The sequence below is a fragment of the Carcharodon carcharias genome, chromosome X, assembly GCF_017639515.1.
Source record: "Carcharodon carcharias isolate sCarCar2 chromosome X, sCarCar2.pri, whole genome shotgun sequence".
Classification (NCBI taxonomy): domain Eukaryota; kingdom Metazoa; phylum Chordata; class Chondrichthyes; order Lamniformes; family Lamnidae; genus Carcharodon; species Carcharodon carcharias.
In genome coordinates this window covers 11974296-12183907 of record NC_054507.1, presented here as the reverse complement: position 1 = coordinate 12183907, position 209612 = coordinate 11974296, and the positions used below count along the sequence as shown (strand labels likewise).

The 209612-nt window shown below is 43.0% G+C and overlaps 1 protein-coding gene across 1 annotated transcript; it reads right to left on the bottom strand.

Moving 5' to 3' along the window:
* Positions 1-22957: 22957 nt before the first annotated feature.
* Positions 22958-202737, bottom strand: LOC121273319 (beta-1,4 N-acetylgalactosaminyltransferase 1-like). Its single transcript, XM_041180454.1, has 12 exons — positions 202650-202737; positions 191214-191273; positions 186108-186317; positions 176519-176680; positions 78194-78300; positions 63975-64012; positions 57303-57483; positions 50270-50362; positions 45741-45928; positions 36054-36194; positions 34023-34260; positions 22958-29027 (listed from the first exon to the last, which is right to left on the bottom strand). The coding sequence occupies exons 3-12, from the start codon at positions 186314-186316 to the stop codon at positions 28810-28812; spliced, it is 1575 nt and encodes a 524-aa protein (XP_041036388.1). The 5' UTR covers position 186317; positions 191214-191273; positions 202650-202737; the 3' UTR covers positions 22958-28809.
* Positions 202738-209612: the final 6875 nt, after the last annotated feature.

Genomic DNA, 209612 nt, shown 5'->3' with positions numbered 1-209612 from the left:
CCAGGTGGGATTTTACAATTGATCATAGTTGTTATGATCACCATTAACAATTCCAGATTTTATTAATTAAATTTAAATTCCACCAGCTGCCGTGGTGGGATTTGAACCCATGTCCCCAGGGTAGCTGCTGGATTACTAGCCCAGTGATGCTACAGCTACACCACATCTCCCCATCCTTTTTCAAATAATAATCAATGCCAAGATTCCCCTATCCTGCGCTGTGTCACAGAATCAAAGAGGCCGGGGAGTTCCCAGATTATCACACCCCACCCTCCGCCCATGCACACTCCATTCCTCACCACCCACCCCCACCTCTGCTGTATGTCCCCATAATGGAACATAGGAACAGGAAAAGACCGTTCAGCCCCTCAACCTGTTTCTGCATTCAAATTGATCAAGGCTGATCTGTGTCTTGACTCCCTCTGCCCACCTTGGTTCCAGAGTTCCTTAATCCCCTTACCCAACACAAAATATCAATCTCAGCTTTGACATTTCCAATTCACCCCCTAACTTCAACAGCTTTTTTTGGTGGGGTGGGGGGTGAGAGAGTTCCAGATTTCCCCTCTCCCTTTGTGTGAAGAATTGCTTCCTGACATCACCCCTGAACAGCTTGGCTCGAATTTTAAGGCTATCCGAATTTCCCCTCTCCCCACAACCCCCACCCCACTCACCACCCCCACACCAGAGGAAATAGTTTCTCTCTTTCTCTCGAAACTTAGCGCTGGCAGTGTGTTTAAACCAATCACGATTCTACCGATCCTTCATTGTTATATCTGATTTGCTGATGTGATTCTGTTCGAAAATTCGTATCTGTAAATAAACAATCATTTATAAAGGTGGATTTTTCCAGTGTTTTATTAAACACCAAAAAGCTAGCTACCCGCTCAGAGGCGTGATAGAATTCTCTGCTCCCACCAACGGTGGGATTTGCGGTGGGTGGGGGTTGATACTTTGGCGTGATTGATAAAAGTCGGGAACACCCTCCCCCCCCCACCAGTTTGCATTCATTTGCATCTCATGAGCGCTAATTAAGAGGCCGTCCTGCTGGAATTAAGTTCGTCCTCCAGTGAGCATGGAGAACGTTCAGTTTTACGACTGTAGATAAGTGGCGAGCACCTGGCGAGTGTCACTTCCTCCGCGGCTTTGAGGTCCGTAGATGTTGCTTTCTCTTTCTTAGGCACCTCGCACAGCTTCACTCGAGTGCCATTAGAAAATGCTGCACCAGGGCCGGACAAGGGATGCAGGCTTACCGGGGAAAGAGAGGAGAGTAACCAGCGGAAGGCGTGGGCATTGGGGTGGGGGTGGTGCAAGTGTCTTCAAGGGTGGAGTCGGTGGTGTGGACTGTGGTGTCCTGAGGGGATGAACTCAGGGTACTGGTGTTAGGAGGGGACAGTCACAGTCAGAGGGGGAGTGGGATGAAGTACAGTGGCAGGTCCAAGGTGAGAGTCTGGTAGGTGAAGGTCTCATCGGGTGGGTCATGGAGGGGAACCAGACAGATGACTTGGATAACAAGAGGGGTCAGGGTCAGGGTGGGCACGGGGATGGTAACAGGTGTCGGCTCTGAGGGGAGGGAAGGCATGTGGAGGTGGATTGTCATAGCATCTAGGGTAATGGGAAGTTCAAGGGTGACAGTGGGGAGAGGAATGGTGGTATTGTGTGGGTCGATGGTGATGGGGGAAGTTGGTGGGTGACGGGGGGAGGGTAGAAGGTGGTGGAGGGTGACAGTGGGGAGAGGGATGGTGGTACTGGGTTGCTCGATGGTGATGAGGGGAGGTTGGTGGGTGACAGGGGGAGGGTAGAAGGTGGTGGAGGGTGACAGTGGGAGAGGGATGGTGATATTGGGTGGGTCGATGGTGATGGGGGGAGGGTGGTGGGTGACGGGGGGGAGGGTAGAAGGTGGTGGACGGTGACAGTGGGGAGAGGGATGGTGATATTGGGTGGGTCTATGGTGAAGGGGGGAGGGTAGAAGGTGGTGGAGGGTGACAGTGGGGAGAGGGATGGTGATACTGGGTGGGTCTATGGTGATGGGGGGAGGTTGGTGGGTGACGGGGGGAGGGTAGAAGGTGGTGGAGGGTGACAGTGGGGAGAGGGATGGTGATATTGGATGGGTTGATGGTGATGGTGGGAGGTTGGTGGTTGACAGGGGGAGGGTAGAAGGTGGTGGAGAGAGCCTGAAAGGTGATGTGCACTTCTTTCCAGTTACAGCAATGCAAAGCATTCGACATAACACTGCAATATCTTGAAGTGGGAGGAGGGTCTTTTTGGGTGGGTGGAGCTCAAGGTCAGCACATGTGGCCGACTAAAGGGACACACTAATAATCATGAGGAAATGGGATGAGAACCATGTTCAGGTGTGTTCTCCTCTCTCTGGTGAAGCCCACATTGCAGCAGGTTTGTCCCCAACCTCGAGATCCCAACAAGGTGTTGAGCTGCCATTCATTCTGTGCTATTTGCCATCGGCTGCAGTCAGAGGCAGGGATGAAGGGAGGGAGGGAGGTGAATGCCTCCAGGGAGCACGGCTGGTGGAGGGCAGTCAACTCGTGACTCCAAACCTCCATCCTCCTGGGTGAATGGTCTTGGTTGACAAGGGGTCATGCTCTTAGTCTTTCTATGCTGCTAAGGCAATGGGCTCTCTATAGAGTCTCGAGGGTGATGGAGACAAGCAGAAAATTGTCCAGGTGAGGCTTCTTGCACACGGCTCTCATCACCCTGGTCAAAGAGCAATGTCTCCATACGGGTTCATGAATGAACAGGAGGAACACCCAACTCTGGTCTTCCAGGATGTCCTTTACCTGGAAGGGGTGGGGTGGGGAGGCCATGTCTAGACAGAGGCCAGGTGAAGGGCTGAGCACTTGCCTGCTGGCTTTGAGATGGAGGGAAACCTGTAAAGGACATACTCACTAAACGTATCACTTCAATTCGTTCACACATCCACTGAGGTGTCGATGATGTGGGCAGCAGGTAACTCTGCCTTGGGAATGGCTCTCATCCAGATGAGGAGAAGGAGGGCCCATCGCAGGTTGGCACAGGGCCAGGAGGAGCAAGGGCCTGAGCAGCAAGAGGCAGCGGGGCCTCTAGAAGGTCAAGATGAACATGGGCCACTGAGACGGTGAGAATTGGCCCGACCATGGGTGTATCGCTGGCGTGGTTCTTATCTGGAGGTGAACAAGAGGCAATGCCAGAGGCTCCCTCGTATGTCCCGGGATGTGGTTGCTCACATCTGCCAGTTTCTCCGGTACGAGCTGCAGCCACACGGACTCTGGAGGAGTAACGTGGAGCTCCTGGCCAGCAGTGAGTGAATGTCTGTCCGGGTGCCCTTTAAATATGGCGCCAGGACCTTTGACCCCATGAGGTAACGGCGGGGTGGGTAACCGCCACGAGATTGGCCGAGCTCCTCACGAATGCATAATTAATGAGCTGAGCAATGGAAGATCGTGCGTGTCCCTGGAATCACACTGACATTCCCGCCCGGCACCAGACTTGGACTCCAGAACGGAAGCCTGTGAGACTGAATATTTCCCCCACCCACTTTTTGCTTTAATCTCATCTCGACAGTAACATTTCATCAAATCTGTGTTTAATTAATAACGCGCAATATCATCTTTTGAGTGACTGTGAATATGTTGCCACGATGCTACAATCTGCACTCATTTCTCAAAGAGCTAGTATGTAGATGGCCTCTGTCTCGCTTTAGCTCTGAGCAGAACTTATATGAAACTATGACAGAATCGTGGGTTGCTGACAAAATTAAGCTAGCTGACGATCATTTACATTGATATTTTTGTGTCATATAAATCAAGGGAAATGTTATCACCCATCTCTACTTTGTTGTGATTTATTGGGAGTTTGTAGCTAATGCTGCATTTTTTGGCATCATACTTTCACGGGGATAGAATTGATTTTATTTTAAGCAAATCGATCAAGATCTTCCATTGTGGTAAACAAAGGCAGGAAAAACACAAGTGCTGTGATTAGTTTTGTTTCAAACTGTCCTTTACTAAGTCCATCAGCAAACAGACAGGTCCACTTGTCATCCCTTCTACTGACAGCCTTTCATGTTGGATCAGCTCCCCGGCAAGCTGTACCCCGACTTATCCCCCTCCTGCAGGCCCCACGCCCTAAGAGGGTGTTGGCGACCATGGACGTCTATTGGATCAGCCCATGATTATTCTTGGCAAAGTACTGCAGTGGTTTACCATTGCCTTCTGCAGTATGGCTGACCAGGAATCTCTCTCGCTATTACCGCCTGCCATCAGGTGTATTGGAAGGGTTTACAGGTTGATAATCAACCTCTTTGGCCACACCTTCTGTGCCCAACAAGTCCTGAAATGGGACTTGAACCTAGAGCGTCTAGACAGAGGCAGGGGTGCTAGTGTGCTACAAGGCCTCCCATATCCGCTATTAGCAGCTCCAATAAAAATCCACATGAAATCCACTGTTGCTTTATGGAGCAGCTCAGTCGGACCACCAACGCAGGGTCTTCTGGAGCGCATTGGCGTGTGCCGCAAGTTTGGGTTTTCAGTGCAAGTGTGTGTGTGCGTTGGGAGTTGCGGTGTGGTTGCTGTAGTGATAGGCTGTTCGAGACTGAAAGGGTTAATGTGAGGCGGGGGAAACATTGTGTTGCAGAGAGTCACTTGGGAATGGCAGAGTGTAGCAGTGAGTCAGGTAGAAGGCAGCATGAAGATAGCACCTAGTCAGGACTGTTATTGTTCAACCATACAAGCCTCTAGGCCTCTCCATGAGGCAACATGCAACCTTACAACAGTTGTGGCCCTCAATATTGGTGAATGTCTCAGCATCGCCACAACTGGGGTACAAAATCCAGGCCATTGATTAGTTTCTTGCTACCCCGTTATGCTTATGAGCCTAAAAAGTGCTCTTGGCCTTTTTAGTCTTGTCCACTGTTTTAACGCAAGCATGGATTTAAATGGGTTAAAATGTTTGCCAAAACACAAAGACTGGAAAAATGTTGGGCGTTGTTCCATCTCAAGTTGCCAACTGCAATTTCCAGGGCGTTTCCCAAAAGTGTGTTACTGCTAATTACACAGTATCTTTTGTGACTCTTCATTATAGCAGCGACCACAAGCCACAACAAGCTTCCTCAGAATTGTTCAGATTTACAACCTAGAACTTTCACAGCCAAGAACTGATGGAATCCTTCAGATCACACAACTGTGGAGCTGGTTCACGCAGAGCCACACCACGGGACTGGCCATGTCTAAGGAGAGACCCCTGATTTTAACCATCCTCCATTGCCCCCAGTTCTACCGGGAAAGGCGATTAAATTGCATGACAGGGTTCTTAGCTCCGTGCTCTCCCCAGGCGCGATTTTTATTCCTGGGCCTTGGGAGGCACATGAAGCCTTCACCAGGCCTCATAAACATTCACAGGTTATAGCGTCCAGTTGGGTGTCCAGGCTTTTGCACGTGCGGAAATCCTTCTCACCGGCATCCGGAGCCGGGAAGGGATCAGCCTCAGGATGACGGCTAGAGATTGGCAGCAAGGGTCCGCCAATTGCGAGCTGCACTCGATGAGGTACTCAGGTGGGATCCCTTCAATAAACCACCAGTCAAGAGCTGAGGTAGGTGGCAGGCAAGTTCAGTTAAGCTGTGGCACTTCTAGCCAAACTTCTCGTTGAAAGGCCTCGAGCTGTTTGAATGGAAACAAAACCTGCCACATCTGAAGTATGTTCACTAGTTTAAAATCCAGCTCCTGGCTGGAAACCTCGATTGCTAGAACCCAGTGTGCGCATGAAAATAACCAAGGTTATTAAATGGTGATGGGTCTCACCATTGTGCACAGTAAAGTTAGTGTGGAATTGAGGATTCTGACTGGGATCTTGGAACAAACGAAGCCTTGGCTCAGTCTTTTTAAGAAAATGAGGCCAAAATGTCATTGAAACTAAAGTCTGTGGTTTGTAGCTTCTGCTTTCAATGGGTGTTGCTAACTCTGACTGGACATGTTCTGGGAGATGTCATCACATCACCTCATATATATGCCCCTCCCCCAGGCTCCTGCCATTGGTCACCCAGCATCTCAATTTTCACGGCTTTACAACGTGTCCTGGTTTTTGACTTTTTGAAAATCTGGTCAACCCCACCGTCCGATGATGTCATTCGGACTCCGACACAATTTTAACCCCAGGCTGCATGAAGCAGGCTGGGAAAAGGTTTTGCGAATTGGATTCGGTGCCAGGTGAGGCCTGGGGAAACGATGTTTTAAATGTTTGAAAGGTTTCCAGTTGGTCTGGAGGAACAGCAGCCTAACAAGGAGGCCGTGGGGCCTCCCCTGCTCCAGGTGTCCCTTCCTGTTCCTGATTCCATGATCACCACCTTTGACCCCCTTGCCCTTGCCCTTCCTCACTTTGCCAGGGGCTGTTGCTTTTCCATTTCCTCTTGTCCGTCATTGCATTGGGATTATTCTGCCCCTTCATCAATATGGAATTGTTCAAACATGAGGAAAATGGGGGTAGGCCAGTCAGCCTGTTCCAACATTCAATTAGATCATAGCTGATCTGTACCTGAACTCCATTTACCTGTTTTTACTCCCTGTCCCTTAATACTCTTACCTAACTAAAGTCTCTCAGTCTCAATCTTGAAAGCGCCAAATAAGCCCCAACATCCACAGCCATTAGACTATAGGAGGTACTTCACCGCACTGACTGCTGCTTCTTCAAGAAGGTGACTCACCACTACCTTCTTGAGGGCAATTAGGGATGCGCAATAAATGCCAACCTTACCAGTGATGCTCACATCCTGAGAACGAATTGATAAAGAATTCACTCCACTCATAGAGAATGATACAGACTCCATCTTAAATTGCATGAATATGATCTCTGTTATAGTTGGAGTGGATAAGCCCACACCCATACAGGCACATCAGAGGAGCCAGCCCTGACAGAGGAGCAGAATTTTCATGGTGTCGTTTACAACAGGAGATCAGGGAAGGCCCAATAGATTCCGTCCCAGAGCCTGGAAAACTGGACTGACATCAATGGGTAGAATGACCCCCCTCCACAATCAATGACCATTTTCTAATGCAGTTCTGGGCCTTTATTAGCCCCTCAATGAAAATAGTGCCTGTTGTCAGCTGGCAAGTGTCTCTTTGAGGCTTGAGAAGGTGAAATTTCTAGGGTGACTCAGGAACTTCCTTGGTCAAACCCCTCCCCCAAATACATGTGGAGGAAGAGATGACTCGGCTACTCCTCCAACTGGAATTTGGATTGGAATCTAAATGAGATGAATACCCTGAGATATTCGGGTTCTGACCTCCTGGGAGGCAATCTGCCTACTCTTCTCCCTTCCTGGATATTGGAATTTCAGTGGGTGAACAAGCTCACTGAACGATTGAGTCCAGTCATTTGCTCATCCTTTTGAAGCAGTGGAGCGGATGGTCACCTGTTCCGCTATTTCAAAGGCTTTAATGTATTCAGCTCTTGAGGCTTCGTTGACACATCCTGCTATGAATGCTTGGCTGAGTTCCAAAGCCTACTAATGGATTGAGCCCTGAAGGGGTTGTTGATACAGCTTTTTTTATTTGTTCATGGGATGTGGGCATCACTGGCTAGGCCAACATTTATTGCTCATCCCTAATTGCTTTTGAGAAGGTAGTGGTGAGCTGCCTTCTTGAACCGCTGCAGTCCATGTGGTGTAGGTACACCCACAGTGCTGTTAGGGAGGGATTTACAGAATTTTGACCCAGCGACAGTGAAGGAACAGCAATATATTTCCAAGTCAGGATGGTGAGTGGCTTGGAGGGGAACTTCTGGGTGGTAGTGTTCCCATCTGTCTATTGCCCTTGTCCTTCTAGATAGTAGTGGTCATGGGTTTGGAAGGTGCTGTCTAAGAAGCCTTGGTGAGTTGCTGCAGTGCATCTTGTAGATGGTACACACTGCTGCTACTGTGTGTCAGTGGTGGAGGGAATGAATGTTTGTGGATGTGGTGCTAAACAAGTGGGCATTACTTCCCACTTGTCAGCCCAATCCTGGATATTGTCCAGGTTTTGCTGCATTTGGACATGAACTGCTTCAGGATCTGAGGAGTTGCGAATGGTGCTGAACATTGTGCAATCATCAGCGAACATCCCCACTTCTGACCTTATGATGGTAGGAAGGTCATTGATGAAGCAGCTGAAGATGGTTGGGCCTAAGACAAGCTGTCAAGGGAATTGTGAACTTTATTTTGATTAACAGTTTTATGACTAGGATTAAAGTTAACTGAAGGATGGCTGTTCTTTGAATGGCTGTTTGTTTGTTTTGCCAGTTTCATGAGCAACTCAAAGACTTCCCAAGTTATTCTAGGGCCTATGAGTTTTGTCCATAGTGGATTCTGGGTGAGTGGGCAAGGAGGGTACAGAGGGGGCATTGGGGGTATAGAAGGGGCATGGAAATATGAGGGGGAATGGGGTATGGAGGCGACATGGGGGAGGGGGGGAAACCACTTGTCTTTGACTAAGACTAAAAAGGCAGCTTCCATAAGCAATTTACTGAATAGCGAAACCGGAACCTTTATACACGTCAGATAGTGTGCCCACGGTTAATACATACCCTATAATTGTGGTATCAACCATTGGCAATCATGAGGACGCCCACCTAATCCCTATTTTTGGAAGGTGAAAAATTCCATACTCCAGACTAATGGAATAGGTTAACATTGTATACACACTGAATAATGCATAGAAACAGTGAGAAACAGATACTGAGAGTGCTGTATGCGAAAACATGCAATGCAGAATCAGTTCGCAAGGGATAAAAATACCCTTTTGGGAGCATATCATTACAACATATCAGAGTAAAACTTGAGTGGCCACTGACAGAGTTTAAGAATACTGGACACTCACTCACCAAACCTCCTGCATGCACACACACAAAAATGATTATGAGTTTAGGCCTTGGTATAATTAATCAAAATGAACACTGCAATTACTTCATTGAATTTAACTAATAATTACAAATAATAATTATACTAGTAACAAATATATGTATTATAATAACATATATATATTATACATACTATATATATATATGATATACATATATTTATATATATAATATATATGTGTGTGTGTGTATATATATACTGGTAATCTAGAGGCCCAAGCTAAACCTCTGAGGACCTGGGTTCAAATCCCACCATGGCAGCTGGTAGAGTTTAAATCCCACTAATAAATCTGGAATTGAAAGCTAGTCTCATAATGGTGATCATGAAGTTATCATTGATTGTCATAAAAACCCATTAGGCTGAATTTTCCCCCCATTGGGGGGGGGAAGTTGATGGGCGGGCACGTGTGGGTGCGCTCTTGATCGGCACCCCTGATCAGAGGAGTGGCGCCATTTTACGTGGGCGGGCTAATTAAGGCCCGCCCTGCGTGATGTCTGCAGGGAAGCGCTATGCACTCCCTGTGCGGGTGCGGGGGATGCCTAAACCCGAGAGTGCGCTCTTTCACACATGCGCGCGGACAAACGCACTCATCTCCCTGAGGCTAAGTGCAGCCTCAGGGAGATTTCCTATACTTTCAAAAATATTAAAAACAGAAAAAAAGAAATTCCCTAACATGTCCCCCTCATGTGACAATGTCACACGAGATGGGACATGTTCATAATTTACAGAATAACTTTATTACAATTTTTAAACCCCTGCATGAAAGCTCATCCCGCCGCTGGATGAGGTTTCATGTTTTCTCTATTCCCCGCTGGGGCTCTTGGCTGACCAGCCAAGCTTAAGGTTGGACGGGCAGGTCCTTTAATTGTTTCAATGATCCTGTCAATAGCCTCAATTGGCCATTGACAGGTTGATGGGCCCTTAGCTGATTTTGCTGTGCCCCCACCTTCCTGAAAATTTAAATGGGGCGCGGTGATGTCAGGGGTTCCGCCTGACATCATCCCACGTTGGCGAGCAGGCCCCACCACCACCCCCCCCCCCCCTCGCCAACGGTAAAATCCAGCCCATTGGGTTTGCTAATGCCCTTTTTTGCACTGATGTGCTGGGCTCCTCCATCACTGAGGATGGGTCCAGGTCGCAGCCGATGCCATCCAAGACCTGAGAACGGTCCTGCTCGGACCCGATGTTATTTTGGGTCTTGAGGTGGCCCAGGAGCGTGGTGGTCTTCCGTCTGAGCGTTCCCCTGTTCGGACAGAATTCCACATTGGCCCCAAGCCCCGAACCCTCCCTCGGGTGCTGGTGCCCCGCAATATGAGCCGCCTCGGGGACATGCCCTCTGTGTCATTTGGCACGGCAAAGAGGGGCTTTTTGTACGGACTGCTGCTGCACACCTTCCATTTTCTCGCCCTTGTCCGTCGCCCGGTCACGCCCTGGCGTGCCTTGTTGCCGTCCGGCGGCGGAGGCCCCCGATGGGAGGCCCTCTACGGAGGTGTCCTCCCCCTTTCTATCGGGGACCTGGGTTGGAGGGTGTTGCATGCAGCAGTCCCTTATAATAAGAGGATGCATAGGTTCACGGACTCTCAGGACACATGCCCTTTTTGCGGTCTTGTGGAGTCCGTGGACCATGTATACATAGGGTGTTGTAGGCTGCACTCCCTTTTTAGTTACTTGAAAAACCTTTTATTGATGTTTTGTTTGCACTTCAGCCCCACGCTCCTGATCTATGGGCACCCGGTGCGGAAGGGGGTCGGGAAGGAGGAGGACCTCCTCGTGAACCTGCTCCTGGGCCTGGCCAAGTTGGCAATTAACAGGTCCAGGCAGCGGGCGATCGACGGGGGAGTCCCGCCCGATTGTTTGTCCCTCTTCCGTGGCTACGTTCGCTGCCGGATGTCCCTGGAGAAGGAGCACGCGGTGTCTGCTGGCACTCTCGAGGCCTTCCGTGCTCGGTGGGCACCGCGGGGACTGGGGTGTTTTGTTGACCCCTTTAATCACATTTTGATTTAAAGTTTGTAAGTTTCCTTTAAACTTTGCTCTTGGTTTTACAGCTGACCTGAATTAGGGGCTGTGCCTGATTTATCCCAATTTTGTTGATTTGGTTTTCATTTAAAAGATTATCACTGAGGATGGGGATATTTGTGGAGCCTCCTCCTCCAGTGAGTTGTTTAATTGTCCACCACCATTCACGACTGAATGTGGCAGGACTGCAGAGCTTAGATCTGATCCATTGGGTGCAGAATCGCTTAGCTCTGTCTATCACTTGTTGCTTATGCTGTTTGGCACCAAGTAGTCCGGTGTTGTAGCTTCACCAGGTTGACACCTCATTTTTAGGTATGCCTGGTGCTGCTCCTGGCATGCCCTCCTGCACTCTTCACTGAACCAGGGTTGATCCCCTGGCTTGATGGTAATGGTAGAGTGGGGGATATACCGGGCCATGAGGTTACAGATTGTGTCCGAGTACAATTCTGCTGCTGCTGATGGCCCACAGCACCTCATGGATGCCCGGTCTTGAGTTGCTAGATCTATTCGAAATATATCCCATTTTGCACGGTGGTAGTGTCACACAACACAGTGGAGGGTCAATGTGGAGTTGGGATTTTGTCATAGTGGTATTGTCACTGGACTAGTGACTCAGGGTAATGCTCTGGGGACCCAGGTTCAAAGCCCACCATGACATGATGGTTTACAGGTGGCGAAGCAGCTACCTCAATATGTCTGAGGTCCAGTGTCAAAGGAGGCTCTGTCTCTCAAGGGAGACATTCACTTCCATCCGTCAGATGATAGGGCCTGAGATCTCCGCAAACGGTGTGGGTGGGCACCCCATGCTGGTGCTGCAGATTCTGCAAGTCTGTGCAAGGTACCCAGGCAGCTCCCACGATGCCTACGTTCTGAGACACTCCCAGGTGCCAGGGCTGTTCCATGCTCCAACCAGGCTGGATGGATGGCTGCTGGGTGACAAGGGCTATCCCCTCAGAAGATGGCTCATGATGCCTCTCCCCACCCAAGAACAGAGGCAGAGCAGCTGTACAGTAGCGGCACAAGGGCTGTGGTGGAGAGAGCCATCAGTCTTCTCAAGATGAGCTTCTGATGCCTGGACTGTTCAGGGGGCGCACTGCAATACCCCCCAGATCGTGTGTCGCCGATAGTGGTTGCATACTGCGCTCTCCACAAACTGGCGCTGACCCGGGCATACTCCAGGGAGGCAGGGACACCCGCGAGGCTTTAATCTAAAGAACCTTCAGCTAGCACAACACAGATGGACCTTCAACACACACCAGGGCTGCAGGCTCCACACTCGATACCTGAGTGCTAAATCAGCCTGGATACTAACATTAACTAAGGGCCCTGTTAATAGAGCTCAGTGTCAAACAACTCACTCATAACATCGTGGCTTCCTGCACACATGCAGAAGGAAGGAATCACCCTGAGGTATGGCAACATGTCAAAATTTATTGAGCAAACAAAAGTAACTTCATAAAGCAAACAAAAACGGTGTTGGACATCACACCAAGTCTTCGACTAAGTACTATGGGCCAACATAAAAGCACCAGCTGCTGGCCTGCTGGCCTCGATGACCTTGGCGATCGTCCTCTGGCCCGTGGAGCCTGTGCTGGCCCAGCCTGGGAGGGAGCTGCCAGTTCCACAGCTGGCATCTCCCCAGTCGTCGCAGCCTCATCAGATCCCTTGGTCACTGGCAGAGGGGCGGAGGAGCTGCTGCCCTCATCCGGAGCGCCCTGAGAGGAGCCCACAGAGACGACAGGCAGCTGCTGCGCCAACGTGAGGTTGCTCTGGACCTCCCTGCTCACCATAGGCACCGAGCTGAGATACATGGTGTCCAAACCATCTCCCGCATTGGCACTGACCAGCTGTGGCCAATGGCACTGTGAGGGCTTGCAGGTCCGAGCGCATCCCCAAAAGGCCCTGACCGGTCTCCTGGAGCAGCCTCTCCACGAGAGTCGCCGCTCTTTCCATGGAGGAAGCATGGCGCTCGGCCATGAGGCTCATTGCATTGGCGATGCTCCGCGTAGACTCCTCCAGCACGGAGACCATGCCACGCATTCCCTCATGTATCTCCCCCAGATCCTCCCGCATACCCTGCTGCACTTCCAATGCCTGCTGCCTCACAGACAACTCCACAGGCACATCATCAGCCACAGACTGAGTCCTCCGACTGCCGGCACCCTGGGCACTCTCTGTCTCTGCCCGTACCTCAAGCGAGTGGGAAGTGCCCTTACATCCGTGCCCCTGGACACTTGCTGAAGGTCTAATTCCCACCGAGGTGCTAGTATCTGTGCTGGTGCCTGCCTGGCAGAGATGGTGTGACGCTGGTGAGTGCGTTTGCTCTGGAGCTTCAGGGGTGAGAGGTGGGCCCTATGCCTCCTCCTCCCGGCCCTGCTCCAGTGATGCTGAAAGGAAGAACAAGGACATTTGATTAGTTAAAGCGGAGACAATGTCAATGTGAATCCCTGTCCCCTGGATCAGTATGTGCTCATCCTTCCATAATCAATGGTCAACCCATGTTGCTAACTTCAATCACTGAGCTTTCAGCAGTGCCATGGCTGCTGGGAAACACATGGTGACCTCAGTGCTCGGCAATCTTACCTCCCCCTGGCACCCCAGCCTCACTGCCACCGGTGGACCTGGGCGCATGACGCCTCTCCAGATCCATCGCCTGCTGCTCGTATCTAGTCATGATAGCCAACTGGGCCTGCCCTCCAGCAGTCCACATCCACTCGGCAGCATTGTGCGCAGTCTTCTCCTGAACAGGAGAGAAGAGCATTGATTAGTCCTTTACCTGAATTCCCATCGCATCCCTGCCAACCCAGCCAGAGTGGGACATTGCAGGGCTCCAGTGCTTGGTCACCCCACAGCTGCTGCACACTCACCCAAACAAACCAGGGCTGCCCCCCCACCATTGGCCAAATGCTGCCTCCTTCACATGTGGCACCACAAGGTGTCACGTTGCCAAGCAAGGAGGCCAAACACGTGGAGCGCAGACGCCAGCAGATGGATTGGTGCCCCGCCAACTGGAAGCTCCTGTCCCAGCAAGTTAGCACCCTGACTTTGACATGCTGCACAGTTCCAGCTCTCTGCCTAGGTGCAGACCCTTGACCTTCACCCCCATTCTATACTCTGGGTGTCAGTCTCACACATGCTGCGGGTGTAGAACACATCCTAGCCCAACCCTCTCAGGGTGAACAGGGCATGGGCAATATCTGCTGTCACACCCAGCGGGGGATACATGCGGTGAGGGATTCAATGCTGTTACTGTACTGAGTTGGAGGGAGTGTGGGCCGGGGGGATTTTGGGGGAATGGGTGACGGCTGCATTAAGTGACTTGAGGCAATATGGTGCTCACCCTTCCCGAGCGCAGGAGATCACTGAACCTTTTGCAACACTGGAGCCATGTGCGCCGCACCACATCCTGGGAGCTCACACTCTCAGACACCTCCTCCCACGCACGTTTGGTCAGGTGGGGAGGCCTTCGCCTCCCCTCCCTCGTAAGATGGACTTCCTGCCACACTGTCACCTCCTCCAAGAGAGCAGCTAGGCATTCATCGGAGAAACAAGGGGCACACTGGTCAGCTACCCCACCCTCCGGCCTGGCCTGCCCAGCTACCCCACCCTCCGGCCTGGCCTGTCCCACTGCCCTACCCTCCGGCCTGGCTGCCCCACTGCCCCACCCTCTGGCCTGGTCTGTCCCACTGCCCCACCCTCCGGCCTGGCTGCCCCAATGGCCTACCCTCCGGCCTGGCCTGCTCCGATGGCCTACCCTCCAGACTTGCGTCACCTCCATCGCCCCTCTCCCTAACCCTTCGCTCAGCCATTGTGAGCAGCCTTTCCAAGGCTGCCAGAGCCTTCCTTTATACAGGCCGCCAGGTCACCATTGGACCTGGCGTTCTGAGCACGCCCGTCACCGCCTGCCCATTCCCGCTATGCACGGGAGTTGTGAACTACGCTGGGCCGGCCTTAATTGGCCCGCCCGGGTAAAATGGCAGCATGGACCCGATTGCGGGCGGCGATCGGGTCTGCGCCCATTCCCGAATGTTCCACCCGACATGTGGAAAATTCTCCCCCTAGTGTCTGGAACTCGCTTTGGCTTCAGGACTGATGATGTCCCAGCCATTAGCTTTTGAAAGAGTTACCATCTGTACTGAGGTTCTTGAGTCAGGGCCTCATTGTCTGAACAGACCCTCTGACTACACTAGAGGGGTAAAAGCTTATCAACACCCAAATGACCTCCATTGTCCCCTCAGTGGTCCTCTTTTGAAATGGATCTGGACAGTCCTGGGTGTGAGGTGGGTCTGTTAACGACCTTGCAGGCACAATGAGTTTAATCTGCAAGTCCCCTGTTTCGTGATTATAACGTTCTTGCAATTGGGCGTGAGGTTACACGATGATGAAAGGAGGATTCTTTTGTTCTTATAACTCCTGTTGGTCGCTTCCAGAACAAGGGGCCAATACTGTGGACAGTTTGGACTTGGTTTATGTCTTATTGACATAACAACCCTAAGGAATTTCTCATATCTCTGACACCAACAGACATGTCTCATCTCAATCGAAAGTTGGTACCCCAATTATCCTGTTGAAAAATCTCACTGCCACTCCATTGTACAATGGAACAAAGCTACTAATGAAGAGATTATTCGCTTATGTTTTGGAAGCTGCAGTCAGATTGGGGAAAGCATAGTGATGAAGATATTTTTGTTCCAAGATCCCATCAAGCAACCCATTTTCAGTTGAAGAGATCAGCAACTTGCGATCCAAGTTTGCTTTGCAAAGTGAATCAACACAGCACAAGGTCAAAGCCTCAAAGCGTCAGGGCCCCACCTGAAATCCCTGTGCTTTTTCACACGGTCTATTCGATGTTAGGTGCTGAAGAGTAGGTTCACCAAGAAATCTCTTTATTTTGGCTCAAGAAGGAAAGAACTTCAAATGTGGTCCAGCGTGAAATATTTAATTGGACAAAGACTGAAAATGTAGACATTGAGGTGGATAATGTTGAGTGTCACCGCAGATGTTACCTTTGGCACCAGTATCAGCAAACGCTGATGAAATAGGTGCAGCTGTAACTTTTAATCCTGAGGATTTTGAGAGTGACCCTGAGGAGGTAGGGAATGATTGGTAAAAATCATATGGTAAAAATTGAAAATCTAATTAAGCTAGACTCAAGCCAAGTCAAGCAAATGGAAACCTATTCATTGTGAAAGGAAACATTCTTTGTCAAATAACATTTTTGAGTATAATAATTTTGCGTCAATTTGTGGGATTAAAATTGTTAATTAAAATAATTGTGTGAAAGAAGGTAATTAAGTGAATTGTTGAATGAAATCTGTTGAATGCTTCAAATAATTTACTTCATAGAAGCATTTTCATGGTCTGGTTTTTAGCTTTAATGCTTCATTTGACTGTATCTCACAGTTTATTACCTCGTGGGCAGAATTTTCCCATTAGCCTGCGGGCGTGGGCCACGCATGTCCGCGCGTAAAATGGCGCCAAGGTGATGTTAGGTGAGCGTCCCGACATCACCGCGCACCATTACAATATTTCACTGGGCGGGCGCACGATAATGTCATTAATTAATGGGCCACTTAAGGCCCTTTAATCACCAATCAACACTCATTATTCAGCGCCCGTGTGATCTTCGGGTTGGCACTCGGGCACAATGGGCAGGCGGGTAGGACACGTTTGTATTAGTCTCATCCACAGGCGGGATAAGAGGGGTCACTGGGGTCGTGAATGTGAACAGCCAAATATTTATTTTTGAAAGTTTTTGAAACTTGCCTGTGTGACCTGCAGTTCTTCAAAACACATCCCGGCTGCTTTTTCTGGACTCTAAACCTCCAGGTCAGCACTCTGCAGTGAGGAATCTTTTCTGGGCCTGCAGATTACAGGAAGCCTTCCCTTAGCCTGGGAATGGGAGCTGAGCTCTCCACTGGAGGCACCTCCTCTGAGGAGGAAGGGAGGGCTAGAAGGGGGAGGAGGCCAGGAGTGCACATTCAGCCTCCAGGGAAGCTATCTGTAGGAGGACAGGCGCTGGCACAAGGGGAGCAGGGCCAAGAGGTAGTCCAAGGTGGAAGGGGCTGCAGAAGACACCACTATCCTGCTGCCAGGGTTTACAGGCGGAGAAGCAGCTACCTCAATATGTCTGAGGTGTAGTGCTGAAGGAGGCTCCGTCTGTCAAGGGAGACAGTGACCTCCATCTGTCAGATGATAGGGCCTGAGATCTCCGCTAACTGTGTGGGTGGACACCCCATTCCAGTGGCTCTGAAGCTCACAGTTGCCTCAACTTCTATACCTCTGGCACCTTCCAGGGCTCGGTGGGTGATCTTTGTGGTGTCTCCCAGTCAGCTGTCCATACTTGTGTCAAGCAGGTTACAGACGCTCTGTTCAGACAGGCATTGACCTTCATCCACGTCCGCTGGGACCAGGCAAGTCAGACAGAGCGAGCCAGAGGCTTCGTGGCCATTGCTGGGTTCCCCCGTGTCCAGGGTGCTATAGACTGTACACATGTGGCCATCAAGGCGTCAGCAGATGAGCCGGGTGCCTTCATCAACAGGAAGGGCTTCCACTCCATGAACGTGCAGATAGTGTGTGACCACAGGATGCAGATTCTACAAGTCTGTGCAAGGTACCCAGGCAGCTCCCACGACGCCTACATCCTCAGACACTCCCAGGTGCCAGGGCTCTTCAGTGCTCCAGCCCGGCTGGATGGTTGGCTGCTGGGTGACAAGGGCTATCTCCTCAGAAGGTGGCTCATGACGCCTCTCCACCATCCAAGAACAGAGGCTGAGCAGCGGTACAATAGGAGTCACGCCTCCACAAGGGCTGTGGTGGTGAGAACCATCAGTCTTCTCAAAATGTGCTTCCGATGCCTGGACCGTTCAGGGGGCGCACTCCAGTACCCCCCAGATCGTGTGTCGCTGATAGTGGTTACATGCTGCGCTCTCCACAATCTGGCACTGGAAAGGGAGGATACAGTGGACGATGAAGGCATCGACACAGTGTCTGAGGCTGCACACAATGAGTCCAGCAGTGAGTCCGAGGGTGAGCACACACAGGGAAATGCTGTGGGGGTAGACACTGACCCGGGCAGACTCCAGGGAGGCAGGAACATCCAGGGGACTTTAATCCAATGAACCTTCAGCTAGAACACCACAGAGAGACCTCCAGGACAAGCCTGGGCTGCAGGCTCCATACTCGATACCTGAGTGCAAAATCTGCCTGGTTAGGAACAGTCACTAAGGGCCTTGTTAATAAAGCTGAATATCCCACAAAGCCCTCATTACAGTTTTGGAAACCATCCACATGCAGAAGAAAAGAGGCACCCTCAGCCATGGTGACATATCTGAATTTATTCTGTCAAGCAAACCAACTTATTCCCAAAGAGACAATAGTGTTACAAATCAGAACAAGTCATAAGGGCTTCATCTGGAGCCAACACAAAAGCACCTGTGAGAAACCCGTGTGTGCCTAAGGTATCTTATGTTTATGTTTCCGGGTGCTACGTCTTGATGATCCCCCCCGCTGGGAGTGGTATCTGAGACAGCCTGCTCACTCTGCTGTCCTGTTGGCCTCAATGACCTTGGCGGTCATCCTCTGGCCTGTGGAGCCTGTGCTGGTCCCACCAGGGAGGGAGCTGCCAGTTCCACAGCTGGCATCTCTCCAGTCACCGCAGCCTCATCGGATGTTACGATCACTGGGAGAGGGAGAGGGCTGTCACCCTCATCCGGAGCGCCCTGAGAGGTGCTCGCAGAGACACCAGGCAGATGCTGTGCCAACGTGAGGTCACTTCAGACCTCCCTGCTCACCGTGGATGGATGGGCACCGAGCTGGGAAACTTGGTGCCCAGACCATCTCCCACACTGGCAGTGACCAGCTGAGGTCAATGCCAATGTGAGGCTTGCTGGTCAGAGCACATCCCCAGGAAGCCCTGGCCGGTCTCCTGGAGCAGCCTCTCCACGAGAGTCACCACTCTCTCCATGGAGGACCCATGGCACTCGGACATGTGGCTCATTGCTTCGGCAATCGTCCGTGTAGACTCCTCCACCACGGAGACCAAGCAAGCATAGCCTCATGTATCTCCCCCAGATGTTCCCACACACCTGGCCGCATTTCCTGCAGCTGCTGCATCGTGGACAACGCCAGAGGAACATCATCAGGCACCGACTGAGCATGTGCCTGGTCCCCTACAGTCCTCTGACTGCTGGCACCATGGGCACTCCCTGCCTCTGCCAGCTCCTCCAGTGAATGTGAAGTGCCCTCACCGCTGTGCCCCGGGACACTAGCCGATGTTCGAATTCCCATCGAGGTGCTTGTATCTGCGCTGGTGCCTGCCTGGCAGAGATGGTGTGACACTGGTGAGACTTCAGGGCCCCTCAGGTATGAGAGGGGGCCCCTGCTGGTCCTCCTCCTGGCCCTGATCCATTGACGCTGAAAGGAAGAACAAGGACAGTGGCTCAGTTACCATGGAGACAATGTCAAAGTGCATCCCTGTCCCCCGGATCATTACGCGCTCATCCTTCCATAACCAATGGTCAAGCAACGTTGCAAAGTTAAATCACTGAACATTCAGCAGTGCCATGGCTGTTGGGAGAACAATGCTGACCTCACTGTTGGGCATAAATACCTGCCCGTGGCACCCCAGCCTCACCCACACCAGTGGACCTGGGCATATGGCGCCTCCCCAGATCCAGGGCCTCCTGTTCGAAGCGGCTAAGAACGGCGATCTGTGCCAGTCCTCACCCGCTCTGCCACGTTATGAGAATTCTTCTCCTGAAATTGAGAGACGAGCGTTGATTCGTGCAAACTGTACATGGACTCTGTTCACACACGTCCCACCCCAAGCAGAGTGGGACATATCAGGGCTCCAGAGCCTCCTCACCCTGCTGCTGCCGAACACTCACACAAAGATGCTGGGCTCTGCTTCCCCCTCCCCCCTTGGACACATGCTGCCTACATCACGTTGGGCACCACACGGTATACCCTTCCATAGCCAGGAGGCTCAAGCACGTGGAGTTCAGAGGGCAGCAGATGGATCGGTGCCAACGCCACCTTGAAGCTCCCCTCCCAGCATCTCATCACCCCGACTTGGACATGTCCTGGAGTTCCAGCTCTGCGCCCAGGTGCAGCTCCTGTAGGTCGCCCCCAAACCAGTCATGTGGGTCTCAGTGTAACCCAAGCTGCGGGGGCAAAACCCATCCCTTCACCACCCTCTCAGGCTGACCTCAGCATGGGCACTATCCGCTGGCCCACCCAGCGAAGGGACACATGCCGTCAATGATTCAACACAGTCCCTACACTCAGAATTGGGGGGTATGGGTGGGGGGTGCAGCAGGGGGTCAGCTGACCTGCTGGGTTACATGACCAATGTCAACATTGTTCTCACCCTTCAACAGGTCGTTGAAGCGCTGGCTGCACTGGACCCAGGAGCGCTGCACCACATCGCAGGAGCTCAACACCCCCACCACCTCCTCCCAGGCATGTTTCGTCATGTGGGGGGGGCCTCCTCCTCCCATCCTGGGGAACCAGCACCTCCCACTGTGCTGCCACCTCCTCAAGGAGGGCAGCAAGGCAGTCATCCAAAAAACGAGGGCCACACTGCCCCCCCCCCACCCCTACCCTCCAGCCTGGTCTGTCCCACTGCCCTACCCTCCGGCCTGGTCTGCTCCACTGCCCTACCCTCCGGCCTGGTCTGTCCCACTGCCCTACCCTCCGGCCTGGTCTGTCCCACTGCCCTACCCTCTGGCCTGGCCTGTCCCACTGCCCTACCCTCTGGCTTTGTCTGTCCCACTGCCCTACCCTCCGGCCTGGCCTATTCACACTGCCCTACCCTCTGGCCTGGTCTGTCCCACTGCCCTACCCTCCGGCCTGGCTTGTTCCACTGCCCTACCCTCCGGCCTGGCTTGTTCCACTGCCCTACCCTCCGGCCTGGCCTGTTCCACTGCCCTACCCTCCGGCCTGGCCTGTTCCACTGCCCTACCCTCCGGCCTGGCTGCCCCACTGCCCTACCCTCCGGCCTGGCCTGTTCCACTGCCCTACCCTCCGGCCTGGCCTGTTCCACTGCCCCACCCTCCGGCCTGGCCTGTTCCACTGCCCTACCCTCCGGCCTGGCTGCCCCACTGCCCTACCCTCCGGCCTGGTCTGCTCCACTGCCCTACCCTCCAGCCTGGTCTGCTCCACTGCCCTACCCTCCGGCCTGGCCTATTCACACTGCCCTACCCTCCAGCCTGGCCTGTTCCACTACCCTACCCTCCGGCCTGGCCTGCTCCACTGCCCTACCCTCCGGCCTGGCCTGCTCCACTGCCCTACCCTCCGGCCTGGCCTGCTCCACTACCCTACCCTCCGGCCTGGTCTGTCCCACTGCCCTACCCTCCGGCCTGGCCTGCTCCACTACCCTACCCTCCGGCCCGGTCTGTCCCACTACCCCACCCTCCAGCCTGGTCTGTCCCACTGCCCTACCCTCCAGCCTGGTCTGTCCCACTGCCCTACCCTCCGGCCTGGTCTGTCCCACTGCCCTACCCTCCAGCCTGGTCTGTCCCACTGCCCTACCCTCCGGCCTGGTCTGTCCCACTGCCCTACCCTCCAGCCTGGTCTGTCCCACTACCCTACCCTCCGGCCTGGTCTGTCCCACTACCCTACCCTCCGGCCTGGTCTGTCCCACTGCCCTACCCTCTGGCCTGGTCTGTCCCACTGCCCTACCCTCCAGCCTGGTCTGTCCCACTACCCTACCCTCTGGCCTGGTCTGTCCCACTGCCCTACCCTCCGGCCTGGTCTGTCCCACTGCCCTACCCTCCAGCCTGGTCTGTCCCACTGCCCTACCCTCCAGCCTGGTCTGTCCCACTGCCCTACCCTCCAGCCTGGCCTGCTCACCAGAAGCCCTCCGTTGAGCCCTTCCACTTGCCATTGTGAGCAGCCTTGCGAAGGCTGCCAGCGCTTCTGATAAACAGGCCGCCAGGTCGCCATTGGACCCAGCGGGGAGTGCCCCCCCCCCACTCCCGCTATCCTCGGGGGGCACGCATTACAATGCCTTAAATGGCCTGCCCATGTAAAATGGTGGCGCAGACCCAATCACGGGTGGCAATCGTGTCTGCACCCGCTCGCACGCACTCCACTCCCCTGCCAACCAGAAAATTCAGCCCCATAAAAACATTTTTCTTGTCTTATTTTTTAAACCTTATTTTTACTTTTCACCCCTTCATTTCCCAGACATAAGCTGGGCAGCCAAGCTTGTATTTTAATCACTAATAATATCAGCAATTTAAAGCCAATGTACTCATGATGGGAACAACTGGTAGCCATTTTGAGTTGGCGTATGGTGATTTGGGGAGGTATAGTGGTATTGGTATTGTCACTGGACTGTAATCCAGAGACCCAGGGTAATGCTCTGGGGATAAAAACAAAACAACTGCGGATGCTGGAAATCCAAAACAAAAACAAAAACAGAATTACCTGGAAAAACTCAGCAGGTCTGGCAGCATCATGAGGACTCGAAACGTCAACTCTTTTCTTCTCCGCCGATGCTGCCAGACCTGCTGAGTTTTTCCAGGTAATTCTGTTAATGCTCTGGGGTCCTGGATTCGAATCCCATCACTGCAGATGGTGGAATTTGAATTTAATAAAAATCTGGAATTTAAAGTATAATGATGACCATGAAACCATTGCCAATTGTCATAAAAACCCATCTGGTTCACTAATGCCCTTCAGGGAAGGAAATCTGCCATCCTTACCTGGTCTGGCCTACATGTGACTCCCGACCCACAGCAATGTGACTCTTAAATGCCCTCTGAACAAGGGCAATTGGGGATGGCCAGTGATGCCCACATCCCATGAACGAATATATTAAAAATGAGGACAATGGCTCCACATTCACCAAGGCACATAATGTGAAGGTGGCATCATAAGGACACACGCAACATGTGGACAGGTCCAAAAGGATCTTTTCTCGTAGGCACTCGCCGACCTGGAAATGTTTTTAAATGATATTGATGTTAACCAATGAGGCTGGTAGGGTGGCCATTTGAAACCACCCAGTCTCTAATCTTCAATGCTTTGGATGTTTTCAACATTAAAGGCAATTATTCAATTATTTCATTTATTAAAGTCCTCACAATAGGCAGTATATAAAATACAATTTAATTCACATTTGAAGCATCTTTATCTCTACTTATCTTTCATCAGATGTCATTTTCCCTCAGATAAGTTTCACACAAACGTTGTGGTTCAATGGTAAAGTTAAGAAGTAAATTTTAAGCATGCTGACTCAGCTACTTGTGTTGTCAGGGCACTTGTGCAACACCCATGCCTGATTCATATGGATGGAATGCCTATCTTCCATTTTGTGCATAACACAGAAAGGTCAACATACATTTTAACCATAAGTATTTGAAGCTAGAAAAAAAGCTAAAGATAGGGATTCCTATTCTAAAATTGCTTTATGCAAGTTGATGTAGCTCCTCTGACATGAGCTGATCTGACTGGGACACTGTGGTTAAGTAGCTGAGTGCAGGTTCTCCAGAATGCCTTTTGTCTACTGACAGCAACTGCCCCATTCACCTTTAATGGTGGCGAGATCAGATGGTTCCTGCTTACGGAATTCCTGAGTGCCACTAAAATTAATGGGAAATTCTCAAAGGGTCATCATGACAGTGTCATTATAGCCTTGTTATACGCTGATCCAGAAATTAGTCAGTCCATTTCCAGGCACAACCTGGACTACAAAAGGCCCCAAAATGGCAGGTAGGAAGTGTGAGCTCATTCCGCCATCTTGCTGGTCGCCATTTTGGGGGGAGGGCAAACAACATGAGGACAACCTTTAGTCATGATTGAAGTGGGCATTAGGGCCTTTGGGCATGCTTGAGGCCCCCACTGCAAGATTGCTTTGCCCTAAGATAGTATCATCAGTTGGAAACTGCCCCCAGGAATGGCCTGCAACAAAAATGGTGTGTGGAGGCAGGTGAAGCTAGAATGCCCCTTCCAGGGACAACCAGAAAATCCCATCCAAAATGGGGCACCTCTAACACTCCCTCAGTACTACAGTGAAGGGTCTGCTTAGATTTTGTGTTCAGGCCTCTACAGTGGGACTTGAACCCACAACCTTATGAGGAAAGGTTGGGCAGGCTAAGCTTGTGTCCGCTGGAGTTCAGAAGAGTAAGAAGCAGTTTGACTGAAACATATAAGATCCTGAGGGGTCTTGACAGGGTGGATGTGGAGGGGACGTTTCCTCTTGTGGGAGAATCCAGAACTAGGGGGTCATTGTTTAAAAATAAGGGATTTAAGATAGAGATGAGGAGAATTTTTTTCTCTCAAAGGGTCGTGAGTCTTTGGAACTCTCTCCCTGAAAGCAGAAACATTGAATATTTTTAAAGCAAAGCTAGATAGATTCTTGATTAAAAAGGTGAAAGGTTATCAGGGGTAGGTGGGAATGTGGGGTTGAGGGTTACAATCAGATTAGCCCTGATCTTATTGAATAGCAGAGCAGGCTCGAGGAGTGAGTGGCCCACTCCTGCTCCTAATGCGCATGTTCAATTTCTGACTCAGACAGTGCTAGTCACTGAACCAAGTTAAACATTGAAGTTTATATTAAGTAGAGCACAGCTGCTGTTGAGTTATTGTCACTGTGAAATCAGATTTTCGCAACATGATGTGGGGATGACTAGTTATAGTAGCCAAATAACCGTTGGTAATTTTGGGTTGTGGCTGGCCAGCCCTTGATAACTCTGAGGTAATGGGAAAGTTAAATGTGTCACTGCATTCCTGCTCATGGTTATCTTTTTAAATTTGCTTTGTCGGATTATGTAGGACATATCAACATGATTTTGAGCCTTGCGTGCTAATATACTATTCCGTTCTCCCTGTGTTTCCAAGAATGGCTCCAAGGCTAAGCTTTTTCTAATTATTTTGCACCCTTAAAATATACTTGGAATCATACTACTTTTAGACATCAACAGTCCTGGGACTTAGTGACACAGTTAGCTGCAATAACGGTAGCAATAAATTCTATAATTGAACACTGCTCAAGCTAATGTTCCTAAAGTCTGCTCTCGTTACTGGCTTTAAGGGGGCTCAATGAAATGGGTTTCGACAGCCTGACCATAGCTCATAGTAAATAGCGACCAAAGGTGTCCCCCAAATTGACACTCCCGAAGAATTGGGAATAAAAAGGTAGTCTCGGTAACGGTGTCCATGAAACTAATGAATTGTTGGAAAAACCTGCCTTTGGTTTGGGGAAGAGAATCTGCCATTCTTACCCAGTCTGTGTGAATCCAGGTGCACAATAATGTGGTTGATGCTTAACTGTCCTATATGGCCTGGCAAGCCACTTAGTTGTCTCAAAAATGCAACGAGAAAGTAAAGTAAGAATAAACCTGGACTGACTGTTCTATTCCAGAATGCCAGATGCTGAAGGATAGGTACTTTTATAGTCATTCATTTAGAAACACACATTCGAAACGTGCTCTCCCTCAACCAACAACTACAGTTTTAGTCTGTGTTTATCAATAGGAGCACAAGTGAATGTAACGTTAATATAAAAATGAATACAATTGATATAGAATGACAATGGATCACCTGACATTGACCCAGGCACTGGCCATGACAAAGGCACACACAGCTCAGTCCACCTTGCCAGACCCTTCACTAACATCTGGGAGCTTGTGCCAAAATTAGGAGAGCTGTCCCATGGACTAGTCCAACAGTCTTCTCAAGGGGCAATTAGGGATGGGCAATAAATGCTGGGCCCAGCCAGCGATGCCCACATCCCATGATGTGAGGGAGAACTTTTTTTTACACAGCAAACAGTAATGGCCTGGAACTCACTACCCATGAGGGTGATGGAAGCAGGGACAATCAATGATTTCAAAAGATAATTGGATGGGCACTTGAAGGAAATTAAGCTGTAGGGCTACGGGGATAGAGCGGACGTGGGACTGACTGGATTGCTTCAAGGGGTGGCTCCATTGGCATGGACTCAATAGGCCGAATGGCCATCATCTGAGCCGTAAATGACTCTAGGAGTCTATGGGCCAGATTTTTGCCAATTAAAGCTCGAATTAGGAAATCTCTCAACTCGACAAACCCGTCTCCATGGAAAAGACCCCCCATACATATGGGTTTTTCTCTGGGAGTTGTGTAGGGTGGGGGAGGGGGAGCATGAGCGAGTCAGGGCTGCCACCTATGGAGGAAGTTCTGTGAAAGCCACAGGGATGGGAAAGTGCCAAAGCCGGATGGCTAGAAGACCTACCTTGGCTCTCTGAGGCTTCAGCCCAATTGTATAAAAGGCTGTCAGGCCCTCTAGCCCTCATCTCTCAACACCCTCTCCCCAATCTACCCCCCGTGCCCCCTCATGAATCCCACCATAATCCCATGCCACCTGCATGCTCTCTCATATCCCCCATACCATCTCCATGCATGCCATACTGCCCATGCCATCTCCAAAGCCACTCACCCATTAGCCACTAGGGACAGACCACAGGAGCCATGTGGAGATGAAAAAAAGTTAAACTTCTAACAATCTAAGAGAGCTCTCACTCATACACACTTGATGCTGAAAAAGACTCTCATTCATGAAATGCATTCAAAAATCAAAATGGGATCTCAGCCCCCCGCTCAGATGCTTTGAGCTTTTGAAACTCAGCCAAGCATTCATTATGGGCTCACCTGTAATGACAGTTTCAAGAGCTATAGGGATGGGCAATAAATGCTGGCCTAGCCAGCAATACCCATATCCTGTGAATGAATAAAAAAAAGTCCTCGGGAAATGTCAACAATGAAACTGTATTGAAACTGCAGGAACAGATGGCTCTTGGTTTATTCTAAGCTAGACCAGATGGCCTGTCAATGCACTCCAGCAGTGGGTGTTTGGTATTTTACTCTAACTGACACCTTTAGCCTTTTGTCTTTTTTTTCATTCTTAAAAGGGGTAGGGATTTAAATAACTTCAGATCATGACACTTCTACAGACCTTGTCTGCCTTTCAAGAGTGTTTACATCTCATCCATAAATTTGTGACTCTCACATACAGGTTAAGGCCCTTGGAGCTGCAGACATGGGGTCTGTTTGAACTCAGCACTAATTTCAAATAGAGGGTCCCACCCTTCATTTTTAAAGGCCTCTAGAGTTAGCCCAACGCCACGGCAACCTGGCCGTATGACATTGACCCGGAATCTGAAGGTGCCATTTCCAATAGTCAATGCCCAGTAGGTATGGAAGGGATGGCACATATGTTTGGTGGCATGTTGGCAGGTGCAGGCAATCTAACGGTGGCATCAGCATGGTATGTGAAAGGCTTGTTAATCCTCACAAAAATATTTAAATTGGACTGAACCATAAAATCTGTCTGGAGTAGCTGAACAGATGCTGAGATGTGCAGTGACCAGTCTAGCAGTGACAAAGGATAACCCCTGGCCTGGTGTTGGGTCATTACTCTTAAGGAAGCCTGTCATTGTTTAGCAATTGCATGTTGGATCTCTTGCCTTTTGCCCTAATTTAAAGCTTCTTTGCTGTACAGTTGCTGCTTTGCAGTAACTTTCTTAAAGTGCCACACCTTCTGCTAGTCCTGCCCGTTTCTTCAAGGATATTCCATTCCCTGCTTGCAATATATATATAAGATGGTCACTAATAAATCCAATCAGGATTTGGGAGAAGCTCTCTAATGCAAGGAATGGTTAGAAAGTGGAACTCTCTCCCACCAGGAGTAGTTGAAGTGAATACCAGAGCTGAATTTAACAGGAGTCTAGGTAAGTACATGGTGGAGAAAGGAATCAAAGGATGTGATGATAAGGGCAAGATGAAGAGGACTAGGAGGAGAAAAAACAGAAAATGCTGGACAAACCCAGCAGGTCTAACAGCATCTGTGGAGAGAGAAACAGATGCAGATTCTCTCCACAGAAGCTGTCAGACCTGCTGAGTTTTTCAAGCATTTTCTGTTTTTGTTTCAGATTTCCAGCATCCGCAGTGTTTTGCTTTTATCTTAGGCATAGGAGGAGTCTTGTGCACAGTCTAAACACCAGTATGGACCTGTCGGGCTGAATGGCCTGTAAACTCCCATGTAATTCTATCTAAAATACTTCCCCTCTGGACATGCCCCTGTGCATGCAGCTATTGGAGAAGGAATGCAGGATTGGTGAGTTTCTAGCTTTGCCCTCATGGTGAAGGACTTGGGTGTGGGGAAATAGATGGTTCAGAGTATTGGGGAATGGAGTCATAAAGCAGTGAAGTCAGGGAGGAGCACATCCCTGAGTACCTTTCTACCTGGTGTTGGTGTGGGGGGAATCAAAGCCAATCACTTGAAAGGTGGACAGTTCCTCACATGCAATCTTGGCAAATCTCCCCTCCAGCTCCTTGTTTTGGTTGGCTCTAACTGCTCTAGTCATTGAGGTTATATAGTTGGTGCCTTGAACAAACTTAACCAGGTTGATACCTTTGTTAAGATAAACAGCCTAAGGAATTCTGTGTGTGAACACACTTTCAAACAGTTGGGATTAGTCACTAAAATGGCCTGTTGTTAGACGGTGCTAATTTCTCATATTGCAAACTGCCCAAATTTTGCTTTTTTCTCTTAAAAAAAAAATCAATACTTATTGATAGAAAGTTATCAAATCAATACGGATCCAAAAAGGAACCACGGCACAATCCACTCAAAGTCTATCAATCGGGAAATGTATTTGTAAGCTAAGAAGCTGAAGGGTTCACCATGTTGCAGGATGCACTGCCCGGGTTTGTAAAGAGGAGAGAAGACAAGCTAAGTCTAGAAGCAGTGGTTTGGCAGTGGTAAGAAAAGCTAAAGAGTCCCACAATCTTTGAGATTCTGGGGGAGAGTGACTTCCACAATTTAAGGTGGAGTTCTTAAGCGGAAGTGAGGCAAAACAGTCGAAATTAAACCTGCAGCTGGATACCTGAGTTTTCAAAACATTTGAATTTAAAAACAGCCTCCTCAGCTGCTCCTGATGCATTTAAGCCGGTTTTTGAAATAAAACAGTTTGTTCGGAAAGTTGCTATCCACCTCCGATCCCCGGACATACCGCAATTGGGAATACATTTTCTCAGTTTCACTCTTCTTTGTCCAAGGCATCTTGATTTTGGAGGCGTGGTCTACCATGACATCACTGCAGGATCCAATATGGAGGAGGCCCAAGTTATCGATGAAGAATTCTGCAACGGGAGAGAAGAGTCAAAGAAGTTGGTATGATGAGTGATGACCTGAATTGTTCTCTTATCCACTCTCTTAATTTGAACCAGGTTTTTCACAGCATGGCGCTCTATTGGACTGTGAGCTTAGTGTCTATGTTCCAACCTCTGTAAACTTGAACTCATCCAAAACTCTGCTGCCCATGCCATAAACTGTAAGATCAGAGTCCCCTCCAACTGGGAAATTTATGGAACATAATTTCAAATCCATGGACATGTTGTGACCTCACGATTAGAAGTATAAATTGCAAAAAGCCAAGCTGCAGTCAGCAGTGCAGGACTGGGCAGCAAGGGGTTAATTCAGACATTTAATTTAAAAAAACAGTGCCTCATCAAAAGGAATTGGACATTGGCTTACAGTTCTCAGAGAACAATGGTACTAGGGAAATGCCATTACCCGCCATCAACTAATGTAATAGTCTGATTACCCAATACAATGGCACAAAGCGCATATCATCACTACAATACACTCAAGAAATTATGCAACTAAGGTCTGCACCACAGACAATAGTACTGGAATAGGGTCATTCAATCTCTCATTAACTTCGGAGCCAGGTGCTGTTACTGTGCCACCTCATAAAGCAGGAGGATTGCACATACAATGAGAACTGATAATATTCATCTGGATACGTATGTGGTATAGGTATGTGAAGAGAAAAAGATTGGTGAAGACAAATGTAGGTCCCTTACAGTCAGAAACAGGGGAATTTATAATGGCGAACAAAGAAATGGCTGACCAACTCAATACATACTTTGGTTCTGTCTTCACAAAGGAGGACACAAATAACATACCAGAAATGTTGGGGAACACAGGGTTTAGTGAGAGGGAGGAACTGAAAGAAATCAGTATTAGTAGGGAAATGGTGTTGGGGAAATTGATGGGATTGAAGGCCGATAGATCCCCAGGGCCTGATAATCTACATCCCAGAGCACTTAAGGAAGTGGCCCTAGAAATAGTGGATACATTGGTGGTCATCTTCTGAGTTCTATAGACTCTGGAACAGTTGTTACAGATTGGAGGGTAGCTAATGTAACCCCACTATTTAAAAAGGGAGGCAGAGAGAAAACAGGGAACTATAGACCAGTCAGCCTGATGTTGGTAGTTGGGAAAATTCTAGAGTCCATTATAAAAGATTTAATAGCTGAGCACGTGGAAAACACTGGCAGAATAGGACAGAGTCAGCATGGATTTACGAAAGGGAAATCATGCTTGACAAATCTACTGGAATTTTTCAAGGATGTAACTAGTAGAGTTGATGATGGGGAGCCAGTGGATTTGGTTTATTCAGACTTTCAGAAGGCTTTCGACAAAGTCCCACATAAGAGATTGGCGTGCAAAATTAAAGCGCATGGGATTGGGGGTAGTGTATTGAGATGGATAGAAAACTGGTTGGCAGACAGGAAACAAAGAGTAGGAATAAATGGGTCTTCTTCCGAATAGCAGGCAGTGACTAGTGGGGTACCGCAGGGATCGGTGCTGGGACCCCAGCTATTCACAATATATATTAATGATTTAGATGAGGGAACTAAATGTAATATCTCCAGATTTGCAGATGACACAAAGCTGGGTGGGAGGGTGAGCTGTGAGGAGGATGCAGAGATGCTTCAGTGTGATTTGGACAAGCTGAGCGGGCAAATGCATTATCCACATTATAATGTGGATAAATGTGAGGTTATCCACTTTGGTAGCAAAAACAGGAAGGCAGATTATTATCTGAATGGCTATAAATTGAGAGAGGGGAATGTGCAATGAGACCTGGGTGTCCTTGTACACCAGTCGCTGAAGGTAAGCATGCAGGTGCAGCAGGTGGTAAAGAAGGTAAATGGTATGTTGGCCTTCATAGCCAGAGGATTCGAGTACAGGAACAGGGATGTCTTGCTGCAATTGTACAGGGCCTTGGTGAGACCACACCTGGAATATTGTGTGCAGTTTTGGTCTCCTTATCTGAGGAAGGATGTACTTGCTATAGAGGGAGTGCAGCGAAGGTTTACCAAACTAATTCCTGGGATGGCAGGACTGACATATGAGGAGAGATTGAGCCGGTTAGGATTATATTCGCTGGAGTTCAGAAGAATGAGGGGGGATCTCATAGAAACCTATAAAATTCTAACAGGACTAGACAGGGTAGATGCAGGAAGGATGTTCCCGATGGTGGGGGAGTCCAGAACCAGGGGTCACAGTCTGAGGATATGGGGTAGACCATTTAGGACTGAGATGAGGAGAAATGTCTTCACCCAGAGAGTAGTGAGCCTGTGGAATTCGTTACCACAGAAAGTAGTTGAGACCAAAACATTAAATGTTTTCAAGAAGGAGTTAGATATAGCTCTTGGGGCAAAAGGGATCAAAGGACATGGGGAGAAAGCAGGAGCAGGATATTGAGTTGGATGATCAGCCATGATCATAATGAATGGCAGAGCAGGCTCAAAGGGCTGAATGGCCTACTCCTGCTCCTAGTTTCTATGTTTCTATGATACATCTTCCATGGAAAACCCCGTATTGGTTCAACCAGCAGGAGCTGATGACATTTGTCTGGACTTTGCGTGGAATCAGCTAAATGGACATTGGAACAACAGGAAATATGTTTTGACATGTCTGAGTTAAATTATTATAAAAGAAGAGCAGATCTGAGTTTCTGGGGCACAGTTGGAAGGAGGTTCAGGGCTGGTCACTTTGACTCAGGCCTACATTCAACACCGGATTGGCCAGCCGTGTTGGGGATTGTAAGTGTTTTCAGCCATATTGTGGCGATACTGGCCTGAAGGTGTTGGGCTGCAGCTGGAAGAAGGGTTGAGTCTGGTCACCTTGACTCAGGCCTATAGTCAACACTGGACAGACCCACCATGTTGGTGTTTCAGCCAAATCGTAGTGATATTGGTCTGAGGGTTTCTTCTTGAGGTTTGAGGTATTTTGCCTGTGTTTTTGTAAGTATAAGTCCGAGTCGTGGTGACTTTGTGTCGGGTACTGGAAACAAGCTGTTTTACATTTTGGGGTTTTGCACTGTGGGTTGTGGGTGATTCAATAAAGCGATTGTGAATTATCAGAAGAAACTTATCTCGCTGGTTATTCTGTTCAAGCCATACACTTGTGAATCTGGTGTCATGAACTTGAGTGTGGGGAGGGTCTCTGAGGGAAAAGGGGAACCCCCTGCACAGCAAGACCCTGATCATCCATCAGTCCTGTGCTCGCTGGCCTACAATGGCTTCTGGCTGAGCAAGGCCTTGATTTTAAAATTCCCATCCTTGTTCTCAAACCCTTCCATGACCTCACCCATCTCTAGCTCTATAATCTCCTCCAGCCCCACAAACGCTGCAAATTATCTGCGCTCCTCCAATATCGACCTCTTGAGCATTCCCGACTTTAATCGTTCCACCATTAGTGACGGTGCCTCAAGCTGTCAAGGCCCTATAAAAACTCCCCGAACTACTCTGTCTCTCTAACTCTCTTTCTTCCTTTACGACACTCCTTAAAACCTACCTCTTCGACCAAGCTTTTGGGCATCTGATCTAATATCTACTTAAGTGGCTCGTTGTCATACTTTATTTTATAATGCTCCTGTGAAGCGCCTTGGAGTGTTTCATTATATTAAAGGTGCTATATAAATGTAAGTTGTTGCTGAGCTTCTGACCTGACTTTCAGTTTCCCTCAGTACCAACCTGTAAAGCCACAGCAAATGCAACACCTACCCATTCGCCTCCTTCTACACCACTGGCCCAGATGCACTTGGTAACAGCAATTCACATGATTTTCTGAAATCTAATGTACAATATTCACTGCTCAATGTGGAGTCTCCTGTACATCAGCAACGCCAAAAGCAGATTTGTCATGTTGCTGAATGTCTCGATGAGGTCCTGTCCTCCATGAGGCTCACCATTTTATCTTCCCACCTGAATCCCTCCTTTCATCTCTCCATCGTTGTTCCCATCAATACAGGCTCAGGAAGAGTATCTCATCCTTCTCCAAGGGAAGCTACATCCCTCTGGCCTGAACATTGATTTTAAGTTTTCTTTCCAGCTGAAGGATATGAGAAAGCACGATATAGCGCCTCGCAATCTCCTGAAATGCATTAGAGTCACTGAAGTAATTTTAGAGTGTAGTTGCCATTGTAATATAAGAGATGCAGCAGCCAATTTGTGCATGGCAAGCTCCCACAAATGCCAGTATAATAATAATTAGATCATCTGTTTTAGTGATATTGGTTGAGGGATAAATATTGGCCAGGACACCGGAGAGAACCCCCTCCTGCTCTTTGAAGAAGGGCCATGGAATCTGTTATATCCACAAGAGAGAGCAGACAAGGCCTCTGTTTCACATCCCTTCAGAAAGACAGCACTTCATCCTCTCAGTACTGCACTAGAACGTCAGTTTGGAATGCGTGTTCAAATCTCTAAAGTAGGACTTGATCTTCCCACTCAGAGACAACCCACTGAACCACGGCTGACAGTGTGGGTGGTTCTCTTGCTATTGAGGGGAGAGAGAGGCCTGCATGAAGTTCAGGGTAGAGACCTTGCATCAGAACACAGCTGGGAAGGTTCTTAACCAGTGGTGTTGGCTCATATGCTGGCTGCGTTTTGCCCACATTTTCTGCTTTAATGTCAAAATTGCTGAACTGACAATTTTCTTTCTCTTCCCCACCTCACCTTTTTTGTGTGGGTCTTTCCAGCATCTGCTGATGCTCCATTCATTGCACATTAAGCCCATGTACTCGCTCCATGCATCTGTCCACCCTTTCCCTCTTTTTATTCCTATTTGTTTCCGGCCTTACTAACACATCTGCTTACTGCTTATCTTGTTCTGATGAAGAGGCGCACATTCAAAATGATAACCTCCCTTTTACAGGCACTGACAGAGCTTCTGGGCAAGCATTAGTGATTGTCCAAAGATGCAGATGAGACCCAGGGCATAATTTCAGAATGGCCCTTGTACCTCTCTGTTTGGGCATTGACCCAACATTCACTCACCTAAGTGCCCTTGTCTTGTTATATCAGGGTCAAATCCAACTTGCTGCATCTTTTCCGTTCGGGCCATAAAGAAGTTAATTATGGCGTCTGTGACGACACAGTTAGGGAAACCTTTTACTGCGTGGTAGTATCCCTTGCGAATGGTGAGGCAGTCTCCCTCCTCTCCACCTGGTACCACACTCAGTTTGTGCAGATATGTGGCTGAATAAGTTGTTACCTCTCTCACCGAGCCTCCAACCTGGAATGAACCAGAAAACAAGGTTGTGTCGTAGGGTAAGATGGCATTCTCCGGGCCCTATTTGTTATCAGCACAGCTCCACAATGGAAATAGGTGACTGAAGTGAGGATAACCTAAGCACAGGCTGTGGATCTCACCTTCGGATACATTCCCCAACCCTGGGCTCTGAACATTGTTAGATACTAGCCCTAACAAGGCATATTGTAGAAGTCTAGGGGGGATAAAAGAGTTAAATCAGCCTGGTCAAAGGGTTAGGTTCTAAGGAGCGCCTGAGAAGAGAGCTGAGGGCACAGCCACCAACGGAGGAGGGAAGGAAATCAGGCTTGACTAACAAACCAGGGTTGGAGGAGGGCAGAGATCTGCAGGGGTTGTTAGGGCTGGAGGAGCTGGTGGAAATAGGGAGGGGTGAAGCCATGGAGGGGTTTGAAGACAAGGATGAGAATTTGACATTTTAAATGCTACTGGTCCATGAGCCAATGTAGGTCTGTGTACACAGGACAGGTGAACAGGGCTTGGTGTGTGTTAGGATACAGGCAGCAGAGTTTTGGACAAGCCCAAGGTTACAGGAGGATGGGAGTGTGTTGGGATAGTCGTGTCTAGAGGTAACAAAGGCATAGGTGAGTGTTTCAGCAGCAGATGAGCTGAGACAGAGCCAGAGATTGGCGATGTTATTGGAGATAGAAGAGAGCAGGTCAAAATGGTTAAGGATGACAGGTTTCCTTCCCTGAAATAGTTGGGAGCTGTGGGATTCAAGAGAGAACAAAGAGCCTTAAGAGTTTGCTAATACTGTACTTAACAGCAGGAGCATTAAAAAAGATAGAGTTCCCTTGTTGAATGAACTATTGGAGTGATTGTTGGTCTTGCCCAAGGCTGTCGAGTAACATCTATAATTGTGTGGTGATAGCCAAGAGATTCTTGAGGGTTTTTAGAATCAAATCCAAGATCCAAAGCAGTGAAACCCATCTTAACAAACAGACTATTAAAAATAGAAGATGATAGGACTTGCGTTTACATCACGCCTTTCACAACCTCAGACATCCCACTTCACAGCCAATGAAGTACTTTTTGAAATGTAGTCACTGCTGCAATGTAGGAAACGCAGCAGCCAATTTATGCACAGCAAGATCCCACAAACAGCAATGAGATAATAACCAGATCATCTGTTTTTAGTGACGTTGATTGGAGGATAAATATTGCCCAGGACACTGGGGTGAATCCCCCACCCCCCGCTTTTCTTTTACATCCACCTGAGAGGGCAGGTAGGGCCTCAGTTTAACCTTACATCCACCTGAGAGGGCGGGTAGGGCCTCAGTTTAACCTTACATCCAGCTGAGAGGGCAGGTAGGGCCTCAGTTTAACCTTACATCCACCTGAGAGGGCGGGTAGGGCCTCAGTTTAATGTACCATCTAAAAGAGGGTACCTCTGACAATGCAGCACTCCTTCAGTACTGTACTGGAGCATCAGCTTGGATTCTGTGCTCCAGTGTCTGGAGTGGGATTTAGACCAGCAACCTGTGGACTTGGAGGTGAGAGTGCTCCCAACTGAGCCACACCTGACATAGAATTTTTTATTCTTCACCTTAGTATCAAATAGTTTAGTATTTGGCTTAATGGTATTAAAATATGTTTGGACTGTTGGACTCCCACAAAAATTTATCCCATGATAGATTTTCTGCTTCAAGAAATAGCAACCCACCCCCACTCCCCCCGACCTTGATTTACGATTAATTTGGGGTCTGTCAAAGAGGGAGCATCTTTGGTTAATGTTTAACACGAGGCATTATCAAGCTCACTAAATCCAGAGTTGTTTTCTCCAGCAGGTCCACCATTTTCTCCAGCTTGGTGTCTGCAGCGAAGATAAAGTCATCGTCGACCCACAGCAGATATTTCGTTTTGACCTGGGAGACAGCCAAGTTTCGCCCGGCAAACCAACCCTGGGGAGATAAGCAATGATTCATTGAAGCAGACTCTCACATACCAGGGGTAAAGTTACAGCTGCGCGCCTCTTGGTGGAGAGGAGGGAACCATGGGGAGCGTTCCAACAGGTTCCTGACACCGGGAGTACACCTTCGTAACCGATGTCAATGGATTTTTGGACGGCTCACTGCATCTTACACCCCTGCCCACGTCGTGGAAGGGCAATAAAACTGCTGTCCGATCACCCCGTATGGCTTCACTGAAGGGCAAAAGCCAACAGCAAAGTCCATTGATCATTCGGTCTGGCAGTATCGGCGGAGAAGAGCACAGTTGACGTTTCGAGTCCTCATGACCCTTCAACTGTTCTGTTGAAGGGTCATGAGGACTCGAAACGTCAACTGTGCTCTTCTCCGCCGATGCTGCCAGACCTGCTGAGTTTTTCCAGGTAATTCTGTTTCTGTTTTTGTTTTGGATTTCCAGCATCCGCAGTTCTTTGCTTTTATCCATTGATCATTCAACCTGTTTGCTTTCCTGCTTCCTTATGGAGAAGCCCTGGAGGGGGGGTTGGGGGGGGTGTGTGTGTGTGTGGAGGGAAGGGCCAAATGCATCAAAAGCAAGATTCTCCAGGTTTGAGGACCTGGGAAAGGGTGAGGTAGGGTTGAAGGTTTGTGATCACTCACAATTTCAACACAACAAGGAAGGAGGGAAGAGGGTGTGGGGCTAAGTGTTTTTCAATTGAGAACCACCAGGAAGGACAGTTCCAAGGAGCACTGATCATAGTAGTTCTGAGAAAACAGAGGCAAATAAGGTGGTAACAAAGGGAGAGGTTTGAGCTTAACTATCAGAGAATAATTGGTTTTCAGGCTTCAAGGTTATGTCCTGGATTGTGTCCATACATGGCAGAGAAGAGCTAGATAACACTCAGCAGGTCTGGGTTTAGTGTTCAAGTATTGACAAGCTTTAGAGAGAGTTAAAAGCTGTTTGTCTGGTACAAAAGAATAAATTAAGTAATTAGATGTGATGTGGGAGTTCACAGGATCAAAGAATAGTTACATCAGAGAAGTTGGTCCATTGTGACTCAGCAAAACGAATTCACCGTGTCCCACACATCCACCCTTTCCCTGTAGCTCTGCATTTTTTTATTCTCTTCAGGTAATGATCCGATTCTCTTCTGAAAGCTTCAATTGAATCTGTCTCCACCTCACTCTCAGCCAGTGCATTCCAGGTCCGAACCATTCACTGAGTAAAAAAGATTTCTCCCATGTTGCCTCAGAGAATGGTGTACAATACTGCAGTTGAGACTGAACCAGTGTTTTTATCCAGGTTTATCATAACTTCCTTGCTTTTGTACTCTATGCCCATATTTATAAAGCCCAGGATCCCACACACTTTATTAAATGAAGTCAGAGGAGATAGAGATATGCACCCACACACTCGCTCACACCTCGCACATCCACACACTTGCTCACACCTCGCACATCCACACACTCGTTCAGACCTCGCACATCCACACACTCGCTCACACCTCGCGCATCCACACACTCGCTCACACCTCGCGCATCCACACACTCGTTCACAACTCACGCATCCACACACTCGTTCACACCTCACGCATCCACACACTCGTTCACACCTCACGCATCCACACACTCGTTCACACCTCGCGCATCCACACACTCACTCACACCTCGCGCATCCACACACTCGTTCACAACTCGCGCATCCACACACTCGTTCACAACTCGCGCATCCACACACTCGTTCACACCTCACGCATCCACACACTCGTTCACACCTCACGCATCCACACACTCGCTCACACCTCGCGCATCCACACACTCGCTCACACCTCGCGCATCCACACACTCGCTCACACCTCGCGCATCCACACACTCGCTCACACCTCGCGCATCCACACACTCGCTCACACCTCGCGCATCCACACACTCGCTCACACCTCGCGCATCCACACACTCGTTCACACCTCGCGCATCCACACACTCGTTCACACCTCGCGCATCCACACACTCGTTCACACCTCACGCATCCACACACTCGTTCACACCTTGCGCATCCGCATCCACACACTCGCTCACACCTCGCGCGTCCACGCGCTCGTTCACACCTCGCACGTCCACGCGCTCGTTCACACCTCGCACGTCCTCGCGCTCGTTCACACCTCGCACGTCCACGCGCTCGTTCACACCTCGCACGTCCACGCGCTCGCTCACACCTCGCACGTCCACGCGCTCGCTCACACCTCGCTCGTCCACGCGCTCGCTCACACCTCGCTCGTCCACGCGCTCGCTCACACCTCGCGCGTCCACGCGCTCGCTCACACCTCGCGCGTCCACGCGCTCGCTCACACCTCGCGCGTCCACGCGCTCGCTCACACCTCGCGCGTCCACGCGCTCGCTCACACCTCGCGCGTCCACGCGCTCGCTCACACCTCGCGCGTCCACGCGCTCGCTCACACCTCGCGCGTCCACACGCTCGCTCACACCTCGCGCGTCCACACGCTCGCTCACACCTCGCGCGTCCACACGCTCGCTCACACCTCGCGCGTCCACACACTCGCTCACACCTCGCGCGTCCACACACTCGCTCACACCTCACACGTCCACACACTCGCTCACACCTCACACGTCCACACACTCGCTCACACCTCGCACATCCACACACTCACTGACACCTCGCACATCCACACACTCACTGACACCTCACACATCCACACACTCACTGACACCTCACACATCCACACACTCACTGACACCTCACACATCCACACATTCACTGGGAAATGGTGGCCTAGTGGAATTGTGACTGGACTGGTAATCCAGTGATCTCAGGTAACGCTCTGGAAACCTGGGTTCAAATCCCACCATGGTAGATGGTGAAATTTGAATTCAGTAAGACTCTGTTGCAGGATGTTATGGTTCCCATCGAACTGAATGGAAATTTAAATGGCTCACCCCATGCGCTGGGGTGGAGTGTGAGACATGCTGTAGCAGGGCTGTGAAATCCTGGATCTGGAAATAACAGTCTGATGGTGACCATGAAAACATAGTCAATGGTCATAAAAACCCATCTGGTTCACTAATATCCTTTAGGGAAGGAAATCTGCCACCCTTACCTGGTCTGGCCTACGTGTGACTCCAGACCCACAGCAATGTGGTTGACTCTTAAATGCCCTCTGAACAAGGGAAATTGGGGATGGGCAATAAATGCTGGCCTAGTCAGTGACATACATCCCATGGACGAATAAAAAAAACCTCATACATTCTCACAACTCACACTTAATCACATGTATACACACTCATAAACAACACAAACTCGCTCCCAAGTTCACACCCCCTCCAGAATTACACCCACCATTGGCTATGTGAGCCGTGATTCAGGTGATACTTCTCAGCCACCATATTAGACCCCTCTCTGCATCAATCACACGCCAAACACAGGCATCCACCCATGGCTCACAGATAATTAGTCTGAGGCCGTTTCACTGGACAAAGCACAGGTCATGAGTGAGTAGGAGTCAGTGGTAGAGACATAGAAGGTGATGATGTCATGTAAGCCAGAGGTCCACCCTTGCCACAGGGAGTGGAGGAGAGAGACTGGACCCATCACCAGATCTACTGGAGGTTACCACAACCCCAGTCTAAAACGAGGACTCTGCGTTTTGATCTCTGGCGCACCCAGTAGTAAGAGCAATCAACTATTCTTTTTAGACTCAAACCGTGCAATTTGGCAGCCATTCGTATTGTAATCTGAACTGTGATATTAGCAGTCACGCCATCACAGCCCACACAATCCCTGTTCAATATTTTAGAGAAAGGCATTTGCTGAGCCTTGGCCAATTTGCAGTGGGCTGATTGCAAAAGCAGTGATTTTCTGTGTAAAAATGAAGCTGTGCTACCAGGAGCCTCCTTGTAATAGAAAAATAATGTAAATATTGGTCCCGTGCCAGAATTTGTGGCATTCAGATGAGGAAGCACCTACAGAATGCAGTTCACCCACCTTTATCAGGTATCCTGGGGGATCGGGCCAGCTCAATGAAGCCTCTTAGAGCTAGCTGCATGTTGCGCTGACAGCAAAAGTTTTTGATGACTTTATTTTGTTCAAGCCTTTTGAATCTTGCTTTGTCATTACTTGTTTTGATTTTCTGCTTGCAGCTCTGGTATTTTTGCGTTGAGTTTTTACTGCTATTGCTCAGTGCCCTAAGCTGCTGCAGGCATTTAAATAGCGCCGTGCAAAGTGGTGACCGGGGGCAGAGCACTCCTCGCCAGCGTTCAAACAGCCAGGAGGCTTTCCGACAGGGAAAAGGAGTTCATCAGGGTGGGGGGGGGGGGGCACAATGACAATGACACCGAAGGCATTGGTCACTAACCTCCGAGCCATATTTATAGCTTTTCTGCCAATATAAACCTGGACTTGTGAGAGGAGGCCTGTCATCACCACCTGCACTCTGTGGAACAGGCTGCCACAGAGTTGTAGTGGAACTGAGATGGCTCTTTCTGTGGCGGGTTACCACAGCGTGAAGCTTTCCCGCTAACGCGTCCTTTCAAGCCATCCAGGACTTGTACTGCATCAGGCAGCCTGCAGTGTGCACTGCATGGGCAAGGTGAAGCACCTTCAGCCCCTTCCCTGTGGAAAGGGGGCATCAATCGGACAGGGTGTGGAACTTCCACAAAGTCCCTGGCTTCCCTCCAGGACAAGATGTCGCAGAAGTCATGTCAACACTATGCCTGGGTGAAGAAACCGCACTGGGGCCTAATTTGACCACAGGAACATTAGGCATCCCAGTGATCATTATCTAGTGGGCCGCCATGATGGCATCAGTGCATGGCCCTCCCCATTGGCCCACATGTTTTGGCAGCAGAAGAAATCCTGGGGATGGCGAAATGGAAACAAGGCAATTGTGATGACCTTCCAACTTCAGAGGAGGGTCTTGTTCTCGAAGCTTGGGTTGTTCGGCATCCGCTAGCGATCTGGCACAGCGAAAGGAGCGGGTGCAGTTTTCTCAAAATGATGCTTTGCAGTGGGCACGGGGGTTCCCAATTTATGCTTGTGCATGACAAACAGGCCCCGCAGCAAGGAGCATGCGCAGTCCTCCTTCCAATTCCAACAAATCTCCTCTTCACTTGCAACCAGGCGGAAATAGCTGCAATTGGGCCCAGCTGGCAACCTCCTGGCATCTGTGCCAGGGCTGGAGGGAGGTCTTCAGTGGCCAAATTGGGCCATTTATGTACATCTCCCGCAGCAGGGCCCCCAACCCTTCAACATGAAAGAAGCAGTGTCGCCCCCCGCCTCCCCCCCCACCCGGTTCTACCCTGTCTCTGCGATCAGTCAGTTAACTCTAATGTCCCCGCTAACTTTCCCCTTTGATTGTGATATTCCACCCTGTAAGAACTGCTACCTCACCAGGTTTCTCAATCCCTAGACCTAGTGTGCCACTGGGGAAAAATAAATCTCTGGACAAGCTTTTCCTACGCTGCCAGATTACTCAAAACAAGGAAAGGAGCTCCCATTGGTAAGTTAGGCCAGGCCAACCTTCTCATCACCATGACGATGACTGTAACGCAGGGACAGAGAGGATTTGGAAGGGATGGAGATGAAGTTGAGCCCAAATTACAATGCAAATGTCTGCCAGTTTACACTGAAATGAATCTTGTGGTGTTAATAAGAATATTTCACAATGGATCCAGCCACAGTCCCGACAATGACCACCTTGCACCCTCCATTAACTTCAACTCACCCGAAACTCTGTTGCCTGTGTCCTTGCTCCCACCAACTCCTCCCGCCCTCCATCACCAGCTGTGTTCACTGATCTACATTGGCCTCCTCTCTGGCAATGCCTCCATTTTAAAATTCTTATCCTTGTTTTCAAATATTTCCATCTCTTTCTATCTCGCTGACCTCCTCCAGCCCCACAATCCTCCAAGATCTTTGCTCTTTTCCAATTCTGGCCTCTTGCATCCTCAATTTACACCCACCCCACAATTAGCGACCAGGCCTCAGTTGCCTATGTTCTAATCTCTGAACTTCCTTTCCAAATCCTCTCTGTCTCTCTCCACCTCTCTCTCTCCTCACTTAATTTGCACCTTAAAACTCAGCAATTCAACCAAGCTTTGGGTCGCCGGTCCCAATTTGTCTTTGTGTGACTCAGTGTCAACTTTTGCCTGTGAAGTGAGAAGCTCTTGTGGATGCAGTGGGAGCGTCCCTACCTCTGGGTTCAAGGTCACTCCATGACTTGATGGCCATGGAAGGTGTGTTCATAATGTGGCCAAACAGGTTGATTATCAGCCTATAAATCCTTCTAATACACCTGATGGCAGGAGGTAAAGAGTAGGAGAGTAACCTGGTCAGCCATACTGTGAAAGGTAATGGTAAACCACTTTGCCAGGCATAATCATGGATCAAAACACTCTTAGGGCACAATAACTGAAGGAGCAGGAGGGGGTTCTGTGAAGCGCTTTGGGGTGTTTTATGACATTAAAGATGCTTTATAATTGCAAGTTGCTGCTGTAATCATATGGCTAGCTTGCAGATCTTTAACATGGTCCAAGACCTCTTGTCTATCAAGGGGTCTGAAACAAAGATGGATCACTGGAGTTGAGGTAAAAATCAACTGTGATCTAAAGGACTGGAATTCGTTACCACAGAAAGTAGTTGAGACCAAAACATTGTATGTTTTCAAGAAGGAGTTAGATATAGCTCTTGGGGCGAAAGGGATCAAAGGATATGGGGAGAAAGCGGGAGCAGGATATTGAGTTGGATGATCAGCCATGATCATAATGAATGGTGGAGCAGGCTCGAAGGGCTGAATGGCCTACTCCTGCTCCTAGTTTCTATGTTTCTATGTTTTTATCCCGCCCAACGTTTCGAGGGCCAATATGACTCTTCTTCAGAATGCAACTCCATTCTGAGGAAGAATAATATTGGTCTCGAAACGTTAACTCTGTTTCTCTCTCCACAAGATGCTGCCAGACCTGCTGAGTTTGTCCAGCAGTTTGTCCGAGTTTGAAGATCTCTATGCAGATTTATTTTGTGCTGAGGGAATAGAAAACTTTTCCCTTTATATCTGGAGGACTGGAATACAAGGGGGTAGAAGTCATTCTTCAGCTGCACAGAGCCCTGGTTAGACCACACCTGGAATTACTGGGAGCAGTTCTGGACACCAGGAAGGATATATTGAACTTGGAGAGAGTGCAGTGCAGCTTTACCAGAACGATAGCTGGACTTCAAGGGTTAAGTTATGAAACAAGATTAAACAAACTAGGATTGTATTCCTTTGAATTGAGAAGGTTAAGGGGTGACTCAATCAAAGTTTTCAATAAGGGGAACAGATATTGTAGATAGAGAGAAACTATTTCCACTAGTTTGAGACACCAGGACCAAAGGCTATAGTCACAACATTGGAACTAACCTCACAGGAGTGAAATTAAGAAATACCTGTGCATGCAAAGGGTGCTAGATGTTTGGGACTCTCTTTTGCAAATGGCACCTGATGCTAGATTAACTGTTAATTTGAAATCTGGGACTGATCGATTTTTTTCGCCAGAGGTATCAAAGTCACAAATGACATCCTGTGTGACTGTGACACAGGTAAACTTTCCCTCCTCGTCCTTCTCGACCTGTCTGCAGCCTTTGACACGGTTTGACCACACCATCCTCCTCCAACACCTCTCCACTGTCGTCCAGCTGGGTGGGACCTGCTCTCACCTGGTTCCATTCTTATCGATCTAATCGGAGCCAGAGAATCACTGGAAATGTCTTCTCTTGCTGCTCCTGCACCGTTACCTCTGGTGTCCCCCCCAAGGATCTATCCTTGACCCCCTCCTATTTCTCATCTACATGCTGCCCCTCAGTGACACCATCCGAAAGCACAGTGTTAGTTTTCACATGTACACTGATGACAGCCAGCTCTACCTCACCCCCACCTCTCTCAACTCCTCCACTGTTAGTAAATGATCAGACTGCTTATCCAACATCCAGTACTGGATGAGCAGAAATTTCCACCAATTAAATACTGGGAAAACTGAAGCGGATGTTTTCAGTTCCTGCTCCAAACTCTGTTCCCTAATTATTGAATACATCCCTCTCCCTGGCAACAGTCTGAGGCTAACCCAGCCTGTTTGCAACATTGGTGTCATATTCAACTCCAAGTTGACCACACCGTCACTAAGACGGCTTATTTCCACCTCCGTAACATCATTCAGCTTTGCCCCTGTCTCAGCTCACTTGCTGCTGAAACCCTCATCCATGTCTTTGTTACCTCCAGACCCGACTATTCCAACCCAATCCTGGCTGCTCTCCCACATTCTACCCTTCATAAACTTGAGGTTATCCAAACCTCTGCTGTCTGTGTCCTAACTCACACCAAGTCTCGTTCCCCTATCACCCCTGTGCTCACTGACTTACACTGGCTCCCGGTCAAGCAACATCTTGATTTTAAAATTCTTATCCTTGTTTTCAAATCCCTCCATGACCTCACCCCTCCCTATCTCTGTAATCTCCTCCAGTCCTATAACTGTTTGAGATATCTATGATCCTAAAATTCTGGCCTCTTGAGCATTCCCGATTCTAATCGCTCCACCATTGGCGGCCGTGCCTTCAGCTGCCTGGGCCCCAAGCTCTGGAATTCCCTCCCTATCCCTCTCCACCTCTCTACCTCACTCTCCTCCTTTAAGACCCTCCTTAAAACCGACGTCTTTGACCAAGCGTTTAGTCACCTGACCTAATATCTCCTTCTGTGGATCGGGGTCAAACTTTGTTTTACACACGCTCCTGCAAAGCATCTTGGGACATTTATTATAAAGGAGCTATATAAATATCAGTAAGTTATTAAAGGATATAGGGCCACAGTCGCAGATCGACTATGATCAGACAGTTTAGTGGAGCAGGCCTGAGGGGCTAACTAGCTTTCTCCTGTTCCTAAGAAGCAGTCGCTGTTCATGCCCAGCGTAGTTTAAATGTTGAACAAAAATAAAAATAGCTGGAAAAACTCAGCAGGTCTGACAGCATCTGCGGACAGGAACACAGTTAACGTTTCGAGTTCACATGACCCTTCAACAGAAATAAGGAAAAATAGAAGAGAGGTGAAATATAAGCTGGTTTAAGGCGGGGTGGGACAAATAGAGCTGGATAGAGGGCCAGTGATAGGTGGAGATAACCAAAAGATGTCACAGACAAAAGGACAAAGAGGTGTAGACAGTGCTAAGAAATGTGCTAAAAATAGTTTATATGTTGTTCAGAACTCTCGTTAAACTATCCTTCAATGAGTCTTGACTCCAACTCCCACACAGCACCCTTCCATTACCCCAGCAGAGTTGGCAACCCTTGTGAGTGAGCACCTATTGCAGTTGGTCAGTAATTGCAGGTATTGAAGCCAGTTGGAACCATCAGCCTAAGACCCTTGGAACTATAAATAAAAGAAACTGATGACCTGTCTGTCAGTCTGGGCCCGATCGAAGCCTCAGGCAAGAAGAGGTGGCATTCTGACCTCCCCCTGCAACCCTTAATCCCACCCTCTCCCTGCCTTCTAATTTACAAAAGACATGTACCTTCTTAAATGGCATGAAGTATTGCTCAATGAATGCTCCTTCAATCTTTTGTGGTTTGTCGTTGTCATCTGCGATTACAATGGTGACATTGGGGTAATACTTCCTAATGCTCGATATCAGCTCCCTCAGCTTGTCATATCTCAGAAACGTTTTGGTTGCTATAGTTACCAAGGCACTGATGTTATAGCCTAAAACACAGAGAACAGCATGTGACCACCTTTTGTTTTGGTACAAGAGTAACCTTTTGAGCTCATGGCACCAGCTTGTTTGACCATACCGGCTACCAGAGTCTGCCAGGATATGGTTAGAACATTCCAGCAACATTGCATCAGTCCGAGCAAGCCATGGGTTGGAAACTGAGCCCAGCCGAGAGTTTATCAAACTGCTTCTTGAACTAGCAGCATTTTGCCAAAGCAGACAATTAATAAAAAATATTAAAGGTACAGATTACGAACAGACTATTTGCAAATTTACCACGAACATACTCTTGTTTATTCCTTTAATGCCCATGACTCTCCATGTTTCCTATGTACAAAACTCCCTGACAAACTTATACCATTAGCCCCATCTGTGAAAATTGGGCCCAAGGAGTCTGTAGAGGGATAGAGATAGGTTAAGTGAGTGGGCAAAAATTCGGCAGATGGAGTTTAATGTGGGAAAATGTGAACTCATCCACTTTGGCAGGAAGAAGAGCAGAATATTATTTAAATGGGGAGAGATTACAGAACTCTAAGGTACAGAGGGATCTAGGTGTCCTGGTACATGGATCAGGAAATCTTAGTATTCAGGTACAACAAGTGATTAGGAAGGTAAATGGGATGATTTTTTTTTCTTGCAAGGGAAATGGAATATAAAAGTAGGGATGTTTTACTACAGTTGTACAGGGTGTTGATGAGACCGCATCTGGAATACTGTGTGCAGTATTGGTCTCCTTATTTAAGAAAACATGTACCTGCATTAGAAGCAGTGCAGAGAAGGCTCAATCAACTGGGAAGGGGGATTATCATATGAGGGAAGGCTGGACAGGTTGGGCCTGTATCCATTGGAGTTTAGAAGAATGAGAGGTGATCATATTGAAACATATAAGATCCTGAGGGGGCTTGACAGGGTGGATGCTGACAGGATGTTTCCCCTTGTGGGAGAGACTAGAACTAGGGGACACAGTTTCAAAGTAAGGGGTCTCCCATTTAAGACTGAGATGAGGAGAATTTGTTTCTCTCAGAGGGTCGTTAGTCTGGGGAATTCTCTTCTCCAGAGAGCAGTGGAGACTGGGTCATCGAATGTTTTAAAGGCTGAGTTAGATACATGTATATTCTTGACTGAGAAGGGAGTCAAAGTGTATAGGGGGGTAGACAGGAAAGTAGAGGTCAAAATAAAATCAGTCATGATATTATCAAATGGTAGAGCAGGCTTGAGGGGCCAAATGGCCTACTCCTACTACTCCTAATTTGCATGTTATATGTATGCATGCCTGTATGGGCCTAGTCCAGGAAGATGGGATTAGACTGGATAGGTCTTCATTGATCATCACGGACTCAATGGGCAGAATGGCTTCCTTCTGTATCATAAATGTTCTATGATTTCTATGATGTATTTCTCCAATTCCCTGTTGAAAGTTATGATTGAATCTGTTTGGATATGCTTTTATCATGCTGTAACCCACAGGGCTACAGACCAAGAGCTGGAAAGTGGGATTCGGCTGGATGGTTCTTTGACATCTGGAGCAGACATGGGGGTTAAATGACCTCTTCCTGTGCCGCAAAGTTGCCATACTTCAACGTGAGGTGCCAATCAAGTACTACTGCTCTGGGGACTGTACAGCAAATTGGCCAGCACTTCAGAAGAGATGGGGAGAAACTGATTAAAAAGAGAGAGAGAGAAAAAAATCCACTTGTGTTTTTGCAGCATTTGTTCTGGAAAATAAGGCTTGTAGCAAATTGCAGACTGAGTCACGCAGGGCTTAAAGGTCACAGGGAGTTAGTTCACAATTTTCACTGAGATAAGAATTATGCGCTTCTGTAGTATCTATTGCAGATGTTTTCAGGCTGATGTACTTTATACCCACGCAAGCTTTGCTAAGCAGCTCAGGTTGTGGGTGGTCATGGTGGGGCCTAGGGAATGCCAGGGCAGATAGTATAGATCACCATCCTGTGCCAGTGCCTGGTGGGCTTCAGTTATACCACCATAAGGAAAGAGCTTGCATTTACATAGCGCCCTATTGCTTCCCCAGGAAGTCACAAGGTGCAAGAGATCCAATGGATTACCTTTGAAGTGCCGTCACAGTTGTTATGTAGGCAAATGCAGCAGCCAATTTGCGCACAGCAAGCTCCCAAAAAGGCACCAAGTGAATAGAACGGCCAATCAATCTGTTTCTCGTGATGTTGCTTGAGGGGTGAATATTGGCCCAGGGCACTCCCTGTTCACTCACATCCAACATGGAGAGGAACAATTTCCTGCTAGTGCATATAAAAGTTAGGTAGGTCAATGGGGGTTGGTGCCAATCACCAAGTTTTCTTGTGGTGAATCAGAGAGGTGGATTGCAGTGTTTCAGCTGTACCATGTCAGGATGGGTGGGGATGTGATGGACCTGCTGGTCTTTTCTTGGATTTTTATATCTCCATATTTGAATTAACAAATGGAGAAGCATTAGCCCCGGAGGCATTAGCCCCGAAAGCACTCGGCCACACCTGGACGTGTCAGGAGAGGCCTGTCTTCACCACTTTACAGGGCAGGTCAGCACCGGGTCATCCCATCTGTTGCTCAATGACCTGCAAACGTCTGGAACAGCCCGGCCCCAGAGTGATGATTAGCCCAGCAGCAAGCTTTCCACTCACGTCCGGAGACGTCCCACACAGTCTGCGGTGCACCAGGTGTCAGAGAAGCGACGCCTGTGATGTTTGAAAGGCGCTACATCTCAGCTGTTTCTTAGCGCTTTATTTCAGCCCACAGCATTCATGAAGAGAAAGGGTCGAATGGTATTTTACGGAGGGTGAGGCATTTCTGATCTTAGGTCTGTGCCATGCTTGACAAGCCCCCCTATGAGATGCATGATTAGCTCCTGATGGCAACTAGGTGGTCATATTGACTCAGAGTGGGAGAACCTCCTCCATTTAGGTGGTATCTTTGGGGCAGCCCTTACAGCAGGAACTCCAACTATTCAGCATCAAGGGTGGGGTGTGTGTGTGTGTGTGAGGGGGTGGGGGGGGCAGTGTTGCCCACCTAAGTCCATTGCACCATTATGGCAACATTTCCTGCTACTGCACAGCTTCCCCTTTAACACTGGTTAGCGGCAGCCCTTTAAAGAGTAGCAGCATTGCCCTATTTTGCACTCCCAACCCAACTGTGCTGCAGGCTAAGCCCTCTGGCTAAACTGTCCCCATGCCTGTAGCTTACTCAAAAGGGTTTGCAGGGCTTATATTTCAAAACTCAACAAGGCCTGCCTGCTCTACGGGAGCTGGAGGGCACAAGTTGGCACAGATCCAATTTTGACACGCTCAAACAACAGGGCCACATTGGTTCCACAATAGTCCGCAGGAGGAACTGTGCCCAAATGGAGTTCAGGTCAGAATCAGGGCTTTTATTCACTGCCCCTGTTCCCTGTAAGTGCAGCTTACTAGTGCTAGTATGGAATTGTGAACCTAGCCTGATAGCCAGTAAGAGCTGGTGACATTTCAATAGCAAATTACTTCTACATCAGTGCTTCCCAAATGTATTCCTGGTGTGACCCTCTTTTAGACTTCGTGACCCCCACAGTGAACACCTGGGGGTTACAAGAGCTGTTGGCAATAGGCAGCTTATTATTAATACAATAGGAAGCGTGTAATTAACGTATAATCTATCATAATGATAATAATATAGATCAAGATAATAGATTATTATACTGATTATTAATGTAATAGGACACTAATTATTTATACAATAAGATCCTGATTGTAGATGCAATAGGCACCAGGCTATTAATGCAATGGGATCCTGATTATTAATGTATTGGTATCCTGAATCTTAAAGTAATAGAGTTCTGATTACGAATCTAACAGGACTCAGCACATTGATGTAATAGGACCCTCATTATTGATGCAATAAGATTCTGATTATTAATGGAATAGACTTATGGTTATTGTTATTAATGCATTATTATCCTGATCATTGATGCAAGATGATCACGACTATTGAAGAAATAGGCTTTCTATAGAAAGAAATTAACACCTACCTTTTCTCAGGCCTTTTTTTGCAGCAGCAGTCAGGCCTCAGAGAGCAGTCCATCAGGCCACGCCCACCGACAAAAAAAGGAAGGATTTAAAGGAGCCTCGCAGCTGTCCGAAATCAGTCCGAGCTCCATGGCAGCCATTGCTGCTTCAGAGCTCATGACCCTAAAATCTCGCCTAGTGGGGGCGCGACCCACAGTTTGGGAAACCCCTGCTCTTTGTGAAAAGTGATAATAAGCATGAACCATGCCCAATTCCCTTCAACTGTTAATGAGCTGTGATTTAAACCCAGTCATCACTAACCTCAAGCAAGCTGTCACTGACCTGACTGGTTCTTAACATTATAAAGCCTCGGTATGACAGGATGTCGAATCTTAATGGTAAATTCAGCCTGATGTCCATCTGTCTTGAACAACACTGAAAAAATGGAGAATGACAATTAACCGACCCATCAGTGCAGCACATTTCATCCAGACAAGTCACATCGTTCCAAGAGATAAAAACAAAAAAACTGCGGATGCTGGAAATCCAAAACGAAGGGTCATGAGGACTCGAAACGTCAACTCTTTTCTTCTCCGCCGAAGCTGCCAGACCTGCTGAGTTTTTCCAGGTAATTCTGTTTTTGTTTCACATCGTTCCAATATGTGTTTGGAGTCACACAGAGAGCATTCGAAATAGGGAAGCAAAATCAACCATTTGAAAGGCTGAGGGGTGACCTATTACAAAAGGAAGAAAAGCTTGCATTTCTACAGCACTGTTCACAACCACCAAATGTCTCAAAGCACTTTACAGCCAATGGAGTACTTTTGGTGTGTCGTCACGTGCAATGCAGGAAACGCAGCAGCCAATGTGCACACAGCAAGATCCCACAAACAGCAATGTGATAATGACCATATAGTCATATTTTTGTCATGTTGAGTGAAGGGGAAAACATCGGCCAGGGCATCAGATAACTCCGCTGCTCTTCTTTGAAATCAGGATCCCTTTACATCCACCACAGACGTCAGGCTTAACATCTCTTCTAAAACAGCACATCCAACAGTGCAGTACACCCTCAGTACTGCACTGGGAGCATCAACCTTGATGTTTGCACTCAAGTCCTGGCGTGGGACTTAAGACATAGCAGTAGAAATTAGGCCCTTCGGCCCATCGAGTCTGCTCCGCCATTCAATCATGGCTGATAAGTTTCTCAACCCCATTCTCCCACCTTCTCCCCATAACCTTTGATCCCCTTACCAGTCAAGAATCTATCTATCTCGGTCTTAAATGCACTCAATGACCTGGCCTCCACAGCCTTCTGTGGCAATGAATTCCATAGATTCGCCACTCTCTGGCTAAAGAAGTTTCTCCTCATCTCTGTTCTAAAAGGTCTTCCCTTTACCCTGAGGCTGTGCCCTCGGGTCCTAGTCTCTCCTACTAATGGAAACATCTTCCCCACGTCCACTCTATCCAGGCCTTTCAGTATTCTATAAGTTTCAATCAGGTCCCCCCTCATCCTTCTAAACTCCATCGAGTATAGACCCAGAGTCCTCAAACGTTCCTCATATGTTAAGCCTTTCATCCCAGGGATCATTCTCGTGAACCTCCTCTGGACCATCTCCAGGGCCAGCACATCCTGAGATACGGGGCCCAGGATTGCTCACAATATTCTAAATGTGGTCTGACTTGAAGCTCGAACTCTGTGACTGAGAGGCAAGAGTGGTACTGAGTGAGCCACAGCTGACACTGCACTTAAGATTGTGAAATGCTTTGATAGTGTAGGCGTAGAGATGATGTTTCCACTTGTAGGGGGCCCAAAACTAGGGATCAGAAATATCAGCTAGTCACTAATAAATCCAGTTGAGAATTCAGGAGAAACCTCTTTACCCAGAGAGTGAGGAGAATGTGGAACCTGCTATTACATTGTTGAGGTGAATAGTATAGATGCATTTAAGGGGAATCTAGTTAAACAGTTGAGAGAGAAAGGAATAGAAGGTTATGCTGATAAGAGTGAGCTGAAGTAAGATGGGAGGAGGTTTGAGTGGGCATAGTCTAGTTGGGCTGAAAGGCCTGTTTTGGTGTTGCACATCCTACATAATTTTCTTTTTCCTAAGGTATTGGGAGCAGCATCTGGTGCAGGGGAAACTCAACATCAGGATAGTATCCTCAGGTAATGCTCCTTTTGACAAGAGTGACCACTGGTTCAGGAATTGTATCCCTGTCTCTGATGGTTTGGTTAGTTCTGAGAGCTCCATTCAGCAGAGCTGGCTTTGAAAACCAGAAGTCCTACTGGGGGACATGCATCTGATGGATGTGTGGGTGTAAAGGGCAAGCGGGACCCTTGGCTGAAGCCCACCTAGCGGAAGGTACTCTGAAGGTAAAAAACATGAGGAAGGCAACGGAAAACCATCTCAGCTACCTTTCTTGTAATAAATGGCTAGAATCCCACATGTGTGAGAATTGAATTAGAGCCTGTCTTAGGGCAGGGGAGGTGGATTACAGCTGTTAAATCACATTCTCTGCTCCTCTGTGCAACAAGCCTTTGCCATCTCTGCTCACTTCCTGGGTGAATGGAAAGTTTGTGAAAGAAAGACTTGCATTTATATAGCCCCTTTCAAGACCTCAGGATGTCCCAAAATCTCTTTACTGCCAATGAAGCACTTTTGAAGTGTAGCCACTGTTGTAATGGAGGAGGCCCTGCAGCCAATTTATGCACAGCAAGCTCCCACCAAGACCAATATAGTGAAGATCAGATAATGCGTTTTTTGTAATGTTGACTGAGGGATAATATATTGGCCAGGCCACTGGGGAGAACCCCACTGCTCTTCTTCAAGAGGGTGCCATGGGATATTTGCCCCCACCTCATTGCTGCACAGGAGCGCTAGCCTGCATTTCTGTGCTTATGTCTCTGGAGTGGAACTTGAACACACGACCTCCTGTCACAGCCAATAGTACTGCTATTGAGCCACAGCTGATACTGTGGCATGAGGCAATCACAGTCAGCTCCCACTCCCTTGGGCAAAAGCTTAAAGGCAACAATCAAGGAAGGATTCAAAGGTCTCACAGAGGCCCACACTTTGGCCTTTTGGAGTTGATGGCCTCCAGCAGTTAAAAATATGAGAAGTACCAATGCCTCACCTGACAATCAGCCCCCAGTGCTACACCCTCAGTTAGTTGATCATGTTTCTTTGGACAATGCATTGCTAAGTTCAAGAAATCCATACAGGTCACCATTGGGTTCATGCTGTCCAGGGTGCACAAGTCCTCCCCCAAGGGGCATACACTATTTATCTAAGCCCAGAGACTGTAGGCATAACTTTAAAGGAACCTAGACTCAGGGCCCGAGAGTAATCACTGCTGGAGCTTAATTATCTAGAACTCTAGATCAGTTCTGTTGAAGGGTCATGAGGACTTGAAACGTCAACTCTTTTCTTCTCCACCGATGCTGCCAGACCTGCTGAGTTTTTCCAGGTAATTCTGTTTTTGTTATCTAGAATTCTGCTCTGTTGGTTAACGCTCCCATAATACTGATGCTGTTGACATAAGGACTGAGGGAGTGCTGCCCAGTTGGGGGTACCGTTTTTTGGATAATGTGTTAAACTGAGGCCCCATCTGGCCTCTTAGGTGGAGCGCATCAATTAAACAAAAGGTCAAATGAACAAATTATCAAAGTAATTTAAAGTTATAGCCCCTAAGGGGCACTGTAGCTAAAGAAGGAATTGAAAAGGATTTTACCAAATCAGATCAAATTGTTATTTCGGGGTCCAATGAGCAGCTCCAGCCCCCGTGGTGCCCACCAGTCATGGAAGGCCTCAAGCCTGCCAGTGGGTACCGCGTGCTCCCTCGCCGAGGACACCCGGCCATGAATGTAGCTGTGGGAGAGGGGCAGACAGTCAGGCCAGATGACCCCCTCGACCGCCCCCCAGTCTGGACCTGTTAAAGGCCAGCTTGGCCAGGCTCGGGAGCAGGCTTACAAGGAAGTCTTCCTCCCTGTCCACCACCAACCCCCCAACCTCCCCCCGCCCCACTCCTGCACTGGGTGAGACCTCTTAGGTGGATGTGAGGCGATCCCATTTCAAAGTTGATTGGGGAACTCTGACATGGCGTGAACAACCATTTCAAAGCTGTAAGATCCTGCTCCCTGGTCTCCCTCCAGCTCGGTTTCTCCGTCGTGGCCTGCTTGTAACTGTGCTCAGTCGGGCTGGTTAATTAGTAACGCCGAGGACGGAGAAGATGACCAAGTCTGCATGCTAATAACTGAGCAAGGTGGCAAGAGTTGCTTCCTCCACAGTGAGAGTCCATCACTAGCTGGGGGCAGCCAGGGGTGTCCCAAGTGTGTTGCGCAGTTCGATAGGTCAAAAGTCGTTTGGTCTCAGCTCTTGTTTGGTGTTGCTTTGGAAGAGAAGAAGAAGTGTCCTTTTCAGCACATTAATAAGAACATAAGAAGTAGGAGCAGGAGCAGACCATTTGGCCCATCGAGCCTGCTCCTCCATTCAATCTGATCATGGCTGATCTTGGGCTTCAACTCCATTTGCCTGCCCGCTCCCCATAGCCCTTGAAGAGGAGAAGAGTTCTCTCTGGTGTAAAAGCAAAAAACTGCGGATGCTGGAAATCCAAAACAAAAATAAAAATCCCTGGAAAAACTCAGCAGGTCTGGCAGCATCTGCGGAGAGGAACACAGTTAACGTTTCGAGTCTGAGCTAAGGAAAAATAGAAGAGAGGCAGCATTTTTCTTTTTCATGAGTCTCAAGGGGGCATTTTAGTGAGGCTGAGGGAAACACACCACATGGATTAGAACATTGCACACACAGTCAAGCGTGTCAACCAGTCAGTCATTACAGGAAGGACTGCTGTAATATATCATTCTTCTTGGGGACACAGTCTCAGGATAAGGGGCCGATCATTTAGGACTGAGAAATTTCTTCACAGAGACCGTTGAGAATTTTGGGCAATTTGCCATCCCAGAGGGTTGTGGATGCTCCATCGTTGAATACATTTAAGGCTGTGGGATGGACAGATTTTTGGCCTCTCAGGGAATCAGGAGATGCAACGGAGCTGAACTCCCGAGGTGAGGTGAGAGTGGCTGCCCTTGACATCAAGGCAGCATTTGACCGAGTGCGGCATCAAGGAGCTCTAGCAAAACTGGAGTCAATGGGAATCAGGGGGAAAACTCTCCACTGGTTGGAGACATACCTAGCACAAAGGAAGGTGGTTGTGGTTGTTGGAGGTCACTCATCTCAGCTCCAGGACATCACTGCAGGAGTTCCTCAGGGTAGTGTCCTAGACCCAACCATCTTCAGCTGCTTCATCAATGACCTTCCCTCAATCATAAGGTCAGAAGTGGGGATGTTCGCTGATGATTGCACAATGTTCAGCACCATTTGCCACTCCTCAGTTACTGAAGTAGTCCATGTGCAAATGCTGTAAGACCTGGACAATATCCAGGCTTGGGCTGACAAGTGGCAAGTAACATTCACGCCACACAAGTGTCAGGCAATGACCATCTCCAACAAGAGAGAATCTAACCTTTGCCCTTTGACATTCAATGGCATTACCATCACTGAATCCCCCACTATCAACATCCTGGGGGTTACCATTGACCAGAAACTGAACTGGACCAGCCATATAAATACTGTGGCTACAAGAGCAGGTCAGAGGCTGGGAATCCTGCAGTGAGTAACTCACCTCCTGACTCCCCAAAGCCTGTCCACCATCTACAAGGCACAAGTCAGGAGTGTGATGGAATACTCCCCACTTGCCTGGATGAGTGCAGCTCCTACAAGACTCAAGAAGCTTGACACCATCCAGGACAAAGCAGCCCGCTTGATTGGCACCACATTCACAAACATTCACTCCCTCCACCACCGATGCACAGTAGCAGCAGTGTGTGTACCATATATAAGATGCACTGCAAGAACTCACCAAGGCTCCTTCGACAGCACCTTCCAAACACAAAACCACTACCATCTAGAAAGACAAAGGCAGCAGACACATGGGAACACCACCACCTGCAAGTTCCCCTCCAAGTCACTCACCATCCTGACTTGGAAATATATCACTGTTCCTTCACTGTCGCTGGGTCAAAATCCTGGAACTCCCTCCCTAACAGCACTGTGGGTGTACCTACACCACGTGGACTGCAGCGGTTCAAGAAGGCAGCTCACCACCACCTTCTCAAGGGGCAATTAGGGATGGGCAGTAAATGCTGGCCTAGCCAGTGAAGCCCACATCCCATGAATGCATAAAAAAAGAAATTAATAAAAAAAGAGCTGCCTCAGGGAGCTGAAGATCTCAAAAGCATTAAATAAACTTTTAAAAATCAGGACAGAAATCTGCAAGAATCACAGTCACCTGACATAGACATGATAAACCCCCTCCCACGGCCCCTTCCCATGCAATCGCAGAAGGTGCAACACCTGCCCCTTTACTTCCCCTCTCCTCACCGTCCAAGGGCCCAAACACTCCTTTCAAGTGAAGCAGCATTTCACTTGCACTTCCCTCAATTTAGTCTACTACATTCACTGCTCCCAATGTGGTCTCCTCTACATTGGAGAGACCAAACGCAGACTGGGTGACCGCTTTGCAGAACACCTTTGGTCTGTCCACAAGCATGACCCAGACCTCCCTGTCTCTTGCCATTTCATCACTCCACCCTGCTCTCATGCCCACATGTCCGTCCTTGGCCTGCTGCATTGTTCCAGTGAAGCCCAACGCAAACTGGAGGAACAGCACCTCATCTTCTGACTAGGCACTTTACAGCCTTCCGGACTGAATATTGAGTTCAACAATTTTAGATTATGAACTCTCTCCTCCATCCCCACCCCCTTTCCGATCCCCCTTTTTTCCAATAATTTATAATTGAAAAAAAATATTTTTCTTTTCCCATTTATTTTTAAATTTATTTCGATCTATTGTTTCATCTCCACCTTTTAGCCCATTTTGATCCCTTCCCCCCACCCCACCCCCACTAGGGCCATCTGCCACTTGCTTGTCCTGCTTCCTACCCTTAATGTCCCCATTAGCACAACCTTAGATAATATCACCACCATCAACACCCCTTTGTCCTTTTGCCTGTGACATCTTTGGCAATCTCGTCTTTGCCTCCACCTATCACTGGCCCTCTATCCAGCTCTACCTGTCCCACCCCCCTCTACCAGCTTATATTTCACCACATTTCTCTATTTCCTTAGTTCTGATGAAGAGTCATACAGACTCGAAACGTTAACTGTATCCCTCTCCGCAGATGCTGTCAGACCTGCTGAGTTTTTCCAGGTATTTTAATTTTTGTTTTTGTTTCTTTATTCCACCCACCGCCCCCCTCCCCCACCACCCCACCACCACCCCACCCCTTAGTTAACCCTTTGCCCTGGGTATGTACCTGTATCAGCCGTGTTTGGGTTGAAGACAGTGTTGGTGTAAGTGACAAACTGGAGCTGACGGTTCAGGTTGTCCACTCGAGAGCTCGAGAGAGACAGGTGCATCTCCCCTTCACCTTTGACCTTGACCCCATCGACCTCTGCCGCCACATCAAAGGTTCCCAAAGTTGCTGTGAGGTTCACCTGTAAATTATAGGCTTCATTCTTTAAAAATCTCTCCTTCCTTCCACATTTGGGGAATATACATTTTTCAGCCAGTCTGTATGTGAAGTACATACTGACTTTTTTTGGTGATTTACTCAAGGGAAAATGTTATGTAAAAATGAAAGAAAATAGTCAAAGTATTGAATGCTTGCACCGAGGATGCTTCATTTCATAGCTATCAACAAAAGATCGATGAGATATGTGCTCCGTGAATGGTGCTGAAGTCTTTAAGGGTGAACTGGAAACAGGCCTAGTGGTCTTAGTGGACTCAATGGTAAAGATATCGAACCAATGCAGAGCAGCATTTAACAAAACTAACAGGATATTGACCTACAAGGCTAAAGCAGTGGAATATAACATCAACTTATACTTATACAGCACCTTTAACATACTGAAACATCCAAGGCACCTCAAAGGAGCGATTATAAAATAAAGTTTGACCCCGAGCCACATAAGGAGATATTAGGTCAAGTGACCAAACACTTGGTCAAAGAGGTCGGTTTTAAGGAGGGTCTTAAAGGAGGACAGTGAGGTAGAGAGGCAGAGAGGGATAGGGAAGGAATTCCAGAGCTTGGGGCCCAGCCAGCTGAAGGCACGGCCACCAGTGGTGGGAAGATTATGATTGGGGATGCACCAGAGGCCAGAATTAAAGTAATTCATGAGCAAACTGAACAGGGCTCAGGTCAGACTGCACATTGATACTACCTCTGGTTCTGATCAAACCACACCTTGAGCACTGTGTCCAGTTCTGTTGCAGTCCCACCTTGAGCACTGTGTCCAGTTCTGTTGCAGTCCCACCTTGAGCACTGTGTCCAGTTCTGTTTCAGTCCCACCTTGAGCACTGTGTCCAATTCTGTTTCAGACCCACATTGAGCACTGTGTCCAGTTCTGTTTCAGTCCCACCTTGAACACTGTGTCCAGTTCTGTTTCAGTCCCACCTTGAGCACTGTGTCCAATTCTATTTCAGACCCACATTGAGCACTGTGTCCAGTTCTGTTTCAGTCCCACCCTGAACACTGTGTCCAGTTCTGTTTCAGATCCACCTTGAGCACTGTGTCCAGTTCTGTTTCAATCCCACCTTGAGCACTGTGTCCAGTTCTGTGTCAGTCCCACCTTGAGCACTGTGTCCAGTTCTGTTTTACACCCACCTTGAACACTGTGTCCAGTTCTGTTTCAGTCCCACCCTTGAACAATGTGTCCAGTTCTGTTTCAGACCCACCTTGAGCACTGTGTCCAGATCTGTTTCAGTCCCACCTTGAGCACTGTGTCCAGTTCTGTTTCAGACCCACCTTGAGCACTGTGTCCAGTTCTCTTTCAGTCCCACCTTGAGCACTGTGTCTAGTTCTGTTTCAGACCCACCTTGAGCACTGTGTCCAGTTCTGTTTCAGACCCACCTTGAGCACTGTGTCCAGTTCTGTTTCAGACCCACCTTGAGCACTGTGTCCAGTTCTATTTCAGTCCCACCTTGAGCACTGTGTCCAGTTCTGTTTTACACCCACCTTGAACACTGTATCCAGTTCTGTTTCAGACCCACCTTGAGCACTGTGTCCAGTTCTCTTTCAGTCCCACCTTGAACACTGTGTCCAGTTCTGTTTCAGACCCACCTTGAGCACTGTGTCCAGTTCTCTTTGAGACCCACCTTGAACACTGTGTCCAGTTCTGTTTCAGTCCCACCTTGAGCACTGTGTCCAGTTCTGTTTCAGACCCACCTTGAGCACTGTGTCCAGTTCTCTTTCAGTCCCACCTTGAACACTGTGTCCAGTTCTATTTCAGTCCCACCTTGAGCACTGTGTCCAGCTCTGTTTCAATCCCACCTTGAGCACCGTGTCCAGTTCTGTTTCAGACCCACCTTGAGCACTGTGTCCAGTTCTATTTCAGTCCCACCTTGAGCACTGTGTCCAGTTCTGTTTTACACCCACCTTGAACACTGTATCCAGTTCTGTTTCAGACCCACCTTGAGCACTGTGTCCAGTTCTCTTTCAGACCCACCTTGAACACTGTGTCCAGTTCTGTTTCAGACCCACCTTGAGCACTGTTTCCAGTTCTCTTTGAGACCCACCTTTAACACTGTGTCCAGTTCCGTTTCAGACCCACCTTGAACACTGTGTCCAGTTCTGTTTCAATCCCATCTTGAGCACTGTGTCCAGTTCTGTTTCAGTCCTACCTTGAGCACTGTGTCCAGTTCTGTTTCAATCCCACCTTGAGCACTGTGTCCAGTTCTGTGTCAGTCCCACCTTGAGCACTGTGTCCAGTTCTGTTTTACACCCACCTTGAACACTGTGTCCAGTTCTGTTTCAGTCCCACCCTTGAACAATGTGTCCAGTTCTGTTTCAGACCCACCTTGAGCACTGTGTCCAGATCTGTTTCAGTCCCACCTTGAGCACTGTGTCCAGTTCTGTTTCAGACCCACCTTGAGCACTGTGTCCAGTTCTCTTTCAGTCCCACCTTGAGCACTGTGTCTAGTTCTGTTTCAGACCCACCTTGAGCACTGTGTCCAGTTCTGTTTCAGACCCACCTTGAGCACTGTGTCCAGTTCTGTTTCAGACCCACCTTGAGCACTGTGTCCAGTTCTATTTCAGTCCCACCTTGAGCACTGTGTCCAGTTCTGTTTTACACCCACCTTGAACACTGTATCCAGTTCTGTTTCAGACCCACCTTGAGCACTGTGTCCAGTTCTCTTTCAGTCCCACCTTGAACACTGTGTCCAGTTCTGTTTCAGACCCACCTTGAGCACTGTGTCCAGTTCTCTTTGAGACCCACCTTGAACACTGTGTCCAGTTCTGTTTCAGTCCCACCTTGAGCACTGTGTCCAGTTCTGTTTCAGACCCACCTTGAGCACTGTGTCCAGTTCTCTTTCAGTCCCACCTTGAACACTGTGTCCAGTTCTATTTCAGTCCCACCTTGAGCACTGTGTCCAGCTCTGTTTCAATCCCACCTTGAGCACCGTGTCCAGTTCTGTTTCAGACCCACCTTGAGCACTGTGTCCAGTTCTATTTCAGTCCCACCTTGAGCACTGTGTCCAGTTCTGTTTTACACCCACCTTGAACACTGTATCCAGTTCTGTTTCAGACCCACCTTGAGCACTGTGTCCAGTTCTCTTTCAGACCCAGCTTGAACACTGTGTCCAGTTCTGTTTCAGACCCACCTTGAGCACTGTTTCCAGTTCTCTTTGAGACCCACCTTTAACACTGTGTCCAGTTCTGTTTCAGACCCACCTTGAACACTGTGTCCAGTTCTGTTTCAATCCCATCTTGAGCACTGTGTCCAGTTCTGTTTCAGTCCTACCTTGAGCACTGTGTCCAGTTCTGTTTCAGACCCACCTTGAGCACTGTGTCCAGTTCTATTTCAGTCCCACCTTGAGCACTGTGTCCAGTTCTGTTTTACACCCACCTTGAACACTGTGTCCAGTTCTGTTTCAGACCCACCTTGAGCACTGTGTCCAGTTCTCTTTCAGACCCACCTTGAACACAGTATCCAGTTCTGTTTCAGACCCACCTTGAGCACTGTGTCCAGTTCTCTTTGAGACCCACCTTGAACACTGTGTCCAATTCTGTTTCAGTCCCACCTTGTGCACTGTGTCCAGTTCAGTTTCAGTCCCACCTTGAGCAATGTGTCCAGTTCTGATTCAGTACCACCTTGAACACTCTGTCCAGTTCTGTTTCAGTCCCACCTTGAACACTGTGTCCAGTTCTGTTTCAGTCCCACCGTGAGCACTGTGCCCAGTTCTGGTCAGATACTTTGAGCACTGTGCCACAGTATGAGTTATGAGAAGAGACTGGAGAAACTTTGGCTTTTCAGGCTGGATAGGAGGTGACTGAAAGGTGATCTTATTGACTCATAGAGTATAGTTAAGGGCACCAGCAAAGTTAAGTTGTAATTGTACTTTAACTTGAACAGTGGATGTAGAACAAGCGACCTTACTACAAACCAGGGAATTCTACTTCATACACAGAGTAATCAATGTTTGGAATAACCTTGTGAAACAAAACTCTGCAGTCATTTAAGAGACAATTAGCTGTAGGACTGGGCAGAATTTTGGATCTGCCTGAGTAGGTGAATCAGCTCTGTCAATATTTCCCATTATAAATTCCTATGTTTGCATTTATAATAGAAACTGCCTATGTAAACTTGTTACACATTTAAGTGCACGTCCTCCCCAGTGGCATTGCAATGTAATAAGCTTACATAGCCATTTATAACTTTGAACATAGGGCTTTGTAACAGAATTATAGAAATCAGGGCAGAATGCACAATTCCACAACAGGGACTGCATTGGAACTGTTCCCCTGGCCCGATTATGTCTCTCTCCATCTAACCCCACTTTACCCCAAGACTTCACTTACTCTTACCGTGTGCAATACCACAAAAAATTGTCCAATATTACACAGTCTAATATATTGTCTATAAATAGCAAAACGGCTACAGTGAGTTCCAGAAGCCACCAATACAGTATCGCAATTGCTATGCAATGTTTCCGGGAAGTGTGTAAAGAGGAGGTTAGGCTGGTTAAGTCAGTAGCAATCTTGTCTTCACACCAGAGAGTTGGAGGTTCAGGTATTGCTCCAAGGCTTGTGTTACACTCCCTGTCACTCTGTCATACTCCCCCCACCTGTCAAACTCCCTGTTACACTCCCTGCCTGTTACGCACCCTGTCACTCTCTCTGACATACTCCCCACCCAGTCACATTCCCTGTCACACTCCCCGTCACTCTCTCTGTCATACTCCCCCCACCTGTAAAACTCCCTGTCACACTCCCTGCCTGTTACGCACCCTGTCATGCTCCCCGCCTGGTCACACTCCCTGTCACACTCCCTGCCTGTTACGCACCCTGTCATGCTCCCCGCCTGGTCACACTCCCTGTCACACTCCCTGCCTGTTACGCACCCTGTCATGCTCCCCGCCTGGTCACACTCCCTGTCACACTCCCTGCCTGTTACGCACCCTGTCATGCTCCCCGCCTGGTCACACTCCCTGTCACACTCCCTGCCTGTTACGCACCCTGTCATGCTCCCCGCCTGGTCACACTCCCTGTCACACTCCCTGCCTGTTACGCACCCTGTCATGCTCCCCGCCTGGTCACACTCCCTGTCACACTCCCTGCCTGTTACGCACCCTGTCATGCTCCCCGCCTGGTCACACTCCCTGTCACACTCCCTGCCTGTTACGCACCCTGTCATGCTCCCCGCCTGGTCACACTCCCTGTCACACTCCCTGCCTGTTACGCACCCTGTCATGCTCCCCGCCTGGTCACACTCCCTGTCACACTCCCTGCCTGTTACGCACCCTGTCATGCTCCCCGCCTGGTCACACTCCCTGTCACACTCCCTGCCTGTTACGCACCCTGTCATGCTCCCCGCCTGGTCACACTCCCTGTCACACTCCCTGCCTGTTACGCACCCTGTCATGCTCCCCGCCTGGTCACACTCCCTGTCACACTCCCTGCCTGTTACGCACCCTGTCATGCTCCCCGCCTGGTCACACTCCCTGTCACACTCCCTGCCTGTTACGCACCCTGTCATGCTCCCCGCCTGGTCACACTCCCTGTCACACTCCCTGCCTGTTACGCACCCTGTCATGCTCCCCGCCTGGTCACACTCCCTGTCACACTCCCTGCCTGTTACGCACCCTGTCATGCTCCCCGCCTGGTCACACTCCCTGTCACACTCCCTGCCTGTTACGCACCCTGTCATGCTCCCCGCCTGGTCACACTCCCTGTCACACTCCCTGCCTGTTACGCACCCTGTCATGCTCCCCGCCTGGTCACACTCCCTGTCACACTCCCTGCCTGTTACGCACCCTGTCATGCTCCCCGCCTGGTCACACTCCCTGTCACACTCCCTGCCTGTCCCATTCCCCGTCAGACACGTGCCCTGTCATCACACTTCCCACCTGCCACGCCCTCCGCCTGCCACACACCCCATCTGTAAAACAACCTGCTTGTCACATTCCCAGCCCACCAGGCTCCCCCAGGCCAGACTCCTCCCCCGCCTGTTACACTCTCCACATGGTCACACTCCCGCCTGTCACATTCTCACCTGTCACAATCCCCACCTGTCTCGCTCCCCGCCTGCCACAGTCCACGCCTGTCACACACATGCCGCCTGTCACATTTGCCGCCTGTCACTCACGTGCGTCTGTCACTCATGCCACTTGTCACTTAAGCTACCTGTCACTCTCGCCGCCTGTTACACATGCCACCTGTCATTCTCGGCGTCAGTCACTCTCCCCACCACACTCCCTGGACAATTTTCCTTTTGCCGAGGCTGAAAAATTACTCTGAACAAAGTTTATTAAGGACAATGAAAATCGATGGTCATGGAGTTAACCATAACTCCATTGGATGATCAAAAAGCATAGAACTGCCTAATTAATTCCTTCTCCCTATCATCAACAGTCCCTTTAACATCTGGCTGTATATCAAGGGCTGCTTTCTAAGTTATGGAAGCTGAATTGACGGTCAAAGTCTTACCTCAAAAAGATTCTGCGATTGAGCTTGCAGCTTTAAACCTATTTTTAAAAAAAACAGACAAGACAGTTTAAAACAGGGCACAGAGCCTGGCTGAGTCAATACATGTCCCCAGCAACTGGCACCATTGACAAATATAGGATTTCATGTGAAGAACAGGCACTGAGACGAATTAGTTTGCAGATGGAACAATATCCCAGCAAGATTCAGCACTGTCATAGGAGGGGGCAAAACTGGATAATGAACAAAAAAAGGATTTAACAACCCTCGAACATTTATGGGCAATCAAATCTCTTCCTGTGGCCAGTCAACCACAAAATACACCACCCAGCAGAACTTGTTATGCTTCTGGGTTGGCAGTGCAGACAATTTTCATGGGTTTAGCATCTCGGACCGCTCGTGCGACAGGCCCTATCATTCCTGATGGACTGGAATGTGTCTCATATGCAGGTGATTTACACCAGTCCCAGGGGTCAGACACAAAATAGTGGATGGGGAAATGCATTGGATTTGGTGCACATGAACATTCAGGATGTCTTTTCCAAGGTACCACACAGGATTTATATTTAATGTTATTTAAGTATTCAATTTAATTTGAGTGTGTTTTATTTGTTTGTTCCATGTAGTTCTCTCTGTTGCTTGTGGACGTTTCTTAATACTAAGTGAGGAAGACCGAGTGATATGTGTAGTTCTAGTCTCCATATCACGAAAAGGTTAGAAAAACATTGGAGAAAAATGCAAAAAGGATTTACAAGGATGGTGTCAAAACTGAGAGAACATAATTACTGCTAGACCCTGCACAGGCTGAGGTACTTTCTCTCGAAAAGAATAGGCTGAGATGACATAATAGAGGTCTTCAAAATTATAAAGGGGTTTGATCAGGTAGATGCAGAGAAGCTTTGTGGAGAAGTCCACACATATAAAATAGATATTCATAAATCCAATGGGGCATTCAGGAGAAGCTTCTCTCCCCAGAGAATGGTGAGAATGTGGAACTCGCTCCCACAGGGAGTGGTTGAGGTGAATAGTGTAGACGCATTTAAGGGGAGGCTAGATAAACACATGAGGGAGAATAATTGATGGGATCAGATGAGGGGGTAAGGTGGGAGGAGGCTTGTGTAGAGCATAAACACCAAGACCAACCAGTTGGGCCAAATGGCCTGTTTCTGTGCTGTAAGTTCTATGTAATTCTAGCTTGGTCTCGCTGAGGAAATTGCACACACAGGAGTCTGTTGAAGGAAGTCAGCCTGTGAAGGGTTGGGGGAAGGGTAGAAAATTAACTTCAAGGCTGGTTAGAAAGTGTAGAAGAGAGAGTTCAGGGCAATTCCCCAGAGCGGTTAAAAATGGTCTCTATTCTGGAACCGTTTCTGTTTATTGCGTATAATAGTGATTTGGAGTTAGTGCTGCAAGAGAATGGTGTCCAAATGTACAAGCAATGCTCAAATAGGAGACACAGGAAATAGTTTTGAGGACTGAAGACAACTGCAAGAAATGACGGAACTGACAACAAGTGAGAGATGGAATACAGTGGCAGGGAAGGTGAGGGGGCAATAGCTGCATATTGAAAGGGGAAAGCTGGGTGATGTGGAAGACAGCAGAGAGATTTGGGGGTTCGCATTCACAAAAGATTAGAAACAGCACCTAAATTGGATAAAGTCATAAAAAAGCTAATGGGATAATGGTTTTTGCCAAGAGATTGATGCAGGTTGAATACTTTCAGTGCTAAAGAGGGTTTTCTTAAGATGCAACATTGGTTTAGCCCACTCATTTCAAACAAGGCACCATCTTGTGATAATGTTGAAGCTAGCGTTGGTAACAGCTACCCGGAGGACTGTTAAGGGTCAATTAAATTGCCTCTCGCTCTCAATAATGGCATTTTTCTGGTGCTTCTTCTAATGATATTTCCTTACAGCAGTAAACAAGACATCACTGAAAGCTTTGAGTGCTACATAACCAGTACAACACCTTGTACTTCACTAAGATCCAATCAACATTTATTCTGCAAACTTTCTAAGGGCTTCACCCAAAAAGAGTTAGTGCTGTGCCACATAATCTTATAGAAGTCACCGGGAGAAAAGGAGTGTTTGGTCATGGGCATCTTGCAAGGGGCCCGAACTTTGCCCTGCAGGAGGAATGGGAGGGATTCTTCCCCCTCTGTGGATACAGGACATCTTCTGGACCCTCCTCCACCAGGACCTCCAGTGCCACCTCGGAGAAGCAGGTGCCCTTTCAGATGGCCCCTGAGCCATCCTGAAATGTGTGTCACTGTGTGCCAGCCAGAGCATGGCACACCTTCAGCGAAAGTGGGCTGGTGGAACCCAAACAAACCACTCTACAAAAATTACACCTCATCAGTGTTTGCACGCCACAACTGAGCATGTCTGGTTAGCACTTCCAGGCATGTTCAAATGATGGTGGTCAGTAATTAGGAACAAAATTGCATCCTTAAACCAGACTTTCAAACAAGCATGACTTATTAGCATCCGCTTTCACCTCACCTAAAATAACCCCCCATAGAATGTAAACGGCAAGATGGAATGGTGAATGGTAAGACAGTTGGAGCACTGTGTGCAGTTTTGGACTGCTCCACATCGTAGGGATGATTGTGGAGGCAATTTAGAGGATTCAGCACAGATTCACTAAGTTAGTATAAGGAAAATAGACAGACAAATAAAGGTTTGGAAGACTGAGGCTGTTGAAATCAAAGCAGAAGAGGTTACTTGACAATTGATAGAAGTGCTTACAATTAGGGCGGAATAGGTCAGGGCAAATAGAAACAGGCTGTTTTGATAGAAAATCAAACATAATTTGTTTTGTTTATTCTTTCATGGGATGTGAGCATTGCCGGTAAGGCCAGTATTGGTTGCCTATTCCGAAATGCCCTTTAGGACAGAGAGCAGAGTTCTTTCATTGCACTCAAAGCTTTGTGAGGCTGTGGATTGAAGGAGGGGCTGTGGATGGAATTTCCTTGAAGCTGCTCCTGAGCTTTACTGGAGGACTGGAAGAAATCCCATTTGCCTGGCTCAACAAGATTCCTGCCGTACTTCCGGTGAAGGTACGCCCGGGGAGCAGGAGCCAAGGTGGAAATGAACCTACTGGCAGGTGATTCAACAGTTGCTTTCAAAGGGGAATTGGACAAATGCCTGAAGGAGAAAGATTTATAGGGTTATGGGGAAAGAACAGGGGGAGTAAGACTAATTGGCTAGCTCAGACAAAGGGCCAGCACAGGTATGATGGGCCAAATGGCCTCCTGTGTTGCATCATGCTATGACTTAAGAATATGGTAGGTAGGGGGTGAAGGAAAGGGGGGTTGTGAGGTATGGGATTAGAACACGCACATGGGATTATGGTGAAATAGAAACGTTCACATGGGCTAGCTTATAACATTCTCATTAGTGTGGTTTCAGATACTGGTTATATCATGTGGCCTCGCGTCCGTTAGATGGTAGAATAAACAGTATTAGATTGTGAGAGCATGTCTGCTGCATTCAATGGGGTGAGAGCTATCTTGGCCTTGCATTGCTGCACTGATCTGCACAGTCCTCCAGCACAGTGACAACAGTGAGACACAAATGGACCACGAGAGGGACAATGGTGAAAGGGGACTTGGTTCAAAGCGCTTTCAATTCGGTAGGTAATGATAGAGGAGAGCTTTGCAGTTCCACAAGGGCATATGAATGCATGAGAAATGTAATGTTTCTGTTGTGTAAAAGAGAAACACCGACATGGGTTGGCTTTTGCTGTTTATAATGTCTATGTAAATATATTTGAGCCCTTTGTTAATATGATTCAGCTGCCAGATGTGACCTCAACTTCAGAAGGCAGTGGAATAAATAGTGCACTAGAATTATAGAGTACAACTTGCTAAAAGAGCAATCTCTTCAGCCCCACTCTCCTACTCATTTTTCCATCACGTTAAATGTCTGGGAAACCTCCCTCTAGGCAGTAAGACTGGCACATCTGGATGGCTTGCTGCCTGCCACAGGCAGGCATCTACCCCTCCTGTTTTCCAAATTATCCAGGAAAGCCACTGGGTCTTCCTGTGAAAAATCCCCAGCCCTCTGGAGAAACGCTTCTCTGTCATGGTGCGCTGTGGGCACAGTTGGCAATTGACTGCTCACGGTGTTGTAGGGTGTTGGATACCGTTCGGTAGGTTTTAATGAAATCTTTGTAGTCTTAAGTAGGTTAACTGTATGTATTTATTAACTATAAGAACTATGTACATATACCCTGTAAAGAGTGCCCTGCTGCCGAAGAAGGGGGATCTCCACCTCCTTAAAAACTGGCGCCCGGTCTCCCTCCTCAGCACAGACTACAAAATCTTCACCCGAGCCACGTCTTCTCGGCTCGGCACCGTGCTGGACCACATGATCCACCCTGACCAGTCCTACACCGTCCCGGACCGAACCATTTATGATAACATCCATCTGGTCCGGGACATTATCCACCATTCCCAGAGGGCTGGTCTGTCGAGCGCCTTCCTGTCTCTTGATCAGGAGAAGGCGTTCGACAGGGTGGATCATGGATACTTACTCTGAACTCTGCGAGCATTCGGGTTCGGGACGCATTTTGTCGCCCGGATCCAACTTCTGTACACCGCCGCGGAGTGTCTAGTGAAGGTTAACGGGTCCCTGACGGCGCCCCTTCGCTCTGGGAGAGGGGTACGTCAGGGCCGCCCCCTATCTGGCCAGTTGTATTCTATTTGCGTGGAGCCTTTCCTGCGCCTCTTGCGGAGGAGGTTGTCGGGATTGGTTCTGCGGGGGCCGGGCATCGGGGTGGTCCTTTCGGCTTACGCCGATGACGTGCTCCTTATGTTTAGTGACCCGGCTGACCTGCGGAGGATGCGCGAGTGCCAGGAGGTCTACTCTGCCGCTTCTTCTGCCAGGATCAACTGGGGTAAATGTTCTGGACTCCTGGTCGGTCAGTGGCAGATGGATCCCCTACCCGAGGAGCTCAGGCCTTTCACCTGGAGCAGGACCAGCCTCCTCTACCTGGGGGTCCATCTCTGCCCCGCTGAGGAATCCTGGCCGGCAAACTGGCAGGAACTGGAGACAAAAGTCACCGCTCGCCTGCGGCGCTGGACAGGACTGCTCCGAGTGCTATCTTACCGAGGTCGAGTTCTGGTCATAAACCAGCTGATCGCCGCCATGTTGTGGTATCGGCTGGTCACTTTGACCCCTCCCCCGGACTTTGTCACAAGAATCCAGAGATTGTTAGTCGACTTCTTCTGGGACAAAAGATTGCACTGGGTCGCTGCCGAGGTTCTGAGTCTCCCGCTTAGGGAGGGTGGTCAGGCGCTAGTGTGCCTACGCACACAGGTGGCGACTTTCCACCTTCAGACCCTGCAGCGATACCTCTACGTCGAGCCTCCTCCTAGATGGTGTGCCCTGATGACGTATTTCTTCCGTCAGGTGCACGGCCTGAATTATGACGTGCAGCTCCTGTTTATAGAACAGAGGGGCCTCGGTGGCTCCTTGCAGGCGTTGCCCGTCTTTTACCAGGACCTGATCAAAGTCTGGAACGTGGTCGCCTCGCGACGCAGCTCTCCCCCGTCAGGAGTAGCGGCTATCATCAGAGAGCCGCTGCTCAGGAATCCGCCCCTCCGTCCTTTTCAGTGGTTGGCGGAGAGGAGGGCTGTGGCCGCAGGGGTGACCAGGATCGGGGACGTGCTGGGTGGCGGAGGACTGGGCTGGATGCTCCCGCAGGAGTTGGCGCGACGCGCATCTGTGAGTGTCCAGGTCGCAGCCGATGCCATCCAAGACCTGAGAACGGTCGTGCTCGGACCCGACGTTATTTTGGGTCTTGAGGTGGCCCAGGTGCGCGGTGGTCTTCCGTCTGAGCGTTCCCCTGTTCGGACGGAATTCCACATTGGCCCCAAGCCCCGAACCCTCCCTCGGGTGCTGGTGCCCCGCAATATGAGCCGCCTCGGGGACATGCCCTCCATGCCTTTTGGCACGGCAAAGAGGGGCTTTTTGTACGGACTGCTGCTGCACACCTTCCATTTTCTCGCCCTTGTCCGTCGACCGGACACGCCCTGGCGTGCCTTGTTGCCGTCCGGCGGCGGAGGCCCCCGATGGGAGGCCCTCTACGGAGGTATCCTCCCCCTTTCTATCGGGGACCTGGGTTGGAGGGTGTTGCATGCAGCAGTCCCCTATAATCGTAGGATGCATAGGTTCACGGACTCTCAGGACACGTGCCCTTTTTGCGGTCTTGTGGAGTCCGTGGACCATGCATATATAGGGTGTGGTAGGCTGCACTCCCTTTTTAGTTATCTGAAAAACCTTTTATTGATGTTTTGTTTGCACTTCAGCCCCACGCTCCTGATCTATGGACACCCGGTGCGGAAGGGGGTCGGGAAGGAGGAGGACCTCCTCGTGAACCTGCTCCTGGGCCTGGCCAAGTTGGCCATTAACAGGTCCAGGCAGCGGGCGATCGACGGGGGAGTCCCGCCCGATTGTTTATCCCTCTTCCGCGGCTACGTTCACAGCCGGGTGTCCCTGGAGAGGGAGCACGCAGTGTCTGCCAGCACGCTCGAGGCCTTCCGTGCTCGGTGGGCACCGCGGGGACTGGGGTGTTTTATTGACCCCCTTAATCACATTTTGGTTTAAAGTTTGTAAGGTTCCTTTAAACTTTGTTCTTGGTTTTACAGCTGACCTGAATTAGGAGCTGTGCCTGATTTATCCCAATTTTGTTAATTTGGTTTAATTGTTTTAACTCAATAAGAGTTACCCTGTAAAGAGTTCAAGTTAGGAGCTGTCTCCGTGCTTGCTTTTGCACACGGCTCTGTCCAACGCTAGACTGACTCACTAGGTGAGTCATTTGCTCTCTTACATCACCATGTGGGCGGTACTGTGTTCAGTCCCACATTAACCCTATATATGCCAGACCCTTATATCACACCTCCCCCAACTCTTTATCCAATGCATTTCACGTTATTCTAGTTTACCCCTTGTATTTACATCTTTATTACTGCCCCATCTCCCCCCTGCCCCCCACCCCCTTTCAAATCGTGGATTCATAGGTTCAGGTGATCTGGAAGCTTTATAACCCTTCATACCTCATTCACATTACTGTCGGAGGAATGTAGGCTGTCTCGTTGCAGGTAAACTCTGTTGATTTGGAGATTGCTCCGGCATCTGGGTATCTTTTCACCCTCTTTTTCCATTCCTAGGTATTAAACCGCTCTCTGTCAATTTGGTTGCTGTGGTGATAGTGGTTGTTGCTCCATCCCATTTCTTGTGGGCAGGTGAACCCAGTCTTCATCTCCATGTCACTTTTCCTCTTCTTCCTTCATCATGATGTCCTCTTGTGATGGAAGATGGCCTATCCTGTTATGAGGATGTAGTTTTTTTTAATAAGCTCACCTTTGCATTTGGCTGTGTGTTGCCCTGTCAGTAATGGATGGCTGCTGCTTGGTTCCAGCATTGTCTGTGGTACTGTCATGCTGGCCGGGAGTTGCGGTGTTTGCTCTCTGGTCACAGCATTGACCTCATCAACAGTCATCAGAGCTTTAGGTTGAGGCTCTTCTGGTTGTTGGCCGCTCCTGGTCCACTCTCCACCGGAAGCATCATGGCAGCCATCGGTGTGGCTGGCTAATGAGGCCTTTCCAGCACCTGCAACCAAAATGGACAAACCTGCTCTGCAAAGAGAGACAGTTCAGAGCTGAAGTCCCAGTTAGGGTACTCTTTCTTGTTTGAGCTCTCGGGAACTTGCAGTGCTGTATAATTTATGAAACAAAAACAGAAAATGCTGGAAAAACTCAGCAGGTCTGGCAGCATCTGTGGAGAGAGAAACAGAGTTAACGTTTCGAGTCCGTGTGACTCTTCTTCAGAGCTGAAGAGAAGTGGAAATGTGGTGAAATTTATACCATTTAAGGGGGGTGAAGTTGGATAGAAGGCCAGCGATAGGTGGGGCCAAAGGAGAGATTGAAAAAGTTGTCATGAACTAAAGGACAAAGGGAGTGTTAATGGTAGTGGTTAGTGCTAAAGGAGGTGCTGATAGTGGTAAAGGTAAGGAAGCAGAATGTGATAACAGCAGAACAAGGGTAAGCACGCTGTGAAAGAACCCCACCACCAAACACATCTTCCCCTCACCCCCTGTCAGCATTCCATAGGGACCATACCTTCTGTGACACCCTGGTCCACTCCTCCATCACCCTCAACACCTCATCCCCTTCCCACAGCACCTTGTCATGCAATCGCAGAAGGTGCAACACCTGCCCCTTTACCTCCTCCCTCCTCACCGTCCAAGGACCCAAACACTCCTTTCAAGTGAAGCATTTCACTTGCACTTCCCTCAATTTAGTCTACTGCATTCATTGCTCCCAATGCGGTTTCCTCTACATTGGAGAGACCAAACGCAGATTGGGTGACCACTTTGCAGAACACCTTCGGTCTGTCCGCAAGCATGACCCAGACCTCCCTGTCGCTTGCCATTTCAACACTCCACCCTGCTCTCATGCCCACATGTCCGTCCTTGGCTTGCTGCATTGTTCCAGTGAAGCTCAACGCAAACTGGAGGAACAGCACCTCATCTTCCAACTAGGCACTTTACAGCCTTCCAGACTGAATATTGAATTCAACAATTTTAGATCATGAGCTCTGTCCTCTTTCTACACCCCTTTATAAATCCCTTTTGTCAATATTCAGTTTTATTTTCTATCCAATTATTTTTATTTATTTTATTCTTATTTATTCATTATTTTATCCACTTTTTAATCCTCTTATTTCCCCACCTTTTACCCCTTCTACTATCTTTTTGTTGGATACCAATCAGTAGGTCTGGATGAAGTCTTTCTAGTTTTAAGCAAGTTAACTGCATGTATTTATTAACTACAAGAGCTATGTACATATAAACAGTAAAGGGTTCAAGTTAGGAGCTATCTCTGTGCTTACTTGTACACATGGCTCTGTCCAACACTAGACTGACCCCTTGGTGTGGGTCATGTGCTCTCTTACATCACTGTGTGGGTGGTACTGTACTCAGTCCCACGTTAGCCCTACATCACAGAATCACAGAATCACATAGTGCATAAGAGGCCCTTCGGCCCATCAAGTCTGCGCCGTCTGACCCTTCTTGTACACATTTTGAAAGGCATTTCAGGTAAGGGTGAGAGTTGCCTCCTTGCATAAAAAACGCTGTGCCCAGCTGCTTGAATGAAGGCTAAAGTCTTTACTGAGGCTGCAGCACCTTCCACACTGAAGTTTCTTGGCCGAAGTTGCTCACTGTGCTTTGAGAACGCAATTACACTGGAACGTTCACAACTTCCTATGTAAAGGAGTTTACCCAGGAATCTTGCGTGCGACTCCTTCTGCTGTTTGTTATGACCAGGCAAGGAGAATGGCTCCCCTCTTTTCCCTCTCCTGTTTTGACTGCAACAGCTTATTCACTTGAAAAATATACTTGCTGATTCAGTGAGTACTTAAATGTTTATAAATAGTCATTTGGTAGTACAGAAATTGGGTATTAGTGAAGAAAGAGACATGGTATCAAAGCTTAACCAATCAGCACTCTCTTCTCATGCAGTATAAACTATTGTTTCCCCCATTACAGTTGGTAATTTCTTGTGAAATATCCTTATGAGTGCAAGAGGCAAAGCTTTAATAGCATGTCCCTTTTCTCAGCAATACTTAACTGTTTACATGCTGTGATCATAAAAGAACCAATAGGACAGGTTTTCTTGAGTTTAACAAAGGAAGGGGTTAGCTTAAGTATACGTAAACCGATCTAAGTAAAATAATAAGATATGCACCGCCTTTTACATACATACACTCGAAAGTTCACACAGATTGCAGAGTGGAGAAGGATAGGCTGGCCATATAGAGTCTATAAAAAGAGCATACAGTGTGTAGTTTGGTGACTTGGTTGACTTCAGGCTGAATTCAATGGTCTCGATGCTTCCAATTTATAGATGTAGACGACTGAGCTGGTTGTTCTTTGGGAGACAGTAGTGCTGGGTTGAATCCTGTTCAGAAATCTCTGTCTGCAGCAGGACATCCCTGGACGATCACAGTCAGAAAACAGGGCTCAAAGCTTACAGGTGGGTTGGGAAAATAAAAGGCAGGAAGGACCTCACTCAGGTCTTCTCCCTAAGCTACTTGCTCTTAGTTCTGCTGAGAAAACATGTGCTAAAAACATACAAAGGGTTGGCTTGTCATGTGATCTTCCTTCTTAAAAAAAGATATTCCCCAACGTGTATTTCAAAGGTGACTTGATTAGCTCATAGCTGGAATCTAACCATTGTCCAAGCGATTAATCTTAATGACCCGTCTCCAACAGTTGAATACCTCAGGTGATTGCCGTAGATGCCTTGAATATGAGGCAGGAGATATGGGTCCTTCACATTCCCCTGAAGTCATTGTTTTTAATGGCTTGTTTGGACAGACTGACTCTACTCCAATTAATTGGAATGTATAATGTATAGGAATGCAAATTGGGGTTAGCCATCCTGGGCTGTGAGATCAAGTCACTTTTAGTCTCTGGATTTTAAAAAGTTTTTTTTAAGTTCAATTCAGGTTTCCAGCCAAAACAAAATCAGCATTTGGCATAAAGCACATCTTCACGACATGATGAATGGATAACTTTCCAGCATAACAATGCACAGAGAACATTGAGGGAGTTCAGAGCCTACACATTAAATTCAGAGTCTATGGGCATAAATTTTCACTCGGTGGGCACGCGCCTGACCCGCTCGAGCATGAAATGACGCGCGTTAATATCGGCCGAGCGTGCCAACGTCGACTTGCAGTCGTGTGATATTTCGGTCAGCGGGCGCATGCCAAAGCCGGCAGTGCGCCCGCCGACAATTAAAAGGCCTGTAAGGGCCATTAAGTAACCAATTAAATCAAATTTTTCACCTGTCCGTCCAACCTTACGGTTGGGGAGCGGGTGAAAAGGCCAAGCGGCCTTTGCATTTTTTGGGAAACCTCATCCACGGGTGGGATGAGGTTTCCAACAGCAAATGAAACTAAAATAAAAACTTTAATTTTTCATTATTTACATGCCCCTGCTTATGAGGGAACATGTTTCATAACATTTTTATTTTTATTACTTTTTTATATCTCTTCTCCTCCCTGAGGCACCTCCATGAAGCACTCACTCGTGCGCATGTGCGAAGTTCACGCACAGCCTGCTCGCCCGCTTCCCACACAGGCAGCTGTAATTGGCCCACCAGTGTGAAACTGCGGTGCTATGCCGATCGCCGGAGGCAGTTGGCCTCCTGAGCACCCCCGCCAAGGGCAAAATTCTTCCCTATGTGTTTAAACGCAGGACCTTCTCTCTCAAGTGGATGTAAAAGAGCTACAGCACAACTGTAACAAGAGCAGGGGAGTTCTCTCTGGTCTCCTCGACAATATTTAATCCATCAAACAACATCGCTAAAAACAGATTATCTGATTATTAAAAACATTAACTGTGGAATCTTACTGTGCACAAATTGCCTGCTGCATTTGCTTACATGACAACAGTGACCGCAATTCAGAAAATACCTCATTAGTTGTGAATGTGACAGAAGTACAATAATTTTCAGAATATTTTTCAGGTTTATTGTGAAGCATGATTATGGATGTGAGTGTAGATGGTTCTGTCTGTGTAATTTAATTACATTTGGAGTCAGGTAGACTTGAAATCATCAAAAGAAGCTAGGTGTAGAAATGTGCTTGACATGTTAATGAGTAAACATGGACGCTGGCTTAGCATGTAAGGTGTGAATGGAATTTGCATTTTTAGATAAATTAAGGGATGTTGGATTTCAAAGGGATGTTAGTCTGTTTACAACTAACCAGATAAGTAAGGCTAAGGAGTGGGTCTATTTTTCCCAAAGGTTACTGACAATATTAGCAACATGAAAGTTTTTATATTATAAGGAAAATACAGTTTCAAAGATATGTGGAACTATAGAATTTACATATTAAATAGAGAGAGAACCATATATAAAGTAGAATGAAAGGCTATGTGAGGAAAGAGCCACATAAGATCTAACAGGAATGTGTGGAACAGCCTTGAAGAAGCCTCCAGCCATAAGCATAAGTCTGTTATGTAAAGTAACTGAAGTTAGGGGAAAAGCCATTTGGAACTCCACTGTCAAGTGGGTATTGTGTTAATTTTCTGTTTTTTTAAATCTAAAATCTATTATGGACTGTTGCCTTAAAGGGGCTGCACAACTGGGAGTCAAGTTAATTCGGAATTTTAGGATTTGTTATAGTAGTGAGTAATTGTAGTCCTTTGTATGTGCTTGAAATCTTTTATTTTGGTAATAAAAATTCTAATTACATTTTTTAATCTATCAAGATCTTGGTGGACTCATTACTTCTGAATTCAGTGCACATATCTTCTCACAATAAATACAGATTGCGAAACCATTGTGAAAGCATTGCCAAGATTCCCTTGTGGATTTTGTCCACCAGGCACACATCAGCTGCCATATCATAACAGTGCAGCAATTTAATACATCCAGAGGCAAGGATAATGTGCTGTCTAAATGCTGTGCAAGAGAAGACAAGTCTGTCACCTTTCTTTACTGCTTTTGCTTCCCTCTTTGCCCACAACTAGATTTATTAAAACATTAGACAGAATGAAAAATAGGGCCCCAGCAGACAGGGGAGACAAATCTGTTTAATCACACCGGGAGCAGGCAAGCCCATTGGCATATTGCCTACGATTTCTGCTAATTCCCTTGGATAGTTATAAATAATTGGAATATGAAGTAAAATTTCAAAGTTTGCCAATGATACCAATCTTGGAGAAGTGGCAAACAGTGAGGCAGTGAGGATGACATGAATCGCCTGCAGCAGTATATCGATAGGCTAGCAGAATGGGTAGACAAGCGGCAGGTGGAATTTAATACCGGAGAGCGAAGTGATGCATTTCAGCAGAAGGGACAGGGAAAGGCAATAGAGACTTAATATTCGAAAGGGTGTGCAGGGCCAGAGGGTCCTGGGAGTTAATGTGTATAATTCTTTGAAGGTGGCAGGACATATGAGAGAACAGTTAGCAAAGCATGTGGGATCTTGGGTTCCCTACATAGTACAAAATCAGAGAAGTTATGCTGAACTTTTCTAAAGCTCTGGTTAGGCCCCTCTGTGTCCAGTTCTGGTCACCACACTTTAGGAAGGATGTGAGGGTCCTTGAGAGGGTGCAGAGGAGATTTACCAGAATGGTTCCAGGGATGGGGGGATTTTAGCTACAAGGTTAGGCTGGAGAAGCTGGGATTGTTCTCCTTGGAGCGAAGGAAACTGAGGGGAGATTTGATAGAGGTGTACAAGATTATGACAGGTTTAGATATAGATAGGGTAGATAAAGAAAAGCGGTTTCCATTAGGTAAATGAGCAGGGACACAGATTTAAGATTTTGAGCAAGAGATACAGGGGGGAATGTGAGGAAGAATTTTTTTTTACACAGCGAGTGGCAGTGACCTGGAACTCACTGCCTACGAGGGGGGTGGAAGCGGAGATGATGAATGATTTCAGAAGGCAATTGGATGGGCACTTGAGGGAAATAAAGCTGCAGGGTTATGGGGATAGAGTGGGGGAGTGGAACTGACTGGATTGCTCTACAGAGAGCCAGCATGGATTTGAAGGGCCAAATGGCCTCTTGTGCGTGTATGCCTTCCTCCTGCCAGTATATATTTGGAGAATTAGCCCCATTTATACTTATACAACCAATGATATGGGAAAAGGGTTGACAGTAACAATTCTAGGCTCTGGGCACAATCGGCCTGGACCACACAGTGCATGGCATCGGTTTGGCCGAAGTGAAGTTATGTTCAGATCTCCATGCAAATGCATTAACATAAGCCCGAACGCAAAACATTGTGGAGATCCTGACACAAAGTACCAGGAGTCACGGGCGCGCTTATGTGTGAAACTCTGCAATCTTTAATCTTTATTCGATTTTGCCGCGATCCCGCTGATATCTGAGCTAAATGTCGTGTGGGACCTCCTAGCCCTGGTGTTGGTTATATGTGGGGTTGGCCATGGTTTGGTTCCATTCATTTTCAGAGCTCTACCCATCGGTAAACTCTGATATATCATTGATGTTGCCAACTTTGCAGTGAGCTTATGTACCACCTGAACCAATGATAGGACAATGGCCTTGTCACAAGGGCTTTTATTGCGTCATTACAATAGTGACTACACTCCATAGAAAACGTACTTCAGCGCTTTGCGACATTCTGAGGCCGTGAAAGGCACAACATAAATGCACACGCATTCCTTTTTTCTGACCTGGTATTAAGATGGTCTTCATGGGCCGCACTTCAACACCTTGAATTGGGTACTCCAAGGGAGAGTTCGCTTTGGCAAAAAGCAACTTGTCGGCAGACGACCTTGTCCTAGAGGAACATCAAAAAACAGAGAGGCCATGAATGAAAGAAGAAAATAAAAGTTAAATGCTGCAATTGCTCAATAGGTTTTGCAGAAGCTGTGGAGAGAGAAGCAGAGTTAACGCTTCAGGTGAAGCATCGAGCTGTTGAACTGCAGGAGGAGAAGACATACTAGGTCTGATTTGCTGAACATGCAACTGTGGCTGGAGGGCTTCAATGTCAGGGACTAATCTATAAACCGCAGGTGCTTGACAGATGGTCCTAGACATGCCTGATATGCATATTTCCCACCATTAGTCTGTACTAAGAAAACCATCACTGATAAAAAAGATAGCTCCATCTCTTTTTGTAACGTACATGAATTCGTGATTAACCTGATATCTCAGCGCTGAAATGACCAGAAGGGACATCGTGATTGGAAATACATGCAAGCATGTCTTTCTTACCAAATAGCAAAGCGTGTGTTAGTTCTGCAGTCTTTAGCATGAGCTGGCATCAGTTTGATAACCGGAAACTGGCAGGGGATGGCAATGCGTGTTTAACCCACGGTGGCAGTGGTGGGAGCATGAGTGCTGCCATCTTGAGAGAGGCATGTGCACCATGAAGCCCCTGCCACTCCCACGAGGCCGATACCCCAGCAATGCTAATGATCTGCTGGGGGACAGATTGTTGACCTGCTGTAAGAGCCTGAAAACCCCTCTGGGCGCTGGTATCTCCAGCCACGAAGGCAACAGTCTGATCTTGCACGGCAGCACTCAGGTGGTGTTTGGCTCCTTCTTGTGCTACAGTGGAAGTTGAGACATTGACTATCGGGCACTGCGCCCTGGTTGGTCCTGCAAGTGCCCTCACGGAGTTGGCCAACGCTGCCATACCAAAACGGATGGGCTCCAAGCTTTGTACAAGGCCCTGTGCCTAGTTGGAGCTGGATCCCTTCGCATGGTGACCACAGGCTTTCTGACAGGCCTGCCAATGCACTGGGCATCTCTGGGTACATGCCCGTCAGCCTTTATCCTGTACGCTGGGATGGTGGTGCAGGTGCATTTTGGTTGGAATTCATTGTGTGAGTGATCTTGACCTGGGAAAGGCAGGAATAAAACCACATGGTGGAGAGTGGGTCCTGAGGTTCTTCAACATTGCACAAGAGGAATTGGTGCAGAAGGTGGACTGAGAGGCCTCCCAGATCAACTCGGAGAAGGCAATAGAAGCAGAAGACCAGGTGGGTTTTCCACCCCCCCTCATCTCACAATGTCTTTCTGATTTACAGGCGAGGGATGGAGTTAGTGTGCATCCCTTGTTTCCCCACCCCTTCCCCTCCCCATAACCCTGCCCTCTGTCTTTACATTTTTGGGTACCCAAGAACTGCCTCCCGGACAGTTTGTGGTGTGAGAAGTTGGAGGACGAGAGGAAGAAGAGGCTGATGATGAAGAAATGCCGTCACTCTCTCGCACTCACAGGGGCCAGCTCAGAGACTTGACACTGTGTGTAATTTAGAGGCTGGCATAGAGGGGATCTGCGTGTGGTGAGATACCAGGGGAAGGTCGCAACGATTGCCATGGATACCAGTTCCCTGGAGGGTGAGGTCACACATGGGCTCTTGCTTCAGAGGATTCAGGCGGGGACTGTGATGGAGCAGCGTACAGGAAAAAGGCTGACGGGCATGTACCCAGAGATGCCCAGTGCATTGGCAGGCCTGTCAGAAAGCCTGTGGTCACCTTGCGAAGGGATCCAGCTCCAACCAGGCACAGGGCCTTGTACAAAGCTTGGAGCCCATCCGTTTTGGTATGGCAGCATTGGCCAACTCCGTGAGGGCACTTGCAGGACCAACCAGGGCGCAGTGCCCGATAGTCAGTGTCTCAACTTCCACTGTAGCACAAGCAGGAGCCAAACACCACCTGAGTGCTGCCGTGCAAGCTTAGACTGCTGCCTTCGTGGCTGGAGATACCAGCGCCCAGAGGGGGTTTTCAGGCTCTTACAGCAGGTCAACAATCTGTCCCCCAGCAGATCATTAGCATTGCTGGGGTATCGGCCTCGTGGGAGTGGCAGGGGCTTCATGGTGCATGAGCCTGCTGCCCTCTCTCAAGATGGCAGCACTCGTGCTCCCACCACTGCCACATTCACCCGCTGTCTCTCATGCTGCCCACGTGCAGTTGGGTGGTGAAGCAGGGTCATGGGCGAGGTGGTTTAGTGCGAAACCCTTGTCGCACCCATTTATGTGGCGGCTCATGGCACAGCACACTGGCACGGAACAAAAGCATCAAGACTGCTGCCAAGATAGCAGAGCATTCACCAGCACGATGTGCTGAGCTTACAAGGTCACACACAAACTGCACATTCAGGGAGTGGAGCCCCTTAGAGTTGTGGTACATCTCTGCATTTAGATGCGACGCCTGCAAATCCATGTGCACATGACGGATGGAACCCTGCCATGGGAAAGCCTACTACCCATGGGCTTCTTCTGCCTGTTTCGCTCTGGAAAGAGACAATGCAATGTATTCCCCTCTCCTGGCATACAGAGGGTCAGTGACTTCCTTTATACAGCAGTGCGTGATGAACTGAAAGACGCTGGAGATGTCACCTATCCCAGCCCAGAAGGATCCCAATGTGAAGGAGTTCATTGCCACGGACACACTTACGCCTATAGGTAGTGCTGTCCCGGCCCTGCTTTGAGGCTGCAGCTCTGCAGATTTCATTGTGCACACCCTTTATAAAAGAGAGATATCGCACACACTGCTCCTGGCTTAGGCTGAAGTAAGCAAATGAGGACCTTGTATGGACGTGTCCTCCTGCTGAGAGCACTTTCCCTTCTCTGCCCTCTTCAAGCAGCTTGTCCTTTCCTGGGTCACCTCCACTCATTCTCCTTGACATGCTGCAGGCCAAGAGGATGGAAGCTACAGCACCCGTGACTGGGAACACGTGACCTGAGCAGAACCCTTGAAGTAAGAGTCAAGGTCTTCACCATATGCACCACCACTTCCTGTCGACTTCTGCAACTTCAACAAGCGTACAAACTACATTCACTAAATGAGCAACAGCCGGTACAAATCAACCAGCAATTAATCCGACGGTGGCTGACATCCCTTTCGATAGCACTGGTACGGGTGCTTCATGCTGCTGAACACATGTTCAGCTGTGTGAGGTTAAGACGACATTAGCTGGAGTGTTGAGATGAGGAGAAATGTCTTCACCCAGAGAGCAGTGAGCCTGTGGAATTCGTTACCACAGAAAGTAGTTGAGACCAAAACATTGTATGTTTTCAAGAAGGAGTTAGATATAGCTCTTGGGGTGAAAGAGATCAAAGGGTATGGGGAGAAAGCGGGAGCAGGATATTGAGTTGGATGATCAGCCATGATCATAATGAATGGCGGAGCAGGCTCGAAGGGCTGAATGGCCTACTCCTGCTCCTAGTTTCTATGTTTCTGTGTAGAGGGAAAGAATGGCACCACTAAAGTCAAATCAGCATTACACGCTGACTGACATTACAATCTGCCTATTCTGAACACTTCTGGCATATGTGCCTAATGCCTGGGCTAACACTTTCACCAAGATGGTGCCCGGCATTGCCCACACCATAAGTGTGCATGTGCAACGCAGGTACCATTTTGCACCCAAAGTAGTACCCACCCATGATGTTTAAAAGACGAGTGCTAAGGAGACAAATTTTGCAGCCAGTGAATCCTTGTAAACTAGATTATCTAGGATAATCTCTCTTAGCAGCATCCCTTCGTCTGTAAGATGATGGGCATGCACCAAATCAAATTCTTTGGGATGGGGAGGCTTCATATGATGCATTGTTGCTGATGGCAGAAAAGAACAATCCATGAAAAGGCAGGTCCTGCCACAAGTGCTGCAGATAAAGTGGTGATCAGGTGTCATTACACACTGTTGTTTCTGTTGTAATATGTCTTTAAGGAATAGAAGCGTGACATCACTAGAAGGGAAGTGTGTCATGCGATCCAGTTTTAGTTTCAGTTTTGCCTTTGAGCAGAGTACAGCACACACAGCTCTACTGCTGTCTTCAAGCTTTCTACCTTAAGAACATTTATACAAATGTGCCTGGTCTTAATAAATAAACCCGCAACGTGTTTACCCTTATTAGTGATTGGTGCCTTTATATCACTATAACAATATGACAGGCTTTGGTGTCGGTGTCCGTTGCCAAGCCTCTGTAGCCACTGACCGTCATGGTGGTGCATGCCGGCCCACAGGTGATGTCACCATTTTCCTCCATTACGGTTAGTGTCTCCCAAGTGCGAGAATCGATGTTTATGGCCTTCACGCCGCACTTGCAAACATCCCTGAAGCGGAGCTTTAGGCGTCCTACTGATCATCTGGCTCCAACTCCCTTCCCATACAGAAAGTCCTTGGGTTTGCAGTCGTCTTCCATCCAGCGAACATGCCCGAGCAAAGAAAATTGCCTGTGTTTGACGAGAGCCAGCACGCTTGGGAGATTTGTCTTTGATGGGACTTCTGTATTCGCAATTTTGTCCTCCCACGAGATGCCCATAATGCACCGCAAACAACGAAGAGAAAGGCTTTTGAGCTTTCTTTCTTGATCGCTGTAGGCTGTCTATGTTTCATGGCCATATAACAAAATGTTGAGAACATAGGCCTCTTAGTGCTGAGAGTCAGCTTGATGTTACCCCATGCACATTTTGTCAGTCTGCCAAAGATGGTACCTGCTTTCCCTATGGGTGCATTGAGATCTGTATCAAGAGACAGATTATCTGTCATCCTGGACCCAAGGTATTGAATTTACTAACCACTTCTAGTGTGCGTTATTTAGCGTGACCAAGGGTGAAGATGTGACACCCTGTCCCATAACAATGGTTTTCTTGATGCTTATAGTAGAGTAGAACAAGTTACAGGCGTGGGAGAGACAATTCATGAGTCTTTATATCTGAGTTTCTGTGTGAGCGACGGACGCAGCATCATCAGTGTGGAGGAGCTCTCTGATCAAGATGTGCTGCATTTTTGTCTTTGCTTTCAGTCTGGACAGATTGTAGAGCTTGCTGTCTGACCGAGCATGCAGGTAAACTCCTTCCATATCTGCAGGGAAGGCAAAGGTCAGGGACATGAAGAAGAAAATAGCAAACAAGCGGAGGCTGGGACACAGCCCTGTTTCACTCTATTCTTCACCCAGAAACTGTCGGAAGTGGTGCTACCAAAACTGTGCAGATGGTAGGACCACACTTCAACAACTAAACCTCTCAATAAATCACTCACCTCAACAATTTTAAACCCACAATAGGTCCCCACCACAGGGCTAAATCTCCCAATAAACCACCAAACTCAGCACCAAACCGTCCTCAATAAAGCACCCACCCCAACACTATCCCTCAATAAAAGCTCCACCCCAACACTATCCCTCAATAAAACCCCCACCCCAACACAATCCCTCAATAAAACCCCCACCCCAACACTATCCCTCAATAAAGCCCCCACCCCAGCACTATCCCTCAATAAAACCCCACCCCAACACTATCCCTCAATAAAGCCCCCACACCAACACTATCCCTCAACAAAGCCCCGACCCCAACACTATCCCTCAACAAAGCCCCGACCCCAACACTATCCCTCAATAAAACCACCCCCCCAACACTATCCCTCAATAAAACCCCCACCCCAACACTATCCCTCAATAAAAGCTCCACCCCAACACTATCCCTCAATAAAACCCCCACCACAACACTATCCCTCAATAAAACCCCCACCCCAACACTATCCCTCAATAAAACCCCCACCCCAACACTATCCCTCAATAAAGCCCCCACCCCAACACTATCCCTCAATAAAGCCCCCACCCCAACACTATCCCTCAATAAAACCCCCCACCCCAACACTATCCCTCAATAAAGCCCCCAACCCAACACTATCCCTCAATAAAGCCCCCACCCCAACACTATCCCTCAACAAAGCCCCCACCCCAACACTATCCCTCAATAAAACCCCCACCCCAACACTATCCCTCAATAAAACCCCCACCCCAACACAATCCCTCAATAAAACCCCAATCCCAACACTATCCCTCAATAAAAGCCCCCACACCAACACAATCCCTCAATAAAACCCCCACCCCAACACTATCCCTCAATAAAGCCCCCACCCCAACACTATCCCTCAATAAAGCCCCCACCCCAGCACTATCCCTCAATAAAACCCCACCCCAACACTATCCCTCAATAAAGCCCCCACACCAACACTATCCCTCAACAAAGCCCCGACCCCAACAATATCTCTCAATAAAACCCCCACCCCAACACTATCCCTCAATAAAACCCCCCACCCCAACACTATCCCTCAATAAAACCCCCACCCCAACACTATCCCTCAATAAAACCCCCCACCCCAACACTATCCCTCAATAAAGCCCCCACCCCAACACTATCCCTCAATAAAGCCCCCACCCCAACACTATCCCTCAATAAAGCCCCCACACCAACACTATCCCTCAACAAAGCCCCAACCCCAACACTATCTCTCAATAAAACCCCCACCCCAACACTATCCCTCAATAAAACCCCCCACCCCAACACTATCCCTCAATAAAACCCCCACCCCAACACTATCCCTCAATAAAGCCCCCACCCCAACACTATCCCTCAATAAAACCCCAATCCCAACACTATCCCTCAATAAAAGCCCCACCCCAACACTATCCCTCAATAAAACCCCACCCCAACACTATCCCTCAATAAAACCCCCACCCCAACACTATCCCTCAATAAAACCCCCACCCCAACACTATCCCTCAATAAAACCCCCACCCCAACGCAATCCCTCAATAAAACCCCCACCCCAACACTATCCCTCAATAAAGCCCCCACACCAACACTATCCCTCAATAAAGCCCCACCCCAGCACTATCCCTCAATAAAACCCCACCCCAACACTATCCCTCAATAAAGCCCCCACCCCAACACTATCCCTCAATAAAACCCCCCACCCCAACACTATCCCTCAATAAAGCCCCCACCCCAACACTATCCCTCAATAAAGCCCCACCCCAACACTATCCCTCAACAAAGCCCCCACCCCAACACTATCCCTCAATAAAACCCCCACCCCAACACTATCCCTCAATAAAACCACCACCCCAACACAATCCCTCAATAAAACCCCAATCCCAACACTATCCCTCAATAAAAGCCCCCACACCAACACAATCCCTCAATAAAACCCCCACCCCAACACTATCCCTCAATAAAGCCCCCACCCCAACACTATCCCTCAATAAAGCCCCCACCCCAGCACTATCCCTCAATAAAACCCCACCCCAACACTATCCCTCAATAAAGCCCCCACACCAACACTATCCCTCAACAAAGCCCCGACCCCAACACTATCTCTCAATAAAACCCCCACCCCAACACTATCCCTCAATAAAACCCCCCACCCCAACACTATCCCTCAATAAAACCCCCACCCCAACACTATCCCTCAATAAAACCCCCCACCCCAACACTATCCCTCAATAAAGCCCCCACCCCAACACTATCCCTCAATAAAGCCCCCACCCCAACACTATCCCTCAATAAAGCCCCCACACCAACACTATCCCTCAACAAAGCCCCGACCCAACACTATCTCTCAATAAAACCCCCACCCCAACACTATCCCTCAATAAAACCCCCCACCCCAACACTATCCCTCAATAAAACCCCCACCCCAACACTATCCCTCAATAAAGCCCCCACCCCAACACTATCCCTCAATAAAACCCCAATCCCAACACTATCCCTCAATAAAAGCCCCACCCCAACACTATCCCTCAATAAAACCCCACCCCAACACTATCCCTCAATAAAACACCCACCCCAACACTATCCCTCAATAAAACCCCCACCCCAACACTATCCCTCAATAAAACCCCCACCCCAACGCAATCCCTCAATAAAACCCCCACCCCAACACTATCCCTCAATAAAGCCCCCACACCAACACTATCCCTCAATAAAGCCCCCACCCCAGCACTATCCCTCAATAAAACCCCACCCCAACACTATCCCTCAATAAAGCCCCCACACCAACACTATCCCTCAACAAAGCCCCCACCCCAACACTATCCCTCAATAAAACCCCCACCCCAACACTATCCCTCAATAAAACCCCCACCCCAACACTATCTCTCAATAAAACCCCCACCCCAACACTATCCCTCAATAAAACCCCCCACCCCAACACTATCCCTCAATAAAACCCCCACCCCAACACTATCCCTCAATAAAGCGCCCACCCCAACACTATCCCTCAATAAAACCCCACCTCAAAATTAAAGCGCCCTCAATAAAACCACCACGTCAGCACTAAACCCCCTTCAATAACACCCCTACCTCAGCATCAAACCCCCTCAATAAAACCCCCCCACATCAACAATGTGAGGGACTAAGCCCTCACACTGTATATTTTACTAAAATATATATAGGCATGCTAATGGCTAGTTCTGAATTTTTAAAAACTGAGCAAAGACCATTAAAATGACTGAAACTATGTCTGGCTGTGACCTCGGAATGAAAGACTTGGCAGTTTTTAGAAAACTCACACCTCTTTATCTCTGAAGAGGCACTAACAACAACCTGTGTGACTGTGCAGCCCACCCTCAAAGAGAGCTATACAAACGCCCTGTGCATTTAATAACCCAGGCCTGCCAGAAGGAGATGGATCATCTGACAAAGGCCCCGCAACCTTCCTTTCAATTCCTAATGGCCGAGTTTGGAATCCAGATGATGAATACATGTCCTTTGTCAAAGATGATGGAGAGGTGGGACCTTAGGCTTATGGAACAAGTCATATTGCCTTGCTGAATTGCCTAGCTCAGTCTGTTGTTTACCATCCGATTAGCAACCTCACAGACAAGGATCTCCAACCAGGTTGAATACCTGACCCCATCTACACTGCTTCTGCTGGAAGTTCTGTACTGTCGCTTACAAGACTGATTCATCTCTGCATGTCTATCTCATCGTGTGAAGTCAATGCCACCTGAAAAGTGAATTATCCAGCATTGGTTTTGAACCAACCGACTCCCATAAGGGCATTGCTCATTGGACTTTGATTCTGGGTTCTGATTGAACCAAAATTTATTTTCTGTGGTCTCTGTACTGTCAAACCTTTTTTTCTCTATCCCTCTCTTTATTATCAGGGTGTGGAGGCATCGCTGTGACCCTCCTTTCATGGTTTGAATGTGTGCAATAAGCTAACCCCTTTATAGTTCATCCCATCCCAAATTTGCTCTGGGGTTATTAATAGAAAATTCGATAACACAAGAACCGAGGTGTCGGGAAATACACCACCGCTTATTAAAAAGGAAATGAATCAAAACACCTTTCTGTTTGTAGATGGGCAGTGAGAGGAGAAATTATTGCAGTTTAAATCAACCCCTCCCTCCTGCCCATAACCATTTAACTCCCTCAATAAAGCCTCCACCTCAGCACCAAACCAAAACACCTGTACTCGGATGTTCCTTTAGCCTTTAGCCCCCAACGCTGCTCTCCCACTTCCTAGAAACAAGGCCTCGATCCACCACCAGCCCACTGCTGAAGCATTTTTTTGCAAGCAGAATTCAAAGTCGCAGCAATCCGAATGAGAATTGAGACCAAAGAGCAAAATTAAATTAGCAATCTTGGAAAGTGGATTTTGGAACCGGTTAGGGCTATTTTATTCAGGACAAAATTCAATACCCATTTTCACCGAGGTAATTTCCTTTAGCTTCATCTTTCTCAATGACATATTTTCAATTCTATTACATACAAACTCTGGCAGCTCACTCATCAATAACTGAAACATTCTGCTGTTCTCTGCCCTGTCTCTGTTTTTTTTTCCATATTAAGTCGAATGGAATCCACTGTCTTACGTAATCTGTAACATGCATAGTTTTGTTAACAGTACCTATGGAAATGTGTGGCTTTACGTTCCAAAGTTTTTAACGGGGCTGTGTTTGCTCCCGACATGTCCATCCAATGACATCATTGGCATTTTGCACATGCGCAGGCAAGGTGTCGGCGGCCATCTTGAGCGGCCATCTTGCATTGGCAGGAGACGGTGGGCAGAATCGTCGCGCATCTGCACTAAGTGCGGTAGCGGGCGGGAGAAACAATGTTTTACTCACCGGCCGCAATGGCGGCTTTTCACACCGTGTCGCCCCAATCCTGCTGCTTTAATCATGCGTTCCCAGGGAAACACGCCATTTCCATGGCAGGCGGGTTACGATTTGCCTGCCAAACCAGTCACCTCGCTGCTTCACCACGCCGGACACCACGTTTAGAGTACAGCCGGGCGCACACCTCTCAGCGCTGCCAGCCCTGGACTGCTGCAAATAAGACATGGCCCCGAAAGGCAAGAAGACTCCAGCCCCCCCAGGTTTAGTGATGTGCCCCTCGAGCGCCTTTTGGATGCTGTGGAGTCCCACCATGATGTCCTCTACCCCACTCCCTCTGCAGGAGGGGCAGCTACATTACCACTCCGGTTTGGGAGGCGATGGCAGAGGTGGTCATTGCCAACACTGCACAGAAGAAGTTGGCCATCCAGTGCAGATAGAGGGTGAAGGATCTCATCCATGCAGCCAGGGTAAGGTAACCATCTCATCACTGTAAACTCACACACTCACAAGCCCATCACACATTCACTGGCATCTCACTCACTGCCAGCTCAAGGGACATCACCACTCACTGTCTCTCACACACACCCTCACATCTCCATCTGGCCTCATCTCCTCTGGAGACTGTCTCCTCAACCCTCACCATCCTGAGGCCACTTGTACAGATCAACATGTGTCCCCCCCACACACACCCTGGGATACCCTCCTTCCCCAGTACAGCCCTCACCCTGCAGCCTCTTCCCCTGCCTGGGGCCACTTCTCCCCCTTCCCCAAGCAAGCCCCAGCCCTGCAGCTGTTGAAAAGCCACCCCCGCCTTACAGCTGGTCTGGTGGGTAGAGACCTGCCCGTGAGCCCCCCTAAAAGTGATGTGGTGCTGCCTGTGAAGCCTGGTGCTGATGACTGTGAGTGCTGCCTGAAGCAAGGTAGGCAAACAAACCTCGAAGTCCCGAGTGAAGTGCAGCTCGCCAGGTGCACGTCGCTTATGTACAGTTGTGAAACAGGTCAGTGTGATAGGCGGGTGGACAATGCAGCGTGGGGGGGATGAGTCTGGCGGGCTAGACTTATACTGACATGCAGATGTGTTGCACTGAGGTTCCTGATATCTGATGGCAGGAAACACTGCCTGTCATCGACAGGCTGAGCAGACAATCGCCAACAATGTCGTGAATCCAATTTCTGGCCATCTCATCTTATTGTCCGCTCGTGCCACTGAACACACCAGGCACCAACGGGCACGGAAAATTCCACTCACAGTGATTGTCGTTGTGCATTCTCAGGATCTGGACATTGTTGGCGAGGCCATTGACTGGAATGGAAATAAAGAAGGGGAGATTTATTCGAGGGATAAGCAGCTCATTTTTAGACTTGGCACCCTTTAGCCTTCCGGACTCAACACCCTGCCGCGGGCTTAAAAACGCTTATGTTTCTGTCTTTTTTCAGTTCTGATGAAAGTTCATTCACCTGAAACTTTCACACTGTGTTTCTCTCTCCACAGCTGCTGCCTGGCCTGCTGAGAATTTCCAGCATTCTCTGTTTTAATTTCAGATTTCCAGCATCCGCAGCATTTTGCTCTTACACAACGGCAAACTCTAATTTTAAGATTACGTTCCCTGGTTCCCTGCTGCTCGAGGGAATAGATTCTCTCTATCTGAGACCTGTTTGTTTACAGCCCTGGCCAAAGTCCACACCAACAGCTATCACCTGAGTTACACTAGTGGGGGTAAATTAGATCTGGAACGTGTGCACTGCCTTTGTTTATATAAGTGCTGCAGCCCATGCGCTGCCAGAGTTCAGGTAGGTAGGGCATGGCAAGGTTTTGATCCTAGTCCAAGTCAGGATGGGGCGAGACTTGGAGGCGAACTTTGGCGTCGTGGCTCTTGAGATGGCGGAGCTTACAGGGATTTCTCAGCTAGATTCATAGGGCAGTAGTTTTAGGATGGCGAGTTTCCCTTCCCACCATCCGAAGAGTTGGTGGAGGACACATCCCTGCCGACACAGCCTGCCCCGCCACCATTGCACGCTCCAACAAGCGTTAATTGGCTGGAGACGGAACTTCCGCCCCCTCACAGTCTGATTGGCTGACAGCTCCCTCGTCCCAGCACGGCCAGAAGCTGCAGACACTTAAAGACAGGGCCATTAAGTGCTCACGGCACATTCATGTAAATCAAAAACACTGCAGCCACAGTGCACTTGTGGTAATGAGTCAATAGGTGCTGGAATGACTCAGTTGAAGTTCCCCAAATATAGGTCACATCACAATATCCGTGGAGAAGACGGTTAGCAGAAAACCAGACATTGGAACATACCTCGGAGGGAAAAACGGTCAAACTGGGAAATAAGAATACTGGGCTGAACTGGTCTTGCATATCTTAAAATGGAACACCAGTAAAAACTGGGAAATAAGAATACTGGTCTGAATTGGTTTTGTATATCTTAAAATGGAACACCAGTAAAACTGAGAAATAAGAATACTGGTCTGAAATGGTCTTGTAAACCTTAAAATGGAACACCAGTAAAACTGAGAAATAAGAATACTGGTCTGAATTGGTTTTGTATATCTTAAAATGGAACACCAGTTAAAACTGGGAAATAAGAATACTGGTCTGAACTGGTCTTGTATACCTTAAAATGGAACACCAGTAAAACTGGGAAATAAGAATACTGGTCTGAACTGGTTTTATATACCTTAAAATGGAACAAGAGTAAAAAATAGGAAATAAGAATACTGGTCTGAACTGGTCTAGTATACCTTAAAATGGAACACCAGTAAAAACTGGGAAATAAGAATACTGGTCTGAACTGGTCTAGTATACCTTAAAATGGAACACCAGCAAAACTGGGAAATAAGAATACTGGTCTGAACTGGTCTTGTATAACTTAAAATGAAACACAGTAAAACAGGGAAATAAGAGTACTGGTCTGAACTGGTCTAGTATACCTTAAAAAAGAACACCAGTAAAACTGAGAAATAAGAATACTGGTCTGAATTGGTTTTGTGTACCTTAAAATGGAACACCAGTAAAACTGGGAAATAAGAATACTGGTCGGATCTGGTCTTGTATAACTTAAAATGGAAAAGCAGTAAAACTGGGAAATAAGAGTACTGGTCTGAACTGGTCTAGTACACCATAAAATGGAACACCAGTAAAAATGGGGAATAAGAGTACTGGTCTGAACTGGTCTTGTAAACCTTAAAGTGAAACACAGTAAAACTGGGGAATTAGAATACTGGTCTGATCTGGTCCTGTATACCTGAAAATGGAACACCAGTAAAACTGGGAACTAAGAATACTGGTCTGATCTGGTCTTGTATACCTTAAAATGGAACACCAGTAAAACTGGGAAATAAGAATACTGGTCTGAACTGGTACTGTATACCTTAAAATGGAACACCAGTAAAACTGGGAAATAAGAGTACTGGTCTCAAATGGTCTTGTAAACCTTAAAGTGAAACACAGTAAAACTGGGGAAATAGAATACTGGTCTGAGCTGGTCCTGTATACCTGAAAATGGAACACCAGTAAAACTGGGAAATAAGAATACTGGTCTGAACTGGTCTTGTATACCTTAAAATGGAACACCAGTAAAACTGGGAAATAAGAATACTCGTCTGAACTGGTCTTGTATATCTTAAAATGGAACAACAGTAAAACAGGGAAATAAGAATAATGGTCTGAACTGGTCTTGTATACCTTAAACTGGAACACCAGTAAAACTGGGAAATTAGAATACTGGTCGAACTGGTCTTGTATACCTTAAAATGGAACACCAGTAAAACTGGGAAATAAGAATACTGGTCTGAACTGGTCTCTTATACCTTAAAATGGAACACCAGTAAAACTGGGAAATAAGAATACTGGTCTGAACTGGTCTTGTATACCTTAAAATGGAACACCAGTAAAAACTGGGAAATAAGAATACTGGTCTGAACTGGTCTTGTATAACTTAAAATGGAACACCAGTAAAAACTGGGAAATAAGAATACTGGTCTGAACTGGTCTTTTATACCTTAAAATGGAACACCAGTAAAACTGGGAAATAAGAATACTGGTCTGAACTGGTCTTGTATACCTTAAAATGGGACACCAGTAAAACTGGGAAATAAGAATACTGGTCTGAACTGGTCTTGTATAACTTAAAATGGAACACCAGTAAAAACTGGGAAATGAGAATACTGGGCTGAACTGGTCTTGTATAACTTAAAATGGAACACCAGTAAAACTGGGAAATAAGAGTACTAGTCTGAACTGGTCTTGTATACCTTAAAATGGAACACCAGTAAAAACTGGGAAATGAGAATACTGGGCTGAACTGGTCTTGTATAACTTAAAATGGAACACCAGTAAAAACTGGGAAATGAGAATACTGGGCTGAACTGGTCTTGTATAACTTAAAATGGAACACCAGTAAAAACTGGGAAATGAGAATACTGGGCTGAACTGGTCTTGTATAACTTAAAATGGAACACCAGTAAAAACTGGGAAATGAGAATACTGGTCTGAACTGGTCTTGTATACCTTAAAATGGAACACAGTAAAACTGGGAAATTAGAATATTGGTCTGAACTGGTCTTGTATACCTTAACATGGAACACCAGTAAAAACTGGAAATTAAGAATACTGGCCTGAACTCGTCTTGTATACCTTAAAATGGAACACCAGTAAAACTGGGAAATAAGAATACTGGTCTGAACTGGTCTTGTATATCTTAAAATGGAACACCTGTAAAACTGGGAATTAAGAATACTGGTCTGAACAGGTCTTGTATACCTTAAAATGGAACACCAGTAAAAAATAGGAAATAAGAATACGGCTCTGAACTGGTCTAGTATACCTTAAAACGGAACACCAGTAAAACTGGGAAATAAGAATACTGGTCGGAACTGGTCTTGTATACCTCGGAATGGAACAACAGTAAAACTGGGAAATAAGAATATTGGTCTGAACTGGTCCTGTATACCTTAAAAAGGGACACCAGTAAAACTAGGAAATAAGAATACTGGTACGAACTGGTGTTCCAGATCTTAAAATGGAACACCAGTAAAACTGGGAAACAAGAATATTGGTCTGAACTGGTCTTGTATACCTTAAAATGGAACACCAGTAAAACTGGGAAATAAGAATACTGGTCTGAACTGGTCTTGTATACCTTAAAATGGAACACCAGTAAAACTGGGAAACAAGAATACTGGTCTGAAATGGTCTTGTATACCTTAAAATGGAACACCTGTGAAATTGGGAAATAAGACTGCTCTGAACAGGTCTTGTATACCTTAAAATGGAACGCCAGTAAAAACTAGGACATAAGAATACGGATCTGAACTGTTCTTGTATACCATAAAATAGAACTCCAGTAAAAACTGGAAATTAAGAATACTGGTCTGAACTGGGTTTGTATACCTTAAAATGGAACACCAGTAAAACTGGGAAATAAGAATACTGGTCTGAACTGGTCTTGTATACCTTAAAATGGAACACCAGTAAAAACAGGAAAGTAAGAGTACAGGTCTGAACTGGTCTTGTATACCTTAAAATGGAACACCAGTAAAAACTGGGAAATAAGAATACTGGTCTGAACTGGTCTTGTATAACTTAAAATGGAACACAGTAAAACTGGGAAATTAGAAAACTGGTCTGAACTGGTCTTGTATACCTGAAAATGGAACACCAGTAAAAACTGGGAAATGAGAATACTGGGCTGAACTGGTCTTGTATAACTTAAAATGGAACACCAGTAAAAACTGGGAAATGAGAATACTGGTCTGAACTGGTCTTGTATACCTTAAAATGGAACACAGTAAAACTGGGAAATTAGAATATTGGTCTGAACTGGTCTTGTATACCTTAACATGGAACACCAGTAAAAACTGGAAATTAAGAATACTGGCCTGAACTCGTCTTGTATACCTTAAAATGGAACACCAGTAAAACTGGGAAATAAGAATACTGGTCTGAACTGGTCTTGTATATCTTAAAATGGAACACCTGTAAAACTGGGAATTAAGAATACTGGTCTGAACAGGTCTTGTATACCTTAAAATGGAACACCAGTAAAACTGGGAAATAAGAATACTGGTCGGAACTGGTCTTGTATACCTCGGAATGGAACAACAGTAAAACTGGGAAATAAGAATATTGGTCTGAACTGGTCCTGTATACCTTAAAAAGGGACACCAGTAAAACTAGGAAATAAGAATACTGGTACGAACTGGTGTTCCAGATCTTAAAATGGAACACCAGTAAAACTGGGAAACAAGAATATTGGTCTGAACTGGTCTTGTATACCTTAAAATGGAACACCAGTAAAACTGGGAAATAAGAATACTGGTCTGAACTGGTCTTGTATACCTTAAAATGGAACACCAGTAAAACTGGGAAACAAGAATACTGGTCTGAAATGGTCTTGTATACCTTAAAATGGAACACCTGTGAAATTGGGAAATAAGACTGCTCTGAACAGGTCTTGTATACCTTAAAATGGAACGCCAGTAAAAACTAGGACATAAGAATACGGATCTGAACTGTTCTTGTATACCATAAAATAGAACTCCAGTAAAAACTGGAAATTAAGAATACTGGTCTGAACTGGGTTTGTATACCTTAAAATGGAACACCAGTAAAACTGGGAAATAAGAATACTGGTCTGAACTGGTCTTGTATACCTTAAAATGGAACACCAGTAAAAACAGGAAAGTAAGAGTACAGGTCTGAACTGGTCTTGTATACCTTAAAATGGAACACCAGTAAAAACTGGGAAATAAGAATACTGGTCTGAACTGGTCTTGTATAACTTAAAATGGAACACAGTAAAACTGGGAAATTAGAAAACTGGTCTGAACTGGTCTTGTATACCTGAAAATGGAACACCAGTAAAAACTGGGAAATAAGAGTACTGGCCTGAACCCATCTTGTATACCTTAAAATGGAACAAGAGTAAAAAAATAGGAAATAAGAGTACTGGTCTGAACTGGTCTAGTATCCCTTAAAATGGAACACCAGTAAAAACTGGGGAATACGAATACTGGTATGAACTGGTCTTGTATACCTTAAAATGAAACACAGTAAAACTGGAAAATAAGAATACTGGTCGGAACAGGTCTTGTATACCTTGAAATGGACCAGTAAAACTGGGAAATAAGAATACTGGTCGGAACTGGTCTTGTATACCTTAAAATGGAACACCAGTAAAACTGGGAAATAAGAATACTGGTCTGAACTGCTTTGTACACCTTAAAATGGAACACCAGTAAAACTGGGAAATAAGACTACTGGTCTGAACTGGTCTTGTATACCTTAAAATGGAACACCAGTAAAAACTGGGAAACAAGAATACTGGTCTGAACTGGTCTAGTATAACTTAAAATGGAACACCAGTAAAAACTGGGGAATAAGAGTACTGGTCTGAACTGGTCTTGTATACCTTAAAATGGAACACCAGTAAAACTGGGGAATAAGAGTACTGGTCTGAAATGGTCTTGTGAACATTAAAGTGAAACACAGTAAAACTGGAAATAAGAATAGTCGTCGAAATTGGTGTGGTATACCTTGAAATGGAACACAAGTAAAACTGGGAAATAAGAATACTGGTCTGAACAGGTCTTGTATACCTTAAAATTGAACACCAGTTAAACTGGGAAATAAGAGTACTGGTCTGAACTGGTCTTGTATACCTTAAAATGGAACACTAGTGAAAACATGGAAATAAGACTACTGGTCTGAACAGGTCTTGTATACCTTAAAATGGAACACAAGTAAAACTGGGAAATAAGAGTAATGGTCTGAACTGGTCTTGTATACCTCAAAATGGAACACAAGTAAAAACTGGGGAATAAGAGTACTGGTCTGAAAAGGTTTTGTATATCTTAAAATGGAGCACCAGTAAAAACTGGGAAATAAGAATACTGGTCTGAACTGGTCTTGTATACCTTAAAATGGAACACCAGTAAAACTGGGAAATAAGAATACTGGTCTGAACTGGTTTTGTATATCTTAAAATGGAACACCAGTAAAACTGGGAAATTAGAATACTGGTCGAACTGGTCTTGTATACCTTAAAATGGAACACCAGTAAAACTGGGAAATAAGAATACTGGTCTGAACTGGTCTCTTATACCTTAAAATGGAACACCAGTAAAACTGGGAAATAAGAATACTGGTCTGAACTGGTCTTTTATACCTTAAAATGGAACACCAGTAAAACTGGGAAATAAGAATACTGGTCTGAACTGGTCTTGTATACCTTAAAATGGAACACCAGTAAAACTGGGAAATAAGAGTACTGGTCTGAACTGGTCTTGTATAACTTAAAATGGAACACCAGTAAAACTGGGAAATAAGAATACTGGTCGAACTGGTCTTGTATACCTTAAAATGGAACACCAGTAAAACTGGGAAATAAGAGTACTGGTCTGAACTGGTCTTGTATAACTTAAAATGGAACACCAGTAAAACTGGGAAATAAGAATACTGGTCTGAACTGGTCTTTTATACCTTAAAATGGAACACCAGTAAAACTGGGAAATAAGAATACTGGTCTGAACTGGTCTTGTATACCTTAAAATGGGACACCAGTAAAACTGGGAAATAAGAGTACTGGTCTGAACTGGTCTTGTATAACTTAAAATGGAACACCAGTAAAAACTGGGAAATGAGAATACTGGGCTGAACGGGTCTTGTATAACTTAAAACGGAACACCAGTAAAACTGGGAAATAAGAGTACTAGTCTGAACTGGTCTTGTATAACTTAAAATGGAACACCAGTAAAAACTGGGAAATGAGAATACTGGGCTGAACTGGTCTTGTATAACTTAAAATGGAACACCAGTAAAAACTGGGAAATGAGAATACTGGGCTGAACTGGTCTTGTATAACTTAAAATGGAACACCAGTAAAAACTGGGAAATGAGAATACTGGGCTGAACTGGTCTTGTATAATTTAAAATGGAACACCAGTAAAAACTGGGAAATAAGAATACTGGTCTGAACTGGTCTTGTATAACTTAAAATGGAACACCAGTAAAACTGGGAAATAAGAGTACTAGTCTGAACTGGTCTTGTATAATTTAAAATGGAACACCAGTAAAAACTGGGAAATAAGAATACTGGCCTGAACTGGTCTTGTATACCTTAAAATGGAACACAGTAAAACTGGGAAATTAGAATATTGGTCTGAACTGGTCTTGTATACCTTAACATGGAACACCAGTAAAAACTGGAAATTAAGAATACTGGCCTGAACTCGTCTTGTATACCTTAAAATGGAACACCAGTAAAACTGGGAAATAAGAATACTGGTCTGAACTGGTCTTGTATATCTTAAAATGGAACACCTGTAAAACTGGGAATTAAGAATACTGGTCTGAACAGGTCTTGTATACCTTAAAATGGAACACCAGTAAAAAATAGGAAATAAGAATACGGCTCTGAACTGGTCTAGTATACCTTAAAACGGAACACCAGTAAAACTGGGAAATAAGAATACTGGTCGGAACTGGTCTTGTATACCTCGGAATGGAACAACAGTAAAACTGGGAAATAAGAATATTGGTCTGAACTGGTCTTGTATACCTTAAAAAGGGACACCAGTAAAACTAGGAAATAAGAATACTGGTACGAACTGGTGTTCCAGATCTTAAAATGGAACACCAGTAAAACTGGGAAACAAGAATACTGGTCTGAACTGGTCTTGTATACCTTAAAATGGAACACCAGTAAAACTGGGAAACAAGAATATTGGTCTGAACTGGTCTTGTGTACCTTAAAATGGAACACCAGTAAAACTGGGAAATAAGAATACTGGTCTGAACTGGTCTTGTATACCTTAAAATGGAACACCAGTAAAACTGGGAAACAAGAATACTGGTCTGAAATGGTCTTGTATACCTTAAAATGGAACACCTGTGAAATTGGGAAATAAGACTGCTCTGAACAGGTCTTGTATACCTTAAAATGGAACGCCAGTAAAAACTAGGACATAAGAATACGGATCTGAACTGTTCTTGTATACCATAAAATAGAACTCCAGTAAAAACTGGAAATTAAGAATACTGGTCTGAACTGGGTTTGTATACCTTAAAATGGAACACCAGTAAAACTGGGAAATAAGAATACTGGTCTGAACTGGTCTTGTATACCTTAAAATGGAACACAGTAAAACTGGGAAATAAGAATACTGGTCTGAACTGGGTTTGTAAACCTTAAAATGGAACACCAGTAAAACTGGGAAATAAGTATAATGGTCTGAACTGGTCTTGTATACCTTAACATGGAACACCAGTAAAACTGGGAAATAAGAATACTGGCCTGAACTGGTCTTGTATACCTTAAAATGGAACACCAGTAAAAATTAGGAAATAAGAATACTGGTCGGAACTGGTCTTGTATACATTAAAATGGAGCACCAGTTAAACTGGGAAATAAGAGTACTGGTCTGAACTGGTCTTGTATACCTTAAAATGGAACACCAGTAAAACTGGGAAGTAAGAATACTGGTCTGAAATGGTCTTGTATACCTTAAAATGGAACACCAGTAAAACCTCGGAAATAAGTACACTGGTCCAAACTGGTCTTGTATACCTTAAAATGGAACAACAGTAAAAGTGGGAAATAAGAGTACTGGTCTGAACTGGTCTTTTTTCCTTAAAATGGAACAACAGTAAAAGTGGGAAATAAGAGTACTGGTCTGAACTGGTCTTTTTTCCTTAAAATGGAACAACAGTAAAACTGGGAAATAAGAGTACTGGTCTGAACTGGTCTTGTATAACTTAAAATGGAACACCAGTAAAACTGGGAAATAAAAGTACTGGTCTAAACTGGTCTTGTATACCATAAAATAGAACTCCAGTAAAAACTGGAAATTAAGAATACTGGTCTGAACTGGGTTTGTATACCTTAAAATGGAACACCAGTAAAACTGGGAAATAAGTATACTGGTCTGAACTGGTCTGGTATACCTTAACATGGAACACCAGTAAAAATGGGAAATAAGAATACTGGTCTGAACTGGTCTTTTATACCTTAAAATGGAACACCAGTAAAATTGGGAAATAAGAATACTGGTCTGAACAGGTCTTGTATATCTTAAAATGGAACACCAGTAACACTGTGAAATAAGAATACTGGTCTGAACTGGTCTTGTACACCTTAAAATGGAACACCAGTAAAAACTGGGAAATAAGAAAACTGGTCTGAACTGCTCTTGTATACCTTAAAATGGAACACCAGTAAAACTGGGAAATAAGAGTACTGGTCTGAACTGGTCTTCTACACCTTAAAATGGAACACCAGTAAAACTGGGAAATAAGAATACTGGTCTGAACTGGTCTTGTATATCTTAAAATGGAACACCAGTAAAACTGGGAAATAAGAATACTGGTCTGAACTGGTCTTGTATAACTTAAAATGGAACACCAGTAAAAACTGGGAAATGAGAATACTGGGCTGAACTGGTCTTGTATAACTTAAAATGGAACACCAGTAAAAACTGGGAAATGAGAGTACTAGTCTGAACTGGTCTTGTATAACTTAAAATGGAACACCAGTAAAAACTGGGAAATGAGAATACTGGGCTGAACTGGTCTTGTATAACTTAAAATGGAACACCAGTAAAAACTGGGAAATGAGAATACTGGGCTGAACTGGTCTTGTATACCTTAAAATGGAACACCAGTAAAACTGGGAAATAAGAATACTGGTCTGAACTGGTCTTGTATACCTTAAAATGGAACACCAGTAAAACTGGGAAATAAGAATACTGGTCTGAACTGGTCTTGTATATCTTAAAATGGAACACCAGTAAAACTGGGAAATAAGAATACTCGTCTGAACTGGTCTTGTATAACTTAAAATGGAACACCAGTAAAAACTGGGAAATGAGAATACTGGGCTGAACTGGTCTTGTATAACTTAAAATGGAACACCAGTAAAAACTGGGAAATGAGAATACTGGGCTGAACTGGTCTTGTATAACTTAAAATGGAACACCAGTAAAACTGGGAAATAAGAGTACTGGTCTGAACTGGTCTTGTATACCTTAAAATGGAACACCAGTAAAACTGGGAAATAAGAATACTGGTCTGAACTGGTCTTGTATATCTTAAAATGGAACACCAGTAAAACTGGGAAATAAGAATACTGGTCTGAACTGGTCTTGTATAACTTAAAATGGAACACCAGTAAAAACTGGGAAATGAGAATACTGGGCTGAACTGGTCTTGTATAACTTAAAATGGAACACCAGTAAAAACTGGGAAATGAGAGTACTAGTCTGAACTGGTCTTGTATAACTTAAAATGGAACACCAGTAAAAACTGGGAAATGAGAATACTGGGCTGAACTGGTCTTGTATAACTTAAAATGGAACACCAGTAAAAACTGGGAAATGAGAATACTGGGCTGAACTGGTCTTGTATAACTTAAAATGGAACACCAGTAAAACTGGGAAATAAGAGTACTAGTCTGAACTGGTCTTGTATAACTTAAAATGGAACACCAGTAAAACTGGGAAATAAGAGTACTAGTCTGAACTGGTCTTGTATAATTTAAAATGGAACACCAGTAAAAACTGGGAAATAAGAATACTGGTCTGAACTGGTCTTGTATAACTTAAAATGGAACACCAGTAAAACTGGGAAATAAGAGTACTAGTCTGAACTGGTCTTGTATAATTTAAAATGGAACACCAGTAAAAACTGGGAAATAAGAATACTGGCCTGAACTGGTCTTGTATACCTTAAAATGGAACACAGTAAAACTGGGAAATTAGAATATTGGTCTGAACTGGTCTTGTATACCTTAACATGGAACACCAGTAAAAACTGGAAATTAAGAATACTGGCCTGAACTCGTCTTGTATACCTTAAAATGGAACACCAGTAAAACTGGGAAATAAGAATACTGGTCTGAACTGGTCTTGTATATCTTAAAATGGAACACCTGTAAAACTGGGAATTAAGAATACTGGTCTGAACAGGTCTTGTATACCTTAAAATGGAACACCAGTAAAAAATAGGAAATAAGAATACGGCTCTGAACTGGTCTAGTATACCTTAAAACGGAACACCAGTAAAACTGGGAAATAAGAATACTGGTCGGAACTGGTCTTGTATACCTCGGAATGGAACAACAGTAAAACTGGGAAATAAGAATATTGGTCTGAACTGGTCCTGTATACCTTAAAAAGGGACACCAGTAAAACTAGGAAATAAGAATACTGGTACGAACTGGTGTTCCAGATCTTAAAATGGAACACCAGTAAAACTGGGAAACAAGAATACTGGTCTGAACTGGTCTTGTATACCTTAAAATGGAACACCAGTAAAACTGGGAAACAAGAATATTGGTCTGAACTGGTCTTGTGTACCTTAAAATGGAACACCAGTAAAACTGGGAAATAAGAATACTGGTCTGAACTGGTCTTGTATACCTTAAAATGGAACACCAGTAAAACTGGGAAACAAGAATACTGGTCTGAAATGGTCTTGTATACCTTAAAATGGAACACCTGTGAAATTGGGAAATAAGACTGCTCTGAACAGGTCTTGTATACCTTAAAATGGAACGCCAGTAAAAACTAGGACATAAGAATACGGATCTGAACTGTTCTTGTATACCATAAAATAGAACTCCAGTAAAAACTGGAAATTAAGAATACTGGTCTGAACTGGGTTTGTATACCTTAAAATGGAACACCAGTAAAACTGGGAAATAAGAATACTGGTCTGAACTGGTCTTGTATACCTTAAAATGGAACACAGTAAAACTGGGAAATAAGAATACTGGTCTGAACTGGGTTTGTAAACCTTAAAATGGAACACCAGTAAAACTGGGAAATAAGTATACTGGTCTGAACTGGTCTTGTATACCTTAACATGGAACACCAGTAAAACTGGGAAATAAGAATACTGGCCTGAACTGGTCTTGTATACCTTAAAATGGAACACCAGTAAAAATTAGGAAATAAGAATACTGGTCTGAACTGGTCTTTTATACCTTAAAATGGAACACCAGTAAAACTGGGAAATAAGAATACTGGTCTGAACTGGTCTTGTATACCTTAAAATGGGACACCAGTAAAACTGGGAAATAAGAGTACTGGTCTGAACTGGTCTTGTATAACTTAAAATGGAACACCAGTAAAAACTGGGAAATGAGAATACTGGGCTGAACTGGTCTTGTATAACTTAAAATGGAACACCAGTAAAAACTGGGAAATGAGAATACTGGGCTGAACTGGTCTTGTATAACTTAAAATGGAACACCAGTAAAAACTGGGAAATAAGAATACTGGTCTGAACTGGTCTTGTATAACTTAAAATGGAACACCAGTAAAACTGGGAAATAAGAGTACTAGTCTGAACTGGTCTTGTATAATTTAAAATGGAACACCAGTAAAAACTGGGAAATAAGAATACTGGCCTGAACTGGTCTTGTATACCTTAAAATGGAACACAGTAAAACTGGGAAATTAGAATATTGGTCTGAACTGGTCTTGTATACCTTAACATGGAACACCAGTAAAAACTGGAAATTAAGAATACTGGCCTGAACTCGTCTTGTATACCTTAAAATGGAACACCAGTAAAACTGGGAAATAAGAATACTGGTCTGAACTGGTCTTGTATATCTTAAAATGGAACACCTGTAAAACTGGGAATTAAGAATACTGGTCTGAACAGGTCTTGTATACCTTAAAATGGAACACCAGTAAAAAATAGGAAATAAGAATACGGCTCTGAACTGGTCTAGTATACCTTAAAACGGAACACCAGTAAAACTGGGAAATAAGAATACTGGTCGGAACTGGTCTTGTATACCTCGGAATGGAACAACAGTAAAACTGGGAAATAAGAATATTGGTCTGAACTGGTCCTGTATACCTTAAAAAGGGACACCAGTAAAACTAGGAAATAAGAATACTGGTACGAACTGGTGTTCCAGATCTTAAAATGGAACACCAGTAAAACTGGGAAACAAGAATACTGGTCTGAACTGGTCTTGTATACCTTAAAATGGAACACCAGTAAAACTGGGAAACAAGAATATTGGTCTGAACTGGTCTTGTGTACCTTAAAATGGAACACCAGTAAAACTGGGAAATAAGAATACTGGTCTGAACTGGTCTTGTATACCTTAAAATGGAACACCAGTAAAACTGGGAAACAAGAATACTGGTCTGAAATGGTCTTGTATACCTTAAAATGGAACACCTGTGAAATTGGGAAATAAGACTGCTCTGAACAGGTCTTGTATACCTTAAAATGGAACGCCAGTAAAAACTAGGACATAAGAATACGGATCTGAACTGTTCTTGTATACCATAAAATAGAACTCCAGTAAAAACTGGAAATTAAGAATACTGGTCTGAACTGGGTTTGTATACCTTAAAATGGAACACCAGTAAAACTGGGAAATAAGAATACTGGTCTGAACTGGTCTTGTATACCTTAAAATGGAACACAGTAAAACTGGGAAATAAGAATACTGGTCTGAACTGGGTTTGTAAACCTTAAAATGGAACACCAGTAAAACTGGGAAATAAGTATAATGGTCTGAACTGGTCTTGTATACCTTAACATGGAACACCAGTAAAACTGGGAAATAAGAATACTGGCCTGAACTGGTCTTGTACACCTTAAAATGGAACACCAGTAAAAACTGGGAATTAAGAATACTGGTCTGAACTGGTCTTGTATACCTTAAAATGGAACACCAGTAAAACTGGGAAATAAGAATACTGGTCTGAACTGGTCTTGTATACCTTAAAATGGAACACCAGTAAAACTGGGAAATTAGAATACTGGTCGAACTGGTCTTGTTCACCTTAAAATGGAACACCAGTAAAACTGGGAAATAAGAATACTGGTCTGAACTGGTCTTGTTCACCTTAAAATGGAACACCAGTAAAACTGGGAAATAAGAATACTGGTCTGAACTGGTCTTGTATACCTTAAAATGGAACACCAGTAAAACTGGGAAATAAGAGTACTGGTCTGAACTGGTCTTCTACACCTTAAAATGGAACACCAGTAAAACTGGGAAATAAGAATACTGGTCTGAACTGTTCTTGTATACCTGAAAATGGAACACCAGTAAAACTTGGAAATAAGAATACTGGTCTGAACTGGTCTTGTGTACCTTAAAATGGAACACCAGTAAAACTGGGAAATAAGAGTACTGGTCTGAACTGTTCTTGTATACCTTAAAATGGAACACCAGTAAAAACTGGGAAACAAGAATACTTGTCTGAACTGGTCTAGTATCCCTTAAAATGGAACACCAGTAAAAACTGGGGAATACGAATACTGGTCTGAACTGGTCTTGTATACCTTAAAATGAAACACAGTAAAACTGGGAAATAAGAATACTGGTCGGAACAGGTCTTGTACACCTTGAAATGGACCAGTAAAACTGGGAAATAAGAATACTGGTCGGAACTGGTCTTGTATACCTTAAAATGGAACACCAGTAAAACTGGGAAATAAGAGTACTGGTCTGAACTGGTCTTGTATACCTTAAAATGGAACACCAGTAAAAACTGGGAAACAAGAATACTGGTCTGAACTGGTCTAGTATAACTTAAAATGGAACACCAGTAAAAACTGGGGAATAAGAGTACTGGTCTGAACTGGTCTTGTATACCTTAAAATGGAACACCAGTAAAACTGGGGAATAAGAGTACTGGTCTGAAATGGTCTTGTGAACATTAAAGTGAAACACAGTAAAACTGGAAATAAGAATACTCGTCGAAATTGGTGTGGTATACCTTGAAATGGAACACAAGTAAAACTGGGAAATAAGAATACTGGTCTGAACAGGTCTTGTATACCTTAAAATTGAACACCAGTTAAACTGGGAAATAAGAGTACTGGTCTGAACTGGTCTTGTATACCTTAAAATGGAACACTAGTGAAAACATGGAAATAAGACTACTGGTCTGAACTGGTCTTGTATACCTTAATATGGAACACCAGTAAAACTGGGAAATAAGAGTACTGGTCTGAACTGGTCTTGTATACCTCAAAATGGAACACAAGTAAAAACTGGGGAATAAGAGTACTGGTCTGAACTGGTCTTGTGTACCTTAAAATGGAACACCAGTATAACTGGGAAATAAGAGTACTGGTCTGAACTGGTCTTGTATATCTTAAAATGGAACACCAATAAAACTGGGAAATAAGAATACTGGTCTGAACTGGTCTTGTATGCCTTAAAATGGAACACCAGTAAAACTGGGAAATAAGAATACTGGTCTGAACTGGTCTTGTATACCTTAAAATGGAACACCAATAAAACTGGGAAATAAGAATACTGGTCTGAACTGGTCTTGTATGCCTTAAAATGGAACACCAGTAAAACTGGGAAATAAGAATACTGGTCTGAAATGGTCTAGTGTCCCTTAAAATGGAACACCAGTAAAAACTGGGGAATAAGAATACTGGTCTGAACTGGTCTTGTATACCTTAAAATGGAACACCAACAAAACTGGGAAATAAGAATACTGGTCTGAACTGGTCTTGTATGCCTTAAAATGGAACACCAGTAAAACTGGGAAATAAGAATACTGGTCTGAACTGGTCTAGTATCCCTTAAAATGGAACACCAGTAAAAACTGGGGAATAAGAATACTGGTCTGAACTGGTCTTGTATACCTTAAAATGGAACACCAGCAAAACTGGGAAATAAGAATACTGGTCTGAACTGTTCTTGTATACCTTAAAATGGAACACCAGTAAAACTGGGAAATAAGAGTACTGGTCTGAACTGGTCTTCTACACCTTAAAATGGAACACCAGTAAAACTGGGAAATAAGAATACTGGTCTGAACTAGTCTTGTATACCTTAAAATGAAACACAGTAAAACTGGGAAATAAGAATACTGTTCGGAACAGGTCTTGTATACCTTGACATGGACAAGTAAAACTGGGAAATAAGAATACTGGCCTGAACTGGTCTTGTATACCTTAAAATGGAACACCAGTAAAAATTAGGAAATAAGAATACTGGTCGGAACTGGTCTTGTATACATTAAAATGGAGCACCAGTTAAACTGGGAAATAAGAGTACTGGTCTGAACTGGTCTTGTATACCTTAAAATGGAACACCAGTAAAACTGGGAAGTAAGAATACTGGTCTGAAATGGTCTTGTATACCTTAAAATGGAACACCAGTAAAACCTCGGAAATAAGTACACTGGTCCAAACTGGTCTTGTATACCTTAAAATGGAACACCAGTAAAACTGGGAAGTAAGAATACTGGTCTGAACTGGTCTTGTATACCTTAAAATGAAACACAGTAAAAATTGGGAAAAAAGAATACTGGTCTGAACTGGTTTTGTATATCTTAAAATGGAACACCAGTAAAACTGGGTAATAAGAGTACTGGTCTGAACTGGTTATGTATATCTTAAAATGGAACACCAGAAAAACTGGGAAATAAGAGTACTGGTCTGAACAGGTCTTGTATACCTTAAAATGGAACACCAGTAAAACTGGGAAACAAGAATACTTGTCTGAACTGGTCTAGTATCCCTTAAAATGGAACACCAGTAAAAACTGGGGAATAAGAATACTGGTCTGAACTGGTCTTGTATACCTTAAAATGAAACACAGTAAAAACTGGGAAATAAGAATACTGGTCTGAACTGGTTTTGTATATCTTAAAATGGAACACCAGTAAAAACTGGGAAATAAGAATACTGGCCTGAATTGGTCTTGTATACCTTAAAATGGAACACCAGTAAAAACTGGGAAATTAGAATATTGGTCTGAACTGGTCTTGTGTACCTTAAAATGGAACACCAGTATAACTGGGAAATAAGAGTACTGGTCTGAACTGGTCTTGTGTACCTTAAAATGGAACACCAGTAAAACTGGGAAATAAGAATACTGGTCTGAACTGGTCTTGTATACCTTAAAATGGAACACCAGTAAAACTGGGAAATAAGAATACTGGTCTGAACAGGTCTTGTATAACTTAAAATGGAACACCAGTAAAACTGGGAAATAAGAGTACTAGTCTGAACTGGTCTTGTATAACTTAAAATGGAACACCAGTAAAAACTGGGAAATAAGAATACTGGCCTGAACTGGTCTTGTATACCTTAAAATGGAACACCAGTAAAAACTGGGAAATTAGAATATTGGTCTGAACTGGTCTTGTATACCTTAACATGGAACACCAGTAAAAACTGGAAATTAAGAATACTGGCCTGAACTCGTCTTGTATACCTTAAAATGGAACACCAGTAAAACTGGGAAATAAGAATACTGGTCTGAACTGGTCTTGTATATCTTAAAATGGAACACCTCTAAAACTGGGAATTAAGAATACTGGTCTGAACAGGTCTTGTATACCTTAAAATGGAACACCAGTAAAAAATAGGAAATAAGAATACTTCTCTGAACTGGTCTAGTATACCTTCAAACGGAACACCAGTAAAACTGGGAAATAAGAATACTGGTTGGAACTGGTCTTGTATACCTCGGAATGGAACAACAGTAAAACTGGGAAATAAGACTATTGGTCTGAACTGGTCCTGTATACCTTAAAAAGGAACACCAGTAAAACTAGGAAATAAGAATACTGGTACGAACTGGTGTTCCAGATCTTAAAATGGAACACCAGTAAAACTGGGAAACAGGAATACTGGTCTGAACTGGTCTTGTATAGTTAAAATGGAACACCAGTAAAACTGGGAAACAAGAATATTGGTCTTAACTGGTCTTGTATACCTTAAAATGGAACACCAGTAAAACTGGGAAATAAGAATACTGGTCTGAACTGGTCTTGTATACCATAAAATGGAACACCAGTAAAACTGGGAAACAAGAATACTGGTCTGAAATGGTCTTGTATACCTTAAAATGGAACACCTGTGAAATTGGGAAATAAGACTGCTCTGAACAGGTCTTGTATACCTTAAAATGGAACGCCAGTAAAAACTAGGACATAAGAATACGGATCTGAACTGTTCTTGTATACCATAAAATAGAACTCCAGTAAAAACTGGAAATTAAGAATACTGGTCTGAACTGGGTTTGTATACCTTAAAATGGAACACCAGTAAAACTGGGAAATAAGAATACTGGTCTGAACTGGTCTTGTATACCTTAAAATGGAACACAGTAAAACTGGGAAATAAGAATACTGGTCTGAACTGGGTTTGTATACCTTAAAATGGAACACCAGTAAAACTGGGAAATAAGTATACTGGTCTGAACTGGTCTTGTATACCTTAACATGGAATACCAGTAAAACTGGGAAATAAGAATACTGGTCTGAACTGGTCTTGTATACCTTAAAATGGAACACCAGTAAAAATTAGGAAATAAGAATACTGGTCGGAACTGGTCTTCTATACATTAAAATGGAGCACCAGTTAAACTGGGAAATAAGAGTACTGGTCTGAACTGGTCTTGTATACCTTAAAATTGAACAGCAGTAAAACTGGGATGTAAGAATACTGGTCTGAAATGTTCTTGTATACCTTAAAATGTAACACCAGTAAAACCACGGAAATAAGTACACTGGTCCAAACTGGTCTTGTATACCTTAAAATGGAATACCAGTAAAAACTGGGAAATAAGAGTACTGGTCTGAACTGGTCTTTTTTCCTTAAAATGGAACAACAGTAAAAGTGGGAAATAAGAGTACTGGTCTGAACTGGTCTTTTTTCCTTAAAATGGAACAACAGTAAAAGTGGGAAATAAGAGTACTGGTCTGAACTGGTCTTTTTTCCTTAAAATGGAACAACAGTAAAACTGGGAAATAAGAGTACTGGTCTGAACTGGTCCTGTATACCTTAAAATGGAACACCAGTAAAACTGGGAAATAAAAGTACTGGTCTAAACTGGTCTTGTATACCTTAAAATAGAACTCCAGTAAAAACTGGAAATTAAGAATACTGGTCTGAACTGGGTTTGTATACCTTAAAATGGAACACCAGTAAAACTGGGAAATAAGTATACTGGTCTGAACTGGTCTTGTATACCTTAACATGGAACACCAGTAAAAGTGGGAAATAAGAATACTGGTCTGAACTGGTCTTTTATACCTTAAAATGGAAGACCAGTAAAACTGGGAAATAAGAATACTGGTCTGAACAGGTCTTGTATATCTTAAAATGGAACACCAGTAACACTGTGAAATAAGAGTACTGGTCTGAACTGGTCTTGTATACCTTAAAATGGAACACCAGTAAAACTGGGAAATAAGAATACTGGTCTGAACTGGTCTTGTACACCTTAAAATGGAACACCAGTAAAACTGGGAAATAAGAATACTGGTCTGAACTGGTCTTGTAAACCTTAAAATGGAACACCAGTAAAACTGGGAAATAAGAATACGGGTCTGAACTGGTCTTGTACACCTTAAAATGGAACACCAGTAAAACTGGGAAATAAGAATACTGGTCTGAACTGTTCTTGTATACCTTAAAATGGAACACCAGTAAAACTGGGAAAAAAGAGTACTGGTCTGAACTGGTCTTCTACACCTTAAAATGGAACACCAGTAAAACTGGGAAATAAGAATACTGGTCTGAACTGGTCTTGTGTACCTTAAAATGGAACACCAGTAAAACTGGGAAAAAAGAGTACTGGTCTGAACTGGTCTTCTACACCTTAAAATGGAACATCAGTAAAACTGGGAAATAAGAATACTGGTCTGAACTGGTCTTGTGTACCTTAAAATGGAACACCAGTAAAACTGGGAAATAAGAGTACTGGTCTGAACTGTTCTTGTATACCTTAAAATGGAACACCAGTAAAACTGGGAAATAAGAGTACTGGTCTGAACTGGTCTTGTGTACCTTAAAATGGAACACCAGTAAAACTGGGAAATAAGAATACTGGTCTGAACTGGTCTTGTATACCTTAAAATGGAACACCAGTAAAACTGGGAAATAAGAGTACTGGTCTGAACTGGTCTTGTGTACCTTAAAATGGAACACCAGTATAACTGGGAAATAAGAGTACTGGTCTGAACTGGTCTTGTGTACCTTAAAATGGAACACCAGTAAAACTGGGAAATAAGAATACTGGTCTGAACTGGTCTTGTATACCTTAAAATGGAACACCAGTAAAACTGGGAAATAAGAATACTGGTCTGAACTGGTCTTGTATAACTTAAAATGGAACACCAGTAAAACTGGGAAATTAGAATATTGGTCTGAACTGGTCTTGTATACCTTAACATGGAACACCAGTAAAAACTGGAAATTAAGAATACTGGCCTGAACTCGTCTTGTATACCTTAAAATGGAACACCAGTAAAACTGGGAAATAAGAATACTGGTCTGAACTGGTCTTGTATATCTTAAAATGGAACACCTGTAAAACTGGGAATTAAGAATACTGGTCTGAACAGGTCTTGTATACCTTAAAATGGAACACCAGTAAAAAATAGGAAATAAGAATACTGCTCTGAACTGGTCTAGTATACCTTAAAACGGAACACCAGTAAAACTGGGAAATAAGAATACTGGTCGGAACTGGTCTTGTATACCTCGGAATGGAACAACAGTAAAATTGGGAAATAAGACTATTGGTCTGAACTGGTCCTGTATACCTTAAAAAGGAACACCAGTAAAACTAGGAAATAAGAATACTGGTACGAACTGGTGTTCCAGATCTTAAAATGGAACACCAGTAAAACTGGGAAACAAGAATACTGGTCTGAAATGGTCTTGTATACCTTAAAATGGAACACCTGTGAAAATGGGAAATAAGACTGCTCTGAACAGGTCTTGTATACCTTAAAATGGAACGCCAGTAAAAACTAGGACATAAGAATACGGATCTGAACTGTTCTTGTATACCATAAAATAGAACTCCAGTAAAAACTGGAAATTAAGAATACTGGTCTGAACTGGGTTTGTATACCTTAAAATGGAACACCAGTAAAACTGGGAAATAAGAATACTGGTCTGAACTGGTCTTGTATACCTTAAAATGGAACACAGTAAAACTGGGAAATAAGAATACTGGTCTGAACTGAGTTTGTATACCTTAAAATGGAACACCAGTAAAACTGGGAAATAAGTATACTGGTCTGAACTGGTCTTGTATACCTTAACATGGAATACCAGTAAAACTGGGAAATAAGAATACTGGTCTGAACTGGTCTTGTATACCTTAAAATGGAACACCAGTAAAAATTAGGAAATAAGAATACTGGTCGGAACTGGTCTTGTATACATTAAAATGGAGCACCAGTTAAACTGGGAAATAAGAGTACTGGTCTGAACTGGTCTTGTATACCTTAAAATGGAACAGCAGTAAAACTGGGATGTAAGAATACTGGTCTGAAATGTTCTTGTATACCTTAAAATGGAACACCAGTAAAACCTCGGAAATAAGTACACTGGTCCAAACTGGTCTTGTATACCTTAAAATGGAATACCAGTAAAAACTGGGAAATAAGAGTACTGGTCTGAACTGGTCTTTTTTCCTTAAAATGGAACAACAGTAAAAGTGGGAAATAAGAGTACTGGTCTGAACTGGTCTTTTTTCCTTAAAATGGAACACCAGTAAAACTGGGAAACAAGAATACTGGTCTGAAATGGTCTTGTATACCTTAAAATGGAACACCTGTGAAATTGGGAAATAAGACTGCTCTGAACAGGTCTTGTATACCTTAAAATGGAACGCCAGTAAAAACTAGGACATAAGAATACGGATCTGAACTGTTCTTGTATACCATAAAATAGAACTCCAGTAAAAACTGGAAATTAAGAATACTGGTCTGAACTGGGTTTGTATACCTTAAAATGGAACACCAGTAAAACTGGGAAATAAGAATACTGGTCTGAACTGGTCTTGTATACCTTAAAATGGAACACAGTAAAACTGGGAAATAAGAATACTGGTCTGAACTGGGTTTGTAAACCTTAAAATGGAACACCAGTAAAACTGGGAAATAAGTATAATGGTCTGAACTGGTCTTGTATACCTTAACATGGAACACCAGTAAAACTGGGAAATAAGAATACTGGCCTGAACTGGTCTTGTATACCTTAAAATGGAACACCAGTAAAAATTAGGAAATAAGAATACTGGTCGGAACTGGTCTTGTATACATTAAAATGGAGCACCAGTTAAACTGGGAAATAAGAGTACTGGTCTGAACTGGTCTTGTATACCTTAAAATGGAACACCAGTAAAACTGGGAAGTAAGAATACTGGTCTGAAATGGTCTTGTATACCTTAAAATGGAACACCAGTAAAACCTCGGAAATAAGTACACTGGTCCAAACTGGTCTTGTATACCTTAAAATGGAACAACAGTAAAAGTGGGAAATAAGAGTACTGGTCTGAACTGGTCTTTTTTCCTTAAAATGGAACAACAGTAAAAGTGGGAAATAAGAGTACTGGTCTGAACTGGTCTTTTTTCCTTAAAATGGAACAACAGTAAAACTGGGAAATAAGAGTACTGGTCTGAACTGGTCTTGTATAACTTAAAATGGAACACCAGTAAAACTGGGAAATAAAAGTACTGGTCTAAACTGGTCTTGTATACCATAAAATAGAACTCCAGTAAAAACTGGAAATTAAGAATACTGGTCTGAACTGGGTTTGTATACCTTAAAATGGAACACCAGTAAAACTGGGAAATAAGTATACTGGTCTGAACTGGTCTGGTATACCTTAACATGGAACACCAGTAAAAATGGGAAATAAGAATACTGGTCTGAACTGGTCTTTTATACCTTAAAATGGAACACCAGTAAAATTGGGAAATAAGAATACTGGTCTGAACAGGTCTTGTATATCTTAAAATGGAACACCAGTAACACTGTGAAATAAGAATACTGGTCTGAACAGGTCTTGTATACCTTAAAATGGAACACCAGTAAAAACTGGGAAATAAGAATACTGGTCTGAACTGGTCTTGTACACCTTAAAATGGAACACCAGTAAAAACTGGGAATTAAGAATACTGGTCTGAACTGGTCTTGTATACCTTAAAATGGAACACCAGTAAAACTGGGAAATAAGAATACTGGTCTGAACTGGTCTTGTACACCTTAAAATGGAACACCAGTAAAAACTGGGAATTAAGAATACTGGTCTGAACTGGTCTTGTATACCTTAAAATGGAACACCAGTAAAAATTAGGAAATAAGAATACTGGTCGGAACTGGTCTTGTATACATTAAAATGGAGCACCAGTTAAACTGGGAAATAAGAGTACTGGTCTGAACTGGTCTTGTATACCTTAAAATTGAACAGCAGTAAAACTGGGATGTAAGAATACTGGTCTGAAATGTTCTTGTATACCTTAAAATGGAACACCAGTAAAACCTCGGAAATAAGTACACTGGTCCAAACTGGTCTTGTATACCTTAAAATGGAATACCAGTAAAAACTGGAAATAAGAGTACTGGTCTGAACTGGTCTTTTTTCCTTAAAATGGAACAACAGTAAAAGTGGGAAATAAGAGTACTGGTCTGAACTGGTCTTTTTTCCTTAAAATGGAACACCAGTAAAACTGGGAAACAAGAATACTGGTCTGAAATGGTCTTGTATACCTTAAAATGGAACACCTGTGAAATTGGGAAATAAGACTGCTCTGAACAGGTCTTGTATACCTTAAAATGGAACGCCAGTAAAAACTAGGACATAAGAATACGGATCTGAACTGTTCTTGTATACCATAAAATAGAACTCCAGTAAAAACTGGAAATTAAGAATACTGGTCTGAACTGGGTTTGTATACCTTAAAATGGAACACCAGTAAAACTGGGAAATAAGAATACTGGTCTGAACTGGTCTTGTATACCTTAAAATGGAACACAGTAAAACTGGGAAATAAGAATACTGGTCTGAACTGGGTTTGTAAACCTTAAAATGGAACACCAGTAAAACTGGGAAATAAGTATAATGGTCTGAACTGGTCTTGTATACCTTAACATGGAACACCAGTAAAACTGGGAAATAAGAATACTGGCCTGAACTGGTCTTGTATACCTTAAAATGGAACACCAGTAAAAATTAGGAAATAAGAATACTGGTCGGAACTGGTCTTGTATACATTAAAATGGAGCACCAGTTAAACTGGGAAATAAGAGTACTGGTCTGAACTGGTCTTGTATACCTTAAAATGGAACACCAGTAAAACTGGGAAGTAAGAATACTGGTCTGAAATGGTCTTGTATACCTTAAAATGGAACACCAGTAAAACCTCGGAAATAAGTACACTGGTCCAAACTGGTCTTGTATACCTTAAAATGGAACAACAGTAAAAGTGGGAAATAAGAGTACTGGTCTGAACTGGTCTTTTTTCCTTAAAATGGAACAACAGTAAAAGTGGGAAATAAGAGTACTGGTCTGAACTGGTCTTTTTTCCTTAAAATGGAACAACAGTAAAACTGGGAAATAAGAGTACTGGTCTGAACTGGTCTTGTATAACTTAAAATGGAACACCAGTAAAACTGGGAAATAAAAGTACTGGTCTAAACTGGTCTTGTATACCATAAAATAGAACTCCAGTAAAAACTGGAAATTAAGAATACTGGTCTGAACTGGGTTTGTATACCTTAAAATGGAACACCAGTAAAACTGGGAAATAAGTATACTGGTCTGAACTGGTCTGGTATACCTTAACATGGAACACCAGTAAAAATGGGAAATAAGAATACTGGTCTGAACTGGTCTTTTATACCTTAAAATGGAACACCAGTAAAATTGGGAAATAAGAATACTGGTCTGAACAGGTCTTGTATATCTTAAAATGGAACACCAGTAACACTGTGAAATAAGAATACTGGTCTGAACTGGTCTTGTACACCTTAAAATGGAACACCAGTAAAAACTGGGAAATAAGAATACTGGTCTGAACTGGTCTTGTACACCTTAAAATGGAACACCAGTAAAAACTGGGAATTAAGAATACTGGTCTGAACTGGTCTTGTATACCTTAAAATGGAACACCAGTAAAACTGGGAAATAAGAATACTGGTCTGAACTGGTCTTGTACACCTTAAAATGGAACACCAGTAAAAACTGGGAATTAAGAATACTGGTCTGAACTGGTCTTGTATACCTTAAAATGGAACACCAGTAAAAATTAGGAAATAAGAATACTGGTCGGAACTGGTCTTGTATACATTAAAATGGAGCACCAGTTAAACTGGGAAATAAGAGTACTGGTCTGAACTGGTCTTGTATACCTTAAAATTGAACAGCAGTAAAACTGGGATGTAAGAATACTGGTCTGAAATGTTCTTGTATACCTTAAAATGTAACACCAGTAAAACCACGGAAATAAGTACACTGGTCCAAACTGGTCTTGTATACCTTAAAATGGAATACCAGTAAAAACTGGGAAATAAGAGTACTGGTCTGAACTGGTCTTTTTTCCTTAAAATGGAACAACAGTAAAAGTGGGAAATAAGAGTACTGGTCTGAACTGGTCTTTTTTCCTTAAAATGGAACAACAGTAAAACTGGGAAATAAGAGTACTGGTCTGAACTGGTCCTGTATACCTTAAAATGGAACACCAGTAAAACTGGGAAATAAAAGTACTGGTCTAAACTGGTCTTGTATACCTTAAAATAGAACTCCAGTAAAAACTGGAAATTAAGAATACTGGTCTGAACTGGGTTTGTATACCTTAAAATGGAACACCAGTAAAACTGGGAAATAAGTATACTGGTCTGAACTGGTCTTGTATACCTTAACATGGAACACCAGTAAAAGTGGGAAATAAGAATACTGGTCTGAACTGGTCTTTTATACCTTAAAATGGAAGACCAGTAAAACTGGGAAATAAGAATACTGGTCTGAACAGGTCTTGTATATCTTAAAATGGAACACCAGTAACACTGTGAAATAAGAGTACTGGTCTGAACTGGTCTTGTATACCTTAAAATGGAACACCAGTAAAACTGGGAAATAAGAATACTGGCCTGAACTGGTCTTGTATACCTAAAAATGGAACACCAGTAAAACTGGGAAATAAGAATACTGGTCTGAACTGGTCTTGTACACCTTAAAATGGAACACCAGTAAAAACTGGGAATTAAGAATACTGGTCTGAACTGGTCTTGTATACCTTAAAATGGAACACCAGTAAAACTGGGAAATAAGAATACGGGTCTGAACTGGTCTTGTACACCTTAAAATGGAACACCAGTAAAACTGGGAAATAAGAGTACTGGTCTGAACTGGTCTTGTGTACCTTAAAATGGAACACCAGTAAAACTGGGAAATAAGAATACTGGTCTGAACTGGTCTTGTATACCTTAAAATGGAACACCAGTAAAACTGGGAAATAAGAGTACTGGTCTGAACTGGTCTTGTGTACCTTAAAATGGAACACCAGTATAACTGGGAAATAAGAGTACTGGTCTGAACTGGTCTTGTGTACCTTAAAATGGAACACCAGTAAAACTGGGAAATAAGAATACTGGTCTGAACTGGTCTTGTATACCTTAAAATGGAACACCAGTAAAACTGGGAAATAAGAATACTGGTCTGAACTGGTCTTGTATAACTTAAAATGGAACACCAGTAAAACTGGGAAATTAGAATATTGGTCTGAACTGGTCTTGTATACCTTAAAATGGAACACAGTAAAAACTGGGAAATAAGAATACTGGTCTGAACTGGTCTTGTATAACTTAAAATGGAACACCAGTAAAACTGGGAAATTAGAATATTGGTCTGAACTGGTCTTGTATACCTTAAAATGGAACACCAGTAAAACTGGGAAATAAGAATACTGGTCTGAACTGTTCTTGTATACCTTAAAATGGAACACCAGTAAAACTGGGAAAAAAGAGTACTGGTCTGAACTGGTCTTCTACACCTTAAAATGGAACACCAGTAAAACTGGGAAATAAGAATACTGGTCTGAACTGGTCTTGTGTACCTTAAAATGGAACACCAGTAAAACTGGGAAAAAAGAGTACTGGTCTGAACTGGTCTTCTACACCTTAAAATGGAACACCAGTAAAACTGGGAAATAAGAATACTGGTCTGAACTGGTCTTGTGTACCTTAAAATGGAACACCAGTAAAACTGGGAAATAAGAATACTGGTCTGAACTGGTCTTGTATACCTTAAAATGGAACACCAGTAAAACTGGGAAATAAGAGTACTGGTCTGAACTGGTCTTGTGTACCTTAAAATGGAACACCAGTATAACTGGGAAATAAGAGTACTGGTCTGAACTGGTCTTGTGTACCTTAAAATGGAACACCAGTAAAACTGGGAAATAAGAATACTGGTCTGAACTGGTCTTGTATACCTTAAAATGGAACACCAGTAAAACTGGGAAATAAGAATACTGGTCTGAACTGGTCTTGTATAACTTAAAATGGAACACCAGTAAAACTGGGAAATAAGAATACTGGTCTGAACTGGTCTTGTATAACTTAAAATGGAACACCAGTAAAACTGGGAAATTAGAATATTGGTCTGAACTGGTCTTGTATACCTTAACATGGAACACCAGTAAAAACTGGAAATTAAGAATACTGGCCTGAACTCGTCTTGTATACCTTAAAATGGAACACCAGTAAAACTGGGAAATAAGAATACTGGTCTGAACTGGTCTTGTATATCTTAAAATGGAACACCTGTAAAACTGGGAATTAAGAATACTGGTCTGAACAGGTCTTGTATACCTTAAAATGGAACACCAGTAAAAAATAGGAAATAAGAATACTGCTCTGAACTGGTCTAGTATACCTTAAAACGGAACACCAGTAAAACTGGGAAATAAGAATACTGGTCGGAACTGGTCTTGTATACCTCGGAATGGAACAACAGTAAAATTGGGAAATAAGACTATTGGTCTGAACTGGTCCTGTATACCTTAAAAAGGAACACCAGTAAAACTAGGAAATAAGAATACTGGTACGAACTGGTGTTCCAGATCTTAAAATGGAACACCAGTAAAACTGGGAAACAAGAATACTGGTCTGAAATGGTCTTGTATACCTTAAAATGGAACACCTGTGAAAATGGGAAATAAGACTGCTCTGAACAGGTCTTGTATACCTTAAAATGGAACGCCAGTAAAAACTAGGACATAAGAATACGGATCTGAACTGTTCTTGTATACCATAAAATAGAACTCCAGTAAAAACTGGAAATTAAGAATACTGGTCTGAACTGGGTTTGTATACCTTAAAATGGAACACCAGTAAAACTGGGAAATAAGAATACTGGTCTGAACTGGTCTTGTATACCTTAAAATGGAACACAGTAAAACTGGGAAATAAGAATACTGGTCTGAACTGAGTTTGTATACCTTAAAATGGAACACCAGTAAAACTGGGAAATAAGTATACTGGTCTGAACTGGTCTTGTATACCTTAACATGGAATACCAGTAAAACTGGGAAATAAGAATACTGGTCTGAACTGGTCTTGTATACCTTAAAATGGAACACCAGTAAAAATTAGGAAATAAGAATACTGGTCGGAACTGGTCTTGTATACATTAAAATGGAGCACCAGTTAAACTGGGAAATAAGAGTACTGGTCTGAACTGGTCTTGTATACCTTAAAATGGAACAGCAGTAAAACTGGGATGTAAGAATACTGGTCTGAAATGTTCTTGTATACCTTAAAATGGAACACCAGTAAAACCTCGGAAATAAGTACACTGGTCCAAACTGGTCTTGTATACCTTAAAATGGAATACCAGTAAAAACTGGGAAATAAGAGTACTGGTCTGAACTGGTCTTTTTTCCTTAAAATGGAACAACAGTAAAAGTGGGAAGTAAGAGTACTGGTCTGAACTGGTCTTTTTTCCTTAAAATGGAACACCAGTAAAACTGGGAAACAAGAATACTGGTCTGAAATGGTCTTGTATACCTTAAAATGGAACACCTGTGAAATTGGGAAATAAGACTGCTCTGAACAGGTCTTGTATACCTTAAAATGGAACGCCAGTAAAAACTAGGACATAAGAATACGGATCTGAACTGTTCTTGTATACCATAAAATAGAACTCCAGTAAAAACTGGAAATTAAGAATACTGGTCTGAACTGGGTTTGTATACCTTAAAATGGAACACCAGTAAAACTGGGAAATAAGAATACTGGTCTGAACTGGTCTTGTATACCTTAAAATGGAACACAGTAAAACTGGGAAATAAGAATACTGGTCTGAACTGGGTTTGTAAACCTTAAAATGGAACACCAGTAAAACTGGGAAATAAGTATAATGGTCTGAACTGGTCTTGTATACCTTAACATGGAACACCAGTAAAACTGGGAAATAAGAATACTGGCCTGAAGTGGTCTTGTATACCTTAAAATGGAACACCAGTAAAAATTAGGAAATAAGAATACTGGTCGGAACTGGTCTTGTATACATTAAAATGGAGCACCAGTTAAACTGGGAAATAAGAGTACTGGTCTGAACTGGTCTTGTATACCTTAAAATGGAACACCAGTAAAACTGGGAAGTAAGAATACTGGTCTGAAATGGTCTTGTATACCTTAAAATGGAACACCAGTAAAACCTCGGAAATAAGTACACTGGTCCAAACTGGTCTTGTATACCTTAAAATGGAACAACAGTAAAAGTGGGAAATAAGAGTACTGGTCTGAACTGGTCTTTTTTCCTTAAAATGGAACAACAGTAAAAGTGGGAAATAAGAGTACTGGTCTGAACTGGTCTTTTTTCCTTAAAATGGAACAACAGTAAAACTGGGAAATAAGAGTACTGGTCTGAACTGGTCTTGTATAACTTAAAATGGAACACCAGTAAAACTGGGAAATAAAAGTACTGGTCTAAACTGGTCTTGTATACCATAAAATAGAACTCCAGTAAAAACTGGAAATTAAGAATACTGGTCTGAACTGGGTTTGTATACCTTAAAATGGAACACCAGTAAAACTGGGAAATAAGTATACTGGTCTGAACTGGTCTGGTATACCTTAACATGGAACACCAGTAAAAATGGGAAATAAGAATACTGGTCTGAACTGGTCTTTTATACCTTAAAATGGAACACCAGTAAAATTGGGAAATAAGAATACTGGTCTGAACAGGTCTTGTATATCTTAAAATGGAACACCAGTAAAACTGTGAAATAAGAATACTGGTCTGAACTGGTCTTGTACACCTTAAAATGGAACACCAGTAAAAACTGGGAAATAAGAATACTGGTCTGAACTGGTCTTGTACACCTTAAAATGGAACACCAGTAAAAACTGGGAAATAAGAATACTGGTCTGAACTGGTCTTGTATACCTTAAAATGGAACACCAGTAAAACTTGGAAATAAGAATACTGGTCTGAACTGGTCTTGTACACCTTAAAATGGAACACCAGTAAAACTGGGAAATAAGAATACTGGTCTGAACTGGTCTTGTATACCTTAAAATGGAACACCAGTAAAAATTAGGAAATAAGAATACTGGTCGGAACTGGTCTTGTATACATTAAAATGGAGCACCAGTTAAACTGGGAAATAAGAGTACTGGTCTGAACTGGTCTTGTATACCTTAAAATTGAACAGCAGTAAAACTGGGATGTAAGAATACTGGTCTGAAATGTTCTTGTATACCTTAAAATGTAACACCAGTAAAACCACGGAAATAAGTACACTGGTCCAAACTGGTCTTGTATACCTTAAAATGGAATACCAGTAAAAACTGGGAAATAAGAGTACTGGTCTGAACTGGTCTTTTTTCCTTAAAATGGAACAACAGTAAAAGTGGGAAATAAGAGTACTGGTCTGAACTGGTCTTTTTTCCTTAAAATGGAACAACAGTAAAACTGGGAAATAAGAGTACTGGTCTGAACTGGTCCTGTATACCTTAAAATGGAACACCAGTAAAACTGGGAAATAAAAGTACTGGTCTAAACTGGTCTTGTATACCTTAAAATAGAACTCCAGTAAAAACTGGAAATTAAGAATACTGGTCTGAACTGGGTTTGTATACCTTAAAATGGAACACCAGTAAAACTGGGAAATAAGTATACTGGTCTGAACTGGTCTTGTATACCTTAACATGGAACACCAGTAAAAGTGGGAAATAAGAATACTGGTCTGAACTGGTCTTTTATACCTTAAAATGGAAGACCAGTAAAACTGGGAAATAAGAATACTGGTCTGAACAGGTCTTGTATATCTTAAAATGGAACACCAGTAACACTGTGAAATAAGAGTACTGGTCTGAACTGGTCTTGTATACCTTAAAATGGAACACCAGTAAAACTGGGAAATAAGAATACTGGCCTGAACTGGTCTTGTATACCTAAAAATGGAACACCAGTAAAACTGGGAAATAAGAATACTGGTCTGAACTGGTCTTGTACAACTTAAAATGGAACAGCAGTAAAAACTGGGAAATAAGAATACTGGTATTAACGGGTCTTGTATACCTTAAAATGGAGCACCAGTAAAACTGGGAAATAAGAATACGGGTCTGAACTGGTCTTGTACACCTTAAAATGGAACACCAGTAAAACTGGGAAATAAGAGTACTGGTCTGAACTGGTCTTGTGTACCTTAAAATGGAACACCAGTAAAACTGGGAAATAAGAATACTGGTCTGAACTGGTCTTGTATACCTTAAAATGGAACACCAGTAAAACTGGGAAATAAGAGTACTGGTCTGAACTGGTCTTGTGTACCTTAAAATGGAACACCAGTATAACTGGGAAATAAGAGTACTGGTCTGAACTGGTCTTGTGTACCTTAAAATGGAACACCAGTAAAACTGGGAAATAAGAATACTGGTCTGAACTGGTCTTGTATACCTTAAAATGGAACACCAGTAAAACTGGGAAATAAGAATACTGGTCTGAACTGGTCTTGTATAACTTAAAATGGAACACCAGTAAAACTGGGAAATTAGAATATTGGTCTGAACTGGTCTTGTATACCTTAAAATGGAACACAGTAAAAACTGGGAAATAAGAATACTGGTCTGAACTGGTCTTGTATAACTTAAAATGGAACACCAGTAAAACTGGGAAATTAGAATATTGGTCTGAACTGGTCTTGTATACCTTAAAATGGAACACCAGTAAAACTGGGAAATTAGAATATTGGTCTGAACTGGTCTTGTATACCTTAACATGGAACACCAGTAAAAACTGGAAATTAAGAATACTGGCCTGAACTCGTCTTGTATACCTTAAAATGGAACACCAGTAAAACTGGGAAATAAGAATACTGGTCTGAACTGGTCTTGTATATCTTAAAATGGAACACCTCTAAAACTGGGAATTAAGAATACTGGTCTGAACAGGTCTTGTATACCTTAAAATGGAACACCAGTAAAAAATAGGAAATAAGAATACTGCTCTGAACTGGTCTAGTATACCTTAAAACGGAACACCAGTAAAACTGGGAAATAAGAATACTGGTCGGAACTGGTCTTGTATACCTCGGAATGGAACAACAGTAAAATTGGGAAATAAGACTATTGGTCTGAACTGGTCCTGTATACCTTAAAAAGGAACACCAGTAAAACTAGGAAATAAGAATACTGGTACGAACTGGTGTTCCAGATCTTAAAATGGAACACCAGTAAAACTGGGAAACAAGAATACTGGTCTGAAATGGTCTTGTATACCTTAAAATGGAACACCTGTGAAAATGGGAAATAAGACTGCTCTGAACAGGTCTTGTATACCTTAAAATGGAACGCCAGTAAAAACAAGGACATAAGAATACGGATCTGAACTGTTCTTGTATACCATAAAATAGAACTCCAGTAAAAACTGGAAATTAAGAATACTGGTCTGAACTGGGTTTGTATACCTTAAAATGGAACACCAGTAAAACTGGGAAATAAGAATACTGGTCTGAACTGGTCTTGTATACCTTAAAATGGAACACAGTAAAACTGGGAAATAAGAATACTGGTCTGAACTGAGTTTGTATACCTTAAAATGGAACACCAGTAAAACTGGGAAATAAGTATACTGGTCTGAACTGGTCTTGTATACCTTAACATGGAATACCAGTAAAACTGGGAAATAAGAATACTGGTCTGAACTGGTCTTGTATACCTTAAAATGGAACACCAGTAAAAATTAGGAAATAAGAATACTGGTCGGAACTGGTCTTGTATACATTAAAATGGAGCACCAGTTAAACTGGGAAATAAGAGTACTGGTCTGAACTGGTCTTGTATACCTTAAAATGGAACAGCAGTAAAACTGGGATGTAAGAATACTGGTCTGAAATGTTCTTGTATACCTTAAAATGGAACACCAGTAAAACCTCGGAAATAAGTACACTGGTCCAAACTGGTCTTGTATACCTTAAAATGGAATACCAGTAAAAACTGGGAAATAAGAGTACTGGTCTGAACTGGTCATTTTTCCTTAAAATGGAACAACAGTAAAAGTGGGAAATAAGAGTACTGGTCTGAACTGGTCTTTTTTCCTTAAAATGGAACAACAGTAAAACTGGGAAATAAGAGTACTGGTCTGAACTGGTCTTTTTTCCTTAAAATGGAACAACAGTAAAAGTGGGAAATAAGAGTACTGGTCTGAACTGGTCTTTTTTCCTTAAAATGGAACAACAGTAAAACTGCGAAATAAGAGTACTGGTCTGAACTGGTCTTGTATAACTTAAAATGGAACACCAGTAAAACTGGGAAACAAAAGTACTGGTCTAAACTGGTCTTGTATACCATAAAATAGAACTCCAGTAAAAACTGGAAATTAAGAATACTGGTCTGAACTGGGTTTGTATACCTTAAAATGGAACACCAGTAAAACTGGGAAATAAGTATACTGGTCTGAACTGGTCTTGTATACCTTAACATGGAACACCAGTAAAAGTGGGAAATAAGAATACTGGTCTGAACTGGTCTTTTATACCTTAAAATGGAACACCAGTAAAACTGGGAAATAAGAATACTGGTCTGAACAGGTCTTGTATATCTTAAAATGGAACACCAGTAACACTGTGAAATAAGAGTACTGGTCTGAACTGGTCTTGTATACCTTAAAATGGAACACCAGTAAAACTGGGAAATAAGAAAACTGGCCTGAACTGGTCTTGTATACCTTAAAATGGAACACCAGTAAAACTGGGAAATAAGAATACTGGTCTGAACTGGTCTTGTACACCTTAAAATGGAACACCAGTAAAAACTGGGAATTAAGAATACTGGTCTGAACTGGTCTTGTATACCTTAAAATGGAACACCAGTAAAACTGGGAAATAAGAATACGGGTCTGAACTGGTATGGTACACCTTAAAATGGAACACCAGTAAAACTGGGAAATAAGAATACTGGTCTGAACTGGTCTTGTATACCTTAAAATGGAACACCAGTAAAACTGGGAAATTAGAATACTGGTCGAACTGGTCTTGTTTACCTTAAAATGGAACACCAGTAAAACTGGGAAATAAGAATACTGGTCTGAACTGGTCTTGTATACCTTAAAATGGAACACCAGTAAAACTGGGAAATAAGAATACTGGTCTGAACTGGTCTTGTACACCTTAAAATGGAGCACCAGTAAAACTGGGAAATAAGAATACTGGTCTGAACTGTTCTTGTATACCTTAAAATGGAACACCAGTAAAACTGGGAAAAAAGAGTACTGGTCTGAACTGGTCTTCTACACCTTAAAATGGAACACCAGTAAAACTGGGAAATAAGAATACTGGTCTGAACTGGTCTTGGGTACCTTAAAATGGAACACCAGTAAAACTGGGAAATAAGAATACTGGTCTGAACTGGTCTTGTATACCTTAAAATGGAACACCAGTAAAACTGGGAAATAAGAATACTGCTCTGAACTGGTCTAGTATACCTTAAAACGGAACACCAGTAAAACTGGGAAATAAGAATACTGGTCGGAACTGGTCTTGTATACCTCGGAATGGAACAACAGTAAAATTGGGAAATAAGACTATTGGTCTGAACTGGTCCTGTATACCTTAAAAAGGAACACCAGTAAAACTAGGAAATAAGAATACTGGTACGAACTGGTGTTCCAGATCTTAAAATGGAACACCAGTAAAACTGGGAAACAAGAATACTGGTCTGAACTGGTCTTGTATAGTTAAAATGGAACACCAGTAAAACTGGGAAACAAGAATATTGGTCTGAACTGGTCTTGTATACCTTAAAATGGAACACCAGTAAAACTGGGAAATAAGAATACTGGTCTGAACTGGTCTTGTATACCATAAAATGGAACACCAGTAAAACTGGGAAACAAGAATACTGGTCTGAAATGGTCTTGTATACCTTAAAATGGAACACCTGTGAAATTGGGAAATAAGACTGCTCTGAACAGGTCTTGTATACCTTAAAATGGAACGCCAGTAAAAACTAGGACATAAGAATACGGATCTGAACTGTTCTTGTATACCATAAAATAGAACTCCAGTAAAAACTGGAAATTAAGAATACTGGTCTGAACTGGGTTTGTATACCTTAAAATGGAACACCAGTAAAACTGGGAATTAAGAATACTGGTCTGAACTGGTCTTGTATACCTTAAAATGGAACACAGTAAAACTGGGGAATAAGAATACTGGTCTGAACTGGTCTTGTATACCTTAAAATGGAACACCAGTAAAACTGGGAAATAAGAATACTGGTCTGAACTGGTCTTGTTCACCTTAAAATGGAACACCAGTAAAACTGGGAAATAAGAATACTGGTCTGAACTGAGTTTGTATACCTTAAAATGGAACACCAGTAAAACTGGGAAATAAGTATACTGGTCTGAACTGGTCTTGTATACCTTAACATGGAATACCAGTAAAACTGGGAAATAAGAATACTGGTCTGAACTGGTCTTGTATACCTTAAAATGGAACACCAGTAAAAATTAGGAAATAAGAATACTGGTCGGAACTGGTCTTGTATACATTAAAATGGAGCACCAGTTAAACTGGGAAATAAGAGTACTGGTCTGAACTGGTCTTGTATACCTTAAAATGGAACAGCAGTAAAACTGGGATGTAAGAATACTGGTCTGAAATGTTCTTGTATACCTTAAAATGGAACACCAGTAAAACCTCGGAAATAAGTACACTGGTCCAAACTGGTCTTGTATACCTTAAAATGGAATACCAGTAAAAACTGGGAAATAAGAGTACTGGTCTGAACTGGTCTTTTTTCCTTAAAATGGAACAACAGTAAAAGTGGGAAATAAGAGTACTGGTCTGAACTGGTCTTTTTTCCTTAAAATGGAACAACAGTAACAGTGGGAAATAAGAGTACTGGTCTGAACTGGTCTTTTTTCCTTAAAATGGAACAACAGTAAAACTGCGAAATAAGAGTACTGGTCTGAACTGGTCTTGTATAACTTAAAATGGAACACCAGTAAAACTGGGAAATAAAAGTACTGGTCTAAACTGGTCTTGTATACCATAAAATAGAACTCCAGTAAAAACTGGAAATTAAGAATACTGGTCTGAACTGGGTTTGTATACCTTAAAATGGAACACCAGTAAAACTGGGAAATAAGTATACTGGTCTGAACTGGTCTTGTATACCTTAACATGGAACACCAGTAAAAGTGGGAAATAAGAATACTGGTCTGAACTGGTCTTTTATACCTTAAAATGGAACACCAGTAAAACTGGGAAATAAGAATACTGGTCTGAACAGGTCTTGTATATCTTAAAATGGAACACCAGTAACACTGTGAAATAAGAATACTGGTCTGAACTGCTCTTGTATACCTTAAAATGGAACACCAGTAAAACTGGGAAATAAGAAAACTGGCCTGAAGTGGTCTTGTATACCTTAAAATGGAATACCAGTAAAAACTGGGAAATAAGAGTACTGGTCTGAACTGGTCTTTTTTCCTTAAAATGGAACAACAGTAAAAGTGGGAAATAAGAGTACTGGTCTGAACTGTTCTTGTATACCTTAAAATGGAACACCAGTAAAACTGGGAAATTAGAATACTGGCCTGAACTGGTCTTGTTTACCTTAAAATGGAACACCAGTAAAACTGGGAAATAAGAATACTGGTCTGAACTGGTCTTCTACACCTTAAAATGGAGCACCAGTAAAACTGGGAAATAAGAATACTGGTCTGAACTGTTCTTGTATACCTTAAAATGGAACACCAGTAAAACTGGGAAAAAAGAGTACTGGTCTGAACTGGTCTTCTACACCTTAAAATGGAACACCAGTAAAACTGGGAAATAAGAATACTGGTCTGAACTGGTCTTGTATACCTTAAAATGGAACACCAGTAAAACTGGGAAAAAAGAGTACTGGCCTGAACTGGTCTTCTACACCTTAAAATGGAACACCAGTAAAACTGGGAAATAAGAATACTGGTCTGAACTGTTCTTGTATACCTTAAAATGGAACACCAGTAAAACTGGGAAATAAGAGTACTGGTCTGAACTGGTCTTTTGTACCTTAAAATGGAACACCAGTAAAACTGGGAAATAAGAATACTGGTCTGAACTGGTCTTGTATACCTTAAAATGGAACACCAGTAAAACTGGGAAATAAGAGTACTGGTCTGAACTGGTCTTCTACACCTTAAAATGGAACACCAGTAAAACTGGGAAATAAGAATACTGGTCTGAACTGGTCTAGTATCCCTTAAAATGGAACACCAGTAAAAACTGGGGAATAAGAATAGTGGTCTGAACTGGTCTTGTATACCTTAAAATGGAACACCAGTAAAACTGGGAAACAAGAATACTTGTCTGTACTGGTCTAGTATCCCTTAAAATGGAACACCAGTAAAAACTGGGGAATAAGAATACTGGTCTGAACTGGTCTTGTATACCTTAAAATGAAACACAGTAAAAATTGGGAAATAAGAATACTGGTCTGAACTGGTTTTGTATATCTTAAAATGGAACACCAGTAAAATTGTGTAATAAGAGTACTGGTCTGAACTGGTTATGTATATCTTAAAATGGAACACCAGAAAAACTGGGAAATAAGAGTACTGGTCTGAACAGGTCTTGTATACCTTAAAATGGAACACCAGTAAAACTGGGAAACAAGAATACTTGTCTGAACTGGTCTAGTATCCCTTAAAACGGAACACCAGTAAAAACTGGGGAATAAGAATACTGGTCTGAACTGGTCTTGTATACCTTAAAATGAAACACAGTAAAAACTGGGAAATAAGAATACTGGTCTGAACTGGTTTTGTATATCTTAAAATGGAACACCAGTAAAACTGGGAAATAAGAATACTGGCCTGAACTGGTCTTGTATACCTTAAAATGGAACACCAGTAAAACTGGGAAATAAGAATACTGGTCTGAACTGGTCTTGTACACCTTAAAATGGAACACCAGTAAAAACTGGGAATTAAGAATACTGGTCTGAACTGGTCTTGTATACCTTAAAATGGAACACCAGTAAAACTGGGAAATAAGAATACGGGTCTGAACTGGTCTTGTACACCTTAAAATGGAACACCAGTAAAACTGGGAAATAAGAATACTGGTCTGAACTGGTCTTGTATACCTTAAAAGGGAACACCAGTAAAACTGGGAAATTAGAATACTGGTTGAACTGGTCTTGTTTACCTTAAAATGGAACAACAGTAAAACAGGGAAATAAGAATACTGGTCTGAACTGGTCTTCTACACCTTAAAATGGAACACCAGTAAAACTGGGAAATAAGAATACTGGTCTGAACTGGTCTTGTGTACCTTAAAATGGAACACCAGTAAAACTGGGAAATAAGAGTACTGGCCTGAACTGTTCTTGTATACCTTAAAATGGAACACCAGTAAAACTGGGAAGTAAGAATACTGGTCTGAACTGTTCTTGTATACCTTAAAATGGAACACCAGTAAAACTGGGAAAAAAGAGTACTGGTCTGAACTGGTCTTCTACACCTTAAAATGGAACACCAGTAAAACTGGGAAATAAGAATACTGGTCTGAACTGGTCTTGTATACCTTAAAATGGAGCACCAGTAAAACTGGGAAATAAGAGTACTGGTCTGAACTGTTCTTGTATACCTTAAAATGGAACACCAGTAAAACTGGGAAATAAGAGTACTGGTCTGAACTGGTCTTGTGTACCTTAAAATGGAACACCAGTAAAACTGGGAAATAAGAATACTGGTCTGAACTGGTCTTGTATACCTTAAAATGGAACACCAGTATAACTGGGAAATAAGAGTACTGGTCTGAACTGGTCTTGTGTACCTTAAAATGGAACACCAGTAAAACTGGGAAATAAGAATACTGGTCTGAACTGGTCTTGTATACCTTAAAATGGAACACCAGTAAAACTGGGAAATAAGAATACTGGTCTGAACTGGTCTTGTAAACCTTAAAATGGAACACCAGTAAAACTGGGAAATAGGAATACTGGTCTGAACTGGTCTAGTATCCCTTAAAATGGAACACCAGTAAAAACTGGGGAATAAGAATACTGGTCTGAACTGGTCTTGTGTACCTTAAAATGGAACACCAGTATAACTGGGAAATAAGAGTACTGGTCTGAACTGGTCTTGTGTACCTTAAAATGGAACACCAGTAAAACTGGGAAATAAGAATACTGGTCTGAACTGGTCTTGTATACCTTAAAATGGAACACCAGTAAAACTGGGAAATAAGAATACTGGTCTGAACTGGTCTTGTAAACCTTAAAATGGAACACCAGTAAAACTGGGAAATAAGAATACTGGTCTGAACTGGTCTAGTATCCCTTAAAATGGAACACCAGTAAAAACTGGGGAATAAGAATACTGGTCTGAACTGGTCTTGTATACCTTAAAATGGAACACCAGTAAAACTGGGAAACAAGAATACTTGTCTGAACTGGTCTAGTATCCCTTAAAATGGAACACCAGTAAAAACTGGGGAATAAGAATACTGGTCTGAACTGGTCTTGTATACCTTAAAATGAAACACAGTAAAAATTGGGAAATAAGAATACTGGTCTGAACTGGTTTTGTATATCTTAAAATGGAACACCAGTAAAATTGTGTAATAAGAGTACTGGTCTGAACTGGTTATGTATATCTTAAAATGGAACACCAGAAAAACTGGGAAATAAGAGTACTGGTCTGAACAGGTCTTGTATACCTTAAAATGGAACACCAGTAAAACTGGGAAACAAGAATACTTGTCTGAACTGGTCTAGTATCCCTTAAAATGGAACACCAGTAAAAACTGGGGAATAAGAATTCTGGTCTGAACTGGTCTTGTATACCTTAAAATGAAACACAGTAAAAATTGGGAAATAAGAATACTGGTCTGAACTGGTTTTGTATATCTTAAAATGGAACACCAGTAAAACTGGGAAATAAGAATACTGGCCTGAACTGGTCTTGTATACCTTAAAATGGAACACCAGTAAAACTGGGAAATAAGAATACTGGTCTGAACTGGTCTTGTACACCTTAAAATGGAACACCAGTAAAAACTGGGAATTAAGAATACTGGTCTGAACTGGTCTTGTATATCTTAAAATGGAACACCAGTAAAACTGGGTAATAAGAGTACTGGTCTGAACTGGTTATGTATATCTTAAAATGGAACACCAGTAAAACTGGGAAATAAGAGTACTGGTCTGAACTGGTTATGTATATCTTAAAATGGAACACCAGTAAAACCGGGAAATAAGAATACTGCTCTGAACTGGTCTTGTATACCTTAAAATGGAACACCAGTAAAACTGGGAAATAAGAGTACTGGTCTGAACTGGTCTTGTATACCTTAAAATGAAACACAGTAAAACTGTGAAATTAGAATACTGGTCTGAACTGGTCTAGTATACCTTAAAATCGAACACCAGTAAAAACTGCGGAATAAGAGTACTGGTCTGAAATAGTCTTGTATACCTTAAACAGGAACACCAGTATAACTGGGAAATAAGAATACTGGTCTGAACTGGGCTTCTATACCTTAAAATGGAACACCAGTAAAACTGGGAAATAAGTATACTGGTCTGAACTGGTATTTTATATCTTAAAATGGAACACCAGTAAAACTGGGAAATACAAGTACTGGTCTGAACTGGTCTTGTATACCTTAAAATGGAACACCAGTAAAAACAGGGAAATAAGAATACTGGTCTGAACTCGTCTTATATAACTTAAAATGGAACACCAGTAAAAACTGGGAAATAAGAATACTGGTCTGAACTGGTCTTGTATAACTTAAAATGAAACACCAGTAAAAACAGGGAAATAAGAATACTGGTCTGAACTGGTCTTGTATACTTTAAATTGGGACACCAGTAAAACTGGGAAATAAGAATACTGTTCTGAACTGGTCTTGTCTACCTTAAAATGGAACACCAGTAAGACTGGGAAATAAGAATACATATCTGAACTGGTCTTGTATACCTTAAAATGGAATACCAGTAAAAACTGGGAAATAAGAATACTGGTCTGAACTGGTGTTGAATACATTAAAATGGAACACTAGTAAAAACTTGGAAATAAGAATACTGCTCCGAACTGGTCTAGTACACCTTAAAATGGAACACCAATAAAACTGCGGAATAAGAGTACTGGTCTGAAATGGTTCTGTATATCTTAAAATGGAACACCAGTAAAAACTGGGAAATAAGAATACTGGTCTGAACTGGTTTTGTATACCTTAAAATGGAACACCAGTAAAACTGGGAAATAAGAGTACTGGTCTGAACTGGTCTTGTATATCTTAAAATGGAACACCAGTAAAACTGGGAAATAAGAATACTGGTCTGAACTGGTCTTGTATATCTTAAAATAGAACACAAAGTAAAAAATAGGAAATAAGAATACTGGTCTGAACTGGTGTAGTATACCTTAAAATGAAACACAGTAAAAAAGGGGAATTAGAATTCTGGTCTGAACTGGTCTTGTATACCTTAAAGCGGAACGCCAGTAAAAACTAGGGAATAAGAATACTGGTCTGAACTGGTCCTGTATACCTTAAAATGTAACACCAGTAAAAACTGGGCAATAAGAGTACTGATCTAAATTAGTCTTGTATACCTTAAAATGGAACACCAGTAAAAACGGGAAAATAATACTGGTCTGAACTGGTCTTGTATACCTTACAATGGAACACAAGTAAAAACTGAGAAATAAGAGTACTAGTCTGAACTGGTCTTGTATACCTTAAAATGGAACACCAGTAAAACTGGGAAATAAGAATACTGGTCTAAACTGGTTTTGTACACCTTAAAATGGAACACCAGTAAAACTGGGAAATAAGAATACTGGTCTGAACTGGTCTTGTAAACCTTAAAATGGAACAGCAGTAAAACTGGGAAATAAGCATACTGGTCTGAAATGGTCTTGTATACCTTAAAATGGAACACCAGTAAAACTGGGAAATAAGAATACTGGTCTGAACTGGTCTTGTAAACCTTAAAATGGAACACCAGTAAAACTGGGAAATAAGAATACTGGTCTGAACTGGTCTTGTATTCTTTATAATGGGACAGCAGTAAAAATGGAAAATAAGAATACTGGTCTGAACTGGTCTTGTCTACCTTAAAATGGAACACCAGTAAAAACTGGGAAATAAGAATACAGATCTGAACTGGTCTTGTATACCTTAAAATGGAATACCAGTAAAAACTGGGAAATAAGAATACTGGTCTGAACTGGTGTTGAATACATTAAAATGGAACACTAGTAAAAACTTGGAAATAAGAATACTGCTCCGAACTGATCTAGTACACCTTAAAATGGAACACCAGTAAAAATTAGGAAATAAGAATACTGGTCTGAACTGGTCTTGTATAACTTAAAATGGAACACCAGTAAAAACTGGTAAATAAGAATACTGATCTCTACTGGTCCTGTATAACTTAAAATGGAACACCAGAAAAAGTGGGAAATTAGAATACTGGTCTGAACTGGTCTTGTATACCTTAAAATGGAACACCAGTAAAACTGGGAAATAAGAAAACTGGCCTGAACTGGTCTTGTATACCTTAAAATGGAATACCAGTAAAAACTGGGAAATAAGAGTACTGGTCTGAACTGGTCTTTTTTCCTTAAAATGGAACAACAGTAAAAGTGGGAAATAAGAGTAGTGGTCTGAACTGGTCTTTTTACCTTAAAATGGAACAACAGTAACAGTGGGAAATAAGAGTACTGGTCTGAACTGGTCTTTTTTCCTTAAAATGGAACAACAGTAAAACTGCGAAATAAGAGTACTGGTCTGAACTGGTCTTGTATAACTTAAAATGGAACACCAGTAAAACTGGGAAATAAAAGTACTGGTCTAAACTGGTCTTGTATACCATAAAATAGAACTCCAGTAAAAACTGGAAATTAAGAATACTGGTCTGAACTGGGTTTGTATACCTTAAAATGGAACACCAGTAAAACTGGGAAATAAGTATACTGGTCTGAACTGGTCTTGTATACCTTAACATGGAACACCAGTAAAAGTGGGAAATAAGAATACTGATCTGAACTGGTCTTTTATACCTTAAAATGGAACACCAGTAAAACTGGGAAATAAGAATACTGGTCTGAACAGGTCTTGTATATCTTAAAATGGAACACCAGTAACACTGTGAAATAAGAGTACTGGTCTGAACTGGTCTTGTATACCTTAAAATGGAACACCAGTAAAACTGGGAAATAAGAAAACTGGCCTGAACTGGTCTTGTATACCTTAAAATGGAACACCAGTAAAACTGGGAAATAAGAATACTGGTCTGAACTGGTCTTGTACACCTTAAAATGGAACACCAGTAAAAACTGGGAATTAAGAATACTGGTCTGAACTGGTCTTGTATACCTTAAAATGGAACACCAGTAAAACTGGGAAATAAGAATACGGGTCTGAACTGGTCTTGTACACCTTAAAATGGAACACCAGTAAAACTGGGAAATTAGAATACTGGTCGAACTGGTCTTGTTTACCTTAAAATGGAACACCAGTAAAACTGGGAAATAAGAATACTGGTCTGAACTGGTCTTGTATACCTTAAAATGGAACACCAGTAAAACTGGGAAATAAGAATACGGGTCTGAACTGGTCTTGTACACCTTAAAATGGAACACCAGTAAAACTGGGAAATTAGAATACTGGTCGAACTGGTCTTGTTTACCTTAAAATGGAACACCAGTAAAACTGGGAAATAAGAATACTGGTCTGAACTGGTCTTGTATACCTTAAAATGGAACACCAGTAAAACTGGGAAATAAGAATACTGGTCTGAACTGGTCTTGTATACCTTAAAATGGAACACCAGTAAAACTGGGAAATAAGAATACTGGTCTGAACTGGTCTTGTACACCTTAAAATGGAGCACCAGTAAAACTGGGAAATAAGAATACTGGTCTGAACTGGTCTTGTGTACCTTAAAATGGAACACCAGTAAAACTGGGTAATAAGAGTACTGGCCTGAACTGTTCTTGTATACCTTAAAATGGAACACCAGTAAAACTGGGAAGTAAGAATACTGGTCTGAACTGTTCTTGTATACCTTAAAATGGAACACCAGTAAAACTGGGAAAAAAGAGTACTGGCCTGAACTGCTCTTCTACACCTTAAAATGGAACACCAGTAAAACTGGGAAATAAGAATACTGGTCTGAACTGTTCTTGTATACCTTAAAATGGAACACCAGTAAAACTGGGAAATAAGAGTACTGGTCTGAACTGGTCTTGTGTACCTTAAAATGGAACACCAGTAAAACTGGGAAATAAGAATACTGGTCTGAACTGGTCTTGTATACCTTAAAATGGAACACCAGTAAAACTGGGAAATAAGAGTACTGGTCTGAACTGGTCTTCTACACCTTAAAATGGAACACCAGTAAAACTGGGAAATAAGAATACTGGTCTGAACTGGTCTAGTATCCCTTAAAATGGAACACCAGTAAAAACTGGGGAATAAGAATACTGGTCTGAACTGGTCTTGTATACCTTAAAATGGAACACCAGTAAAACTGGGAAACAAGAATACTTGTCTGAACTGGTCTAGTATCCCTTAAAATGGAACACCAGTAAAACTGGGAATAAGAATACTGGTCTGAACTGGTCTTGTATACCTTAAAATGAAACACAGTAAAAATTGGGAAATAAGAATACTGGTCTGAACTGGTTTTGTATATCTTAAAATGGAACACCAGTAAAATTGTGTAATAAGAGTACTGGTCTGAACTGGTTATGTATATCTTAAAATGGAACACCAGAAAAACTGGGAAATAAGAGTACTGGTCTGAACAGGTCTTGTATACCTTAAAATGGAACACCAGTAAAACTGGGAAACAAGAATACTTATCTGAACTGGTCTAGTATCCCTTAAAATGGAACACCAGTAAAAACTGGGGAATAAGAATACTGGTCTGAACTGGTCTTGTATACCTTAAAATGAAACACAGTAAAAACTGGGAAATAAGAATACTGGTCTGAACTGGTTTTGTATATCTTAAAATGGAACACCAGTAAAACTGGGAAATAAGAATACTGGCCTGAACTGGTCTTGTATACCTTAAAATGGAACACCAGTAAAACTGGGAAATAAGAATACTGGTCTGAACTGGTCTTGTACACCTTAAAATGGAACACCAGTAAAAACTGGGAATTAAGAATACTGGTCTGAACTGGTCTTGTAAACCTTAAAATGGAACACCAGTAAAACTGGGAAATAAGAATACTGGTCTGAACTGGTCTTGTACACCTTAAAATGGAACACCAGTAAAACTGGGAAATAAGAATACTGGTCTGAACTGGTCTTGTATACCTTAAAATGGAACACGAGTAAAACTGGGAAATTAGAATACTGGTCGAACTGGTCTTGTATACCTTAAAATGGAACACCAGTAAAACTGGGAAATAAGAATACTGGTCTGAACTGGTCTTGTATACCTTAAAATGGAACACCAGTAAAACTGGGAAATAAGAATACTGGTCTGAACTGGTCTTGTACACCTTAAAATAGAGCACCAGTAAAACTGGGAAATAAGAATACTGGTCTGAACTGTTCTTGTATACCTTAAAATGGAACACCAGTAAAACTGGGAAAAAAGAGTACTGGTCTGAACTGGTCTTCTACACCTTAAAATGGAACACCAGTAAAACTGGGAAATAAGAATACTGGTCTGAACTGGTCTTGTGTACCTTAAAATGGAACACCAGTAAAACTGGGAAGTAAGAATACTGGTCTGAACTGTTCTTGTATACCTTAAAATGGAACACCAGTAAAACTGGGAAAAAAGAGTACTGGTCTGAACTGGTCATCTACACCTTAAAATGGAACACCAGTAAAACTGGGAAATAAGAATACTGGTCTGAACTGGTCTTGTATATCTTAAAATGGAACACAAGTAAAACTGGGAAATAAGAGTACTGGTCTGAACTGTTCTTGTATACCTTAAAATGGAACACCAGTAAAACTGGGAAATAAGAATACTGGTCTGAACTGGTCTAGTATCCCTTAAAATGGAACACCAGTAAAAACTGGGAAATAAGAATACTGGTCAGAACTGGTCTTGTAAACCTTAAAATGGAACACCAGTAAAACTGGGAAATAAGAATACTGGTCTGAACTGGTCTAGTATCCCTTAAAATGGAACACCAGTAAAACTGGGAAATAAGAATACTGGTCTGAACTGGTCTTGTGTACCTTAAAATGGAACACCAGTATAACTGGGAAATAAGAGTACTGGTCTGAACTGGTCTTGTGTACCTTAAAATGGAACACCAGTAAAACTGGGAAATAAGAATACTGGTCTGAACTGGTCTTGTATACCTTAAAATGGAACACCAGTAAAACTGGGAAATAAGAATACTGGTCTGAACTGGTCTTGTAAACCTTAAAATGGAACACCAGTAAAACTGGGAAATAAGAATACTGGTCTGAACTGGTCTAGTATCCCTTAAAATGGAACACCAGTAAAAACTGGGGAATAAGAATACTGGTCTGAAATGGTCTAGTGTCCCTTAAAATGGAACACCAGTAAAAACTGGGGAATAAGAATACTGGTCTGAACTGGTCTTGTATACCTTAAAATGGAACACCAGTAAAACTGGGAAACAAGAATACTTGTCTGAACTGGTCTTGTATACCTTAGAATGGAACACCAGTAAAACTGGGAATAAGAATACTGGTCTGAACTGGTCTTGTATACCTTAAAATGGAACACCAGTAAAACTGGGAATAAGAATACTGGTCTGAACTGGTCTTGTACACCTTAAAATGGAACACCAGTAAAACTGGGAAATAAGAATACTGGTCTGAACTGGTCTTGTATACCTTAAAATGGAACACCAGTAAAACTGGGGAATAAGAATACTGGTCTGAACTGGTCTTGTATACCTTAAAATGGAACACCAGTAAAACTGGGAAATAAGAATACTGGTCTGAACTGGTCTTGTATACCTTAAAATGGAACACCAGTAAAAACTGGAAATAAGAATACTGGTCTGAACTGGTCTTGTATACCTTAAAATGGAACACCAGTAAAACTGGGAAATAAGAATACTGGTCTGAACTGGTCTTGTATACCTTAAAATGGAACACCAGTAAAACTGGGAAATAAGAAAACTGGTCTGAACTGGTCTTGTATATCTTAAAATGGAACACCAGATAAACTGGGAAATAAGAGTAATGGTCTGAACTGGTCTTTTATTACTTAAAATGGAACACCAGTAAAACTGGGAAATAAGAGTACTGGTCTGAACTGGTCTTGTACACCTTAAAATGGAACACCAGTAAAACTGGGAATAAGAATACTGGTCTGAACTGGTCTTGTATACCTTAAAATGGAACCACAGTAAAACTGGGAAATAAGAATACTGGTCTGAACTGGTCTTGTATATCTTAAAATGGAACACCAGTAAAACTGGGAAATAAGAATACTGGTCTGAACTGGTCTTGTATACCTTAAAATGGAACACCAGTAAAACTGGGAAATAAGAGTACTGGTCTGAACTGGTCTTGTACACCTTAAAATGGAACACCAGTAAAAACTGGGAAATAAGAATACTGGTCTGAACTGGTCTTGTATATCTTAAAATGGAACACCAGTAAAACTGGGTAATAAAAATATTGGTCTGAACTGGTTATGTATATCTTAAAATGGAACACCAGTAAAACTGGGAAATAAGAGTACTGGTCTGAACTGGTTATGTATATCTTAAAATGGAACACCAGTAAAACCGGGAAATAAGAATACTGCTCTGAACTGGTCTTGTATACCTTAAAATGGAACACCAGTAAAACTGGGAAATAAGAGTACTGGTCTGAACTGGTCTTGTATACCTTAAAATGAAACACAGTAAAACTGTGAAATTAGAATACTGGTCTGAACTGGTCTAGTATACCTTAAAATCGAACACCAGTAAAAACTGCGGAATAAGAGTACTGGTCTGAAATAGTCTTGTAAACCTTAAAATGGAACACCAGTAAAAACTGGGAAATAAGAATACTGGTCTGAACTGGTCTTCTATACCTTAAAATGGAACACCAGTAAAACTGGGGAATAAGAATAATGATCTGAACTGGTATTTTATAACTTAAAATGGAACACCAGTAAAACTGGGAAATAAGAGTACTGGTCTGAACTGGTCTTGTAAACATTAAAATGGAACACCAGTAAAACTGGGAAATAAGAGTAATGGTCTGAAGTGGTCTTTTATAACTTAAAATGGGACACCAGTTAAACTGGGAAATAAGAGTAATGGTCTGAGTAGGTCTTTTTTAACTTAAAATGGAACACCAGTAAAACTGGGAAATAAGAATACTGGTCTGAACTGGTCTTGTATACCTTAAAATGGAACACCAGTAAAACTGGGAAATAAGAATACTGCTCTGAACTGGTCTTGTATACCTTAAAATGGAACACCAGTAAGACTGGGAAATAAGAATACTGGTCTGAACTGGTCTTTTATACCTTAAAATGGAACACCAGTAAAAGTGGGAAATAAGAATACTGGTCTGAACTGGTCTTGTATACCTTAAAATGGAACAACAGTAAAACTGGGAAATAAGAGTACTGGTCTGAACTGCTCTTGTAAACCTTAAAATGGAACACCAGTAAAACTTGGGAATAAGAATACTGGTCTGAAATGGTCGTGTAAACCTTAAAATGGAACACCAGTAAAACTTGGGAATAAGAATACTGGTCTGAAATGGTCTTGTATACCTTAAAATGGAACAACAGTAAAACTGGGAAATAAGAGTAATGGTCTGAACTGGTCTTTTATAACTTAAAATGGAACACCAGTAAAACTGGGAAATAAGAATACTGGTCTGAACTGGTCTTGTGTCCCTTAAAATGGAACACCAGTAAAACTGGGAAATAAGAATACTGGTCTGAACTGGTCGTAGTATACCTTAAAATGGAACACCAGTAAAACTGGGGAATTAGAATTCTGGTCTGAACTGGTCTTGTATACCTTAAAGCGGAACGCCAGTAAAAACTAGGGAATAAGAATACTGGTCTGAACTGGTCTTGTATACCTTAAAATGGAACACCAGTAAAACAGGGGAATAAGAATAATGATCTGAACTGGTATTTTATACCTTAAAATGGAACACCAGTAAAACTGGGAAATAAGAGTACTGGTCTGAACTGGTCTTGTATACCTTAAAATGGAACACCAGTAAAAACTGGGAAATAAGAGTACTAGTCTGAACTGGTCTTGTATACCTTAAAATGGAACACCAGTAAAACTGGGAAATAAGAATACTGGTCTGAACTGGTCTTGTATACCTTAAAATGGAACACCAGTAAAACTGGGAAATAAGAATACTGGTCTGAACTGGTCTTGTATACCTTAAAATGGAACACCAGTAAAACTGGGAAATAAGAATACTGGTCTGAAATGGTCTTGTATACCTTAAAATGGAACACCAGTAAAACTGGGAAATAAGAATACTGGTCTGAACTGGTCTTGTATACCTTAAAATGGAACACCAGTAAAACTGGGAAATAAGAATACTGGTCTGAACTGGTCTTGTATTCTTAAAATGGAACACCAGTAAAACTGGGAAAATAAGAATACTGGTCTGAACTGGTCTTGTATACCTTAAAATGGAACACCAGTAAAACTGGGAAATAAGAATACTGGTCTGAACTGGTCTTGTATACCTTAAAATGGAACACCAGTTAAACTGGGAAATAAGAATACTGGTCTGAACTGGTCTTGTATACGTTAAAATGGAACACTAGTAAAACTGGGAAATAAGAATACTGGTCTGAACTGGTCTTGTATACCTTAAAATGGAACACCAGTAAAACTGGGAAATAAGAATACTGGTCTGAACTGGTCTTTTATAACTTAAAATGGAACACCAGTAAAACTGGGAAATAAGAGTACTGGTCTGAACTGGTCTTGTATACCTTAAAATGGAACACCAGTAAAACTGGGAAATAAGAGTACTGGTCTGAACTGGTCTTGTATACCTTAAAATGGAACACCAGTAAAACTGGGAAATAAGAATACTGGTCTGAACTGGTCTTGTATACCTTAAAATGGAACACCAGTAAAACTGGGAAATAAGAAGTACTGGTCTGAACTGGTCTTGTATACCTTAAAATGGAACACCAGTAAAACTGGGAAATAAGAATACTGGTCTGAACTGGTCTTGTCTACCTTAAAATGGAACACCAGTAAAAACTAGGAAATAAGAGTACTGGTCTCAACTGGTCTTGTAAACCTTGAAATGGAACACCAGTAAAACTGGGAAATAAGAATACTGGTCTGAACCGGTCTTGTATACCTTAAAATGGAACACCAGTAAATCTGGGAAATAAGAATACTGGTCAGAACCGGTCTTGTATACCTTAAAATGGAACACCAGTAAAACTGGGAAATAAGAATACTGGTCTGAACTGGTCTTGTATATCTTAAAATGGAACACCAGTAAAAACTGGAGAATAAGAATACTGGTCTGAACTGGTCTTGTATACCTTAAAATGGAACACCAGTAAAACTGGGAAATAAGAATACTGGTCTGAACTGGTCTTGTATACCTTAAAATGGAACAACAGTAAAACTGGGAAATAAGAATACTGGTCTGAACAAGTCTTGTATACCTTAAAATGGAACACCAGTAAAACTGGGAAATAAGAATACTGGTCTGAACTGGTCTTGTATACCTTAAAATGGAACACCAGTAAAACTGGGAAATAAGAATACTGGTCTGAACTGGTCTTGTATACCTTAAAATGGAACACCAGTAAAAATGGGAAATAAGAATACTGGTCTGAACTGGTCTTGTATACCTTAAAATGGAACACCAGTAAAACTGGGAAATAAGAATACTGGTCTGAACTGGTCTTGTATACCTTAAAATGGAACACCAGTAAAACTGGGAAATAAGAGTACTGGTCTGAACTGGTCTTGTATACCTTAAAATGGAACACCAGTAAAACTGTGAAATAAGAATACTGGTCTGAACTGGTCTTGTATACCTTAAAATGGAACACCAGTAAAACTGGGAAATAAGAGTACTGGTCTGAACTGGTCTTGTATACCTTAAAATGGAACACCAGTAAAACTGGGAAATAAGAATACTGGTCTGAACTGGTCTTGTATACCTTAAAATGGAACACCAGTAAAACTGGGAAATAAGAATACTGGTCTGAACTGGTCTTGTATACCTTAAAATGGAACACCAGTAAAACTGGGAAATAAGAATACTGGTCTGAACTGGTCTTGTATACCTTAAAATGGAACACCAGTAAAACTGGGAAATAAGAATACTGGTCTGAACTGGTCTTGTATACCTTAAAATGGAACACCAGTAAAACTGGGAAATAAGAATACTGGTCTGAACTGGTCTTGTGTCCCTTAAAATGGAACACCAGTAAAACTGGGAAATAAGAGTACTGGTCTGAACTGGTCTTGTATACCTTAAAATGGAACACCAGTAAAACTGGGAAATAAGAATACTGGTCTGAACTGGTCTTGTATACCTTAAAATGGAACACCAGTAAAACTGGGAAATAAGAATACTGGTCTGAACTGGTCTTGTATATCTTAAAATGGAACACCAGTAAAACTGGGAAATAAGAATACTGGTCTGAACTGGTCTTGTATACCTTAAAATGGAACACCAGTAAAACTGGGAAATAAGAGTACTGGTCTGAACTGGTCTTGTATACCTTAAAATGGAACACCAGTAAAACTGGGAAATAAGAGTACTGGTCTGAACTGGTCTTGTATACCTTAAAATGGAACACCAGTAAAACTGGGAAATAAGAGTACTGGTCTGAACTGGTCTTGTATACCTTAAAATGGAACACCAGTAAAACTGGGAAATAAGAATACTGGTCTGAACTGGTCTTGTATACCTTAAAATGGAACACCAGTAAAACTGGGAAATAAGAATACTGGTCTGAACTGGTCTTGTATACCTTAAAATGGAACACCAGTAAAACTGGGAAATAAGATACTGGTCTGAACTGGTCTTGTATACCTTAAAATGGAACACCAGTAAAACTGGGAAATAAGAATACTGGTCTGAACTGGTCTTGTATACCTTAAAATGGAACACCAGTAAAACTGGGAAATAAGAATACTGGTCTGAACTGGTCTTGTATACCTTAAAATGGAACACCAGTAAAACTGGGAAATAAGAATACTGGTCTGAACTGGTCTTGTATACCTTAAAATGGAACACCAGTAAAACTGGGAAATAAGAATACTGGTCTGAACTGGTCTTGTATACCTTAAAATGGAACACCAGTAAAACTGGGAAATAAGAGTACTGGTCTGAACTGGTCTTGTATACCTTAAAATGGAACACCAGTAAAACTGGGAAATAAGAATACTGGTCTGAACTGGTCTTGTATACCTTAAAATGGAACACCAGTAAAACTGGGAAATAAGAATACTGGTCTGAACTGGTCTTGTATACCTTAAAATGGAACACCAGTAAAACTGGGAAATAAGAATACTGGTCTGAACTGGTCTTGTATACCTTAAAATGGAACACCAGTAAAACTGGGAAATAAGAATACTGGTCTGAACTGGTCTTGTATACCTTAAAATGGAACACCAGTAAAACTGGGAAATAAGAGTACTGGTCTGAACTGGTCTTGTATACCTTAAAATGGAACACCAGTAAAACTGGGAAATAAGAATACTGGTCTGAACTGGTCTTGTATACCTTAAAATGGAACACCAGTAAAACTGGGAAATAAGAATACTGGTCTGAACTGGTCTTGTATACCTTAAAATGGAACACCAGTAAAACTGGGAAATAAGAATACTGGTCTGAACTGGTCTTGTATACCTTAAAATGGAACACCAGTAAAACTGGGAAATAAGAATACTGGTCTGAACTGGTCTTGTATACCTTAAAATGGAACACCAGTAAAACTGGGAAATAAGAATACTGGTCTGAACTGGTCTTGTATACCTTAAAATGGAACACCAGTAAAACTGGGAAATAAGAATACTGGTCTGAACTGGTCTTGTATACCTTAAAATGGAACACCAGTAAAACTGGGAAATAAGAATACTGGTCTGAACTGGTCTTGTATACCTTAAAATGGAACACCAGTAAAACTGGGAAATAAGAGTACTGGTCTGAACTGGTCTTGTATACCTTAAAATGGAACACCAGTAAAACTGGGAAATAAGAATACTGGTCTGAACTGGTCTTGTATACCTTAAAATGGAACACCAGTAAAACTGGGAAATAAGAATACTGGTCTGAACTGGTCTTGTATACCTTAAAATGGAACACCAGTAAAACTGGGAAATAAGAATACTGGTCTGAACTGGTCTTGTATACCTTAAAATGGAACACCAGTAAAACTGGGAAATAAGAATACTGGTCTGAACTGGTCTTGTATACCTTAAAATGGAACACCAGTAAAACTGGGAAATAAGAATACTGGTCTGAACTGGTCTTGTATACCTTAAAATGGAACACCAGTAAAACTGGGAAATAAGAGTACTGGTCTGAACTGGTCTTGTATACCTTAAAATGGAACACCAGTAAAACTGGGAAATAAGAATACTGGTCTGAACTGGTCTTGTATACCTTAAAATGGAACACCAGTAAAACTGGGAAATAAGAATACTGGTCTGAACTGGTCTTGTATACCTTAAAATGGAACACCAGTAAAACTGGGAAATAAGAATACTGGTCTGAACTGGTCTTGTATACCTTAAAATGGAACACCAGTAAAACTGGGAAATAAGAATACTGGTCTGAACTGGTCTTGTATACCTTAAAATGGAACACCAGTAAAACTGGGAAATAAGAATACTGGTCTGAACTGGTCTTGTATACCTTAAAATGGAACACCAGTAAAACTGGGAAATAAGAATACTGGTCTGAACTGGTCTTGTATACCTTAAAATGGAACACCAGTAAAACTGGGAAATAAGAATACTGGTCTGAACTGGTCTTGTATACCTTAAAATGGAACACCAGTAAAACTGGGAAATAAGAATACTGGTCTGAACTGGTCTTGTATACCTTAAAATGGAACACCAGTAAAACTGGGAAATAAGAATACTGGTCTGAACTGGTCTTGTATACCTTAAAATGGAACACCAGTAAAACTGGGAAATAAGAGTACTGGTCTGAACTGGTCTTGTATACCTTAAAATGGAACACCAGTAAAACTGGGAAATAAGAATACTGGTCTGAACTGGTCTTGTATACCTTAAAATGGAACACCAGTAAAACTGGGAAATAAGAATACTGGTCTGAACTGGTCTTGTATACCTTAAAATGGAACACCAGTAAAACTGGGAAATAAGAATACTGGTCTGAACTGGTCTTGTATACCTTAAAATGGAACACCAGTAAAACTGGGAAATAAGAGTACTGGTCTGAACTGGTCTTGTATACCTTAAAATGGAACACCAGTAAAACTGGGAAATAAGAATACTGGTCTGAACTGGTCTTGTATACCTTAAAATGGAACACCAGTAAAACTGGGAAATAAGAATACTGGTCTGAACTGGTCTTGTATACCTTAAAATGGAACACCAGTAAAACTGGGAAATAAGAATACTGGTCTGAACTGGTCTTGTATACCTTAAAATGGAACACCAGTAAAACTGGGAAATAAGAGTACTGGTCTGAACTGGTCTTGTATACCTTAAAATGGAACACCAGTAAAACTGGGAAATAAGAATACTGGTCTGAACTGGTCTTGTATACCTTAAAATGGAACACCAGTAAAACTGGGAAATAAGAATACTGGTCTGAACTGGTCTTGTATACCTTAAAATGGAACACCAGTAAAACTGGGAAATAAGAATACTGGTCTGAACTGGTCTTGTATACCTTAAAATGGAACACCAGTAAAACTGGGAAATAAGAATACTGGTCTGAACTGGTCTTGTATACCTTAAAATGGAACACCAGTAAAACTGGGAAATAAGAATACTGGTCTGAACTGGTCTTGTATACCTTAAAATGGAACACCAGTAAAACTGGGAAATAAGAATACTGGTCTGAACTGGTCTTGTATACCTTAAAATGGAACACCAGTAAAACTGGGAAATAAGAATACTGGTCTGAACTGGTCTTGTATACCTTAAAATGGAACACCAGTAAAACTGGGAAATAAGAATACTGGTCTGAACTGGTCTTGTATACCTTAAAATGGAACACCAGTAAAACTGGGAAATAAGAATACTGGTCTGAACTGGTCTTGTATACCTTAAAATGGAACACCAGTAAAACTGGGAAATAAGAGTACTGGTCTGAACTGGTCTTGTATACCTTAAAATGGAACACCAGTAAAACTGGGAAATAAGAGTACTGGTCTGAACTGGTCTTGTATACCTTAAAATGGAACACCAGTAAAACTGGGAAATAAGAATACTGGTCTGAACTGGTCTTGTATACCTTAAAATGGAACACCAGTAAAACTGGGAAATAAGAATACTGGTCTGAACTGGTCTTGTATACCTTAAAATGGAACACCAGTAAAACTGGGAAATAAGAATACTGGTCTGAACTGGTCTTGTATACCTTAAAATGGAACACCAGTAAAACTGGGAAATAAGAATACTGGTCTGAACTGGTCTTGTATACCTTAAAATGGAACACCAGTAAAACTGGGAAATAAGAATACTGGTCTGAACTGGTCTTGTATACCTTAAAATGGAACACCAGTAAAACTGGGAAATAAGAATACTGGTCTGAACTGGTCTTGTATACCTTAAAATGGAACACCAGTAAAACTGGGAAATAAGAATACTGGTCTGAACTGGTCTTGTATACCTTAAAATGGAACACCAGTAAAACTGGGAAATAAGAATACTGGTCTGAACTGGTCTTGTATACCTTAAAATGGAACACCAGTAAAACTGGGAAATAAGAATACTGGTCTGAACTGGTCTTGTATACCTTAAAATGGAACACCAGTAAAACTGGGAAATAAGAATACTGGTCTGAACTGGTCTTGTATACCTTAAAATGGAACACCAGTAAAACTGGGAAATAAGAATACTGGTCTGAACTGGTCTTGTATATCTTAAAATGGAACACCAGTAAAACTGGGAAATAAGAGTACTGGTCTGAACTGGTCTTGTATACCTTAAAATGGAACACCAGTAAAACTGGGAAATAAGAGTACTGGTCTGAACTGGTCTTGTATACCTTAAAATGGAACACCAGTAAAACTGGGAAATAAGAATACTGGTCTGAACTGGTCTTGTATACCTTAAAATGGAACACCAGTAAAACTGGGAAATAAGAATACTGGTCTGAACTGGTCTTGTATAACTTAAAATGGAACACCAGTAAAACTGGGAAATAAGAATACTGGTCTGAACTGGTCTTGTATACCTTAAAATGGAACAACAGTTAAACTGGGAAATAAGAGCAATGGTCTGAACTGGTCTTTTATTACTTAAAATGGAACACCAGTTAAACTGGGAAATAAGAATACTGGTCTGAACTGGTCTTGTATACCTTAAAATGGAACACCAGTAAAACTGGGAAATAAGAATACTGGTCTGAACTGGTCTTGTATACCTTAAAATGGAACACCAGTAAAACTGGGAAATAAGAATACTGGTCTGAACTGGTCTTGTATACCTTAAAATGGAACACCAGTAAAACTGGGAAATAAGAGTACTGGTCTGAACTGGTCTTGTATACCTTAAAATGGAACACCAGTAAAACTGGGTAATAAGAATACTGGTCTGAACTGGTCTTGTATACCTTAAAATGGAACACCAGTAAAACTGGGAAATAAGAGTACTGGTCTGAACTGGTCTTGTATACCTTAAAATGGAACACCAGTAAAAACTGGGAAATAAGAATACTGGTCTGAACTGGTCTTGTATACCTTAAAATGGAACACCAGTAAAACTGGGAAATAAGAATACTGGTCTGAACTGGTCTTGTATACCTTAAAATGGAACACCAGTAAAAACTGGGAAATAAGAAGTACTAGTCTGAACTGGTCTTGTATACCTTAAAATGGAACACCAGTAAACTGGGAAATAAGAATACTGGTCTGAACTGGTCTTGTATACCTTAAAATGGAACACCAGTAAAACTGGGAAATAAGAATACTGGTCTGAACTGGTCTTGTATACCTTAAAATGGAACACCAGTAAAACTGGGAAATAAGAATACTGGTCTGAACTGGTCTTGTATACCTTAAAATGGAACACCAGTAAAACTGGGAAATAAGAATACTGGTCTGAACTGGTCTTGTATACCTTAAAATGGAACACCAGTAAAACTGGGAAATAAGAATACTGGTCTGAACTGGTCTTGTATACCTTAAAATGGAACACCAGTAAAACTGGGAAATAAGAGTACTGGTCACAACTGGTCTTGTATACCTTAAAATGGAACACCAGTAAAACTGGGAAATAAGAATACTGGTCTGAACTGGTCTTGTATACCTTAAAATGGAACACCAGTAAAACTGGGAAATAAGAATACTGGTCTGAACTGGTCTTGTATACCTTAAAATGGAACACCAGTAAAACTGGGAAATAAGAATACTGGTCTGAACTGGTCTTGTATACCTTAAAATGGAACACCAGTAAAACTGGGAAATAAGAATACTGGTCTGAACTGGTCTTGTATACCTTAAAATGGAACACCAGTAAAACTGGGAAATAAGAATACTGGTCTGAACTGGTCTTGTATACCTTAAAATGGAACACCAGTAAAACTGGGAAATAAGAATACTGGTCTGAACTGGTCTTGTATACCTTAAAATGGAACACCAGTAAAACTGGGAAATAAGAATACTGGTCTGAACTGGTCTTGTATACCTTAAAATGGAACACCAGTAAAACTGGGAAATAAGAATACTGGTCTGAACTGGTCTTGTAAACCTTAAAATGGAACAACAGTAAAACTGGGAAATAAGAATACTGGTCTGAACTGGTCTTGTATACCTTAAAATGGAACACCAGTAAAACTGGGAAATAAGAGTACTGGTCTGAACTGGTCTTGTATACCTTAAAATGGAACACCAGTAAAACTGGGAAATAAGAATACTGGTCTGAACTGGTCTTGTATACCTTAAAATGGAACACCAGTAAAACTGGGAAATAAGAATACTGGTCTGAACTGGTCTTGTATACCTTAAAATGGAACACCAGTAAAACTGGGAAATAAGAGTACTGGTCTGAACTGGTCTTGTATACCTTAAAATGGAACACCAGTAAAACTGGGAAATAAGAATACTGGTCTGAACTGGTCTTGTATACCTTAAAATGGAACACCAGTAAAACTGGGAAATAAGAGTACTGGTCTGAACTGGTCTTGTATACCTTAAAATGGAACACCAGTAAAACTGGGAAATAAGAATACTGGTCTGAACTGGTCTTGTATACCTTAAAATGGAACACCAGTAAAACTGGGAAATAAGAATACTGGTCTGAACTGGTCTTGTATACCTTAAAATGGAACACCAGTAAAACTGGGAAATAAGAATACTGGTCTGAACTGGTCTTGTATACCTTAAAATGGAACACCAGTAAAACTGGGGAATAAGAGCACTGGTCTGAACTGGTCTTGTATACCTTAAAATGGAACACCAGTAAAACTGGGAAATAAGAATACTGGTCTGAACTGGTCTTGTATACCTTAAAATGGAACACCAGTAAAACTGGGAAATAAGAATACTGGTCTGAACTGGTCTTGTATACCTTAAAATGGAACACCAGTAAAACTGGGAAATAAGAATACTGGTCTGAACTGGTCTTGTATACCTTAAAATGGAACACCAGTAAAACTGGGAAATAAGAATACTGGTCTGAACTGGTCTTGTATACCTTAAAATGGAACACCAGTAAAACTGGGAAATAAGAATACTGGTCTGAACTGGTCTTGTATATCTTAAAATGGAACACCAGTAAAACTGGGAAATAAGAGTACTGGTCTGAACTGGTCTTGTATACCTTAAAATGGAACACCAGTAAAACTGGGAAATAAGAGTACTGGTCTGAACTGGTCTTGTAAACCTTAAAATGGAACACCAGTAAAACTGGGAAATAAGAATACTGGTCTGAACTGGTCTTGTATACCTTAAAATGGAACACCAGTAAAACTGGGAAATAAGAATACTGGTCTGAACTGGTCTTGTATACCTTAAAATGGAACACCAGTAAAACTGGGAAATAAGAATACTGGTCTGAACTGGTCTTGTATAACTTAAAATGGAACACCAGTAAAACTGGGAAATAAGAATACTGGTCTGAACTGGTCTTGTATACCTTAAAATGGAACACCAGTAAAACTGGGAAATAAGAATACTGGTCTGAACTGGTCTTGTATACCTTAAAATGGAACACCAGTAAAACTGGGAAATAAGAATACTGGTCTGAACTGGTCTTGTATACCTTAAAATGGAACACCAGTAAAACTGGGAAATAAGAATACTGGTCTGAACTGGTCTTGTACACCTTAAAATGGAACACCAGTAAAACTGGGAAATAAGAATACTGGTCTGAACTGGTCTTGTATACCTTAAAATGGAACACCAGTAAAACTGGGAAATAAGAATACTGGTCTGAACTGGTCTTGTATACCTTAAAATGGAACACCAGTAAAACTGGGAAATAAGAATACTGGTCTGAACTGGTCTTGTATACCTTAAAATGGAACACCAGTAAAACTGGGAAATAAGAATACTGGTCTGAACTGGTCTTGTATACCTTAAAATGGAACACCAGTAAACGTGGGAAATAAGAATACTGGTCTGAACTGGTCTTGTATACCTTAAAATGGAACACCAGTAAAACTGGGAAATAAGAGTACTGGTCTGAACTGGTCTTGTATACCTTAAAATGGAACACCAGTAAAACTGGGAAATAAGAATACTGGTCTGAACTGGTCTTGTATACCTTAAAATGGAACACCAGTAAAACTGGGAAATAAGAATACTGGTCTGAACTGGTCTTGTATACCTTAAAATGGAACACCAGTAAAACTGGGAAATAAGAGTACTGGTCTGAACTGGTCTTGTATACCTTAAAATGGAACACCAGTAAAACTGGGAAATAAGAATACTGGTCTGAACTGGTCTTGTATATCTTAAAATGGAACACCAGTTAAACTGGGAAATAAGAGCAATGGTCTGAACTGGTCTTGTATACCTTAAAATGGAACACCAGTAAAACTGGGAAATAAGAATACTGGTCTGAACTGGTCTTGTATACCTTAAAATGGAACACCAGTAAAACTGGGAAATAAGAATACTGGTCTGAACTGGTCTTGTATACCTTAAAATGGAACACCAGTAAAACTGGGAAATAAGAATACTGGTCTGAACTGGTCTTGTGTCCCTTAAAATGGAACACCAGTAAAACTGGGAAATAAGAATACTGGTCTGAACTGGTCTTGTATACCTTAAAATGGAACACCAGTAAAACTGGGAAATAAGAATACTGGTCTGAACTGGTCTTGTATACCTTAAAATGGAACACCAGTAAAACTGGGAAATAAGAATACTGGTCTGAACTGGTCTTGTATACCTTAAAATGGAACACCAGTAAAACTGGGAAATAAGAATACTGGTCTGAACTGGTCTTGTAAACCTTAAAATGGAACACCAGTAAAACTGGGAAATAAGAATACTGGTCTGAACTGGTCTTGTATACCTTAAAATGGAACACCAGTAAAACTGGGGAATAAGAATACTGGTCTGAACTGGTCTTGTATACCTTAAAATGGAACACCAGTAAAAATTGGGAAATAAGAATACTGATCTGAACTGGTCTTGTATACCTTAAAATGGAACACCAATAAAACTGGGAAATAAGAGTACTGGTCTGAACTGGTCTTGTATACCTTAAAATGGAACACCAGTAAAAACTGGGAATAAGAATACTGGTCTGAACTGGTCTTGTATACCTTAAAATGGAACACCAGTAAAACTGGGAATAAGAATACTGGTCTGAACTGGTCTTGTATACCTTAAAATGGAACACCAGTAAAACTGGGAAATAAGAATACTGGTCTGAACTGGTCTAGTATCCCTTAAAATGGAACACCAGTAAAACTGGGAATAAGAATACTGGTCTGAACTGGTCTTGTATACCTTAAAATGGAACACCAGTAAAACTGGGAAATAAGAATACTGGTCTGAACTGGTCTTGTATCCCTTAAAATGGAACACCAGTAAAAACTGGGGAATAAGAATACTGGTCTGAACTGGTCTTGTATACCTTAAAATGAAACACAGTAAAACTGGGAAATAAGAATACTGGTCTGAACTGGTCTTGTATATCTTAAAATGGAACACCAGTAAAACTGGGGAATAAGAGTACTGGTCTGAACTGGTCTTGTATATCTTAAAATGGAACACCAGTAAAACTGGGAAATAAGAGTACTGGTCTGAACTGGTCTTGTATACCTTAAAATGGAACACCAGTAAAACTGGGAAATAAGAATACTGGTCTGAACTGGTCTTGTGTCCCTTAAAATGGAACACCAGTAAAACTGGGAAATAAGAATACTGGTCTGAACTGGTCTTGTATACCTTAAAATGGAACACCAGTAAAAACTGGGAAATAAGAATACTGGTCTGAACTGGTCTTGTATATCTTAAAATGGAACACCAGTAAAACTGGGAAATAAGAATACTGGTCTGAACTGGTCTTGTATACCTTAAAATGGAACACCAGTAAAACTGGGAAATAAGAATACTGGTCTGAACTGGTCTTGTACACCTTAAAATGGAACACCAGTAAAAACTGGGAAATAAGAATACTGGTCTGAACTGGTCTTGCATATCTTAAAATGGAACACCAATAAAAACTGGGAAATAAGAGTACTAGTCTGAACTGGTCTTGTATATCTTAAAATGGAACACCAGTAAAACTGGGAAATAAGAGTACTGGTCTGAACTGGTCTTCTATATCTTAAAATGGAACACCAGTAAAACTCGGAAATAAGAATACTGCTCTGAACTGGTCTTGTATACCTTAAAATGGAACACCAGTAAGACTGGGAAATAAGAATACTGGTCTGAACTGGTCTTGTATACCTTAAAATGGAACACCAATAAAACTGTGAAATAAGAATACTGGTCTGAACTGGTCTTGTATACCTTAAAATGGAACACCAGTAAAACTGGGAAATAAGAATACTGGTCTGAACTGGTCTTGTATACCTTAAAATGGAACACCAGTAAAACTGGGAAATAAGAATACTGGTCTGAACTGGTCTTGTATACCTTAAAATGGAACACCAGTAAAACTGGGAAATAAGAATACTGGTCTGAACTGGTCTTGTATATCTTAAAATGGAACACCAGTTAAACTGGGAAATAAGATACTGGTCTGAACTGGTCTTGTATACCTTAAAATGGAACACCAGTAAAACTGGGAAATAAGAATACTGGTCTGAACTGGTCTTGTATACCTTAAAATGGAACACCAGTAAAACTGGGAAATAAGAATACTGGTCTGAACTGGTCTTGTATACCTTAAAATGGAACACCAGTAAAAACTGGGAAATAAGAATACTGGTCTGAACTGGTCTTGTATACCTTAAAATGGAACACCAGTAAAACTGGGAAATAAGAATACTGGTCTGAACTGGTCTTGTCTACCTTAAAATGGAACACCAGTAAGACTGGGAAATAAGAATACATATCTGAACTGGTCTTGTATACCTTAAAATGGAATACCAGTAAAAACTGGGAAATAAGAATACTGGTCTGAACTGGTGTTGAATACATTAAAATGGAACACTAGTAAAAACTTGGAAATAAGAATACTGCTCCGAACTGGTCTAGTACACCTTAAAATGGAACACCAATAAAACTGCGGAATAAGAATACTGGTCTGAAATGGTTCTGTATATCTTAAAATGGAACACCAGTAAAAACTGGGAAATAAGAATACTGGTCTGAACTGGTTTTGTATACCTTAAAATGGAACAACAGTAAAACTGGGAAATAAGAGTACTGGTCTGAACTGGTCTTGTATATCTTAAAATGGAACACCAGTAAAACTGGGAAATAAGAATACTGGTCTGAACTGGTCTTGTATATCTTAAAATAGAACACAAAGTAAAAAATAGGAAATAAGAATACTGGTCTGAACTGGTGTAGTATACCTTAAATGAAACACAGTAAAAAAGGGGAATTAGAATTCTGGTCTGAACTGGTCTTGTATACCTTAAAGCGGAACGCCAGTAAAAACTAGGGAATAAGAATACTGGTCTGAACTGGTCCTGTATACCTTAAAATGTAACACCAGTAAAAACTGGGCAATAAGAGTACTGATCTAAATTAGTCTTGTATACCTTAAAATGGAACACCAGTAAAAACGGGAAAATAATACTGGTCTGAACTGGTCTTGTATACCTTACAATGGAACACAAGTAAAAACTGAGAAATAAGAGTACTAGTCTGAACTGGTCTGGTATACCTTAAAATGGAACACCAGTAAAACTGGGAAATAAGAATACTGGTCTGAACTGGTCTTGTATACCTTAAAATGGAACACCAGTAAAACTGGGAAATAAGAATACTGGTCTGAACTGGTCTTGTAAACCTTAAAATGGAACAGCAGTAAAACTGGGAAATAAGCATACTGGTCTGAAATGGTCTTGTATACCTTAAAATGGAACACCAGTAAAACTGGGAAATAAGAATACTGGTCTGAACTGGTCTTGTAAACCTTAAAATGGAACACCAGTAAAACTGGGAAATAAGAATACTGGTCTGAACTGGTCTTGTATTCTTTATAATGGGACAGCCAGTAAAAATGGAAATAAGAATACTGGTCTGAACTGGTCTTGTCTACCTTAAAATGGAACACCAGTAAAAACTGGGAAATAAGAATACAGATCTGAACTGGTCTTGTATACCTTAAAATGGAATACCAGTAAAAACTGGGAAATAAGAATACTGGTCTGAACTGGTGTTGAATACATTAAAATGGAACACTAGTAAAAACTTGGAAATAAGAATACTGCTCCGAACTGATCTAGTACACCTTAAAATGGAACACCAGTAAAAATTAGGAAATAAGAATACTGGTCTGAACTGGTCTTGTATAACTTAAAATGGAACACCAGAAAAAGTGGGAAATTAGAATACTGGTCTGAACTGGTCTTGTATACCTTAAAATGCAACACCAGTAAAACTGGGAAATAAGAGTACTGGTCTGAACTGGTCTTGTATACCTTAAAATGGAACAACAGTAAAACTGGGAAATAAGAATACTGGTCTGAACTGGTCTTGTATACCTTAAAATGGAACAACAGTAAAACTGGGAAATAAAAGTACTGATCTGAACTGGTCTTGTATGCCTTAAAATGGAACACCAGTAAAACTGGGAAATAAGAATACTGGTCTGAACTGGTCTTGTCTACCTTAAAATGGAACAACAGTAAAAAATAGGCAATAAGAATACTGGTCTGAAATGTTCTAGTATACCTTAAAATGGAACACTAGTAAAACTGGGAAATAACAATACTGGTCTGAACTGGTCTTGTAAACCTTAAAATGAAACACAGTAAATCTGGGAAATAAGAATACTGGTCTGAACTGGTCTTGTATACCTTAAAATAGAACACCAGTAAAAAATGGGAAATAAGAATACTGGACTGAACTGGTCTTGAAACCTTAAAATGGAACACCAGTAAAAACTGGAGAATAAGAATACTGGTCTGGCCTGGTCTTGTATACCTTAAAATGGAACACCAGTAAAACTGGGGAATAAGAATACTGGTCTGAACTGTTCTTGTTCACCTTAAAATGGAACACAGTAAAACTGGGAAATAAGAATACTGGTCTGAACTGGTCATGTGTACATTAAAATGGAACACCAGTAAAAACTGGGAAATAAGAATACTGGACTGAACTGGTCTTGAAACCTTAAAATGGAACACCAGTAAAAACTGGAGAATAAGAATACTGGTCTGGCCTGGTCTTTTATAACTTAAAATGGAACACCAGTTAAGCTGGGAGATAAGAGTACTGGTCTGAACTGGTGTTGTAAACCTTAAAATGGAACACCAGTAAAACTGGGAAATAAGAGCACTGATCTGAACTGGTCTTGCATACCTTAAAATGGAAAGCCAGTAAAACTGGGAAATAAGAGTACTGGTCTGAACTGGTCTTGTATACCTTAAAATGGAACACCAGTAAAAATTAGGAAATAAGAATACTGGTCTGAACTGGTCTTGTGTACCTCAAAATGGAACACCAGTAAAACTGAGAAATAGGAGTACTGCTCTGAACTGGTCTAGTATACCTTAAAATGGAACACCAGTAAAACTGGGAAACAAGAATGCTGGTCTGAACTGGTCTTGTATACCTTAAAATGGAACACCAGTAAAACTGGGAAATAAGAATAATGGTCTGAACTGGTCTTGTATACCTTAAAATGGAACACCAGTAAAAACCGGGAAATAAGAATACGGGTCTGAAGTGGTCTTGTATACTTTAAAATGGGACACCAGTAAAAAATAGGAAATAAGAATACTGGTCTGAACTGGTCTTGTATACCTTAAAATGGAACACCAGTAAAACTGGGAAATAAGAATACTGGTCTGAACTGGCCTTGTATACCTTACAATGGAACACAAGTAAAAACTGGGAAGTAAGAGTACTGGTCTGAACTGGTCTTGTATACCTTAAAATGGAACACCAGTAAAACTGCGAAATAAGAATACTGGTCTGAACTGGTTTTTTATACCATAAAATGGAGCACCATTAAAAACTGGGAAATAAGAATACTGGTCTGAACTGGTTATGTATATCTTAAAATGAAACACAGTAAAACTGTGAAATTAGAATACTTGTCTGAACTGGTCTAGTATACCTTAAAATCGAACACCAGTAAAAACTGCGGAATAAGAGTACTGGTCTGAAATAGTCTTGTATACCTTCAAAAGGAACACCAGTAAAACTGGGAAATAAGAATACTGGTCTGAACTAGGCTTGTATACCTTAAAATGGAACGCCAGTAAAAAATAGGAAATAAGAATACTGGTCTGAACTGGTCTTGTATACCTTTAAATGGAACACCAGTAAAACTGGGAAATAAGACTACTGGTCTGAACTGGTCATGTGTACATTAAAATGGAACACAAGTAACAAATAGGAAATAAGAATACTGGACTGAACTGGTCTTGAAACCTTAAAATGGAACACCAGTAAAAACTGGAGAATAAGAATACTGGTCTGGTCTGGTCTTGTATACCTTAAAATGGAACACCAGTAAAAATGGGAAATAAGAATACTGGTCTGAACTGGTCTTGTCTACCTTAAAATGGAACACCAGTAAAAACTGGAGAATAAGAATACTGGTCTGAACTGGTCTTGTATACCTTAGAATAGAACACCAGTAAAAAATGGGAAATGAGAATACTGGACTGAACTGGTCTTGAAACCTTAAAATGGAACACCAGTAAAAACTGGAGAATAAGAATACTTGGTCTGGCCTGGTCTTGTATACCTTAAAATGGAACACAGTGAAACTGGGGAATAAGAATACTGGTCTGAACTGGTCTTGTATACCTTAAAATGGAACACCAGTAAAACTGGGAAATAAGAGTACTGGTCTGAACGGGTCTTGTATACCTTAAAATGGAACACCAGTAAAACTGGGAAATAAGAATACTGGTCTGAACTGGTCTTGTTCACCTTAAAATGGAACACCAGTAAAAACTGGGAAATAAGAATACTGGTCTGAACTGGTTTTGTATATCTTAAAATGGAACACCAGTAAAACTGGGAAATAAGAATACATGTCTGAACTGGTTTTGTATATCTTAAAATGGAACACCAGTAAAACTGGGAAATAAGAACACATGTCTGAACTGGTCAGGTATACCTTAAAATAGAACACCAGTAAAAACTAGGAAATAAGAATACTGGTCTGAACTGGTCTTGTATACCTTAAAATAGAACACCAGTAAAAACTAGGAAATAAGAATACTGGTCTGAACTGGTCTTGTATACCTTTAAATGGAACACCAGTAAAACTGGGAAATAAGACTACTGGTCTGAACTGGTCTTGTATACCTTAAAATGGAACACCAGTAAAACTGGGAAATAAGCATACTGGTCTGAACTGGCCTTGTATACCTTACAATGGAACACAAGTAAAAACTGGCAAGTAAGAGTACTGGTCTGAACTGGTCTTGTATACCTTAAAATGGAACACCAGTAAAACTGGGAAATAAGAATACTGGTCTGAACTGGTTGTGTCTACCTTAAAATGGAACACCAGTAAAACTGGAAAATAAGAGTACTGATCTGAACTGGTCTTGTATACCTTAAAGTGGAATACCAGTAAAAACTGGGAAATAAGAGTACTGGTCTGAACTGGTCTTGTATACCTTAAAATGGAACACCAGTAAAAATTAGGAAATAAGAATACTGGTCTGAACTGGTCTTGTGTACCTTAAAATGGAACACCAGTAAAACTGAGAAATAGGAGTACTGCTCTGAACTGGTCTAGTATACCTTAAAATGGAACACCAGTAAAACTGGGAAACAAGAATGCTGGTCTGAACTGGTCTTGTATACCTTAAAATGGAACACCAGTAAAACTGGGAAATAAGAATACTGGTCTGAACTGGTCTTGTATACCTTAAAATGGAACACCAGTAAAAACCGGGAAATAAGAATACGGGTCTGAACTGGTCTTGTATACCTTAAAATGGAACACCAGTAGAACTGGGAAATCAGAGTACTGGTCTGAACTGGTCTTGTATACCTTAAAATGGAACACAGTAAAACTGGGAAATCAGAGTACTGGTCTGAACTGGTGTTGTACACCTTAAAATGGAACAACAGTAAAGCTGGGAAATAAGAATACTGGTCTGAACTGGTCTTGTATACCTTGAAATGGAACACAGTAAAACTGGGAAATAAGAATACTGCTCTGAACTGGTCTAGTACACCTTAAAATGGAACACCAGTAAAACTGGGAAGTAAGAATACTGGTCTGAACTGGTCTTGTAAACCTTAAAATGGAACGCCAGTAAAAACTAGGAAATAAGAATACTGGTCTGAACTGGTCTTGTATACCTTAAAATGGAACACAGTAAAACTGGGAAATCAGAGTACTGGTCTGAACTGGTCTTGTATACCTTGAAATGGAACACAGTAAAACTGGGAAATAAGAATACTGGTCTGAACTGGTCTTGTATATCTTAAAATGGAACACCAGTAAAACTGGGAAATAAGAATACTGGTCTGAACTGGTCTAGTATACCTTAAAATGGAACACCAGTAAAACTGGGAAATAAGAATACTGGTCTGAACTGGTCTTGTATACCTGAAAATGGAACACCAGTAAAACTGGGAAGTAAGAGTACTGGTCTGAACTGGTCTTGTATACCTTAAAATGGAACACGAGTAAAAAATAGGAAATAAGAGTACTGGTCTGAAATGGTCTAGTATAGCTTTAAATGGAACACCAGTAAAAACTGGGGAATAAGAATACTGGTCTGAACTGGTCTTGTATATCTTAAACTGGAACGCCAGTAAAACTGGGAAATAAAAGTACTGGTCTGAAATGGTCTTGTATACCTTAAAATGGAACACCAGTAAAACTGGGAAACAAGAATGCTGGTCTGAACTGGTCTTGTATACCTTAAAATGGAACACCAGTAAAACTGGGAAATAAGAATACTGGTCTGAACTGGTCTTGTATACCTTAAAATGGAACACCAGTAAAACTGGGAAATAAGAATACTGGTCTGAACTGGTCTTGTTCACCTTAAAATGGAACACCAGTAAAACTGGGAAATAAGAATACTGGTCTGAACTGGTTTTGTATATCTTAAAATGGAACACCAGTAAAACTGGGAAATAAGAATACATGTCTGAACTGGTCTGGTATACCTTAAAATAGAACACCAGTAAAAACTAGGAAATAAGAATACTGGTCTGAACTGGTCTTGTATACCTTAAAATGAAACGCCAGTAAAAACTTGGAAATAAGAATACTGGTCTGAACTGGTCTTGTATACCTTAAAATGGAACACCAGTAAAACTGGGAAATAAGACTACTGGTCTGAACTGGTCTTGTATAACTTAAAATGGAACACCAGTAAAACTGGGAAATAAGAATACTGGTCTGAACTGGCCTTGTATACCTTACAATGGAACACAAGTAAAAACTGGCAAGTAAGAGTACTGGTCTGAACTGGTCTTGTATACCTTAAAATGGAACACCAGTAAAACTGGGAAATAAGAATACTGGTCTGAACTGGTCGTGTCTACCTTAAAATGGAACACCAGTAAAAACTGGGAAATAAGAGTACTGATCTGAACTGGTCTTGTATACCTTAAAATGGAATACCAGTAAAAACTGGGAAATAAGAGTACTGGTCTGAACTGGTCTTGTATACCTTAAAATGGAACACCAGTAAAAATTAGGAAATAAGAATACTGGTCTGAACTGGTCTTGTGTACCTTAAAATGGAACACCAGTAAAACTGAGAAATAGGAGTACTGCTCTGAACTGGTCTAGTATACCTTAAAATGGAACACCAGTAAAACTGGGAAACAAGAATGCTGGTCTGAACTGGTCTTGTATAACTTAAAATGGAACAACAGTAAAACTGGGAAATAAAAGTACTGATCTGAACTGGTCTTGTATGCCTTAAAATGGAACACCAGTAAAACTGGGAAATAAGAATACTGGTCTGAACTGGTCTTGTCTACCTTAAAATGGAACAACAGTAAAAAATAGGCAATAAGAATACTGGTCTGAAATGTTCTAGTATACCTTAAAATGAAACACTAGTAAAACTGGGAAATAACAATACTGGTCTGAACTGGTCTTGTAAACCTTAAAATGAAACACAGTAAATCTGGGAAATAAGAATACTGGTCTGAACTGGTCATGTGTACATTAAAATGGAACACAAGTAACAAATAGGAAATAAGAATACTGGACTGAACTGGTCTTGAAACCTTAAAATGGAACACCAGGAAAAACTGGAGAATAAGAATACTGGTCTGAACTGGTCTTGTATACCTTAAAATAGAACACCAGTAAAAAATGGGAAATAAGAATACTGGACTGAACTGGTCTTGTATACCTTAAAATGGAACACCAGTAAAAACTGGAGAATAAGAATACTGGTCTGGCCTGGTCTTGTATACCTTAAAATGGAACACCAGTAAAACTGGGGAATCAGAATACTGGTCTGAACTGTTCTTGTTCACCTTAAAATGGAACACCATTAAAACTGGGAAATAAGACTACTGGTCTGAACTGGTCATGTGTACATTAAAATGGAACACAAGTAACAAATAGGAAATAAGAATACTGGACTGAACTGGTCTTGAAACCTTAAAATGGAACACCAGTAAAACTGGGAAATAAGAATACTGGTCTGAACTGGCCTTGTATACCTTACAATGGAACACAAGTAAAAACTGGCAAGTAAGAGTACTGGTCTGAACTGGTCTTGTATACCTTAAAATGGAACACCAGTAAAACTGGGAAATAAGAATACTGGTCTGAACTGGTCGTGTCTACCTTAAAATGGAACACCAGTAAAAACTGGGAAATAAGAGTACTGATCTGAACTGGTCTTGTATACCTTAAAATGGAATACCAGTAAAAACTGGGAAATAAGAGTACTGGTCTGAACTGGTCTTGTATACCTTAAAATGGAACACCAGTAAAAATTAGGAAATAAGAATACTGGTCTGAACTGGTCTTGTGTACCTTAAAATGGAACACCAGTAAAACTGAGAAATAGGAGTACTGCTCTGAACTGGTCTAGTATACCTTAAAATGGAACACCAGTAAAAATGGGAAATAAGAATACTGGTCTGAACTGGTCTTGTCTACCTTAAAATGGAACACCAGTAAAAACTGGGAAATAAGAGTACTGATCTGAACTGGTCTTGTATACCTTAAAATGGAATACCAGTAAAAACTGGGAAATAAGAGTACTGGTCTGAACTGGTCTTGTATACCTTAAAATGGAACACCAGTAAAAATTAGGAAATAAGAATACTGGTCTGAACTGGTCTTGTGTACCTTAAAATGGAACACCAGTAAAACTGAGAAATAGGAGTACTGCTCTGAACTGGTCTAGTATACCTTAAAATGGAACACCAGTAAAACTGGGAAACAAGAATGCTGGTCTGAACTGGTCTTGTATACCTTAAAATGGAACAACAGTAAAACTGGGAAATAAAAGTACTGATCTGAACTGGTCTTGTCTGCCTTAAAATGGAACACCAGTAAAACTGGGAAATAAGAATACTGGTCTGAACTGGTCTTGTCTACCTTAAAATGGAACAACAGTAAAAAATAGGCAATAAGAATACTGGTCTGAACTGGTCTTGTCTACCTTAAAATGGAACAACAGTAAAAAATAGGCAATAAGAATACTGGTCTGAACTGGTCTTGTCTACCTTAAAATGGAACAACAGTAAAAAATAGGCAATAAGAATACTGGTCTGAAATGTTCTAGTATACCTTAAAATGGAACACTAGTAAAACTGGGAAATAACAATACTGGTCTGAACTGGTCTTGTAAACCTTAAAATGAAACACAGTAAATCTGGGAAATAAGAATACTGGACTGAACTGGTCTTGAAACCTTAAAATGGAACACCAGTAAAAATTGGAGAATAAGAATACTGGTCTGAACTGGTCTTGTTCACCTTAAAATGGAACACCATTAAAACTGGGAAATAAGACTACTGGTCTGAACTGGTCATGTGTACATTAAAATGGAACACAAGTAACAAATAGGAAATAAGAATACTGGACTGAACTGGTCTTGAAACCTTAAAATGGAACACCAGTAAAACTGGGGAATAAGAATACTGGTCTGAACTGGTCTTGTTCACCTTAAAATGGAACACCATTAAAACTGGGAAATAAGACTACTGGTCTGAACTGGTCATGTGTACATTAAAATGGAACACAAGTAACAAATAGGAAATAAGAATACTGGACTGAACTGGTCTTGAAACCTTAAAATGGAACACCAGTAAAAACTGGAGAATAAGAATACTGGTCTGGTCTGGTCTTGTATACCTTAAAATGGAACACCAGTAAAAATGGGAAATAAGAATACTGGTCTGAACTGGTCTTGTCTACCTTAAAATGGAACACCAGGAAAAACTGGGAAATAAGAGTACTGATCTGAACTGGTCTTGTATACCTTAAAATGGAATACCAGTAAAAACTGGGAAATAAGAGTACTGGTCTGAACTGGTCTTGTATACCTTAAAATGGAACACCAGTAAAAATTAGGAAATAAGAATACTGGTCTGAACTGGTCTTGTGTACCTTAAAATGGAACACCAGTAAAACTGAGAAATAGGAGTACTGCTCTGAACTGGTCTAGTATACCTTAAAATGGAACACCAGTAAAACTGGGAAACAAGAATGCTGGTCTGAACTGGTCTTGTATACCTTAAAATGGAACACCAGTAAAACTGGGAAATAAGAATACTGGTCTGAACTGGTCTTGTATACCTTAAAATGGAGCACCATTAAAAACCGGGAAATAAGAATACTGGTCTGAACTGGTTATGTATATCTTAAAATGAAACACAGTAAAACTGTGAAATTAGAATACTTGTCTGAACTGGTCTAGTATACCTTAAAATCGAACACCAGTAAAAACTGCGGAATAAGAGTACTGGTCTGAAATAGTCTTGTATACCTTCAAAAGGAACACCAGTAAAACTGGGAAATAAGAATACTGGTCTGAACTAGGCTTGTATACCTTAAAATGGAACGCCAGTAAAAAATAGGAAATAAGAATACTGGTCTGAACTGGTCTTGTATACCTTTAAATGGAACACCAGTAAAACTGGGAAATAAGACTACTGGTCTGAACTGGTCATGTGTACATTAAAATGGAACACAAGTAACAAATAGGAAATAAGAATACTGGACTGAACTAGTCTTGAAACCTTAAAATGGAACACCAGTAAAAACTGGAGAATAAGAATACTGGTCTGGTCTGGTCTTGTATACCTTAAAATGGAACACCAGTAAAAATGGGAAATAAGAATACTGGTCTGAACTGGTCTTGTCTACCTTAAAATGGAACACCAGTAAAAACTGGAGAATAAGAATACTGGTCTGAACTGGTCTTGTATACCTTAGAATAGAACACCAGTAAAAAATGGGAAATGAGAATACTGGACTGAACTGGTCTTGAAACCTTAAAATGGAACACCAGTAAAAACTGGAGAATAAGAATACTTGGTCTGGCCTGGTCTTGTATACCTTAAAATGGAACACAGTGAAACTGGGGAATAAGAATACTGGTCTGAACTGGTCTTGTATACCTTAAAATGGAACACCAGTAAAACTGGGAAATAAGAATACTGGTCTGAACTGGTCTTGTTCACCTTAAAATGGAACACCAGTAAAAACTGGGAAATAAGAATACTGGTCTGAACTGGTTTTGTATATCTTAAAATGGAACACCAGTAAAACTGGGAAATAAGAATACATGTCTGAACTGGTTTTGTATATCTTAAAATGGAACACCAGTAAAACTGGGAAATAAGAATACATGTCTGAACTGGTCAGGTATACCTTAAAATAGAACACCAGTAAAAACTAGGAAATAAGAATACTGGTCTGAACTGGTCTTGTATACCTTAAAATAGAACACCAGTAAAAACTAGGAAATAAGAATACTGGTCTGAACTGGTCTTGTATACCTTAAAATGAAACGCCAGTAAAAACTTGGAAATAAGAATACTGGTCTGAACTGGTCTTGTATACCTTTAAATGGAACACCAGTAAAACTGGGAAATAAGACTACTGGTCTGAACTGGTCTTGTATACCTTAAAATGGAACACCAGTAAAACTGGGAAATAAGCATACTGGTCTGAACTGGCCTTGTATACCTTACAATGGAACACAAGTAAAAACTGGCAAGTAAGAGTACTGGTCTGAACTGGTCTTGTATACCTTAAAATGGAACACCAGTAAAACTGGGAAATAAGAATACTGGTCTGAACTGGTCGTGTCTACCTTAAAATGGAACACCAGTAAAACTGGAAAATAAGAGTACTGATCTGAACTGGTCTTGTATACCTTAAAGTGGAATACCAGTAAAAACTGGGAAATAAGAGTACTGGTCTGAACTGGTCTTGTATACCTTAAAATGGAACACCAGTAAAAATTAGGAAATAAGAATACTGGTCTGAACTGGTCTTGTGTACCTTAAAATGGAACACCAGTAAAACTGAGAAATAGGAGTACTGCTCTGAACTGGTCTAGTATACCTTAAAATGGAACACCAGTAAAACTGGGAAACAAGAATGCTGGTCTGAACTGGTCTTGTATACCTTAAAATGGAACACCAGTAAAACTGGGAAATAAGAATACTGGTCTGAACTGGTCTTGTATACCTTAAAATGGAACACCAGTAAAAACCGGGAAATAAGAATACGGGTCTGAACTGGTCTTGTATACCTTAAAATGGAACACCAGTAGAACTGGGAAATCAGAGTACTGGTCTGAACTGGTCTTGTATACCTTAAAATGGAACACAGTAAAACTGGGAAATCAGAGTACTGGTCTGAACTGGTGTTGTACACCTTAAAATGGAACAACAGTAAAGCTGGGAAATAAGAATACTGGTCTGAACTGGTCTTGTATACCTTGAAATGGAACACAGTAAAACTGGGAAATAAGAATACTGCTCTGAACTGGTCTAGTACACCTTAAAATGGAACACCAGTAAAACTGGGAAGTAAGAATACTGGTCTGAACTGGTCTTGTAAACCTTAAAATGGAACGCCAGTAAAAACTAGGAAATAAGAATACTGGTCTGAACTGGTCTTGTATACCTTAAAATGGAACACAGTAAAACTGGGAAATCAGAGTACTGGTCTGAACTGGTCTTGTATACCTTGAAATGGAACACAGTAAAACTGGGAAATAAGAATACTGGTCTGAACTGGTCTTGTATATCTTAAAATGGAACACCAGTAAAACTGGGAAATAAGAATACTGGTCTGAACTGGTCTAGTATACCTTAAAATGGAACACCAGTAAAACTGGGAAATAAGAATACTGGTCTGAACTGGTCTTGTATACCTGAAAATGGAACACCAGTAAAACTGGGAAGTAAGAGTACTGGTCTGAACTGGTCTTGTATACCTTAAAATGGAACACGAGTAAAAAATAGGAAATAAGAGTACTGGTCTGAAATGGTCTAGTATAGCTTTAAATGGAACACCAGTAAAAACTGGGGAATAAGAATACTGGTCTGAACTGGTCTTGTATATCTTAAACTGGAACGCCAGTAAAACTGGGAAATAAAAGTACTGGTCTGAAATGGTCTTGTATACCTTAAAATGGAACACCAGTAAAACTGGGAAACAAGAATGCTGGTCTGAACTGGTCTTGTATACCTTAAAATGGAACACCAGTAAAACTGGGAAATAAGAATACTGGTCTGAACTGGTCTTGTATACCTTAAAATGGAACACCAGTAAAACTGGGAAATAAGAATACTGGTCTGAACTGGTCTTGTTCACCTTAAAATGGAACACCAGTAAAACTGGGAAATAAGAATACTGGTCTGAACTGGTTTTGTATATCTTAAAATGGAACACCAGTAAAACTGGGAAATAAGAATACATGTCTGAACTGGTCTGGTATACCTTAAAATAGAACACCAGTAAAAACTAGGAAATAAGAATACTGGTCTGAACTGGTCTTGTATACCTTAAAATGAAACGCCAGTAAAAACTTGGAAATAAGAATACTGGTCTGAACTGGTCTTGTATACCTTAAAATGGAACACCAGTAAAACTGGGAAATAAGACTACTGGTCTGAACTGGTCTTGTATACCTTAAAATGGAACACCAGTAAAACTGGGAAATAAGAATACTGGTCTGAACTGGCCTTGTATACCTTACAATGGAACACAAGTAAAAACTGGCAAGTAAGAGTACTGGTCTGAACTGGTCTTGTATACCTTAAAATGGAACACCAGTAAAACTGGGAAATAAGAATACTGGTCTGAACTGGTCGTGTCTACCTTAAAATGGAACACCAGTAAAAACTGGGAAATAAGAGTACTGATCTGAACTGGTCTTGTATACCTTAAAATGGAATACCAGTAAAAACTGGGAAATAAGAGTACTGGTCTGAACTGGTCTTGTATACCTTAAAATGGAACACCAGTAAAAATTAGGAAATAAGAATACTGGTCTGAACTGGTCTTGTGTACCTTAAAATGGAACACCAGTAAAACTGAGAAATAGGAGTACTGCTCTGAACTGGTCTAGTATACCTTAAAATGGAACACCAGTAAAACTGGGAAACAAGAATGCTGGTCTGAACTGGTCTTGTATACCTTAAAATGGAACAACAGTAAAACTGGGAAATAAAAGTACTGATCTGAACTGGTCTTGTATGCCTTAAAATGGAACACCAGTAAAACTGGGAAATAAGAATACTGGTCTGAACTGGTCTTGTCTACCTTAAAATGGAACAACAGTAAAAAATAGGCAATAAGAATACTGGTCTGAAATGTTCTAGTATACCTTAAAATGAAACACTAGTAAAACTGGGAAATAAGAATACTGGTCTGAACTGGTCTTGTATGCCTTAAAATGGAACACCAGTAAAACTGGGAAATAAGACTACTGGTCTGAACTGGTCATGTGTACATTAAAATGGAACACAAGTAACAAATAGGAAATAAGAATACTGGACTGAACTGGTCTTGAAACCTTAAAATGGAACACCAGGAAAAACTGGAGAATAAGAATACTGGTCTGAACTGGTCTTGTATACCTTAAAATAGAACACCAGTAAAAAATGGGAAATAAGAATACTGGACTGAACTGGTCTTGTATACCTTAAAATGGAACACCAGTAAAAACTGGAGAATAAGAATACTGGTCTGGCCTGGTCTTGTATACCTTAAAATGGAACACCAGTAAAACTGGGAAATAAGAATACTGGTCTGAACTGTTCTTGTTCACCTTAAAATGGAACACCATTAAAACTGGGAAATAAGACTACTGGTCTGAACTGGTCATGTGTACATTAAAATGGAACACAAGTAACAAATAGGAAATAAGAATACTGGACTGAACTGGTCTTGAAACCTTAAAATGGAACACCAGTAAAACTGGGAAATAAGAATACTGGTCTGAACTGGCCTTGTATACCTTACAATGGAACACAAGTAAAAACTGGCAAGTAAGAGTACTGGTCTGAACTGGTCTTGTATACCTTAAAATGGAACACCAGTAAAACTGGGAAATAAGAATACTGGTCTGAACTGGTCGTGTCTACCTTAAAATGGAACACCAGTAAAAACTGGGAAATAAGAGTACTGATCTGAACTGGTCTTGTATACCTTAAAATGGAATACCAGTAAAAACTGGGAAATAAGAGTACTGGTCTGAACTGGTCTTGTATACCTTAAAATGGAACACCAGTAAAAATTAGGAAATAAGAATACTGGTCTGAACTGGTCTTGTGTACCTTAAAATGGAACACCAGTAAAACTGAGAAATAGGAGTACTGCTCTGAACTGGTCTAGTATACCTTAAAATGGAACACCAGTAAAAATGGGAAATAAGAATACTGGTCTGAACTGGTCTTGTCTACCTTAAAATGGAACACCAGTAAAAACTGGGAAATAAGAATACTGGTCTGAACTGGTCTTGTATACCTTAAAATGGAATACCAGTAAAAATTAGGAAATAAGAATACTGGTCTGAACTGGTCTTGTATACCTTAAAATGGAATACCAGTAAAAACTGGGAAATAAGAGTACTGGTCTGAACTGGTCTTGTCTACCTTAAAATGGAACACCAGTAAAAATTAGGAAATAAGAATACTGGTCTGAACTGGTCTTGTGTACCTTAAAATGGAACACCAGTAAAACTGAGAAATAGGAGTACTGCTCTGAACTGGTCTAGTATACCTTAAAATGGAACACCAGTAAAACTGGGAAACAAGAATGCTGGTCTGAACTGGTCTTGTATACCTTAAAATGGAACAACAGTAAAACTGGGAAATAAAAGTACTGATCTGAACTGGTCTTGTCTGCCTTAAAATGGAACACCAGTAAAACTGGGAAATAAGAATACTGGTCTGAACTGGTCTTGTCTACCTTAAAATGGAACAACAGTAAAAAATAGGCAATAAGAATACTGGTCTGAACTGGTCTTGTCTACCTTAAAATGGAACAACAGTAAAAAATAGGCAATAAGAATACTGGTCTGAAATGTTCTAGTATACCTTAAAATGGAACACTAGTAAAACTGGGAAATAAGAATACTGGTCTGAACTGGTCTTGTCTACCTTAAAATGGAACAACAGTAAAAAATAGGCAATAAGAATACTGGTCTGAAATGTTCTAGTATACCTTAAAATGGAACACTAGTAAAACTGGGAAATAACAATACTGGTCTGAACTGGTCTTGTAAACCTTAAAATGAAACACAGTAAATCTGGGAAATAAGAATACTGGACTGAACTGGTCTTGAAACCTTAAAATGGAACACCAGTAAAAATTGGAGAATAAGAATACTGGTCTGAACTGGTCTTGTTCACCTTAAAATGGAACACCATTAAAACTGGGAAATAAGACTACTGGTCTGAACTGGTCATGTGTACATTAAAATGGAACACAAGTAACAAATAGGAAATAAGAATACTGGACTGAACTGGTCTTGAAACCTTAAAATGGAACACCAGTAAAACTGGGGAATAAGAATACTGGTCTGAACTGGTCTTGTTCACCTTAAAATGGAACACCATTAAAACTGGGAAATAAGACTACTGGTCTGAACTGGTCATGTGTACATTAAAATGGAACACAAGTAACAAATAGGAAATAAGAATACTGGACTGAACTGGTCTTGAAACCTTAAAATGGAACACCAGTAAAAACTGGAGAATAAGAATACTGGTCTGGTCTGGTCTTGTATACCTTAAAATGGAACACCAGTAAAAATGGGAAATAAGAATACTGGTCTGAACTGGTCTTGTCTACCTTAAAATGGAACACCAGTAAAAACTGGGAAATAAGAGTACTGATCTGAACTGGTCTTGTATACCTTAAAATGGAATACCAGTAAAAACTGGGAAATAAGAGTACTGGTCTGAACTGGTCTTGTATACCTTAAAATGGAACACCAGTAAAAATTAGGAAATAAGAATACTGGTCTGAACTGGTCTTGTGTACCTTAAAATGGAACACCAGTAAAACTGAGAAATAGGAGTACTGCTCTGAACTGGTCTAGTATACCTTAAAATGGAACACCAGTAAAACTGGGAAACAAGAATGCTGGTCTGAACTGGTCTTGTATACCTTAAAATGGAACACCAGTAAAACTGGGAAATAAGAATAATGGTCTGAACTGGTCTTGTATACCTTAAAATGGAACACCAGTAAAAACCGGGAAATAAGAATACGGGTCTGAAGTGGTCTTGTATACTTTAAAATGGGACACCAGTAAAAAATAGGAAATAAGAATACTGGTCTGAACTGGCCTTGTATACCTTACAATGGAACACAAGTAAAAACTGGGAAGTAAGAGTACTGGTCTGAACTGGTCTTGTATAACTTAAAATGGAACACCAGTAAAACTGCGAAATAAGAATACTGGTCTGAACTGGTTTTTCATACCATAAAATGGAGCACCATTAAAAACTGGGAAATAAGAATACTGGTCTGAACAGGTTATGTATATCTTAAAATGAAACACAGTAAAACTGTGAAATTAGAATACTTGTCTGAACTGGTCTAGTATACCTTAAAATCGAACACCAGTAAAAACTGCGGAATAAGAGTACTGGTCTGAAATAGTGTTGTATACCTTCAAAAGGAACACCAGTAAAACTGGGAAATAAGAATACTGGTCTGAACTGGGCTTGTATACCTTAAAATGGAACGCCAGTAAAAAAATAGGAAATAAGAATACTGGTCTGAACTGGTCATGTGTACATTAAAATGGAACACAAGTAACAAATAGGAAATAAGAATACTGGACTGAACTGGTCTTGAAACCTTAAAATGCAACACCAGTAAAAACTGGAGAATAAGAATACTGGTCTGAACTGGTCTTGTATACCTTAAAATAGAACAACAGTAAAAAATGGGAAATAAGAATACTGGACTGAACTGGTCTTGAAACCTTAAAATGGAACACCAGTAAAAACTGGAGAATAAGAATACTGGTCTGGCCTGGTCTTGTATACCTTAAAATGGAACACAGTAAAACTGGGGAATAAGAATACTGGTCTGAACTGGTCTTGTATACCTTAAAATGGAACACCAGTAAAACTGGGAAATAAGAATACTGGTCTGAACTGGTCTTGTATACCTTAAAATGGAACACCAGTAAAACTGGGAAATAAGAATACATGTCTGAACTGGTCAGGTATACCTTAAAATAGAACACCAGTAAAAACTAGGAAATAAGAATACTGGTCTGAACTGGTCTTGTATACCTTAAAATGAAACGCCAGTAAAAACTTGGAAATAAGAATACTGGTCTGAACTGGTCTTGTATACCTTTCAATGGAACACCAGTAAAACTGGGAAATAAGACTACTGGTCTGAACTGGTCTTGTATACCTTAAAATGGAACACCAGTAAAACTGGGAAATAAGAATACTGGTCTGAACTGGCCTTGTATACCTTACAATTGAACACAAGTAAAAACTGGCAAGTAAGAGTACTGGTCTGAACTGGTCTTGTATACCTTAAAATGGAACACCAGTAAAACTGGGAAATAAGAATACTGGTCTGAACTGGTCGTGTCTACCTTAAAATGGAACACCAGTAAAACTGGAAAATAAGAGTACTGATCTGAACTGGTCTTGTATACCTTAAAGTGGAATACCAGTAAAAACTGGGAAATAAGAGTACTGGTCTGAACTGGTCTTGTATACCTTAAAATGGAACACCAGTAAAAATTAGGAAATAAGAATACTGGTCTGAACTGGTCTTGTGTACCTTAAAATGGAACACCAGTAAAACTGAGAAATAGGAGTACTGCTCTGAACTGGTCTAGTATACCTTAAAATGGAACACCAGTAAAACTGGGAAATAAGAATACTGGCCTGAACTGGTCTTGTATACCTTAAAATGGAACACCAGTAAAACTGGGAAATAAGAATACTGGTCTGAACTGGTCTTGTATACCTTAAAATGGAACACCAGTAAAAACCGGGAAATAAGAATACGGGTCTGAACTGGTCTTGTATACCTTAAAATGGAACACCAGTAGAACTGGGAAATCAGAGTACTGGTCTGAACTGGTCTTGTATACCTTAAAATGGAACACAGTAAAACTGGGAAATCAGAGTACTGGTCTGAACTGGTGTTGTACACCTTAAAATGGAACAACAGTAAAACTGGGAAATAAAAATACTGGTCTGAACTGGTCTTGTATACCTTGAAATGGAACACAGTAAAACTGGGAAATAAGAATACTGCTCTGAACTGGTCTAGTACACCTTAAAATGGAACACCAGTAAAACTGGGAAGTAAGAATACTGGTCTGAACTGGTCTTGTAAACCTTAAAATGGAACGCCAGTAAAAACTAGGAAATAAGAATACTGGTCTGAACTGGTCTTGTATACCTTAAAATGGAACACCAGTAGAACTGGGAAATCAGAGTACTGGTCTGAACTGGTCTTGTATACCTTAAAATGGAACACAGTAAAACTGGGAAATCAGAGTACTGGTCTGAACTGGTCTTGTATACCTTGAAATGGAACACAGTAAAACTGGGAAATAAGAATACTGGTCTGAACTGGTCTTGTATATCTTAAAATGGAACACCAGTAAAAATGGGAAATAAGAATACTGGTCTGAACTGGTCTAGTATACCTTAAAATGGAACACCAGTAAAACTGGGAAATAAGAATACTGGTCTGAACTGGTCTTGTATACCTGAAAATGGAACACCAGTAAAACTGGGAAGTAAGAGTACTGGTCTGAACTGGTCTTGTATACCTTAAAATGGAACACGAGTAAAAAATAGGAAATAAGAGTACTGGTCTGAAATGGTCTAGTATACCTTTAAATGGAACACCAGTAAAAACTGGGGAATAAGAATACTGGTCTGAACTGGTCTTGTATATCTTAAACTGGAACGCCAGTAAAACTGGGAAATAAACGTACTGGTCTGAAATGGTCTTGTATACCTTAAAATTGAACACCAGTAAAACTGGGAAATAAGAATACTGGTCTGATCTTGTCTTGTACACCTTAAAATGGAACACCAGGAAAAACTGGAAAATAAGAGTACTGGTCTGAACTGGTCTGGTATACCTTAAAATAGAACACCAGTAAAAACTAGGAAATAAGAATACTGGTCTGAACTGGTCTTGTATACCTTAAAATGAAACGCCAGTAAAAACTTGGAAATAAGAATACTGGTCTGAACTGGTCTTGTATACCTTTAAATGGAACACCAGTAAAACTGGGAAATAAGACTACTGGTCTGAACTGGTCATGTGTACATTAAAATGGAACACAAGTAACAAATAGGAAATAAGAATACTGGACTGAACTGGTCTTGAAACCTTAAAATGGAACACCAGTAAAAACTGGAGAATAAGAATACTGGTCTGGCCTGGTCTTGTATACCTTAAAATGGAACACAGTAAAACTGGGGAATAAGAATACTGTTCTGAACTGGTCTTGTATACCTTAAAATGGAACACCAGTAAAACTGGGAAATAAGAATACTGGTCTGAACTGGTCTTGTTCACCTTAAAATGGAACACCAGTAAAACTGGGAAATAAGAATACTGGTCTGAACTGGTTTTGTATATCTTAAAATGGAACACCAGTAAAACTGGGAAATAAGAATACATGTCTGAACTGGTCTGGTATACCTTAAAATAGAACACCAGTAAAAACTAGGAAATAAGAATACTGGTCTGAACTGGTCTTGTATACCTTAAAATGAAACGCCAGTAAAAACTTGGAAATAAGAATACTGGTCTGAACTGGTCTTGTATACCTTTAAATGGAACACCAGTAAAACTGGGAAATAAGACTACTGGTCTGAACTGGTCTTGTATACCTTAAAATGGAACACCAGTAAAACTGGGAAATAAGAATACTGGTCTGAACTGGCCTTGTATACCTTACAATGGAACACAAGTAAAAACTGGCAAGTAAGAGTACTGATCTGAACTGGTCTTGTATACCTTAAAATGGAATACCAGTAAAAACTGGGAAATAAGAGTACTGGTCTGAACTGGTCTTGTATACCTTAAAATGGAACACCAGTAAAAATTAGGAAATAAGAATACTGGTCTGAACTGGTCTTGTGTACCTTAAAATGGAACACCAGTAAAACTGAGAAATAGGAGTACTGCTCTGAACTGGTCTAGTATACCTTAAAATGGAACACCAGTAAAACTGGGAAACAAGAATGCTGGTCTGAACTGGTCTTGTATACCTTAAAATGGAACACCAGTAAAACTGGGAAATAAGAATACTGGTCTGAACTGGTCTTGTTCACCTTAAAATGGAACACCAGTAAAACTGGGAAATAAGAATACTGGTCTGAACTGGTTTTGTATATCTTAAAATGGAACACCAGTAAAACTGGGAAATAAGAATACATGTCTGAACTGGTCTGGTATACCTTAAAATAGAACACCAGTAAAAACTAGGAAATAAGAATACTGGTCTGAACTGGTCTTGTATACCTTAAAATGAAACGCCAGTAAAAACTTGGAAATAAGAATACTGGTCTGAACTGGTCTTGTATACCTTTAAATGGAACAACAGTAAAACTGGGAAATAAGACTACTGGTCTGAACTGGTCTTGTATACCTTAAAATGGAACACCAGTAAAACTGGGAAATAAGAATACTGGTCTGAACTGGCCTTGTATACCTTACAATGGAACACAAGTAAAAACTGGCAAGTAAGAATACTGGTCTGAACTGGTCTTGTATACCTTGAAATGGAACACAGTAAAACTGGGAAATAAGAATACTGCTCTGAACTGGTCTAGTACACCTTAAAATGGAACACCAGTAAAACTGGGAAGTAAGAATACTGGTCTGAACTGGTCTTGTAAACCTTAAAATGGAACGCCAGTAAAAACTAGGAAATAAGAATACTGGTCTGAACTGGTCTTGTATACCTTAAAATGGAACACCAGTAGAACTGGGAAATCAGAGTACTGGTCTGAACTGGTCTTGTATACCTTAAAATGGAACACAGTAAAACTGGGAAATCAGAGTACTGGTCTGAACTGGTCTTGTATACCTTGAAATGGAACACAGTAAAACTGGGAAATAAGAATACTGGTCTGAACTGGTCTTGTATATCTTAAAATGGAACACCAGTAAAACTGGGAAATAAGAATACTGGTCTGAACTGGTCTTGTGTACCTTTAAATGGAACACCAGTAAAAACTGGGGAATAAGAATACTGGTCTGAACTGGTCTTGTATATCTTAAACTGGAACGCCAGTAAAACTGGGAAATAAAAGTACTGGTCTGAAATGGTCTTGTATACCTTAAAATGGAACACCAGTAAAACTGGGAAATAAGAATACTGGTCTGATCTTGTCTTGTAAACCTTAAAATGGAACACCAGGAAAAACTGGAAAATAAGAGTACTGGTCCGAACTGGTCTTGTATATCTTAAAATGGAACACCAGTAAAACTGGGAAATAAGAATACTGGTCTGAACTGGTTTTGTATATCTTAAAATGGAGCACCAGTAAAAACTGGGAAATAAGAATACTCGCCTGAACTGGTTTTGTATATCTTTAAATCGAGTACCAGTAAAAATGGGAAATAAGAATACTTAGGCCGAGTGGGAGAATTAAACCTGCATCCCATCCTCTTTGTAGCATAATGTGCTCAGTCTCCAATATGGACACAGACACACCATTGAAGTTTAGGCTAAGGGTGAAAAGAACAGAAGACAATGGGGAGCAGTGGTTAAAGGATACAAGTTTAATATTAAGATTGAAGACTACAGGATCCAGAGCAGAATGAAGTAGGTTATGTTACAGCTGGAGATGGTCCAAAAGAATGAGTTAGAGAAGGAGACAATGTGATTCGTTTTGATTTCAGGATACAGGGAGAAATGTGGATGGGGTGTTTGAAGTTTAGGAGGAAGAAAAGAGGTAAGTTCAGAGGGAAATAGGCCAAAGTAGATAAAATAAAATTAAGGGAGCTAAGAAAGTTTGACAAAGACAGAGGTTGGAGGCCAAAGTTCAAAGGTTGTACCAGTTGATTGAACTTGAAAGAGAAGTAAAGGAACTGTGGGGGAGAAATTGGACCTTGTTTTGCCCATGTTTTGGGTGCAAAATAGGTCCACAACCTGACAGATTTCATTGCCTATCATACATGACTGAAGCAGACTGGAAGTGGAGAGATCACCATATTGGCTTGGACCCCCTTGGTCGTCCTGGAACCAGCCTGAAACGAGTTTTAGGTCCATTGCCAAGGTAGATATAGGGCTTAAAATGTACTTTTATTTCCTTTGTTGAATTGGACTGTGCCTGAACACAGCATGTCAAACTTCTGGCAGGAAGAGTGTAAGAGGAAATGATTAGCAGTTAGATGAAACGACAGTGAGCCCTCCACAGAAGAGAAATTTCAGTTGGCAGATTGAGTCACTGAGCAATTGCCAGGCTTACCTCACAGAGGAAACACCGTTATTTCTATTTTAATGTTGGGACATGCTTCTGCTGCACTGGTTCTCGGAAAGACAAAGGTCAAATTGGCTTTTGAAATATACATGTCGACATGTATTTAGGCACATGATATTTTGGGCTAACAATAGGATGGTTTTGCATGTCATCCTCCAACCTCACAGTTTTGGAAGTTGTAAACATTTGTGAATGGGTAAAACTGTACCTTTGTAGAAAATGTTGATACTCCTTTTCTCTCCTTTGCTTCACCTCTTGGCGTTCCACTGCTTCAAAGGCCAGCTCCAACTTGGTAACAGATGCTCGACTGATGAAGCTGCTTAATGGAGTCTCCCATTCTTCACAACTGCAGTCGTTTCTTGTGAGCTGCCTACAGAAAAAATAAATGATGTGAGGAAATAAACACAGTCACCCTAGATACAATCCAGGTGCTGGGAGACCTCCTTCAGGCATTGCTCACAGATAGCCCTGAACCCAGGGCACGGGTTCAGATGCAATACTGGCCAAGATGACGGGACTTATGGCAGATGACCTTATCATGTTACTTTATCGCAATTTCAATGCAGCCCCTATTTTGAGGGCCGGAACTTCTTGTACTCATTCCTGTCAGCCATAGAAATGTATAGAATTTACAGCACAAAAACAAACCATTCGGTCCAACTAGATTGTATTTACCATCCATGAGAGTGTTATGAAAGTATAATAATTTTCATAATATTTTTCTGGTTTGTTCTAATGTAGGTTTATGGGTGTGAGTGTAGATGGTTCTGTCTGTATGATTTAATTACATTTGGAGTCAGGTAGACTGCAAGCTTGGAATTATCAAAAGAAGCTAGGTGTAGAAATGTACTTGAAATATTAATGAGTAAACATGGACGCTGGCTTAGCATGTAAGGTGTGAAATAAATTAGCATTTTTAGATAAGTGAAGGGATTGTTTGGATTTCAAAGGGATGGTAGTGTGTTTACAACTAGCCAGCTAAGCAAGGCTAAGGAGCATGTTTATTTTTCCCAAAGGTTACTGACAATATTGGCAACATGGAAGTTTTTATATTATGGGAAAGGTACAGTTCCAAAGACATATGGAACAATGGAATTTACAAATTAAAGACACAATAAAGGAGAATGAAAGGCTACGTGAGGAGAGAGCCACGTAAAATATAACAAGAGTGTGTGGAACAGCCTTGAAAAGGTCACCAACTAGTTGTGCATAAGTCTGCTATGTAAAGTAACTGAAATTGGAGAAAACCATTTGGAATTCCACTGTCAAGTGGGTACAGTGTTAGCTTGCTGTGTTTTTAAAATCTAAAATTTATTTTGGACTGTTGCCTTAAAGGGCAGGGGGTGTAACAGGGAGGCAGGTTAATTAGGAATTTTAAGAGTTGTTATAGTATTAAGAAATTGTAGTCTTATGTAGGTGTTTAAAATCTTTTATTTTGTTCGTAAACATTTAAAATTAATTTTTAAGATCCTGGTGGACTCATTACTTCAGAATTCAGTGCACATGTGTCATAATAAAAACAAATTGCAAAAGCATTGCGATATGTCACCAAGTTTCCCTTGTGGATGTCACAACAAGAGTAAATAATGTAATTCAGATTTATATATCCTGGTCTCATAATCCTTCATCTCTTCAGCCTTTGGTGGTCATAATTGAGGGGGCAGAATACTAGACTTTTCTACTTGCCCATTCCAAGTCCTAAACTCCACTGCCCCCGCTCGACCCTACACCACCCTAACTCTGCCACTGGAAATCCAACATTCTTCCACAATAAAGATTGCAGTTTTTCTAGCCTTGATAAAAGAAATAAAATATGGATTGCAGCCAGAGAAGGTAAGAACACTGGTCTGAGGTGGTCTTGTATATCTTAAAGTGGAACACCAGTAAAACTGGTAAATAAGAATGCTGGTCTGAACTGCTCTTGTATATCTTAAAATGGAACACCAGTAAAACTGGGAAATAAGAGTACTGGTCTGAACTGGTCTTGTATACCTTAAAATGGAACACCAGTTAAAAACTGGGAAATTAGAATACTGGCCTGAACTGGTCTTGTATAACTTAAAATGGAACACCAGTAAAACTGGGAAATAAGAGTACTGGTCTGAACTGGTCTTGTATACCTTAAAATGGAACACCAGTAAAACTGGGAAATAAGAATACTGGTCTGAACTGCTCTTGTATATCTTAAAATGAAACACCAGTTAAAAACTGGGAAATTAGAATACTGGTCTGAACTGGTCTTGTATAACTTAAAATGGAACACCAGTAAAACTGGGAAATAAGAGTACTGGTCTGAACTGGTCTTGTATACTTTAAAATGGAACACCAGTAAAACTGGGAAATAAGAATACTGGTCTGAACTGGTCTTGTATATCTTAAAATGGAACACCAGTAAAAACTGGGAAATAAGAATACTGGTCCGAACTGGTCTTGTATACCTTAAAATGGAACACCAGTAAAACTGGGAAATAAGAATACTGGTCTGAACTGGTCTTGTATACCTTAAAATGGAACACCAGTAAAACTGGGAAATAAGAGTACTGGTCTGAACTGGTCTTGTATACCTTAAAATGGAACACCAGTAAAACTGGGAAATAAGAATACTGGTCTGAACTGGTCTTGTATACCTTAAAATGGAACACCAGTAAAACTGGGAAATAAGAGTACTGGACTGAATTGGTCTTGTATACCTTAAAATGGAACACCAGTAAAAACTGGGAAATAAGAATACTGGCCTGAACTGGTCTTGTATACCTTAAAATGGAACACCAGTAAAAACTGGGAAATAAGAATACTGGTCCGAACTGGTCTTGTATATCTTAAAATGTAACACCGGTAAAACTGGGAAATAGGAATACTGGTCTAAACTGGTCTTGTATACCTTAAAATGGAACACCAGTAAAACTGGGAAATAAAATACTGGTCTGAACTGCTGTTGTATACCTTAAAATGGAACACCAGTAAAACTGGGAAATAAGAGTACTGGTCTGAACTGGTCTTGTCTACCTTAAAATGGAACAACAGTAAAAACTGGGAAATAAGAGTACTGGTCTGAACTGGTCTTGTCTACCTTAAAATGGAACACCAGTAAAACTGGGAAATAAGAATACTGGTCTGAACTGGTCTTGTATACCTTAAAATGGAACACCAGTAAAACTGGGGAATAAGAATACTGGTCTGAACTGGTCTTGTATACCTTAAAAGGAACACCAGTAAAACTGGGGAATAAGAATACTGCTCCGAACTGTTTTTCCCTTCTGGGCAGCATTAAAACCTCAAATTAGGAAACCTCCATAAAACTGGGACGTGCAGGCTGTTAGATTTGTACATTTTCATCGAAGGTTCATGGTTTTCCATGGTAGCCAAAGGGTGCATTTTGCTTCCCAATTTGTCCCTTTTTATAAATAGAACACTGCTCTCCCATGATAACATTCACCTTTATCTTTCTTCTATTATTAACGCCCGCGCCATGTGCTCTAACTCAGAGGTGGAAACCATATTCCCAGACCAGTACCAATATTGCTGGCATGGACTGCAGCAGTTCAAGAAGGCAGCTCACCACCACCTTCTCAAGGGCAATTAGCAGTGGGCGCCCAGCCAGCGATGCCCACATCCCCTCAGTCTTCTCTTTCTTAAGAGAAAAGAGACCTAGCCAGTTTTTGAAAGATCTTTCTTGATGTTATGACTTCATGTAATCTGTGTACATCTTTTTTTTTGCACCCTGTCTAGATCCTCCAAGTCTTTTTTGTGATATGGAGACCAGAACCATGCACAATATCTTTGATGTTCCACCAATTTAAACCGCTGCAGCCCATGTGGTGTAGGTACACCCACAGTGCTGTTAGGGAGGGAGTTCCAGGATTTTGACCCTGTGACAGTGAAGGAACGGTGATATATTTCCAAGTCAGGATGGTGAGTGACTTGGAGGGGAACTTCCAGATGGTGGTGTTCCATGTGTTTGTTGCCCTTGTCATGGTAGCAGTCATGGGCTTGGAAGGTGCTGTCTAAGGAGCCTTGGTGAATTCCTGCAGTGCATCTTGTAGATGGTACACACTGCTGCTACTATGTGTCAGTGATGGAGGGAGTGAATGTTTGTGGATGTGGTGCCAATCAAGTGGGCTGCTTTGTCCTGGACAGTGTCGAGCTTCGTGTGTGTTGTGGGAGTGGCACTCATCCAGGTAAGTGGAGAGTATTCCATCACACTCCTGACTTGTGCCTTGTAGATGGTGGACAGGCTTTGGGGAGTCAGGAGGTGAGTTACTGGCTGCAGGATTCCTAGACTCTGACCTGCTCTGGCAGTTCAGGCCAGTGGGTGACCTTATGTTCCAAGTTGACTGCAGCTACCCTTCCTGCAGATGGCAAAGCTCTGTAACAAATGCCCTGCTGATCCAAAAGAAGCTAATGCAGTTGACCTCGGTCAAAAGCAGTCATGCCAAATTGTGCCAATTAAGCTCTGCAGACATTCTTTGATGCCAGTTGGTCTCCCTCGCATGGCTTCATCTATCTTGTTCCACTCGACATGATGCATTTTAAAAATAAACTTACGGTGAGGAGTCTTGTAACTGTAATATTAACATCAGGTCTAAAAGTCACAATGCATGAGCTGGAAACTGATAACGCCCAGCGATACAGCAAGTTTTCGGAGTCTGCCACCTTGGTGTTCTAAGGGACCCTTTCCCTCAAAAAGTCAACCCTTGACCCCACTATCATTGCAAATTACTGTACCATTTCCAACCTCCCTTCCCTCTCCAAAGCCCTTGAACATGTTGTCACCTCCCAAATCCATTCCCATCTTTCCCGGAACTCCATGTTTGAATCCCTCCAATCAGGTTTCTGCCCCTGATACTGAAACAGGCTCTTATCAAAGTCACAAATGACATCCTGTGTGACTGTGACACAGGTAAACTTTCCCTCCTCGTCCTTCTCAACCTGTCTGCAGCCTTTGACATGGTTTGACCACACCATCCTCCTCCAACACCTCTCCACTGTCGTCCAGCTGGGTGGGACCTGCTCTCACCTGGTTCCATTCTTATCGATCTAATCGGAGCCAGAGAATCACTGGAAATGGCTTCTCTTCCTGCTCCTGCACCATTACCTCTGGTGTCCCCCCAAGGATCTATCCTTGGCCCCCTCCTATTTCTCATCTACATGCTGCTCCTCAGTGACACCATCCGAAAGCACAGTGTTAGTTTTCACATGTACACTGATGACACCCAGCTCTACCTCACCCCCACCTCTCTTAACTCCTCCACTGCTGCTAAATTATCAGGCTGCTTATCCGACATCCAGTACTGGATGAGCAGAAATTTCCTTCAATTAAATATTGAGAAGACTGAGGCCATTGTTTTCAGTCCCCACTCCAAACTCATTTGCCTAACCACCAACTCCAGCCTTCTCCCCGGCAATCGTTTGAGATTAAAACAGCCTGTTCATAACTGTGGTGTAATATTTCATCCATAGATTAACTTTTTTATGATCCCCATAAAGAACAATAACTTTTAAAAAGAAATATGAGCTTCCAGTGAATGGCTGAAAGAATCACACAACAAGATTTCAAGTTTAAAGACTTTTACTTTAATGCACAAACTAAAAGCAACATTGAATGAACACTGTTTCAGTAGGCAACTTATTCTCTCTCTCTCTCTCTCTCTGGAAAACTGGCCTTGTCTGTGAGGTTCGGTGATATTTTTAGGGAAAGCTGTAAACTAATCCTAAAATGGTTTCCTGTGGACTCTTTCCCTCCCAAGCGCCATCTCCATGGCAATGCAAATCACATGGTATCCCTTATATCCAGGTAGAAATGCTCTAGACATTCCACCAACTCCATTCTATCTTATAATTAAATAGGCAGTTTAAAGTATAACTGCTTATAAATCCTGACATTCCTAACATCACCCTGGGACTTGGGGGTGAACAGTCTATCCACCGTCAGCGTAGCTGCCCTGGTCATTGTTTACAGGTGTGAATAAGCTTTCACCTTCTTCCCAGTAAAACAACCTGCATCCCACTCCCCCTTTAACAATCAGGCCACCCAGGCTTGTTATCAGCAGAACTCAGAGCAGGTCACATGACCCCTTCATTCCTCTATTTTACCCTAATTAAAGAGACAGTCCCAAAACATAATGATCTTACAAACGTCATATTGTAACAACTTCATACCACATATTCACACCATCACCAAGGCTGTCTATTTCTACCTCCTTAAAATCACTCGACTCTACCCCGCCTCGGCTTATCCACTGCTGAAACCCTCATCCATGCCTTCATTGCTTCTCAACTCGACTATTCCAACACACTCCTGGCTGCTCTCCCACATTCTACCCTCTGTAAACTTGAAGTCACCCAAACTTCTGCTGCCCGTGTCCTTATTCACACTGAGACCCATTCAACCCTCGCTAACTCGCTGACCTACTAAGGCCTCGATGTTAAAATTCTCATCCTTGTTTTAAAAATCCCTCTAGGTATCGGCCCTCCCTATTTTCTGTAATCTCCTCCAGGCCCACAGCCCTCTGAGCTATCTGCACTCATCCAATTCTGGCCTCTTGAGTATTCGTGATTTTAATCGCTCCAATTGTATAGGGCTATGGTAACGTCACAGCTGGAGTACTGTTTGGTATGCTTGACGAAGTAACAATATACATGCATTGGAGGTGGTACAGTGAAGGCTCACTAGATTGGTTCAGGATGAGAGGGTTGTCCTATAACGAGAGCATGAATAAATTGAGCCGATATTCTCTGACTGGTGAACATGAGAAACATAAGAATATAAGAAATAGGAGCAGGAGTAGGCTATTCCCCTTGAAGTGACTTTGCACCACCTGCAATGGGGCTAAGACCTCACACAATATTTTTATAAAATATATATAGATATGTATCCTCATAGCTAATTTCTAAAATGTTAAAAACTGGACAAAGACCTTATTTAAATTGGCTGAGGCTATGCCTGCATGGGATCTTGAACAAAAGGAGCTATTTGGCAGTATCCATGAAATTTGCATCTCGTTATCCCCAAAGAGACACTAACGACCCCTGTGGACTGCAGAGACCAAATTCAAAGGGAACCATACAAAGGCCACCTGCATTTCAGAACCCAGGCTGGAAAACCAGAGTCTACTAGTCTTCTAAGACAAAGGACCCTGCAACCTTCCTGTAAGACTTAATGGTTGGAGCATTCTCAATCTCAGCCACCCAGACAAAGGGATTCACACCCTTTGTCAAAGCTGAAGTGGCGAGGTGGGCATCATGTGACATGACACCCCACCCCCAACCGTCCACTCAGCTGACGGAACCAGTAATATTGCCTTGTGGAACTGCAAAGCTCAGTCTGCCATTTTTCAATCTACTAAGCAGCAGCATAGAAAGGGAGCTCTGTCCAGGTTCGAACCCCGTCTCCAATGTTTCTGCTGGAACTCCTGAACTTCTGTACCACTGCCTGCAAGACTAATTCATTTTTAAGACAAGGGTGATGAGAATTTTAACATCGAGGCCTTACTTGATGTCAATGTAGGTCAGCGAGTTAGCGACAGTTGAATGGGTCTCAGTGTGATTAAGGACATGGGTAGAGTTTTGGATGACTTCAAGTTTACAGGTGATGGAATGTAGGAGAAAGCCAGTGGTGGGTTGTAATAGTTGAGTCGAGAGGTAATAAAGGTATGAATGAGGGTTTCAGCAGTGGATAAGCCAAATCAGGGGTAGAGTTGAGGGATTTTAAAGAGGTGGAAGTAGACAACCTTGGTGATGGTTATTAATAGAAATTGGATTACACCAAAACTAAGGGGTTGGAAAATACACCACTGCTTATAAAGGGGGAAAGCAAAATCAAAATTTCTGTTTATGGACGGGTAGTGAGACAAGAAATCAGGGCTTTTTAAATTAACGTTCCCCCCACCCTGGCCACTTCCTTTCTGTAACACTCCTCAAAATTCATACTTTGTTGTGTATCATCTGAAAAGTTGGAATTATTACACAGAAGAATCAGAGGTAATCTTGAAACATACAAGATTCTGAAGGGGTTTGACAGGGTAGATACTGAGAGATTGTTTCCCCCTGACTGGGGAATCTAGAACACGGGGACACAGTCTCAGGATAAGGGACCGATCATTTAGGACTGAGATGTGGAAGAATTGCTTCACACAAAAGGTTGGGAATCTTTAGATTTCTCTACCCCAGAGGGTTGTGGATGTTCTCCTGTCAAGTCTATTCAAGATTGGGATAAATAGATTTTTGGTTTTTCAGGGGATCAGTGGGTTATGGGGAGTGGGTGGGAATGTGGAGTTGAAGCCCAAGGTCATCCATAATCATAATGAATGGTGGATCAGGCACAAGTATGGTCTATTCCTCCTATTTCTTATGTTCTAATTGCTCCACCATTCTTAGCTGTACCTTCAGCTACCAAGGCTCGAACTCTGGAATCCCCTTCCTAAACCTCTCCGCCCCTCTTCTCTCTCTCTCCTCCTTAAAACCTAGCTCTTTGACCAAGCTATTGGTCACCTGCACTAATATCACTGTACATCAAATCTTGCTTTATAATGCCTCTGGGAAGCACCTTGGGACATTTTTATTATGTTAGAGGCCCTATATAAATACAAGTTGTTGTTGGGGCCTTCCTCATCTACATGGCTCAGCTACTCATTAGATAAACCGTGAAATCCTAAAGGTTAGATGGACTTTGCCTTTGCGATTCACTCTTGTCGACCTGTTCTTGAGCACAAAAATCAAGGCAGATGCTCCAGTGAAGCACTGAGGGAGTGTTGCACTGTTGGAGATGCTGTCTTTGGCTTGTAGATGCAAAGGATCCTGGCCAGGATTTCCCGGTTGGCGAGCGGGAGGGGGTGGGGGGGCGGGGCCTGCTCGCCGACGCATAAAATGACACGGGATGACATCAGGCGGATCTCCTGACCTCACCGCGCCCCATGTCAATTTTCAGGTAGGTGGGAACTCAGCCAAATCAGCTGTGCGCCCGCCGAGCTGTCAATGGCCAATTGAGGCCATTGACAACGTAATTAATGTAATGAGTGGACCTGCCCGTCCAACCTTAAGCTTGGCGGGGAGACCTGGCGGGCATTGGAAAAAGCATCAGACCTCACCCACGGGTGGAATGAGGTTTCACGTAGGTTTATAAATTCTTAATAAAAGTGAAACTGAAAGTGATGGACATGTCCCAACGCACGTGACAGTGTCACACGAGGGGACCTGTCAGGGGATTTTTTTTTCTCTCTGTTTTCAATATTTTTTAGTGTGTAGCTGATCTCCCTGAGGCTGCACTTAGCCTCGGGGAGATGAGCGCGCTCTTTCACACGTAAAATGGCGGCACGTCTCCGATCGGGGGCGCCGCCGATTGAAGGTACGCCTCCACGCGTCCACTCTTGAACTGCCCCCCCCCCCCCCCACCCCCTCCCGATGGGGGGAAAATTTTGCCCCCTATTTTGAGGAAGAGCATGTGTGGTATCCCAGACTCCTGGTCCAGTGTTTCTCCCTCAACCAACATCACTAAAACAGATAATCTGGTCATTATCACACTGCTGTTTGTGGGATCTTGCTGTGTGCAAGTAGCAATTACTTTGTTACATCAACGAATACATTTCAAAATTGTACTTCATCAACTGAGAAGTGCTTTAGGCATTCTGTGGTCACACACGGTGTTATATAAATGCAAGACTTTCTTTTTCTCTTACTCCTAAATATACATAGGGCACTGAAGAAAGAATAGCTTGTTTTTAAATTTGCATCTTCTGATCGATTTGTATGTTATTTTTGTATTTAGCTCTTTATCGTCTCATTAGAAAAGAGAGACTCACCCGACAATAGTCTCTTTCCTTTTATATGGTATATGGGAGTATTGTTCTCCAGGCTTCTTGAACACATATTCAAGCTGGTTGCTTGGACTACTCAGTGATTTGTAGCCAATGTCCACAGCACACTCAAATTGCCTGTAATACAGGATGAGTATTCCAAGGAGCAGACACACCAGGATCAGACAGCATTGACACTTCTTGACTAGGCGCATCCTGCAAATGTAAAAGAGGAAAGGTGAAATGGTCTCATTTCTCCCAAGAAACACTTGCAAAACATTCCAGCCCCAACAATTTGCACTTTATGTAACATATTTAATGTCGAGAGGCACTTCACAGAGCCGTAATCAGACCAGAATGGATTCCAAGCCAAAGGAGGTATAAGGAGGAGTGGCTAAGAAGATACGAGTTTTAAGGACTAGCTTAAAGGAGTAGGAACACTTGGAAAGACAGAGGGATGGAAGGAAGTAATCTCAGAGACAAGGGCCTTCCCCAGAGTGTGGTGGAGGCAGGGTCATTGAATATTTTTAAGGCTGAGTTAGATTGGTTCTTGATTGACAAGGGGGTGAAAGGTTATCAGGGCTCAGAGGAATGTGGAGCTGAGGCCACAATCAGACCAGCCATGATCTTATTGAATGGCGGAGCAGGCTTGAGGAGCCGAATGAGGCCTAATTTGCATGTTCATATGTCAGACAATTGAAGACCCTGGTCGGGCACTGGAGGTGAGGGCTGCATGAGGGAATAGAGCTGACGACATGTAAGTTTGAGGGTGGGGAGGCCTTGCAAGAAATAGGGAGGGATAAGACCATGAATTTGAACGCAGATGAGAATTTTAAATTTCAACCACTGGTAACCAATGTCGGTCCACAAAGGCTAAAGTGAAGGGGGTTTGGTACGGGACACAGACAGCAGAGGTTTGGGTGAGCTGGCGTTTACGAAAGATGGAGGATGGGGTGCCAACCTGGAGAGTGTTGGAATAGTCAAGTCTTAAGGTGATATAGGCACAGATGAGAGTTTCAGCCAGAGACGTACTGAGGCAGAACTAACTCCGATGGACGGGCCATTACATCTGGATGCCTGAAAACCACCTCTCTCTGCAGGTTCTCTTCTCACAGCTCTCCATTGGCCGAGCCTCAAAGGGCAGCCAGAGGAAAAGGTATAAGGATACGCTCAAGGTCGCCCTAAAGCACGGAGGCATTAACACCACTGACTGGGAGGAGAATGCTGCCAATCGCTCAGCATGGCACCAGCTGGCCCATCAAGGCACAAAGCCACTCCGAGGCCCAGCGACTCGACAGCGAGGCAGACTGGCAGCGCCAGAGGAAGGAGGAGGAAGCCAACCCGGGGCTGCAAGTTCCACTCCCCTGAGCAACAACCTGCACACCACTCCCCCCAACACTGTGGAAGAAGATGTGGATCCAAAATTGGGCTCCTCAGTCACCTAAAGTCTCAGCAAGCCTGCCGGGCATCACCCTCGATTCTGAGGGACAGCCGTTGAGGGCTGGGGTGGAGTGCAGGCAGGCAATGTTGCAGAGGTAGAAGTAAGTGGTCTTTGTCATAGAGAGGATATGGGGGTTGGGCACTCAGCTTGGCACTAAATAGGATGCTGAGACCACAAGCAGTTGGCTTTGGCCTGAGATAATGCTAGAAAGGAAGAATGGCCAAGATTGGAAACGTAAGGGGCAATAAAAATGAGGGCAGTTCCACTGAGCTGGACAATGCTGACAACATTGGAGGGAGGGATGTGTGGTTGACCTAGTCGAAGGCTCAGAGAAATTAGGAAGGTTGAGCAGGGATAGTACATGGAACACTCACATTGTACGCTAAGAGTTTACTTAGGGCTGGTTCACTGCTATGGCAGGTTTAAACAAGGAGTTGAGCAAAAGAGGGGTCCAGATCTGGGAGGTGACAAAAAATTCAAGAGCTTTGTAGAAAAATGGGAAGGGGAGGGCCAATGTATTCCACAATTTTTTTTTTTGAGTAAGGGAGTGGTCATGGCAACTTTAAAGGGAAGGGGACAGCAGCTGAAGAGAGAGAACCCATAATAACATCAGCTAACATGGGGACCAAGAGGGGAAGTTGGGAGGTCAACAATTTAGCTGGAAAGGAGTCGAGGGACCAGGGGGTGGGTCTCATGGACAAGATGAGCTCATGAGGGCATGAGAAGAGATAAGGGAGCAACTAGAGGAGGATGCAAGGTCAGGGCTAGTACAGGGAAGAGTTTTAAAGGAATGATTAGCCCGGTGGGCTGGTGGAAGTGTTAGGAACAGCGTATATCTTTAAGTTTAATTTATATTTTGTATTTGGGTGCTAAGAAAGCTAAAACCTGCTGTTAGTTTCATTTAAAGGTTTTTTGTGAGGTGGATGCCAGGAAGCCTGGGGCCCTGTTTGTATACCTGCATTTTTAATGAGGTTTTACAACTCTTCAAGTGAAGACATGGGTTACCAACGGGTTAGTAGTTTAGTAAAGTTAAAAAGCATAAATGAGAAAAAACTGTGCTGTTGCCTAGTGACAGGGGTTCAGAGACACACAGAGAGACAGGGAAACACTGGAGGGTGGTCAGTTAACGTGTTTATACCAGAGAGTGCAGGCAGAAGGTCTAATCCCTCTAATAAGAAATCCTGCAAGCATGCTGGGGAACTGAATTTAGGGAACTCGTGTTTGCTCTGAAGTTGAAGTAATAGTGAGTTTAAATTGTGGTCTCTGGGTGTCTCAGGGAGAGATACTTGCTGAAGAAAAGCATCTAGTGAAGCTCAGCAGCCTGTTGGAAGAAAACAGTTTGAAACTGAGCTAATCCAAGCAACAATCCTCGGTGTTGAGACAGTGGTAAATCTTCAGTGGGGTTTAGTGTTTGTATGGGTTGCTGGGATAAAAGGACTAGTGTGTCCTTTTCTGATTTGTGTACTGAAATCTTTCCAACCTTTATGTCTAGTGTACTATAGTTCATTTTTCTTCTTTAATATGTGTTTTTTTTCTTTGTGTTAACAGTATGCTGACAGACTCTTGTGAATGTGTTCAATAACTGGCCTCCATGGTTTCTTAAAAAAAGACAAAGTTAGGATCTACCAAGCCAGGTCTCACTCTGGGATCTGACTTGTCCAGCATTAACATCAGCTGGGATCCTAGAAACATAGAAACTAGGAGCAGGAGTAGGCCATTCAGCCTTTCGAGCCTGCTCCAACATTCATTATGATCATGGCTGATCATCCAACTCAATATCCTGCTCCCGCTTTCTCCCCATACCCTTTGATCCCTTTCGCCCCAAGAGCGATATCTAACTCCTTCTTTAAAACATACAATGTTTTGGTCTCAACTACTTTCTGTGGTAACAAATTCCACAGGCTCACTACTCTCTGGGTGAAGAAATTTCTCCATCTCAGTTCTAAATGGTCTACCCCATATCCTCAGACTGTGACCCCTGGTTCTGAACTCCTCCACCATCGGGAACATCCTTCCTGCATCTACCCTGTCTAGTCCTGTTAGAATTTTATAGGTTTCTATGAGATCCCCCCTCATTCTTCTGAATTCCAGTGAATATAATCTTAATCGATTCAATCTCTCCTCATATGTCAGTCCTGCCATCCCAGGAATCAGTCTGGTAAACCTCTCGCTGCACTCCCTCTATAGCAAGTAAATCTTTCCTCAGATAAGGAGACCAAAACTGCACACAATATTCCAGGTGTGGTCTCACCAAGGCCCTGTACAATTGCAGCAAGACATCCCTGCTCCTGTACATAACAGAAGGGAGGGATATGGCAAAGAAGTCCATGAGCTCCCTCTAGGGTAAAGTTGAGGTTGGATGGAGCAGGGGAGAGGAGCAGGGGAGAGGGATTTTAAGGAAATAGTTGGTCATGGAGAAGGGAAACAGCAGGATTATCTTTCCCACAATGATAATCTTGCAGTGGTGAGTAGCTTTTGGCAAAGGAGAGTGAGACCCAATAGTACAATGTGGTTAAACAAGTTGTGCACCAGATATGCTCAAGTCTGCCTCCTTTGGATTTGAAGAGATGAAACTGGAGGAACAAACAAGAGGGGAAGAAGGCAGAGAGTAAAGGTTTTGCTGGGGACAAGTGCAAAAAAGGTGGACATTGTTGGGTTCCTACAATATGAAAAAGAAATCCATAACTATGTTCAAAGCTTTATTCTTATTGCTTTTTTTAAAATGGATTTTCTGCTGAACTGAAAAAGATGGCTGCTATAAGTCACATGACCACATGGTTGGCTCTGGGAGCTACCACCAGGAGCTACAAGAACAAAAGAGTTCCTCTTTCAGTCTGTGGAATCTCATGCCTCATTGTACAAACCTCTTGTAGTCAATGAAAGCAGAGGAAGTGCACATGAACTGGGTCCCCATCTGGAATTATCTCAAAAGAGAAAGATCTATATTCATTATACTGGAAAAAATGCCAAGAACCACCTCATCTCTCTCCTAAGGAGGAACAATGAAATTCTGGCCAGAAGCACAGAAACTGATCATTGAGCTGAAATTATCCATTAATGTGACATGTCACAAGACCCAAGCCTCAGGCCTTTTTGGACAGTTATAACATTACATCTTTAGCCTCACAAGGAGTGTGCTGTTTAACATCCAACTGGTGAATACCAAGAAGCAAATCTCCAGGCAGACCAACAGCCTGCTCCTCAAGCCTGTCTCTACTTGAAGATTTCTTACCATTACCGGCACAACTGATCCAGTCTCTGTGTACCTATTTCATCTTGCGGTATCATCACCAACTGTAAAGTGAATTCTACAACTCCAGTCCTGAACCAGCTGAACTCCAAAATCCTACGTGAAAGAATTTCTCATTGGACTCGGAGTGTGGACTCAAGAAATCATGTGAATGAATATCTGTTTCTGTGGCTCTTGTACTGTTACCATCCATAGTTGTGAAACTCTTGTTTTCTATGCCCCCTTTACTGTGTGTGTGCGCGTGCATGGAGTGGAATGGGACATTGTGAACACTGCTCCCCCGGGTTTTGAATGTGAAACAAACTAACCTTCTGAGTTAATCAAAACTTTAGTTTGCTGTAGGTTATTAGTAAATTGGATCACACAAACTGAGGGTTTGGGAAAACACACCACCACATACTTTAAAAATAATTCAAAATACCTTCTGCTTACGGACAGGTGGTGAGAGGAAATAAGTGTTGTTTGTCTGTCTCTCTCCTGTCTGTAACAACATAGAGAAGTACTTAAGGAGGTCAACAGTTGCAGAAGTATTATGGCCAAAAGCTAGATGGCTGGGAGTTTGAAAGTGAAATTCTAAGTGCCAGGTACATAGGCCTTATGTTCCAATGATTGGCTGATTGAATAAGACAGCATGTTCCTTGGGTTTAGCATAATAGGTAGAGTATAGAGCACACAAAACATCTACTACTAGTTGTTAGGTAGCACTTGCTGAACAATCCCGACTGTGCTAATAGCTACACTAACAACAAATTTAAGATAATCGTCAAGCTCATAACATGGCTCGTTTACACTGGCTAGAAGCAACATACATTCATATATAGAGACCCATTCTCTGCAGGCAAAAGGAATATGTTCAAGCCTTGCACCTTTTTTGAATTGCCCGGGAACTTGGGGACCCTTTAGTTCCCTGTTGCTTTCTCCATGGCAACACCTTGGCCAGAGTTGATTTGCTAATCAATCAGCACCCTTTTCAACTGTAGTATAAATTGTTGTGATTGTTTGAAATTTGGCATTCTTGTGTTTGTCCTGATGAGTGCTAGATAAAAAGCTTCAACAACAATGGCCTACTCCTGCTTCTAATTTGATGTCTCTCTTTTCAGCAAAATTCCACGTGAGTTGGGTAGAGCTTCTTATCCAGGGACGAACACAGCAGGAAATGTGATTAGAAGGGGATGGGGAAATTGGATAAAAACAACAACACCTTATGTTTATATGGCACCTTTAACATAATGAAACATCCCAAGATGCTCCACAGGAGCATCATCAAACAAAGTATGACACTGATTCACAGAAGGAGATATTAGGTCAGATGATCAAAAGTTTAGTCAAAGAGGTCGGTTTTAAGGAGTGTCTTAAAGGAGGAGAGTGAGGTAGAGAGGTGGAGAGGTGTAGGGAGGGAATTCCAGAGCTTGGGGCCCAGGCAGCTGAAGGCACGGCCGCCAATGGTGGAGCGATTAGAATCGGGAATGCTCAAGAGGCCGGAATTAGAGGAGTGTAGAGATCTCGGAGGGGTGAGGGGCTGGAGGAGATTACAGAGATAGGGAGGGGTGAGGTCATGGAGGGATTTGAAAACATAGATGAGAATTTTAAAATCAAGACATTGCTTGACCGGGAGCCAGTGCAGGTCAGCAAGCACAGGGGTGATAGGGGAAAGGGACTTGGTGTGAGTTAGGACACAGGCAGCAGAGGTTTGGATAACCTCAAGTTAATAGAGGGTAGAATGTGGGAGAGCAACCAGGAGAACATTAGAATAGCTGAGTCTAGGGGTAACAACGACATGGATGAGGGTTTCAGTAACTGAGACAGGTCAGTGTCGAGCAATGTTGCATCCTCAGGACTTCCCAATGTGCTTTCCAGCCATTGAAGTACTTTTTGGAAGTCTAGTCACTGTGGTGATTTAGAAAATATAGCACCCAGTTGGCACACAGCAAGATCCCACAAACAACAATGTGATAATCGCTCACTAATCAGTTTTGATGATGTTGATTGAGGGAAAAATATTGGCCAGGACATCAGGAAGAACTCCCCTACTCTTCTTTAAGATAATGCCACAGCACTTTTTATGCCCACTGAAATGGGGACTTCAGTTTAATGTCTAATCTGAAAAACAGCACATCCAACAAGGTAGCACTCCCATGGATTATGCATTCAAGTCTCTGGGGTGGGAGTTGAACTCACAACCTCCTGCCTCAGAGAGGTGAATTCGAACATACGAATTAGGAGCAGGAGTAGGTCGCTCGGCCCCTCAGCCTGATCCACCATTCAATAAGATCATGGCTGATCTGATCACAACCTCAACTCCACATTCCCATTTACCGCCGATAACCTTTCACCCCTTTGTTAATCAAGAATCTATCTACCTCTGCCTTAAAAATATTCAAAGACTCTGCCTCCACTGCCTTTTCAGGAAGAGAGTTCCAAAGACTCACAACCCTCTGAAAGATTTTCACCTCATCTCTGTTTTAAATGGGTGACCCCTTATTTTTAAACAGTGACCCCCTAGTTCTAGATTCTCCCACAAGAGGAAGCATTCTCTCCACATCCACCCTGTCAAGACCCCTCAGGATCTTATATCAATCAAGTCACTTCTCACTCTTCTAAACTCCAGTGGGTACAAGCCCAGTCTGTCCAATCTTTCCTCATAAGACAATCCACCCATTCCAGGTATTAGTCTGGTAAACCTTCTCTGAACTGCTTCCAATGCATTTACATCCTTCCTTAAATATGGTGACCAACACTGTACGCAGTGTCCACTGAGTCACAGCTATAACACAGGGTAGTGACGGGTACAGGAAAGTGATCAGTGATAGAGCAAGTCATCTTTCAATTTTGGCAGCAGCAATTGGCCCTGAGATTCCCCATTACATGTTAACAGACTTGAACCTTTAGTTCCACAATAACTGTGCCAGCCATTTCTCTTAACCAAGCAGCTTTTGAAATGGCTACCAATATTTCAGTCCCTATATGTAACATATACCTGCATCTATGGAATTCATTGCCACAGAAGGCTGTGGAGGCCGGGTCATTGAGTGTATTTAAGACCAAGATAGATAGGTTCTTGATTGGTAAGGGGATCAAAAGTTACGGGGAGAAGGCGGGAGAATGGGGCTGAGAAACTTATCAGCCATGATCGAATGACGGAGCAGACTCGATGGGCTGAATGGCCTAATTTCTGCTCCTACTTCTTATGGTCTTATGGCCTTTGAGTTTTCCCATTACCACTTTAAAAGCTGGTTATATCTTATTCTCTCTACTCCTGGAGAAAGCTTTTAGTGCCATGCCTAGGATGATTTAGACCTTTCTCCTGCTAGAAACACACATTAATGATTAAGCCAGTAGTAATGAAGGATTGCACAAAGTCCAAACTGAGAGACATAACAGAATTTATTCCTCTCTCGATGACTGAGCATTATATATAGATCTCTATCTATTTATGTTCTCTTACTCTTCAATCTATTTATATCCAGCTCTTAGTTGAGCAAGTTAAATATTCCATCACAAGCTGCTTCTATTCTCCAATAAAGATAACATCATTTGAAAAAAAAAAATTTTTACATGAATTTATAGCCCAGAGCCAGGTCATTTAATCCAATTGCTTTGTGCTCCACACTTGACACAACCCTCCACCCGCCCCACTTCACCTCACGCTAATCATATCATCCTCTTCCTTTCTCCCTCACTTGTTTATTTAGCTTCCCTTTAAATTCATCTATATTAGAATCATAGAATGGATACAGTATGAAAGGAGGCTTTTCGGCCCATCGAGTCCATGCCGGCTCTCTGCAGGAGCAATTCAGCTAAATGCACTCCCCTGCCCCACCCCCATAACCCTGAATTTTTTTTTTATCTCCTAGCATGTATCCAATTTCCCTTTTTGAAAGCCACCATACTCTCAGGCCACGCTTTCGAGATCTGAGCCACTCACCGTGCCATCGCTTTTCCTCAAGTCACCATTGCTTCTTTTGCGAATTACCTCAAATCCGTGCCCCCTGCTCCTCGATCCTTCCACCAAGGAGAACAGATTCTTCCTAGCTCCCATGTCCCCTCGTGACTTTGAACACTCAGTCAAATCTCGCCTCAAACTTTACTTTTCAAAAGGGGAACCCCCAGCTTCTCCAGTCTACCCTTGGATCTGAAGTCCCTCATCCCTGGGATCATTCTCGCAAATCTTTTCTGCACTCTCTAAAGCTTGCACATCCTTCCTAAAATGCAGTGCCCAGAATTGGACACAGTACTCCAGTTGAGGCTAAACCAGTGTGTTCTAAAGGCAAACATAGAAACGTGGAAAATTCCATTCGCCTTTTAAGTTATTTTCTGTGTCTGATTTAATGTCAATTGGTTTCCCTGATGCTCTTTAACCCTGCTGTTCACTACAATGGCACTAGCCTTTTCCATAACACCAACCAAGAATCTACAACATAGGCTGTGTGTTTTATTTCTTAACCTCAGGAGAGGGGCCTCTGTCCAAAAAGTGTGTCAATAAATATGCTGCGTTTCAAAATAAAAACTGGAACAAGAATAAAACTGATCTCCACAGCATGCCTCGTTTCTGTGACTATTTTAGAAACCTAATAAATTGAAAGAAAAATTGAAAAATATAAAGTCATGAAATTATTTACATCATTATGAGGATTTCCCTCCTCAAGGGAAACTTATGAACCAGTTGGATGGGAGTGGTGTGTTGCTAACTCTATCTATCCACTTTAGAACTGACACCAGCACTCCACACCCCCACCCCCATCCCCACCCTACCCACCCCTCCCCCACCGAGCAATTTGAACCCTTCCCTCCCCCACCCTATATTCTTATTCTTAATCACAATGGAGCACTGCTTCAACCCTCCATCTCATTCCAATCGCACACTCACCATGGCTACTGATAGGCTCAAAACATTCTGCTTTAGCCTGACAACTGTTAAGTATTAGTCCTCTGCTGACTGCTTTCATTTTTCTCGCACCTCATTACCTCTCCCTCCAGCTCGGGGCTTGCTTGCTTCTCTCTCTCTCTCTCTCTCTCTCTGAGTGTTCACAATATGAGGCTGCCTCACACATCTGAACAATCACACGCTAACTCACTCCATGGGCGGAATCGTCCCAGATTTGTGCTAAGTGTGGTAGCGGGTGAGTAAAAACGATGTTTTACCTGCCGGTCTCTTGTCCCAAAGCCACTGCATTATCTACACATTCTCGGGGAACACAGTGTTTCCATGGTGGGTGGGCTCGCATTCGCCCACCACACCATCACCTCCCTGCTTCACCACGCCGGCCGCCATATTTAAAGTCCACCACACGTGCACTCCTCTTAGTGCTTCCAGCCCACGGCTGCTGCAAAACAACATGGTCCCAAAAGCCAAAAAGACTGTAGCTCCCAGCTTCAATGACGCATCCCTCGAGCGCCTTTTGGACACAGTTGAGTCCCGCTGGGATGTCCTCTACCCCCGCTCTGGCTGCAAGATGGGCAGCAACATCACCAATCCAGCTTGGGAGGTGGTGGTAGCGGTGGTCAGTGCCAACGCCCTTCAGAAGAGGACAGCCACCCAGTGCCGCAAGAGGATGAATGATCTCCTCCGTTCTGCCAGGGTAAGTCACTCTTCACATCGCTCTCAACTCACACACTCACAAACCCATCACACACCCACAGGGACCTCACTCACTGCCAGTGCGAGGGACATCACCATTCACTCTCTCACACTCACCGTCATTGTCCTCATCCCGTCCATGGGACCACTCACCACCCACACAGGCCAGGCACATCTATCATCTGGCCTGGCAGGTGTCCTGCTTACTCTTTCTCCATCTCTATTCATGCAGGACAAGCTGGAACACAACAGTAAGGAGAGGTCACAGACCGGTGGGGGAATGCCTGAAATCCTCACGGACTTTGAAAACAGAGCCATCCAACTGGCCGGCGATGACCGGGACTGGTCCTGTACTGACAGTGAGATCGGCGCTGCTCTACCAAGTGAGGATCCAGCAGTGTAACATCCATCAGATTACCATGCTGTGAGTGATGTGTCCTCTTTCACAGGCCACTGTCAGCACTGATTATCTCCCCTTGTGTCACAGGCACATCTGGGAAACAGCCGACAGAGTCCATGACCCAGGGCCTCCAATCAAACTCCACAGAAACCTCTGGAGAGGAATCTGAAGGCACCCTCCCTGAAGTCCCATCACAGCGCTCACCCACACCCTCCACCAGCGCAGAGACACACACCTCGGTGGGACCGAGCTTTAGAGTAGCCTCGGGATCACAATCTGGTGAGCACATCGCACTGTCTGATCCACAGCAGCGGGAGGCAGGGAGTTCCCACACTCACTGGAAACATTACTGATGCCTGCACCTCGATGGTGCTGGTCATTGCTGCCAGAATGTAGTGGGCAGGTGTCACAGAGTTCCCTCATTCTCTCTGTGTGCTCTCAGCACCTTTAAGGTGGGGCTGGTCCCCCATCTCTTCAGCATCTGTGACCGGTGACTGTGCACCAGCTCCTGAAGGGCTGAGGTGCTGAAGGCAGACACAGCATCAGATGTGTCTAAAGTTTCATGTCTGTGTCTCTGAGATGGCCCTGATCACAGGCGCAAGTGAGCTGCCCTCGGCCAGACAGGAGTCAGACAGTCTCAGAGGCTGTGTGAAGATCTATGGAGTGCCCTCACTGTATGTCATCATCATCCTCCTGTAATCGAGTGACTATTAGGGCCTCCACTGCGTCCCCATGACAGGAGCATTCTCACAGAGGGTACTGGTGCTGTCATAAGCCAGACTGGAGTCAAAAATTCACAACTGTGATGTGAGGATCTAAGGGGACACCTCACTGCATCTCGTCATCATCCTCCACAAATCTGGCAGCAATGAGGGCCTCCTGAGTGCCTGCCTTGTTTGGCCAGTGTGAGAGACTCATCCCTGTTATCATCGCCTCCAAGGAACTCCTCACCCTCATCCCCGTCAGCATCGCCTCCGAGGACCTCCTCACCCTCAACCCCGTCATCATCGCCTCCGAGGATCCCCTCACCCTCATCCCCGTCTGCGTCCTCCTCATCTGAGGAGACCTCCAGATCCTCCATCTCCTCCTCAGCCAGTTCCTCTCCCTGTTGGAGCATCAGTTTGTAAAGGGTGCAGCAGACGGTGACGATGTGTGACACCCTCTGTGTCCACCAGACCGGTCCAGGCACTGGAACCACATCTTCAGCATCCCGATGGTTTGCTCCACCAAGTTGTGAGTTGCAGCTTGAGCCTCGTTATACCTTCGCTCTGCTGCAGTCTGAGGCTACCACATGGGTCTCATCGGCCACAGCCTCTGTGGGTAGCCCTTGTCCCCCAGGAGCCAACCCTGCAGCCTCTGTGGACCCTGGAAGATGTCAGGGATCTGAGAGCGACTCAGGATGTAGGTGTCGTGCACACTCCCTGGAAACCGTGCACAGACCTGCAGGATGTGTTTCTGGTGGTCACACACCAGCTTCACATTCAGTGAGTGGAAGCCCTTGAAGTTGACGTAGTTGACCACTTGTTGCCACGGAGATCTGAGCACCACATGAGTGCAGTCAATCACACCCTGCACCTGTGGGAAACTAGAGATCTGGGCAAATCCCAGCGATCTCGCTTCCTGGCTCTCCTGATGCCCGGCGATTAGCACAAAATTGTGTGCCCTCGCCAATATGGCATCCGTGACCTCATGGATACATTTGTGGATGGCAGATTGTGATATCCCACAGAGGTCACAGGTGGAGCCCTGAAAGGAGCCACTGGCATTGAAATTGAGCACCACGGTCACTTTCACAGTCACTGGCAGTGGATGCCCTCCATGTCCCCTTGGCACCAAGTCCTGCAGTAGGTGGCAGATGTGAGCCACTAGTTCCCTAGACATGCACAGTCTTTACTGACACTGTTCTCAGTCATCTGCAGGAATGAAAGGCAGTGTCTATAGACCCTGAGTCTAGCCAGACACCGACCAGTGATCGCTCGCTGTGGCTCTTGGGTGGTGTGTGTGGGAGACCCAGCCACCCCTTCTTCCTCAGGGTGCTGCACCTCCCTCCGCACAGCCAGGAGCCTCCGTCACTCTCTGCTCCATCATCTCTGCTCTCTGTAAGCCACGAGGCATACAGCTAGCTCACCAGGCTCCATGCTCCTGATGTACGCCTCCAGTAGGACGAAAGAGAGAGATGCTTGTGTGTACTAAGAACCTCTCTTGGTTAAGTCCGAAGGCCCCTTAACACACCCCGGAGAGTGCTGGTCACCACTTGGATGGCCAGAGTTTAGTGTGCTGCATGGCTGCCTGAAACCTCACCCACCTCTGCCCTTCTCCATCTGACCGATTGGCAGCAGCTTTGCCATTGGACTGCATGCTGTTCCATAAGGACCATAAGACATAGGAGCAGAAGTTAGGCCATTCAGCCCATCAAGTCTGCTCTGCCATTCAATCATGGCTGATAAGTTTCTCAACCCCATTCTCCCGCCTTCTCCCCGTAACCTTTGATCCCCTTACCAATCAAGAACCTATCTATCTCGGTCTTAAATACACTCAATGACCCGGTCTCCACAGCCTTCTGTGGCAATGAATTCCATAGGTTCACCACTCTCTGGCTAAAGAAGTTTCTCCTCATCTCTGTTCTAAAAGGCCTTCCCTTTACTCTGAGGCTGTGCCCTCGGGTCCTAGTCTCTCCTACTAATGGAAACATCTTCCCCAAGTCCTTATAACCATGATAGGGTCTCCCTTTTCACCCCACCAGCCTTCACATTCAAAGGATCATCCTCCGCCATTTCCGCCAAATTCAGCACGATGCCACCAACAACGCATCTTTCCCTCACCTTCCCTGTCAGCATTCCATAGGGACTGTTCCCTCTGTGACATCCTGGTCCACTCCTCCATCATCCCCAATCCGTCATCACATTCCCACGGCACATTCCCATGCAACCACAGAAGGTGCAACACCTGCCCTTTTACCTCCTCACCGTCCAAGGGCCCAAACACTCCTTTCAAGTGAAGCAGCATTTCACTTGCACTTCCCTCAATTTAGTCTACTGCATTCACTGCTCCCAATGTGGTTTCCTCTACATTGGGGAGACCAAACGCAGACTGGGTGACCGCTTTGTGGAACACCTTTGGTCTGTCCTCAAGCATGACCCAGACCTCCCTGTCGCTTGCCATTTTAACACTCCACCCTGCTCTCTTGCCCACACGTCTGTCCTTGGCCTGCTGCATTGTTCCAGTGAAGCTCAACACAAACTGGAGGAACAGCACCTCATCTTCCGACTAGGCACTTTACAGCCTTCTGGACTTAACATGGAGTTCAACAACTTAGGCCATGAACTCTCTTCTCCATCTTCATCCATTCTTTAAAATTGATTTTATTTGTTCATTTTTAATTTTTTAAAATCCTTTTCTCCCAACACCAACCCCCCCGCCCCCCCCCACCCCCCCCCCCCCCCACCCCCCCCCCAAGGCCATCTGTCACTTGTTCTATGTTGTGCTTTCACAGGGCACTGACCCTTATTCTGCTATTAACACATTCTGCTATTCTACCTTTATACCACTGTCAACACCTTCTTTAGTCTTTAACACTACCATTAACACTCCCTTTATACCACTATCAGCACCTTCTTTAGTCTTTAACTCTACCATTAACACTCCCTTTATACCACTATCAGCACCTTCTTTAGTCTTTAACACTACCATTAACACTCCCTTTATACCACTATCAGCACCTTCTTTAGTCTTTAACACGACCATTAACACTCCCTTTATACCACCATCAGCACCTTCTTTAGTCTTTAACACTACCATTAACACTCCCTTTATACCACTATCAGCACCTTCTTTAGTCTTTAACACTACCATTAACACTCCCTTTATACCACGATCAGCATCTTCTTTAGTCTTTAACACTAGCAATAACACTCCTTTATACCACTATCAGCACCTTCTTTAGTCTTTAACACTACCATTAATACTCCCTTTATACAACTATCAGCATCTTCTTTAGTCTTTAACACTACCATTAACACTCCCTTTGTCTTGTGTCCCTGACATCTTTGTCAATCTCTCCTGAGCTCCCACATATCCCTGACCTTCTATCTTGCTCCACCCCCTCTTAAACAGTCTAATATCCATCACATTTCTACATCTCTTTAGCTCTGAAGAGTCATATGGACTCAAAACATTAACTCTGTTTCTCGCTCCACAGATGCTGCCAGACCTGCTGAGTTCTTCCAACAATTTCTGTTTTTATTTCAGATTTCCAGCATCCACAGTATTTTGCTTCTATCTTAGCTACAATGCAATCGGTCTCTTCGTCTCAAGTAATTAACGTAGATTGTAAATAGCTGAGACCCCAGCACTGTTAGTCTGCCAATCTGAAAATGATGGATCATTTCTCCTGACTCCATTTCCTGTTAGTTCCTACCAATCAGGCTCCAGCTACCTTCGCTCTTGATCTTTTGCAACTTTGCAGAATTTGGGGACTAGTTTTTTTCCTCTGATTTGTATTAATTTATTTGTTTCTCTTTTTCCTAGCTGAATACAAGAAAGTTTGCAACAACTAAATTTATTTGATGACTTTGGTTCATTAACCTAAGTTTCTTGCGATTCTGGGCAATTAAATTCATCGTGAACTGTTCTATTTTAATAGATTTAATTAAATGCCAACTTAATCCTTCTTGTGTTTTTGCAAATTTGCCTTTTCTGTTTGCTTTTATTTACTTATTGGTAATTCCCCTTGTTCCTTGTAAACCCATCTTTAATATGTGAAACTATGCTGATCGATGGATTAATTGCCAGCTTCCACAGTCCACTCTATTTACTTCATCCAATCAACCTATTAGTTAAACTCTTTACTAGCTTGTTTCTTTCAATGTCTTAAACATTGGATTCGTTGATTTAGATTTCTGTCGTTCAGTTCTGATACTTTTAGGCAGGACCATCTTCAATTACTACAATCAATAGATATGAATGACTCATTCACCGACTTCCATACCCCAGTTTAGTACATTTCTTTCAATCCCTAGTTTGTTAAATCAAATTAACGCTAAGTTCACAGAATGGTATATATAAGCCATATGAAGGCCACTCTTGCTTCTTTCACACAATGGGTGGTTTTGGGATTTAAACCTCAACACACTGCTACAAATCCTGTATCCTCGCAATAGACACAGAACTTCCAGTGCTTGGTAGCTTAAATCAGTGGCTGTAATAGTACATTGAACATTACTAAAGTAACATCTGTGCAGTTCTTCTCACTCACCATGAATCACATGAGCAGTTTACCACATCGAGTAAAAATTCTGAGGAAAACTCAGCAGTCAATGCACTTGCATGATGCAACCCAAATAGTACTGATGTATTATGTATGCTATCATATTCCTGAACACCGAGGTCAAGTTAAATCTCCAATGAGGGGATGAGGATTATTTTTAGCATGAGCAGCAGGAGTAAGTGCCAACTTGTTTTTTTTCATAGCATCATGAGTGTATCAAACAATGAGAAGCTACACCAATGATCAAATGGTTAGGCTGAAACATTGGTCAACAGTAGAAGTGAGTTGTGTGCAGCACATACTTGGAAACGTGTGAAGTAAAGAAGATTTTCAAATACTGACCAAGAACTTCATTATGGAAACCCTAAAAACCATTGAATAATGGGTCCAGCCTACTAATTTCAGTCCAAGCATTTGGGAGTAGAAACCAACAGGAAACAAGGCACTGAATGTGAAATTAATATCAAGTGAAGATTGACTCTCTCACATTTCAGCAGCATGCCACCAAATATTCCTTTACCATTCTCTATTGCATAGCATTTCGCGCTCCACAATCTCAGTATAAAGACATTTACCCTCACTCTGTTAATACTGAATTGATAAATCAACTTACTGCCTCTCTGTTGGGGGGTTGTGGAGACTCGGGGTGTTAACTGTGCTCTCCTCTGCCGATGCTACCAGATCTGCTGAGTTTTTCCAGGTATTTCTGTTCCTGTTATTGTCACTGCCACTCCCTTTGGCTCCGTCCCAAAATCTTTGTCATGTAATCTCTCTTCCATCCTATTACACATCTGTCCTTTTGATCTTTTTCCACCCCTCCCCCATTTGACCGACTTAACATCTCCTCTTAGGCATCTCCGCTCAAGTGGAAGTAATTCCAGTATCTAAAATCTTTTCTCCACAGCATTATCTTAGGAAACTATGGTTTTAACATCTTGCAATGAAGGGCCACTATTCCACGCATCAGGTCCTTGTGCACCACCCTGGCCAATAATTTGCACAAATTGTCACGGCTTGGCTCAATATCCAAACCCAATTCATAAAACTCAAATTACTCTTACAAAAGCTGATCCTGGAAATCTGAAATAAAAACAGAAAATGCTGGGAAGACTCAGCAGGTCAGGCAGCATCTTGTGGGGGGAGGGAGAGGGAGAGAGCGGGAAAGAAACACAGTTAAGCTTGATGACCTGTCATGGGATAAATTAGAAATGTAATAAATGTTAAAGTCGGTCAAATGGGGGAGGGGTGGAAAAAGATCAAAGGACAGATGTGCAATAGGGTGGAAGAGAGATTAAATGACAGAGTTTGGTGGGACAGAGCCAAAGGGAATCGTAACAACACAAAATAAGATGATGTGTCAGAGGAGGTGTGAATGGCAGAGTAATCAACAGCTGTTGTCCAAAAGCAAAAACAAAGAGAGAAATAAGATTAAGACTAAACACGCAAAGGAAACTAAATGATCTGAAATTGTTGAACTCAATGTTGAGTCTATAAGGCTGTGAAGTGCCTAACCGAAAGATAAGGTGTTCCTCAAGCTTACTTGTGTTTCACTGAAACAGTGTAGGTGGTCAAGGACAGAGGTCAGCAAGAGGTCAGGGTGATGAGTTAAAATGGGAGGCCAATGGACACTCAGCGTCATGCTTGTGAACTGAATGGAGGTGTTGACCAACGTGGTCACCCAATCTTCATTGGCCACATTGTGAGCAGCCAATACAATGTGTTAATTGAAAGTACCGCCAGTAAATCACTGATTCACCTGGGAGGAGTGTTTGGAGCCTTGGACGTTGAGTGGAGAGGAGGCAGAGGGGTAGGTGTTGCATCTCCTGTGCTTACAAGGGAAGATGCCATGGAAAGGGGACGGGGTGCTATGGGGGAAACAAACCTTTCCAAACGCTGAAAGGGGAGGAGTGGAAGATGTTTGGTGGTGGCATCACGCTGAAAATGACGGAAATGACAGAGGATGATCCACTGCATTCGGAGGCTGCTGGGGTGGAAAGTGGTTTTGGGAGTTTTTTTTTGGTGGGGGGGCAGAGAAAGGGGGGAGCAGAAGTGTGAGACCATGGCCAGCTTTAGCGAGGAGATGGTAAACGTGCCCAGTCGTCCAACTGTTCTGCAGTCCACTAAAGCACTCATGACTTTGCAGTCTGTGCCCGAGGGGGGGGGTGAAAAGCTCTGGGACACTTGGAGGCACTATGAACAAAATGATATTATTTTAAACTGGGGACAGAAGAGAAATATGGTGGGGGGGGGGAGGCGTGGTGTATGGACACAAATCTTTGAAGGCAACTAATCCCACTATGGTGCCAGGAAGCCAACTGGATCAGGCAGCCCTAGGGCAGCCAGGCCCTGGCAGGCCACAGCTGCTGGTGGGGTCCTAGCTTGAGCATTAGCAGGCTTTCATTAGCCACCCCCATGCGGCCTTTCACCATCCATGGTCAAGCTATTGTCAGCCCTGGCTCAGTGAGTGGCATTCTTGCCTCTGAGACGGAGGGCTCTAAATTCAAGTCCCACTCCAGAACTTAAGCACAAAATCAACGCTCACACTCCAGTGCTAGTAGTGAGGGAATGCTGCACTGCTGAAGGTGCTGCCTTTCAGGTAAGATGCTCTGCTCCCTCAGTTGTGTATAAAAGATCCTGTAGCACTATTTTAAAGAAACTTCCAACATGTATCCCACAACCAACATCACAGAAACTAGTTGTCACATTGCTGTTCCTGGGAGCTTATTATATGCAAATTCCTACATTACAAGAGTGACCACACTTCAAAAAAAAATAGTTCAATGTTTCTAAAGTGCTTTGAGCCATCAGATTCGTGAAAATGGTTCCAGGGATGAAGAACTTCAGATATGAAGATAGATTGGAGAAGCTGGGACAGTTCTCCTTGGTAAAGAGGAGAATTGATAGAGGTGTTCAAAATCAGGAGGGGTCAGGACAGAGTATATAGGGAGAAACTGTTCCCATTGGTGGAAGGATCGGGAATGAGAAGGCACAGGTTTAAAGTAACTGGCAAAAGAAGCAAAAGCAACATGAGGAAAAATGTTTTCATGCAGCGAGTGGTGAGGGTCTGGAATGCACTGCCTGAAAGTGTGGTGGAGGCAGATTGAATTAAAGCATTCAAAAGGGGATTGGACTGTTATCTGAAAAGGAAGAAGTTGCAGGGTTACAGGGAGAAGGCGGGGGTGTGGTACTAGGTGAATTGCTCATTCAGAGAGCTGGTGCAGAGCTGACGGGCCAAATGGCCTCCTTCTGTGCCATAACAATTGTGTGTGATTCAGTGGTCAGTAAAGGCACTATAAAAATGCAAGTATATCCTTTCCTTTTTTACTGGATGAGCACCTCGTAGATCAGCAAAGAGATCACTTAATGTTTTACCCAATTCCCCATGACCACCTCCCAGTGATACCAAATTCCAAGACTATTCCCCACAATTATAGCAACCTTACGGAATTGGAACTGGAGCAGCTCCAAGGAGCCTTCCTGCCCAGCTCTAAAAATTTCTTTTGCCTTTTTGATATAGAAGGTTTTAATATTTTGTCTTTAAATTCCAGACAGCTGTACTCTATGGAAAAGAGTTGGTATGTTCACGTTTAATATTGCATCCCGCAATTTATTATAAAAAGCTCCCAGCCAAAGTGATTGCCTATGTTACAGTAATGTCTATACTTCAGAGGTTCTTCATCAGCTGCAAAGTGCTTTGGGATGTTTGCAGACTGTAAACAATGCAAGAGAAATGCAAGTCCTTCCAAGCTAATTAAATGAAATGTGTTGGATTGTCTCTTCCAACTGTGAGCTGAATCGGCTACAGGCAAAATGAACAAAATGCTCACAAATCGATTGCCCCAATAAAGGCAAGACCAAAGGAATGCTGGAAAGTCAGATATTCCTTCTCAAGCACTTAAGATAAAACAAATATCATCACTTGAAAGACTAGAAAGAAGAGGCTTGATTTCAGATTCAAATTATGTTTTAGCTAGATAAGGTTTATGTAGTATTTACGGTTTTATTTAGTGTAATGTACCTTAAAGAATATTACTTATTAGGAAAGATCACATGATCTGTAGTAACCAACAGGAGAGTAGCGCAGGCTACCTCAGCAGACAGTGTAGAGATAGAGTTGGAGTTGAAAGCACATGTGCAGTTGCTGCTGAGTATATTGTAAATAAACCTAATGTTTCCACCCAAGAAGTGTCTGCAGATCAACTCTATTATTAACAGTACCACTCAGCCACCCTTACAATGAATTGGTGATGAGGATAAAACAGAATTCAACAGAAGAAATCAAGTTAGAAAGAAATCGGCACTGTACCTTGCCCAGTGATTGTAAGCAGTGAGCTCAGTTAGAATTGAAGAAGCTATCCCCCCTCAAAATGCCACAATTTTGGAGAATTGATACTTTTGAACCAACCTCTGGCAATTGGTCTCAATAGAACGCTTCACGTTCTTTTTTCAAGCAATCAAGATTACGGGGGAAGAGAAGAGGCGAGTGATCCTCTTGAGAACTTGTGGTTTGATTCAAGTTTGACAGCACCCAGTGCCCCAAATTCAAAGAATTTTGATGAATTAGTGGACCTTGTGAAAGGTCACTTTCAACCCAAGCCCTCAGTCACAATGCAGAGGTTCAGGTTTAATTCATGAAATAGAACCCCCAGGTAAAACAATTGCATGCTATGTGGCAAATTTGAAACAGCTAATGGAACATTGAGAGTTTGACATGCTCAGAGATTGTTTAGTGTGTGGTGTGAAGGAGGACACTATTCAGAAAAGATTATTGTCTGAAGTGAATCTGGATTTCAAGAAGGTGCTAGAGATAGCGCCAGCCATGGAAAGCACAGTAAGAGATTCAGAAGCAGTACGGGGTGCACAAAATGACACAATCCTCCACATCAGGTGGGAAATCTTAAGCGAAAGCGGCATGAGAAAGCAAGACTCTGTCGAGAAGCAGGAAACAGGCCCCGCTGGCCGAGCAATAAAGAAAAATAACTTAGCAGTGAGATTGAAGAATGATTTTAATAGAGGTGGAAACAATCTGTCTTTTAGTGATTGGCAGTTTAAAAAGAATCGAATGCTACTATTGTCACAGAAATGGACACATGATGAGGCAGTGCAAGGAAAGATCCAATCAGGTTTGTAAACAAAAGAAGAAGCCCAATGAAATCTACAATGTGGAAGATCCTGAAACAACAAATTCAGACATTTACCCGTTGTTTAATCTGAAAGTTGGAAAGACAGAACCAATATTTGTCACAGTGAAAGTAAATGGCAAACCTGTTAGAATGGAAGTGGACACGGGAGCTTTCACTACAGTAATTGGGAAACATACCTTCAGATATCTGAATAATGGGGAACATCAATTAAGTTTAGAAGAAACAACTGCTCAATTAAAACTTACACGGGTGAAGACATTCCTGTCAGAGGCTTAAGTAAAGTAACTGTTCATTATGGAAGCCAATCAGTAAAGTTACCAGTGTTGGTATTGAGAGGCAGAGGACCCAGCCTCCTAGAGTGAAATTGGCTTAGGGAAATCAACCTTGATCAACCACTGGGATTCCAAGAGGAAGTTGGAAGCATTCCTGTTCTGAAAAAGGAGAGTGTAACGACTCAACAAGCTGAAGAAATGCAGGCTGTCTTAAGCCAAAGCCTGGAGAAACAGCAGAAGGGACCCGGAGAGACGCTGCTCGATGACAGAGTTCGAGACGAGGTGAGCAAGCTTTGAAAGGAAAAAGAAAACCTGTTGAAAGACCTTCACACATGACAAGATTCCTCAGGTCAACGTTTGTACCACTGGAAAAGTGTGAAGAGAAACAGAAAGAATTCAGCACCTCTCTGAATAAACTGAAGGATGAGTTGGCAGAGGAGACACAACAATGTTCAATTTTCCAGGAGGCAGCAAACAAATACAAAAAAGAGATGGAGGAGCTGAAGAATCAGCTAAATGAAGCCAAAGAGGCTTTGGAAGCAAAAGTCTCAGAATTTCCCAAGAAGCAGACAGATAATGAAATTTTGGGAGTCTCAGCCGCTGAGCTCAGACAATCCAGGTTTCCATCTGAGAGAAGTCTGGCCAATAGTGAAGTCAGAAGGAAAGCCGAGATTAAAGTCTGTGCACTTAGAAAGGAGATACAGAAATACTAATAGGGCCTTAATTCTGGCAGCATACGAATACACTTTCATACATAGGCCTGGTAATCAAATCGCAAACACCGATGCCCTTAGTCATTTGCCTTTACAAGAAAACGTCCCAGTTCCACAGGAACTTGTTTTATTGTTAAATTTCTTAGGTTCCTCACCGGGATGTGCTGAACAGATCAGAGACTGGACAAGTCGGGACCCAGTCCTATCTCAGGTACGAGAACAAGTGCTACAAGGTTGGTCACAGGAGCCCGTGTCTGACAAAATGAAACTGTACTTAACAGAAGACATGAAATAACCAGTCAGGATGGCATCTTATTGTGGGGAGCACGAGTGATAGTTCCTCCAAAGGGAAGGGAGCCACTTTTAATTGAACTACACAGTGCTCATCCAGGAATTTCCCGAATGAAGACCATAGCACACAGCTATCTGTACTGGCCTGGGATGGATGGTGAAGTAGAGAGTTTAGTAAAGCACTGTGTGCAATCTCAGCAACTGTAAAAGTTGCCAGTGACAGCTCCATTTTACCCATGGGAGTGGCCAGGTAGACCCTGGGTGCGGTTACACATTGACTATGTGGGACCTTTCCTGGGAACAATGTTTCTGTTCATTGTCGATGTCCATTCAAAATGGTTGGATGTATATGAGGTGAAGTCACCAACATCGGCCGCTACAATTGAGAAACTATGTCAGGGTTTTGCCATTCATGGACTACCAGAAGTAGTTGTTTCTGATAACAGCACAGCATTTACCAGAGCTGAATTTCAATGGTTTATCAGCCTCAATGGTATCACTCATGTGAAAACTGCACCGTACCCACCCTTCCTCAAACGGACTGGCCGAAAGGGTGGTTCAAATGTTCAAGACAGGCGTGAAAAATCTAACTGGCGATTCCTTGGCAACCAAGCTAGCTCACCTTCTTTTTCATTACAGGACTACCCCTCACACAATAACAGGTGTCACACCTGAGGAGTTATTGTTGAAACGCTGTCTCAGGACGAGATTCAGCTTAATAATGCCGAATTTAGAGGGGAAGGTGGAAAGGAGCCAGGGAACCAGAAAACTAGACACGACTGGCATAGTCGCGAGAGGAAATTTACCGTGGGAGAGCCGGTATATGTGAAAAACTTCAGGGAAGGACCAAAGAGGTTACCGGGTGAAATAAGTGCAGTGACTGGATCTCTATCTTACCAGGTGGAGGTGGAAGGCCTATCATCTGTAAATATGTGGACCATTTAAGGAAGAGAGAGACAAATCACCAATATTTGGTTCCACCAGTGACCATGACCAGGTCTGTGTTTCCTGTTGAGGATACTCAACCCAGGACTGACTTGTCTGATGTTCCTGTAAGAGTCGAGGTTACAGAACTGCGAGTGCCCACTGAAGCACCTGATGTTCAGGCAACTCCAGAGGGGAGGTTCCTGACAAAGAATCTGAAGCTGTGGAGCTG

Bases quoted from the DNA above. Each gene is read 5' to 3' on its own strand.
- LOC121273319 (XM_041180454.1), bottom strand. From the start codon at position 186,316: ATGCGCCTAGTCAAGAAGTGTCAATGCTGTCTGATCCTGGTGTGTCTG. The intron at 57,484-63,974 runs GTAAGACTTTGA...TATAATTTACAG, and splicing joins AATCGCAGAATCTTTTTGAG to GTGAACCTCACAGCAACTTT. The intron at 29,028-34,022 runs GTGAGTGAATGT...CTCCCGTTGCAG, and splicing joins AACAAGACAAGGGCACTTAG to AATTCTTCATCGATAACTTG.